This window comes from Pan paniscus, chromosome 2 (assembly GCF_029289425.2).
Source record: "Pan paniscus chromosome 2, NHGRI_mPanPan1-v2.0_pri, whole genome shotgun sequence".
Taxonomy (NCBI): Eukaryota; Metazoa; Chordata; class Mammalia; order Primates; family Hominidae; genus Pan; species Pan paniscus.
Genome location: NC_085926.1, coordinates 183,507,910 through 183,761,969, shown reverse-complemented (window position 1 = coordinate 183,761,969; position 254,060 = coordinate 183,507,910). Strand labels below are relative to the sequence as shown.

The 254,060-nt window shown below is 42.9% G+C and overlaps 1 protein-coding gene across 8 annotated transcripts; it reads left to right on the top strand.

The window, feature by feature from the left end:
- Nucleotides 1–72,632: 72,632 nt before the first annotated feature.
- On the top strand, nt 72,633–253,665 carry IGF2BP2 (insulin like growth factor 2 mRNA binding protein 2). Of its 8 annotated transcripts, none has more exons than XM_034957850.3 (16): nt 72,633–72,907; nt 74,477–74,537; nt 199,006–199,054; nt 200,688–200,739; nt 204,584–204,647; nt 207,404–207,676; nt 209,839–209,973; nt 221,170–221,292; nt 221,651–221,786; nt 224,384–224,512; nt 238,980–239,048; nt 239,991–240,107; nt 245,232–245,306; nt 247,860–247,991; nt 250,260–250,373; nt 252,826–253,665. In XM_034957850.3, exons 1-16 carry the CDS (start codon nt 72,730–72,732, stop codon nt 252,940–252,942), a joined length of 1,824 nt encoding a protein of 607 aa, XP_034813741.1. In that variant the 5' UTR covers nt 72,633–72,729; the 3' UTR covers nt 252,943–253,665. The 8 variants fall into 8 exon arrangements, with proteins under 8 accessions (XP_034813741.1, XP_034813742.1, XP_034813743.1 ...); XM_034957851.3 differs by having other exon boundaries at nt 251,786–253,665; XM_063602633.1 differs by lacking the exon at nt 74,477–74,537 and adding an exon at nt 204,118–204,169 and having other exon boundaries at nt 72,635–72,907.
- The last annotated feature ends 395 nt before the right edge of the window (nt 253,666–254,060 follow it).

Sequence of the window (254,060 nt, the reverse complement as noted above, 5' to 3'; positions counted from 1 at the left end):
CATGATAAAAACCCTCAGCAAATTTAGAGGAAAAAAATATTCAACCCGATAAAGGGCATCTATGAAAAACTTAAAGCTAACACCATACTTAATGATGAAAGACTGAACGCTTTTTTCCATTATATCAAGATGAAGTCAAGGCAGTCCACTCACTATTTCTACTGAACATCATCAATACAATGAAAAAAGAAAAAGAAAAGAAAAATCATACATATAAGAAAGAAAGAAGTAAATTTATTGATTGATTGATTGATTTTTTTGAGACGGAGTTTCACTCCTGTTGCCCAGGCTGGAGTGTAATGGCGCGATCTCGGCTCACCGCAACCTCTGCCTCCTGGGATCAAGTGATTCTCCTGCCTCAGCCTCCCAAGTAGCTGGGATTACAGACATGAGCCACCACGCCCGGCTAATTTTTTGTATTTTTAGTAGAAATGGAGTTTCTCCATGTTGGTCAGGTCGGGAATTTATTTTATTTATTTATTTATTTATTTATTTATTTTTTAGACAGAGTCTCGCTCTGTTGGCCAGGCTGGGGTGCAGTGACACAATCTCAGCTCACTGCAACCTCTGTCTCCTGGGCTCAAGCAATTCTCCTGCCTCAGCCTCCCGAGTAGCTGATATTACAGGCACGTGCCACCACGCCTAGCTAATTTTTGTATTTTTAGTACAGACGGGGTTTCACCATGTTGGCCAGGCTGGTCTCGAACTCCTGACCTCAGGTAATATGCCCGCCTCGGCCTCCCAAAGTGCTGGGATTACAGGCGTGAGTCACCACGCCTGGCCGTAAAACTCTTTTTTAATTTAATTAGTTTATTATTTATTTATTAATTTTTGAGACAGAGTCTTGCTCTGTCACCCAGGCTGGAGTGCAGTGGAGTGATGTTGGCTCACTGCAACATCCCCCTCCCGGATTCAAGCGATTCTCCTGCCTCAGCCTCCTGAGTAGCTGGGATTACAGGCATGCACCACCACAACCGGCTAATTTTTGTATTTTTAGTAGAGACGGGGTTTCACCGTGTTGGCCAGGTTGGTCTCAAACCCCTGACCTCAGGTGATCCGCCTGCCTCGGCCTCCCAAAGTGCTAGGATTACAGGCATGAGCCACCGTGCCTGGCCAAAATGGACCTACTCTTATGTGATCAATTGGTTTTTTACCAAAGTATTAAAGGAATTTAATAGGGAAATTAAGTCTGTTCAACAAATGGTACTGGCACAGTTGTCTATGTAAACAAGATATATTAAGTAATTTGCTTTCCAGGTTTTTTTTGAGACGGAGTCTTGCTCTGTCGCCCAGGCTGGAGTGCAGTGGCGCAATCTGGGCTCACTGCAACCTCCGCCTCCCGGGTTCAAGTGATTCTCCAGCCTCAGCCTCCAAAGTAGCTGGGATTACAGGTGCCCACCACCATGCCCGGCCAATTTCTGTACTTTTAGTAGAGATGGGATTTTGCCATGTTGGCCAGGCTGGTCTCAAGCTCCTGACCTCAGGTGATCTGCCCGCCTTGGCTTCCCAAAGTGCTGGGATTACAGGCGTGAGCCACCGAGCCCGGCCCCAGTTTTTTATTATCAAAGATATTTAAGTGCTAATCAGAGTTTTTAAATTAACAGGTTGATTCCACTTAAGTTGATGTTATAGCAAGATGATTTGGCTTTATTATTTGGTCTTTGTGACCTCAATGAAGGGAAAAGTATAAACTTTTTTGTTGTTTTTGAGACAGAGTCTCACTCTGTGTCACCCAGGCTGGAGTGCAGGGGCGCGATCTCAGCTCTCTGCCTCCCAGGTTCAAGTGATTCTCCTGCCTCAGCCTCCCAAGGAGCTGGGATCACACGCACGTGCCACCATGCCTGGCTGTTTATTTATTTATTTATTTATTTTTTAGTAGAGTTGGACTCCTGACCTCAAGTGATCTGCCCACCTCAGCCTCCCAAAGTGCTGGGATTACAGGTGCGAGCCACTGCGCCCAGCCTATGTTTTGTTTTTAATACTGAAAACATCTTTTGTTTTCCTGTAGATGTACCTGTACATAACGTGTTATGACAACAACAACAAAAAAACTACAAACGAACTAATAAAAATAACTACATCTTATTATCCCTGTTTAACAGATAAGAAACTGAGATCCAAGGACACACATCCAGGACTTGGAAGACTAGAAGACTGAACTGGGGTCTACCTGAGGCCACGACCTTTGCTCTTACAAAATTAACTGTAAATATGTAGGACTTCAGCAGGGAGGAGGTTATCCGAGTGAGAGCCTGGCGTTAGCATTAGTCATCTGTAGAAATCACTATATCCAGGAGGGTGGGATACCTGGAATTGTTGGTCCATCAAATACAATTTTTGATAAACAATCAGTATCAAAACATTTTAAATGCTCATACTTTTGTTGTGTTCATTTCAGCCTTAGGAATCAATCCCAAAGAGAAACAGACTTGTGTTTGCCAAATCAGATTTTCATTACAGCATTATTTATAAGAGCAAAAAGTTGGGAACATTAGACATATTCAACAATAGAGAAATGTTTAAATAAATCCCAGCATATTCATGATGAATGATTATGCAGCCATTCAAAATCATTTTTGAAGAATGTTTACAATATAATGTTAAGTGAAAAATACATAAATATATAATATATACAATAATATATAAAGCCATAAATAGAGTATACCCAAGTTTCTTTCATCTAAATGGTTTTGCCAACATTTTATTATCTTGACCCTCAAAGACCAACTTTCAGGAGAAGAAAGATATTTATCTTTCTGTTGTATAAACCAAAACAAACACACACACAAAATCAATTTACTTACACCTGGATCTTTGTCCAACTTGACCCAAGCAAGCTTCCTTTAGGAAAACTGATACTCTCAACACTGAGATTTGTTTTGCATGAAAGGATCCCAGTCTGGGTTCCTCACTTATGTGTTTCTTCTCACTTTTAGCTGAAGTCAATTTGTCCCAAGAAGAAACAGTACTTGCCAATTACTGAGCTGCCTTCCAGGTGTGGAAAGATAGTATCTCGGGGCCCAGCACTGTGTCTGGTCTGCAGAATCTGAACGGTTGCCTGGAGCAGTGGGAGTAAACCTGGAGGTTTCAGCTTGGCAGCCTGGGTGGGTCTCTTCTTTGATAGGTTTGCTTCCACACCCTCCATATATCAGGCAGCAAATATCAACAGGGCTGCCATCTTCAGAAAAGGTCTACCTATGTCAGAGTGTTGGGCGGCATAAACTACCCTACCTCAAGGATCCTCCTGCCCAGGAATTTTGCAGCCATCCTCCTTCAGCTGTAGCCTTCGGGGGCTACTGAGAAAGTTCAACAAGCAGACATCTAGATATAGGTGCACCTGCTAAGGTCTGGGACTACTAGCACCCTGCTACTAAAGGTGACAAAAGTAGGGTGGTCTGTTCCACCAGAACAACTGGCTATGGTCTTAGCAGGATAATTCCACCCTTTTGTTGGGTTCTGCAATGGCATTGCTCAAGTAGACACTACAGACCATCCAAACCCTGATTGTGGACATAGTGACATCCACTGGACCCTCATTTAACACAATTCCCTCTAAACAACAATCATTGCAGCACTTGTCAGCACCTGAAAGTTAACTTACTCTACCTGCTGCAACCCTACATACCTTCATAATACAAAATCATGATGGACTCCATCATGAGTCCATCTTCCTCTTGTAGCCACAACCTAACTTAGGCCAGAATAGCAGTTCCAACAGTATTTGCTGCCTAGAATATCCTACTGAGAAATATACCGTTTTAATTTTTATTGGCATATAAATTACATACAGTAGGGTATAGGGTACATAAAGTGCACTTAAGTATGTACAGTTCAATGAATTCATGCATATTTATACACCCATGTGACTATTCTGCAGATCAGTATAAAACATTTTCATACTCCAGAAGGCTCCTCTATTCTCCCTAGTGAATACAGAGGTTACCACTATTCCGACTCTTATTACTAGAGTTTTCTTTTCTTTTCTTTTCTTTTCTTTTTTTGAGATGGAGTTTTGCTGTATCACCCACGCTGGAGTGCAGTGGCACGATCTCACTCACTGCAACCTCCACCTCCTGGGGTCAAGTGATTCTCCTGCCTCAGCCTCCTGAATAGCTGGGATTACAGGCACATGCCACCACGTCCGGCTACTTTCTGTATTTTTAGTATAGACAGTGTTTCACCATGCTGGCCAGGCTGGTCTTGAACTCCTGACCTCAGGTGATCTGCCTGCCTTGGCCTCCCAAAGTGCTAGGATTATGGGCGTGAGCCACAGCTTCTTTTCTTCTTCTTCTTTTTTTTTTTTTTTTAGATGGAGTCTTGCTCTGTTGCCCAGGCTGGAGTGCAGTGGTGCAATCTCAGCTCACTGCAACCTCCTCCTCCCAGGTTCAAGTGATTCTCCTGCCTCAGCCTCCCAAGTAGCTGGGATTACAGGTGCCCACCACCACACCCAGATAATTTTTTGTATTTAGTAGAGACGGTGTTTCACCATGTTGGTCAGACTGGTCGTCGAACTTCTGACTTGAGGTGATCTGCCCACCTTGGCCTCCGAAAGTGCTGGAATTACAATCATGAGCCACCATGCCTAGCCAGTTTTCTTTTTATACTCTTGGTCTGGCTCCTTTTGCTCAATTTATCTGTAAGATTCAGCTATGTTGTTGCATGTAGCAGTAGTTTGTTCTTTTTCATTACTGTGCAGTGTTCCATTTTCTATGTACATCACAACTTATTTGTCCATTCTCCTTTTTTTTTTTTTTTTTTTTTTTTTTGATGGAGTCTCACTCTGTTGCCCAGGCTGGAGTGCAGTGGTATGATCTTGGCTCACTGCAGCCTCCACCTCCTGGGTTCCAGTGATTCTCCTGCCTCAGCCTCCCAGGTGGCTGCGACTACAGGCATGCGCCACCACGCCCGACTAATTTTTCTATTTTTAGTGGAGACTGGGTTTCGCCATGTTGGCCAGGCTGGTCTCGAACTCCTGACCTCAGGTGATCCACCCGCCTCGGCCTCCCAAAGTGCTGGGATTACAGGCGTGAGCCACTGTGCCGGGCCTGTCCATTCTCCTTTTGATGGATATTTGGGTTGTCACCCGCCTGAAGTTGCCATGAATAAGATTGCTATGAACACTCCTGAACATATTGTTTGGTGGACATATGCACTTCACTTGGGTGTATAACTAGGAGTGGAATTACCAGGTTACTACATACATGTGTTCGGTTTTGGTAAATCTTGTAAGACACTTTTCCAAAGTAGCTGAACCAATGTACACTCCCACCAGCAATGTATAAGAGTTCTAGTTGCTCCATAATTTCACCAATAATTGGTATTAGTGTGGGTGTATGGTGGTATACCATTGTGGTTTTAATTTGTATTTCTCCATTGTTTATTGGTCATTGAATCTGAGTTTCTCCAATTCTTTTTTTTTTTTTTGAGACAGAGTCTCGTTCTGTTGCCCAGGCTGGAGTGCAGTGGAGTAGTAACCTCGGTCTCCTGGATTCAAGTGATTCTCCTACCTCAGCCTCCCAAGTAGCTGGGATTACAGGTGCTCCCAACCATGCCCAGCTGTTTTGTATTTTTAGTAGAGCTGGGGTTTCGCTTTGTTGGCCAGGCTGGTCTTGGACTCTTGACCTCAGGTGATCTACCCAGCTTGGCCTCCCAAAGTGCTGGGATTACAGGCGTAAGCCACCGCGCCCGGCCGAGTTTATACAATATTATTGGCCACTTGGATATATTCTTCTTCTTTTTTTTTTAGACAGAGTCTTACTCTGTCTCCCAGGCTGGAGTGCAGTGACGCAATCTCAGCTCACGGCAACCTCTGCCTCCCAGGTTCAAGCGATTCTCCTGCCTCAGCCTCCCAAGTAGGTGGGATTACAGGCGCCCGCCACCACGTCCAGCTAATTTTTTGTATTTTTAGTAGACAGGGAGTATTACCATGTTGGCCAGAACTCCTAACCTTGCGATTCGCCCACCTCGGCCTCCCAAAGTGCTGGGAATACAGGCGTGAGCCACCGTGCCCAGCCCAGACTTAATTTTCCATTGCCTACTCTACAGCTCTTCCTGAAGGTTTCCATTCTTCTCCTAGTCACTTTCATTGGTTCTTTCAGAGATATTTATTCTAAAGGCCCTTCCTAGTCTAGGGACCAGTCTTGTGAGCAAAGATACCTCTTGGCACTCCAGCCTCCAGCCATTTGATTCACTATCATCCATTTGAGTTTTCCAAACGCAGGCCCTAGACATTGTAGAACACAGAAGGGTTATCCCTGTCAAGCCCTCCTCAAGTTGCATATTCTTAAGCAAAATAAATTACCGTTGTTCTACACCACTAGGTTTTGAGAGTGATTTGTTATGCAGTAATACATAAAGAGAACGGAGGGAATAAATGGAAGATTCACCTGGGGCTCATTACATTGTAAGAGATAAGGTAAAAATCCAAGCTAATTCTTTTCCACATAGTGACTCCAGTGTCTCAGTACCTGTAAATGTCAGAATGTCTTGTTCATATATTTTTTTACAGCATTGAATATAATGATTAACATATAATAAGTATTAAAAATGCTTGTTGAGGCTGGGTGCGGTGACTCACGCCTGTAATCCCAACACTTTGGGAGGCCAAGGAGGGCAGATCACTTGAGGTCAGGATTCAAGACCAGCCTGGCCAACATGGTGAAACCCTGTCTCTACTAAAAATAGAAAAAATTAGCCGGTCATGGTTGCAGGCGCCTGTAATCCCAGCTACCCAGGAGGCTGAGGCAGGAGAATTGCTTGAGCCCAGGAGGCGGAGGTTGCAGTGAGCCAAGATCACGCCGCTACATTCCAGCCTGGGCGACAAAGCGAGACTCTGTCTCAAAAAAAAAAAAGTAAAAATTTAAAGAAATTTTTTTAATGCTTGTTGAATGGAACTTTATATATTCACTGTGAAAATGTCATCTTTATGATATTGATCCTTCTCAAGCAAGGATTATCTCTTCTATATTCATATATTCCTTTATCACATTATAGTTTTATTGTTTTCTTTGCTTTTAAATCAATATCTTTGCTTTTAAATCAAGTCAATTAAATTTTTATTACTATTGTGAAAAGCTGTTTATATTGCATTTTGCTGTATGAAAATAGAAGGGAAAAATATAATGAATTTTTATCATATACTGTAAAATCTTGCTTCAATTTAAATTTTAAATACTTCCAGTTTTAGGCTGACATCTGCGACAATGGAATCAAAAGATAACATTAAGAAAATGAAAACACAAGCTATCAATTGAGAGAAGTTATTTGCAAATCACGTATCTGATAAAGAACTTGTATCCAGAATATATAGAGCTCTTACACTTCAATAATAAGACAAACAATGCTCAATTTGAAAAATGGGCAAAAGACTTGAATAAACATTTCACCAAAAAAGACATGCAAATGGCTAATAAGCACATGAAAATATGTTCAACATCATTAGTCACTAGGGAAATGTAACTTTAAACCACAATGAGATATCACTTCACACACACTAAAATGGCTATAATTACAAAGACAGAAAAGAACAAGTGTGGGTGAGGAAGTAGAGAAACTGGAACCCTCACGCACTGGTGGCAGAAATACAAAAATGGTAGAGCCACTTTGGAAAACAGGTAGGTTTTGTTTTGTTTTGTTTTGTTTTGAGATGGAGTCTCGCTGTGTCACCCAGGCTGGAGTGCAGTGGTGTGATCTCGGCTCACTGCAACCTCTGCCTCCCGGGGTCAAGTGATTCTCCTGCCTCAGCCTCCTGAGTAGCTGGGATTACAGGTGCCCGGCACCACACCCGGCTAATTTTTGTATTTTTAGTAAAGACGGGGTTTCACCATGCTGGCCAGGCTGGTCTTGAACTCCTGACCTTGTAATCTGCCTGCCTTGGCCTCCCAAAGTGCTGGGATTATAGGCGTGAGCCACCGCTCCCGGCTTTTCTTTTCTTTCTTTCTTTTTTTTTTTTTTTTTGAGATGGAGTCTTGCTCTCTTGCCCAGGCTAGAGTGCGGTGGTACAATCTCAGCTCACTGTAACCTCCATCTCCCAGGTTCAAGTGATTCTCCTGCCTCAGCCTCCCAAGTAACTGGGATTACAGGTGTGCACCACCATGCCCAGCTAACTTTTTGTATTTAGTAGAGAGGGGGTTTCACCGTGTTAGCCAGGATGGTCTCGATCTCCTGACCTTGTGATCTGCCCAGCTCAGCCTCCCAAAGTGCTGGGATTACAAGCGCTCAGCCAGATAGTGTTTTTAAAATATAAATTTGTTCTAAAACCCAGGCATTCCATTTCTAGGAATGTACCCAACAAAAATAAAAACATATATCCACACACAAAAAAACATGCAATCACATGTTCACAGCAGAATTCTTCATAATAGCTCAAAACTGGAAACAACGTAAATGTCCAGCTCCTGATGAATAGTTAACAAAATGTGGACCCAGGCAGGTGGATCACCTGAGGTCAGGAGTTCGAGAGCAGCCTGGCCAACATGGCAAAACTCCGTCTATACTAAATATACAAAAATTAGCTGGGCATGGTGGCGCACGCCTATAATCCCAGCTACTCCAGAAGCTGAGGCAGGAGAATCAGTTGAATCCAGGAGGCAGAGGTTGCAGTGAGCTGAAATTGCACCACCGCACTCCAGCCTGGGCGACAGAGCAAGACTCTGTCTCAAAACAAAATACAAAAAAACAAAAAACAAAAAACAAAATGTGGTATATCCATATAATGGAAAATGATTTGGCAATAAAAATGAAGGTAATTCTAATACATGCTCCGACATGGATGAACTTCAAAAACATTATGTTAAGTAACACATTATACCAAGTGACAAAAGCCAGACACAACCATTATATTTTATATGATTTCATTTATATAAAATGTCCAGGAGAGGAAAATTGATAGAAACCGATGGCAAATCTGTGGTAGCCTGGGGCTGGGGGTGGGAGGAGAGAATAACTGCATGAGGTGACTTTTTGGAGTAATAATAATGTTCTATAACTGGATTGTGATGGTAATTGTACAACTTTACACATTTCTTTTTCTTTCTTTTTTTTTTTGAGAGGGAGTTTCGCTCTTGTTGCCCAGGCTGGAGTGCAATGGCATGATCTCGGTTCACTGAAACCTCTGCCTCCCTGGTTCAAGCGATTCTCCTGCCTCAGCTTCCCAAGTAGCTGGGATGACAGGTGCCCACCACCATGCCTGGCTAATTTTTTTTTTTTTTTTTTTGAGACGGAGTCTCACTGTGTCGCCCAGGCTGGAGTGCGGTGGTGCCATCTCGGCTCACTGCAACCTCTGCCTCCTGGGTTCAAGCGATTCTCCTGCCTCAGAGTAGCTGGGACTACAGACGCGTGCCACCACGCCTGGCTAATTTTTTAAATTTTAGTAGAGACGGGGTTTTACCATATTGGTCAGGCTGCTCTCGAACTCCTGACCTCAGGTGATCCACCCACCTTGGCCTCCCAAAGTGCTGGGATTACAGGTGTGAGGTACTGCACCTGGCCTTTTTTTGTATTTTTAGTAGAGACGGGGTTTCGCCATGTCAGCCAGGCTGGTCTCGAACTCCTGACCTCAGTTTATCCGCCTGCCTCGGCCTCCCAAAGTGCTGGGATTCCAGGCGTGAGCCACCGCGCCCAGCCACACATTTCTTATAAGTCACTGAATTATACGCTTACAATGGCTGAATGTGTAAATTATACTCAATAAAGCCTTTTTTTTAAAAATAGATACCTAATTATGTTAGGGTTTTAATCAAGAAAGGATGCTGAATTGTAATCAGTGCTAGGAAGCTGGCAGAAATCTCCATTTAGTCAGAAGAGATGGCTTTTTTTTCAGAGGGAAGCAATTGTTCCCAGAGGAATCTATTCAGTAAAGTCTGAGCGACCTTGTGAAAAAGGAATGTTCAACTATATGTCCTACTGATGCCAACTGTTTCTATTAACTCCATTCATCCATTCAACAAAAGTCATAGAGTGCTTACTTAATTGCCAAGTATTATTTGTCAAACTGGAAGGGGATAATAAAAAATGAAAAGACAAGGTCTGGCCTCTGACTTGTCAGCATTTCAAAACTTGTGGCTCCATTTAGCAGTCTTGGCCCTTCTTCCTTTTGTAGCTCCTACCCTCTCTCTCAGACTTCAGAGCCAAGATCCTTGCTTTTTCCACTTCCTCACCTTTGGCTTTCCTTTTCTTTCTGGCCATATTTCAAGCATATAGGAAGATACAGTGAAAAAAATATGAACATCCATGCCCCAGTTAGCTGTTCATCTTTTAGAACTTTTTTAGATCTTAATCTTAGGTCTTTTGTTTATTTGTTTATTTATTTATTTATTTGAGACGGAGTCTTGCTCTGTCGCCCAGGCTGGAGTCAGTGGTACAATCTCGGCTCACTGCAACCTCTGCCTCCCAGGTTCAAGCAATTCTTCTGCCTCAGCCTCCCGAGTAGCTGGGATTATAGGCGCGCAACACCACACCTGGCTAATTTTTGTATTTTTAGTAGAGACAGGGTTTCGCTATATTGGCCAGGCTGGTTTCAAACTCCTGACCTCGTGATCCACACGCCTCGGCCTCCCAAAGTGCTGGGATTACAGGTGTGAGCCACCACGCCCGGCCTATTTTTATTTAGAGACAGAGTCTTGCTCTGTCACCCAGGCTGGAGTGCAGTGGCACAATCTCAGCTCACTGAAACCTTTGCGTCCCAGGTTCAAGCAATTCCCCTGCCTCAGCCTCCAGGTAGCTGGGATTACAGGTACCTGCCACCACTCCTGGGTAATTTTTTTGTGTGTGTATTTTTAATAGAGACAGGGTTTCACCATGTTGGCCAGGCTGGTCTCTAACTCCTGACCTCAGATGACCCACCCACCTCAGCTCCCAAAGTGCTGGGATTACAGGCATGAACCACTGCGTCCGGCCCTGAACATGTTTTTTGAGGCTGATACATATTTTAACTTCTATTGAGTATTCCATTATATGAATAAAGCATGATTTATTTATCTATTCTATTGCTTGACATTTAGGTTTTTCCATTTTTTTCTATTGTAAACAATGTTACAATGACTTTCTTGTACTTGTTTCCTTATGCAAATAAGCAAGGTTTTTTATGGGCTCTACACCTCAGAGGGGAAATGCTGGGTGATACGGTATACAGTTTTTCAAATTTGATAGATAGTTCTAAATTTCTGTTCAATCATCCAATTGACACGCATACTAGTAGGACCTGAGAATTCCCATTTGCCCACATTTTGTCAACATATGGTTTTATTACATTTTCCCTACATTAAACGTGTAGGCCGGGTGTGGTGGCTCACACCTGTAATCCCAGCACTTTGGAAGGCCGAGGTAGGCAGATTGCTTGAGGCCGGGAGTTGACCAGCCTGGTCAACATGGCGAGACCCTGTCTCTACAAAAGTTACAAAAAATGAGCCAGGCATGGTGGTACACACCTGTAGTCCCAGCTACTCGGGAGCCTGGGAGGTTGAGGTTGTAGGGTGCCATGATTGTGCCACTGCATTCCAGCCTGGGTGACAGAGTGAAGGTCTCAAAAAAAAAAAAAAAAAAGGTATAAAGTGGCAACTCACTGTAGTTTTTAATTTCCCTCTTCCTAATTACAAGAAGGTTGAGCATATTTCATGTATTTGTTGCCACTTTAGATTTCCTCCTCTGTAAGTTTTCTGTCATTCCTTGACTATTTTCATATTAGATTGTCTTTTTCTTATTGATTTGTTGTGGCTCTTCAGTCTTTGTTACATGCATTTATATTTTTTCCATCTACTTTTCTTTCTCATGATCTTTGTTAAACAAAATTTTAAAATCTTGAATGTTAACAAATATATAAGCTTTTCTTTGAGATTGTGTTTTTTAGATCTTGTTAGGAAATCCAGTTTGGCATGGTGGCTCATCCCCCCATACTTTTTTTTTTTTTTTTTTTGAGACAGAGTCTTGTTCTGTCACCCAGGCTGGAGTGCAATGGCGTGATCTCAGCTCACTGCATACTCCACCTCCCAGGTTCAAGCAATTCTCCTGCCTCAGCCTCCCGAGTAGCTGGGATTACAGGCATGAGCCACCATGCCCAGCTAATTTTGTATTTTTAGTAGAGACAGGGTTTCACCATGTTGGCCAGGCTGGTCTGGAACTCCTGACCTCAGGTGATCCACCCGCCTCAGCCTCCCAAAGTGCTGGGATTACAGGCTTGAGCCCCTGCACCCGGCCCCATACTTTTTAAATTCAAGCAATTCTTTTACATAAAGAGCTTTCATATGGGCTCCATTTTACATGCTCTCTACCTCTATTTCTCTATCAGCAGATTTTCTGGTATTCAGGAATACCACCCCAAAAACCCTCCTTGGATCCCCTCACACGGAAGGAGGGCCTGCCAGGGAGAAGAATCAGGCACAGTTATTGGGACCAGTCAGGACTTCTAGGGCCAAGAAGGCACTGGTTGGGGGTCAGGAGAGAAAGCAGTCCCGCCCCGCTCTGGGCACCCTGAGTGCGGCAGGGAAAGCTAGAAGCGTAGCTAGAGATACTCTTCTCACAGACATTCATTTTCCCCCGCCAGACAATTAACTGGAGGTTCCTCTAGACAGCCTGGTTTTTGTTCTGTTTTCCTCTGAAGATTTCACCATTTGCAGAAACATAAGATAGGTCTGTGGAGAAATTTGAGAAATCACATTTTTTGTTTCCTGGCTAGGGGTGGGAGGTGAGGATCATGAGGTTCTTCTCCCAAACCCAGCCCACCACTGCCCAGGAACCACTTCGGTCTCTACCTGTTTAGTGGCCCTATCTGCCAAGTGGCAGCCTCGGGCAGCCTCTGCAGGCTCCATGTATTGGTGGGTAGTCATGACCCCCTGTACCACTCAACGTTTCCTTATTTCTGGAAGCTAGAACAGAAAGAACCCTAACCGTGTGTTCTCAGTTCTTGGAGGACCTCAGGGAATACACTACGAATAGGTCAGATAACTAGATTACCTGAGGGGCCATCACCCAGGATACCAGTCCCTCATAGCCCATGATCCATAATCACATCAATCCTCGGATTCCTCTGGCCCTCTCTGACCATCTACTCCGTCTTCTCCCTCTTCCTGTTCTGCTCAGCCCTTGAGGACACCTCCTGTCTGTGTGCAGACACCCATTCCACTGACCCAAAACAGTGATTCTAAGTATTACATGAGTGAGGTACTAGATTCCTGGTGGTACCAACTTGAACACCTGGTCACTTGTGAGGGGCACAGGCTGGAAGACAGACACAGGAACTGGACAACTGCCCCAAGCACCTTTACCATCTCTAGGAATCGCCTCCCCTTGGGAGGGGCAGTCTCTCTAGGGTCAGGCCCCAGATGTCAAACCATCAGAAACAAAAAAATAAAAAGGCATGACTAATATAGTAGTCCCTCCTCATCCTCAGTTTCACTTTTTACGGTATTAGTCACTGACAGTCAACTGTGGTCTCAAAATAGTAAGTGTATTAAATGGGAAACCCCAGAAATAAACTATTTATAAATGTTATTTTATTTTTATTTATTTTTCGAGATGGAGTCTCGCTCTGTCGCCCAGGCTGGAGTGCAGTGGCGCAATCTTGGCTCACTGCAACTTCTGCCTCCCAGGTTCAAGCGATGCTCCTGCCTCAGCCTCCGGATTAGCTGGGATTACAGGGCATGCCACCACGCCCAGCTAATTTTTTTGTATTTTTGTAGAGACAGGGTTTCGCCATGTTGGCCAGGCTGGTCTCAAACTCCTAACCTCAGGTGATCTGCCTGCTTCGGCCTCCCAAAATGCTGGGATTACAGGCGTGAGCCACCGCATCTGGCTTATTTATAAATTTTAAGTTGTGCACCATTCTGAATAGCATAAAATCTCACACCCATCTGCTCCATCTCACCCAGGACACAAATCATCCCTTTGTCAAGCATAACCATGCTGTAAACACTATCCACCCATTAGTCACCTAGTAGCTGTCTTGGCTATCAATCAAAAAAACATTACTATCAGGTTCGGTACTATCTGCAGCTTTAGGCATCTACTGAGGATCTTGGAATGTATCCCCTGCAGATAAGGAGGCACTACTGTATATTCCATATGCCAGGGTTCAGAACACTACTCAAACATGTACTTGTTTATTGATACGTCACCTTCCTCTGCAGGTCTGTAGGACAAAAGATTTAAATATAGTTAATTTGTCTTGATATCTTCAGCACATAAGCGCAGTGCATCCTGGCACAGTGTACGCAGCTAGAGCTAGAAAGGTGGGCCAGGGAATAGCAAACACTAGCGAGAGAGACCAGGGATGGCTCTAGCTAGATTCTCCTTTTATCCACCTGTAAATATGACGTCCCTCAGGGTTCTGCCTGAGGCCGTTTTCTCTTCTCACCCTCTTCTGACACATGCTAATTTCTGACTGTGGCTTCCATTGTCATAGTTAGCAGTTAGCTCCCTTCTCTGTATGCCCAGCTCCAGGTCTATGTATGAAGGTGGCCACAGGGCTTCCCTCCACGGATGTCTTCCTGGCATCTAAAACTCACTGTGCTCAAGCTGAATCACCAGCTTCTTCCCCAAACTGGCTCCTCCGCCTACATCCTCTATTTCTGTGTTTGTCCCCTTCCCTCTCCCACATGTTTTACCTGGAAGCCTAGAAGCATCATTAACTTCTGTTCTCCCCTGGCTTCTCATCCCCTCAGTCATTCAGTTCTGTCGAGTCCATCTTGTACATACCTAGTGAATGGGTCCATTGCGCCCCCTCTCTGCCAATACACTGCGCAAGCCACCACCCCTTCTTATCCGGACACACAGCAACAATCTCCTAAGTGGTCTCTCTGCCTTTGCCTTCTCAGTAAAGTAGACGTACTTTTATTTCTGTCACAGAATCAGGGCTAATTTGAACGCAGGTCAATTTTTTTTTTTTTTTGAGATGGAGTCTCGCTCTGTCACCCAGGCTGGAGTGCAGTGGTGAGATCTCAGCTCACTGCAACCTCCGCCTCCCAGGTTCAAGCAATTCTCTGCCTCAGCCTCCTGAGTAGCTAGGATACCAGGCATCCACCACCATGCTCGGCTAGTTTTTTTATTTTTAGTAGGGGTGGGGTTTCACCATCTTGGCCAGGCTGGTCTTGAACTCCTGATCTCGTGATCTTCCTGCCTCAGCCTCCCAAAGTGCTGGGATTACAGGCGTGAGCCACCGCGCCTGGCCTGGTTTTTTTGTTTTAATTATTATTATTATTTTTTTTTGAGATGGAGTTTCATTATTATCACCCAGGCTGGAGTGCAGTGGCACGATTTCAGCTCACGCCTGAGGTTCCAACCTCTGCCACCCAGGTTCAAGCGATTCTCATGCCTCAGCCTCCTGAGTAGCTGGGATTACAGGTGCGCATTACCACACCCGGCTAATTTTTGTATCTTTAGTAGAGACGGGGTTTCACCATGTTGTTCAGGCTGGTCTTGATCTCCTGACCTCCAGTGATCCTCCCACCTCAGCCTTCCAAAGTGCTGGGATTACAGGCATCAGCCACTGCACCCGGCCTGGGATACGTGAATGTTTTAACAAACAAGAGTTGTAATAGTTGACAGCCAAAAGAAATAAGGGGGCGAGACTGTGGTATCTTACTGTCCCTTTAAAAGATTACAGACCTTGTGGGAGAAGTCCTTCCTCCACCTCATCAGCCACAGGAATGACAAGATGACAGACTGCAACAGCCAGTCTGTCCACGCACAGTGCAGGTGGAAGTGCAGAAGACTGTGCAGGCACCACAGGAGACTGGGCGGGCAGCAGGACACCAAGCCTGGAGCAGAGCAGAAAACAAGATTTCTTGGAGTGTGAAGGTCAGTGCCTCTAGCTTCAGAGGGGTTGGGGTTAAGGAATTGAAAACAAAATAAAACAAAAATCCTAAATTATCGATACTTATGGATATTCCATCCTCTTTAGATTGTATCATTTGACTATGACTCACAAGAAATATATTTTTACATTGTGGTGTAATACAAAAATACATAAGAAACAAATTTTTCTAAAAGAATATATGTTGCTATGTGTGACAAAGTAAAAATATATCAAAATTTGTATTAAAGATTAGCAGAGGCCAGGCGCAGTGGCTCATGCCTGTAATCCCAGCACTTTGGGAGGCCGAGGCGGGCAGATCACCTGAGGTCAGGAGTTCAAGACCAGCCTGACCAACATGGTGAAACCCTATCTCTACTAAAAATACAAAATTTAGCCGGGCGCAGCGTCGCATGCCTGTAATCCCAGCTATTCGGGAGGCTGAGGCAGGAGAATTGCTTGAACCCAGGAGGTGGAGGCTTTGATGAGCTCAGATCGTGCCACTGTACTCCAGCCTGGGCAACAGAGTGAGACTCCATCTCAAAACAACAACAAAAAGATTGGCTGGGCACGGCGGCTCCCCCTGTAATCCCAGCACTTTGGGAGGGTGGGCGGATCACCTGAGGTCAGGAGTTTGAGACTAGCCTGCCCAACATGGTAAAACCCTATCTGTACTAAATATACAAAAATTAGCTGGGTGTGGTGATGGGCATCTGTAATCCAGCTACTCAGGAAGCTGAGGCAGGAGAATCACTTGAACCTGGGAGGCGGGGGTTGCAGTGAGCTAAGATCGTGCCATTGCACTCCAGCCGGGGCAACAAGAGTAAGACTCCATCTCAAAAAAAAAAAAAAAAAAAGATTAATGTGCCGGGTGTGGTAGCTCACGCCTGTAATCCCAGCACTTTGGGAGACCAAGGCGGGTGGATCACTTGAGGCCAGGAATTCAAGACCAGCCTGGCCGACATGGCGAAACCCCGTTTCTACTAAAAATACAAAAATTAACCAGGCGTGGTGATGCACGCCTGTAGTCCTAGCTACTCGGGAGGCTGAGGCAAGAGAATCGCTTGAAGCTGGGAGGCAGAGGTTGCAGTGAGCTGAGATGGCACCACTGCACTCCAGCCTGGGAGGCAGAGCGAGACTCTGTCTCAAAAAAAAAAAAAAAAAAATTAAAAAATTTTAAAAATGAAGCTTATTATTGTATATTAAATACAATATAGAGAATTTTCAATAAACACTACAAAAACAAAAATTGGAAAACACTGTGATTATAAAAACGTGGGCTGGGCTCCCAGCACTTTGGCAGGCTGAGGTGGGAGGAGCACGTTTGAAACCCTGGATGCCAGGAGTTCAAGATGAGCTTGGGCAACATAGTGAGACTTCGTCTCTACTGAAAAAAAAAAAAAAGGCCGGGCACGGTGGCTCACACCTATAATCCTAGCACTTTGGGAGGCCAAGGCGGGTGGATCACCTGAGGTCACGGGTTCGAGACCAGCCTGGCCAACATGGAGAAACCCCATCTCTACTAAAAATACAAAAATTAGCCAGGTGTCGTGGCACATGCCTGTAATCCCAGCTACTTGGGAGGCTGAGGCAGGAAAATCGCTTGATCCTGAGAGGTGGAGTTTGCAGTGAGCTGAAACCGCACCACTGCACTCCAATCTGGGCAACAGAGTGAGATTCTGCCTCAAAAAAAAAAAAAAGTGAGTATCGAGTCTTGTTTCTAGGTCCATACAACTTGCTTAGTACTTTCCCTGAAGACAACCAACAAACTTGGGTATGGGTAGCTCCAATATCTGAACAAAATATCTGAAAAGATCAGTACTTCAGTACTTAATTAAGTATAATAACAAAAGACTAGAAAGAATCCGAGTATCTTTTAGGAGGGAACTGATGGAATTAATTATGGTATATAATAGAATACTGCGCAGATGTAAAAAGCTATGAGGGGCCGGGCACGGTGGCACATGTCTGTAATTCCAGCACTTTGGGAGGCCAAGGCAGGTGGATCGCCTGAGGTCAGGAGTTCAAGACCAGCCTGGCTAACATGGAGAAACCCCATCTCTACTAAAAATACAAAAATTAGCCAGACATGGTGGCGGCACTTGTAATCCCAGCTACTAGGGAGGCAGGAGAATCACTTGAACCCAGGAGGCAGAAGTTGCAGTGAGCCGAGATTGCGCCACTGCATTCCAGCCTGGGTGACAAGAGCAAGACTCCATCTCAAAAAAATAAACAAATAAATAAAATAAAAGCAATAAGGAATACCTATATATACTGCTATAGTATATATAGCAGTATATATAGTATAGGTGCCCTGGACATATTAGCAAATGAAAAAAGAAACCCCCAAAACTGTGTATGGTATGCTAGACGGAAGGAAAGGATAGAGGAGACAGGGATCGAAAAACCCTTCTGAATACATCTTGTTTTACACATTTGACCATGGAATCATGTAAACATTTTATATAAGCATAAAATATGTATTTTGTTTTTATTTTTTGTTTTTTTCAGAGATAGGGTCTCACTCTGTTGCCCAGGCTAGAGGGCAGTGGCATGACCGTAGGTCACTGCAGACTCAACCTGCTGGGCTCAAGCAAGCAGTCTTCCCTTTTCAGCCTCCTGAGTAGCTAGGACTACAGGTGTGCACCACTACACCCGGCTTATTTTTATTTTTTTAAATAGAGACAGGGTTTCACCATGATGCCCAGGCTGATTTTGAACTCCTAAGCTCAAAGCAATCTGTCTGCCTCAGCCTCCCAAAGTGCTGGGATTACAGGCATGAGTTACAATGCCCGGCCAATTTTTAAATTTTTTTTTGTAGAGACAAGGTCTTGCTATGTTGCCCAGGCTGGCCTTGAACTTGCCTCAAGTGATCCTCCCAAAGCACTGAGATTACAGGTGTGCGCCACTATGCCAGCCAAAATATGTATTAAAAAAAAAAAACTCCAAAATATCAAAAGCAAAATGAGATAAACAACCCTAATTTATGTATGTCGAGTTGGTGGTATAACCATACAAATATGAATTATTTCAAATGAGTTTAAAATGCTCTAATTTGAATGTATATTCTTAGTGGGATATACCCTAAGGATAAAAACAATTGGGAAAAAAAATCCAAATTCATTTTTAACAATCATGTTTGTGTTAATGTCAGTGCTGTTATTCTAAGATTGTTGTGTGTGCATTTTGAGATAAAGCAACAGTGTAGTTATACTGATTTTTTGGTGGGGGAAGAAAAGAAGTAGATTAAGGTAGATGAGGTTAAGAAAAAATCCTGTATTCCTGAGTTTGAATTGGAAGTATCACTATATGGCTGGGCACAGTGACTCACTCCTGTAATCTCAAAACTTTGGAAGGCTGAGGTGGGTGGATCATTTGAGGTCAGGAGTTCAAGACCAGCATGGCCAACATGGTGAAACCCCCGTCTCTACTAAAAATACAAAAATTAGCCAGGCATGGTGGTACACACCTGTAATCCCAGCTATTCGGGAGGCTAAGGCAGGAAATTGCTTGAGCCTGGGAGGTGGAGGTTGCTGTGAGCCGAGATCGCGCCACTGCACTCCAATCTGGGCAACAGAGTGAGACCCTGTCTCAAAAAAAAAAAAAAAAAGGAAGTATCATCATAAACTCATAATATACTGTATCATTTTTTAAAAAGAGCTCTTTTTCTAGCTATCTTCATTGAAAAAGCTTAGAAACAAGGCCCAATCAAGCATTAATCAACACTTTATTCAGACTGTGATATCCAAAATCCATTTTGCACTTAAACCAGAGCTCAGAGCTGGGTGCAGTGGCCCACACCTGTAATCCCAGCACTTTGGGAGGCCGAGGCGGGTGGATCACCAGAGGTCAGGAGTTTGAGACCAGACTGGCCAACATGGTGAAACCCCATCTCTACTAAAAATACAAAAATTAGCCAGGTGTGGTGGTAGGCGCCTGTAATCCCAACTACTTGGGAAGCTGAGGCAGGATAATTGCTTCAACCCAGGAGGCGGAGGTTGCAGTGAGCCGAGATCGTGCCATTGTGCTCCAGCCTGGGCGACAAGAGAGAGACTCCGTCTCAAAAAAAAAAAAAAAAAGAAAAGAAAAGAAAAGAAAAGAAACCAGAGCTCTAGAGAAATGATTGATTCCAGATCTGGGGCAGAAAATATATAAACTGAGCCTGAAACATGTCAGAAAATAAGAAAATAAGAAAAAGCCACTAAAGGCCACTGAGGGTATGTTAAGATGACCCAAGAGCATATTTGAAGAGGTGTCCACTGCCCCAGAATGGGACAATTGCCCAAATGCCCCAAAATGTCTGTAAGAATAATAATTGTAATTGTTTGAAATTCCTCAAGTATGTTCATGAGTTCATGATGGTACTCAAAAATATTGGTCACCTTTGGAAGATACAAGGGAACCAAATCATTAATTTGAAATCTGATAACTTAAGGGGGAAAATGGCAAGCATTTATCCTGCCTTTTCCACATGAATTTCACCTCAGATTAAACAAACAGTGGATAAGTTCTCTTTATACATTTTGGGAGGCCGAGGCAGGTGGATCAGATGAGGTCAGGAGTTCGAGACCAGCCTAGCCAACATGGTGAAACCCCATCTCTACTAAAAATACAAAAAAATTAGCCAGGTGTGGTAGCAGGTGCCTATAATCCCAGCTACTTGGGTGGTTGAGGCAGGAGAATTGCTTGAACCTGGGAGGTGGAGGTTGCAGTGAGCCGAAATGCGCCATTGCACTCCAGCCTGGGCAACAAGAACAAAACTCTATCTCAAAAAAATAAAAGTTTATCTTTATAGAAATATTTCGGCTAATAAAGAATTATATTGTTATTTTGCAAACAATAATAAAACAATAGATCTCAGTATCATTTATCAACAACTGCTAACATCACATAAAGAGAGACAAATAGACATCAGGTATTTTCTGATAGAAATATAAAACTGGGGCAGGTCTGGTGGCTCATGCCTGTAATCCCAGCACTTTGGGAGGCCGAGGTGGGCGGATCACCTGAGGTCGGGAGTTTGAGACCAGCCTGACCAACATGGAGAAACCCCGTCTCTACTAAAAATTCAAAATTAGCTGGCGAGGTGGTGCATGCCTGTAATCTCAGCTACTTGGGAGACTGAGGCAGGAGAATCGCTTGAACCTGGGAGGCAGAAGTTGCGGTGAGCTGAAATTGTGCCATTGCACTCCAGCCTGGGCAGCAAGAGTGAAACTCCATCTCGAAAAAAAAAGAAATATATAACTGCTATATATGTCTTCCAAAAAGATCAAATCTCCAACTGATCAAGCCTCCAGATTTAACTACTTATTTAGAAGAATGAAGAACAGAGGCCGGGCACGGTGGCTAACACCTGTAATCCCAGCATTTTGGGAGGCTAAGGCAGGTGGATCACTTGAGGTCTGGGGTTTGAGACCAGCCTAGCCAACATGGCAAAACCCCATCCCTACTAAAAATACAAAAATTATCAGGGCCTGTTGGAGCACACCTGTAATCCCAGCTACTCCGGAGGCTGAGGCAGGAGAATCACTTGAACCCGAGACAGAGTGAGACTCCATATCAAAAAAAAAAAAAGAAACTTTGGGAGGCTGAGGTGGGCAGATCACGAGGTCAGGGGTTCAAGACCAGCCTGGCCAAAATGGTGAAACCCCCTCATTACTAAAAATACAAAAATTAGCCAGGCATGGTGATGCATGCCTGTAGTCCCAGCTACTCGGGAGGCTAAGGCAGGAGAATCGCTTGAACCTGGGAGGCAGAGGTTGCAGTGAGTCTAGATCGCGCCACTGCACTCCAGCCTGGGAGACAGAGCAAGACTCCGTCTCAAAACAAAAAAACAAAACAAAACAAAAACCAAAAAAAAAAAAAAACCCACAAAAAAACAAAAAAGTCATGTTCAGCAATACCACATGGACACAATCAACAAAATCCAGGATCTAGACTGTGAAAAAACTGCAGGATAAATTAACTGCTGGGGGTAAAAAAAAAAAAAGGGAGGGGCGTTATCAGTTAGGGTTCAATCAGGGAAGCAGAACCATTTTGGGCAATATAAGGAATTTATTATGGGGCTCTGACCTGACATAATTCAGGGAGCTGGCTAATCAGTCTATGTAAGTCATCTGCATCTGGTGCTGGGCCTGAAGTTGGGCGGCTGGCAGTCACAAAGAGATAATGAACGTGAAGCAGGGTAGAACAGGAACAAGCTGGAACACATGTCTGTCTGTCCCTAGAGCCCATGCTGCTCGCTCACCAACTTTAGGCCTCTAGCTTCAATGATGCAGGTGATCTGCAGAAAAGCTCAGGCAATTCTTGACAGATTTGCATATACCTCTGGCCTGCGATTTGGTGAAGCTGAAGAAGGCATCTGGAGGGAGCTAGAGACACTTTGGTCTGGCTGCTACCCCACACCAACAAGGCTGCCTGCTGACAACATGCACAAAATGCAACAGTGCCTGACATTATGCCAAACTTCTAGGCATAAAAATGGCTGCTGCTTCACTTGTGCTTCCAAATCCCTTATGGCCAACTCTAATTTACAACTATGTATGGATGAGGTTTCTGGAATATATAGCTAATAAAATATAGTTTAGTGGCAGGGCGCAGCGGCTCACACCTGTAATCCCAGCACTTTGGGAGGCTGATGGATCACTTGAGCCAGGAGTTCAACACCAGCCTGGTCAACATGGCAAAACCCCATCTCTACTAAAAATACAAAAATTAGCCAGGTGCGGTGGCAGGCACCTGTAGTCCCAGCTACTCAGGAGGCTGAGGCAGGAGAATCACTTGAACCCAGGAGGTGGAGGTTGTAGTGAGCCGAGATCACGCCGTCGCACTCCAGCCTGGGTGCCAGAGCGAGACTCTGCTCAAAAAAAGAAAAAAAAAATATATATATATATACACACACACATATATATATACACACACACGTATATATATATATACACACATATATATATATACTTTAGCTAAGCTGATACAATACAAATTCACCACAGTCACCTCTTGTCAACTTGGCACTCTTACATACCTCTTTTTTTTTTTGGAGATGAAGTTTCACTCTTGTTGCCCAGGCTGGAGTGCAATGGCGTGATCTCAGCTCACTGCAACCTCCGCCTCCCAGGTTCAAGCAATTCTCCTGCCTCAGCCTCCCAAGTAGCTGGGATTATAGGCATGAGCCACTATGCCTAGCTAATTTTGTAGTTTTAGCAGAGACAGGGTTTCACCATTGTTGGTCAGGTTGGTCTCAAACTCCTGACCTCAAGTGATCTACCTGCCTCGGCCTCCCAAAATGCTGGGATTACAGGCGTGAACCACCGCGCCTGGCCTTACATACCTCTTTTAATCATACTAGTCATACTTAGCTTCCAAGTGGAGAAAGTAACAAAATCATGCCTCTGCCTAATACAATGCAACTATCCCTCATTCAAACAAAAACATGCTAACATTTTCCCAAAAAAAGTATACAAATGATACTGGAGCTAGAAAAAAAATATTTAGGCAGAGAGTGAGGGTAAAAGAGTCGTCAGTAAGGTTTCCTTGTAGTAAAAAGCAGCCCAGAAATAATTTCTTTTCTAACAAAAAGCAACCTGAAAAATCAAGCTGCAAGCATAGATAAGCAAGCTAAAAGCTTGCATAGGTAAATGCGGGCAGCTGTGCTAATAGAAAAGGGATACCTGGAAGCCAGGAATATTCAACATGGAGGTTCCCTCTTCCCTTTTCTTTGTTGCCACATGTGCAGTAAAAAAGCAGGTAACATGGTTCTGACCAGGTAGAGACCCCATCTGCAAATCCAAAATAATAAAAGCCTAGGGTGGGATGGCCAGGTTCTTCGTGAGCTATGCAAATGGCACACCTGGTCTCAGCAATCTCTCGTGCCCTATGTAAATTTGACGTCATTTCCTCTGAAGGAGAGAGAGCCTCTTTTCTCCCTCTTTCACCCATTAAACCTTTGCTCTCCAACTTACTCCTTGTGTGTGTCCGCATCCTCGATTTTCTTGGCATGAGGCAAGGAAACTCAGGTATTACCCCAGACAAATGAGGCCACTTCACAAAGTTCCTTTATTTATCTTTGGGGGAGTTTATTCCTCTTCCAGCTAGGTATACTCCCTCTTGATATACTGTCATTAAAATACTGAGATAGGAAGTTAGCTACCTTTAACATCTCTTGGCCAGGCACCGTGGCTCACACCTATAATCCCAGCACTTTGGGAGGCTGAGACAGGCGGATCACTTGAAGTCAGGAGTTCGAGACCAGCCTGGATAACATGGCAAAACCCTATCTCTACTAAAATTACAAAAATTAGCCAGGCGTGGTGGCATGTGCCTGTGAGCCCAGCTACTTGGGAGGCTGAGGCAGGAGAATCGCTTGAACCCAGGAGACGGAGGTTGTAGTAAGCTGAGATCACGCCACTGCACTCCAGCCTGGGCGACAGAGCGAGACTGTCTCAAAAACAAAAAACACCACAAAAACAACATTTCTTGTGTTATATGATAGGGGACTGGCTGGGAGAAGGAAAAATTGGTTAATATAAACACAAATAGTTTCATATCAAAATAAGGAAGAAATATTTCTAACTATTACAGTCCTTATTTTCACAACCGATCATAGGGTCGTAGCCAGAATTTATAACTACTTTCATCCACTAGCCATTATGTCTCTCATTTGCTCTCAGTACAAAACAGCTGGTTAAGGTTCCTTGACTGGTAAGGCGACTCAACCCTTTGCTCCTGAAGAGTCTGGTCTGTTAGCAGTCCTGCCCGGCTGGGTTGGTTGTAATTTTCTACTGACTTTAATTACTGAACATGGGAGCACACACAATATGCACCTAAAATAAGCTGACAATGATGCTTTCTGACTGTCATAGAATGACTAAGAAACTGTGCAGGTAACTTCAGATCTCTTTCTTTTCTTCTTAAATATTCAAGGAGATTATCACCACATTTTGTATGCTGTGTTTCCAAGAATCATTTTTATTTTGAAGGTTTTAAGTTTTCATTTGCGAGAACACCAATACCAAAGAATACATTGTCAGGCCGGGCGCGGTAGCTCATGCCTGTAATCCCAGCACTTTGGGAGACTGAGGTGGGCGTATCACCTGAGGTCAGGAGTTCTAGACCAGCCTGGCCAATATGGCAAAACCCCGTCTCTACTAAAAATCCAAAAACTAGCCAGGTATGGTGGTGAGCACCTGTAATCCCAGCTACTCAGGAGGCTAAGACAGGAGAATCACTTGAATCCAGGAGGTGGAGGTTGCAGTGAGCCGAGATCATGCCACTACACTCCTGCCTGGGTAACAGAGCGAAACTCCATCTCAAGAAAAAAAAGACCGGGGGTGGTGGCTCAAACCTGTAATCCCAGCACTTTGGGAGGTCGAGGTGGGCATATCGCCTTAGGTCAGGAGTTCGAGACCAGCCTGACCAACATGGTGAAACCCCATCTCTACTAAAAATACAAAAAAATTAGCTGAGCATAGTGGCACGTGCCTGTAATCCCAGCTACTCCTTGGGAGGCTGAGACAGGAGAGTTGCATCGCTTGAACCCGGGAGGTGGAGGTTGCAGTGAGCTGAGATTGTGCCACTGCACTCCAGCCTGGGCGACAGAGAGAGATTCCATCTCAAAAAAAAAAAAAAAAAAAAGAATACATTGTCATTTTCATTGGTTTGGCTTTTGAATGTTTGATATAACCATATTTTAAATAACTTTTATTATGTTGTCTTACATTTACTTTTTTTCTTTAGAATATAAGATCAAATTCAGCTTATTAGAATAAGTATTTTTCTCAATTTGTCATAATTTATACTTTCAGATCCATCAGTTAAACTGGAACTTGCCTTTGTATTTATTCTATTAAATAATAAATTTTAAAGTATTTTGTATAATAAATTGTCACAGACTCAAAATGTATTGCATCGATAATAATGCCTTTTCTGAAAAAGACTGAAAACTCTTTCTTTTTTCCTTTTTGGAAACAGGGTTTCCGTCGCCCAGGCTGGAGTGCAGTGGCATGATCACAGTTCACTGCAGCCTTGACCTCCAGGGCCCAGGTGATCTTCCCACCTCAGCCCCCCAAGTAGCTGGAGCCATAAGTACCCACCATCATGCCTTGCTAATTTTTGTATTTTTTGTAGAGACTGGGTTTTTTTTTGTTTTTTTTTTTGTTTTTTGAGATGGAGTCTCACTCTGTCACCCAGGCTGGAATGCAGTGGTGAGATCTTGGCTCACTGCAACCTCCACCTCCCAGGTTCAAGCTTTTCTCCTGCCTCAGCCTCCCGAGTAGCTAGGATTACAGGTGCCCACCACCACACCTGGCTAATTTTTTTTGTGTTTTTTAGTGGAGATGAGGCTTCACCATGTTGGCCAGGCTGGTCTCGAACTCCTGACCTCAGGTGATCCACCTGCCTCGGCCTCCCAAAGTGCTGGGATTACAGGTGTGAGCCACCGAGCCCAGCCAAGACAAGGTTTTGCCATGTTGCCCATGGCTGGTCTTGAACTCCTGGGCTCAAGCCATCCACCTGCCTTGGCCTCCCAGAATGTTGGGATTACAGGCATTAGTGGCTGCAATGCCCCAAAAGCTCTTATCTAAATTCATTAGAAAGTCTCAACAATTTTGCCAACAGCAGATACGATAACTTTGCTTCAACTTCAGCTGCAACCCTGTAACATTAACCCTCCCATTACAATGATAATCCAATTGACCAGCATACACCAGGGGAAAAAAGACCAAATACTAACTAGTTCATGTATTTTCCACATCTCTATCTCCACTCATTACAGATGGGCAGAGGATATGAAGTTTTGGCTAAGCATCCTTATGATGAACTCTGGTGTTTTCTATTCCATTATACTCTAGTATATTCTATTTCATTTAAAAAAAAATAAGCGGGTTGAGAGCCACTAACTTGATTTCATGACACATTAATGAATTGTGACCTTGCAATTTGAAAACCACTACCCCATGGTGGGTTATATTTACAATACAAAAATTTCCCCCCTCTTTGTTAATGTGTAAATTCACTTAACTCTTTTGAGTCTCTATATCTTTCTTTCTTTCTTTTTTTTTTTGAGACAGAGTCTCGCTCTGTCACCAGGCTGGAGTGCAGTGGCGCGATCTCGGCTTATTGCAACCTCCGCCTCCCAGGTTCAAGCGATTCCCCTGCCTCAGCCTCCTGAGTAGCTGGGACTCCAGGCGCACGCCACCATGCCTGGCTAATTTTTTTTTTTTTTTTGTATTTTAGTAGAGACAGGGTTTCACCATGTTGGCCAGGATGGTCTCGATCTCCTGACCTCGTGATCCACCTGCCTCGGCCTCCCAAAGTGCTGGAATTACAAGCGTGAGCCACCGCGCCCGGCCGTATCTTTGTTTTTATTCTCTGTATTTGTGCTCTTTGATTTCCACTGCTCCTCATAGTGATCTGTACAGAGCAGGGACATTATGGAAATTATCAGTGTGTGTGAGCTTATAGCCCATGACATGATTTTCTGCTGCCTTCAAAGAGAAAAGTCAACCTGATGAGACAAGACCTCAGTTCTTGTAGATTTCCTTGTAAGTCTTCCTCTTATACAACATCTCAGGAGCAAGTCTTAAGATCATTCTTGTCTTTGGATCTCTAAAAATTATCTTTTTTTTTAGGCCGGTTGCGATGGCTCACGCCTGTGATCCTAACACTTTGGGAGGCCGAGGCGGGCGGATCACCAGAGGCTGGGAGTTTGAAACCAGCCTGACCAATATGGAGAAACCCTGTCTCTACTAAAAATACAAAAAATTAGCTGGGCGTGGTGGTGCATGCCTGTAATCCCAGCTATTCGGGAGGCTGAGGCAGAAGAATCACTTGAACCTGGGAGGCGGAGGTTGCAGTGAGCCGAGATCACACCACTGCACTCCAGCCTGGGCAACAAGAGCGAAACTCCATCTCAAAAATAATAATACTAATAAAAAATAAAATAAATAAATAAATAAAAATTTAAACACCCAACAAAGAGATATCTTTAGAAAGGGTGGATATTGTTCTGATCATTCTATTGCTACATAATAAGCCATCCCAAACTTGATGGCATAACAATAATTTTATTATGTTTATGGATTCTGTGGGTCAGTAATTTTGAGAGGACACAGGGTCGTTGGCTTGCCTCTGCTCCACAACGTCTGGGGTCTCAGCAAGAGGAGACCCACATAGCTGGAAGGTGGGTCATCTGGGGGTTTCATCCCCCATATGTCTGGTGTGGGGCTGGGATAACTGAAGCTGCCTGTCAGCTGGTGTGTTTCCATAGGGCCTCTCCAAACGATGTGTGATGAGTGGGCTCCTAGAGGGAATATCTGGAGAATAAGTAGTCCAAGATAACCAGGTGGAAGCATCATCAGCTTTTTGACCTAGTCTCAGAGGTTACATCGCAGTGCTTCTGTCAGATTCTGTGACTAAAGAACTCATAATTCCTCCCCAGATTCAAAAGCATAGACTCCGCCTCTTAAGGCAATGCTTTAAAAACACCACAGGCATCTTTCTTTGATGGGGTTTTACATGTCTTTTCACGATCTGTGCTTGGCTTTCTTTCATTCAACAAAATATTGGCAGAGCTCTTACCTATGTCACACACTGTGTCAAACACTGAAGATGCAGTGACAAACAAGAGAGAGATGATTCCTACCCTCATGGAACCAACTTTTTTTTTTTTTTTTTTTTTGAGATGGAGTCTTGCTCTTGTCACCCAGGCTGGAGTGCAATGGCATGATCTCGGCTCACTGCAACCTCCGCCTCCTGGGTTCAAGTGATTCTCCTGCCTCAGCCTCCCAAGTAGCTGGGATTACAGGCACCCGCCATCATACCCGGCTAATTTTTGTATTTTTAGTAGACATGGGGTTTCACCATGTTGGCCACGCTGGTCTCAAGCTCCTGACCTTGTGGTCTGCCCGCTTTGGCCTCCCAAAGTGCTGGGATTACAGGTGTGAGCCACCGCACCCGGCCGAAACCGACTATCTTAAAAGGGAAATAGAGTAAACAGATGATCACAAAAAGAATGCTGTTTTTTTTTTTTCTATTCAGCTATGTTTTCTTCCCTTATTTCTCTGATGATGGCTTCCTCATTGTCAGCCTTCTCTATTTCCTATAGTTTCCTTATTGTTTTCACTTCAATGTTTCTAATCTATGTTCTAAGTCTTTTAGTTTTTCTTACATTGTTTTGTGCCTTTTTCGTTTTGTTTTGAATCACTCTGTGCAAATGCCCTGTGATTTGTGTTTCTGACTTGATGTTTCTTCTCAATCACTTATTTGCCCAGTGACATCTATTCAAGTTTTTATTGCTTTTCTTGATGTCTTTGGCTCATTTGTTCACCTCCAACATATGATATGCCTACTATGTTTCAGGCACTGTGCTGAGTACATGTATACATAACTCTGCACAGTCTCTGCCTCAGGCAGGAAACACTCGTTAGCAAAGGAGCACAGACTCTGAGGTCAGGCACATGGAGCCTGGAGTTTAGCTTCATCACTTACTAGTTGGATCCATACTTGATAGATTTCATAGCCCCTGTCCTCTTTTTCCTCCTGAGGATGGTAATACCTCACATAATTAGTACAGTGCCTGGAACTGTACTGATTGTAGAGGCTTAATACACATCTATTCCTTTAATTATGGAATTCAGTGGAAAGTTAATTAAATCAACATATTCAAAACAATGTGAAAGAGTTAATATAAAGTCATGTGTATAAGATGTTTGGTGAACAGAGAGATGGTACCTACCTTAGCCTGGCATCTTGAAAAATTTCCTATAGAATAGCAATTCTCATCTTGGGATGAGTGGAGGGGCCAGGGATACAGAAGCTGCTGTGGGGAATCTTTAATCTGAAGGGGAGAGGCTGAAAAAAATTCAATATTATGAGACTTTTATATTTGGAGAAGTAAAAAAACTTTTCATAATCTATAATTAATAATTTATAAAAAGTAAACATAGGCTGGGCATGGTGGCTCACATCTATAATCCCAGCACTTTGGGAGGCTAAGGCAGGCAGATCATTTGAGGTCAGGAGTTTGAGACCAGCCTGGCCAACATGGTGAAACCCCGTCTCTACTAAAAATACAAAAAAAAAAAAAAAAAGGCTGGGGACAGTGGCTCATGCCTGTAATCCCAGCACTTTGGGAGGCTGAGGTGGGTGGATCACCTGAGGTCAGGAGTTCGAGACCAGCCTGGCGAATGTGGTGAAACCCTGTCTCTACTAAAATAAAAAAATTAGCTGGGCATGGTGACACACACCTGTAATCCCAGCTATTTGGGAGGCTGAGGCAGAAGAATTGCTTGAACCTGGAAGACAGAGGTTGGAGTGAGCTGAGATTGCGTCACTGCACTCCAGCCTGGGGGACAGAGTCCTCTGTCTCAAAAAAAAAAAAAAAAAAGTAAATATAAAATCATCTCAGATGGTGGAGATATTCAGAAGGTAGATTATAAATTTTGTTTATCAGTAATTATCAAAAGGAAATAGAGTTTCATGGGAAGGCTGGTATGAGATATTTGTATATATTATTTAGCAGTATGGTTTTTAAAAGATTGAGAAACTTCACTATAATAGGTAATGACCAAGCTAAGCCTTGAATAACAAGTAGGAATTAGCCAGGTGGAAAAAAGAGGAAGATGGAATTCCAGGTAGCAGAAACAGCCCTTACAAGGGCTCAGGGCTGTGACAGAGATGGGCTGTTCTGAGGACTTTAAGTAGTTGCATATGGCTATGAGTGAGTGGTAGAAGATGAGCATGGAGAGGTTAGCAAGGGCCAAATCTCAAAGTATTTACATGCTCTACTAAGGGAATTATACTGAAAGAAATTGGGAATCATTGAAGAATTTTGAGGGAGGGAATGACAAACAGATTTGCTTTTTTCATAGTACCTACGAATTTCCTTTCATGGTCATAATTTCTTCTTTAATCTCTTGGAAAGCAGTAGGTGTGGGTTTATTGACCCTGGCTTGAGTCAGCTGGTATTGGTACTTCTGCCCTGGTAGATGCCCTCCTCCCCATGCTGACTTTCTCTTTGTCTTACAGATTTCAATACTTGTTGATTATGTGATTGGACCTAAATAGTTATGCTGTTTTAAAGCTGATCTTACTGAATTGTTGTTACCTCTCAGATGTCATCATTTTACTTTTTTTGGTGAGTTTATTTAGAAAGCGTTGAGTTTAACCGGGAGGTAGCAAGAGGAAGAGAAAAAGAAATCTTCATAGTTCAAATAACTTACTTGATTCTGTACCTTGCCCTGCATGACTCTGAGCAAGTCACAACCTCTCTGAGCTTCAGTTTCTTCACTAATAATATTCACTGCATAACCCTGTTGTGGGAATTAGAGAAACTATTCTCTAAGTGCCTGAATCATGCAGGTGTTCAATAACGATAAACTCTGCAAGTGTCCTCAGTGCCCCACCCTATCCTTGCAGCACTCACTGTTCCCATACAATCAACAGCTTCTAACTGCAAGCACCTGTGACTCTCTGCCTGCGGGCTTTCACTAGTCACAGAGGTGTGATGGACCCTTGCTTGGGGCAGGCTGAAAATGCCAAGGAGGTAATGCCCCCAGGAGCAGCCCTTTCAACCAAGATGAATGAGAGCTGGGAGATTAAAACTCCTTCTTTCTTGTCCCCTGCGAGACAAACCTGAAGCCTACTCCCCACATTCTCCCAGAGGTCCCATGGAGTTACCTTCAATGGTAACCTCATTGAAGTGCCCTATATTGGCTTCTTTCTCTTCCCAGCCTCACTCCCAGACTCTCCTACCAGTGATTACCTCCCAAATAAACAACTTGCCCTCAAATCCTTGTATCACAGGCCAGGTGCAGTGGCTCATGCCTGTAAGCCCAGCACTTTGGGAGGTCGAGGTGGGTGGACTGCCTGAGGTCGGGAGTTCAAGACCAGCCTGGCCAAGATGGTGAAATCCTGTCTGTACTAAAAATACAAAAATTAGCTAGGCGTGGTGGCGCATGCCTGTAATCCCAGCTACTCGGGAGGCTGAGGCAGAGAATTGCTTGAACCTGGGAGGCAGAGGTTGCAGTGAGCCAAGATTGCACCACTGCACTTCAGCCTGGGAAACAGATCGAGACTCTGTCTCAAAAAAAAAAAAAAAAAATCCTTGTATCACAGTGTGCTTCTGGGGGAATGCAGCAGAAAACAGTAGCAATTATTCATTTATTCAACAGCTATTGAGTGTAGACGATGTGTCAGTTACCGCTTGCAGCTACTGTTCCCTCCTCCTGGAAACTCTACACCTAGGATTCTCAGTTTCTTGAATTTTAAACAATTATATTATTAAAAATTAAAGGAAAAAGGTAAATTCTTTCCTGTAATCTCAACAGCTTAGCACAAAAGCTATTCTTATTTCTTCCAATTCCTACCTATTCTTCACCCATGTGTGCACACATTTCACTCGTGCAATTGTAGGCATAATCTGGTATTCTGTGGTTTATTTTTCTACTCAGCTCCTTATCATGCTTATTTTTCTTAGCCTTCAAAATTAACATTTTAATGGCTGCATTATATCCTGTTGTCCTATTGTAGGACATTGCAATGTTTAATTTTATATGTCAGCTTGAGTAGGCCACAAGATGCCCAGAGATTTGGTCAAACATCATTCTGGGTGCTTCTGGATGCAATTAACATTTAAATCAGTAGACCAAGTAAAGCAGATTGCCCTCCCTAAGAGGGGTGGGCCTCATCCAATCAACTGGAGGCCTGAACAGAACAAATAGCCTAACCCTCCCCTGAGTAAGACAGAATCTCTCCTGCCTGACTGCCTTCCAACTGGAACACTGGCATTTTCCTGCCTTCTGGCTCAAACCAAGACACGAGCTCTTCCTGGGTCTTGAGTCTGCCAGCTTTCAAATTCAAACTACATCATCAGCTCTCCTGGGTCTCCAGCTTGCTAACCCACAGCAGGTCTTAGAAATTGTCAGCCTCCATAATCATGTGACCCAATTCCTTTTATTAAATCTCTCTCTCCCTCTCTCTATATATATCTATATATGAATATATAGAGAATATATATGTATATATGCATATATATTCTGATTTCCTGTTTGTTTCTCTTGAGAACCCTATTATAGACAGGTAGGTTGTTTTTTACAGTTTTTTTCCAATTATGGCTAGAACTGCACATAAAGTTTGTTTTTTGTTTTTTTTTTTATGAGACAGGGTCTTGGTCTGTTGCCCAGGCTGGAATGCAGTGGGGCAATCATAGCATCATAGCTCACTACAACCTTGAACTCCTGGCCTCAAGTGATCCTGCCATCTCAGCCTCCTCAGTAGGTGGAACTACAGGTGAGCACCACTGCACCTGGCTAATTTTTTTTTTTCTTTTTTTTTTTTGAGACAGAGTCTTGCTCTGTCCCCCAGGCTGGGGTACAGTGGTGCAATCTCGGCTCACTGCAACCTCAGCCTCCCGGGTTTAAGCGATTCTTCTGCCTCAGCTTCCTGAGCAGCTGGGACTACAGGCATGCACCACCATGCCTGGCTAGTTTTTGTATTTTAGTACAGACAGGGTTTCACCATGTTGGCCAGGCTGGTCTCGAACTCCTGACCTTGTTATCTGCCCGCCTCAGCCTCCCAAAGTGCTGGAATTACAGATGTGAGCCATTGCGCCCGGCTGCACATGGCTAATTTTTAAATATTTTATACAGATGGGGTCTCACTTTGTTGTCTATGCTGGTGCACATAACGTCTGTATTTATTTATTTATTTATTTTTGAGGCAAAGTCTCGCTCTGTTGCCCACACTGGAGTGCAGTGGCACAATCTTGGCTCACCACAACCTCCGACTCCCAGGTTCAAGCGATTCTCCTGCCTCAGCTTCCCGAGTAGCTGGGATTACAAGCACGCACCACTATGCCCAGCTAATTTTTTGTATTTTTAGTAGAGACAGGATTTCACCGTGTTGACCAGCCTGGTCTTGAACTACTGACCTCAGGTGATCCACCCGCCTTGGCCTCCCAAAATGCTGAGATTATAGGCATGAGCCACCGCACCTGGCCTATTTATTTATTTTTTGGGATGGAGTCTCTCTCTGTTGCTTAGGCTGGAGGGCAGTGATCTCAGCTCACTGCAACCTCTACTTCCCAGGTTCAAGTGATTCTCTTGCCTCAGCCACCTGAGTAGCTGGGACTATAGGCATGTGCTACCATGTCTTGCTAATTTTTGTATTTTTAGTAGAGATGGGGTTTCACCGTGTTGGCCAAGCTGTTCTCGAACTCCTGACCTCAAGTGATCCACCTGCCTCAGCCTCCCAAACTTCTGGGACTACAAGTGTGAGCCACCACACCTGGCCAGGTCTTTATGTCTATAACTTATTCTTTTTGTCTTTAATTTTCTTTATTTTATTTTATTTTATTTTATTTTATTTTATTGAGACGGAGTCTCACTCTGTCTCCCAGCCTGGAGGGCCATCATGCAATCTTGGCTCATTGCAACCTCCACTTCCTGAGTTCAAGCAATTCTCCTGCCTCAGCCTCCCGAGTAGCTGGGATTACAGGCACCCATCACCACGCCCAGCTAATTTTTGTATTTTTAGTAGAGATGGGGGTTTTACCATGTTGGCCAGGCTAGCCTCGAACTCCTGACCTCAAGTGATCTGCCTGCCTTGGCCTCCCAAAGTGCTAGGATTACAGGTGTGAGCCACTGTGCCTGGCCAATTTTCTTTATTTTAAATGAGCAGTACTTGAATATTATATCAATTAAAAAGATCTTCCTGACACAATGAAACCCACGGTTACACATTTCTTGTATGTCTTTCAAGCAGACTGTGCCCATATATCACACAAATGGCAGCATAGTTTCCACACTGTTCTATGCTTTTCCATTCAATGATATACCTTGGCATTCTTTTCTTTTTTTATTAAGGCTCTTTTCCCCTAGTTTTATTGAGGTATAATTTATAAATAAAAATTGTACATATTTAAGGTATATAATATGTGTTTTTAAAAAATATGAAACAGCATTTTATTTAAAATATTACTAGATTTCTTAAAGATGTAAATAATTGAAGTAAACTTAGTTTATATTACTTGTATAAATTTGTTTACATTTTATCCTCAATCTTGAAAAGATTTTAGCTAGGTAAGCATTTTCAAATTGACAGATACTTTAATTCAGAACTTTGCATTAGATTATTATTTTTTATTTTAAATTAAGAAGGTACATGTGCTGGTTTGCTACAAGGGTATATTGCATCATGCTAAGGTTTGGGCTTCTATTGCCCCTGTTACCTAGATGGTGAACATGGTACCCAATAGTACCCAAAAGGAAGTTTTTCAGCCATTATCTCCCTTCTTCCCTCCCTCCTTTTGGAGTCCCCAGTGCCTATTGTTTCCATCTTTATGTCTGTGTGTACTTAAGGTTTAGCTCCCACTTATAAGCGAGAAAATGTGATATTTGGCTTTCTCTTTGTTAATTTGCTTAGGATAATGGCCTCCACCTGCATCCATGTTGCTGCAAAGGACATGATTTCATTCTATTTTATGGCTGCATAGTATTCCATGGTGTGTATGTACCACATTTTTAAAAAATCCAATCCACTGGGCCAGGCATGGTGACTCAAGCCTGTAATCCCAGCACTTTGGGAGGCCGAGGCAGGTGGATCACCTGAGGTTAGGAGTTCGAGACCAGTCTGGCCAACATGGTGAAACCCCATCCTTACTAAAAATACAAAAATTAGCAGGGCATGGTGGCATGTGTCTGTAATCCCAGCTACTTAGGAGGCTGAGGCAGAAGAATCGCTTGAACCCAGGAGGCAGAGGTTGCAGTGAGCCGAGATCGCGCCACTGCACTCCAGACTGGGCAACAAGAGCAAAACTCCATCTCAAAAAAAATAAATAAATAAAAATAGATCCAATCCACTGTTGATGGGCACCTAGGTTGATTCCATGTCTCTGCTATAGTGAACATGCTGCAATAAACATACAAGTGCATGTGTTTTTTCATAGGACGATTTATTTACTTATTTGTTGAGATGGAGTTTTGCTCTTTTTGCCCAGGCTGGAGTGCAATGGTGTGATCTCAGCTCACTGCAACCTCTGCCTCCTGGGTTCAAGGGATTCTCCTGCCTCAGCCTCCCAAGTAGCTGGGACTGCAGGTGCCCACCACCGAGCCCGGCTAATTTTATGTTTTTAGTAGAGACAGGGTTTCACCATGTTGGCCAGGCTGGTCTCAAACTCCTGACCTCAGGTGATCTGCCCACCTTGGCCTCCCAAAGTGCTGGGATTACAGGCATGAGCCACCATGCCCAGCCTGGACGATTTTTTTTCCTTTGTGTATATACCCAGTAATGGAATTGCTGGGTTAAATGGTAGTTCTATTTTAGTTCTTTGAAAGTCTCCAAACTGTTTTCCACAGTGGCTGAATTAATTTACATTCCCAACAACAATGTATAAGCATTCCCTTTTCTCTGCAGCCTCACCAACATCTGTTGTTTTCTGACTTTTTAATAATAGCCCTTCTGACTGGTGTGAGATGGTATCTTGTTGTGATTTTGATTTGTGTTTCTCTGATTATTAGTGATTTTAAACATTTTTATTTTTTGTTTTTATTTTTGAGAGAGAGAGTCTCGCTCTGCTGCCCATGCTGGAGTGCAGTGGCATGATCTTGGCTCACTGCAACCTCTGCCTCTTGGGTTCAAGTGATTCCCCTGCCTCAGCCTCCTGAGTAGCTGAGATTACAGGTACCTGCCACCTCATCCGGTTAATTTTTGTATTTTAGTAGAGATGGGATTTCACCATATTGGTCAGGCTGGTCTCAAACTCCTAACCTCAAATGATCCTCCAGCCTTGGCCTCCCAAAGCTCTGAGATTACAGGTGTGAGCCACCATGCCTGGCCTGAACATTTTTAAATATGTTTGTTGTCCACTTGTATGTCTTCTTTTTGTTGTAGTTGTTGTTGCTCAGGTGATTCTCTCATCTCAGCCTACCTAGTAGCTGGGACTACAGGGGTGTGCCACAACCACCGGCTAATTATTTGTATTTTTACAGGGTTTTGCCACGTTGCCCAGGCTGGTCTCCAACTCCTGAGCTCAAGCAATCCTCCTGCCATGGTCTCTCAGAGTGCCAAAATTACCAGTGTGGGCCACCATTCCCAGGCTGTATGCTTCCTTTTGAGTGTCTGTTCATGTCCTTTGCCCACTTTTTAATTTATTTTTTATTTTTTGAGACAAAGTCTCGATCTGTCACCCAAGCTGGAGGGCAGTGGCATGATCTCGGCTCACTGCAACCTCCACCTCCTGGGTTCAAATGATTCTCCTGTCTCAGCCTCCAAAGTAGCTGGGATTACAGGCGCCCATCATCACACCTGGCTATTTTTTGTATTTTTAGTAGGGATGGGGTTTCACCATGTTGGTCAGGCTGGTCTTGAACTCCTGACCTCAAGTGATCTGCCCACCTCGACCTCCCAAAGTGCTGGGATTACAGGCATGAGCCACCACACCCGGCCATTTGCCCACTTTTTAATGAGTTTTTTTTTTTTTTTTTGCTTGTTAATTTGTTTAAGTTCCTTATAGATTCTGCATATCAGACTTTTGTTGAATGCATAGTTAGCAAATATTCCCTCCCATTTTGTAGGTTGTCTGTTTTACTCTGTTGATGGGTTTTTTGCTGTGCAGAATCTCATTAGTTTAATTAGATCCCACTTGTCAATTTTTATTTTTATTGCAATTGCTTTTGAGGATTTAGCCTTAAATTATTTGCTTAGGCCAATGTCCAAAAGGGTATTTTCTAGGTTTTCTTCTAGGATTTTTATAGTTTGAGGTCTCACATTTAAATCTTTAACCCATCTTGAATTAATTTTTGTATATGGTAAGAGGAAAAAGTCCAATTTTACTCTTCTGCATATGCTCAGCCAGTTTTCTCAGCACTATTTATTGAATAAGGAGTCCTTTCTCCATTGCTTATTTTTGTTGACTGTGTCCAAGATTAGTTGGTTGTAGGTGTGTATTTTTTGTTTTGTTTTGTTTTGTTTTGTTTTTTAATGGAGTTTTGCTCCATCACTCAGGCTGGAGTACAGTGGCATCATCTCGGCTCACTGCAACCTCCACCTCCTAGGTTAAAATGATTCTCCTGCCTTAGCCTCTTGAGTAGCTGGGATTACAGGCATCCACCACCACCATGCCTGGCTAATTTTTGAATTTTTAGTAGAGATGGGGTTTTAGCATGTTGGCCAGGATGGTCTTGAACTCCTGACCTCAGGTGATACACCCACCTTGGCCTCCCAAAGTGCTGGGATTACAGGCGTGAGCCACCTTGCCCGGCCCCCTCAGCCACTTTTATGACAGGTTTTCCTCACTTCCTTCAGCTTCCCTCCCTACTATATTTTGTGGCAACTTTCAACATTCCAGTATAGGGATTCTTCCCGAGGTGGACTAATCAATATCTTCCTTCTCTACTCATTCACTTAGTCACTTTTTAGCCACTTGACAAATGTTTACTGAGTATTTACTATGTGCTGAGCTCTATGCCAAGCCACAGCATAGAATGCTCAGCAAAATAGGCCATATCCCTGCCTTCCTAAAGCTCAGTCTAGGGAAACAGAGGCACTGAACCAGAAATTTCAGAGTGGTCAGATGAGTGAAGTAAAGGAGGATGTTTGGGGTGCAATAGACCACACAGGAGGAAGAAGCTGGCCCAGGAAGGCATCCTGAAGAAAGTGTCACCTAAGTTAAGACCTGGAGAATGAGGAAGGAATTAGACAGGTGAAAGGACTCTGGAAAGTTTCTCTGGCAGGAGATGACAGGAGATAGTGGAGAGAAGAAGAGAAAGCTTAATATGAAGAAAGCTTAGTGGACTAGAGAGATGAGGCTGGCAAAGTTGGCCAAGTCAGGCCATGGAGGCTTCATGGATTTTTGTCCTGGAGCCAAAGGAAAACCACTGCTTTCTGTTAATTACTTCAGTTTGGTGTTTTTTTCCATCCTTTTCTATCTTTTGGATTATTTGAATATTTTATATATTGACTTTTTCACTATATTTCCTGCATCATTTAGTGCTTGTTCTAGGGATCACAGTATGCGTGTTTAAATTTTCACAGCCTAATTTAGAATTTATATTGTATCATTTTATTTTATTATTATTATTTTGAGACAGAGTCTTGCTCTGTTACCCAGGCTGGAGTGCAGTGGCGTGATCTCAGCTCACTGCAATCTGCCTCCCAGATGGAGTGGTTCTCCTGCCTCCACCTCTTGAGTAGCTGGGACTACAGGAGCACACCATCACACCCGGCTGATTTTTGTATTTTTAGCAGAGATGGGGTTTCACCATATTGGCCAGGCTGGTCTCAAATTCCTGACCTCAGGTGATCTGCCCACCTCGGCCTCCCAAAGTGCCGGGATTACAGTCGTGAGCTACCGCACCTGGCCATATATTGTATCATGTTATATAAAAGGTAGAGTTGAGCATGGTGGGACACACCTGTAATCCCAGCTCATCAAGAGGCTGAGCAGGAGGATGGCTTGAGGCCAGGAGTTCAAGGCTGAAGTGAGATAAGATCGCACTACTGCATTCCAGCCTGGGCAACAGAGCAAGGTCCTGTCTAAATAAATAAATAAATGGCAGAACCTTGAAACCTCATTAGTCTGCCCACCCCCACCATTCCTTTATGCAACACTTGTCATATATATTACTTCCATATACATTAGAAATCCTACAAGGACCTCTTACAATTTTTACTTTAAACAGTCCTTTTTAAATAAATTAAGAGGAAAAAGTATTTTATATTTACCCACATATTTGCCATTTTTTATGTTCTCCATTTCTTCCTGAAAATTATCTTCATTTTAGCATCAATTGCCTTCAGCCTGCAGAATTTCCTTTAGTATTTTTTTTAAGAGAGACTCAGGCTGGGTGTTGTGGCTCATGCCTGTAATCCCAGCACTTTGGGAGCCTGAGGTGGGTGGGTCACTTGAGGCCAGGAGTTCGAGACCAGCCTGGCTAACATGGTGAAACCCCGTCTCTACTAAAAAAATACAAAAAATTATCCAGGTGTGGTGGTGGGTGCCATAATTCCAGCTACCCAGGAGGCTGAGCCAGGAGACTCACTTGAACCTGGGAGGTGGAGGTTGCAGCTAGCTGAGATTGCACCACTGAACTCCAGCCTGGACCACAGAATGACACCCTGTTTCAAAAAAAAAAAAAAAAAAAAGACAGATTCTCACTCTGCCACCCAGGCTGGACTGCAGTGGCATGATCATGGCTCACTGCAGCCTCAACTTCCTGGGCTGGAGTGATTCTCCCACCTCAGCTTCCTAAGTAACTGGGACTACATGAGGAGCATGCCACCACACCTGACTAATTTTTTGTATTTTTTTGTAGAGATGAGGTTTCACCATTTTGCCCAGGCTGGTCTCGAACTCCTGGGTTCAAGCAATCCACCTGCCTCAGCCTCCCAAAGTGTTGAGATTACTGGGATGGGCCCCTTTAGTGTTTCTTTTTCTTTTTCTTTTTGAGACAGAGTCTCGCTGTGTCACCCAGGCTAGAGTGCAGTGGTGCGATCGCAGCTCACTGCAACCTCCACCTCCCGGGTTCAAGTGAACTTGTCCCAGGTCCTGAGTAGCTGGGATTACAGACATGAGCCACCACACCCAGGCAATTTTTGTATTTTGAGTACAGACAGGGTTTCACCATGTTGGTCAGGCTGGTCTCGAACTTCTGATTTCGTGATCTGCCTGCCTCGGCCTCTCAAAGTGTAGTGTTTCTTATAGTATAGTCTTGTTAATAAACAAATTACCTTAGCTTTTTTTTTTTTTAATCTGAAAAGGTAATTCTTTCACTTTTATTGTTGAAATATATTTTTTGCTGAATATGTAATTCTGGGTTGATGATTTATTTTTCAGAATTTAAAACATATTGTTTTACTGTCTCCATAAAATTTCTACTAAAAGTAATTAGTCACTTAAATCATTGTTCCCCTGTATGTAATGTTTTCATGATTTTCCCTTCATCTTTTTTCAGAATTTTGACTATGCTGCTTCTAAGCATAATTTTCTTTAGAGTTTCTGGCTTGGATTTCACTGACTTTCTTTAATCTGTAAATTTATAATTTTCACTAAATAAAAAAAAAATTGGCTGTTTTCTAAAATTTTCTCTTTGCTTCATTCTGTCTTTCCTTTGATAATAGATATACTGGACATTTTATATTGTCCCACAAGTCTCTGGAGCTCTGTTTATTTTTTCAATATTTTTCATTTGTTATTCAGATTGGATTTTTTCAAGCTTCCTGGGTTGTTCCTCTGTCATCTATATTCTCCTGTTAAAATCATCCAGTGAGATTTTAATTTCAGAAATTGTATATTTCAGTTCTAGAATTTCTATTTGGTTCTTTGATATGGTCCCTATTTACCCCCTAAGGTTCCCTATCTTTTCATTTATTGTGAGCATATTTTCCTTTACTTCTTTGAACATAGTTATAATAGCTGTTAAATCCCTATCTACTAATTTTAAGTTTTGAGTGTTCTCACCATTGGTCTCTGTTGATGTCATATTTTCCTGAGTCTTCAGACTGTATCCTAGACCTTGTCAATGCTATCTTGTAGAGATTCTGAATTATTTTATATTCTCTAAAGAACATGGGTAATTTAAAAACAGAGAACTAATTTGAGTTGAACTTAAACTGTAAACTCCATATCTTTGATGGCAGCTCAAATTCTCTTGTTCTTAGCTCACATCTGTCTCATGCCTATGTGGTTCAGGGGTCGAACAGAAATTTGGACAGACTTTATATACAAAATTTATTACCCTTCCAATATGAGTCTTTTCTTTCTGGGATTCTACCTTCCCCTCACCAGCACCAGAGGATTCCCTGAATTTTGTCTGGTGGTTTTTCAGCAAGTGTTTTGTCTGTTGTAGTCACTACATGCAGTGCTGACTATGGTCTGACTTCAGGAAAAAAGCTCTATAAATGGATAATTTACCCTGTGATGTTCCTTTTTTTTCCCTTGAGTGTTGACTCCTCTCCAGAATCTGCCTGCTTTTGTTTATTCTAAAATGCCTTCAAAGTTTTGTGTTGTATTTTGTCTGGAGTTTTATAGTAATCTGTGCAAGAACTGTGTCTGCTAGGAGCCACTTAGCCATACATTCTGTAGTTTATTCTTGTTTTGAATCATATGCTTGGAATAAATATCCAGGGTTTGGATTTATTTTAAAATGTATAAAATTTTATGTCTCATGGTATGCTTGCTCATAGCTATTTCTTATTAAATATTAATATTTAGAGAATGTCCTTTAAGTCTCTTTCTTTCTCTCTCTCTTTCTCTCTCTTTCTTTCCTTTTCTTTTCTTTTTTCTTTTTTTTTTTAATTTGAGACAGAGCCTCACTCTGTCACCCAGGCTGGAGTGCAGTGGTACAATCTTGGCTCACTACAAACTCTTCCTCCCAGGTTCAAGTGATTCTTTTACCTCAGCCTCCTGAGTAGCTGGGACTATAGGCGCATGCCACCATGCCCACCTAATTTTTTTTTTTTTCTTTTTGAGACAGAGTCTTGCTCTGTTGCCCAGGCTGGAGTGAAGTGGCACAATCTTGGCTCACTGCCAGCTCCGCCTCCCAGGTTCACACCATTCTCCTGCCTCAGCCCCCCAAGTGGCTGGGACTACAGGTGCCCGCCACCACGCCTGGCTAATTTTTTGTATTTTTAGTAGAGACAGGGTTTCACTCTGTTAGCCAGGATGGTCTTGATCTCCTGACCTCGTGATCTGCCCGACTCACCCTCCCAAAGTGCTGGGATTACAGGTGTGAGCCACCACGCCCGGCCCTTGTATTTTTTGTAGAGATGAGATTTCACTATGTTGGCCAGGCTGGTCTCAAACTCCTGACCTCAAGTGATCTGCCAGCCTCAGCCTCCCAAAGTTCTGGGATTACATGCATGAGCCACCATTCCCAGCCTATTTATTTCTTGTTTCATTGTTTTTTGTTTTGTTTTTTGAGATAGAGTTTCACTCTTGTTGCCCAGCCTGGAGTGCAATGGCACAATCTCAACTCATCGCAAAGTCTGCCTCCTGGGTTCAAGCAATTCTCCTACCTCAGCCTCCCGAGTAGCTGGGATTATAGGCATGTGCCATCACGCCCAGCTAATTTTGTATTTTTAGTAGAGATGGGGTTTCTCCATGTTGGTCAGGCTGGTCTCGAACTCCCGACCTCAGGTGATCTGCCCTTCTTGGCCTCCCAAAGTGCTGGGATTACAGGTGTGAGCTACCACACCTAGCTTTTTTTTTTTTTTTTTTTTTGAGACAGAGTCTTACTCTGTTGCCCAGGCTGGAGTGCAGTGGCACAATCTTGGCTCACTGCAACCTCCACCTCCCAGGTTCAAGCGATTCTCCTGCCTCAGCCTCCCAAGTAACTGAGATTACAGGTGCCCACCACCATACCCAGCTAATTTTTGTATTTTTAGTAGAGACAGGGTTTCACCATGTTGGCCAGGCTGGTCTCAAACTCATGACCTCAAGTGAGCCACCTGCCTTGGCCTCCCAAAGTGTTGGGATTACAGGTGTGAGCTTCTGTGCCTGGCCTGTTTCATTGTTTTGATCAAAATGTTTCATGTATTTTATTCTCTTTGATTTTTCTCTCCAATTAACTTATTTTCTGATGTTTTTATTTAGCATGTTTGCTTTGGGTATAGATTCTTATTTTATTTTATTTTTTTTGAGATGGAGTCTCACTCTGTCGCCCAGGCTGGAGTGCAGTGGTGTGATCTCAGCTCACTGCAAGCTGCGCCTCCTAGGTTCACCCCACTCTTCTGCCTCAACTTCCCGAGTAGTAGCTGGGACTACAGGTGCCCGCCACCATGCCTGGCTAATTTCTTTTTGTATTTTTAGTAGAGACGGAGTTTCACTGTGTTAGCCAGGATGGTCTCGATCTCCTGACCTCATGATCCGCCTGCCTTGGCCTCCCAAAATGCTGGGATTATAGGCGTGAGCCACCGCACCTGGCCTAGATTCATATTTAAAAAAACCAAAAAAACAGAAAAAAAGGTGAAGGGCTGAGTGCAGTGGTAGCTTATGTCTGTAATCTTACAACTTTGGGAGGCCAAGGTGGGTGGATTGCCTGAGCTCAGGAGTTTGAGACCAGCCTGGGCAACATAGTGAAACCCCATCTTTACTAAAATACAAAAAATTAGCTGGATGTTGTGGTGCATGCCTGTAGTTCCAGCTACTTGGGAGGCTAAGGCATGAGAATTGCTTAAATCTGGGAGGCGGAGGTTGCAGTGAGCTGAGATCATGCCAGTGCATTCCAGCCTGCGCTACAGAGTGAGACTCTGTCTCCAATAAAAACAAAAAACAAAACAAATAAAAAAAACAGGCTGGGCACAGTGGCTCATGCCTGTAAACCCAGAGCTTTGGAAGGCCAAGGCGGGTGGATCGCTTGAGGCCAGGAGTTCAAGATCAGCCTAGCCAAAATGGTGAAACCCCCTCTCTACTAAAAATACAAAAATTAGCTGGGTGTGGTGGCATGCACCTGTGGTCCCAGCTACTCGGGAGGCTGAGGCAGGAGAATTGCTTGAATCTGGGAGATGGAGGTTGCAGGGAGCCGAGATAGCGCCACTGCACTCCAGCCTGGGCAATAGAGTGAGACTCTGTCTCAAAAAAAAAAAAAAAAAAGGAAAAAAGAAAGAAAAAGAAAAAAAAAGGTGGAGGATAGAACGTGGGAGAAAAGTGTTTCTATCTGATTTCCCATCCTAAATAAGCAAATGCCCTAGGACAGTGGACCATAGAAGAGAATGCTTTGTAGACATTAAAATGAAATTGTAGGCCGGGCACAGTGGCTCACACCTGTAATCCCAGAACTTTGGGAGCCTGAGGCAGGTGGATCACGAGGTCAGGAGTTCGAGACCGACCTGGCTAACACGGTGAAACCCCATCTCTACTAAAAATACAAAACTTTGCCGGGCATGGTGGCAGGCGCCTGTAATCCTAGCTACTCAGGAGGCTGAGGCAGAGAATTGCTTGAACCCAGGAAGTGGAGGTTGCAGTGAGCAGAGATTGCACCACTGCACTCCAGCCTGGGCAATAGAGCAAGACTCTGTCTCAGAAAAAAAAAAGAAAAGAAATTGTAGAAGAATATTTAATAATTTGAAAAATAGTTCAGGTATACTGCAAAATTAGTTGATTAAATGAGACATAATCTCATTTTTGCAAAAAAACAAAAAGGTGGGGAGAGTAAAATGTAGAACCAGTGCTTAGGCTCCAGGAGTGCAGTTCACAGACTGAGTCATCATTGTCCAGAGCTCCCACAGGGTGCCCACAGTGGGTCTCGGGGCCTTCTAGCTCCAACCTCAAAGCTTGTCGAGTTTAGAATTTTCCACTCTTTACATTCATACCCTTGCTATGGCCTCATGATGGGCAGAATGTACTTCCACGCCCTTAAAAGAAAATGACTCTTTTTTGAGCTCTAGAGGCCAGGCTATTTGTTATTTCCTCATTGTTCATACTCTACCCTGGGCCTGGCTCACATAAACTGTATTTCCCAACCCTCGCCTCTAGAGATTTGGGGTTTGTGTTCCTTTTCCCCCACTGAATATCATGTATTCCTTATGTAAATATTTCCCTCCTCACTGGAGACTCGTATCACTATGCAATGAAGCAATTTGTATTAAATAAAATGTCTTGTTATATCCTTTTCCCAGATGTTGATTACCTATAGACACTAGATCATTTGCATAACCAAATTTGGACCTGTATTGATAGACCAAGAGATTAATTTCTATGACTTAATGCAAACATCTTTATGCTTTATTATGTCAACCATAATAATTCTACACAAATTAAGGTAATCCATAACACAATAACTTAAAACCATAATCACTTATTTTTCCTTGTGTGTTTTCAGGTTGGCTGATATTTAAGATTTCAGTTGCAGGTTGGGTCCATGTTTGCCCCCACATATTTCTCATCTCCCTTGTACCACAGATTACCTGAAGCATGTTATTTTCATGGCAAAAGGCAGGAATGCAAAAGAAAAGGCCCAACTGTGCTAGCCCATTTTAAGTCTTCCTTTTCATTATATTCACCCTCAATCTATTGGCCAATGCAAGTCACATGGCCAAGCCCCAAATCAAGGTGCACAGACTATATCCTGTCCATCATGAGGCCACAGCAAGGGCCTGAATATAAAATAATTACACAGGGCATGGAAGAATTGGGATAAATAATTCAATCTACCACATTCAGAATGCCATATTTGTATTTGTATTTCTTTTTTTTTTTTTTTTTTTTCCACACAGGGTCTCTCTCTGTCGCCCAGATTGGAGTGCAGATCACGGCTCACTGCAGCCTCAACCTCCAGGGCTCAAGCAATTCTCCCATCTCAGCGCTCTGGGTAGCTGGGACTACAGGTTCATGCCATCATGCCTAGCTAATTTTTTGTTTTGTTTTGTTTTTGTTTTTGAGATGGAGTCTAGCTCTGTCGCCCAGTGTCTGGAGTGCAGTGGTGCAATCTCGGCTCACTGCAACCTCTGCCTCCCGGGTTCAAGCGATTCTCCTGCCTCAGCCTCCCAAGTAGCTGGGATTACATGCGCCCGCCACCAAGCCCAGCTAATTTTTGTATTTTTAGTAGAGACGGGGTTGCACTGTGTTGGCCAGGCTGGTCTCGAACTCCTAACCTCGTGATCCGCCCACCTAGGCCTCCCAAAGTGCTGGGATTACAAGTGTGAGCCACTACGCCTGGCCATGCCCAGCTAATTTTAAATTTTTTTGTAGAGATGGGGTTTCACTATGTTGCCCAGGCTGGTTTTGCCCAGGCTCCAGCGATCATCCTGCCTTGGCCTCCTGAAGTGCTGGGATAATAGGCATAAGCCACCGCACCCAGCCTGTATTTATTTTATGTATATATTTAAAATTTAAGTAACATTTCAGCAGCTGTTAGAGAGCAGACTTAATAGTGAAGCAGACTTGGGTTTGAATCCTCCCTCCAGCACTTTGCTGGCTACGAGAACTTGGGGCAATTACCTCACCTCTCTGAATCAGGGCTTCTCATGGTTCCCCATTAATCATCCACAATTCTATTACTCACATATAAGCTCTATAAATATTTTGGCATGTTTATTTTTTCTAAGCATATATTAATTTCCCCCATAAACTTTGAATGATACAATTTATTAAAAATTCTGACATCATGAGCTATGATCGTGCCACTGCACTCCAGCCTGAGCAACAGAGTGAGACCCTGTCTTAAAAAAAAAAAAATCTTATTTCCACATAGCGTTTCCCCAAATAGTAAAAATTTCTTGAAAGAACAGTTCTTTTCTACTCCCCTCCCCAGTTCTTATTAGAATCCAGGACCTGGGCCGGGAGCAGGGAGGTCAAGAGATTGAGACCATCCTGGCCAACATGGTGAAACCCCCTCTCTACTAAAAAGAAAAAATACAAAAATTAGCTGGGTATGGTGGACGCCTGTAGTCCCAGCTACTCAGGGGGCTGAGGCAGAAGCATTGCTTGAACCTGGGAAGTGGAGGTTGCAGTGAGCTGAGATTGCGCCACTGCACTCCAGCCTGGCGACAGAGCAAGACTCTATCTGAAAAAAAAGAATCCGGCCACCTGGTGTATGGGTAGGGGGTGAGGTGGTAATCTCAGGCTGGGTTCATGTCAGAATCACATAGAAACCTTAGTAAAAAATGTAAAATTTGGCTGGGTGCGGTGGCTCATGCCTGTAATCCCAGCACTTCGGAAGGCCGCGAGGTGGGTGGATCACGAAGTCAGGAGATCGAGACCATCCTGGCTAACACAGTGAAACCCTGTCTCCACTAAAAATACAAAAAAATTAGCCGGGCGTGGTGGTGGGCGCCTGTAGTCCCAGCTACTCCAGAGACTGAGGCAGGAGAATGGCGTGAACCCGGGAGGCTGAGCTTGCAGTGAGCTGAGATCGCACCACTGCACTCCAGCCTGGGTGACAGAGCAAGACTCCGTCTCAAAAAAAAAAAAAAAAAAAAAAAGTTAAATTTGAAGGCCCCGAGACTTGCAAAGACAGAACCTCCAGGGCTGGGCCTTTGGAATAAGCCCCTTCACTCTCTGTGCCCACTTCAGGATGGACTGATTTTCACAGTCAGTGGAGAGGGTTAAAGAGACCTAAGCCACTCCTGCTTTCCATCATGGAAGTCATGTACACTCAGAGAGGTTGTCCAAACATTTTTAACTGACTACAAGGTTCAAGGAAAAGTGTAGTTTTTAATTGCTGCATAATTTTTATCATATGGATGTAACCGTTTATTTTCCTTTTGCTGGACACTTTGGCTGTTTCCAATTTGTCACTATCACAAATAAATAATGTTACAATAAACATATTGTACGTAAATCTTGAACCACGTTTTTTATTATTTCCAGTGGAAAAATTCCGAGAACTGTGATCACTGGGCTGAAGATAAACACTTTTACGGCTCCCCACCAAATTGCTTGACAGAAAGGTTATACTGATGTATTCTTCCACTGGCATAATCTTTAGGTGGTTTTTTTTTTTTTTTTTTTTGAGATGGAGTCTCGCTCTGTCACCCAGGCTGGCGTGCAGTGGTGCAATCTTGGCTCACTGCAAATCCACCTCCCAGGTTCAAGTGAGTCTCCTGGCACAGCCTCCCGAGTAGCTGGAATTATGGCGCCCACCACCACACGTGGCTAATTTTTTGTATTTTTTGGTAGAGACGGGGTTTCACCATGTTGGCCAGGCTGGCTTCAAACTCCTGACCTCAAGTGATCCTCCCGCCTCGGCCTCCAAAAGTGCTGGGATTACAGGCATGAGCCACCACGTCCGGCCCTAGGTGGTGTTGTTAATGCTTTTATTTGGAACTCCAAAGTGATTATTTTCACTTAGGGTGAGAAAAGTGAAACTCTCATAGAATTGAATGGGGAATATGTAAAGATAAATTTATTTTAAAAATTGAAGTTGCAAGAAGCAATACAACTTTTCGATATGAGAGATGATCTAACTCATTAAATATGCTAAAAATTGATGTCATATCCAATAATGCTTACAGAAAGTAAACTACAAATGGTTCCTAAAGGAGCCCCTTCAGGTAACCATGAGAGTTCCAAGTAAAGAAAAATCTGAATGACGAATGAAAAAGAGGAGTAGGAAACAAGCCAGAATCTGTCAATTCACTTCTAACAAGAGGAAAAAAACCAGAATCTCTATTGATCTACTTCTAATAAAAAGAGGAGGCTGGGCGCAGTGGCTCACGCCTGTAATCCCAGTGCTTTGGGAGGCTGAGGCAGGTGGATGATGAGGTCAGGAGATCAAGGTGGTGAAACCCCATCTCTACTAAAAATTAGCCGGGTATGATGGCAGGTGCCTGTAATCCCAGCTACTCAGGAGGCTGAGGCAGGAGAATGACTTGAACCCAGGAGGCAGAGATTGCCTTGAACCGAGATTGCGCCACTGCACTCCAACCTGGTGACAGAGTGAGACTACCACCCTGCAAACCCCCCAAAAAAGAGGAAAAGTGGCCAGACATGGTGGCTCATGCTGTAATCCCAATACTTTGGCCAGGAGTTCGAGACCAGCCTGGCCAACATAGTGAAACCTTGTCTCTACTAAAAATACAAAAATTAGCTGGGTGTGGTGGCAGGTGCCTGTATTCCCAGCTACTTGGGAGGCTGAGGCATGAGAATCACTTGAACCTGGGAAGCAGAGGTTGCGGTGAACAGAGATTGCACCACTGCACTCCAGCCTGAGCAACAGAGCGAGATCCTGTCTCAAAAAAGAAGAAACAAAAATGACAAAATGTGCTAAAACTAGAAAATTATTTACGAACAATACAAAGGGGTTTCAGAAACCCATTGAGGGGCAAAACAACATGAAAGGAAAATGCTTTATGTTCAAACCAAAATAGTGGAGCTACAGGTGATCCTAGCAGACTCTGAAGTCACCCCTTAAATTGTCACTAATGTGAAAAGGACAAAAACCCGGAAAAGGAAGCTAGCAGAGGGGCTCAGAGGGCAGGCAGCCTGCAGACCCTCCATCACTGGGGCAATCCAAATGGCAGCCGGGCTCCCCGGGACCCTTCATGTCTGATTGGAAATCCTACCAAACCCTCTGCTGATTCAGGAGAGCCTGCGTTGCGGAGGGCCTCTCTGAGCCCTGGCTCCAGCTTTTCTGAGGCTGTGTTCATTTTGCAGTGTGTCCATACGGTTCCTTACTCCTCTTTCAATAAACCCCCATTGAAACAGCACGTTAGTGTATTCAAGTTCACTAAGATGTAGGGGTCAGGGGGAAGGGTCACATTGCCCATTACACCACAAACCACGTAAAATTGCATTTTAGGCTTTCTTGTTCTCAAGAGTCCTTTTGATCATTCCGTCCTGGAGGTTTCTCACTGATCTTTATTTCATGCAGGGCCCTTAGCCCAACAATTTTCTAGCCCTCCCTTCCCCTCTCCTCACTCCTTCACCCTATAGGGAACACCTTCCCCCACCTCTGACCCCCAAGAAAAATTAATTTCCTGCTTCTACAAGTGCAGACTTTCGGCCTTTTTTTGGTTCCTGAGCCTTAGCCAGTTCTTATGCCCTCGGGGTTTATCATGGTATTTCCTGAAACAAAGACAGCTACTTTCCCAAGAATTCTGGTAATAGATCTTACCACTAAAAGACACCCCCAAAAGATGATCAGATCCAGCACTTTGCCTGCAGCAAGTGATTTCCGCACAGAGATTAAACAAATTACCCCAAGGCCATAGGGTAAAGAAGTGAGAGGCCGGGCGCTGTGGCTCACGCCTGTAATCCCAACACTTTGGGAGGCTGAGGTGGGTGGATCACGAGGTCAGGAGATCGTAGACCATCCTGGCTAACACAGTGAAACCCCGTCTCTACTAAAAATTACAAAAAATTAGCTGAGCGTGGTGGTGGGCGCCTGTAGTCCCAGCTACTCGGGAGGCTGAGGCAGGAGAATGGCGTGAACCCGGGAGGCGGAGCCAGCCTGGGTGACAGAGCAAGACTCCACCACAAAAAAAAAAAAAAAAAAGAAGCAGTGAGGACCAGAATCCAGGTTTTCTATTTCTAAAGCTGTGCCACTCTTTTGTTTCTGATATGAGTTAATAACTTACCTCAGACAGCCTGCTTTAGTCTGTTATCAAAAGCAGAATCTTTGTCACCATTCTTTATTCCTTTTGTTTTTGGCAATAGCTTTTAGGAGTAACTGAGTTAGACTATCAAAATTCCTTACTGCTGGATTTGTTTTTTATTATTATACTTTAAGTTTTAGGGTACATGTGCACAACGTGCAGGTTAGTTACATATGTATACATGTGTCATGCTGGTGTGCTGCACCCATTAACTCGTCATTTAGCATTAGGTACTGCTGGATTTTTTAAAGATCAGAGAAGTGCTGACTTGAATAGCATCATAGACCTTGTAGATTACCCATCCATACGTCTCCTCCTTCTCTCAGAAAAGACATATATAATAAAAAGTGTAAACAGTTGGGAATAATGCTAATTTTAAAATGGAATCATTTCCCACTAACTTCCATTATTAATTTGATGATGGCTTATCACAGAAAAAAGGCTTCACCGTAAGATAAATACTATTTAAGAAATCAACAAGATTTTTTCCCCTTTATTTAAATAGGCAATTTTAAATAGACACACATTCAGCTGTTACAAGCAGTGTGGGTGTGTGTGTGTGTGTCTGAGACAGAGTTTTGCTCTTGTTGCCCAGGCTGGAGTGCAGTGGCGCACTTTTGGCTCACTGCAACCTCCGTCTCCCGGGTTCAAGTGATTCTCCTATCTCAGCCTCCCAAGTAGCTGGGACTACAGGCATTCACCGCCACACCCGGATAATTTTTGTATTTTTAGTAGAGACAGGGTTTCACCATGTTGGCCAGGCTGGTCTTGAACTACCGATCTCAGGTGATCTGCCCACCTCAGCCTTAGTGCTAGGATTACAGGCGTAAGCCACCATGCCCAGCCTACATTTAGTCTTTTAGTCTAGCTTGAGCTCAGGACGGTCTCTCTTGGAGTGCGCTACAGGAGTAGCAAGTGGTTTCTTTCCTTGACCTTGTGAGGGCTCCAAATAGCTCTTGTTCTTTTTGAAATAGCACCAACACTCCCCTTACCCTCCCCCCGACACACACTGCTTGTAACAGCTGAATGTGTGTTATTTAAAATTGCCTATTTGAATAATGGAAAACTTCTGACAAAAACAATTTTACTTTTGGTGTGGTACTTATTTGGTTGTTCTTTTGGCAAGAATTAGCTAATCAGATCAGCTGCTTCTGAGATCACTTCTGGTGTGAGTGCTAAAGATGTCTTTCATATAAAGGAATGAGATTTTTATAAATTTTTATCTAGGAGAGCATATATCTAATTTGTCTAAAAATGAAACAAATTACAGATAAATTTTAAAAAACCACACCAGATGTACCTGGGATAGATACATGGATAACTCCTATTAAAACTAACATTTAGTCTCTCCATTCTAATAATGCCAACTATTAGAAAGTCTCAAAATCCAATAACTAGATGTAATATTGGTCTTAAAAAATTACTGAGGCAGTGCCATATTGCTAAATATGTTGACCGTGACAGCAATTTCATAAAACACATACCTTCCCTGAGGATTGTCCAGTTGAATAATACGGCAATCTTCTCAGCCATGCCCCCTCCTTCCTCCTTTCAGAAATGTGAGAATCTCCAAGATAATTTCTCTGAATGGCTTTGAACAAAAGGTCTCACAATTTTTATTGTATCTTAGACCAGGCAATTCTTTATTGTGTGATCTCTATTAACATTTCCAGAAAATGCCAATACTAGACTTACAGAAATTTTGCTTGGGTTTATTTTAAAATCATGTGTGAGGTCCCACTCTTCATTTAGGCAAAAGTACGAATTTACAACTGGTTTTGAGACAACAGGTCAATTTCTTCTTTGACACTTTCTTCTATCTCCACCCCTTCCTTTTAAATTCGTTAGAAAAAAGGTTAAAATTAAATTTATGTTAACTTAGCAAATTTCACTGAGCACCTTCCTTGGGCCTGTTAGAGATGTTTCAAAAGTGTCTACAACAAATTCTAAGAGGTCAGTGAAGAGGAGCTGAATACAACTAAACAACCACAACCACTCACATTTCTATAAGGAACCTGCTGCTTTTTGTTGTTGTTGTTGTTGTTGTTGTTGAGACAGAGTCTCACTCTTGTCATCCAGGCTGGAGTGCAATGGTGTGATCTCAGCTCATGGCAACCTCCGTCTCCTGAGTTCAAGAGATTCTCCTGCCTCAGCCTCCCATGTAGCTGAGATTACAGGTGGCCGCCACCATACCCCACTAATTTTTGTATTTTTAGTAGAGTTGGGGTTTCACCATGTTGGCCAGGCTGGTCTCAAATTCTTGACCTCAGGTGATCGTCCCCCATTGGCCTCTCAAAGTGCTGGGATTACAGGTGTGAGCCACTGAGCCCGACTAACCTGCTGCTTTTGTGTAGTTTAAGTTCTTGACCTTTCCAGGTCTAATTCCTATCTTGCCCCAGCTCTAACTCTCAAATAGTCCCATTTTGCTCTGCTAGGGCCAGATCACGGTAAGAATTATGCATAGTTCTTGGCATCACAAACTTGCATATGCAAAGGTGGGTAATCAGAGGAGTGAAGAGTGGATCCTGGTTCATGGGAGGAAAGTTGAGGGAATGTGGGTGGGGGAGACACTGTAAGAACTGAGAGGCCATGTGAATCAGTGACATTGAAGGAGACACTGGTCTGCTTAGCTCTGCGTGAACAGCACCTCACCCTACTTCCCTGAGCCTCCGAGTCCTCATTCATAAAATCAGTGGGTGGGTTTGAAGATCTTGAAGATGTCTTTTAGCTGTAACTGGTTTTGAGTCTATAATTAGTGGGGAAATGATTTCAGCTCAATTCAAGGAAAAGCTTTCTTCCAATCAACGGATCTTCCAATGACAGTCAGCTTCAGGAGGGAGCTCTCCATTGGTACTTGCAGAGTTGGGGTGCCCATCTGTCATGAGGCCTGTGCCAGGATCTCCTGCATCCACTGGGCCAGATGGACCAGATGACTGCGAAAGTCCTTTCCAACTTTGTCTAGAAACTTTCAAGTAATTGCCAAGAGAGCAACTCCCATTGTAGCAATGCTGAAGTGCTCTGAGTCAAGAACCTCAGCAGGAGGAGGGAAAACCCCAGTCTGCAGTAGGGCAGTGATATTCCCACCTGCCACCTACTGAGTGACAAGTATTGTGCCAGGTACTTGACATAAAACATCTCTCTTTTTAGAGACAGCGTCTTGCTTTTTTGCTTAGGCTGGTCTTGAACTCCTGGCTTCAAGCAATCCTGCCTTGGCCTCCCAAAGTGCTAAGATTATAGGCATGAGCCACTGTGCCCCATCTGGCATTTCTAACTCTTATAGCAATTTAATGAGGTAGGTATTATTCTCCTTTTACAAAACAGAATCAAGGCTCAGAGAGGCTAAGTAACTTTACTAAAGTCACACAGCTAGTAAGTGAAAGAGAACTTAATGTTAGGACTGCTGGCTTCATTACAGCACTTTCCACTATGTCTTCCTTTCTCAGAGAAGCAGTGTACAATGGGAGGAGGCAAGAAACATGGAGAAGGGATAGAACGTCAGGGAAGTCAAGTACAGTATAAATTAGAAGCCACGAACTAAAGATGAAACTCCCATGGTCTGTGGGCAGGGAGGGGGTGTTTACTTACATGCCGAGTTTGACAGGCCACTGTCCCAATAATAGACATTTAATTATAAAACAATAGGCTCCTGGTGCTTCTGTCATCAAGACCTTAGAACATGTTGCCTTGATCATTCTCTAAGGCCCACCACAAAGTGGTCTCTGGTCTGAGATGCTGTAAAATTCCTCACAGTTTAAGCCCGGAGTACCCATGAGGAAAAGATGGGCTGTACCTTCCATGAGTCAGCTTACAACCCAAACCCAAGTTTCCTTTCTGTCCCCACTCTCCAATGCTCAATGTTTAGCAAGTCTGGGCACACTTGGTTCCACCATAACTTCTCAAATATGGTCTATGAATCACCTGCCAGGATTGTGTGGGGCACTAGTAAAAACACAGACTTCTGGGTTCCTTAAGTCTAGATGACCCCAGGAGCGGGACCCTGGAATATGAGTTGTTGTTGGTTTTTTTTTTTTTTTTTTTTTTTTTGAGACAGAGTTTCGCTGTTGTTGCCCAGGCTGGAGTGCAATGGCGCGATCTTGGCTTACTGCAACCTCCGTCTCCCAGGTTCAAGTGATTCTCCTGCCTCAGCCTCCCAAGTAGCTGGGATTACAGGCATGCGCCACCACGCCCAGCTAATTTTGTATTTTTGGTAGAGACAGGGTTTCTCCATGTTGGTCAGGCTGGTCTAGAACTCTTGATCTCAAGTGATCCACCTGCCTTGGCCTCCCGAAGTGCTGGGATTACAGCCTTGAGCCACCGCGCCCAGCCTGCATATTGAAGTTTCTAAACTACTCTTTCCTGGTAGGGGTTGGTATCTGAAATCCAGGGGATATAACTAGACAAGGCACAACCAAGGTTTCATTGTGTTAGCTCAACCATTCCCTGAGAGAAAAAGAGTTAAAAACTGAATAGGAAGAAATGGACTTATTTGCACCTTAATAAAGCAACCTGGGAATTGTATCCAATTTTTGTTTTTATTTTTTGAGACTGGTTGGCACGCAGGATGGAGTGCAGTGGCACAATCACTGCTCACTGCAGCCTCAACCTTCCAGGCTCAAGTGATCTTTCCACCTCAGCCTCCTGAGTAGCTGGGGCTACAGGTGCACACCACTGCACCTGGCTAATTTTTAAAATTTTTTTGTAGCGACAAAGTCTCACTATGTAGCCCAGTCTGGTCTCGAATTCCTAGGGCTGAAACAATCCTCCTGTCTCGGCCTCCCAAAGTGTTGAGATTACAGCCATGAGCAACCACATCTGGCCAGAAATCCCTACATTGAGAAGCAATTTAGAATGCTGGTAAAAGAGGAGCTGTTAAGTCAAACCTTTATTGTGATTTCGATCTAGTTATTTGTCCTTCGGTAAGTTACTTATCTCCAAACCACAGTTTTTCTGTAAAATGGGTATAATAAGATCAACCTCATATTTGTTTGAGCTCATGCATCTAAAGTCCTTAACACTATACCAGGGGCATAGTACAAAATCAGTCATTCCATCTTGAGGACATCAATATAAAATATAGATTGGAAAAATTATAACAATAAAAACCTTAAAAATGTGAAAAGGCAAATATCCACAGGAAGCAGGACAATGGAAACCATGAGGTTTGAGGGATTTCTTCAGTTCTCCTACAGATGTTTTATTGCATAAGAATAGACCAGTATCCATCACCCAGCTGCTATGTGATAAGTTAGATCCCTAGCTCAAAAGTCACCATTTCCAGAGAATCTGTTGGTTTTCCTCACTGGGAGTGTCTCCAATCTCCCCTCAGGCATGTACCACCTTTCCATCTTTGTTATAATTGACTCGTGTGCCCTTAGACCATAGATTCATTGACAAAAGTTGCTTTTTCACTTTTTTTTTTTTTTTTTTTTGAGACTTAGTCTTGCTATCACCCAGGCTGGAGTGCAGTGACACGATCTCAGCTCATTGCAACCTCCGCCTCCCAGGTTCACGTGATTCTTGTGCCTCAGCCTCCCAAGTAGCTGGGAGTATAGGCATGCACCACCATGCCTGGCTAATTTTTGTATTTTTAGTAGAGATGGGGTTTCACTATGCTGGCTAGGTGAGACCTGAGGTCAGGTGATCTGCCCACCTCGGCCTCCCAAAGTGCTGGAATTACAGGTGTGAGCCACCATACCTGAACTTCTCCACTGTTTTTTGTTGTATTATGCTGTACATTTATATATTTAAATGCATTATAGTACTGCTTGGATTTCTTCCATGTGCCCCTGCAAATTCACTCTCTACCCCTCCCTGCCCTACTGTTTCTGGAAGCTGCTCATTATAAATGGCACCAATGGGCTTCCTTGCTCTCCACCTCTGCTTCAGTTTAGCCATTAGGGGCCCCTGGCAGGAATGGGAGGAGAGTAAGATAATGTTTATTCTGCAGTTCCCAACCTGTCATGCTGCACTAAGTAGTGACTTACGTTCTACTCAAGTCCATGATTTCTATTGGGTAGTCCTCTTCCATAGCTTTTTTTGTTCCATTAAGCTGTACTTCTTGTCACCCTTTAGGCCAAGGAGTTGAAACTGCTCCCTGTGGCTCTAGTGGCAGGGTGCTTCACCAACCTATGTTTATGTCCCTTAAGCCCACCCACACTTCTAAACAGTACAGTTGCCCTTCAGTATCCTCTTCGGAATCTCAAGACCCCCATGAAGATACCAAAATCCATGGATGCTCAAGCTCCTTACATAAAATGGTGTAGTATTTGCATATAACCTGTGCACATCCTCTCATACGCTTTTTTTTTTTTTTTTTTTTTTTTTTTTTTTTTTGAGACAGAGTCTTGCTCTGTCGCCCAGGCTGGAGTGCAGTGGCGCAATCTTGGCTCACTGCAACCTCTGCCTCCCGGGTTTAAGTGATTCTTATGCCTCAGCCTCCTGAGTAGTTGGGATTACAGGGGTGCACCACCATACCTGGCTAATTTTGTATTTTTTGTATTTTTTTTTTTTTTTTTTGAGATGGAGTCTTGCTCTGTTGCCAGGCTGGAGTGCAGTGGTGTAATCTCTGCTCACTGCAACCTCCGCCTTCCAGGTTCAAGCGATTCCCCTGCCTCAGCCTCCTGAGTAGCTGGGACTACAGGCACGGGCTACCATGCCTGGCTAATTTTTCGTGTTTTAGTAGAGACGAGGTTTCACCATGTTGGCCAGGATGGTCTCGATCTCCTGACCTCATGATCCACCTGCCTTGGCCTCCCAAAGTGCTGGGATTACAGGCATGAGCCACTGCGCCTGGTCATTTTTGTATTTTTAGTAGAGACAGGGTTTCTCCATGTTGGCCAGGCTGGTCTCAAACTCCTGGCCTCAAGTGAGTCCTCCCAAAGTGATCCCATATACTTTAAATTATCTCTAGATTACTTATAACACCTAATACACTGTAAATACTATGTAAATAGTTGTTATATTGTTTTTAAAATTTGCATCTTTTTTTATTTTTAATTTTTTAAATGGTGTCTTATTCTGTTGCCCAGGCTGGAATGCAGTGGTGTGATCATAGGTCCCTGCAGCCTAGAACTTCCGGGCTCAAGTGATACTCCAGCCTCAGCCTACCAGATAACCGGGACTACTGGTATGCAAAGCCAAGCCCAGCTAACTTTCCTTTTTTTTTTGTAGAGAAAGGGTCTCACTTTGTTGCTGGTCTCAATCTCCTGGTCTCAAGCAATCCTCCTGCTTCAGCTGTCCAAAGTGCTGGGATTACAGATGTGAGGCACCTCACCTGACCTATTTCTATTATTATTTGTTGTTATATTGTTATTTTTATTGTTTTCTGAATATTTTCAATCCATGGCTGGTTAATCCAAGGGCACAGAAGACCTACTAGACTTCTATGAGATTTTTAATCACCCTGATTAAGTTAGCCATCTGTTTCCTACCAGGAGCCTGACTAATACATGTACTAAAAGCCTTATTTTTTTAAAGAAAGTCTCCTCATTTGGCTGGGAGCAGTGGCTCACGCCTGTAATACTAGCACTTTGGGAGGCCAAGGTGAGTGGATCATGAGGTCAGGAGTTCAAGACCATCATGGCCAACTTAGTGAAACCTCGTCTCTACTAAAAATACAAAAAAAAAAAAAAAAAAGCCGGGTGTGGTGGTGTGTGCCTGTAATCCCAGCTACTCGGGAGGTGAGGCAGGAGAATCACTTGAACCCAGGAGGCAGAGAATTCAGTGAGCCGAGATCGCGCCATTGCACTCCAGCCCAGGTGACAGTGCAAAACTCCATCTCAAAAAATAAAATAAAATAAAATAAAATAAAATAAAATAAAATAAAAAAATAAAGTCTCCTCACTTTTGAAGCTCTTTCTTCTTTAGGTATTTATCTATGTATTTCTAACTAATTTGCTTATGCCATTCTTAGATTTTTCAATTTTAGTCATTATCTGTTAACTTCCCATCAAGTCAATGGCACAAAGGTCAAGGGTACAAGTGCAGGTTTATTATATAGATAAACTTGTGTCATGGGGTTTGTTTATACAGATTATTTCATGAGGTATTAAGGCTAGTACTCACTAATTATTTATTTTTCCTGATCCTCTCCCTCCTTCCACCCTCCAAAAGGCCCCAGTGTGTGTTTTTCCCTTCTTCTTCTTTTTTTTGGAAACCAGAGTCTGTCACCCAGGCTGGTGTGCAGTGGCGCGATCTCAGCTCACTGCAACCTCTGCCTCCTGGGTTCAAGGGATTCTCATGCCTCAGCCTCCTGCATAGCTGGGATTACAGGTGTGCGCCACCATGCCTGGCTGGTTTTTTGTATTTTTAGTAGAGACAGGGTTTCCTCATGTTGGCCAGGCTGGTCTCAAACACCTTGGCTTCAAGTGATTCACCTGCCGCAGACTCCCAAAGTGCTGGGATTACAGGTGTGAGCCACGGCGCCCAGCCTGTTGTTCTCATCTTGTGTACAAGTGTTGCCATCATTTTGCTCCCACTTATAAGTGAGAACATATGGTATTTGGTTTTCTGTTCCTGATTTAGTTTGCTAAGGATAATGGCCTCCATCTCCATTCATGTCCCTGCAAAGGACACGATCTCATTCTTTTTTATGGCTGCACCAACAACCTTTTTATGGAGCTTGAGAAACTGATACTAAACTTCATACAGAAAGGCAAACATATAAGAATAGCCAGGAAAATACTAAGAAGAGAAAAAAGTCACAAGAGGGACTTGGCCTACCAGACATGAAAACATACCATAAAGCCTTTACAACAGTAGAGTATGGTAATATGGATAGACCAGTAGAAAAGAAAGTCCAGAAGCAGGACCAAGTACATATGGAACTTTAGTATGTAATAAAGACGGTGTCTCAAAACACCTGGGCCAAAAGGATTTTTAAAATAAATGGTACTGGAACAATTAGGTACTTAGAAGAAAAAGGTAAAAGGAGATCCATACCTCATACCATCGACAAGAACAAATTCCAAGTGGATCAAGAATCGATCTATCAAAAAAAAAAAAAAAAGAATCGATCGATCTACCTACCTACCTACCTATCTATGTATCTATCTATCATCATACACATACTATTTTTAAAATGAGTAAATTTCTCTTTAATCTGGGGCAGGGGAAAGCATTCTAACTATAACTCAAAATTAAATAAAATGAAATAAAAGATTGATAAACTTGACTACATAAAAGTAAAACCTTTTGCATAGGAAGAAACACCATGAACAATGTAAAAAGACAATTAAAACCTGGGAGAAAATATTTGTAACACGTATCTCAGATAAAAACCTTACATCCATAATATTTAAATAACCATAAAAGTTGAGAAGAAAAATAGATCAAAACTCTTCAATAGAAGAATGGGCAAAAGACATGAACAGAGAATGTATCCCCAACAACAACAAAAAAGATGATCTTTAAACACATGAAAAAAAAGTTCGTTTTCACTCATAATGAGAGAATTACAAATTAAAACTACACTGAGATACAATTTCTCACTTATCAGATTGGCAAAAAGTAAAAAGCGTAATCACAGAGTTTGTTGGCAGGCTGTTGGGAAACAGGCACTCATACAGTGCTGGTGGAATGCAAGCTGGTATAATCTCTATGGAGAATTTCACAATAAATATTTAACACACATACACACGCACAGTGCACACGTATTATTTTTTTGACCTAGCAACCTTACTCCTAGGAATTTACCCTGAAGATAAACCTCCAACAATACATACATACTAGGTTATTCATAGCATCATTTTTGTAAAATTACAATATATTGGAAGTCACTGACATGCCCATATATATGGCATATGAGTATTAAGCAGCTGTTTAAAAAAGGAGAAAGATTTCTATGAACTGATACAAGATCTCTTGTTAAAGAAGAAAGCAAAGTGGAAAAGAGTATTGGCAATATGCTACCATTTTTGTAGGAAAGGAGGAAATATGCATGTATATGTTCATTTGTGTAAAAAGAAACAGGAAAGGCCGGGTGCAGTGGCTCATGCCTGTAATCCCAGCACTTTGGGAGGCCGAGGCGGGCGGATCACGAGGTCAGGACATCGAGACCATCCTGGCTAAGTCGGTGAAACCCCGTCTCTGCTAAAAATACAAAAAAAATGAGCCGGGTGTGGTAGCGGGTGCCTGTGGTCCCAGCTACTTGGGAGGCTAAGGCAGGAGAATGGTGTGAACCCGGGATGCGGAGCTTGTAGTGAGCCGAGATCGCGCCACTGTGCTCCAGTCCGGCCGACAGACCGAGACTCCGTCTCAAAAAAAAAAAAAAGAAAAAAAGAAAAAAAGAAACACAGGAAAGAGAAACCAGAAGTTAATACAATTGTTTACCCTCAGGGATTGGGTGGAAATGAACTGGACAGAATAGAAGGAATGGGGAGGGGATGGAATTCCTCTGACTATACATTCTGTGTTTTGCAATCTTGTTAATATTTTACTTAACAACAAAAAGAAAAACAACTAGGATGGCGGCGGGGGGGGGGGGGCGTGGGTGGTGGTGGGAAATAAAGTAGAAAAAACAGAAGCGGCCTGGCGTGGTGGCTCACGCCTGTAATCCCAGCACTTTGGGAGGTCGAGGCAGGAGGATCACGAGGTCAGGAGTTCGAGACCAGCCTGGCCAATATGGTGAAATCCCATCTCTACTAAAAATACAAAAATTAGCTGGGCTTGGTGGCGCACACCTGTAGTCCCAGCTACTTGGGAGGCTGAGACAGAATTGCTTGAACCTGGGAGGCAGAGGTTGCAGTGAGCCAAGATTGTGCCACTGCACTCCAGCCTGGGCAACAGAGTGAGACTCTGCCTCAAAAAAAAAAAAAAAAAAGAAAAAGAAAAAGAAAAGAAAAGAAACAGCAGAAGCAAATGAATCAATCCAATTTTAAGTGTGTAAGATTGAATAAGTAAATATATTGTAGATAATGGGAGCCAGGTTTCTCACTATTGAAGGAAAGAGTTACAAATATGAAAAGTGGGAAGGAGAATCTTACAGTGTTTCACTGGAATCAGAAGTATCAGTGTGGGCTGGGTGTGGTGGCTCACGCCTGTAATCCCAGCACTTTGGGAGGCCAAGGCGGGTGGATCACCCGAGGTCAGGAGTTTGAGACCAGCCTGGCTAACATGGTGAAACCCTGTTTCTACTAAATAAACAAATATACAAAAATTAGCCAGGCATGGTGGCGGGCACCTATAACCCCAGCTACTCGGGAGGCTGAGGCAGGAGAATCCCTTGAACCTGGGAGACGGAGGTTGCAGTGAGCTGAGATCGCACCTCTGCACTCCAGCCTGGGTGACAGAGTGAGACTCTGTCTCAAAAAACAAACAAAACAAAACAAAACAAAACAAAACAAAGAAAGTATTAGTGTGAACTTGGGATTTTTATTTTTTTTTTGAGACGGAGTCTCACTCTGTCGCCCAGGCTGGAGTACAGTGGCATGATCTCAGCTCACTGCAACCTCTGTCTCTCGGGTTCAAGCGATTCTCTGCCTGAGCCTCCCAAGTAGCTGGGATTATAGGTGCCTGCCACTATGCCCAGCTAATTTTTTTTTTTTTTTTTTGTATTTTTAGTAAAGACGGGATTTCATTATCTTGGCCAGGCTGGTCTTGAACCCTTGACCTTGTGATCCACCTGCCTCGGCCTCCCAAAGTGCTGGGATTACAGGCGTGAGCTACTGTGCCCAGCCCAAACTTGTGATTTTTAATACAGCACTAGCCAGAATAGACAGGTGTAGGTCTATGTGTGTGTTTATGTATATAATCTATTACCTACCTCCTTCAACTAAGAGGGTGTAGAATCAATGATATTCCTGTAGCAGTGAGCATATGTAGCATGCAGATCTTGGTTTATAAATACTAAAAAGTACCTAGACTCCTTGGATAAGTGGTTGATTATAGGCAAGGCAGATAAAGTACAAACCTAAAACAGTAACAGAAGTTCACACGTGCCAGCTTGAAGGGGCTCTTGCTGGCCAAATCAGAGACAATTTGAGCATCAAAATACTTACTAATAGTAAACATTTATGTCACTTTAAATACAATAGGAATCCAGGCCAGGCGTGGTGGCTCACGCAGCACTTTGGGAGGCCAAGGTGGGCAGATCACCTGAGGTCAGGAGTTTGAGACCAGCCTGGCCAACGTGATTCAGAGTGACAGAGCCAGACTGAGCAAGACTCCATCATAAAACAAACAAAGGAAAAAAAAAAAAAAAGAATCCATTTGTCCACAGTGATACAATACATGGGATGAAAAGAAAGCTCTTACAGTAGAAAGTCAACTAATAAATATAAAAGAAATGATTAAATCAGAATCACCGCTTGTCAACCCTAATAATAATTAATCCAAGCAAGACTCAACACTAGATACTAAAGCTCGTGGTTGAAATTTTGATGGGTAACAGAGCATCTACATAGTTTCAAAGTATCTCCCCAAGAGATACTTAGTAATTTTACAATGAAGAAACCTGATACATACTGACACACTGTCTTAACCAAGGGAGCAAAGTTAACATCACCAATAATGGGACCAATCAACAAGTGCTTCCAGACACAATGCACATTATCTGACCACAATTATAACCTCTGTGGCATTCCTGCAAGACAATACAGCACATAAATCTAATCATACGAAAACATCAAACTCATATTCAATGGCATTCTACCAAATAAATAGCCCGTAGTAATCAACATCAATGTCATGAAAAACAAACAATGACTGAAGAACTGTCCAAATTAAAGGAGAGTAAAGAGACTAGGTAACCATACACAACAAATGATTTGGGATTTTCTTTTGCAATAATATTGACACAATTCATAAAATTTGAAATTTGAAGAGTCTGCAGATTACAGTATCAATGTTTATTTACTGGTTTTTATCATTGTACTGGGAATAGACTTTTCTTTCTTTTTTTTTTTTGAGACATAGTTTCCCTCTTGTGTCCAGGCAGGAGTGCAATGGCGTGATCTTGGCTCACTGCAACCTCTGCTTCCCGGGTTCAAGTGATTCTCCTGCTTCAGCCTCCCGAGTAGCTGGGATTACAGGCACGCACCACCACACCCTGCTAATTTTTGTATTATTAGCAGAGACGGGGTTTCACCATGTTGGCCAGGCTGGTCTCGAACTCCTGACCTCAGGTGATCCACCCGCCTCGGCCTCCCAAAGTGCTGGGATTACAGGCGTGAGCCACCGTGCCCGGCCTAATTTTTTTTTTAAGCAGATACAAACTGAGGTATTTAGGCATATGATTCAGAGAAACATAAAAGATAAAACAAATGTTAACATTTGGGGAATCTGGGTAAAGAGTATATGGGACTTCTTGTAATATTATTGTGTATATATAAACACATATACATTTTTTTTTAAATGTAGATTCTGGGTAAGCATATTAAGAACGCACTGTAAAACAAAACAAAAGAAAAATAGATTCGTGGGCTTCTACCCTGAAAATTCTGATTCAGGAGTTCTCATGGTAGGTCTTGGGAATCTGTATTTTTGAAGGTTTTCTTGGTGATTATGATGCACATCTGACAAGAATTAACCTCTGTCTCAAAGTAATAAAAATGTAACTAAACATCCATGTACCTGCCACCTACTTTTAAAAAACAAAAACTGGCAGGGCTTGGTGGCTCACGCCTGTAATCCCATCACTTTGGGAGGCCGAGACTGGCAGATCACCTGAGGTCGGGAGTTCGAGACCAGTCTGGCCAACATGGAGAAACTCCCTCTCTACTAAAAATATAAAAATTAGCCGGGCATGGTAGTGCATGCCTGCAATCCCAGTTACTCAGGAGGCTGAGGCAGGAGAATCACTTGAATCCGGGAGGCAGAGGTTGTGGTGAGCCAAGATTGCGCCATTGCACTCCAGCCTGGGCAACAAGAGTGAAACTCCGTGTAAAAAAAAAATAATAAAATTTAAAAAACAGAAATTCTATCTGTGCCCTTCCACCTCCCCCTATTCCCTTTTCTCCCTCCTTAAAGGTAATAATTATCCCCAATTTAGAGTTTGCTGTTCCCATGCATGTTTTTGTACAATTATGCCACACAAATGTGTCCATATCAACAACAGAATTGCTTTGCATGTTTTCAAACTTTGTAGAGATCAGCTGTAGTGGCTCACACCTATAATCCCAGCACTTTGGGAGGCCAACGAGGATTGATAGCTTGGGCTCAGGCATTCGAGACCAATCATAGGGAACATGGCGAAACTCCCATCTCTTGCAAAAGTACAAAAAATTAGCCATTGTGGTGGCGCACACCTGTAGTCCCAGTTACTCAGTAGGCTGAGGTGGGAGGAATCTTTCAGCCTGGAAGGCAGGGGTTGCAGTGAGCTGAGATCACGCCATTGTCCTGCAGCCTGGGTGACAAAGCAAGACCCTGTCTCTGGGGGTTCGGGGGGGCAGGGAAGAAAGAAAGAAAACTTCGTATAACCAACATCCTTCTATAACTTTTCACTTAGCATATGTTTGTTTTTGTTTAGGTGGTTAATGTTGACACGTTGCCTATTTTATTTCATCCAGAAGTGAGGAAACAGTAATGACTCCAGAGAAAATGAATAAACGTGTCCCCTTTGACTCAATATATAGTAGTCAATTTATAGCTATGCCACAATGTTCCAGTTTTATTGTTGATGGACATTTAAAATTTTCACCATCACAGTGCTACAATGAATGGCCATATATGTTTCTTCCACAAAGGGTGTGGATGTTTATTTTCTCTGGAGTCATCAGTTTTTACCTCTCTTCTAAATCATGCATAGTCATCCATTATAATTTAAGAAATATGGAGTCTATGGGCACAGATGCAAGTATGTGGGCAAATATTTGAAGTGCTTTTCTGCTTGCTTCTATTCTCTCAGTGAAATAGAAAGCAGGGTTATCAGCTGAGACCCTGGGTGGAGATGATCAATTAGAAGCTGAAAGTGAGATAAGAAATAACCATCTTGGAGAAAGACTGCCAGGCCGTACTCAGGGCCTGTATCTTCAGCTTTGCTAGATACTGACAAATTACTCTTCAGAGTAATTGTACCTGTGTATACTCTTGCCAGCAGTGGATGACTGTTTCTGATGCTCCATACCCTCACTAAGACCCTTGAACCATCAGAATTTTAAGATTTTTGTCAATTTGATTTTATGTACATATGTATGTATAAATGACAGGGTATCGCTCTGTCACCTAAACTGGAGTGCAGTGGCATGATCATAGCTCACTGTAGCCTGAACCTTTTGGACTCAAGGAATCCTCTTGCCTCAGCCTCCTGAATGGCTAGGACCACAGGTATGTACTACCACACTCTGCTAATTTTTAATTTTTTTTTTTGTAGAGACTGGGTCTTACTTCATTGACCAGGTTGGTCTTGAACTCCTGGCCTCGAGCAGTCCCTCCTGCTTCAGGCTCCCAAAGTGCTGGAATTACAGGCATGAGCCACCATGCCCAGCCAGTGAATAGTTTTAATTTCCCCAATTACTCATGAGTTGAGCTTGAGTTTCATCTTCTGTGAATTAGCCCATTCATACACTTTCTCGTTTTTCCAATGGTTGTCTTTTTCTAATTGATTTATAAGATCTCTTTATGCAGTTTGGATAATACATCAGTGTTTACACTATGACTGTACAAACATTTTCACTGTTGAGCCTATGACCATTGCTCCTTTCTTGTATGACCACGTATTTTTCCTTCAGTTAATGATTTCCTTGTTTTCCCACTTGTCTGGCTTTCCATATACTTGTGATTAATTTTTTCCAAATGCTCCGACATGTCTGCTATCCTATCAGAAATAATCATTATGCACTCACAGAAATGAGTTCCATTTTGTTGTTGTTCCTTGAAGACCTCATTCTGAGCCATCTATCCTCTTGTTCCAATCTGTGCTGGTTGCTCGTGGGATGGCTGCATTGCAGGCATTCTGGATTTTTAAATTCAGAGTCTACCATGTTGGATTCCTTATTTCCCAAATCCCATGTAATCTTCTTCCATGGTTTTGCTGGCACTTATCTCCCAGTAGCTTCCCCAAAACGGGAATGTCTGAATTCTTGCATATCTTTTTAAACTGATGGTCTCACTAGGTTTAGAATTCTAGATTGAAGATAATTTCCACTCAGTTTTAAAGGCATTGCTCTATCGACTCCCCAGTTTCCTTTGTTTTAGGAAAATACATTCTCATTCCTGTTCCAACTCCTTTGTATGCGACCTGTTTTGTCCAGATGCTTTTATAATTTGAGTTCAGAATTTCATGATGATGTGATTTTTAGATCTTCTATCATTCATTTTGCTGGGCCTTCTGCAAACTCTTTGATCTGGAGATCCATGTCTTCGATTCTGAGAATCTTTTTTGTTTTGCATTATTTCTTCTGTCTTGTTCTCAAACATTTCTGAGTTAACATTTGGATTGGATTTCAGATGTGGAACAGATACTTTGTGTGTCTGTGCCTTTGCATATGCTATTCTTTCTGCCTAGGATGTATTTCCTCTCTTATGTCTTGTATTCTAGTAAATCCCTAATTATCCTTCAAAACCAAAATCAATTCTTTCCTGATGTTCCCTTCCCCAACACTGGGCTGAATGGGATGCTCTATCTTGTATGCTCACAAAGTCTACTGTGGCACCTCTAATGCCATGCTATGGTCTGTTTATATATCTGCCTCCTCCACTGACCATAAATTCCTTGAGATCAGGATGATGTTTATTTATTCTGTATCCTCAGTGCTTAGCACTACACAGTGCCATGAATAAATGAATTCAACAAGGGGATTGTGCAAGATAAATACCATCACATACATCTTCATTTAATCCCTTAGAGCAAACCTCAGATGGTCATTGTTTATTCAACAATATTACCCGAGCCTTTATTATGGACCAGGTTTCATACGGGCCAAAGGAAATTCAAACAGGAAAATGAGAAGATCTCATTCCTCCAGAAACCCACCATGTAGTAGGGAAGGCTTCCCTCCATCCTCCATGTTTAAAAATTCAGATATAACTCACATACCGTAAAATTTACTCACTTAAAATACACTTCAATGGTTTTTAATATATTCATAAAGTTGTACAACTATCACTAGACAAAATATTTTTTATCTGTATGAAGTGCTGTGTGTATCATGGGGCCAAGTCAGGGGAAGACAGGAGTTTACCAGGGGAAGAAATGCATTCCAGGGAAAGAGAACAAATGTGCAAAAAGACGGAATTCTGAAATGACCTAGCATTTGCATAATATGAAACTGCAGGGGGAGGTGGGCTAGAGTTTATAGTGAGGAAACAATTGGGCTAGTTTACAAATGAGGAATCTGAAGCTCAAATAGATGAAGTAACTGGCATAAGGCAATTATCTTATGCCAACTCAAGAAAAGGTGTCTAAGGCAGGGGTCCCCAACCTTGGTGCCATGGACTGGTACTGTGGCCTGTTAGGAACCCGGCTACACAGCAGGAGGTGAGGAGCAGGCAAGCATTACTGCCTGAGCTCCACCTCCTGTCAGATCAGCGGTGGCATCAGATTCTCATCGGAACTTGAACTGCGCATGTGAGGGTAGGTTGCATGCTCCCTATGAGAATCTAACTAATGCCTGATGATTTGAGGTGAAGAAGTTTCATCCTGAAACCACCCCCCAACCTGTCTGTGGAAAAATAGTCTTCCATGAAACCGGTCCCTGGTGCCAAAATGGTTGGGGACTACTGGTCTAAGGGACATTACCCTACTACCAAATCATTCCTGATGCACAGGCAGGTGCAGGACCTTCTAAGAATTACCTCCAAATGTTGGCTTTGCCTCAGCCTTCCAGCAAATAGGCTTCACTTTCTCTTTCAACTTCTCACATTATCTAGAGACACTGGTTATACTGACTACATTATCAGTTGAGCAAAAAAACATTCCGCTATGGCTTTGTAGGTTCAAAAGGATCGCTTGAGCTCAAGAGTTTGAGACCAGCCTGGGCAACACAGTGAGATCCCATCTCTTAAAAAAAATTTTAGCTGGGCATGGTGGCATGCATCTGTAGTCCCAGCTACTCGGGAGACTGAGGTGGGAGGACTGCTTGAGTCTGGAAGTTTGAGATTGCAGTGAACCATGATCACCCCACCACACTCCAGCCTGGGTGACAGTAAGACTTTTTTTTAAAAAAAAAAAAAAAAAGAAAAAAGAAAAAGACTTAACACTTATGAACTCTTTGTTGTTAGACTAAAATGTTTTTTCCAGGTGTGTTTCAGGCCCTCCATGTGATTAAGAAAAAATTATACTTTCCTGAGCTTCAGTTTTCTTACCTGAAAAGAAGGATTAAGAAAGCTTGTCCCAGCCACCTTATCACTGTCTTGCCCAAAAGAATCGCTGGGAAACAATGAGGATCTGTACTGCCTTTGAAACTCTTGAGGAAAACATTAGTTAATTCATGCTTTAAAAGGTAATATGCCTACTATAAGATTTTCTCCAAATTTCTGACCTCTGTTAAACATTCATAAAATCTTGGCTTATCAGGTGTAAACCAAGTCTAGATCAATCAAGATGATCTCTGTTTCAGCTCTCTGGGGGAGGGATAAGTAGGGGAACTCGAGAGAAAACAGGTAGAAAATAAGTTTTGCCTGGCAGGAGCAAGGCCTCTGAATTTCTGACTTTGCCCTTGGAGGCTGTCCCCTATTGTCTTCAAAGGTCCCCAACCCCTTCTCTATCATGTGAAAAATAACTCTGCATTCTAAGATAAGGCACTGTAGATGCTGCAAACCAGGGGTGTAGTGGAAGCACGCCCTCCATCACACTTACAGTTCAAGCCCTCCTGCAGCCCTGCTGTTTCCAAAATTCCAGCAGGACAGTTGACAACTGCAGCAAAGAGCAATTATTTCTCTGAAAAAAAAAAAAAAATTTCAAAGTGACTTGGTGAAGCAGGGTAAGAAGAGTTCACCAGAAGCCACCTGATAGGGTTCGGCTGTGTCCTCACGCAAATCTCCTTTTGAAACGTAACTCCCATAATTCCCACATGTCATGGGCGGGACCCGGTGGGAGGTAACTGAATCATGGGGGTGGGTTTTTCCCATGCTGTTCTTGTGATAGTGAATCTGATGGTTTTATAAAGGGCAGTTCCCCTGCACACGTGCTCTTGCCTGCCCCCATGTAAGATGTGCCTTTGCTCCTCCTTCACCTTCCGCTATGAGGAGGCCTCCTGGGCCATGTGGAACTGTGAGTCCATTAAGTCTCTTTTTCTTTATAAATTACCCAGTCTTGGGCATTTCTTCAGAGCAGTATGAAAATGGACTGATACACCACCTCTGCCAGGAATCTGTACATTGTCTAATGTGTTTTTCGTCTCACAGTAAGACCAAATAATTGATGTATCTAAAATGCTACACAACAACAACAACAACAACAACAAGTTTTTCTGACCTGTTGGAGAGGAATGAGGCCAACTATTCCTGCCACTCTCGTTTCTCCTTTACATGTACCTGTGAATAATAAGCAAATATGCTGTCCTATAATATAAAGGTGACCATATCAATTAGGAGCACATGTGTAAATAATCTAAAGATGGTTAGTTCAGTCTGCTGAGGTTTATGCATGTACAAGTCATGTTCATTTGTGATTCTCTGATACAATTTAGTAAAGAAGCATCCACACCTAGTTTATCTATTACTTTGGGGATTAGTAACCAAGTTCATTCTCAACTCCTGGAGCAGTAAAATCCGATTCTTTTTCTAGAGAGAGAAAAAAATATGTGAATACTTGAGACAAAAGCCAGAATTCAAATAACTGCAAATATCTAGGTGAAAATGGATTCATTACTTTCTCCTCTGGATACCTAATTAGTTAAGAAGATCTCCTTCTGTAGAATAAAGTATTTTAAAAGTTCATCAATTCCTGGGGGAAAGAAGAGAAACAGGCATTAAGTGTCTGACCACCCATGTCTCAACACGCTAGGCAGTTATCCTTCTTGTAGCCCTCACAACAGCCCTGCGAGGACTGGTTATTTTATCTCCTTATAGATGAAGAAACTTAGGCTCGAGAATGCTGGAACATCTCAGGGCACAAAGATGGGGGCAGAGAGAAGGTCTGAGTCCGGGGCAGATAGGCCTTCCACTCCAACAGTGTTTACCAGACCAGAATCACCTGGGAGTACTTGCGGAAAATACAAAATCCAGCAAGCCCCATTCTCTCCACGCCGCTCATCAACAGGAAAGCTTGGGAAAGACAATACTACTTCACGACCCAGTCAGGAGACCCGAACTTGTTCCATTCCTACATTCGTGACTTCTCCACCCAAGGACACTCCCCGCACCCGCGCCCCAACGCCTTCACAAAACCCAACATATCCGCGATCAAACCTTCAACTCTCCCAATGGCCCCCAGAGGTCCAGAGCTTGGAATCTTCTTCTGCCTCCTCACCTCTGAATCCTGCCATTCTTCTCCCTCCTGTAGAATTTCATTTCCTGGCTGGGACCAGGCTCTAACCATCAGGCTTCCAGCCGGGCCCCGGAACTTGCAGCCCGCTCTAGCCTGTCTGGCTCCTGCCCGAGCCCCTCGGCTCCAGCCTGCTCTCATCCCAACCCTGCCTCTTCCGTCGGTCACGTTGTTTCCTCCGCTTGGAAGGACCTCTTTCCTCTCCGGGCCCTTCCCAGTGCTCGGGGAACTCCTACACAGCCTGCGCTCCTCCGCTTCCAGCCACCCTCGCCTCCCACCACCCTGGCTTTGGAGCTGAACCGGCCGCGCAGCCGGGCGGCGAGCATCCGTCCCCCGGCCGCTGACCCCAGCGCTCCGGCCTCGCCGCAGCCCCTGGCCCCTCGGCGTTCGTTTCCCCACCCGCCACCTGGCTTTCGCCGCCGCCGCCCGGGAAGCCCTCGGCACTTCCCAGAATAGAGAGCAGCTGCCAACGTCAGGCTGCCGCCTGCCGCGGGGTTCCGGACACGCGGGGTCTGGGCGGAGAGGACGTGACTCCGCGCTGGCCTTCCGCCTTCCCTCCCCGGTCGGGAAACTGAGGCCCAGGACCGGGAACCACTTCCCCGCGAGCACGGTCCGCGAGGGCCCGGCCAACCCCGGTCCTAGGCGTCCCGACTCCCGCGCGCGATCCTTCGACCACACGCGCCGCTCGGTCACCTCAGAGAGCGTGGCGGGGAGCGGGTCTCAGATCGAGCGCACGGCCCGGGAACGCGCAGGGCGCCAGCCCCGGCCAAGTCGCTGCGAAAGTTGTTGTCTCCCAGCCTGCCCTCGCCTCTCACCTCCGGGACACACCTTCCCGCTTGCCCTGGCAGCAGCGCACTCACATCCGGTCCACCTTGCGCACACCCCTCTCCGCGCTCACTCGCAGCCCCTCTCCCTCCCACGCCCGCGGCTCCCCGTCGCCCCCTCGCGCGCTCCCACCCGCGCCCGGGGGCGCCTTCCCCGCCCCGCCGCTCGCCCGGCCTCGGCGCCGCGCCCGCCCGGGGTTCCGGCGCCCGGAGCCCCAGCCCGGGGCCGCGACCCGCTTCCGCCCGCCTGGCGCGGGGCCGGAGCCCGAGCAGCCACTGCCGAGCGCGGTGGGCGCGAGGCGAGGGGCGCAGCGGCGCGGGGCGGGGAGGGGGCGCTCGCTCGCTCCCTCTCGGCTGCGCACACGCCCGTACAAACTCTCACACAGACACACGCGGGGTGCGCTGCCGCCGCCCGCCGCTGCTCCTCCTCCCGCCACCGCCTTGAGAGGGAGAGAGAGGGAGGCAGAGAGAGCGCTTTGTCCGCGCGCCGCCGCCCGGCCCGGGACTCTGCCCCGAGGAGGCAGCCGCGCCGAGTCCCCGCCTCCGCCTCTGCCCCCGGGCGGGCCGGGCCGGCCGCGGTGGGGGGAGCCAGGCTGAGGGTGGGGGTGGGTGGCGGGCGGGCGGAGGGCGGGGAGGGGGGGCGGAGGAGGAGGAGAGACGAGGGCAGCGGAGGAGGCGAGGAGCGCCGGGTACCGGGCCGGGGGAGCCGCGGGCTCTCGGGGAAGAGACGGATGATGAACAAGCTTTACATCGGGAACCTGAGCCCCGCCGTCACCGCCGACGACCTCCGGCAGCTCTTTGGGGACAGGAAGCTGCCCCTGGCGGGACAGGTCCTGCTGAAGTCCGGCTACGCCTTCGTGGACTACCCCGACCAGAACTGGGCCATCCGCGCCATCGAGACCCTCTCGGGTGAGCACTCAGCGCGGCCCCCTCCCCCCGCCTCGCCCCGCTCAGGCCGGGACGGCGCCGGGAGGGAGGCCGAGTCCGGCGGGCGGCGCCCGGCGGCGGCTCCCGCGCCCGCACGCTCACTTCCACGCACCAGACCCTCAACTCTCGCCGCCGGCCCGCTCCTGGGACGGCCCGCTCCCCTCCCCCCACAGCTCTGGACTCTGCCCTCGCCCTCGGGGCCGCAGCCTTGGGGCGCCCCCCGTGCCGCTCCGAAGGCTCCCGAGGCTCGCCGGCTCCTTAGGGGCACCCCTCGTTCGCCTGGCGCCCCGGGCTGCTCTGAGCTTCCCCGCCCCCCACCCTTTGAGCGTCCCCTGTCTCACTTCTCCCCTGACCTTCCTGTCACCCCCTTTGTCAGGGTCCCCCCTTCCCCAAATCCCTCGTCTCTTCCTCCTCCCCCGGCCGGACCTTCTCTCTTCCAGTGCCTCGTGCCCAGAACCTCTCGCCCTCTGGCGTCTCCTGAGCCGCACTCTCCTTTCGAGCCCCCTCCCCACCTCGCCCCACGGCCCCCCACTTTTGGCACCCCCTCGGCGCCACCCTGGTGACCCCCTTCGAGATCTCGGGGCTCCCCCAGCCCCAGCTCTCGCACGACGGCACATCCCCTCGGTCCTTTCCCGAACCTCAGTCCCCTCTCGCTTGCTCTCTCAAGCGCTCCTATTTTTCTCTGAATTTTTTGTCCGATTTTATTGAGAAGAGCTCGGGGCTGGGGGCTTTCCGCCGCCCGTCCCCCCGCCTCCCGCTCGGCCAGAAGCACCTTTTTACGAGGTGCCCTGTCTCAACTCGGTGGGGGCCAGGGTTGAGAACCGGGAAAGAGGCGACCGGGGGGCCCGCGAGCGCGCTGGAGCCCAGACAGGAGACGGAGAGCGACACACACACACACTCGCGCGCGCGCACTCCCCAACTCTCCCCAGCACACGCTCCGCTCCCAGCCGCGCGGGCCCCCGGGCCCCGGCCGGCGCCCCCCGAACCCCGGCCCGGCGGGAGCCCCTTCCCCACCGGCGTGTGGAGTGGGGGCGGGGCGGCGGCGAGGCCAAGGTGACACCCAGGAGCGGACAGGGACAGGGCTGTCGCTGCGGCGGACTCCGGGGGGCTTCGGCTCGTTTTCTCGGGGCCACCGGGAGGAGAGGGCAGGGAGGGGAGCCCGGTGGAGCCTTCGGGTCCCGGATTAGCGGAATGGAGAGGTGGGGGCCGGGAGAGCAGCGGGGCCGCGCCAGCCCTGCAGCTTGAGTTTCAAATGAGCTCATCCTTTCAAATTGGCGCCGCTCTTTATTAAATTTGTTTTTCCGGTAATGCCACCCACGGCTATACCTGGGGTCCGACCCGGGCTCGCACCCTCCTCGCCTTGTCCCGAGACACGGGGCGCCCACCTTTCTTTCTACTGGGAACCAAGTTCGCCCAGCTCGATCCGGGTAGGAGACCCCTTGGGGGCGCCCGAAGGCGGAGCCCGAGCGTGGAGTTCCGTGCGTGCCCCTCCTAGACCCCCGCGGGCTTGATCTAAGCAAGGTTCTGAGTGCTTTAATTTCTGTTTTAAAGGTAAAGTGGAATTGCATGGGAAAATCATGGAAGTTGATTACTCAGTCTCTAAAAAGCTAAGGTAAATATACTTTGCTTAGTTTTTTTTTTGCGATTGGCCTTACGTATAAGTAAAAAACGTACACACAGCTTTAAAAAACGTGCTCTTGGTAGTTTTTAAAGGGGCTTTTGTTTGTTTTGTTAGTGGAGATACATAGTTTAGAAAGCTACTTTTTTTTTTTTTTACTTTCATTATATAAGGTGTTTACTGTTCTTGGAAAATATCTGGTGCCTAATTGGGGGTCGGGGTGGCGAACACTAGCTATGTTCAGTTCGCTGGGACCCTGTAACTTGTTTATCAAAAATTGCCTCCCACCCCCACCTCCCGCCCCTACCCCCAGCAGAATAGCAGCAAATGCTTGTCAAGACTTCCTGTGAGATGTGAAGAGTAAATATTTACTATGTCAGCTAAATTGCTTAACTAAACTTAGCGATTAATTACTTTTCTCTTTTAGATAGTTTAATGTTGAATAGTAAAATAATTCAGTAAGGGGTCAATATTTTGCATAGCTTTCTAAAGAAGTGGGTTGTTTGGATTGGATGGCAGTTAAAAGCCGGACTTTTTCAGTCACTGAGACTACTGAGTATAGCTTCTGAGCATTTTGTTGTTGTTGCTTGTAAGAAATGTTTGCGGCTAAAATAAATACCCTTGTGAAATCTATAGTTATATTTAAGTGCACTGTTGTTAATGACGGAGTAACAAGTTTTGTGGAGGTTGGATTTCTCCACAGTGATTTGCTAACATGAGAAGAGAAGAGAAAACATCTTTGTTTAAAGTTTATTGTGGACTTTAAATTTGGGCCCTTTATTACTCATTCTAAATTTTTTTCTTCTGCTGTGTGTCGAAACTTAGTTTATATCCCATTCACATACATTTCTTCACCATTAGTCATTAAGTAGCTGGACTGGAGCTGTTCAGTGAAGTTTTTGATGACCACCTTTACAGTTTATCAGTCAATAGTTTAACCACCTGATTTTTGTCAGGATTGAGTAGATTTTAAAACAAACTACCCTAATTTTATAAATACTTAGATGTGTTGCTGAAGGGATTTTTAAAAATTGTGTGCCACATTTCCAGATATGTTTTATTTTAAGTAAGCAACAGAATAACTTTTGTTTGCAGATAACCTCTGTGGCATATGAGAAAATTACTTAAATCCTGTTTTTTTTTTAATTTAAAAAAGGTGAGTTATGATTTGCAGTTTCATGTGTAATATTAAGCTAGTTCTTTCCTCTATTGGGAAAGATGTAATGTGTAGCCAATTGGTTTTCAATAAGGTATCCTAAATTTGTATACTTTTCTTTAAAATAATATTTTTTGCTTGAGAAATCCAAGTTGAAGCTTTCTGATATATTAACTATTTACAACAAATATAAATTACTATCTCACAACACTTGAAAATTTGCAGAATGAATATATTGAACAGTGAAATAACTACCCCAAGTATTTGATACAGTATGTGTCTATAAATGTCTAATTCTGTTGGCTGTTTGCGGTTGTGAATACTTTTGGGGGTTATAATTAGTAAAAAAAAAAATTACTAGAATTTTATCTTAGTTGGTGTCTCATTTCATGTTGCAGTGTGCATTATTTAATTTTGTAGTATATGTGAAATACTGGTTTATCTAAAGTTATTAACAGCTCCTAAAACTTCTCACAAATGTACTACTTTTTATCTTTTTTCTTTCAAAATGCAGATTATTTGCTGTTAGCCAGAGTGTCATTTAAGTAATTTTGTTCTGTTTAAGAGTTCAGAATTGAAGGCATGTCCCCAGTTTTTAGTATAAATTAAATAAAGAGCAATCTAGGATTTACACAGCCCTATTAGTTGATTTCTTTGAACATGTGGGCGATGTGAAATACCCAGGAGGTAGATTAAAATGCGCTGTGTATGATTCACTACACTGAAAATGTTTAACATTCCAAATGTATGCATAAGCTGCTGCTCTAGAGGAGTTACATCATTTCTGATTGGATGGTTTTAATTTTTTTTTTCCTTTCCTTTATTAGTTTAAATGCAGAAATTAGCTACTTCTACTGCAGGCTAAGGGAGAGATAGCTAATGACCGGTATTGTGTACTGAGATCAGACTTCAGGGATGAAGCAGCTGTATGTTCTCATGTCCTGGACACTACCACGTTGATGGCTTTCTAAATCCAGGGTACTGTGACATTTGAAACCAAAGCTTTTATGTTATATGGAGACTATTTTGGTGTTCTTGTGTTGCATTTCTATGAATATTAACAAGTTAGAAGTAAATTTGGCAGTGTTAAGTCAATTCTATATGTGGTTTTTGTGTTAGTTGAAATGAAAATGGGAAGAAAATAGTTCATCCTCATTGCTTGCTTACTTAAAAATCATTCAACAATTGAGTGCATTTTCTTTGTATTGTAGTGATTTCTTTGATTTCTCAAGAATTAGTTTTATTATCTGTATCTCACATAGATTTTTTAAGATTAATGATAGTTTGGGAGGAGATGTTTTTATCTTATGAAATTATTGGCATGCCATTTGCTTACCAGTTGTATATTTTGTTAAATAGTCTGGCATCATTTTATAATAGCATAATAGACTAGATGCCATTATTTTCTCAGGGTCACTTAGAAATAGAAAACTCTTTTCTTTTTGCAGCGTATGTTTTATTCTTATTAAATGCAAATTATTCTAATGTCAACCGCACATAAAGCATTTATTTCTCTTTGTAAGTTGGTTTCAGGCTCTGTTGAGTAAAAGTGTTTGAATCTTTTTTCTCTATTAATATTTCTTGGTAGTACATATGGTCAAATGTTTATTAAAGAGGAAAAAACTGGTAAGCTTTAAAATGCTGTTTTAAAGTTTTGGAAACTTCCTTGACGGAAATTTCATTTTTGGTGTTGTTGAAGGTTAACTTAAAAATTATGTGTGTGTGTGTGTGTGTGTGTGTGTGTGTATGTGTGTATATATATATATATATACACATACACATATATATATATACACATACACACATACACATACTGCATGCCTTGTTTTGAACTAAGACATGCTAACTTGAATGTGCTTTTGTACCTCAAGTTGAATGATTCTGTGAGAAACAAAACTTTGAAAAATGCAGTTTCTGCCCACCTCTAGGAAGTAACTAAGTGGTTCTAGACATTCTTTCACTGAGATGGTGTGAATACTATGAGATAGTGTAGGAAAAAGCTATGAATTTGTCTTTCATGAGTTAAAAATCAGTAATTGTGTTCACTCCAATGCAAATGAATTTGGTCTCCTATAGGAATGTTAAAGAAAACAGTATCTCAATTGTATTTTGCTTGTATGTACTACATTGTGTATAGTTGAATTAAATACCAAAAAGAAGAAAAAAAAACATCCAATCTCAGGCCCTCCCTGCTGCAGTCTTTTGCTGCATCAATTTTTAATTTTCTAGAAACAGAAATGACTTTTATTAGGTTAAAATTGTGTGGTACCTTCCTACTTTAAGAATTTGTTGACTTAGAAATTAATACCTGCATTTACTTACATAGATTCCATGTATAGATATAACATATATTAACACAGAATATATGATACTAAACTGTAAGGTTACTTTTGATTTGGCTTTGGAGTTAAACTTTTAGTTTCCCAGGAAAAAAAAAAGTTAGTAATTTTTTCACATGGTGCTAGGTAATACCCTAGAGAGTTGCATATTGTGACCTCGAAGAGATAAGTATTAGAGTTAAAATAGAAGCAATACAGAAAAAAGTGAACTTGGTGATATTGGTTAAAAATTCTAGTTTACATTTTTAAAAGACTGGTTATTTGATGCTTTTAAATCATTTAATTAAATATTAGAAACCAATGAGATTTATACATCAAAATAGATTTTATGGTTTGCTTGCTTTTTTTCAATTCACCAAATACATAAAAATTTTAAATTGTAATATAACAATTTATAAAACTGTTTAATGGCTAAACACCTAAACATTAATTCCAAAAGGTGATTTGTGATATGTAGTGCAGCTGTCAAATGGTGCTTTTCATGTGTTTCCTTATACTTATGGCCAGGTATAAGATGACCAGTAAGAGATGTTCTAAGCATTTTGTTTTTTATTATGTTAACCTGAGATTATCCTTTGGTAGACAGAAGATGAGAGGATATTAGTAATATTTGTACAAAGCCTTTTATACTTGATGATCTAAAGTGCAATATGTTTTCTTTAAGAGAAAAAGCATTTAACTTTTAAAATATTTTTAAAAGAAGATTTAGAACAAATTGCATATCAAAATTATCATTTCACTATTATTTTGAGTAAACACATGGCTTTTGTGTTTTTTTAATGTGTGGAGGTTGCTCCAGATTTTCAAGTACTGTGTTGGGGAAATGTAAATGATTTTGAATTATGCATAAAAGGATAGTGACTTAGGCACATTTATTAAAAGTCAAAAAAGCTATGAAAACCAGATTTCTACAGGAACTGTTTATATATTTGATACTTTCAAGCTTTTCTAAATATTTGCTGTCTGTAGCTGAATCACTCTTCCAAGTCCTCATGAAACCCTCAAAAGTAGATGAGCAATTGGTCAGAATTGTTAGAGGATATTATTTGAGCTAAATGTTTCCTCTCTCTGTTTCAGTGGTGTATGTGCAAGTGTGTGTATATGTTTTTTTGTGGGGGACAGTTTCAGGTAGATGGTATCAAGAGGCAGCAGGAGATCTTTAATTGAACAACAGTTGCTCTGGAATTCAGTCTTGACAGGGCTCAAGAAAGTTGCTTGGTGATTGAAACCTGTGGCAAAGGGAATCAAGTGCAGTGATATTTGCCTTGAGTGATGAATAACTCTTGTAGGTGGTTAACCTTGTGAAAGCCAAGTCACAGGTACCTGGAGTAGGTTTTACAGTGAGCATGCTACTGAAAGGACCATCAGTGCAGCATCTGCCCTCCTTCCTTTTCACTTGGCTATCCCCTGTCACAAAAGATTCTGTGAAGGCTTTGATGATGTTATAAGCCATTTTTTTAAGTGTCAGAAAATTCAAGATTTGAATATGCACTTTCATTTAGAAATTCTATACTTTGAAAAGCAATATGGTATTTTGCATAACACAAGTGCTCTCAGTGAGTAAACTTCATTAGAAGAAGCGTTATATTGAAATAGTTTCTTTGGAGACTTAAAAATGTTGAATTATACATTTCAAAATATATTTTTAAAAATTATATTTAAACATCACAAAAGTCTTCAGTGTTCTTTTCAGTGTTAGAAATTAGTGGGCTTGGCTAAGCTAATTTTTAAAGAGTTCATGCTCTAAAACTTTCAGTCAAAAGCATTATCTCTCAAAAGCTATGATTAACTTCTTAAATTGAGAGATGGGAGTGTTCTGTTTAACAAAACATGCCCCCAGAATTTATTAGTAAAGTTTTATCCTTCTTATATTCAAATTCAAGTTCAAATTATTTTGGGTATTCATTCAAAAGCAGTATCATTGAACAAATAATAGCAAATAAACAGCAAACACCTACCAACGAAGATAAGTCTTTCCTCCCATTTATCATCACCATTAAAACATTTTAAATCTTTTACTTTATAATTTGACTTCATGCTTACAAACTTATAATTTTCATTTGGTGGCATGGACTCTATGGGTTCTATTTTAGGCAGCAAAATTGCAGAGTGCTCAGAGCATTATTTTTAAGGTTTTACTTTTCCTGTTTTGATCATGGACTTTAGTCTGGTCTCTCCATAAAATAGTGAAGAAAAATTATTTTCTTTTGTAGAAAAGTTCAGATTCTGTTGCTTGGCTGCCAAAGGGAAGAAGGAATACAATAATTATTTCTTTAATTTGGTTTAGAGTTTGATGGTATATTGAGATAGAATAAGTACAACAGTGAAAATGGATGCTTTTGCATTAATAGGAGGCATTCAAGCCCAAAAGCTAGCCCTGTTCCATCATTTGATAGTTATGTCTCCTCCCCAAGCCTCTGCTTTTCACTAAATAATATCTGTATTTTTGAGATACATTTTGTTTATTCCTCATTATTTATCTGTTCTACACTTTATTTCTTAAAATGTGAACATTCAGTTAAGATTTTCCCATTCTGTTTAGTGTCAAGGACATTTCATAAATAAAGCAGATATTTTAATAAGTCTGATAAATGAAAATTAAGAGTTCTGATGTATGTTTTGAGCTTTCTCTTATTTACCCATATCATAATAAATGTTGCATCTAATGACCAGAAAAATTTGTATGGGAACATTGCAATAAGAATTATATTTTCAGTTTTTCTTATTGTCATGTAATTAATGTGTCCCAAAGTAAGGATTTGCTGTAGTGGGAAGCTTGAATTTTTAAATTTTTGTTTTAAATGTGATCAGAAAGGTTGATGATTTCATGTATTGATATTTAAACAATGGTGGTAGTATTATCTCAGGGAGGAGTATTTTTTGTGCCTGCATCTTAATATTCATACAGTACTGATGCTGTTCCAGCCTCTTTGACACATTATTTCATTTATTCCAAATAATAATTTTGTGAAAAATAGGACAATTGATATTATCTCTTTTTTTGGATGAGGAAACTCAGTCCCAGAGGAGCTTAATAATTTGTTTAGGCCACATGACTGTTAATTAAGTAGTAGGGCTAGAACCCAGGTCTTTTGAGGTCCCTGAGTCTCGCTCCACTGTACTTCCTCCCCATTTAACGTTTTACATTAAAGAAGTCAGCTGAATGTGTTGTAAAGTTCGAAGAATGCTATTCGAGGGTGGTAGAAATATATGAAAATACATTTGTGAATTGAACCTTTGCAATGATGCTACATCAGTCTGAGTGATCTGTACTTTGCTATAGTTTTTAGAAAAAAATAGTTAGAAATAGAGGTAATTTTAAAAGTAGCATTGCACGTCTTCCCATCTCTGTGCTTGCCCACAGACAGAAGTGGGGAGTATACCTAAGCAGGTTGTGGGGTTGTTGTTGTTGTTATGTTGCTTGTTTCGGCAGTTGTGTTCCTGACATAACAAGTCAAACATTTCTTTCAACATCTGAGCCACACAGATTAGACAGCGAACTGTCACCCCGGTCAAGACTATGTGCCATGTGGTGAATGAAAGTCTAGCTCAAGGAATCTCCTGGGTGGGTTCTTCACGGGGTTCAGACAGCCTGTTGCAAAGGTCAGGGCTGTGTTGTGGTTTACGTGTTTCCCTGGTAGGAACTGCCAGGTCTTTCCCAGAGGTGGTATCTTTCTCTCTGTCACTTTGTGTACTGAATAAGGCCTTGGGCCTCTCATACTGTCTTGACTATGGGGTGAGTGTTAATAGGGATAGTATCCATAAAGTTCTGAGTTCTTTATTAATTTTATAATCGCACAAAAAATATGCTAAATAATGAAGCATGTGAAGTACAGTTCATTTCCCCTCAACTGTAAACTTTTCCTGCATTTATCTTCGTTTCCTTTAACTCTTATGGACTGTTTATGGTGCTGGTGGGAGGGAGGGAGGAATTATCAAGGAACAAAAATAGGTGAAAGAAGGTTATTTCCAACTCCCCATGCATTTCTTTGAGTTAGTACAGTCCGGAGTGGGATATGGCATTTTCCGTGGAATTCTGACTCAGGAGATGGGGGAGAGGAAGAGAGTTAACTAATACTGGCTGGCTGCTGTGTGCTAGGCACTGGACTAGGCTTCCTGTTTTATCCTCCCCACAGCCTGAAGAGATCCGTCTTTATCCTTCTTACACAAAGGGCTCTAAAGCTTCAGACTCTGAAATAACTCCTTGCTCCTGACCAGAACTTCAGAAGGCAGTGGCTTGTTGTCCATCTCATTTGAATACTGCAACAGAACCTTAGCAATGAAGTAGAAAGTTGTGATAATATGTATACAGGCTATAGAGTAACTTTGTATATTATTCCTAACTTAGAATAAGAGAAAATTTCCATATATAAAACCTATGCTGAGAAAGATTAGGAACTGAAGTTCAGTATATTTTTAATTTAATATAATTGAAAAGAATTAAAAGTGTTAGTCATAATTTGAAAGAACTTCCTTGAAGTAGTCCTATAGTAGAAGCATTTATAATTATATAAAGAGAAAGAGGTTTTTTTAAAAATCATTGTGGTTGACAGTTAAGTGTAAAAAACATACATGTATGCAGTGTGGGAGGAGGGCCTGTTCCATGCCTTTGACCCAGATATATATATTTTTTCAAATCCTGAAAAAAAACTTGAGGTTTTTTTGTTTAGGATACAGAATGTTGCACAAAGATTGGCAAGCTTTCATTTTTATATGTATTCTTAAAAATATCTGTGTCTTAGAGAAGGAAAATAATGGAATTTTTGTAAATTACTTTTTAGAAAATGGTTCACCTTATTAACAGAACATTTTAAACCTCTTTGACACGTGAAAAAGTCAGTGAAAGCACTTTTTGATACAATACTTAAGTATCTTATGCATTTGTTACTTTTTTATCTCATGCATTTTGTTACTTTTTTGGTTTAGTAACATAGGACTTAAGATACAGTTAAACCACCAATGAAATGAGATATATAAGAGGTTTTCTTCTAGATAGACGCCATGCTTTTTGACAAGAACATAATTTTATATAATTTATGAGATAAAATAATTACTTTCCTCAGTCAAGAACCTCTAATAGAGCTTTAAAAATTACCAGGAAAGACATTTTTATTACTATATCTTTTCTTTCTCTTTGAAAAATGAAACAAAAAATCGAGTGGTGATTCTTTGGACAGGTTAACCTCATACTAATTCATTAAATACAGGGTGTTTTTGAAAAAGCTCATATGAGGATAGGCTATATAGTATTTTTGGATTACATGGAGACCTTTTACTTTGGTCCCTACTGATCCTTGTGATTTTTAACAATGCATACTTTGAAATTTCAGTGGATGTTTTTCTTTATCATTGTATGAATAAGGTTTTGAAGTAAAATGTTTTGTGCCTCTTTATTTAAGAGAGTCAGAGGTAGATGATAAAAGCAGTTTAACACTGAAAAAATGCAGTTGAGCCTCTTAAATTATTAAGAAAGAAGGAAGGGAGGAGGGAAAGGGAGGGAGGAGAGGAGAAAGGAGGAGACCATAGAAGTGTAGGTGACTAAACCATGTGTACAGCTTCTGCGTTTTCTTTCTATACTTCCAGAGCACGTGGCAAAGACTGGTCCTCACTGATAGTGTGTGGAAGATAGTAAGTGATTCCAATGGTGACAGCAGGACTGGGAGTCTCACACAACATATTCTTTTCTTTGACACTTAAAAACTCTGAGTATGTGGCTGCCCTGCCCCAAAAAAGGTTTTGCATTTCTTTCTCTAAGGCCTCACACCGGCCACTTCCTCTCTCATTCTCCTTCTCCTTTGCATTTCCTTGGGGATGGCTGGAAAGGGCTGGCAGGGTGGTGCCTGGTGTGTAGGCCTGCCTGCAGCCCCATTGCCCCCTGGTTGGCCGAGGGTTGGGGAAGCTGGAGAGGCATGTGTGTGCTTGCTCAATGTGTTGGAATGTATGGGTTCTGTGGCATACACTTACTTGGAATGTGCAGCAGACACATGAGCTTCGATGGTCGTAGGGGTCTAACGTTGTAGGCTTTTGTAAGTGGTTGAAAATTTGGGTTACTTTTTTCCCCTGAAGTGCAGTTGTATTTATTCTTTGGAAAGGGAAAACATCTTTATTTTTTGTTTTTCAACCATTGACGGATAGAAAATAATGTTGTGGATACATAAATAGTCTGGCCTCTCTCCTGGATCCAGCTGTACTACTGTTTACCCCTTTCTTTTCGAACTGATAGTGATGTCTTCAAGTCATGGACACTGAATTTGTAAACTAAGCCTTGTAAAACTCCCTGAGTTGTGCCACCACTAAAGATGATGAAATCAAGGATCTGAGAAACCAAATTTTAAGCTCAGATATTGAAAAATGTGGAATTGATTCTCCCTTTTAAGGAATAGAGAACAAAATACTAGTTGCTTAATATTTAAAATTTTTGGCTGTTTATTATTTTTTAAAATGTTTATATATTTTTCTTCTTAAAATATTTGAGATGACAAAGGTACTGGTTACTCAATTATTTGAATTAAAGAAGACAGAGATTCAGATTTGTAAAGTAGGTAAGTCGAAAAGGCATTTTAAGAGTTACAAAGGGCCCAGGAACAGGTGATTGGTTCTAATATAATTATTTCTACATCACGAGAGTGTTGCCAGGGAAGAGTTAGCTCTTTGTTCACTGATTTGCATATTAATGGTATGTTGTGTCTATTTCAATAATGGTTTCAAGAAAATGATTTAGATATTGAAATTGATCAGTGGCTTTAGTTCACATGTATCGATTGTGGTCACGGTGTTAATACCTGCCTTATAAATTTCTAGGCCAACATTGTATCTTTTATTCTCTATGGCAGTTTTTATTAAACACTGTTCCATAGAGCCTTAGGATTCCAAGGAGATGCCAAATTTATGGGAAGGACGAATGGATGTACGTACATGGGAATCCTGGCTTCTTACCCACTGCCCAATACGAAGACAACTGCATTTGTTGCTGTTTTATATACAGAATTGGAGTTGAGTCTAAGATTTGGTTTAGAAAAGGGGTTTGCTGCTTTAAAACACAGTTTGTAAGCACCCACCCTACAGTGTGTAAAGTGTATAGTTCTGAGTCTTCAGTCCATTCCTTGATTTGACCCAAAGCTCTTTCTTGAGGAAAGTTTAGACCCTGCCCTTGTTACTCCTACATCTGCTTTCCACGGAATGGCCCTCTATTTCCTGTCACTTTCATTTTGGTAACAAGTATCTGCTTTGCCAACTGCATGCCAGACTACTAAATCTATGGATTTTTCTATAGTCAACAACATAGAATGCGTGCCCTTCAGGAACTTTCCAGGGAGCTCCTTGGCCAGTGATTGCGCTCTGGCTCTTGGCAGAGCCATTAGAGTCAACTGCCTTTGAAGAGTGATGGGCATGGTGACACGGGACCCATTCATTCATTGAAAACAAGTTTTTGCTTCAGGAGGTGGAAGCAGGGTTGGCTTGCTAATCCTTCTTGAGGCAGAGCAGCCCTCCTCTTATCTGTTGTGTAAGGTGGGGCTCCACGAACACAGGAGTGATCTTCAAAACATTTTCAGTTGGTTAGAATGAACAAATGTGCTAGGTCACAAGCCATGATACTCTAATACACACCCCCTCAGTATCAGTCCTACATACATGATTTTTGTTCAAAAACAGGATATTACTTTAAAACAGTAAAAATACTGTTTTCTCAGTGATTTCTTCCCCTATGGCCAAGGACTCTTGGAAAGTCCTGAAAGTCCTTGGAATTTAGCTATGTGTTGTTAAAGATCCTCTGAGAGGTTCTGATGCCCAGGCAGGGAGGGAGAGAGAGAGAGAGAGAGAGAGAGACACCCTACTCTGAGCACCGTCCCCTGCCATGTGCTCCATCACTGTAGCCTCCCACAGACTGGCCTTCAGAGACCCATGGTTTTGTATTTTGCACACAACTTTTGTAGTAAGATTTTTGTAAGAGATCACCATATGTTTACAGGGGTAGATGACATAAGTGGTGGCAAGGGTGTTCTGGATAGTGCAGGAGGGACAGCTATTAGTTAGCTCCAGCCAACTGCTGCCATTTGGAAATGTAGGGCCAGTGTTCCCAAATCTGAATTTTCAAGAGGAGGTGGAAGTCAGAGTTCTTATGTTAAATATCTGAAGTTCTAAATATTGGCAACAATTCAAAATTTTTTATGGACACTGAAGGTCAAAAAAAGACAGCTGTGGGTTGAATCTGGCCCACGGGTTGCCAGTTTGCAGTCTCTGCCACATGAAAATCTGTATCTTCTATAAAACATTGTTGAAGACACTGTCCTTTATGTTTAGTATCCCTTACACATAGGCTTGTCTATGAGTGAGAGGGAAAAGTCCTTTTCTTGATAGGCAGGATGAACTCATATGGATCTTATCTAATGATGATAGCTGTTTGGAAACTCAAAATCAAATTAGGTCTTAGTTGCAGTAGCCATTTTTCATCAGTTATTATTTTACCTATTAATAAAATAATAATAATTTTCTTCATTATAAAGTACCCTACATTTTTATCTTTATGTGATGATCTTATTGTGTTTCTGTTATATCAAACCGTCTGAAATTCTTTTGTAAATGTAGAATATGTATATATATGCTGAATATGTGACTGTCCTATAAGTTTATATAGTATTTCATAATACATGTTTATGAAAAAAATAAGCCTCTATTTTCATATAATTGGAGGAGCAGGTTTCCACATCAATCTAAATTACACCCTCTCCAATTAAACACTAAGCCAACTATAGATAATGTTTTAAGCCACTTTCTAAGAAAATTTGATTCTCATATGTCCAGAAAACATGTTGTAAAGTAAAAACTTGAGTAGTTCTGTTTTTTTTGTTTGTTTTTTAGTTTTTGTTTTTGTTTTGTTTTGTTTTTTTTGAGACAGAGTCTCGCTGTTGCCCAGGCTGGAGTGCAGTGGCACGATCTTGGCTCACTGCAACCTCCGCCTCCTGGGTTCAAGCAATTCTCCTGCCTCAGCCTCCTGAGTAACTGAGATTACAGTTGTCCGCCACCACGCTTGGCTAATTTTTGTATTTTTAGTAGAGATGGGGTTTCTCCATGTTGGCCAGGCTGATCTTGAACTCCTGACCTCAGGTGATCTGCCTGCCTTGGCCCCCTAAAGTGCTGGGATTACAGGCATGAGCCATTGCACCTGGCCATTCTGCCTGTTAAATGTCTGATATAAGGCAAATGGTTTTAAAAGCACACAGTGTGCCATAGGAAAATTCAGTGGTGAAAAGTGGTGCTTTTAAATAGTTTGAAAAATGTTTTGGTTACTGCTGCACTTTTCTGTATTTAAGTTAAGGAAATTGAAGGCCATATGGACTCTGCTTCTGTTCCCTGGGTGCAGAAAATAATCATTAAGGCTAAACGAAAGGAAACTTCGAGTTGCCTAAGGGACCTTTTTATAAAACAAAACAAAACAAAAAGCCCCAGACTACTCTGATAGTTGTCATTAGCATTTAAAAAAATGTGTAACTTACATGCAGAATGAAATAACTCATTAGTAATCACTTTATAATGGTCAGGTAAAGCGCATGTCTTAGAAAACTTAGGTTAGCAAATCATAGATGGTAGGGCATAGAAGAGTGGCACACAGGAGCCTGGGAATTCAGGATTTTATTAATATTTGGCTCCCCTCATTTGTGATGGATCTTAACGCTTCTGCAAAAATAGCCAACTCTATTTTCTGGACTGGTCTTTTGAATTTAAAAAATTTGAAGTTCCATGAGAGCTGGGTCTTGTTTTTTCTTTGGACAGGTGCACCTTGAGTGCCTTGAATAGTGGAAATGGCTGTTCATGAAATATTTTTGGATAAATTAAGATTGAAGCTGTAATATCAATAAAAATTTGCTTTTATTTCTTCTTCCCTTTTCCTCTTATTTTTCTTCTGTATTTTCAGAATGGAGGGGGAAAATTGTGGTTAAAAGATTTTGCTTTTTTGTGAATGGGTTTTTAAAACTTTTTACTTTATTAAAAAATTTTTTTTCTTTTTTCTTTCTTTCCTTTCTTTCTGACAGGGGGTCTCACTCTGTTACCCAGGCTAGGGTGCAATGGTGCTATCATGGCTCACTGCAGCCTCATCTTCCAGTGCTCAGGTGATCCTCCCACCTCAGGCTCCTGAGTCGCTGGGACTACAGGCATGAGCCACTGTACCCAGCCTTTTAAAACTTGCGAGTGAATCTTTGGCCTTAGTGGAATAACATTTCTTCATGGGCATTTTAGGTATGAAGGTTCTTTAAACCTTCATAAGGCCGGCTGCAAAGAACAATTGCACAGGGCTGCAAAATGAACATTGGAAAGCAAAATTTTAGAGTTGGTGGAACCAGAATAGGTTTTGCAAATCAGTCTTTCTTTTCTTTCTTTTTTTTAACAAGTAAGGTAAGAATAGGTTAGTTTTAGAATAAGATTCAGTGTGATTACATGAAAATATAATTTTCCTTATAGGTATTTCTCCCTGAAAGTCAAATTCCATTAAAAATTTACTAGGAATCACAGAAGAAAAACCTATTTGAAAAAAAAAAAAAAAAGAAAAGAAAAACAAAAAACAAAAAAACCCAACTAGCTATTCGCTTATTGCAATGTAATAGGTGGATACAAGAATCGGATTTAAGATATGTTTGTTTATAATAAATTAAGCAGACAGCATCTAAAGTTACTGTGAAAAAACCAGACAAGTCTAACAATACCTACCAATGGACAAAGTAATTCATACATAACCAAGGAAGTGACTGACTAAATTTTAATTGCAAAGCAGAATGTTGTCAAATGCTCTCTATTAGGTTGGGTGCGGTGGCTCATGCCTGTAATCCCAGCACTTTGAGAGGCTGAGGCAGGTGGATTGCTTGAGGCCAGGAATTTGAGACCAGCCTGGCCAACATTGCAAAACCCCATCTCTACTAAAATGATTAAAAAAAAAAAAAAAAAAGCCAGGTGTGGTGGCATGCACCTGTGGTCCCAGCTACTTAGGAGGCTGAGGCATGAGAATTGCTTGAGCCTGGGAGGCAGAGATTGCAGTGAGCTGAGATTGCACCACTGCGCTCCAGCCTGGGTAATAGAGAGAGAGAGACCCTGTCTCAGAAGAAAAAAAAAAAAAATTAAAAAAAGCTCTGTGTTAGTAATCTATTAGCAATTTAATTTTTAAAATTATTATTATTTAGTATTTTTGAGACGGAGTTTAGCTCTTGTTGCCCAGGCTGGAATGCAATGGTGTGATGTTGGCTCACTGCAGCCTCTGCCTCCCAGGTTCAAGCAGTTCTCCTGCATCAGCCTCCCTGGTAGCTGGGATTGCAGGTGCCTGCCACCACACTCAGCTAATTTTTTTTTGTATTTTTAGTAGAGACAGTGTTTCACCATGTTGGCAGGCTGGTCTCGAACTCCTGACCTCAGGTGATCCACCCGCCTCGGCCTCCCAAAGTCCTGGGATTACAGGTGTGAGCCACCATGCCCGGCCTCTATTAGCAATTTAAAACATTTTTGTTTCTTTCTTTCTTTCTTTTTTTTTTTTTTTTTTTTTTTTTTTAAAAGAAACGAGGTCTTGGTATCTTGTCCAGGCTGGACTCGAACTCCCAGGCTCAAGCTATTCTCCTACCTCAGCCTTCTGAATAGCTGGGACTGTAGGCATGCACCACTACACCCAGCTAATTAAAACAAAAACATTTATTATCTCACACGTTTCCTGAGGATCAGGACAATGTCAGCACTTTAGCTGGATTGTTCTGACTCATCATCTTTCAGGAGATGGCAGTCAAGCTGCCATCTGTGGCTACAGTCATCCGATGGCTCAGCTGGGGCTGGAAGGTTGGCTACTAAGCTTACTCATGTGGTTGTTGGCTGGAGGCCTTAGTTCTTCACAGCATGACAATAGTCTTCCCCCAGAGTGAATAAAACAAGAAAGCCAAGGAGAGTGACATCACCTTTTCTTTTATGATGCAGTCACTGAGTCTGCCTTATTTTGTTCATTAAACATGAGACATGAAGTCCAGCCCATACTCTATGGGAAAGGATTACTCAATAAGTTGAATACCAGGAGATGAGAATCTTCGGGAGCCATCTTGGTTTTTAATAATTAGGAAAAGTCAACAAATTGAAACGATACTTAATTTGGGGCATATACTGAAAAGTAATAATCCCCTTACATTTATAATTAACCTCTTTTGGAGTAAAACTGGAATTTCTTATAACAGTAGTAATAATTACTGATTACTGAATTCTTTTATGATCCTTACTGAATTTTCACAACATTTTGTAGAATGAGGAAGGAAGATACTGTTATCCCCATTTCATAAATTAGAGAACTAAGGCCTAAATTGTTCTCAGTGCTTTAGGTGGGGTCACATTTTTAGCATTCAACCTCAGGTTTTTTTTCTTTTTCTTCACCTTTCTTTCCCCTGAAGAATGATTCAATTACTTCACCTTTTATAAAATACAGTTTAATTGTTCCCTTTCTGTATTATCTCAGAAACCTGATTTTTTTCAGTGCCTAATTGAAAATTTTAAAACACTGCCCTTCTAGTATCAATAAAGTTGTTTGTTACTTTTCTGCCAGCAGCAAAAGTCCTTTTTGCTATTTTTGTATCTGGGTGAGGTCCGATTGCTCCAGAATTGTGCCATACTGTGGTTAGCCATGGTCTACAAGAGGAAAATAAATTTATCCTTCTTTAAAATCATTGGTTTTCTAAGAAATGCGCCATTTACTATACCAAATATGAGTAAATCTTAGGCAAAATAAGTGTTCATGTTGATATCAAACATGTCCAGTTCTCTCCCCTGCTAAAACTACAATGCATCAGGCCCTCAGATCTTTTGCACTTACCTTTATTATATATTAGAAAAATATTGCAAATATTTATAATGGTACTTGAAACTCTTTTCTTGAAGAAATTTGATAGTGTTTTGTGTTGTTTTTGATGTCAAGCATATCCATGTTGATGTTAAATGATTCATTCTGTGTGAGCATTTTGCCAAACTTAGGCAAACCTCTGAATTTTGCCTATAGAATGTCCTACATTGTTTTGACTTCAGTCAAGTATAGTGTATTAATAGTCAAGTTTTTAAATTTTTTGAATCTCAGTGCTTGCTTTATTTGCATTACATATTCCCATAACCCATGTAACCTTTTCTTTGAAAGGTTCTGATAACATGATAGTTATGTGAAGTGAAAAGTTATTTTGGTTGTTTCCTTTCGAATGTGTAGACTGAGGCTTAGAAAATATTAGAGTCCCTTAGGAGTGCTTACTCTTTAGGATAGATAGATGCTTTTTTATGAGTTAAAAAACACTACGGGTAAATATGATTTTCTATATAGTCTATATATTTTAGTCAACCAGAATAGATGCTAAGTTATCCTTTTCCCACCTCTTTTGTGTGCTCTTAAGTGACTTCCTGACCTCTCTGTAGTTTAAAATCTTGAAATATTTTTTCACAAAACAGTCAAATGATAATAGTTTAACTTTTTTTTTCTGCTTTAGGGAGTTTGGAGAGAACTCCCTGACTGTCTTCAGTGGGCAGACTGAGTTTAAGATTTACTTCACATTTGGCTGGGCACAGTGGCTCATGCCTGTAATCCCAGCACTTTGGGAGGCTGAGGCGGGTGGATCACCTGAGATCAGGCTGAGGCGGGTGGATCACCTGAGATCAGGCGTTTGAGACCAGCCTGGCCAACATGGTGAAACCCTGTCTGTACTAAAAATACAAAAATTAGCTGGGGGTGGGGGGTGGTGGGCACCTGTAATCCCAGCTACTTGGGAGGCTGAGGCAGGAGAATCAGTTGAACCAGGAGGCGAACACTGCAGTGAGCCGAGATCACGCCACTGCACTCCAGCCTGGGTGACAAGAGTGAAGCTCCGTCTCAAAAAAAAAAAAAAAAAAAAAAAAAAAGATTTACTTCACATTTTTATAATCTTCCCGAGTTAAGAGGTTAAAAGTGAGCCTGAACAGGGAATTCCGTGAGCGCAGAGGATCAAATGTGATCTATAACTCTATGTCCTTGTTGGTTTTTAAAATATTTTGGCTGCCTGTGGATATGCACCCAAAGAAATGTATTTTTTTCTCAGTTTTCCTCAAGAACTTTTTTTCTTTGTATAATCTCGGCCTTGGGGAAAGGGAGCAGGGAAAATCAGAAGCCTTATGGTGGGCCAAACCACCTCCAGTGACCGGTTCAGGTCTCACACAGTCTTGATTATTCCTCCTTAATTTGCCCTTCATTTGATTTGTTTTTGAAGTCAAGAACAGCACCATTTGGGGTAAAAAGAGAACATTTCTTACTTGGTAACCAGGCAGTCTTTCCCAGCCCTCCTGAGAAAGCCTCATAGGTCTCTCTACCTACAAAAGCTCATCACAGAGTCTTTCCACAGCTCAAGTTAGCACCACACTCCTCTGAGGGTCGCTGGATATGTGCTAACTCTAGTTGTATGGTTGTCAGCCTTTGGTTTACTGGATTTTCAGAAATCCAGTAAAACCTGTGTTTACTGGATTTTCAGAAATACTTCTGGGCCAGTACAATTGATACTTGAACCTCAGACATTCACTGTGTGTGCCTAAGAGCCTAGGATCTACGTAAAGTGGAATGAAAATGGTTGAGCATTTTCCATCACATTGGTGGATGTTGTTCAGTTCGTGGCCTGAGGTTATGACTGTAATTTTTATTTTTTTTTGAGACGGAGTCTTGCTCTGTCACCCAGGCTGGAGTGCAGTGGCGCCATCTCGGCTCACTGCAAGCTCCGCCTCTCTGGTTCGTGCCATTCTCCTGCCTCAGCCTCCCGAGTAGCTGGGACTACAGGCACCCGCCACCCACTCCCAGCTAATTTTTTTTTTGTATTTTTAGTAGAGACGGGGTTTCGCTGTGTTAGCCAGGATGGTCTCAATCTCCTGACCTCATGATCCGCCCACCTCCGCCTCCCAAAGTGCTGGGATTACAGGCGTGAGCCACTGTGCCTGGCCTATGATTGTAATTAAATACATTGAGGCCTCATTGATTCAAGCTAGTTGCAGTAAAGGGAAGAGCAGTGATAATTAGTAGAATGCCTGAATGGGCAGATTTAAAAAAATTTATATTGTTTTCAATTATATATTGTAACCTGAGGAAACTAACAAAATGTTACTATAAAACAATCCTACTGGACCTTCTCATTGAATAGAAAAAAATGACTTATATTCAGCTTATCAGTTATATATCAATACTTCTGAAATGTGTGTTTTTTGTTTGTTTGTTTGAGACAGAGTCTCGCTCTTGTCGCCTAGGCTGGAGTGCAGTGGCGCGATCTCAGCTCACTGCAACCTCTGCCTCCCGGGTTCAAGCAATTCTCCTGCCTCAGCCTCCCGAGTAGCTGGGATTACAGGCGTGCAACCACCACACCTGGCTAATTTTTGTACTTTTTTTTTTTTTTTTTTTGAGACGTAGTCTTGCTCTGTTGTCCAGGCTGGAGTATAATGGCACCATCTCGGCTCACCGCAACCTCTGCCTCCTGGGTTCAAGTGATTCTCTGCCTCAGTCTCCCGAGTAGCTGGGATTACAGGCACATGCCACCACGCCTGGCTAATTTTTGTATTTTTAGTAGACACGGGGTTTCACCATCTCAGCCAGGCTGGTCTTGAGCTCCTGACCTCGTGATCCACCCGCCTCAGCCTCCCAAAGTGCTGGGATTATAGGCGTGAGCTGCTGCACCTGGCCAATTTTTGTACTTTTAGTAGAGATGGGGTTTCACCATGTTGGCCAGGCTGGTTTCAAACTCCTGACCTCAGGTGATCCACCCGCCTCGGCCTCCTAAAGTGCTGGGATTACAGGCATGAGCCACTGCGTCCAGCCTGAAATGTGTTTAAATAGCTTATTTCCCTTTTATGATCTTGTTTATATTGATTCCTTTGTTGAATGAGTACCCCTACCCCCCTTTAAAGGAAAGATTAATTTTCTGTCCTATTAGAATTAATAATATTTCACTATTCAGTGAACTACAATCTTGATTCATTTTAGGTTTCTAGTGCCATTGAGACACAAATATCTGGGTGCCATCCTATGCTAGAAGAAGTTAGGATGATGTCTTAATTACTTTCATGTGACAGAAAGTGGTTAAAAAATCCATCCATTCAAAAGCGTTTAATTTAAATCATGGCAATACAGTATTCTTTAATCAACAGAAAGTGAAAATAACTTTGATCAGAATACTTACAATTAAAGAAAATGGAAATACTTCTTTTTTCAGTACTTTTATTTGGGAAATATTTACCAAGAAGAATCCAGTAACCAGTAATACTTTAATTTAGGGCTATTTTATTTTGTTTATTTTTTTGAGATGGAGTCTCCCTCTGTTGTCCAGACTGGAGTGCAGTGGCGTGATCTTGGCTCACTGCAACCTCTGCCTCCCAGGTTCAAGTGATTATCCTGCCTCAGCCTCCTAAGTAGCTGGTATTACAGGCACCTGCCACCACACTCGGCTACTTTTTGTATTTTTATTAGAGACAGGGTATCACCATTTTAGCCAGGCTGGTCTTGAACTCCTGACCTCAAGTAATCCACCTGCCTAGGCCTCAAAGTGCTGGGATTACAGGCGTGAGCCACCGCGCCCAGCCTGATTTGGGGCTATTTTAATGTTTGATCACTTGACATTTCATTCAGCCCTCTAAAAATAAAATTGAGATACATTTTAGTTTAAAAAGAAGTGCAGTGGGTAACCTCTGAGATTGAGTCTAGCAAACTACATTTGTCAGAAATAGGATAACTGGCCGGGCGGGTGGCTCACCCCTGCTACATTAGCACTCCAAAGGCTACTCTCAGCACTTCTGCATTTATTTAAGTCTAACAACAGGAAAGTGTTTGTGGATGTTCTCATCTTGAGAAAAGCTTTTCCTTCTGAATATTTTCTCTCTCAAGGGTTTTTAGAGACCTAAACTTTCTTGATGGTGCTTTGGCTGGCTGGTGGGTGTGTAAGAGAAATTTTATACCTAGTTGGTAATGCTGCATTGGGTTTTGAAATTAACTGCCTACCAGCTCTCAGTTTCCTCAGCTGTATTAATTGCTGAATGCTAAATTATGTGTGAATAATTTAAAAAATGTTCTCAAGACCCAGTAATGAATTCAACAAGTTATTTCAACTTGGAAGAGCATGACTTCAGCACCCACTACGATGCATTAGCCAGAGTGGAGCTCAGAGTACAGGTTACAGAAGAGGCCAACCCTCTGTCCCTGCATTCATGAGCTCGGCTCTGAGGAATCTTCTGTTATTTCCAAATTTGCAGAAAGAAACCTTGGGCAAACTGCTTCTTTTCCACCTTACCATTCCAACACCAGCCTTATGTATTACCGTAATTAGTCAAGAACATGTCTTGGTTAGTCAAGAACACTTCATGTGTTAAGCTGGAATGAGGATGCTACTTAGAGAGCAAAGGACTGGTGATCAGAACCTCTCTCTACCTGTGTGCTCCTCTGGGATGCATTAGGTTTACCTTCCAGATTTCTTTTTTTTTTCTAATTTTAAGTTCTGGGATACATGTGCAGAACATGCAGGTTTGTTACATAGGTATACATGTGCCATGGTGGTTTGCTGCACCTATCAACCCGTCATCTAGGTTTTAAGCCCCACATGCATTAGGTATTTGTCCTAATGCTCTCCCTCCCCTTACCCCCTACTGCTTGACAGGCCCTGGTGTGTGATGGTCCCCCCTCCCTGTGTCCACGTGTTCTCATTCAACTCCCACTTATGAGTGAGAACAGGTGGTGTTTGGTTTTCCTGTGTTAGTTTGCCGAGAATGATGGCTTCCAGCTTCATCCATGTCCCTGCAAAGGATATGAACTCACTCTTTTTATGGCTACATAGTATTCCATGCTGTATGTGTGCCACATTTTCTTTATCCAGTCTATCATTGATGGGCATTTGGGTTGGTTCCAAGTCTTTGCTGTTGTAAATAGTGCTGCAGTAAACTTAAGTGTGCATGTGTTTATAGTAGCATGATTTATAATCCTTTGGGTATACACTCAGTAATGGGATTGCTGGGTCAAATGGTATTTCTGGTTCTAGATCCTTGAGGCATTGCCACACTGTCTTCCACAATAGTTGAACTAATTTGCACTCCCAACAGCGTAAAAGTGTTCCTATTTTTCCACAGCCTCGCCAGCATCTGTTGTTTCCTGACTTTTTTTTTTTTTTTTTGAGATGGAGTTTTGCTCTTGTTGCCCAGGCTGGGGTGCAATGACGCCATCTCGGCTCACTGCAACCTCCGCCTCCTGGGTTCAAGCAATTCTCCTGCCTCAGCCTCCTGAGTAGCTGGGATTACAGGCATGTGCCACCACGCCTGGCTAATTTTGTATTTTTAGTAGAGACGGGGTTTCTCCATGTTGGTTAGGCTGGTCTTGAACTCCTGACCTCAAGTGATCCACCTGCCTCGGCCTCCCAAAGTGCTGGGATTACTGGCGTGAGCCACTGTGCCCAGCTGTTTCCTGACTTTTTAATAATCGCTATTCTAACTGCCTTGATACGGTATCTCATTGTGGTTTTGATTTGCATTTCTTTAATGACCAGTGATGATGAGCTTTTTTTCATATGTTTGTTGGCTGCATGAATGTCTTCTTTTGAGAAGTGTCTGTTCATATCCTTCGCCCACTCTTTTATGGAGTTGTTTTTTTTTCTTATAAGTTTGTTTAAGTTCCTTGTAGATTCTGGATATTAGACCTTTGTCAGGTGGTTAGATTGCAAAATTTTTCTCCCATTCTGTAGATTGCCTGTTCACTCTGATGATCGTTTCCTTTGCTGTGCAGAAGCTCTTTAATTAGATCCCATTTGTCAAATTTGGCTTTTGTTACGATTGCTTTTGGTGTTTTAGTCATGAAATCTTTGCACATGCCTATGTCCTACCTTCCAGATTTCTTTTATCATTTACTCCCAGGTATTCAGCAAGTACTTTCTTTCTTTCTTTTTTTTTTTTTTTTGGCTCAGTCACCAAGTGGCAACTTCTCAGCTCACTGCAACCTCTGCCTCCTGGGTTCAAGTGATTCTCTGGCCTCAACCTCCTGAGTAGCTGGGATTATAGGCATGTGCCACTATGCCTGGCCAAGTTTTATATTTTTGGTAAAGATGGGGTTTCACCATATTGGCCAGGCTGGTCTTGAACTCCTGACCTCAAATGATCCTTGCCTCAGCCTTGCAAAGTGCAGGGATTACAGGTGTGAGCCACGACATCAGCAAGTACTTTCTTTTTTTTATTTTTATTATTATATTTTATTATTATACTTCTAGGGTACATGTGCACAATGTGCAGGTTTGTTACATGGGTATACATGTGCCATATGTTGGTTTGCTGAACCCATCAACTTGTCATTTACATTAGGTGTTTCTCCTAATGCTATACCTCCCCCAGTCCCCCACTCTCCGACAGACCCCGGTCTATGATGTTCCCCGCTTTGTGTCCAAGTGTTCTGATTGTTCAGTTCCCACCTATGAGTGAGAACATGCAGTGTTTGGTTTTCTCTCCTAGTGATAGTTTACTGAGAGTGATGGTTTCCAGCTTCATCCATGTCCCTGCAAAGGAGATGGACTCATTCTTTTTATGGTTGCATAGTATTCCATGGTGTGTATGTGCCACATTTTCTTAATCCAGTCTATCATTGATGGACATTTGTGTTGGTTCCAAGTCTTTGCTATTGTGAATAGTGCCACAGTAAAGATACGTGTGCATGTGCCTTTATAGTAGCATGATTTATAATCCTTTGGGTATATACCCAGTAATGGGATTGCTGGGTCAAATGGCATTTCTAGTTCTAGATCCTTGAGGAATTGCTACACTGTCTTCCACAATGGTTGAACTAATTTCACTCCCACCAACAGTGCAAAAGTGTTCCTATTTCTCCACATCCTCTCCAGCATCTGTTGTTTCCTGACTTTTTTTTTTTTTGAGACGGAGTCTCGCTCTGTCTCCCAGGCTGGATTGCAGTTGTGCAATCTCGGCTCACTGCAAGCTCTGCCTCCTGGGTTCAAGCAATTCTCCTGCCTCAGCCTCCCGAGTAGCTGGGACTACAGGCACCCGCCACCATGCCCAGCTAATTTTTTTTGTATTTTTTTAGTAGAGATGGGGTTTCACCGTGTTAGCCAGGATGGTCTCGGTCTCCTGACCTCGTGATCCGCCCGCCTCGGCCTCCCAAAGTGCTGGGATTACAGGCGTGAGCCACCGTGCCTGGCATTTCCTGACTTTTTAATGATCACCATTCTAACTGGCATGAGATGGTATGTCATTGTGGTTTTGTCTCTGTGACAGTCTTGCTCTGTTGCCCAGGGCTGGAAGGCAGTGGTGCAGTGGAGCTGCTCACTGCAGCCTCTGTCTTCTGGGCTTAAGCGATTCTCCCACCTTAGCTTCCCAAGTAGCTGCGACTACAGGCACATGACACCACACCTTGGCTTATTTTTGTTTTTGTAGATATGGTGTTTTGCTATTTTACCTGGGCTGGTCTCATACTCCTGGGCTCAAGTGATCTGCCTGACTTGACCTCCCAATATGTTGAGATTACAGGCGTGAGCCACTGTGCCCGGCCTGCAGCTTCTTTCTCCTAAATGTTGAGTAAAGAAAAACTTAGAGCCAGGCACAGTGGCTCACGCCTGTAATCTCAGCACTTTGGGAGGCTGAGGCGGGCAGATCACTTGAGCCTAGGAATTCAAGACCAGCCTGGACAACATGGTGAAACCCGTTGCTACAAAAAATACAAGAATTAGCCAGGTGTGGTGGTGTGTGCCTGTAGTCTCAGCTACTTGTAAGGCTAAGGTGGGAGGGTTGCTTGAGCCTGGGAGCCAAGACCGCACCACTGCATTCCATCCAGCCTGGATGACAGAGTAAGATTCTGTCTCAAAAAAAGAAAAAAAAAAAGAAAAAAGAAAAACTTAGTTATATTTTGCTTACTCAGGGTTTTCTTGAACAGGTACTGTCTGCTTCTTATGATGTTGCATTAATAAAAAACTCCCTCGTAAAAGCAGGTGTTTTAAAGCAAATGGTGTTTTCCCACAGGAAAAATGTTATATTTGGGTGTTAATGTCCTGATCAAGGCCTTGGCATCAGATAAATCATGAATGGGACCAATAATGTGTCATAAAATCAACAATACAATAATTACAAACCTCCATAGTCATTTAAAATAATATACTCCAAGTCCAATAAAATTGGCATGAATGTTGTGTAAGAAAAATTCATGTGGTCATAGAAACACAGTTTCCTGAATCTATTATGTAATAAATATTAACACTATTTGTACTCGTAGAATTTGGAGAGGAAAGATCTGGATAGCCTAAGTCTCTAAAAATGTTGAAGGAAGTCTTTAGTGGATGCCTTTTTCCACTGTAGATTTCCTGGGAATAAACCTGGAGGTGAATAAAACACCGGGGCCCGGTCACTGTCTGTCATTATTGGAGGTGGTGAGAATGTGGGCGTGTTTTTCCCTGAAAAGCAAATTTTTTTTTTTCTCTTGAGGCAGAGTCTTGCTCTTCTGCCCAGGAGTGCAGTGGCGCAATCTCAGCTCACTGCAACATCCATGTCCTGGGTTCAAGCGATTCTCTTGCCTCAACCTCATGAGTAGCTGGGATTACAGGTGGGCACCACCACCCCTGGCTAATTTTATATTCTTAATAGAGATGGGATTTCACCATGTTGGCCAGGCTGGTCTCGAACTCCTGACCTCAGGTGATCCACCCGCCTCAGCCTCCCAAAGTGTTGAGATTACAGGCATGAGCCACCACGCCCAGCTTTTTTTTTTTTTTTTTTTTTTTTTTTTTTTTTTTTTTTAAGAGACAGGGTCTCACTCTGTCACCCAGGCTGGAGTGATCTTGGCTCACTGGAGCCTTGACCTCGCCAGGCTCAGGTGGTTCTCCCACCTCAGCCTCCTCAGTAGCTAGGACTACAGGCATGCACCTCCACGCTTGGCTAATTTTTTTGTTTTTTTTGTAGAGAGAGAGTTTTGCCATGTTGCCAGGCTGGTCTCGAACTCCTGGGCCCAGCTGATCTGCCTGCATTGGCCTCCCACAGTGCTAGGATTACAGGCATGAGCCACTGCTCCTGGCCTGTGAAAAGCATTTTTAAGTGAAGGGACTGATGCACAATTTCTCCTTGAGTTTCTTCAAGGCTCTGCCTGTCAGCTGAAATAAAGGTGAAAGAGTGAAGCCAGCAAACTCCGCTCTTAACTGAAAAACCAGGCATTAGTTGTTAGATCATTAGTCCTGCTTTCTAGGAGAGGATCTTCAGATGTTCTCTTTGGGGTGTTCAAATTAGCATAGGCTTGTAAGAGTGTAAACAAATGATGTGGCCAAAAGAGTACCGGACATGGGATCAGAAGACCTGGTCCAGCCTAGCTGTACTCCTTACTGCTTGTGTGGCTCTGGATAGGACACTCCTGAGCTTCCACCTCACTTTCCTACATTGTGAGCACAAACACACCTACCTGGAAGAATTGTAAGGACTGAGTAGGTTCATGTGTATCATTGTACCCAGCATAGGAAGCTTTTTATAAGTAGTTGAAATAATTGATTGGTGAAGTGAACATGGAGAATTCTGTCTGTTATCCTTCTTGTCCCTGGAGTAGAAAGCCTGCTTTTGGTAGATACCTAAGCAGAAATAGTTCTGGGGAAGTGGGGAGAAACAGGGTGGGGCAGTGCGTTTCTCACTTTGCAAATCTTCCTGGGAGGCCTGAGAGTGGATGGGGTTTGGAGTGTGTTGTTGGTTTCGTACCTGGAATCTGATGTGCATTTTGACTCAGAATGCATTGTCAGGAATCTTGATGACAACAGTATGTTGCTCAGTAACTGAAAGATTGTTTGAACCAAACTATTGTAGCAGAATTTTCTTGGCAGGTATGCCCTGTTGATACTGAGCCCAGTGTGCATTGATAGTTTTATAGTGACTACTACAAAGTAAACAGAAGTTCACAGTGACTCAGAGTAAACCGTGACTCAGAGTATACAGGTACTACACTCTGGACATCCTAAAGCAATTAACAAATAAATGTGCTGGTAGGAAAATTATTGTCTATTGTATTGCCTTAGTCTCTCTCTCTCTCTCTCTTTTTTTTTTTTTTTTTTTCCTAGCTCAGGAGTTGTTCTTGTCCCTGGAATTTTTTTTTTTTTTTTTTTTTTTTTTTTTTTTTTGAGACGGAATGTCACTCTGTCACCCAGGCTGGAGTGCAGTGGTGCGATCTCTGCTCACTACAACCTCTGCCTCTCGGGAGTTCAAGTGATTCTCCTACCTCAGGCCCCTGAGTAGCTGGGATTACAGGTGTATGCCACCATGACCAGCTAATTTTTGTATTTTTAGTGGAGACAGGGTTTCACCATGTTTGCCAGGCTGGTCTCAAACTCCTGACCTCAAGTGATCCGCCCTCCTCATCCTCCCAAAGTACTGGGATTACAGGCGTGAGCCACCATGCCCCGCCTATCCCTGGAGCTCTTATTTCAAGAATACACTAGATTCTATAGCCAGAAATGGTTAAGTTCTAATATGCAAACTGGATCTAAGGAAAAGAAAAAATGATTAAAAGACATAGTAATCCTTTAAATAAGTTTTTTCATGGAACCCACAGAATCCATAGACCTGAGGGATTATCTATTCCACTCTCCCCTGCCTGTGGAAATTCATACTCGGACATCAAAAAGTATGTCCTGTGTTAATGTTGGATATTACTAGAAAGTTATCCTCCTCAGTGCTGTGTTTTTTCCTCTACATCATACAATCTCTAAAAATTTTTTCATATAGTTTGTCGTGTTGAAGTAAAGCTAAGTTTAAGAACAAAACAGTATTTTTCATTTTCTTTTTTCTTTTCTTTTTTTTGAGACAGAGTCTCTCTCTGTTGCCCAGGCTGGAGTGTAGTGGTGTGGTCTCATCTCATTGCACCCTCCACCTGCTGGGTTCATGCAGTTCTCCTGTCTCAGCCTCCCTAGTAGTTGGGACTACAGGCTGGGACTGCGCCACCACACCCAGCTAATTTTTGCATTTTTAGTAGATACAGGGTTTCACCATATTGGTCAGGCTGGTCTCGAACTCCTGACCTCAGGTGATCCACATGCCTTGGCCTCCCAAATTGCTGGGATTACAGACTGACCCACTGCTTCCGGCTTCATTTTCTTAAAGAATTCACCAACCCAGATGATTTTGTCTCCTCTTTGTCTCTTTCAAGACACATTTGAAAATAGCACTGATACATTGTGTGATCCAGCAATTTCACTGCCAGGTGTGTGCCCAAAAGAATTGAAAGCAGGGACTAGAACAGATATTTGTACACCCATGTTAAAGCAGTATTGTTTGCAATGGTCAACATGTGGAAGTAGCCCGAGTGTCCATTGCCAGGTGCCTGGAGAAACAAATGTGGTATGGACATACAGTGGAATATTTTCAGCCTTAAGGGAGAAGGGAATTTTGACACGTTACCACATGGATGAGCCATGAAGACATTTTGCTAATGAAATAAGTCACAAGAGGATAAGCACTATATGATCCCACTTATAGAAGATAACTGGAGGCCGGGCGTGGTGGCTCATGCCTGTAATCCCAGCACTTTGGGAGGCCGAGGTGGGTGGATCACGAGGTCAGGAGATCGAGACCATCCTGGCTAACATGGTGAAACCTCGTCTCTACTAAAAATACAAAAAAGTAGCCGGGCGAGGTGGCGGGCGCCTGTAGTTCCAGCAAGTCAGGAGGCTGAGGCAAGAGAATGGCATGAACCCGGGAGGCGGAGCTTGCAGTGAGCAGAGAGAGCCACTGCACTCCAGCCTGGGCGACAGAGTGAGACTCCACCTCAAAAAAAAAAGAAAAGAAAAGAAAAGATAACTGGAGTAGTCTAATTCATAGAAACAGAAAGTAAAATGGTAGTTGCCAGGGGCTAGAGAAGGGGGAGGATGGGGAGTTACTGTTTTATGGGAACAGAGTTTCAGTTTGGCAAGATGAAAGAAGTTCTGGAGATGGATGGTGGTGATGGTTACACAATGGCATGAATGTACTTACCACCGCTGAGCTGTTTACCTGAAAATTGTTAAAATAGTAAATTTTATGGGTTTTTTTTTTTATCACAATGAAAAAAAAAAAGATGTGACCTCCAAATAAAGCCAATGTTTTGAAAGGCTTGAAAAGAAGCACTGTTGGGAAGGGAACTCTGGATGTGCATGGACACTTGAATGAGATGGTAAAGTCTGGGGTAAGGAATACTGGCCTGAGTCCTATCTCATCTGGTTGTGTCATTAACCAGCTCTGTGATCCCCCATCGGGCTGTTAGTTTTCTCATCAGTAATGCGAGGATGTAAGTTAGTTGATACTCAACCTTCCTGTCTGTTCTAGAATTCTGTGAGTCTATGATTAAGTCCTTAGCAAAGAAATATTTAGGAACAACTGCCTGTGTGAGGATAAGGAGCCAGACACACCTGTGACATGAGGGCAGCCCGGGTCTCTAGGATCTGCTCTGGGCCAGGTGTGGTGGCTCACACCTGTAATCCTAGCACTATGGGAGGCCAAGCTGGGAGGATTGCTTGAGCTCAGGAGTTTGAGACCAGCCTTGGCAATGTAGTGAGACTCTACCTCTCCCAAAATATACATATAAAAAAAATTAGCCAGGTGTGGTGGCATGCACCTGTAGTCTCAGCTGCTTGAGAGGCTGAGGCGGGAGGATTGCTTGAGCCCAGGAGGTTGAGACTGCAGTGAGTTTGTTTGTACCACTGCACTCTAGCCTGGGCGACAGAGCAAGACTCCGTCTCAAAAAAAAAAAAAAAAAAAAGAATCTGCTTTGACCATTCCTTATCTGGGGCATGTTTGCAAACACAATCAGTATCTTCAATCTACTGTCCATCCTACCTTACTGCTCCCCAGGCAGGGCCAGAACTCCATAGAGCTGTTAGATTCCAAGACTGGGAATCTTGGAATTCCAGGGTTCCAAACCTGCTTTGACACCAGGCCCAGAGACAGGGCTGTTTCTCTCAGTGCTTTAGACTGAGCAGTTGTGTTATCAGAAGAAATCAGTTTCTTACTGCCTCAGGATGGGCCGTAACTGTTCCTCTCAAGTTTTCCTTGTTTTCAGCAACCCATAGAAAAGAGTCTCTCTTACCTAGGCTGATGTGTCAATTATATCAAAGTTGTTTCTTTTTGGTTTGGAGCGTGTAATTTGGTACCAAGTTAATCTGTCCCCTGAGGTTTCATGTAGGCTCATGTTAGCAGAGTTTTGCTTTTGTTACACACACACACAGACTGTCAGGTTGAAACGCACAGTGCCATTGTGGTCAGCATGTGGATATGTTGGGTGAGAGGAGGTATAGGCAGCTTGGCGTGAAAAGTAGAGACCATTTTACTGGGCTAGGTGCTTTATGTGGGCTATCACTGATCTCCCAACATCCCTGTGTGGCAGCCTTATTCCTCAGAAGAGGAGACTGAGGTTCAGATTGCCACTCTCCCAAGGCCACCAGCGAGAAAGGTGACAAACCTTGGATCTGAACTTAACAACTATCTTAACTGCAAAACTTGTGTTCTTTCTGCCACACCACACCTTTTTTCCCCCGCAGAGTGTGCTGGAGCGCAAACACTCCTTAATATAGGAAGCCATATAATTGCGCAGTTAGATAATTCCAGAAGACTAGAATAGAATCAGTAGCCAACCACATTTGTAACCACCCCTGTAATGTGCTGAGATCTGAATAGTTTGAAGATGTTGAGCCGTGTTTGTGATCACCATGAGCAAAGTGTTGAGTGCCTCTTGTGTGCCCTTGTGTGCTAAGGCAGTAGAATATTCTGGCTGAGATAGAGGAGGAAGAGCTGTGGGCTGCTCGTGAGAGGGTCTTGTGTGGTGTGGGAACTGTCATGGGAGTCTAGTGCTACTAGTTCTTTGCAGGTCTCTCTGTGGTACCTTTGGGGAATGCTGATGATATGACCAAATATTCTTATTTTGATTGCACCTCTGTATTTTTTTTTTTTTTTGAGACGGAGTCTTGTTCTCTTGTACAGGCTGGAGTACAGTGGCATGATCTCGGCTCACTGTAACCTCCACCTCCGGGGTTCGAACAATTCTCTGCCTCACTCTCCCGAGTAGCTGGGATTACAGTTGCCCGTCACCAGGCCCGGCTAACTTTTTTGTATTTTTTAGTAGAGATGGGGTTTCACCATGTTGACCAGGCTGGTCTTGAACTCCTGACCTCGTGATCCACCCACCTTGGCCTCCCAAAGTGCTGGGATTACAGGCATGAGTCACTGTGCCTGTAAAAATTATTTTTTACAAAAAAAAATAATTTTTGTATTCTTAGTAGAGACAGGGTTTCGCCATGTTGGCCAGGCTGGTTTCGAACCCTGGGCCTTAAGTGATCCAATTGCCTCAGCCTCCCAAAGTTCTGGGATTATAGGCATGAGCCACCCCGCCCAGCCCTGTTTTTAAACTGTTTGTGTTGAGGAGAAAAGCAGATACTCAATTTCAAAACTAGTTGGACTTTTATTCTTTATAGCTGCTTTTTTGGAGGGGCCATAATTTGACGGTACCTGAACCCATTAAGTAATCATCTACTTTTTAACAGGATTTACTGTAACTTGATGATTTGTCTGTGATCATGTATTCAAGCCGATGGTAGCAGTAGTAGTAATATCTTTAGTAAGATGGATTTCAGTATGAGAAGATGCTTCTGGATTTAGTGAGGTTTGGAAATAAAGGAACAGCCCCTCTTGTCTTCAAATACTTGCATGATCCATGCCAAATATGGGAATATTACACCTCCCATCTTTCCTTCCCATATGTTACCGTCCTAGAAGAGCCCCCATTGTCACAGTGGCCCTTTATTCCTTCTCCTTCCCTCCAGCTCTGCCTTAGCAGAGGTGTAGTGGAAGAAGTGAAGAATTAGGAATGTGGGGGTTCGTCCCTGGAACTGTAGCATTTTTGTTAGAATGTGTTTTTGTGTAGAAACACTGTTAAATGAATAATAGGTTACATGATGCTATAAGCAGTCAGTGGCTGGTTAGGATATTTAAGCGTATTTCAAAATCAAAGTATTCCATTGTCTTCTCTCTCTTCTTCCTACTAAAGATGAACCCCCTTGATGAGCAGATAGGCCCTGTGAAAGATGGCCTCCAGGTGATGTCAGCTCACTGTGATGCACACCTGGAGGAAGGGGCGCTCTTATCTTTATCTGGGTGTCAGCAGGTATTATTAGCCTAGTGCCTGGCACAGAGGACACGCCCAGAGATCCTTGTTGAATTTGGTTGAGTTGAAGAAAGAAAAACTTTTACTTTCTCCATTTCCATTCTTGGCAGTTTCTCAAGAAATATCTTTTTCGAGACAGGCTCTTGTGCCATATTTTACAGGCTGGGCGCAAGCTCCTGGGCTTAAGCAGTCCTCGTGCCTCAGCCTCCCAAGTAGCTGGGATTACAGCTAGAACTTATGTGAAACTCAAGAATTTATGTCGAACTCTTCGTCAGAGCTGGAAGTAGGACATACAGTTGGATTTATTTATTGATCTTTTTATGTACTTATTCATCAAAGGTTTTTTAATCACCTATGTGTGATATGCCAGGCACTGTCAGACACTAAAAACACAGCAGTGGACCAATACAGTTCCAGCGCCTACCCTTTAGACAGCCTGGTGGGAGAATATGGACCATAATTAGACTAGCCAGGTCTGGGGTCGATTGTCATCTAGAAACTCCTGCTATTTTAGAAATGCATAAGCTGACCTTGAATAAGCCATTTCTGGGGGCAGAATATCTTTTTCTTTCCTTAAATGCTAGTGATGAAGAAGTACTTTTAAAATTATTCAGAATTGTCCTTAACAATAAACTAATGAAAAACATGATGTGGGCAGTTTACCATTACGTAGTCTTTGATTAGACAGTAATTCTTACTTCTCTTCCTTTCAAATAAAGTCTTATAGTAACTTGAGATATTTTTGAAAGGTAATGCTCTTTTTTGAATATTCTGCTACTAAATTATTAATTTTCTGAGTTTTCTATTAAGGCAAACATCAAGTTTCCTTGTGGCTGGTGACTAATTCAGATGCATACTGTTTCTATTCATAGCTCCCCAATCTTAGGTAGAATTGAGCAGATTTAACATGAATAGCTTCCTCTAGTTTCACACGGAAAAAACAATTTTAGGAAGGAAAGGTAGGAACATCATAATACAGAAATCAGCGAAGTAAAGGGTGATTGGCTGGTGGCTGGGGTTGGAAGAAAGTGAAATTTTTCTTGTTATTCTCTTTGTGATGAAGATTTCTTTCCATAGATTAGTATAATTTACGTGGGCTGTTTGAAGAGATTACCTTCTTAGTGGTTCCCTTAAAGCTCTTTGTTATGTATATCCTGAAGCCCAGTCACTTCTTCCCACTTGTTTTTGAGTGTTTGATCTAGACAATGTAAAGGCACTTTTAAGATAAAAATTATTGTATTTGGGGGACTTTGGGAGACTCACTTCTGTTTAGAAGCAAAAATGATTAAACAGTACTTTATGTCAAATCTGCCTGTTTAAGGGATTTGAGCACACCTGGTAGCAAAGAGGTTTAACCTAGTTTCTCAGATGAAAACTAGAGGTGGAGGAAGGACGAGGAAGCAGTCCAGGGTGAGCTGAGGAGCTGGTTACCTTTAGCCTACTTCTGGGATGATGCACATTGTCGTCTAGGTCAGTCAGCCTCCTCAGCCCATGCATTAAGATTCCTGGTTGCAGCTGGGCACGGTGGCTCACACCTGTAATCTCAGCACTTTGGGAAGCTGAGGTGGGCAGGTAACCTGAGTTCAGGAGTTCAAGACTGGCCTGGCCAACATGGTGAAACCTCATCTCTACTAGAAATACAAAAATTAGCCAGACGTGGTGGTGGACGCCTGTAATCCCAGCTACTTGGGAGGCTGAGGCAGGAGAATCACTCGAACCTGGGTGTTGGAGGTTGCAGTGAGCCAGGATTGTGCCACTGCATTACAGCCTGGGTGACAAAGTGAGATTCTGTCTCAAAAAAAAAAAAAAATTCATGGTTGTTAGTAACAGAAACTCACATAGTCTAGCTGAAGCGAAAGGGGTTTTTTTGCTTACTTAACTAGATTTCAGGAAGAGCTGGAATGAGGTAGGTTTTAAGGACATTCATAACCAGGGACTTGAAACACAGCTGTGTGCCCTATGTGGCTCCCTGCTCTCTCCTCACCTTTTATCTCTTAGTGTTGCCTTAATTTTTGTCTTGCTGCAGGTGGGCTTCCTCTACATGGAAGGGGACATGACTGTGGTCATTGCCCATCTATAGACATCTTTATTGCTGTGATCTGAGAGAAAACAGGCTTCTTTTCCCCCAGCTTAAGTTTGACAAATCCCAGGGAAGAATGGTCACTGGTCTAGCCTAGGTCATGTGTTTGTGACAGTTCTGAGGGGTGCGTGATAGGCTCAGCTTGTGTCACATGCCCAGGGAGGTCACACAGATGATACCCTGAGGGAACTGCTGTAAACAGTTAAGATACAGCAGTTTTCATGCATTTTTAGTCCATATGGAACTCAGCTCAAACAACTAGTTAAGATTCTTTCCTTGATTCATTGAAAATCTTTTACAGTCTTTGTTGATGCTGGTGCCTGTAATCCCAGCTACTCAAGAGGCTGAGGCAGGAGGATCGAATATTCGCAGTGGCCTGTGAATAGCCACTTCACTCCAGCCTGGGCAACATAGTGAGACCCTGTCTCAAAAAAATAGAATGAGGCTGGGCACAGTGGCTCACACCTGTAATCCCAGCACTTTGGGAAGCAAAGGCAGGCAGATCACCTGAGGTCAGGAGTTTGAGACCAGCCTGGGCAACATGGTGAACACCTTGTCTCTACTAAAAATACAAAAATTAGCTGGGTGTGGTGGCAGTGCCTGTAATCCCAGCTACTCGGGAGGCTGAGGCAGAATTACTTTGAACCCAGGAGGTGGAGGCTGCAGCGAGCTGAGATTGCGCCACTGCACTCCAGCCTGGGCAGAGTGAGACTCTATCAAAAAAAAAAAAAAAATGTCGTTTGTCAGTTTTGGACTTTACAACCAGTAGACTTGAGATTACATTTCTATTTTACTCTGTTTGTTTTTCCACAGGAACCCAGACTAGCACTTATGCTGTAGTGTGTTCTCAAAAACTATGGTTGACTGACTGAACTAGTGGAATAAACATATCAAGGCATTGAAACATACAACTTTATTATTATTATTACTTTTAGAGATGGGGTCTTGCTCTGTTGCCCAGGCTGAGAGTGCAGTGGCGCAATCATAGCTCTCTGCAGCTTCTAGCTCCTAGGCTCAAGTGGTCCTTCCACATCAGCCTCCTGAGTAGCTGGGACAACAGGTGTGTGCCCAGCTAATTTTTTATTATTTATAGAGACAAAGTCTCCCTATATTGCTCAGGCTGGTCTTGAACTCCTAGGCTCAAGCGATCAGCCCACCTCGGCCTCTCAAAGTGTTGGGATTACAGGTATAAGCCACTGTACCTGGCTGAAACATACAACTTTAGAGATGACAGGGACCCTAGAATCCATCTGCCTTCAGTAGTTTCAGATATAATGTGGGGTCTCCCAAATACTAAGGACCCAGCAGTAAAGGAGGGTAAACACTTTTTTCACATTTCTAAATACAGAGCCCTGTTGTAGGAACAGAGGGTACTTTGATGAAACAGACAGATAAGGAAAGTCCTTGCTTTCATGCAACTTAGATTTACATGAAGAAAATCTTGACATGCTAACTAGAATGCCTAATTTCTTTTTGATTTTTGCCACGAATGAATCTGAAGCTCTGATTGTCTATATTACCTTTAAGTAATTGTTTAAAAAAACAAAACAAATTATTAACAAATGATGTTGATCTGTTGGAGAAAATAAGTGAAAGGAGTTCTTGGTGCTGAGAAAACAGCATCCATCCTGGCTAAGAGCTCAGTCTTTACAGCTTCCTATCTCAGCACTCCACTTGCAGCTTTGTAACTCGTGCAAACTGTTTTTTTTTTTTGAGACAGAGTCTCACTCTGTTGCCCAGGCGGGAGTGCAGTGGTGTGATCTTAGCTCACTGAAGCCTCTGCCTCCTGAGTTCAAGCGATTCTCAGGCCACGGCCTCCTGAGCAGCAGAAATTACAGGCTCCCACTACCACGCCCAGCTAATTTTTGTATCATTAGTAGAGGTGGGGTTTCACCACGTTGGCCAGGCTGGTCTCGAACTCCTGACCTCAAGTGATCTGCCCGCCTCGGCCTCCCAAAGTGCAGGGATTACAGGCGTGAGCCGCCGTGCCCGGCCTGTCAGAGCTCTTTTAGCCTCAGATTCTTCAGTTATAAAATGAAAATATCTACTCATTTTTTTTTAGTGGGTATTGAACAAACGTTAAATATTTTTTAAATGACATATTTTTTATTTCTTTAAGTGATTTTTTTCATTGTGGTAAAATACATATAACATCGCCTTTACCACCCTAACCATTTTTAAGTGTGCAACTCAGGAGCATTAACTACATTCACGTTGTTTATGCAGCCATCGCCACTATCTATCTCCAGAACTGTCTTTGTCTTGTAAAACAGAAACTCTATACCCATTAAACAGTAACTCGCCATTGCCCCCCTTCCAGCCCCCGGCCATCACCATTCTACAAATGGTTACTTTTTTATAAATGTTAAGATTTCAAAAAATGTTAGCTATTATTCCTCTGGATCAGGAGTCAGCAGACTCCAGCCCACAGGACAGATTTGGGCAGTAATTTGTTTTGGTGGGGTCCTTGAACTAAGAAAGGCTTTTACATTTCGAAAGGTTGTGAAAACAAAACAAAAAATAAAGAAGAATATGCCTTAGAGGCAGTATGTGGCCCACAAAACCTAAAATACATTTATTATCCAGTCCTTTACAGAACAGGTTTTCTGACCCCTGCTGTAGATCTAATCTTTTTTGATCAGGGAGTCCTTTCAGATTTTGATGAAAAAAAAATGTATATGTAGGTTTCCACATATATTAAGAGGGTTCTGTCATGCGCATCCATGTGAAGAGACCACCAAACAGGCTTTGTGTGAGCAACAAGGCTGTTTATTTCACCTGGGTGCAGGTGGGCTGAGTCCGAAAAGAGAGTCAGCGAAGGGACCTAGGGTGGGGCTGTTTTATAGGATTTGGGTGGGTAGTGGAAAATTACAATCAAAGGGGGTTTTTCTCTTACGGGCAGGGGCGGGTCACAAGGTGCTCAGTGGGGGAGCTTCTGAGCCAGGAGAAGGAATTTAACAAGGTTAATTGCTCAGTTAAGGTGGGGCAGGAACAAATCACAGTGGTGGAATGTCATCAGTGAAGGCAGGAACCGGCCATTTTCACTTCTTTTGTGATTCTTCACTTGCTTCAGGCCATGTGGACATATACGTGCAGGTCACAGGGGATACGATGGCTTAGCTTGGGCTCAGAGGCCTGACAGGTTCTATGAACATTTTCTCTACACCAGGATTTCTCATTGGGGCCATGTTGCCTCCAGGGGAGTGAACATTGATTCTTGGGGGGAGTGAAATCTTAGCTGTTGTAATGACTTGCAGCCTTTCAAAGGGACGCAATACATCAACAGATACATAGTTTATCTTTGGTATTAAAATTTCTTGGCGGGGGTAGTGGGTGGTAATGGAGCGATTTGAAAAAAATGTTTAATTAGCTCATTAGGGGAGCGATAATGAAAGATAAGTTTGAAAAACACTGCTTAAAACTGAATTCTGGAAGACAGGACATGTATCTTATCAACCTCTGAATATACCTGCATTTAGCAGAGACTTGAGAACATTTTCTTCAGTCTATTTAATTTGTTATCTTGTAGTTGAATGAAAGAATCCTTAGATCTACTTTTAATGACCAATTCAGTCTAGAAATGGTTTACACAGTGAACTCTATGCCCTGGAATTAATTAATTAATTTATAAAGAGGCGGGTCTCCCTTTGTTACCCAGGCTGGGGTGCAATGGCCCCATTGTAGCTCACTGTAGTCTCAAACTTCTGGGTTCAAGTGATCCTCCTGAGTAGCTAGGACTACAGGTATATGCCATCAGGCCCAGCTAATTATTTTTTATTTTTTATTTTTAGAGGCAGAGTCTTGATATGTTGCCCAGGCTGGTCTCAAACTCCAGGCCTCAAGTGATCCTTCTACCTTGATCTCCCAAGTTGCTGGAATTACAGGCACAAGCCACCATGCTGTGGACATTTTAATTTCAAAACATCTTTTAAATCCTTTAGTAGTTTGTCAAATGCTTAAGTCTCCCTGATATATCAGACAGATGCTTCTTGCCTATTAGACTAGAATTCCATTTTTTTTTTTTTTTTAACACTCGTTACTGACACAGTAAAATGAGTGTCTAAATGCTGGGGCATAACGATCTCTACCCTGAAAGCTCCATGTAAGCTCTTCGCAATCATGTCGTTTCTTTTTTTTTTTTTTTTTGAGAAGGAGTCTCACTCTGTTGCCCAGGCTGGAGTGCAGTGGTGTGATCTCGGCTCACTACAGTCTCCATCTCCCAGGTTCAAGCGATTCTCCTACCTCAGCCTCCCGAGTAGCTGGGATTACAGGTGTGCGTCACCATACCCAGCTAATTTTTGTATTTTTAGTAGAGGCTGGGTGTCTCCACATTGGACAGGCTGGTCTGGAACTCCTGACCTCAAGTGATCTGCCTGCCCCTGCCTCCCAAAATGCTGGGATTACAGGCATGAGCCACCGTGCCTGGCCCACGTCAGCTGTTAATTGAAAAGAAAACACAGGCATTTCATTATTTTCCCTGAAAAAATTAAGTCTGATTTAGAATATATAAATTTTGACAGCACACCACTGAAATGTCAGGAATTTAGGTCATCCTGACTTGCCTCACAGGCAAAGACTGTCTTAGGCATCTCTGTATCCCCATTGCCTTGCACATAGTAGGTGGTTAGTGAATGAGCTTCTGGGACTGGCTGTACTGGTGATACTTCTGCAAATGCCCATTGTACCCTGGAGTTCTCCTTACAATTTTTCTTTGGCCCAGCTTGCCCTCTCTCACAGACCCATTTCTGTACATACAGTTTGACTTGGTTTCTACTACCAGTTGACCTTTTTGCTGCCGTTGCAGGGTTTCATGATGATGAATAGCAGGGGATCGCTGGAACCGCATTCACTGCATGGGGAAAGTGTTCATAGCATGAGCAGTGCTGATGCAGTAGTACCCAGCTCTGTAGCTGCTCAGAGGGTAGTGTGTGGAGGGCCCCTAAAGAGCAGTGTAAAGGATTGGTGCCTCCTGCTGTGCTGTGCTGGAGGTGGCCTTTGACGGGTGGGATGAGCCATTCCATTCTGAGTGCTGAGGGAACTTCCTAGAGATCCAGCAGGTCAATGTTCCTCAAATATCTCTACTGAAATTCTCTTCAGAGCAGGATGCCCGAGGGGATGGAGGATGTTTCGATCAAAGTGACCTCTGTAAACACAAAACTTGTCTGTCTGTCTGTCTGTCTGTCTGTCTGTCTATCTATCTATCTGTCTATCTATCTATCTACTTGTTTATTTATTTAGAGACAAAGTCTCACTCTGTCGCCCAGGCTGGAGTGGAGTGGTGCGATCTCAGCTCACTATAACCTCTGTCTCCCGGGTTCAAGCAATTCTCCTGCCTCAGCCTCCCAAGTATCTGGGACTACAGGCATGCGCCACCACACCTGGTTAATTTTTTGTATTTTCAGTAGAGACGAAGTTCACCATGTTGGCCAGGCTGGTCTTGAACTCCTGACCTCAGGTGATCTGCCTGCCTTGGCCTCCCAAAGGGCTGGGATTACTGATGTGAGCCACCTCGCCAGGCTGTTATTTAATTTTGTTTTTTATTTTAAAATATTAGCAAAGATTGTGTATATTTTTCATATGTATGTATAATAACTTTCTGTCAAGGTACTCTACTATATGTTTGCTTTAACGTAAAAATATCAAAAAATATTTTAAAACTTCACAAGGGGTTGATATTCCACAAAAATGTGATATCCTTTATAATAAACTGGGGAAAATATGGACTACACCCATTCTGTATCCCTACCCCATCACTCTGAATCCCTGGGAAGATTTACATCATAGATGGGGAAGCATAGCTGAGCTACTGGTTATGCACAAATAGGTATTAACCACTTCGGCCAGTCAGGTCTTGGAAGTAGAGGTCTGTTTTTACATAAGGTGATAAAAACAATGAGGTACAGAGGCAATGACCTTTGGCTGGTGACCAAGTAACGGCTCTCATAGACTTTCCCTGGTTTATGTCCCTAAGTTTGTAAACACCTCCTGGGTTGGAATCTTGGGAACCCTTTGTCCTGCCCTCAGGGGTGAGAACTCCACTTTTGCTGACCTTGGCAATCACAGTGGCTTTCTACCACCTTAAGTCCTTCTTCCCCTGTGCAGAGCTCCCTGTAACCCTGGAGGGCCTAGCCCACTCTCCCACCTGAGGGCCATTGTGCAGTTAGGCCTTCCATGACCTTCTCAGAGCAGAGGCTTCAATCTATTTTCAGTAAGAGTCCAGATGTTTAGAAATCTGTATAGGTGAGGGGCACATTTACTTTTATTGCTGTTCGTAGAACAAGAAGGACCACTCTTGGTTTGCAAGTATCTTGTGTGTCTCAACTCTGAATCATATATATGATAACCTTTAATCTTCTCACTATCCTTTTATCCATAAACCTTCATAATTGGTCTAGTTTCACCATGACATTTTAGTGGAATTAAACTTGAACTAAAAACTATGTAATTAGAACTATTAATTGTGTTAGTAACTTGATAACACAAGGCCCACAGCTGACAGGTGGTTAATCCCGACTACATAACTTCTTCATATGTGCTCTTAAAGATGGAGTTGAAAACAATAACCACCACAAGACTTTGGGAGAACATCTCAGGTGGGTGTTACTTGGTGACCATGCCAGAAAGCCAGCGACTTCCACCTCCCATTCCCCACCCTGGGATCCTGGTGAACTTCATGTAGGCTCTTCTCTGTGTAAGAGCCTTGTACCCTGTGAGTTTCATGCTTTGACTTATTCTAGTCACTGTGTGGACACAGTTATGTAGCTATTTTCAGGTAAGACCAGTATAGGTATGCCTGTTAATTGACAGTCTGCGCTCCCAGTGATGGAATAAAATTACTAGGAATAATTATTTTTTGGTGACCACCTTGTAAGTGCCATGGTATAGTGGAAAGCCCTTTTCAAAGGGTCTCAAAATTATTGGGTGGTAATATAACTTTCTATGTAAACGAATGTGAGTTTCTTGAACATGGTAAATTAGAGAACACCATGCCCAAAAGGTTAATTCCAAGCAGAGATAGTCGGTGAAACGTTTCAAGACTATTTGAAGCAAACATATGATGCTTCTAGTCTAGTTGAATATCAATGTGATACAGAGGAAAAGGGGTAGATTTTGGAGTCAAATGGACCAATATTAGAAATTAGCCGTGTGATTTTAAGCGAGTTTTAAATACCTTCTACCTGTTGTTTTCTCATCTAAGAAAAGGGAGTTGGGGGCTAATAATTCTCTACATCATTAAAAATTTCCTGGCACATTAAGTTCCTGGCACAAAGAGGGTGTTTTTAGCAGTACTCACTACTAGGGCAATCTCTTCACTCTTTTCTTTCTGAACGAAGAAGGAAGGAGTTGTCTTACTCTACTGAGTCACGGTTTAAATTTAGCAAGATCTCAGAACCAGTACATATGTTTTAAATGGTTATGGGAAATATGCCTTCTATTTGAAGTGAGCTGTGCTTGATTCATATTTTTTAAACAATATATATATTCTGCCCAATTCTAAAAAAAAATATTTCAAGTAGCTAATTCACTTCTTAGTCATACTATGAACTCCCAGGACCTTATCCCACAAATGCAGCCCTGGTTAGAACTATTCAAAGAGCCTTTGATGCTTCAAACCCACTAACCCCATTTTGCACATTTCCCCAAAGCAAACGCACTCATGCATACACACACACACACACACACACACAAACACAAACAACTTATGACCCAACTTTTGGGAACAATGTTAAAGCAAACAAACAAAATTCTTAGAAAGTTGTGAGGTGCTTAAAATAGTTTGATTTTTAAATGATTGAGGAGCTTTTCCCATAAGACTTGGTGCTTGCTGCTATAAATAAAGGCATGCATATATGTCCAGAGTTGTGTCTCTCTAGTCACAATGCTTAAACCGACTTCAAGAAGTCAGTTGTATTATTTTAATATTATTATTTAATATCCAGGATCCACTGTAACCTTTTAACCCTGTTAATGCCAAACCTTTAAAAAGAGTTTAACTTCACAAAGCCTATAAGTCAGATTGAGAATATTTCACATGAAAAGCTTCCAGGTGTCACTTACCTTTAGAAATGGAATTTTTCAGCCTATTATTTGGGACAGACAACTAGATTCTTCCTTTCCTCCCAGCTCCTCAAACACTGTTGACATTCTCACTATGACATTTCTAATGGATTATCATTGCTGAAGCTGGGAGATGGATACATAGTATTTGTCTGCTTTTGTATTTGTTGAGTTTTTTCCACAATAAAAACAGACAATTTTTTTAAAAATGCAGAATAGCTGGAATTCATCCTTAATCTACTTTATGTTGAGGATAGGGTAGTAGTATTTTTTTGCAGCCTTATTTCCTTGGGTTGTTCAAGGCAAGGTATTGGAAAAGTTAAAAAACTCAAATAACTAGATTTGAGAGCCCCAAAGTGTACATATTATTTGAATTCTAATGTTTCTCCTGAGAATTTCCAACCTGAAGCTGCCAAAAACTGCCTTAAAATGTGGATAGGTATTATATTTAAATATGACAGTGTGGCAAATGTGGTGTAATTGAAATGATAGAGGACTTGGAATCACAAGATGTGAGCCAAGGTCTGGCTTTGCCACTTACTGGTTAGATAGTCCGTAGACATATCATGCAACCTTTCTGAGCTGGTTTCTTCGGCTATAAAATGGGGACGATATGTGCTCTGTGCACTTCTTAGGGATCTTAAAAATATATTATTAAGATTATACATAGCCTGGTGAGTAATTCATTTAAGTAGAATTCATATCATCCGTGGGAATGTGCAGTAGCAGCAGGAATCATGTATATAACATGTTTTCAGGTAGCTCACAGACAAATGAAAAAAGCTACCTTTCTGTGTATACACAGAAAAACAAACATCATACCACTTTTGAAGACCTTTTTAAATAGTGCAGAATATACCCAGTAGCAGCTGAATGTGTGTGTGGGAGAAAACACGAGAAAAAATGGTCTGTGCCAGTGTACCAAATACCTGCAGTTTGCTGAAGATCTTTAAATTTTCTGTCCATCTTTCTGCAGCCTTATCCTGAACATATGTTCTCTCCATAAACTCATTTGGCCAAGGAACTATATAGCTACTTGAAAAATATTTGTCCCACAGGTGATAAGTGATGTATTCTCCTTTCAATTAATAAGCAAATAGAACATCATAATCCTCTTTTAACCTCCCATCCCTAATCCTGGTCCCTTTCCGCCTTTCCCAGTTGTAACCACTATTTCCTTTCATTATCTGTCTTTCCAGACCTTTTCTCTTCCTTTACATATGCGTATATGTATCCAGAGAGAATATATAATGAGGCATTTGTGTTTCTTTTCTTTTACTTTAAACAACTGTCATACTAAGTGGAACATTCCACAACTGGCTTTTTTCACACAACATGTCTAGAACTTTCCATGATCTGGCTCATTCACTTTAGCCTCCGTTTACTGTCTGTACTGGTTTGTTTTGCCATTTGCCTATGGTTAGGCTGTTTCCAATTCCAAACATGCTGCAATAAACATCTTTGTAATATCCTGTTATTTACACTTATATACAAGTATTTCTCTAGGGTAGGGATTGAGAAGTGGAATTGCTAGGTCTTAAATCATATACCTTTACATTTTATTGGTTAATGGCAAATAACTCTCCCAGGTAAAATGAACACTGTATTTCATACTTTGGTTTCTTGCCCAGCTTTTCAGAATGGCAATTAGGAGAAGCTTTCAGAGGACAGTTATGGTGGTCTAGAGTAGACCAGTGCTTTTGTAAACCTTAGCGTGCAGACTCATTACCTGGGGATTTTGTTAAAATGTAAATTGTGACTCAGTAAGTTTGGAATGAGGCCTGGGGGTCTGTAGTTTTAACAAGCTCCCAGTTGGTGATCAGGGACCACACTTGGAATAGCAAGAATCTTGCTCCAGTTCATTTTTTAGCATTGTCTGGAAGTTACTTTATGGGTGTGTGTGCACATGTATTAACTCATAGACACAAGCATGTTTCCTAGGAAGCTATGTTTTGCTAGAATTTGGACCATAGCCCCCAGTCATCTTGACCTTTAAAGTTAGATACTGTGAACATTTATGGCAAAATGTTGATGGTTATTGGAACTGGGTGAAGGGTGCTGTAGATCTGTTGTATGTCTCTACTTTTGTGCAGAGAATTCTGTGGAAATGCTCACAATACACTTTGAAAATAGAAGAAAGATCCCTTTAAAGTTAGAGTTATTCCTAAAGATTTTCAGCTTGGTACATGCTGCCATGCCTTTCCTAGATTTCCTGTGGTAGATGATTTGGAAGTGTTTTATTTTAATCAGTAGTGTATTTTGACTCATGAGTTTTAATTTTAGCATATCAAAGTATTTTTAGAAGTTTAAAAATAACTGCAAAAAAAAAAAAAAAGCTTTGTTCCATATCTGCCTACCTTAGCAGCTCAGTCAAATCACCCTCAGCCTTCCTTTTTCAAGAGAGGATGCCATAGAGCGGCATACACCATGATCACTGCATGGTAGTGTGTTAGCTCTGGAGGCACTTTAGAGAAGGAACCTCTAAGGCCAGAGTGCCCATGTTGACTTATTGGTGATCACCTGAACACTGTTATGTAAGGTTTTGAGGTCTCATCTGGGTTCAACAGAAAAGATTTCTGTGATTAACTAGCAATGTTGGTCAGAGTGTGCTGGATTGGAGAATTGTAGCACAAATAGCATGTATTGGTTGACTCTGGTTCAGTGAAAGTAGTTATTTTATAGTTGAGAAAACAAGACACCAAAAATGTAAATGACCTGTCTTGGGTTCATGGTTAGCAGAAGAGCTAGTCCTGTAGAACCAGGTGTCCAGATTCCGAGTCTAGTTCCCTTCCTGCCGTGCCATCCTGATGATGAGACTGTGACTAGCTGTAGAGTACTTGCATGTTGAAGCAACTTGGTAGAGGGGAAGGCATTATTCGCCTTTTAACTAGGTGATCTTGGGCAAATCAGTTAATCCTGAGAGGGAATATGCAGCAGGTCCCAAATAATGTCATTCAGTTTTATGTTGCTTTATTATAATGTTGATGAGAAAAAAGTTGACTCCTGGCTAGGCCGCTGTGTAGAATTTGCACATTCTCCCTGTCTGTGTGGCTTTTCTCTGAGTATTCCAGTTTCCTCCCATATTCTAAAGTTGCACACATTAGGTTAATTGGCGTGTCTAAGTTGTCCCTGTCTGAGTGAGTGTGGGGGTGTGTGTGAGTGCCGTGAGATGGAATGGTGTCCTGTCCAGGGTTGCTTCTGGCCTTGTGCCCTGAGCTGCCAAGACATGCTCCAGCTACTCTCAACTTTGTATTGGAATAAGCAGGTTGGAAAATGAATGAATGAATGAATATAAATTACTGTAAAATGAAAGTAGATGGTAGTACAAATGCATGACAGTAAGTGATACAGCACAACAATGCTCAGCGAGCCTCCACATTTGTGATTTTTTTTTTTTTTGACGGAGTCTCACTCTTGCAATCTCGGCTCACTGCAACCTCCGCCTCCTGGGTTCAAGAGATTCTCCTGCCTCAGCCTCCCAAGTAGCTGGGATTACAGATGTGCATCACTGTGCCGGGCTAATTTTTTTGTATATTTAGTAGAAACAGGATTTCACCATGTTGACCGGGTTGGTCTCGACCTCCTGACCTCAGGAGATCTGCCTGCCTTGGCCTCCCAAAGTGCTGGGATTACAGGTGTGAGCCACTGTGCCCAGCCCTTGTGATGGTTTTTGAACTGTGTGGTGATAGGAGATGCTCCTTACAATTTTAGCTTTGCAAACATTTATTCCTTGATTTAACCCACCACCATTATGACTGACATCACTCACTGATTCACTGAAAATTGGGTAAATAATGATCTTACTTGTTTTTATGAATATTTCTTAGATGTGTGCATAGCTCATTTATTTAAATGTTTAAAATTGAAAGTGTTTTGGGGTTTTTTTTTAGAAGTTTGGTGATTTTGTTATTGTTGTTGTTTTTTTGAGACAGGGTCTTGCTGTGTCACCCAGGCTAGAAGCTAGTGGTGCGATCTTGGCTCACTGCAGCCTCGACTTCCTGGGCCCAAGCCATCCTCCTGAATAGCTGGGACTACAGGCATGAGCCACCATGCTTAGCTAATTTTTTTTGTTTTGTTTTGGTTTTGGTTTTGGCTAATCTTTTATTTTTTTAGAGACAAGGTTTTGCCATGTTGCCCAGGCTGGTGGTTTTGTGACCAGAAATATACCTTAAAAACTTAACTCTTCTTTATATTAACTAGCCTGTGGTAAAATTGGTTTTGTTACACATCATTTTGCTTAAAGTTGCAGTTTCCAAGAAGCTATTGACAACATTAAGTGAGGACTTCCTGTAGTTTCTTCTTTTGGAGGCAACTATCTCTCTTTTCACTTTGGCCACTAGGAAGCTCAGAGCCAAACTCATAGCTCTAATGTAGCAACTCTTTAGTACCCTTTTGAACTGAATAATTGTATTTTAACCCTACTTTCTTTCTGAGTCTGCTTCTGTCTTGACCTCCTAATCTAATTTCCTATTTTCTTACCCTGATGTATTCATTTCATTTATATTGCACTGTTTTATTGTATGTCTTTACCATAAGCTGCCTCAAATATTTGTGAAACAGATGGTATATAAATAAAGAACATTGGAATGTTTGAGAAAGTTGTTGTTGACAAGACCGATGAAGATGAAAATAGTGTAGTTCTGAGAAAATGTTGGTTGCTGTGTCATCTGCTCTTTTTTTCTCCCTTGCACTCTTATCTCCTGGGGTGGTCCATCTTCGTTACCTTCAACTCCCATGACACCCCTGCTGTGGCTTTGGCTGCATTCTGGAGTCTTCTCTATCTCCGCCCTCACCCTGGATTCACAAATGCAGATCTGTATTTCTGACTTCCTTCCTATTGGATAGCTCCATCTGAATGTCCCTAAGTCCCTCAACTCAACACGTTCAAAACGAGGCTCAGCATCCTTTCCCCCAGATCCTCTCTGCCTGGATCTCAGTTGCACCACCATCAACTTCATTTCTCCAGTCAGTAACCCGGTCCTCACTTTTTACTTTTTCCATTTTCTGATCCTTCACATCCAATCCACAACTAAGACCTGTCACTTTAAATTATAAACATGTTGTGGGTCTGTTCTCTCTACTCCATACTACCTATAAGGCTCTTTGGAGTTTTTAATCTATCCTTGCCTACCTTGGGGTTTTTATTTTATTTTTATTTATTATTTTTTTAGAGGCACAGTCTCACTTCTTTCACACAGGCTGGAGTACAGTGGCATGATCGTAGCTTACTACAGCCTTGAATTCCTGGGCTCAAGTGATCTTCCCACCTCAGCTGCCCAGGTAGCTGGGACTACAGGTGTGCACTACCACACCCAGCTAATTTGTTAAGTTTTTTATAAAGACGTGACCTCACTGTGTTGTCCAGGTTCGTCTCAAACTCCTGGGCTCAAGCGATTATCCCGCCTTGGCCACCCAAAGTGCTGGGATTGCAGGCTTGAGCCACCTTGCCATTTGCCTATTGCTAGGCTGTTTCCAATTCCAAACATGCTGCAATAAACATTTTTGTAATATCCTATTATTCACGCTTATATATAAGTATTTCTCTAGGGTAGGGATTGAGAAGTGGAATTGCTAGTTCTTAAATTATACCTTTACATTTTATTAGTGCTTGGACTGGCGTTTTTATTATTGCAGTAATCTTCACTCAGCCATCTTCTTTTATTTCCCTAACCCAGCCCATCCTTTGTCCTACAGTCAGTGATCTCCATTTCTCTTCAAGCTAAAGTTCAAATATCTTAGACCTTTCATACATTGCTTTTGCTAAGCTTATTAGTCTTATGTTTTGCCGTTCCCCAACCTTGCTCAGAATGATGTTCCCTCTCCTATTCTGTTGGTGCACTCCAGTTCACCTTTCTCCTTGCCCTGGATCATTCTCCTTCCTTGGAACTCTCAGGCTGCTTCTTTGGCTTGTCCAGATCCTATGTACATCTCTGTTCTAGCTCTTACCATTGTGTGATGTGTTGTTTAAATGATCATCTTCCACTTGATTGGATGCTGTTTGGAGGGTCCAGATTGCGGCTTCTGAGTCTCTGTCTCCAGAGTTTAGCCACATATAAGATATCATAAGTGTTCATTGAAATGTTTGCTGAATGAAGGCACTGCAATTCTTGGAACAACTCCTTTAGAAAACAACACCAGTAATATGGGTAGTAATCACACATCAACAGTTATTACTGCCATCATTTACTGAGCTCTCACAAGGCAGGTATTGTTGTAAATGCTTTGCATGTTTTTCTCATATAACTTCTGAACAGTCCTATGAGGTCAGTGCTGTTATTATTCTTTTACAAATAAAGAAACTGAGACCATAGAGCTTAAGTAACTTGCTAGAGTTCATCCAGACAAGTGTTGGAGCCAAAATCTGAACCCAGCTCCCTCTTTTTTTTTTTTTTCTTTTTAGACGGAGTCTGACTCTGTTGCCCAGGCTGGAGTGCAGTGGCACAATCTGGGCTCACTGCAAGCCCCGCCTCCCGGGTTCAAGAGATTCTCCTGCCTCAGCCTCCCAAGTAGCTGGGACTACAGGAGCCCGCCAGCATCCCCGGCTAATTTTTGTATTTTTAGTAGAGACGGGGTTTCATCATATTGGCCAGGCTGGTCTGATACTCCTGACCTTGTGATCTGCCGTGACCTTGTGATCTGCCCACCTTGGTCTCCCAGAGTGCTGGGATTACAGGTGTGAGCCACCACGCCCGTCCCCAGCCCCCTCTTAACTGTCACATATACTGTCTGTGGGACTTATTTATCAATGGGAAAGCAGGAGTTGGCCCCATTGGTGTTTCTTGATGTTGTTTTTACTTTCTTTTCTTTTCTTTTTTTTTTTTTTGAGACAGAGTCTCGCTCTGTTGCCCAGGCTGGAGTGCAGTGGCGCGATCTCAGCTCACTGCAAGCTCTGCCTCCAGGGTTCACGCCATTCTCCTGCCTCAGCCTCCTGAGTAGCTGGGACTATAGGTGCCCGCCACCGTGCCTGGCTAATTTTTTGTAGTTTTAGTAGAGACAGGGTTTCAATGTGTTAGCCAGGATGGTCTCTATCTCCTGACCTCGTGATCCGCCCACCTCCGCCTCCCAAAGTGCAGGCCTTACAGGCGGGAACCACCATGCCCGGCCTGTTTTTACTTTCTTAGTCCATGATTTAGCAGTAGTAGAGGAAAACAAGCAGACGTCTGAAACCTGGTGAAAGTCATTGAAACCATGCAAGCCCTGTGTAACCGTCTCCCTCCTGCTTGCTTGTGCTCTAGACTGTCCATACCCGCCTCAATTGTATGAACTGGAGTAAGGATGAGGCCATAATTATTTGCCCTTCCAGAAAGGCACACATTCTGGCACTCCTCCAGAAAATTGTGTTCAGCACTGTGTTAAGGAGAGGTAGAGAACAGCAGGCAGCTCTCACTCCAGCCAGAGATCAAAAGAGATTTGTTTCTCCTCTCAGTCAGTGAAGTCAGGACTTCCAGGAAGGGAGGGCCAGAAGTGAGAAGATCTCCGTGAAGGAGCTGAGAAAGTATTTGTCTTTGTTAGATCACTTGCATGAGTGTGCTCAGCACGTTAAAAATGTGGCACAAGGGCTTTTAGAGCACTTGTTTTTAAACGAGTATCCAGACTGCAAGTAAAATTGAGCTAATGAAAAGAAAATTGTGAGAATTTAAGCCTAAGAAGTTACACTGAGAAATTTCAGCAAGAAAAAGAAAGTGGCATGAGAAGATGAGTTGATCAAAGGAATTGTAAAGTACTGTAGGGATAAGGCCAGTTGCTCATTTTTCTATGAGCAACTGATCATGTTTCTTTTGACCTTATAAATAAACCCCTCCTTGGCCTTCCTAACTTAGTTTTTATGTAGGAAATTTAAACTTACCTAAAGTCTATTTTGTTCTGTTTTTAACTAAGTAGTTTTAAGCATAAACACTGAATTTTAAAACCATATATTTGGGGAAAATTTTCTAGTTCTAAAAATTATCTATTCATGTATATTTCCATTTGAATGTGTAATCTGCACTCAAACTTTGTATGGGAACAATTTATATTTATTTAGTACTTCCGCCTGTTAAATTATTTGAAGGTCTAATAGATCATTCTGTCTTAGCCAAAAGCTCAAGTTCTATAGTCTATAGTGTTATAATAGTGATTATTCCTCCTTAACAATATAGACAAGTAGGAATTATCTGTTTTACTAATCAACACACAGAGCAGGTAAATGGCTCAGTAATAGGAGTTAGAATAGCACCTAGGAGGTATAAAAATGTGGCCAGCTATCTTTTTGGTTTGTCTGCTTACCTGGTCCTTAGTGAAGAGATTTGGAATGGTATTGTGCTATTTAGCCTCCTGGGTAGCAGTCACGTGCTTTGCTGCTCTTGGGAACCTAATTGGTACCCTGATGGGGTTAGTTATCAGGCCTCCTGGAGCACCTCTATATTCCCTTGCAGACACCATTTAAATCCTGGAGCTTGGGAAGCAGGGATGAAGTCTTCTGCCCATTCATTAATAGATGGCCCAGGCTATGACATTACTGAGAGCAGACATTTAGAAGGGCGAAAGAGAAGGAAAGGGCCGGGCACGGTGGCTCACGCCTGTAATCCCAGCACTTTGGGAGGCTGAGGTGGGTGGATCACCTGAGGTCAGGAGTTTAAGACTAGCCTGGCTAACATGGTGAAACCCCGTCTGTACTAAAAATACAAAAATTAGCTGGGCGTGGTGGCGCATGCCTGTAGTCCCAGCTACTTGGGAGGCTGAGACAGGAGAATCGCTTGAATCTGGGAGGCAGAGTTTGCAGTGAGCCGAGGTTGCACCACTGCACTCCAGCCTGGGCGACACAGCGAGACTTTGTCTCAAAAAAAAAAGAGAGAAGGGAAGAAAGGGAGATGTATAGGGATTATCCCATTGTAATGATTGATTATGATATAATGATATAATACACTATGTACAGCCGTTGTAGTACTGAATTGCTAACTTGTGAAGGAGAGATGAGAATCTTTCAGATACAGAAGCATGAGGAGTAGATATTTGGGAAAAGATAAATTTGAAAATATTTAGATATCGTGTGGAAGGTTGGTAAAGACCAAGCTCTACAGAGCCTAGCGTTTTCTCTTCAGCAAATAGAACAGCCCACTGAATAAAACTTATAGTAGGGAAAACTCTTTAAGAAAGGCTCACAGTATTTGTTATTCAGCAAACATTTTTGAGTATCTAAACATTTTTGTAGTATCGGCCAGGCATTATTCTAGGCACTTGAGCTAGAACAGTGAACAAAAAAGACAGAAATCCTTGCCCTTGTAGAGCAAACAATTTAGTGTGGACAAGCAGAAAAGAAACCAAATAAATACATAAAATGTATTATCTAGAGCCTTTTGGTTCTGAGTAATAGAAACAGAATCAAGCTAGCTTAAGCAAAAGGAGTTGCTGTGAAGGAGTTTCTGACTGGCTCTGTTTGGGGCAGAGATGCCTACTGCTGACCCAACCAGATATGGCCACAGTGACAGGGTTCCAGGATATAAACACCGCCTCCAGAAGCCCACCTCTGTGACAAAGAGGCCGTGTGAGCTGCATAGCCTCAAAAATGGGTCTGTTATAGACCCCAGACCTTTCCAGTTCCATTGTTTTCTTTCATTACCAAGACTAAGTGTTGCAATGCAAGTAAGCTCATAGTATTTGAAATGTACCATTAAAAAAAACTCAGAGGACAAGACTACTTATTCAAACTGTAAGGAAAAATGAGACCATAGGAAGAAGAGAAAGAGATTCACTAATTTATTGAAATTGTTGAGAAGCGACGGCAGCCAGAGCCTTGGTTATCTAGAAAGTTTTTGGAAAGTGGAAAGTTTACCTCCTTAAGCAAATGTTTTAGGAGTTTTGGATATCAGTCTTTCTAAAATGGATTTCTCATTACCTACATCTTTAGCAGAGTCTCATAAACATATTTTAATTGTAAAACAGTTAAAACAGTGATTATATTTAGATTCTTTTTTTTTTTTTTTGAGACTAAGTCTTACTCTTTCGCCCAGGCTGGAGTGCAGTGGCTCAATCTCAGCCCACTGCAACCTCCACCTCCCAGGTTCACGTGATTCTCCTGCCTCAGCCACCCAAGTAGCTGGGATTATAGGCGTGCACCACCACACCTGGCTATTTTTTATATTTTTAGTAGAGACAGGGGTTTCACCATCTTGGCCAGGCTGGTCTCGAACTCCTGGCCTCAAGTGATCGGCCCAACTCGCCCTCCCAAAGTGCTGAGATTACAGGCGTGAGCCACCATGCCTGGCCCATTTAGGCTCTTTTCAAGTTTTGTAGGCCTCCTTGTCCCTCTTCTAGTCTTAGGCTTGTTTACTTTTTAAGTTCTGTGACTGTTCTTTGGATTTTTAAAAGCCGTTTGCTGGGTGCCATGGCTCATGCCTATAATTTCAGCATTTTGGCTGAAGCAATCTTCAGCCAAGGTGGGAAGATTGCTTGAGGCCAAGAGTTCAAGACCAGTCTGGGCAACATAGTGAGTCTCCCTCTCTACCAAAAAAGGATAAATTAGCCAGATGTGGTCATGCACATCTGTAGTCCTAGCTGCTAGAGAGGCTGAGGTGGGAGGATTACTTCAGCCCAGGAGTTTGAAGCTGCAGTGAGCTATAATTGTGCCACTGCACTCCAGCCTGGGCAACAGTGAGACCCTGTCTCTAACTAAAAGACAAATAGAACAGAAACCTTTCCACAAGATCATCTATTACAGTCTCTTTGTGCTGCTCTGACTGTGACTGCCTAGAGGGGCTCCTCCTCTCATAATTTATATGTGCCGGTAATTAAGGCACCTCCACCTTGGGTGTCACAGGTGCTATGGGAAACAACAGACCTCTGGGTGAGTCTTGAGTCTGTTACCAATTTTCCAGATTACACAGGCAAGCCATTTAACTTCTCAGTCTTTTTAAAATCTGTTGCCTTGGAATAAAGGCCTATGGGGTCATAACCAAAGGAGCAAATAAGATGCTTGTGAAAATACTTTCCAATGTATAAAATCCTTTTTAAATATAACCCACTACTCTTTCTCACTCTGACATGGTGAATCTCTCTGTTCGTTGGTTTTGCTTTTCCTATCACATCCCATTTTCCTTGAGAGAACTGGAGTTTCCCGTAAATCACCAGATATGCTCCCTCGGGTTGGCCGGTCCTGCTCGACCAGTCCTGAGTCCTAACTATGTGGTGTGCTATGACAGAGCAAGGGTAGAGACTTCATTTTTCTGATGTAAATTACACGCCCGCCACCACATCCCTTCTTATGAGACGTAGATTCTGTTGACATAGGAGCCTAAGAGAGAGACCATCCCCCAGTTCTGCTTCCTTGAGGACATAGAGAGAAGGCTCAGGATTCGTTTCCCTTCCAGGGGTTCCCAGATCTTATTGGGTTTGTGTGGGCCTCTGGTCCCCAGGGGCCGAACTTTGGGAAGAGGGATACAGTGGCTGCTGCTATAGGCAGTTGGCACTTCTTTAGAGATAAAATGTGAAAAGATGGTTTGTTCATTCTTAATTTGTGGATTTTGCCTAATAGATAGTAAGCATGACAGAAACACAGACCTCTTGGTTCATGTGGTTTTGTGACTGAGATGAAATTGTTTCTTTTTTTTTTTTTTTTTTTTTTTTTGGAGACAGGGTCTCATTCTATCATCCAGGCGGGAGTGCAGTGGCAGTGACCACAGTTCACTGCAGCATTGACCTCCTGGGCTCAATCGATCCTTCCACCTCAGCCTCCTGAGTAGCTGGGACCACAGGTGTACCATCATTAATTAAAATTTTTTGTAGAAATGGGATCTTGGTATGTTGCCCAGGATGGCCTTGAACTCCTGGGCTCAAGCTATCCTTCTGCCTCAAACCTCCAAAAGTGTTGGGATTACAAGCGTGAGCCACCGTGCCAGGCCGTTTCTAATCTTTGGAGACCATGATTTCTCTGTCTGTAAAATGCACTTGAGAGCAAATTGAAGAGTGGCCTTTGAGCTGAATACCTTTACTTGGTTATGGCATTCACTATTTAAGAGTTACAGGTTCTTCTGAGTGTTTGTTGTCTCTTTATAACTTCCGTTTTAAACAATAGATTCACCTTTTTTTTTTTTTAAATTTGGAGACAGGGTGTCATTCTGTCTCTTAGGCTGGAGTGCAGTGGCATGATCATGGATGTCTCATTGCAACCTCAAACTCGAGGGGCCAAGTCCTCCTTCCACCTCAACTCCTTGGCCTAATCCATCCTCCCATCCTCCTCAGCCTCCCCATGCTCAGCTAATTTTTAAAAAATTTTATAGAGGTGGGGGTTTTGCTGTGTTGCCCAGGCTGATCTCAAATGCCTGGCCTCAAGTGATTCTCCCACCTTGGTCTCTCAAAATGTTGGGATTACAGGCGTGGACCACCGCGCCCCGCCCAGATTCAACCTTTTTTTTGTTTTGATTTGTTTTGAGACGGAGTCTCACTCTGTCGCCCAGGCTGGAGTGCAGTGGCGTAATCTCAGCTCACTGCAATCTCCGCCTCCCAGGTTCAAGCAATTCTCCTGTCTCAGCCTCCTGAGTAGCTGGGACTACAGGCGCATGCCACCACATCTGGCTAATTTCTGTATTTTTAGAAGAGATGGAGTTTCACCATATTGGTCAGGCTAGTCTCCCTGACCTCAGGTGATCCACCCGCCTCAGCCTCCCAAAGTGCTGGTATGACAGGCGTAAAGCCACCACGCCTGGCTTAGATTCAACCTTTTAAAGGTGCTTATTGATCTATCAGAAGCTTCAAAGTGAAAGCATGATACTCCACCACTAGAGGGCAGTGCTGTCCTAGTCACATGATCTGAATCTACAAGTTGCTGAATTTGAAGCTTCCTTCAGTCCTCCACAGAATTAGACAGAAAATTTATATCATTTTTATATGTATTAAGTATATACATATTCAAAATATAATTTAAATATTTAAGTAGTATTAAAGGACCTTTTAAAAATACTTAGATTGACTTAAAAGGGTTAACATGCAGTTCTTTATCATTATCATATTCTTTACCAAGTTAAACTGAATCCCACAGAAAAAAATCTATCCCGAAGGTTTGTAGTTCATCATCAGCCCTCGGGTTAGCTCAGCATCGTGACACCTCTAACTACATACTCATGTCGCCCAGGTTCTTCACTGTTTCACTTACAGGGATGCCATGCATCTGGCTGAGGATGTTTTAATTAACAATAGAGATACTCTTGGGAAAGTTCTCAACTTTCCTTTTTCCTTTTTCTGTAGGAGGTAAAGAGCTAAATAAATGTTTATATAGTGTCATGATGCCACTAAGAAAATAACAGCCCCTTTGTCTCTTTTCCCTCGATCATAAGGAAGTTATGACCTGAATAGAAAGACAAAGCAGTACCCTTCTGTGTTTTTCTCAAGTGAGAACATTTTTTTCTTTTGCATAAAGTCACAAAAGTGTATATAAGGGCTGAGGATCTGGTAATTGTCCACATTTCAGATTTTTTTAAGGAAATATTCCTAGAAGTATAATGATTGGATTAAAGAGTAATATAACTTGCTATTTAGGTTGGTGTGAAAGTAATTGCTGTTTTTGCCATTACTTTCAGTGGCAAAAACTGCAATTACTTTTGCATTAACCTAAAATAATCATTGCCAATGCTTTCCAAAATGGCTGCACTAAAATATATCCCCTGAACAGTACATGAAATCATTTTCAACCCTAATACATTCCATAATTTCACCCAACATATTCCAGAATTGTATTCCTCATTTCAGCAGCCTTATTTTAAAATATTTTATAATTATAAACTTTTTTTTCCAAGTAGAAGGTATGTTGATCAATATTTCCCCAAATATATTACTGTACTGGTAAGACATATTAAAAAATGGTTCAGTGGTCAAATACATTTTTCAAATGTTGTATACTTGTCCCTTTCTTGGAGATTTGTGAAGCACACATGCATTTTAAGGCTCTGAGAAGTCCTGTAGTAAAGAAATCTGTTTAACTTGATGTTTTATAATTTATTTACGTAACTACAGAATCCTTTAACATCTTATGGAAATGGGATTGGATTTTAGAAGATAGTAATGATGGTGGGAAGTTGTTCTAGAAGGTTTTAGGAAACACTGTAGTATTATAAGGATTTCTTCTGAACTTGTGTTGGTCTCTGGTCATCGTTGTGGAGAACAGAATCCACAGAGTAGCTAGATTAAGCACAAAAGAACGCATTGAGGTATATAGATAGATCACAGAATTGTCAGACAGGCTGAAGAAACAGGCTGCAGGTAGAGCTTCTTGATAGTCTGCAGAACTGGTCTGCCAAGAGAGCTGTTGCCTATGCCACCATCGAGAAGCTTCTCCCACAACTGCCTCTGCCAGATTGGGAAGCCACTGGGTCCACAGTTGTGTGTCTCTATCCTAGCAGGAAGTGGGGCTGGGCAGTTTGTTTTCAGTCCTATTTTAGGAAGGAGGGACTTTACACTAAGGTGAACTATCAAATGTGGAGAGAATGTCTAAAAGACGGCAGCTACAATTAGCAGGCATCCAAGAAGACAGCTGTGTGTTGTGAACACCTTGGGATATAGGTCAGAAAACTGGGGTGTAGCCCTGGCCTTGCCTCTTAGCTGCTGCATGACCTTGGGCAAGTCCACTTTCAAACTTTCGATCTCATCTCTAAACAGGATATAACTCACTGACTTGGAGTGAAGATAAAATGAAAGTAATAGGTGTGAATATACCAGGGAAAACTATAAAGTATTAAATGAAATCAGTAAAAAGTATTTTTCACAACCCAGGTTTGTCTCTAGACCAGGGGTTGGCAAACTTTTTCTGTAAAGCACTAGCTAGTAAATATTTTTGGCTTGTTAGATGATACTATCCCTTTAGTACCTATTCAACTCTGCAAGAGCAGCCATAGACAATATGTAAATGGATGAGCCTGGCTGTGTTCCAATAAAACTTTATTTATGGACACTGAGATTTGAATTTTGTATAATTTTCACATGTCATGGAATATTCTTTTTATTTTTTTTCCAACCATTTAAAAAAAGGGAAAAACATTCTTAGCTTGTAGACTATACAAAAACAGGTGGCTGGCTGGATTTGACCTATCAACCGTAGTTTGTTGGTCCACGTTCTAGATCATTATACTTAAAATATTTTAAAATGTATTTAAATTTAAATTTAAAATATTTTAAATTGTTTTGCCTTAATGTAGTGGCAAATAAATTTGGGGCTTTGATGATATTGTCTAAATAGTTTTATTGCTATTCACTGGACCTGGTAGTAGCTTCCTCTTTGATAGTAGAATTAAATATGCTTAGTGGCCGTGTATAGCACCTTGGGCTTTATTTAGGTGAAAGCATCCCGAGAAGGATGAGTTTGCTACCCAGCCATCGGGTTCTTAGAACCTCCACATTTTCTCCCATCTTCATGTGTGCCTTTGGTTTTGGAAAAGGGATGGAGCAGTCAGATACTTCTTTTATGGGAAAAGTTGCATTTGGAGACATTCCCATACCCATGCCCACAAACTCTCCTCCGTAAACCTGCCTCATTCCCTTCTTTGGCATGTTCCGTATTTAGCTTTACAGCTTTGCTGCCTTGTGGACAAGAATTTTCCCCCCAAAATCTTGTTACCATTATAATATCTTCATCCCTATTAGAAAACCAGAATCAGAGTGTCTTCCTTGCACTCAAGTCCCATAGAATTTCTTTCAGCCAATGAAAGTCAAAGATAAGTTTGACATCAGTCACTGGAGATGAAGATGTGGTGTGAAGCTGCTGCAGTGGTGTGCTTTGGAGCAGCCTGGTCTACACTCCCTTGGTCCTCGAGCACTTCTGCGTGCCTTTCATGTATTAATAGATGGACCTTTCTCAATTCTCCTCTTTTCCCTCTAGGTGCAGGTGGAGTGTAGAGTGTGATGTAGGTACACTGGCATCTAGAAATGGAGCGCATAGAGGTGGGGGTGGCACTGAAGGAGGGCAGTGTGGGATCAAGGGGGGAAGGAGTGGTCCGAGATTAAGGAGGGGAGGTGGTGTGTTTGCCTTTCTAGGCGCACCTGCTACTTGGTGAGACAGGTGAGGCTGTGAGCTGTCTTTGGAGGAGGAGAGTACTTCTTAGTATATGAATGTTTGTATGAGCTTTAACTCAGGTTTACTGATTGAAAGAAACTATATTTAATTTTGCTTTGCATGTATCCCTTTTATTTGGGCTTTACTAAATATAGCTGGATGGGAGGGACGGAGGGGGAAACAGTGTGTAGAGCAGAAGTTAAAACACGCCAGAGCTTTGGCAGCTTTGGGACAGAAAAATAAAACTTTAAACTTGCTTTCTATTTTGAGGCCATCACAAGATGTTTTGTGCTTACGTTCATTCCTAAGTCATAAACGGGTAGGAGGGGCTGGGAATTAAGTAAATTATCTCTTGAAAAATACTAATTTGAAATTGAGATAAAATTAGCAAAGGGAAGAAGGGGGAAGAAAGTAAAACACTGGACCCAGCCTGTTTGCAAGCAAAATAATAAACACCTCGTGGGGGTAGAAGAGGCGTGCCAGTGTCCTTCCACATTTTGGCCTCTGCTCCTACACAGAGCCCCATTGTCTCAGAGCGGGGGGCAAGGCTGAGTGCTGTGAGAACTGACTTGACGATTAAAGCCTGTCAGGGGATTTTGACACAGGTCAACCCCTTCTTGAAGCCGTGATCTCAGAGGCAACACGATTTCTTACTCACAGGCAGTAGCTGTCATACTATGAGCTGTTTTATCGTAATATAATTATCACATACAAGATGTGGTAATTGCCTATTTTTAGGAATCTCCCCGCTGGGAATTATGGTGAAGATGATCTCTCGAAAAGCTCTCTGCGGTCCTGTGAAACAACCTCCCTTCTCAAGACAAGACTCCCCTTCCTGGTAACCTGTTGCTGCTCTGCAGATCGGTCTCTTCACCTCCATCAAGGGCTTCTTGTCTGTTTCACTGAATATTAGGAATGCTTCTCCCTAGGCTTCAGCCTCGGGCTTTCCCCTCAGGTTCTGCTTGCCCCTTGGGACCTATTTGTGGATCTGCAGCAAAAACATAAGCAGGAGAAGTAGAGAATGTGTGTGAGGAAGCCGCTTTGTGCTTCGGACATCTCATAACCCAGCCTCCTAAAGCATAGCCCTGATGAGGTCACATTCCTGCTTAAAAAATCTTTCATGACTGCAGATAGAAAAGACTGAAAGGAAATGTGCCAAAATATTAGCAATTTTTTTTTTTCTGAGTGATGAGCTTTCTGGTGATAATTTTTATTTACTTTATGGATTTTACTCCTTTCCAATTACTTATATAATAGACATATAATCGTATTTTTTAAGAAAAGTGTTATTTTTATAATAAGGAAAAGTACCATTTAAAAACCTTTAATGGCTCCCATTTGCCAATTAAAAATCCTCTCTATGACATTCAAGGTTTTGGCAATACTGCTACAATCCTTCTGACCTCACCCTCTTCTCTCTCTGCCCTCACTCCAAGAAACAGCAGCAGAACGGAGTTACCCACTGTCACCAAATACATTTGGTGCTTTGCCTTTGCTCATGCCCCTTCTCCACCTGTCAACTTTCCATCCTTCAAACAGATTTCTCCTTCTTTAGAGACTGTTTCCCATAACATACATCCTGTAAAAGACTTAAAAAAAACACGCAAAAACAAAGAACATTCTTAATCCCACTTCCTGGAGATAACCACTGTTAGCATTTTGATATATGTCTTTGTTCTGCAGCTGAGAGTAGTCTAGTATACCTTGGCTGTCTGTTACAGATTTTATATTCTATATGGTGGTGTTATTTATTTCTGTCTTATCTCCATTCTGGATTTTAAGTTCCTTGACAGCTACAAGAATGGCTTTACATTTTTGTAGCCTCCACAGGCCTTGAGCACAGTGACATTCACATAATATGCATTCCAAAATCATCTGCTGAATCAAACAAGGGAGATAAGACAAGCTTGTAACTTAAGCACAAACCATAGTAACAAACATAAACATGCTGGTTACATTATGAATATAATGCTGAGTATATCCATAAATGCTTAAGTCGCAGGAGAAATACAAATGCTTTAACCTTGGAGTGTCAGGAACAATTACATGACCAGGGACCTACTAAGGTAGGGTAATTTTGGTACAGTACATGGAGGAGATTCAGCCTTGAAGAGAGAAAAAGCTTATTTTAAAATGGAAAAAACAAAAACAGAAACCCCACAGATACGACTTGGTGTAGAAAGAGGAGGTGTTTGTATAGACCATTGATTCTCAACCCAGGTTTATGTTGGAATCACTGGGAAGTTTTTTTAAAAAAAATACCAGTGCCTGGATCCAATCCCAGACCAGTTAAATTAGAATCTCTGGGTGGGCTTAGCTGCTTTATTTTTTGTTGTTAAAAACAAAACAAAACAAAAAAAATCTATACAGGTGATTCTAATGAATCCCTGTTTTGGGATCCCCTGTATCCAGGCTTGAGAATCACATTCTAGGCAGATAAACCTTCTTAACAAATAAAAAGTAAGTATTTTGCTCTTCTCATATTGTTGAAAAAACCAGGAGATTGGTTCATCTTGAGGAAGGGAGGTTTTGGTGGGGGTGAGAATAGCTGCTGCAGATTGCTCTGTGTTAAATGTACTTTAAAGCACTTGGATAAAATTCATCCATTTGCTATTATTAAGAAACTCATCTGTGCCTCTTCAATTGCCCAGACTTTTCTCCCCTCTTGAAGGCTGCTTCTTCCTAGAGCAGTAACTGAAGTAGACTGCAGCCAGTATAAGCTCTATTATTGCATTCACCTCTATTATTATATCTAAGCTTCTTCAAGGGATTTGACCTGTATTCAAATACTATCAAAACCCACTTTCTCTCAAACATGGTATTTCCCAAATTTGTGTCTCTTTTTCTTTTTCTTTCTTTTTTTTTTTTTTTGAGACCGAGCTTCCCTCTGTCACCCAGGCTGGAGTGCAGTGGCATGATCTTGTCTCACTGCAACCTCCACCTCCTAGGTTCAAGCGATTCTCCTGCCTCAGCCTCCTGAGTAGTTGGGACTACAGGCGCCTGCCACCACACCCGGCTTTTTTTTTTTTTTTTTTTTTTTTTTAAGTAAAGCCTGGGTTTCACCATGTTGGCCAGGCTGGTCTCGAACTCCTGACCTCAGGTGATCCACTTGGCCTCCGGAAGTGCTAGGATTACAGGTGTGAGCCACCGTGCCTGGCTAATTTTTGTATTTTTCTTTTAGTAGAGACAGGGTTTCACCATGTTGGCCAGGCTGCTCTCGAACTCTTGACCTCAGGTGATCTGCCCATATCGGCCTCCCAAAGTGCAGGGATTACAGGCGTGAGCCACCGCATCTGGCCTTGGGTCTCTTTTTCACATGCTAAAACCTAACACCCACACCACCCAACACTAACAAAACAAATACTAACAAGCAAAAAATTTTATGCAAGCTTTTCTAATAGTACAAAGCATGGTAGAATATCTACAGCAGTTTATCACATGGGAAAGGAAATTCGTGTCCCTTGGTCTAGCTGTCGAGTAACCATGGACCCTAGAATAACACATTTTTCACTCCGTGCCCCCTTGGATCGAATGCAGGGACTGTTATTTTGCTAAATTGTGCTTTCACGTTCTGAAGCACACTTGCATGTTGTTATGTAGTGGTGTTTAAATCCTAACCAAAGTGTTTTTGTTGCAATGGAAATATTTCAATTAATGTTTAGGGTTGGAACATATAAACAAAGCTTGGGTCCAGATTAGTTGATTAATCATTGCATTCCGGGGTGCAGGAAGAGTTTTGTTGAACTCTATCAGGGGAGGAATTAATATCCTCTGCCTGTGAGGTCTTTCCTGGAGAAAGCTTGGGTTTTAATGTTTCTCCTTACAGGATATTTTTCTTTTGGCAAGAGTAAAGCAACCAGTACCCCCAGTAAAATGTCTTAAATAGCACTTGGGATGGGGATGGTTCTTCACACTCCTGGCAGTGAAGCCGTAGTTCTTGTTCTCTGATGCTGACACGTACACTTCACAGTGAATGCAGTAATATTAATAGAGGCATCAGCCCAGGGCCCCGGAGTGATACCTTCCATGTCTGTTTTCTTCCTTTTGTTTATTTCCCCTGACCATCAAGTCTGTTACGTTTAGTTCTCTAAACTAAAGCTGAATCACTAACATTTCCTTCACTGATCCTGCCCCACACATACACCTCTTTTTTTGTGTGTACAGGAGTAAATTTCACACATCCTCACCCAAGTCGTCTTTGAGGCATTTCTTTTTCTTCTGTATCCTTTCGTTGGAGCCTAACACCATGTTTTTGGGAATATCAGCCTAGGTGTCCATCATCAGAAATAATCATAATCAAATGAGATTTTCCTGGGCTTTAAGACATGATAAGATAGTACCAGAATGTCTGAAGATAAATGTTATGCATTCATTCTTTACTGGTTCCCCCCGTCAAAAAAAAGTATTTAAGTACAAAATATTTGAAGTATAAGAAAATATAAGAAAAATGCAAATGAACAAAACAAAAGGAAAATTAAGGTTGAATACTAAAGTGAGGACAGAGGGAAATTTGGTGAGAGAAATGTATGTGATAATATGCTACACAGTTATTAAAGTTGGGCAGCAAGTTTAAGCCTGAACTCTCTAACAGCCATAGCAAAAAGAAACAGCTGATCCTCTGCTCCCAGATTAGGGAGGAGCCAGGAGAGCCTGCTAGGGAATCTTACTCCATGAATGCCGGCCAGATATTCCTCGTATCTCCCAGGAAAGTTACTGCCTTACCTGGGGGTTGGAGGACAGACCCCCAAACAACTTTACACAGTGTGAGAGTGGAGTAAGAATGTCCGGAAAGGCAAAATCCACAGAGGCAGAAAGCCAACTGGTGGTTGCCAGGGGCCGGGAAGGGGCGAGGCTGGTGAGGGAGAGACTGCTCATGGGTACAGAGTTTCTTTTTGGGTTAATAGAAATGTTCAGAAGTTAAATAGTGGGGATCACTGCACAGCTTTGTGAATATGCTAGAAATCATTGAACTGTACACTTTAAATGGGTGAGTTTTGTGATGTGAATTACATCTCAATAAAGCTGTTAAAAAATCTTAAGTATGCAATTACAAAAGAGAGTAACATACTGAAGGGGAAAAAAAACTGATGAGTCTAATATTCTTGTCTTCCACAAAATGCACACTTCTCAGGGGACGTGTCATAACCGAGGCACTGCTGTGAGGGAGTTTGGGTCATAGTGGGTAGAAACTGAAATGTGCAGTCCCTAAGTTTCTTTCCATTGTGAACATTCAGTTATTGGCTAACTGTAAAAAGAGGATGGGATTATAAGACAATTGGGGACATTTGAACATTGTAAGGACATATTTGCTAGTATAAGGAAATGGCTTTTCATTGTTAATGTTTGGTAATGGTATTGTGATTTTTTAAAAAATCCTTATCTTTTATATACTGAAGTATTTATAAATAAAATACTATGATACCTGGGTTTCAGTTTAAAATAATCCAGTGGGTATGGTATAGATGAAACAAAATTTGTCATATGTTGGTAACTGTTAAAGCCGGGTTCATCACATCTGTCTACTTTTGTGTAAGTACAAAATCTTCATAATAAAATGTTAAAATGGATATTATCTTTCGCTGTTAACTACAGAAAGATCTAGCAACATAGCCAGGGTCCTTGCTTATGAGAAATTATGCTATTTGCAGCACTTGTCGCATTGGCTGATTTATGGGCGACTTCTGAGAGATTGGAAGCCTGGGTGCTGGCTCTAAGTCACATGTATAAGTAAGCATGAAATTCTAGTAAGGTCATCCACAGCTTTTTCAGCCTTCCGTGTGCTTCTCAGATACTGCTGCATGGGGCTGTGGAAGGGATGGTTGCCACTCTTCAGAAAGGCAGAGAATGCTGGACTCTTACCTCTTAAGCGTAGTTTTCCTGATTCTCCTTTCTCTTCAGTAAGATGTGAGTGCTGAATACTTACATTTAGTGTCATCTTACAGAAGCTATATATTTTAGTAAGGTGCTAAAGAATGGCATTTTTCCTTGACTTCCTTTACGAACTTGAAACACATTCAACTAATCTGTGCACATACACCTTTAAGACTGGACAGAAGTGGGTAGAGCAGACAGTAGTACATGTTTGAGAGTGAATGCCAGCTTCTGGTTCAATACTTTTTTTCCATTTCTCTTTGTTCTCAGGGGAGATGGAAACTGGGCATTTGTATTTGCTCCATTTCCTTCTCTGATTCTGAAGACTGGCACTCTTATTCATAGTAACATGTATTGCATTGGTATCCCAGGTGTTATATTACATTGGATACAGAGGTCCATTGTAACTGAAACTCATTCTTATGTTCAGCAAACATTTGTGTGTCTACTAGGTGTGTCCCCCTCACAGTGGCCTGCATGGGAGCTGAATTCTTACACCGGTTTTGGATTCTCAGCATTACCTTACCTAAAGAACAAACATTGGTTTTAAAAGCAGTAGTGGCCTTCTAGGAGTTTACAAGCTGTTTATCTCAAGGTAAAGGACTGCAGTTAAATCTCCTACCATGGAGCTCTATCACCCCAAGCAGTTTGAATTGCTGAAAGCAACAAGTGACCATGACACGAGGGTGGTTGGAGATGAGTATTGTGTTTAAATGCTTTGGGATAATGTTGCTTATGATGTCAGTGAAACATCTGAGTTTCCACATTACCTAGCCTTTAGTGATAGATACGTGTTCTAAGGCATAAGATAGTTTTATGTCTCCCTCTCTTATTTTTCTCTCTACCTAAAGGTCTGCCTTGAGATTGTCTTGCTGGATATGCAGCAGTGCTAACACAGTGCCCAACATTACAGATATCACTACTGCCTGTTTACCTTCTCCTTCAGCAATAGCAACAGCTTACCACTTACTGAACATCTACTCCGTGCCATGTACTTTACATGCATTATCTCATTTAATCCTCAAAGCAAACCCTGTGAGGTAGGTGGTCCTGTCCTTGTTTTACAGAGAAGGAAACCAAAGCTGAGCAAGATCAGACGTCTCTCCACATAACTAGTGCTAAATCCAGCAGTCAGACCCAGGTTTTCTTAGTTCCGAAGCCTGTGCTTTCTCTTGGGTGTTGTCTCTTCTTGGTGTTTGGTAAATATTTGCTTAATTGATATACACTTTGGATGCTTGACAGGCATTTTGCATACCTCCTAAGGCTATATGAGATGAGATGGTTATAAGTCTCTAAGGCATTAATTGAGTGGGACTCTTTGACAGTACCCATGTTTTGTTGCATGAACGTATGAAGGCAGAGACTGCCTATATCATCTCCTGTTGCCATTCAGAAGTACACCTTGTCCTGTTGTGATCAGAGTTTCACAAAGTGCTCTCAGTGCCTAAGGCAAACTGGCACATTCTCTATGAAAAAGACAATTATTTTTCTTGGTCAGGTGGCCAGTTGGCCCAGTTGATTTTGGAGCATAGTGTTAATAAAGGTTAGTCTCTTCAGATATGAGCCAGTTGACTTGGCTATATAAATAGCTGCTGTCACGGGCAGGTCAGAGGTATGTATGTGGATAGACTGGATCTGTAACCACCAATCAGAAATCAATCAGCAATCATTTACTGAGCATTTGCTATGCGCCTGGCACTATACTAGGAGTGGAGCTTTGAAAGATTTTTAAAAAATACGTGAGCTATAGGCTAGGTACAGTGGCTTATATCTGTAATCTCGGCACTTCGAGAGACCATGGGTGGATCATTTAAGGCTAGGAGTTTGAGACCAGCCTGGGCAACATGGCGAAACCCCATCTCTACAAAAAATACAAAAATTAGCCAGAAGTGGTGGCACACACCTGTAGTCCAGCTACTTGGGAGGATAAAGTGGGAAAAATCACCTGAACCCGGGAAGTCAGGGCTGCAGTGAGCCATGATCATGCCACTGCACTCCAGGCTGGGTGACAGAGTAAAACTCTGTCTCAAAAAAAAAAAAAAGTATGAGATATAGTCTCTCCAAGGGCTATACTTAATTGGTACAGATATGACTCATGGAGAAAGGAAAATATAAAAACAACAACCCTGTTTGTGTGGAGTTCTTTTCACCATTTTCTACTCAGCAACTAACTTGGTGCCTTGCACATCATAGGAAGTTAGTAGGTAAATACTTTTTGAATGAATGAGAATGCAGAGGCAAGTGCTTAGTAGCTTTTCTGATGGCTTTGTAGAAGAGGTTGGATTTGAGCTGAACACTCAGGTATAAATAGAATTCAAGGAAGAGGAGAAGAGTTGGAAGGTGATTCAAAGTGCAGGAAAAGGTTTCAAGGGTAATTTGGAAACACAAGTGTGCATAATGTGTCTCAGGAGTAGAAAAGACCACTTTTACTAGGATAGAGATACGGCTAGAACCATGGAGTATCGTGAGTGTTGGAAGAACACATTAAGATTTTATTCTGTAGTCTCCTGAGTTTCTTTTATTTATTTATTTAGAGACAGGATCTCACTCTGTTGCCTAGACTGGAGTTCAGTGGTGTGATCATAGATTAGTAAACTTCAAACTCCTGGGCTCACCTTCCCACCTCAGTCTCTAGACTAGCTAAGACTACAGATGCTCACCACCATGCCTGGCTAATTTTTGTTTTAATTTTGTAGAGATGGAGTTTTGCTATGTTTCCCAAACTGGTCTCAAACTCCTGGACTCAAGCAATCTTCCCACCTCAGCCTTCTAAAGTGTCGGATTACAGGCATGAGCCACCACGCCCGGCCACCTCCTGAGTTTCTGATCAGCAGAGAAAGATTATCAAAACACGTGGCCATAGATGGAATGGATTGATGTGTATGGGAGGCCAGTTAAGAGCTTATAGATATGTTTAGGTGTTGGGTAATAAGAGCCTGAACTAGGATATTGGTTGAGGAAGCCAAAAAAAAAGAGGCAGATGGGAGAAATATTGTGCAGAGAGAAGAAACATGATTTGTTGAGTTAGTGACTGGATATTGAAGCCTGGCAAAGGTAAGAGGAATAATCAAAGATCATTCAGTGATCCTGTGTTACTCTGTTTTTGTATTGCTATAAGAGAACACCCGAGACTGGGTAATTTATAAGGAAATGAGGTTTAATTGGCTCACGGTTCTGCAGGCCATACAGGAAGTGTGGTGCTAACATCTGCCTGGCTTCTGGTGAGGCTTCAGGAAGCTTCCAATGATGGCAGAAGGTGAAGGGAGAGCAGGCGTGTCATATGGCAAGAGCACGAGCAAGAGTGAGAAGGGGGAGGTCCCAGACTCCCTTAAACAACCAGATCTTGCATAAACCATATGAGAACTCACTCTTCAGTAAGGGTATGGCACTAAGCCATTCATGAAGGATCCACCTCCATGATCTAGTACCTCCTACCAGGTTCCACTTCCAGCAATGAGGATCACATTTCAACATGAGATTTGGAGGGGCCATCATCCAAACCATGTCATTCTGTCTCTGGCCCCTCCAATCTCATGTCCTTCTCACATTGCAAAATACAATCATCCCTTCCCAATAGTCTCCAAAACGCTTGTTCTAGCATCAACTCAAAGTCCGAAATCTCATCTGAGACTCACAGCCGATTTCCTTCTGCCTCTGAACCTGTAAAATAAAAAACAAGTTATTTACTTCCAAGGTACAATGGTGGTACAGACATTGGGTAAACATTCCCATTCCAAAAGGGAGAAATTGCCCTAAAGGAAAGGGTAATAGGCCCCATGCAAGTCTGAAACCCAGTAGAGCAGGCATTAAATCTTACAGCTCCAACGTAATCCTTAACTCCATGTCCCACATCTTGATTTGAAAGGTGGGCTCCCAAGGCCTTGGGCAGCCCTGCCCTCGTGGCTTCCCTGAGCACAGCCCACATGGCTGCTCTCTTAGGTTGGAGCTGAGTACCTGTAGCTTTTTCTTGCTGAGGGTGTATGCTGCCAGTGGCTCTGCCATTTTTAGGTCTGGAGGGCAGTGGCCCTCTTCCCACAGCTCCACTAGGCAGTACCCTGGTGGGGACTCTATGTAGGGGCTCCTATACAAGCTTTCCTGTACATCCTCTGAAATCTACACAGGGGGTGCCAAGCCTCATTCATTCTTGCACTCTGTGCCTGTAAGCTTAACACCATGTGGAAGCTACCAAGGTTTATGGTATCTTGCACTCTCCAAAGCAGCCCGAGCTGTACCTGGGGCCCTGTGAACCGTGGCTGGAGCTGGAGCAGTGGAGATGGGGGTTGCAGCCTCCTGAGGTGGTGCAAGGCATTGGTGTCCCAGGCCTGGCCCACTAAACCGTTCTTTCCTCCTTAGGCCTCTGGGCCTGTGATGGGAGGGGTAACCTGGAAGATTTCTGAAATGGCTTTGAGGCTTTTTTCCCCCATTGTCTTGGATGTTAGCACTTGGCTCCCTTTTAGTCATGCTAATCTCTGTAGCAAGTGGCTGCTCCACAACCTACTTGGATTCTTTCTCTACCATAGGGCCTGGCTGCAAATTTTCCAAACTTTTATACTGTGCTTCCCTTTTAAATATAAGTTCCACTTTAAGTCATTTCTTTGTTCCCAATTCTGATTGTAGTTTGTTAGAAGCAGCCAGGCCACATCTTGATTGCTTTGCTGCTTAGAAATTTCTTCCACCAGATACCCTAAGTGGAAGAATTCACGTGGAAATTCAAACTTCCACATATCCCTAGGACATGAACACAGTGCAGCTCAGTTCTTTGCTAAGATGTAATGCAGGTGACTTTTACTCCAGTTCCCATTAACTTCCTCATTTCCACCTGAGACCTCATCAGCCTGGACTTCACTGTCCATATCTCTATCAGCATTTTAGTCACAACCATTTAACCAGTCTTTAAGAAGTTCCAAACTCTCCCTCATCTTAATGTCTTCTTCTGAGCCTCCAAACTCTTCCATCCTCTGCCCATTACCCAGATCCACAGCCACTTCCACGTCTTTCTTTATCTTTATAGCAGTGCCCCACTCTTCAGTACTAATTTTCTGTGTTAGTCTGTTTTTGCATTGCTATAAAGGCATACCGGAGACTGGGTAATTTATAAAGAAACGAAGTTTAATTGGCTCACAGTTTTGCAGTCTGTACAGAAATCGTGGTGCTTGCTTCTGCTTGGCTTCTGTTGAGGCCTGTGGAAGCTTCTAGTCATGGCAGAAGGTGAGGGGAAGCAGGCATGTCACATGGCAAGAATGGGAGCAAGAGAGAGATGGGGGAGGTCCTGTATTCTTATTTTATTTATTTTTTGAGACAGGGTCTTGCTCTGTCACCCAGGCTAGAGTGCAATGGCACAATCTCAGCTCACTGCAACCTTTGCCTCCTGGGCTCAAGCAATTCTCCTGCCTCAGCCTCCCAAGTAGCTGGGACTACAGCTACACACCACAACACCCAGCTAATGTTTGTATTTTTTTTTGTAGAGATGGGGTTTCAACATGTTGCCTAGGGTGGTCTCGAACTCCTGAGCTCAAGTGATCCATCCGTCTCAGCCTCCCAAAGTGCTGGGATTACAGGTGTGAGCCACTGCACCTGGCATCAGACTCTTTTAAACAACCAGATCTTGCATGCACTAACTGAGTGAGAACTCACTTATCACCAAGGGGATGGTGCCAAGCAATTTGTGAGGGATCCGCCCCCATGATCCAATACCTCCCACCAGGCCCCACCTCCAACATTGGGAATCACATTTCAACATGAGCTTTGGAGGGGACACACATCCAAGCCATATCAGATCCTGAAATGCAGATCTTTGGAGAAGGATGCTGCTATTGTTTTATTAAATGTAAATGGAAATCAGAAGGGGGAGGTGGGTTTGAGGAGATTTTAAATTTGAGATACTGGGACATCAAGAGGAAATGTCTACTTAGCCGCAGGAAGTGATGGCTGTGGCCTGCTGGTCTCTTTGGATTGCGCAGTTGCCTTATCTTCATGTGACACAGAGGCAGACTCGGCCACCCCAGGTATGACTTGTTTTGGGAAGTGATAAATAATATTTCACAGGGATATATGAGTTGATTTTTTCCCTGTATGTCGTATATCATCTTTTCTGCATCTTTCCCTGTAACGTTGGTTCTCCCAAGATGAAAGACCACATGCTTTGAGGTGAGAAACGAGAAGCAGAAGACACAGACTTGGAGGGGCTGAGTAGAGGGGGCAGAAGGTTTCCTTACAGGCAGAGAGCACCCCGTTCCGCAAGTACAGTTCCCAGGAGTTATATCACCTCTAACACCAGAGAAAGCAGTGGAGGCCACAATTGTATGTGTTTCTAGAGGTGAATGCTTGGTATTGGAAAGGTAATTCCGACACTCACAGTGGTTGGTTTTATGAGAATCCTTTGAGAAGCACAGCGTAAAATGGAAAGATTTGAACTTGATCTCACACAAGGTCTTTGATTCTTTAACAACATTAACTAATTAAAATGTATCTTGTAAGGCTTAGATTTGTCTCCCCTACTACCACCCTCAGCCCCCTGCATTCTCTCTGTTGTGAATGAAAACATAGTAAATAATTTGTATGTCTTACTTCTCCCTCTTACTTATTTTTTAAAAAGTTTAAAATTGGGCTTGGCATGGTGGCTCATGCCTGTAATCCCAGAACTTTGGGAGGCTGAGGTGGGAGGATCACTTGAGGTTAGGAGTTCGAGACCAGCCTGGCCAACATGGTGAAACCCTGTCTCTACCCAAAATACAAAAATTAGCTGGGTGTGGTGGCACACACATGTAATACCAGCTACTCAGGAGGCTGAGGGCTGAGACAGGAGAATCGCTTGAACCCGGGAGGTGGAGGTTGCAGTGAGCCAAGATCGTGCCACTGCACTCCAGCCTGGGTGACAGAGAGAGACACTGTCTCCAAAAAAAAAAAAAAAAAAGTTTAAAATTATGCTCTTACTACCTTTAGGCCCTGGGGAATGTGTGTAAAGTGTACTCAGGTTGTATTTAATTTCATTGACAATTAAATTTCCCATTAAAACAAAATTAGGGGGAAATGTTTCAGCTGTATTGGAGTATAAAAGAGAATGGCTTTATGGACCACCTGCTACCTAATATTACAGTGTGAAGAAATGAAGAGAAATGCTTTTTAAGTAATTTAAATGTTTTTTTCTCTGATTAAGAAAGTCTGTCCACAAATTTATTAGGTAATAATTCCTCTAGCTTTATCATCCAATGATTCTACTCCTGCAATGGCCTGTTCCTGCACATGGCCTAGTGATGGAGTGTAGGGGTTGTAAATGGATGTGTCATTCTGCTGGACCCTAAGTAGACATAACATGTGCGAGAGAGGAAGGACTCCAAGGAGTTAAGGAAATTATTGTCCACCTATGCCATGAAACCCTTTGTAGCCACTAAAATTAATGTTGTAGAAGAATATATAAAGACTTGTACAATATACTAAGTGAAGAAGATTGCAGAAGAGTATTAAACAGTATGGTCCCATTTTCATAAATACCTACACAACTAATAGCATTCATCAGATTATTATTATTATTATTATTATTATTATTTTTTGAGACAGAGTCTCCCTCGTTGCCCAGGCTGGAGTGCAGTGGCACGATCTCGGCTCCCTGCAAACTCTGCCTCGCGGGTTCCTGCCATTCTCCTGCCTCAGCCTCTTGAGTAGCTGGGACTACAGGCGCCCACCACCACGCCCAGCTAATTTTTGTATTTGTAGTAGAGACGAGGTTTTACCATGTTGGCCAGGATGGTCTCAATCTCTTGACCTCGTGATCCGCCCGTCTCGGCCTCCCAAAGTGCTGGGATTACAGGCGTGAACCACCGTGCCTGTCCTCTTCATCAGATTATGTTTCTTTCTTTTCTTTTTTTTGAGATGGAGTTTCCCTCTTGTTGCTCAGGCTGGAGTGCGATGGCGTGATCTTGGCTTACCACAACCTCCGTCTCCTGCCTCAAGCAATTCTCCTGCCTCAGGAGCAATTATCCTGCCTCAGCAGGAGAATTCTAGTAGCAATTCTCCTGCCTCAGCCTCCTGAGTACCTGGAATTACAGGCGTGCGCCACCATGCCTGGCTAATTTTTGTATTTTTAGTAGAGATGGGGTTTTACCATGTTGGTCAGGCTGGTCTCGAACTCCCGACCTCAGGTGATCTGCCTGCCTTGGCCTCCCAAAGTGCTGGGATTACAGGCATGAGCCACCACACCCGACCCCTTCATTAGATTATTAGCAGTGGTTATCATTGGGTGATAGAATCACTAATATCTTAATTTTCTAATTTCTATATGTATGATTTTATAATGTTACTTGAAGCAATTTTTTGGCCGGAGGCAGTGGCGCAGTCTCCACTCACTGCAACCTCTGCCTCCTGGGTTCAAGCGGTTCTTGTGCCTTGGCCTCCCTAGTAGCTGGGACTACAGGCACACCCCATCACGCCCGGCTAATATATTTTTAATAGAGACGAGGTTTCACTATGTTGGCCAGGCTGTTCTCAAACTCCTGACCTCAGGTGATCTGCCCACATTGGCCTCCCAGAGTGCTGGGATTACAGGTGTGAGCCACCACGCCCGGCCAGGAAGCAATTGTTTTAAAAGAAGAGAATGTGAGTGGACATAAATTTCAGAGGAAACACGTGTTCAAGTGGTGTGACGGTTTGCTTATCTTTGGCTGATTTATGATGGCTGGCACCTATCCTGGTTCTGAAAGACATTTTTGAACTTGAGTAAAAGTACACAGGTGAAGGGGCTATGACAGTATATGAGGGGGGTCTGGATTGGAGCAGAGACAGGGATACAGGAAGACAAAGAAATCCCAGAGGATTGCACGTAATCTTTTCCCAAGAGAAGCCTTTCTGTCTTGTCTTGACATCTTGTTGAGAAATCTTGGATAGGTAGGAGTTTGTGGAGGAAGAGTTCCTGGATTACAAGTGATCTACGTAGAGAACTGTAGAAGTCCTTAGCAAGGACCAGGCATGATAGCCTTGATGTTTACTGAGTTTTCTATGAATTCTGGCTGAGAGCTTTAGATACTCAGGTGTGTCTTACTCTAGAATTTGTACCTCTAGAGGATGGGACAAGTGTTATTCCAGGCGAGATGGTTCCTAGGCTAGGGGAGTTTCTCTCCTTTCTCTGGAAGGTGTCAATGTCTAGAGAGGTTTATAATTTATAGATTAAAGATCAACAGATAATAAATTCCCAGTGTCAAGGCAAAATGGGGCATTTCCTGAAGGATCCTTTCACAGTGCGGCTTTCCAGTGCCTTGGAGGGGATGTTCCCCACAGAAAGGTAAGCATTCTCTGACCTTTGTTCACACTACATAACAGATAAGCCAGGACAGTGATTCTCCGTGTGGTCCTCTCACTGTCAATGGGGACCTTGTTAGAAATGCAAATTCTAAGGCCCCACCCCAGATTCACCCAGAAATACTGGAAGTGGTTCCTGCAACTTGCTTGTTAACAAGTCTTCCAGGGACTTCTTAAGTGTGCTAAAGTTCAAAACAACTGAGCTAGGAGATAGTCCTTACCTACAAAGAGCTTCTATTCTTGCAGTAAGTCCGCGTGGGTGATAAATGCCCAGATATCATTGTATTTTTGGTGTACTTTTAATTTTTGTTAAAGATGTGTGTTTGCCTGATTTTTCTCAGGCACAGGCTCATTTCTTTCTGGGCCAACCTAATTCATGCTCTTGGCTTGGTGTCAAGGACGTTTTTTAACACACTGCAACTTTGTTAATTGAAATAGTGCCTTTCAATGAGAGATCATATCCTGGCTAATTCCAAGTCTGATTGCAGGTCCTATTTAACTTTTTACACTGGGTAGTAAAACAAGTTTTTTCTCAAAATTACCCAGCGGAAGAAGTTATGTCCAGAAAAGAGAAGCTTATATTAGTGCTGCTGCACCTGGGAGGAAATGTCATGGGAGTTACCAGAGAGATTCAGGGATAGATTTGGGGATAGACTGACACAGTGTGAGGACTAGAGGCCAGTTCCTACTCAGAAGAGCAATTAGCTCGTTCATGAATTGTTTATACTTCTTGTATCAACTTTAATTGCTTGTTTGAACTTGGACTTTAGCATTCATTATAATTGTTACTGTCTAATCAACAATTGATTGTGTATTTTAATTCCTCTAAGTGAGTTGAATCTTCAAGTGATGACCCCAACTTCTCAGTTTTTTTCTGCCTCTAGACATTTATCTTTAAGGCCAGGAGTCTGATAAATAAACTAGTAGACAGTTATCCTTTACAACAGAGCCTTGACATGTATATGTATAGGTTAAATTACTGTTCTCAGTAAAATCAAGCCAGAAAAGAGAGATTTTTTTTTTCTTTTTTCTTTTAGACGGAGTCTCGCTTTTTCACCTAGGCTGGAATGCAATGGCGTGATCTCGGCTCACTGCAACCTCTGCCTCCCAGGTTCAAGCAATTCTCCTGCCTCAGCCTCCCAAGTAGCTGGGATTACAGGCATGTGCCAGCATACCCAGCTAATTTTTGTATTTTTAGTAGAGATGGGGTTTCACCATCTTGGCCAGGCTGGTCTTGAACTCCTGACCTCAAGTGATCAGCCTGCCTCGGCCTCCCAAAGTGGTGGAATTACAAGCATGAGCCACTGCGCCCGGCCAAGAAGTTCTTAGATTACTAAATTTAAGTAAAATGATTTTTACTTTAAAACAATTTTAATGGCTGATAAGGGGACCTTGTAGAATTTCTGAGGTTATCAATGGCATTGGAGTTCTTTGTGTCAGGAACTTGGGGAACAGGTTTTGCAAAACGAGACTTACCAGGGTGACTTTTGAATGCTGTGGGGACAGCCAGATTTTCTGGGACAGGGTTGCCACCGTGCAGGCTGTTTGGGTAGGGTGAGATGGCAGTTGGTATATTCTAAATCAAGAGTCGAAGAATTCAGTCTGTAATGATTGTTATATATTATGCCTTAGCAGTTTCTACTGCTGGTCTACAATTTGCTGGTTGGGAATTTTTAGAAGTACATTCTAAAACTTGGAGGAGAACTTCTATGTAACCTATTACTGGAGGGAAAGAAAATTGAAGTTTGAAAAGGTTGCTGTTGGACTTCCCACAATAGGAATAGCAGCAGGCTTTGTGGCATATTTTTCTATTTTCCAGTTGCTACTTCTGATATTAAGACACAGTAGTACTTGTTCACTGACACACTGAGTACAGGCAGGCAGTATATCGCATACCTAGTAGTGTATCCATTATGTAACCCCCCAGTTCCTTCCTCTACCTCTTTGCTCCTGTGAAGGTAGTCTAAATGGGAGCCCTTTAAAAAGTGATAGGTGGCCGGGCATGGTGGCTCACGCCTGTAATCCCAGCACTTTGGGAGGCTGAGGCGGGTGGATCACAAGGTCAGGAGATCGAGACCATCCTGGCTAACACGGTGAAATGGATCACAAGGTCAGGAGATCGAGACCATCCTGGCTAACATGGTGAAACCCTGTCTCTACTAAAAATACAAAAAAGTAGCTGGGCATGGTGGCAGGCGCCTGTAGTCGCAGCTACTCGGGAGGCTGAGGCAGGAGAATCGCTTGTCTCGAAGTTCTGACCTCAGGTGATCTACCCGTCTTGGCCTCCCAAAGTGTTGGGATTACAGGTGTGAGCCACTGCACCCAGTCTATATTTTTTAAAACCCGTAATAACAGGCCATCTAGACCCTAAATACCAAAGACTTTAAAGTCCAGGGTTGGTGACAGTACCATAACATAAGGATAGTGAGAAAAAGTGATAAATCGTAGCGTTACCAGTTTTCAGAGCTTTAAAATATGTTAACATCTTAAAAATCTAAATTTCTTCATAGCAGTAAAACGGTAGCTATTTATACATTGTTAAGTTAGAAGCTGAAAGTGGATAATTAATTTAGGAAGAACAAAGATCCTAGAAAGTTAAAACATAGTAATTCCATTGATATGTAGATGGATAATTATCCTCAGCTCCTAGTGACTTGGAAATTGTTCGTTTTGGAGTTTTCTAGGTCTCTGGCTTATTTTTCTGTTTTGCCTGGTTTTTGCCTTTGTTTTTGATTTTGCCTCTTGTCCAATCACACTTCCAGAGGAAGGCAGGCCAGGAATGAAAAAGAGCCCACACTCAAAATTTAGCAGGGTCACATTTGCATACCTAGATCTTTACAGACCTACTTTTACAACTTTGCTTAAAGCAGCAAAGAGATCTTTTTCTGGTCCTGCTTCCAAACATAAGAGCATTTTCTCTTTTACTATATAATAGCTCCGATAACTTCTACAGGAATCCCTAGCTCAAGAATCTACCATTTAAATGGAAGTTTAAGAAAAGTTATAAATAGGTATCTTGGTTGCATAATATGATATATGTTTCCTGTTGGCTTTGTCCCCACTTTTGCTCCGCCCTCATATATAATCTTCCTCATAAAGGTACACAAAGCTTATAAGTTAAATGGTGTCTCCTACCTGTTAGTGAGAGCTGGCTTTTTTGATCCAGAAGCGAGAGACATTCACTTTGGACCCATGTTCCAGTGATAGAAAGGCCAGTCCTTCTGAATTAGGATGGTGGCCTCCATGGTTTTGCTCATAGGAAAATAATCGTTAAGTAGATCAGTCCCTGCTTTTACTGGGAGAACATGGAGTTGCTCACGTGAATTGCCCTGCCACTGGGAGCCCCTGCCCTTGAGAATGCTGCTGTTTGGAACCAGCTGCTTTTATGTCCATGGTCGCTGTGAGCAGTTAGGTGGTGTCTTGGCTTTAGTGGCGCTGGGACATCACTTCCTATCACTTTGATTGCCCTCCGCCCACTCAGGGTGCCCCCAAGTCAAATTTGTCAAGCCAGGCAGACTGTATAACAGGTTTATTTTTAAAATCAGGGATTAGAATTGAATTTGTATATATGTGTTGGGGAGATTTTCCAGTAAACAGTAACTAAACATTTTTGTTTCTTTTCAGTAGCTTTTGGAATTACTATCTCTGGGGTCCTTATAATAAGGTAGATTCTCTTAAGTCTGGTCTGGTTTACTTGTGGTTTTATCTGAAGAAAGGTTGTCTTCCCAAACCTAGGTTCTTGGCTACTTCAGTTAGCAAGGAGTGTGAAAAAGTGGACATGACCTTGCCAAGAAGAAAACTTTCAGACCACCCACCAAACCAGAGGAAGGTTAGGACTTTTTTTTTTTTTCTTATGTACAACCTTCCCACAGCTCATTATTTTTATTGCCACCCAGTGGCATTCACAATACGAAATGGTGCGAGTGATATTTCAACCTGTTGGGCAGCAGCTATGCTGTGCACTGTGACCAGAGCTGTTTGTTTGGCCAGCTACTGCAGGCGCTCATTGCAGCAGCCAGTGTTTTGTTTGTGAGTGTCTTCTGTATGGTTTCCTGCTTCAGTGAATAGAAGTGGGAGTTGTGGGGGCTGAGGGAAGAGGACAGACAGAAGACGGTTGGACTCATTTCCTGAATCATCTTAGGCATTCTTGCCGTCTCTTGGTTCCATCTTGGCTGGGCAGCATTTCCCACTGGTTTGTCAGACCAACTTTCCCAGCCACCTCTGGGGGTGGGAAGGAAAACCACACCTTGCTCTGTGTCAGCCAGTTAACAGGCAGAGTTTTGTTCAGTAAATATTTATAAAACCTCTCTACTAACCTCGAACCCTGCAACTCTGTACTTTTGAAAAGTTTATTCTCTTTCCCTGGCCTCCCAAGTAACTATTTGGGCCCAGCAGTATACCTCACATGGACAGCACTGGTACCCCTTCATCTGCAGGCCAGGTACCAGAGAAGCTTGTGCTTCCTGATCTTAACCTTGAACTTGGCCGACCATTCCTCTATTTAGGATTGCAGAGAGTTCATGGGAAAGGGTCAGGGGTAGATTGTCTTTCACAGTTTTTCCCTTTAATCTGTCAAGTTAAACCCGTGTGATCAGAGGAAGTGCAAAGCAGCGTGTGGAGGGGAATGAGGCCTCCAAGTGCAGGGAGGCATGTCTCCTCCAGGCTCTGCTGCACACCAGCAGCAAGGGCATGCCCCCACACGATGTTACTTTCCGTGAAATAGAAATAAAGGCCCTCTGGTCATTTTGGAAATAAATTTAGAAACAACCTAAACATCGAACAGTTGGGAATTGGTTAAAAAAACTAGGTTTATCTTTATTAAGCAGTGTTGAATTTTTAATGCCGTATGAAAACATGATATGCTGAGTTTAAGAAAAAGATACAAAATGTGGGAAATGTGATTCCAATTTTTTCTTTTTTTTGAAAGAGTCTCACTCTGTCTCCCCGGCTGGAGTGCAATGGCACAGTCTCAGCTCACTGCAACCTCCACTTCCAGGGTTCAAGCTATTCTTGTGCCTCAGCCTCCCAAGTAGCTGAGATTACAGGCGCCGGCCACCACGCCCAGCTAATTTTTGTATTTTTTAGTAGAGATGGGGTTTCACCATGTTGGCCAGGCTAGTCTCAAACTCCTGGCCTCAAGTGATCCACCCGCCTTGGCCTCCTATAGTACTGGGATTATAGGTGTGAGCCATGGCACCTGGCTGATAATTCCAATTTTATAAAAACTAAGAAAGGAAGGTGTCAAATTAATAAGTAGCTTCCTCTGATGGGATTATGGGAGATTTTAAACCTCCTTTTCTGATTTCCTACAATGAACATTTATACCTTTTGTTCTTTTTTTTTGCAGTCTATATCATACACAAAAGTACACAAAACACATATATACAGTTTAATGGATGAGTATAAAGTGAATACCCATGTAGCTACTACCCAGATCAATCACATAAAAGCAGCATTACTTTTTATCATTGGAATACTAACAATAAAAATTTTATTGAAAAATACTTTTCCTGAGTTCCTCACTTGGCTATGGTAGGAATAAAATAAGACTGTATAGGAAAGTGCTTTATTTTTCAAACCTTAAAATTTCCATCAAACATTAGAAGTTATCTCTCGCCTCTCAGGTGCCAAAGATGACAGGTGCACATAAGCAGTAAGTCATTGCCAGAGTCTGGGGCTGCTTGTGTCATACAGAGATTTGCACTAAAAAATGTATCAATTGTGCCACTTGCACTATCTGCAGTTTTTCCCTCCCAGGAAACCCTTTAGGTGTAGACTTAGACACTGGGAGAACTGCTAGGACTGACTGGGTGTTAAAAACCTCTTTCCTACATTTTGTGCGGATTACCTTTGATTTTCTATGATCCCTGGATTGTTGCGTGTGGTGGAAGGAGGTTGTGTTAATTCGTTGATTTCACCAAAGCCAGAATTCCAAGCAGGAGTTTTTGTTTGCTTTGTTATTGAATTATCTAGTCTTTTACATCGTGATTTGAGGTTTGGTTCAAAAGAGGCAATGGATTGGTCATAATTCAATAATTTTATCTGATACTATAACTAAAGCCAGCTGTTTAATTTGCTGGACCAAGTGCAGAATGAAAATGTGGGGTCCCTTGTTCAAAAAACAGGAAAAGTATCATTAAATAATTAAAATATAGGCCAGACGTGGTGGCTCACGCCTGTAATCCCAACAATTTGGAAGGCCAAGGTGGGAGGATCACCTGAGGTCAGGAGTTTGAGACCAGCCTGGCCAATATGGTGAAAACCCATTTCTACTAAAAATACAAAAATTAGCCGGGTGTGGTGACACGCACCTGTAATCCCAGCTGGTCTGGAGGCTGAAACAGGAGAACCACTTGAACCTGGAAGATGGAGGTTGCAGTGAGCCGAAATCGTGTTACTGCACTCCAGCCTGGGCAACAGAGCAAGCCTCTGTCTCAAAAAATAAACAAAAATAAAAAAATTAAAATATAAAGTTTTCCTTTCTTCCATCGTCTCTCTCCTGACTTGTCATGGTGTGTTTTATTTGTTACTTAAAGTCACTCTAAGTAAAAAAAAAAGTAATTATTAGTATGAATTTTATTGTTTGCCTTTATATTGTGCAATGCAGTTTGTTTGTTTGTTTGTTTATTAAGACGGAGTCTCACTCTGTCGCCCAGGCTGGAGTGCAGTGGCACGATCTTGGCTCACTGCAACCTCCGCCTCCCAGATTCAAGCAATTCTTCTGTCTCAGCCTCCCTAGTAGCTGGGACTACAGGTGCACACCACCATGCTCGGCTAATTTTTGCATTTTTAGTAGAGACGGGATTTCACCATATTGGCCAGGCTGGTCTCGAACTCCTGACCTCGTGATCTGCCCGCCTCAGCCGCCCAAAGTGCTGGGATTACAGGCATGAGCCGCTGTGCCTGGCCGCAATGCAGTTTAAAATGCAAATATGAGAGCATTTAGCTTGTTATCACTGAAATCATGCAGTTCATATTTTATACTTCACACATTGTTCTAACCAAAATTGTGGAAATGCTGCATTAAACTAACTCAGCTGTTTTTGTTTCACTTTTATTTTTTTTTTTTTTGAGATGAGATCTCACTCTGTCATCCAGGCTGGAGTGCAGTGGGGTGATCATAGCTCACCGTAACCTCAAACTCCTGGGCTCGAGTGATCCTCCCACCTCAGCCTCCCAAGTAGCTGGGATCACGGATGTGCACCACTATGCTCGGCTAATATTTTTTTTTTTTTGAAATGGAGTCTCACTCTGTTGCCCAGGCTGGAGTGCAGTGGCGCAATCTCGGCTCACTGCAACCTCCACCTCCTGGATTCAAGCAGTTCTCCTGCCTCAGCCTCCCAAGTAGCTGGGATTACGGGCACCCGGCACCATGCCTGGCTAATTTTTTTGTATTTTTAGTAGAGATGGGGTTTCACCATGTTGGCCTGGCTGGTCTCGAACCCCTGACCTCAAGTAATCCACTTGCCTTGGCCTCTGAAAGTGCTAGGATTACAGGCGTGAGCCACTGTGCCTGGCCGGCTAATTTTTTTTTTTTTTTTTTTAAGAGGTGGGCTCTCACTGTGTTGCCCAGACTGGTCTCAAACTTATTTCACTTTTTAAAAAAATTTATCATTTATTATTTCACTTCTTAATATATGCACATTTTACCAATATTCTCCACCTTCAGCTTACTAATGAATAATGGAGCTATGGAAAACTAATGGAAAAGAAACTATGAATTATCTCTTCTTTTCCTTCTGTAACATACAACACCATTTTTAGTGTAAGCGGTTGGCTAATATGAAGAAGTAACATGAGTAAGAGGGGTTGTTCATGTTTCTCAGAGTGCCATTGCCTTCTTTCTACATTCAAGGCAAATTCTAGTTCCAGTAGAAAGTGTGGTCTCTTGGGCTGCACCCACACATACTCAGTCATAGATATAACATGCTTACCTCGTGCTTGCTCTGCATCTTGTGGAACTCCCACGCATGGTGGGTCTACCGAAATCCCGTACTCATTGGGCATCAAATGAGCTCACCCATGAAGCCAGCCCTGACTGTTGTAATTTTTGTAATGACAGTGGCCAGTTACTGTTGTCACCCTTTCCATGGCTTTTTGTTCTGGGTTGAGTTCTCCTTACCTGTAATCCCATGGGACCTGCAATTTTTCTCTGTTCAGAGTGAATTCCAGGTTTTTGACAATGACAAATAGCAGTTATTCATGGGACAGGGTGCCACTCACCACTGATACCCATTCATTCTTCTATCTTGTGTCTATTGGTCAAATTAGCCCATGGATCCTGAATAGGAAAGAAATGAATCTGAAAGGTCAGCTTTGAGATTTATGAAGTTCAATAAAAATCAAAATTGACAACCAGTAGCTTTAAAATTGTACTTCTGCTTGCAGCAAGGTATTCTGCATATGGTTCTGTTGGATTTATAAAATTATCGGTAGGCTGGCAAGAGGTTTGAAAATCAATAACTCGCTGAACTTATCTCTGAGAGGATTTTTATATGCTATTGGAGTATTTTACCCTTGTGCCTTTGACAGAACAATTTCTCAAGAAGGAAATATGCGGCTGGGCACAGTGGCTCATGCCTGTAATCCCAGCACTTTGGGAGGCCGAGGCTGGTGGATCACGAGGTCAGGAGATCGAGACATCCTGGCTAACACAGTGAAACCCCGTCTCTACTAAAAATACAAAATTAGCCGGGCATGGTGGCATGTGCCTATAATCCCAGCTACTCAGGAGGCTGAGCAGGAGAATTGCTTGAACCCGGGAGGCGGAGGTTGCAGTGAGCCGAGATCACGCCACCGCACTCCAGCCTGGGCGACAGAGCGAGACTCCGTCTCAAAATAAATAAGTAAAATAAAATAAAAAAAGAAAATATGCAAACATTTCCTCAACTTGCAGCTACTCTTGACAGTCCCTTGAGTGAGTATAGACCACAAAGCTTGGTAATTAAGAGCATAAGTCTAGTTTGGGCAGACTCAAGCTTACATCCTGGCTCTAACCTTTACTAGGTGTATGGCTATGAGTAAGACACCTATGGTTCTGAGCTTGGTTTCCTCACCTGTGAAGAAGCAATGATAAGAGTAGCTCAAAGGATTACTCTTGATAACATTAAGAAAATAGGTTAGTTTGACCTTTGACATAGAGTAGGTATTCAATAAGTTTTAACTATTATGATTATTAGCATAACACAGAAAAAAAAGACTTCAAATGACTATACTTCTAAGGTTGGGAGGTGAGTAAATCTGATACTCTTGGCTAGTTCTGTTGGAAACTCAGCAGGTAGACATTTAATATGAAGGAGAAAATAGTACTGGTCTGTATTAGACTGTGAATGTTTTGAGAATGGGAAACTGTGTGTTATTGATTTCAGTGTCCTCAGCCCAGCACAGTGCTTGGCACATAGTAGGTGCTGTTGATTAAATGGTAAATGAATGGTTTAGTGTTTTATTCTTCACCTTGTATGACATGTATCTTTCTAAATATGCAAACAAACATTTATTTTTCATGCCAGTCCAATTGTGTGGACATACATGGTTTTGTGTAAAGATCCCCTTTGCTTTTCAACAATTGAGAAGGAAATAAAAAGGCCGGGTATGGTGGCTCACACCTTTAATCCCAGCAGTTTGGGAGGCTGAGGCGGGTGGATTGCTTGAGCCCAGGAGTTAGAGACTAGCCTGGCCAACATGGCACAACCCCGTCTGTACTAAAAATTAGACAGGTATGGTGGTGTACGCCTGTAGTACCAGCTACTCAGGAGGGTGAGGTGGGAGAATCACCTGAACCTGGGAAGTCAGGGCTGCAGTGAGCTGCATTTGTGCCACTGCACTGCAGCCTGGGCAATGGGAGTGAGACCTTGTCTCGGGGTGGGGGGTGGGGGGGTGGGGGGGAGGAAAAAAAAGGACATAATTTGATGGTATATTTATTTTTAATAAAGATGGAGATAAATGGTAATTTTCAATATCTGAACGTAGGCTGACCTGAGTCTTAAGCACGGTGGCAGATGGTCTGGAACCTCCGCCAGGATCTGGGTTGCATTGTGGGGCTAGAGAGAAAGAGAAGCTTCGCGTGTCTGGGTACCTGGACTCCTGGTCATAGCCTTCCCTTAGAGCTCCCTGACTAGAGAATCTGTCCTCATCACAGGACAGCATCAGTGTGTCTGCTCCTGGCCAAATTCAGCTGCATTCCGGCAGGTGGTAGTGATTCCTGAGGAGCCAGGAGAAAGCCAGGCTGTCATTTAGATTCAAGGGAAGATCTATTTGCCTTTTGATAACAGAAGGGTTTAGGAAGACATTTGAGCCATACGGCACAATTTGAAGGACTTAGTTTAAAAGAAAATAATTGACAAAGTAATTGGAATGCTATCTTTTTACAGTTTATAAAGAGGCCCCTTTGTATGTGTTTTTCTGCCAATTCTGTTTAAATGCCCTGCAATTTAAACACACTGAGGATTAGAGACCAGGAGTGACGTTTGGGCTTTGAAAATTCCAGGACAGGTTAGAGGCTTGTAACCTAGTACAGTTGCAATGGCCGTTTTGTTTTGTTTTGTTTTAAGTCCACTGTTGTAATCCCTATTCCACAAGAGTATATTTTTCAGAACGCTGCTAAATCCCAGACATGGATATTTATATATGCCACCAAAGATATGTGAAAACACATATAAAAGGGCAGCTTTTAGGAATATTTTTATTATTTGAAAATTGATCTGATATCATTAATCATTTCTTATGCTATTTTTTAAACTGGGTTTTGTGACTTTTTTTGTAGCTCCAATTGATTTAATTTTGTAGGAGAGGAAAGGAAAGTTATTTATCTTAATTTATAGATATTCCCACTTTACCTGAGAAAGTATTTAAGGATCTTTAAGGATTAAAGGTCCTCTTCAAGCTTGACAATCTAAGTTTTAAAGTTTGTATTTAGCAAAATTATTGTTTAATACTTGTTTTTATAAAACAGCATTCTCTGTGAAGGAAGCAGCAGTGATCTTGTGCCCTTTATTGGATGAAGTACCAGGAATATTTTCTGATTGCTTTCTCCAGGGACAGAAATGCAACTGTAAATGATAGAGATTAAAACAATAAAACTGCCCAGTGAGGCTTAGCCCTGAATTGCTAAACCTTCATACAATAAAACATTTTCTGAGAGAGGATGGTAGTGGCTGCAAAGACCAACAACTGGTTCCTCTGCCTGGATTCATCTCTTTCGTTCTCCCTTCTCTGGTTAAGACTTGCTCATCCTTCAAAACCCAGCTCGGATATTGCCACCTCCCTGAAGCCCTTCCTGACTCCCCTAGGCTGTTCCTGCCTCCGTCTTCTGTGTTGCTTTTATACTTTTCATGTTCTCAAGGAAGGAGCTCTGCCCACAGTGCTCTATAATTAGTTCTGTAATTATTAGTGTTTATCTTTTACACTAGATTATGAGCCCTTTAATTGCAGGATCTGGGACTATTTCATCTTTGTGGTTTAACCCCCAGTTTTATTGCCTGGAAAATAATAGGCACTCAGTTAATGTCTTTTGAAGTACTAAAGATTCTGTTGAATACTTACCACAAGGCGACATCAAAATAGATAGCAAGTGAGGATACTTAATCTTGGTAGAAATGAATTTATTTTAGATTTTTTCATGCCTTTATTTATGAATTCTAAAAGCAATTCATTAGATTTGGAATAAAGATAATATCCAGTGTTGGCAATGGCCTGGTAATACACTGTTAAACATTGGCAGTGAGGGTAGAAATTGGCACACTCTTTCTGGGAAACTATTTGGAAATTTGAGGCCTAAATATGGTCACACCCTTTGACCTAGTAATTCTGTTTCTCAGAATCTACTCTAAAGAAATAATAAGAAATCACCACAATGTTATAAAGCATAATCCAAGAGACAGCAGGAACAGCTTCCTGATATTCTGTGATCCAAACCAAGTACTGAGTGTCTAAGAACTGGGGATGACCATCATAAGTTCTTGAGGTCTTTGCTTCATGTTCTCCCACATTGTCTAGTCTGTCTTCTTGTGTAGAGTAGAAGTTAAGTAAATACTTGTAGTAAATGGATAAATAATTCTTTGAAGTTGAAATGTAAAGCACTCAATGTATAGAATAATGTAACTGTTACTCCGAATGCCACTATCAGATTTAACAACAGTTATTTGACATACTTGTTTCCAATTTTTTTGTTTATATTTTTAATATTATGCAAATACTATATGCACACATTCTTTGTGCACATTTACTTTATAATCTGCAAAGTGATTTTATATTTTATACTCTCTTTTGATCAAGCCAAAAAAGGTGTTACTCCCATGTTATAAAAGGAAAAACTGAGGCTTGGAGCAGATCCAGGACTAGAACTACCACTTTTGACTCCCAGTCCAATATTTTTTCACAGTAGGAGTCTTTGGAGAACTCTTAGGAAACAAGGAGCACCTAGAATGTTTATTAAGGGAGAGTGTACATCAGCTCCAGAAAGATGTTGACAGATTGGAAGGAATTTAAAGAGGAGCCAACGCTGCTGGAAGGAAGGACATAGGAGAGATGAAAGGAATTTAATATGTATAGCTTGGCCAACGGATGATTAAAGGGGATATGATAACAGTCCCTAGGAATGTGAAGGATGTAAACATCATGGAAAGAGAAAATGTATTTAGAATCAATCAAAGCAGTATATAAAAAGAAATACAAATTAATGCTAAACATCACAAAAAGCCATTTTCATGGTGACACTTGTTAGCTTGCAAATTAGAGTCCCAAGACAAGTATCAAAAGCCCTTCTAAGACATTTAGGACTAAGTTATTCTGCCTAGATTTGGGGAGGGCTGTTCCATTTCTAATTTTGATGGCTGAGATCATGTCCCTTCCTAGCATAGATTTGCCACCCAGTACTGATGGCACAGTTTTGCGTATCAGGGTCAAAAGGAAAACTCTTGTTACAATCTGTGGAAGCCAAATTCAGGCATGTCCCCAACATCGTGCAGTCCGACATCGCAGAGACTGCCCGTGAAGCCTAACTTGAAACCCTAAGTGTTGAGCTCATTAACTCTGCCATCAGATGACTGATTCCCCACCTGCATGGTGTCCCCTGCTGGGAATTTCAGGTTGTGAGCAAGATGCAGAGATGTTCTCTTATTGTTTAATTCACGGCCACATTGGGTAAGCAAGTGGGCCTATTCCAGTGGAGGAAATGTCATCCCCAAGATGTTGCCATCGCATGGGTAGGGAATGATGGTGCACATATTGTGTGTGTGAAGCCATGTCCCCAAGAAGGGGAGCCGAACCCATGGCAGTGTCAAAATCTGAGGTCAAAGCTGTAAAAAGTGTTCACCTTGGATTGAGATGTGGCCATGGAATTATCTCTACCCCATAGGAGTTAGGCAACAGAGATGTCCTTCAAACTAAATCAGAATTTAGAGGGCAGTCTTAAAAGGAGGAGTGTGGTGTTTGGAATGGAAGGGTTTGTTGGGGCCCTTGGAAGGAGCTGGAAGGCACTCAGACCCTGTGAAAGAGTGGCCCCCCCACCTCCGAGTCCCCATGACCTTGGCCCAGTACCCCCTTAGACCTAGAGGTGCCAAGGCAGCTTCAACCAGGTGCAGGAGCTGCTGGCCTTAAGGATCTGATGGATTTGATCCAACAAACTGGACTGAAACGGTGATCTGGGGGACCCCTTGGGGCCTGTGACACTACCACTAAGAAAAAATTCTGAGAGGGAGGGTGGATTCCTTCAGGTTAGCCTTACTAGAGTGGTCCAGCATTCTGTGAAATCAGAGCTGAGCTAGGACTTGAGATAACAAAGTGTATGCATATAGTTTATAAACTAATCTTCTCCCCTGTTTTTTGTGGTCTTCTTTGGTGTCACTATCCCACCCCCCATTCATTCACTCATTCAACAAACTTAATGAGCTCCACTTCTGTGGCTAGTTAGGAGTCCATGCTGTTAAGGATATGAATTAAGATCATGGTGATGGAAATGAAAAGGTATATTTTTAGAAATATTTAAGAGTTATGGATGTGGGATTAGGAGATGCTATTTAGTGGCAGAGCTGTAAGTACAGCCTGGGTCTTCAGGTTCCTGGGGTAAGGAGCCTTCCCCTCTGCTGTGTAAAGCTTATTATCTCCTCCCGGAGGAACTCTGTAATTTAGCTCTTTTTTCTTGACCAAGGACTTGGCATGAGACTGACCATCGATAATGCCAAACACTGTCATAAAAGCAAAGATATGAGAGCTTTGTTCTTAGCTATTTATATTTATGCTGTAAATCCTTTAAGATAGACATAATTGCTGTGCACATAGATTAAGGGATGTAAGGCCAGGCACAGTGGCTCATGCCTGTAATCCCAGCACTTTGGGAGGCCGAGGCAGGTGGATCACCTGAAGTCAGGAGTTCAAGACCAGCCTGGCCAACACAGCGAAACCCCATCTCTACTAAAAATACAAAAATTAGCCTGTTGTGGTGGCTAATGCCTGTAGTCCCAGCTACTCGGGAGGCTGAGGGACGAGAATCACTTGAACCTGGAAGGCGGAGGTTGCAGTGAGCTGAGTTCATGCCGCTGCACTCCAGCCTGGGCGACGGAGCGAGACTTGGTCTCAAAAAAAAAAAAAAAAAGGATTTAAATGTATTTTCAAGCATTGATATTGTCATAAAATGTAATTCACTGATAAAATGCACATAAAATTAATATATTTTCTTTAGTCTGTAACATTAATAATCTCATCTGCCTTTTAGAGTAAGGACTGCCTTTTGTAGCTTGAGCACTTATGTGTGCTTTCATGTTACAACGCTGTCTTCGCTATTACAGTGTGAGGGAGCTGCTGCTCTTATCTCCACTCTGCAGAGGGGAGATTGAGGCACGTCGGAGTTGAGTAATTGGCCAAGGTCAAATGGTAAGTGGGAAAACCTGGATTTGAACCCAGGCAGTCTGGCATCCAACTCCAAAATCCTTGGCCTCTATACTCTAGTGTTTCTGACAGGAGGAGGGTTTTGGAGTTAGGTTTTAGCCTGAGTCTCATAAGATCTGTCCAAAGAAAGTTGAGCTTACAATTAATTTCCCTGCTGTAAGCAGGAAAATTAAAATTATTTTTTTCCACGTTACTGCTGCCTTAAATACTGTAGACAAGTTTCAGCGTACTTCTCACTTCATTGGAAACCTATAAAGATAATTGCCAGGTGCTAACACACACTTGTTAAAAACCAGCTTTCACTCGTTTTTAACAATGCAAAAGTGAGCAGTTTCTCATCTGCCCAGTGTATGATTCTTTGCTCAGAAGAAGTAGAATGGATGAACAGAGACACTGAACGATTGTGGAATTTTTGATTATGCTTTAATAGGGAGGTAAGGAAAATGTATATAGGATTTGGGAACTAGACAACGTGAGTTTGCATTTGGGCTCTAGCATTATGATCTCTCTGACCTTGGGCAAGTCACTTCACCTCTGAGTGTGTTTCTTCTTCTATAAAATGGGGTTGATAAGTTGCCCAACCCGCCCTCACAGAGCTATTGTTGGAATTGAATGAGATAAAGTATGTGAACAGGTTTCACCTATGTAACTATGTGCAGATGCTCATTACTGCCATGAGACTCAGGCTAGGGAGAGAGGTGCCCGAGCAGAGGTGAGCAGCTGCCTAGAGGAACTTGAGCAGGTTTCCCTGGGTTACTGTATTCCTAAGGAAATGTGCACCCTCTTGTGGCGAAGTAAGGGGGTTAAGGGTTCTTGTGAAAAATACTTCAGTGTTGTTACTGTGGGATTTTTTTGGTCACCAGAAATACTTTCCCAGTAATGAATGTACACACTCTTTCCAAACAAATCCTTAAATTGCAAGGTGAGTGAATTATTTAGTCCTTACCCAGTTTTTAATTTTTCTTCATGTCTTTCCTGTTCCATTCATAGAGAGAGAGACTTGCTAAACTTTTCATTTTCCTAAACTACTGTTTGTTTGTTTTTAATGTGCTTGTTGCATTTACTTTATTTTTGGCTCTAATTTATTTATTTATTATTATTATTATTATTGAGACGGAGTTTCACTCTTGTTGCCCAGGCTGGAGTGCAATGGTGCAATCTTGGCTCACCGCAACCTCCGCCTCCCGGGTTCAAGCGATTCTCCTGCCTTACCCTCCTGAGTAGCTGGGATTACAGGCATGCGCCACCACACCCAGCTAGTTTTGTATTTTTAGTAGAGACGGGGTTTCTCCATGTTGGTCAGGTTGGTCTCCATGTTGGTCATCTCCCGACCTCAGGTGATCCGCCTGCCTCAGCCTCCCAAAGTGTTGGGATTACAGGCGTGAGCCACCACGCCCAGTCTGGCTCTGATTTATTATCTGTTAAATTTTAAACACATAGGGCTTTCTTTGTCTGCCTTTGCTAACATAGGACTTCTGGTGCTTGGCATCTAGTAAATGCTCAGTAAATGATGATGAGTGGGTACTGACAGTCTTAACCATTCCTCAGTTTCCTTCTCCCTTTGACTGTGGAGCACCCTCTTTTCCTTGGGATCAAGCTTCCTGAAATATACAGAAATGGATTGAGAAAATATGGCTTATCGATCACTTTACATTTTCTCAGGTTCCTCTTTAGTAAAATAAGAATGAGAATAGATGATTCCAAGATTCTTACTTTGTAGGGATAAGGGAATCAGATGATTGTGTTCTTTGGCAGAGCCTAGTCTGTGAAATGTCTTATGACTATCAGCTTTATTGTATCCTCCCCTAGTTCCTAGATGAATAGGGTGGGGAAGCAGGAGAATGCAGTATAGTGGAAGGAAGGGAAGTGGGGTGATGAACAACAGGATAAGAGAACATTGTGGTGGGCAGGTTGGGGGAGGGATTAACAGGACAGTAGCAACATTCCAGAAAGAAGCTGTAACATCCTGAGGTATGTGAACATTTTTCAAAACGTATACACATGGTATTATCTGTGAGGCCTACAGGGGATTATCTGACTCAACATCCTTTATTCCCACACATTGCTTACATTAAATTTGGGAAAAAAATATTTTCTCTAATTGAGTTATGAAGTCCTTGGTCATGTAGCAGTTCAAGCTACAGCAGTGACTTTATAATTGTCTTCATATACTCTTCATTTTATTAAAAATTTCTCTTTCCAACCTGGCTGCTTAAAAGCATTGTTTTGATTTTAGAGAGCTTGAGACATGGGTCTTGCAGAAGGAGGCCAGCCGTCTCCCTAGGGAGGGTCCTTGTAGTATGTTGGGGGCTGGGCAAGGGGTGCTTGCCTTAGAGGGTTTTGAAGTCCCAGATTTGGATCTCAGTTTTACAGTTTCAGGTTTCACACCAGTCTTAACTATATCAAGACTTGCTAGTGAGTCAAAATGTCAGTTGTTTATCATACTGAGAAATACTAAAAACCCTGTACTGTTTCTCCCAGCTGGTCAACATAGTCTTCCCTGGAGAAGCCACATTGCTGCTGAAAGATTGGTTGGTGCATGTTAGGGAGCTGCTTGGTTTTATTAATCCAACAGATCTTTTCTGAGTTTCGCTCTGCATGCCAAGTACTGAGGAAGGTACCAGGATTAAGAAAAAATTCTAGCTTTCAAGGCCTCACACTCCCAATAGAGAAAAAGCCACATAAACAAACATCAGAGCCATGTGCTTAGTGTATAGAAAAGGGATATACAGGGTTCCTGGGGGCAGAGAGGAGAGGCTGGCACTATATGTTTTGAAGGAGGGTTGGAGTTTCCCAGATGGACCAGAGAGAACAACGAGTGCACAAGACTAGAGGCAGGAGCTGAACGTACTCCGGAAACCACAAGAAGTCCGGAATGATCTTTTTTTTTTTTTGAGACGGAGTCTCGCTCTGTCGCCCAGGCTGGAGTGCAGTGGCATGATCTCAGCTCACTGCAAACTCTGCCTCCCGGATTCACGCCATTCTCCTGCCTCAGCCTCCTGAGTAGCTGGGACTACAGGCACCCGCCCCGACGCCCGGCTAATTATTTTTGTGTGTGTATTTTAGTAGAGATGGGGTTTCACCATGTTAGCCAGGATGGTCTCAATCTCCTAACCTCGTGATCCGCCTGCCTCGGCCTCCTAAAGTGCTGGGATTACAGGCATGAGCCACTGCGCCCGGCCAAAACTGATCTTTAAAATTTATTGTCATTAAGCCTTAAAGACCGATAAGAAATTGGGTCCTTGAAGCTTACTTGCTGAGAAGTCTGTAAAATTCATAGTGACTAGGCATGGCTCCCCTCCCTCACCTAGAAAGTGATGCAGACCTGGTGCAGCGGCTCACGCCTGTTATCTTAGCACTTTGGGAGGCTGAGGTGAGCGGATCACCTGAGGTCAGGAGTTCAAGACCAGCCTGGCCAACATGGTGAAACCTCATCTCTAGTTTCTACTAAAAATACAAAAATTAGCTGGAGTGGTGGCACACGCCTGTAATCCCAGCTACTAGGGAGGCTGAGGCAGGAGAATCACTGGAACCCAGGAGGCGGAGGCCACAGTGAACCAAGATTGCACCATTGTGCTCCAGCCTGGGTAATACAGCAAGACTCCATCTCAAAAAATAAATAAATAAATAAATAAATAAAAATAAAAAATAAATAAGTAAAAAAGAAAGTGATGCAGCTACACAGCCTGCTCTTTGTCTTCTCTCCTTCTAGGTTCCATTCTGTACAGCAGTGATTTTCAAATTTTGGTCTCTGTATCCCTTTATACTCTTAAAAATTACTGAGGAATCCAAAGAGCTTTTGATATTTACCACATCTGGAGTTAAAACCAAGGAAGTTTTAAAGTATTTATTCATTCATTTTTTTAAAAAATTACATTTTAATGTAAACATCAGTTTATTTAAAATAACTATATTTTCTGAATACTAAACATTACTAACCATCAGAGAAATGTGAATTAAAACCACATTGAGGTATCATCTTATACCAGTCAGAATGGCTATTATTAAAAACTCAAAAAAACAACAGTTGTTGGGGTGGATGCAGAGAAAAAGGAATCCTTATACCCTGTTAGTGTGAATGTAAATTAGTACAACCTCTATGGAAAACAGTATGGAGATTTCTTGAAGAACTAAAAATAGAACTACCATCATCTCACTCCTGGGCATCTACCCAAAGGGAACCATTGTATAAAAAAGACGCCTGGGCTGGTGTCTTGGGAGGCCGAGGTGGGCAGATCACCTGAGGTCGGGAGCTCGAGACGAGCCTGACCAACATGGAGAAACCCCGTCTCTACTAAAAATACAAAATTAGCTGGGCGTGGTGGCGCATGCTTGTAATCCCAGCTACTCAGGAGGCTGAGGTATGAGAATTGTTTGAACCCTGGAGGTGGAGGTTGTGGTGAGCTGAGACTGTGCCATTGCACTCCAGCCTGGGAAACAAGAGTGAAACTCCGTCTCAAAAAAAAAAAAAAAAAGACACCTGCGCTTGTATGTTTATCATCGCACCGTTCACAATAGCAAAGTCGTGGAATCAACCTGGGTGCCCATCAACTGATGATTGGATAAAGAAAAGGTGGTATAAATATACCATGGAATACTATGCAGCCATAAAGAGGAATGAAATTATTTCTCTTGCAGCACCATTTATATTTCACATTATCTTATGTGAAATAACTCAAAAACAAAGTTAAATACTGCATGTTCTCACTCATAGTGGGAGCTAAGCAGTGGCTACACATAGACCTAAAGATGAAAATAGCAGACACTGGGGACACAAAGGGGAAAGGGTGGGAGTGGGGTGAGGGCTAAAAATTAACTATTGTGTACAGTGTTCACTATTTGAGTGATGGGTTCAATAGAAACCCAAACTTCATTATGCAATATATCCATGTAACAAACCTGCACACATACCCCTGGAGACATGAAAACCAAAACAATATTTTTTCTAAAGTCTAAAAATCTTAGCAAGAATGGATACATTGTTTTACCTTTTTGTTTTAACAAATCTCTCTAATGCCTTGCTTAAGAGAAGATACATATATTCGCATGTCTGCCTCTGCACTCAATCTGATGCAATACATTATTTTGGTTGAAAAATATGAAGGAAATCTGGGTTCATCCAGATATGTAATTGGCAAAGAGTATTTTAACAGCCTTTTCAGATAATTATGGATATTCTTCTTTGATACTACAACAAAATTTGACAAGCAGTAGTTTCTTAAAGGTTAGTTGCCATGTAGTATCTGAAAGCATATGAACGTTAATATTCTGTTACATTAAAATTTTTTACTAATGCAGGGTTTTGTAGCATTATACATTAGTCATTTGGAAAATATTGAGTCACTGGGTTATTCAGATCTTCCGGATGTTGATGTTGCACCATACAATATCAAAAAATTACGTTCATCACTATCATGACGAGTATTGGGAAGCTGCAAGCTCATAATAGTAAATAAAAGTATTCCAAAATGCTAGTTCTTAAGAGGTCAAATTTTATCATTGGCAACAAATACTGTGAGTTGTTTTATTTGAAGTGACAGGCGGACTTTATTCATTTCAAGAAAAATGTGTGAGAGCTACCCAGATCTGAATGGTCATCACTGTCTGTCCGTTCTGTCAAGTGCAAATGACATACCCAGGAAGAAAGTGGCCATTTCAGCTCCCAACTCAAATGATCACACAGTTGCCTTTCCTGAGACATCTTACTTCAGGATGCAGCAATGGTGTTTTCTGCATACTTTCCATTTTGTCACACCAAATATTTTAAAAGATCTGCATTCCAGGGTCAAAATTTTTGGGAAAAAAAAAAAAGCAGTAATCTTTACTGCTTTGTCAAGGACAGTTTTAAGTGAAGCTGGCTTTCCCTCCTCCACTAAGAGTACACAACAGTGAGCGTACGACTTGGTGCAGTGTGGAGCCGCTGCCTTCATGCAGCCTCAGGCACTGGCAGTTTTACCCGCCATTGCTTTTGCACCATGAGTGAAAATACTAACACGATAAACAAGGCAAATAACATCTTGGTATGATTAGGAAAATGGGTTTTACCTAATAACCCCTGAAAGGGTCTTGAGGATCCCAAGGGTGTGCAGATCACGCTTTGAGAACTCGTGGCATAGTGGTTAAGAGCATGACTCGGGGTTTTGATTGCCTGCGTTTGAATCCTGCTCCTGCTGCTTATGAGCTGTGAGCCTTTGGGAGGTTATTGGACCTTTTCGTGACTGTGTACTCTCTGTAAAATGGGTGTCATAATAGTACCTACCTCACTAAGCAAATCTGTTCAATAGTTAAACCATAAATATTAATTAGTATTTTAAAAACTATAAGACTCACCTAGTTTTTTGATTTTGTGATTGGCTGGTTGATGGGCTGGGGAAATGCCCAAAGCCCTGCTTGCCTTGAAGCTGTCTCCTCTGTCAGTCTTCCAGGATGAAAGAGACGTCCACCATTGTCATTTTACCTTTATGGTGGTAAAGTACATGTTAACTGAGTTAAAAAACAAAAGCACAAAAAGCCCATATCCTAGAAGGGGTAACATGTGAGTGAGTGACTTAACAGGGATTGGTGAATCTGGTTAACCTACCAACTCTTGCCACCCGAGTCAAGGCGCTGATGGGCTGGAGGAGCGGAAAGCGCCTGATGAAGGGAGCAAGGGGAAGGGGCCCAGGAGCAGCAAGGGTCTGGCGCCGTGGGAAAGCTGGAAGGCAGCGTGAGAGTGTGGATCAGAGGGCGCTCTAGGGTGGGGTAAAGCGGGCAGCAGTAACTTTGCCTCTCATAGGCTGGGGTTGGTCCTGGTCAATTCTTTATTTTGTGTGAATCGCAAACATAGTTCAGGTATACGTAACGGAAGTGGCCCTCCCTATGCATTCTCCAGCTGTAGGGTACAGTCATCTCTGGGGCATTATAGTAAATCTCATTAGTTCAGACCTGATTAATGTTGAACTCACGACTGTTGAGATGTAGGTAGTGCAGTATACAGAAAAGAACAAGAGCTCTGGAATGAGGCATGTCAGGGCTGGAATCCTGGCTCCATCATAGACTAGCTGCATGGCCTTGGGTAAAAGATTTATCCTTTCTAAGTCTCTGTTTAGTCTGTGTAAAATGGGCTGCCAGTATCTCATGAGGGGATTCTAAATATTGAGAGGGCATATGATAGACATTCAGTAAATGCCTCTTGCCTTCCGTGTGCCAACTTTGTTTATCCTCCACTCCATCTAATTTATAATATTCAAACAGTGTCATGATTGCATTTTTAGTTTTATTAAGAAATTGAATTTTTAGGAAAAAAGTAAATACAGGAAGAGGAAGGATTATGGTGCTACTGCTTCTCCAGGGATTTCAAGTAGTCTTTTTCACAAAACCATTACTCTTCCTCTTCACTGTTTCTGGGGCCCCCTGAGGTGTTCTCATCCACAGCACTACCTTTTTGTTCACCTGTTCAACCTGTGAGTAATCCAATTACTGTTCTGTCTTTGAGGCCAAGAGCCTCAGTCCAAGCCAGCCATGTTCATGCTGTGTCTGCCCCAAGTGAGGAGGCTAAGGCTGGTGCATAGCCCGCTCTGTGAGGCCCCTCCCCACAGCCTCTGGATCTGCCCAGACTAACCTTCCGGAGGGCTCTGCGTCTCCCTTGCTGTTCTTAGGATCTCCATTGTTCCTGTGATTTTTCTTTTTCTTTTACTTTTTTTTTTTTTTTTTGAGACGGAGTCTCTCTCTGTCGCCCAGGCTGGAGTTCAGTGGCATGATCTCAGCTCACTGCAACCTCTGCCTCCCAGGTTCAAGCGATTCTCCTGCCTCAGCCTGCTGAGTAGCTGGGATTACAGGTGCCTGCCACCACACCCAGCTAGTTTTGTATTTTTAGTAGAGATGGGGTTTCACGATGTTGGCCAGGCTGGTTTCAAACTCCTGACCTCCGGTGATCCACCCGCCTTGGCCTCCCAAAGTGCTGGGATTACAGGCATGAGCCACTGTGCTCGGCCTCCTGTAATTTCTTCTGTTGTTTCCAGAATCTGGCTGGCTGCACCTTTTTTTCCCACAACCCCCTTGGTAAGTTTCAGAGAACCTTGTGGTCATTAATGTATCTATTTTCACAGCCTCCCCAGAAACAAGCCTCTTCTGTATTACAGATCAAAGAACCTGTTACTGACACAAAAGGAATCTAGCCAACTGGACTTCCCCACACAGAAGGCAGGCCCTGTTCTAATCTTGCCTTGGCTTTTGACTTGCTGTGTGGCCTTTGTTTCCTCATCCAACGATAATATCTACCTCCCAGGAATGCTGGAGAGTTCAGCAAATGTTAAGAACTGTTCCCTGAAGGCTGAAAGATAGGTATTGGGTCTATTACAATGGCAGAGAACTCAAAGCACTTTATAGGAATCTAATTTGTGCTTTATCTTTGTGAGGTAGGTAAGTGGCAGGTGTTCCTGTGCCCACTTTATACCTTTAGGAATGTGCATTTCACCATCTCATTTTAGCAGTTCCTACTGCTTCCCGCTTCCAGACCCACAGGAAATTTCCATCTGAATGGAGACTGAAAACATTCTGATGTGTACCCAGCAGGGTTTGTAATTTCATTCATTCTCCAGTTTGTGTGTCTTGTTTCATTTTTGGTCAGGGATGGAGAGGCCCTCCTCTGACCATGGGTCCATTCCTCCTCTGACCCTGGGTCCATTCCTTATTACCTGTTGGGTTCCAGTCCCTTTTCTCAATCTTTCTTCTCTTTCACCTCTCTCTAGCATTTGGCACTAATGATGATCGCACCTTTCCAAAACTTGTTCATGAAATTATACTCTCAGAATTCTGCGTCTGTGACTGGCTAACCCTGGTCCCGCTCACCTGTTCTCCTAAATACAGGCATGATCTGAGAGGTGATCTCATCCATTTTCAAGGTTTTAACCAACACCAGTGTTCAGCTTCTAGTCCTGGATTAAGTAATTAATTTATTAATTTATTTTTTGACAGTTTCACCCTGATGTGCAGGCTGTAGTGCAGTGGCATGTTCATGGCTTACTGTAGCTTCAACCTCCTGGGCTCAGGTGATCCTCAGCCTCCCAAGTAACTGGGACTACAGGCACACATGCCTGACTAATTTTTTTAAAAAATTTTTATAGAGATTGGGGTCTCAATATGTTGCCAAGGCTGGTCTAGAACTCCTGGCCTCAAGCAGTCCTCCTGCTTTGGCCTCCCAAAGTGTTGGGATTACAGATGTGAGTCACCACAGCCAGCCTAGTCCTGAATTTGTAACTTCTCATTTGATACTTCTTAGATTATACTGACATCATGCAAATTCCATGTATTTAGAATGGAATTTACCTCCTCTCCTCTACCCCAACTATCCACCAGAAAAAAACAATATTAGTCCCTTCTGGATGAACCTAATTATGTCAAGTTCCGCTAGTAGTTCAAACCTTGGTGTCATTTGAAGTTCTTTCTTTTTGTCAACCCCCCACATCTAATTTGTGACCTTTAACACCCTCCACCTGCCCTAATATTCAGGTTTGCATCACATAGTATCAGTGCTCTCCTACTGAGTCCCCTGCCGACAACCTCAGCCCACTGCAGTCAGGTTAGTCTTCTGGAAGCGTACATCTTGCTTTTTCACCACTTTCAAACCTTTCCATGGCCATCTGTTGCCTTAAAACAATTATATTGATTATCTGTTGCTATGTAACAAACCCAAACAAAGTGGCATAAAATAACCACCATATTATCAGACTCACAGATTCTGTGGGTCAGGAATTTGGAAAGGGTACAGTGGGATGGTTTGTCTTGGCCCTGTTATGTCTGAGGCCTCTGCTGGGAATATTCAAAAGCTGGGGTGAATTGACATCTAAAGGCTTACTTGTTCACATCCTTGGCGATTTGATGCGGCCTGTCAGCTGGGACCTCAGCTGGGGCTGTTGGCTGGAACAGTGGCCTCTCCATGTGTTGCTTGCTCTTCCTCACAGCATGGTGGCTGGCTTCCAAGAGCAAGCATTCCTAAGAAAGGCATGCTATGATCTGGTTTCAGCAGTCACAAACTATCACTGTCACCATGTTCAGAAGCATGACTATCAAGGGGGAGGAAATACAGAATTCCATCTCTCAATGGGAGGAGTGTCAAAGTCACACCATAAGGAAAGCATATAGGCAAGATTCTGATGCATTCCTTTTTGGGAAATACAATGCACCAAACAAAGTCCAGACTGTGATATGGGGATTCCTTTAAAATCTGGCCTACTTTGCCTTTTAATTAGAACACTAGAACACTATCACTCACAGAACCCTTCCTAGTGCCAGGTGCCATGTTGAAAGCAACTTCTGCATTCTTATCTGATCTAACAATTCTGAGAGTTTAGATGAAGGAGCTGAATCGGGAAAGTTAAAGCAACTTCGCTAAGGGTCATTCAGTTAATAAGTAGCTGGGTGGGCTTTGAACTCGGAACCTTTGACTCCAGTCTGAACTTCTGGGCTATATTGTCTCCACCTCTACCAGGGCAAAAACCTAGGTTCAGGGAGAGAGGGAAAAAAGGGATAGCAGTTATAAAACCTATTAGGAATTAGTTGTAATTTAGACTCTGACCTCCCCACTTGTCTAGTTGCAGTCCTAGAAAGCTTACAACTCAACAGAAACAAGACTGTTGTTGGCTGATTGATAGATCAAGCTACCTTAGTCTTCAGACCACATGTTGCCCCAGTGGACAAGAAGAGCCCAGGGAATGATCTCAGTGACTGTGTCTGCCTCTTCAGACCTTAGCCGGGCAATTTTGCTCACGTGCTGTCTGGAAGGCTCTCTTCTTCTGGTTCTCTCCTTATCTGTTCATTCCTGCCTGGGTCCTGGTGCCACTTAGGACTTTTTGGCCCAAGCATGTGTTTGCTGTGACCGCATGCTCATTGCAGCCCCACGTAGAGTTACCGAAATTTGTCTCTGCATAGTCTGGCGCTGGATTTGTCTCCTTCGGCTTCCCTGGGATTGCCCAGACCGAACCTGCTTACCCCCTTCGGTTGCCTCCCAACTTTGCTCGATGGTATTTCCTCTGCAGGATCACTGTCTTTTGTCCTCTTCTTTACTTGGATGATGCCTACTTTTCCTTCTGGTTCCTACACCCTCCCTCAAGGCTAGGTATAGCCTTTCCTCTGAGCTCCCATCGTATGCTGTCTGTTCTTCTGGAATGATTTCACCCCATTCCATACTCACCTGTTGTTTAGTTCCATGGGACCCTCACTAGCCTGGGAGCTCCAGTAAGGAAGAAACTGTATGTCATACACAAGTTTGGAGCCCTCAGCGCCTGTTCAGAGCTAGACATCAAAAACACTCGGTCCTCCTGAGGGGCTTGGCCCACTGCTGGAACACCTGTGCTAGTTCCTGTCTGTTAATGGATTGACTGGGGTGGATGCCACCAACAGAGACACTGGGGTGGGAAGAAGGTTCAGGGATCTGGAGACTCAGAAGATGTGGCTTCTCATCCTAAATACTGTTGTTTGCCTTTGAACAAATCACTTCTCTGGGATGCAGCATCCTTGTTTATGAAGTGAAGGGATTGGCCTAACCACCTTCCCAGCCCTAATACCCTGTGAAAATGACTTTATCTGATAAGCTTTTGACTGTAGGCTGCTGTGGACAAGCAGTGGGTTCTAAGTATTGGAAATATGATCATTTCCAAGGGATAGAAATCAATATCATGATTTCCAAGGGATAGAAACTTAGCTGTTTGCGTAATTTTGATTGTGCCCCTAATGTGGAGCTGTGGCTGACTGGATTTGATGGAATCATAAACATGTTCACAAACCTTTCCCACTTCCCACATAAACCTCAGCAGATCTCAATTCTGAAGACGTAAAAGTCTCTGTTGATTTGTATTGGTTCTCTCCAGCTTAGCCAACGAGAAACGTTTCAACAGTTTTCAACTCTTATTTAGCAAAGGCAGAACAAAATGACATACCCCTTTGGGAACAAAACAAAGCATGTTTTTATGGCCAAGAGTTTTCTCTTTATTAAAATGAAGACTGATTTTGAAAACACTCTATCATAGTGGGTTCTTGTAACTCAATTATAATTACATAATTATGTATCATTTGTGCATATATATGTTTATAGCACATATATATGTGTACTGTGTATATGTATATGTGTATTTGTGTATTTGTTTATATAATTATAAAATTATATAAAAACACAGCATCAGGCCAGAGTTCTCTACCCGCCAGCCCTGACGTAGAAAGGGCTGTTCCTACAGTTTTCCAGTGAGCTGTGAGCAGCTGAGGTGTCATTTCCCAGAGTCTCTGTGTAACCTCCACCAGATTGATTTTTCTTAGTTTGATTATCCCAGGTCTGGATCCTACAAGCCTCTCATTTTACCTTCCCTGTTTCCACCTTCCCACCTTCCCACCATATCACTTACTTCCAAGCTCACTGTACCGCCTCCAGAAAGCACAAAATGACATAAAATTGAAAACTTAAATCCATCAATACTGCTCCTCATAAAAGTTCATCTCCCAGTTGGCTGGTGGAGGAAGTAGAAGGCAATGCTGTAGTAAAGCGTGATTCAGTTCTTGTTGCAGTTTCTTCCTTACTTTTTGAAAATAACCCATGAAGCTGAATTACTCTCATCTTATATCTCTCTGCAGTGGCATATCCTGATGGTGATTTCCTCTTTTTGTGCCTCAGTTTCACCCCCTGTGAAATGGGGATAAACACTTGCGGCTGGGCGTGGTGGCATGTGCCTGTAGTCCCAGCACTTTGGGAGGCTGAAGTGGGAAGATTGCTTGAGGCCAGGAATTTGAGACCAGCCTGGGCAACATAGTGAGACACTCTCTCTACCAAAAAATAAAAATAAAAATCAGATGTGGTTGGTGCATGCTACTTAGGCGACTAAGGCAGGAAGATCCCGTGATCTTATATCAATAAAATTAAAAAAAAAAAAAAAGTATTTGCCACCTGAAAGTTTCTAAGAACTGCTAAGGATGCTGGTTAGTGATAAGTGAATGGTTGGTAAATAGAAGACATATCTGCCACCCAGAAGAAAAGCACCTCATAAACAGAAAACACTGCCCTGACTTGCTAAAAGAGCCTTCTTTTCAAGCAGAAAAAGCCAGGAAGAAAGCCAACATTGCTGAAGTTTACCCAGGCCCTGTTAGCCCTGATGTCAAAGGAACTCACTAGGTGGGCTGGTTCATGACTTTTCAGATGAGAGTGAGGGAGGTGGTAGACAGAGAAGAGGAAGACAGGTACATGAGAGACCTACTTGAGGCTTAGACTGATAAACAGTGTTTTATTAGTCTGGAGGAAACCAGCATGAAAGTACAGTTTTTAGACAAAGACTTGATTTCCAATTAAATACATAATTCACTTGCTGAGATGAGGAGGTAGCAAAATTAAAAGTTTTAACCATTAAAAAGAGAAAAGAAAAAAAACTGCTTGAAAGAAGAGTGGGCATGGTGCAGTGGCTCATGCCTGTAATCCCAGCACTTTGGGAGGCCGAGGCGGGCGGATCACTTGAGGTCAGGAGTTCGAGAGCAGCCTGGCCAACATGGTAAAACCCCGTCTCTACTAGAAATACAAAAATTAGCTGGGCATTGTGGTGGGTACCTGTAATCTCAGCTACTCGGGAGGCTGAGGCACGAGAATTGTTTGAGGCAGAGGTTGCAGTGAGCTGAGATTGCACCACTGCACTCCAGCCTGGGTGACAGATCGAGATACCATCTCACAAAAGACAAATAATAATAATAATAAACAAAAACAAAAAAAGAAGAAGAAGAGTATGAGCCTCTCCTTCATGTGTGTCATTCATTAATTGGTTAAAATCCACACACTAATTTTTTGTTCCTTTAATTAAGACGCCTGGGGCTTCTTACTCTATTGACAGTACACAGGAGGTGGCATTTATGAGTGCTTCCTGACATCTGCCCACTCACATGTGTGCAAGCGTGTGCACACACAACTTGTAGGCATCCAGATGTCTTTTCTGTCTTTCCTTTGACCACATTACCCTTGAAGGACGTTTCCCTGTGTCTGCTGCACTGTAATGGAGTTGACTGTTTTCGACTACCTTCTCACACAGCAGTTACTGTCTGGTTTCAGAATTTCTTACTGATTATGTAAAGCATAATGACACCAGCCCTCACATGCAGCTCAAGGAGAACAGCTCTGGACCTCAGTTTCCTAATCTGCAAAATGAGTTTCTTCCAAAGCCTGAAGCTGAGGTTCTTCTTTGAAGAATGTCAGCTGTAAGATCTGCCTCTGAATAACTGGGTGAGTGGAGTGGGTTCAGCAGCATGCCTTCGTAGTGGCCTGTCAGTGTCCTTAGATATCACAACAGACCAACATCCAGTTAAGAGCTGCTACGAGCAACAAGCTTCATTTCCAGTGCTGTGCTAGAGGGCTCCCCTGGCTCACCAGAGCCAATTGTGTGCATCCTTTCCAATTTCCGTTTTGGTGATATCATGTTAGTAGCTTTAAATAGGCTTTGGGGGCCGGGCGCGGTGGCTCCCAAAGGGGCCGGGCGAGGTTGTGGTGAGTCGAGATCGCACCATTACACTCCAGCCTGGGCAGCAAGAGCAACACTCCATCTAAAAAATAAATTAATTAATTAATTAAATAAAATAAATAGGCTTTGGTGAGAGTATTTACACCACAGAAATTGGCAAAAACTACAGATTGCTTTATCTCCCCCTGCAAGAGCCGTTTTTTAAATATTTACCAGCATAGCACTGGATATATCTGTTATTCTAGTGCTCTCACTTAGCTGGTAGCCCTTTCTTATAGACCATGGCCAGAGACTGAAGACTCCTGGAAGGCAGGGCACAGGTTCAATGCCCTGCTTTACGCTCAGTGCCCACAAGCTCCTTGTTGATGGAAGGTTGCCTGGGGGAGAATATTTTCCCACTTTCCGGGGGATTTCACTTTAGAAGGGACAGTCACAATTGTACATCTGCAGCTGTTTCCACACCAGAGTTTGAGTTTGTATTTATTCATGGCCCTTGGATTCAGTGTGGCTTGCTTTTCTCATTTGAGTTTGTTTCTATCAAGGCTCACTTCTTTATACTCCAACTTTTCTTCCTTCCTTCCTTCCTTCCTTCCTTCCTTCCTTCCTTCCTTCCTTTCCTTCCTTTCCTTCCTTTCCTTCCTTTCCTTCCTTCCTTTCTTTTTTGAGACAGAGTCTCGCTCTGTCACCCAGGCTGGAGTGCAGTGGCGTGATCTCGGCTCACTGCAACCTCCACCTCCCAGGTTCAAGTGATTCTCTTGCCTCAGCCTTCCAAGAAGCTGAGATTACAGGTGCGCACCACCACGTCCAGCTAATTTTTGTACTTTTAGTAGAGACAGGGTTTCGCCACGTTGGCCAGGCTGGTCTGGAACTCCTGACCTCAGGTGATCCACCTGCCTCGGCCTCCCAAAGTGCTGGGATTACGGGCGTGAGCCACCACACCCAGCCTGTACTCCAATATTCACTCCCCAGTCAACACTCCTGGTCATTTTCCAAGCTCATCCCTGCCTTTTTTCTGCTTAACTCCTAGGAATGTTCATGCAAATAAGATGAAGCACATGAAGGAAGAGCTCTGCGTAGGGGTGTTTGAGCCTGTTGCTGCAGCAGATTGCTAGTGACAGCCATCTTGTTAGCACCTTTATTCTAGCAAACCCAATCTGTTTTGTCTTTCATACTACTGTTCATCAAAGATATGCAGTATCTTACAGTTTTGTAGAGCTTTGTCATGCCCCACTATCCTTATCTCACAAATAACTGGAATCACAAATGATTGCCCTGTGCAAATCCCTGCAGTGATCTCCCATAGCCTACTGTATCAGTGCAAACTCTTCACCTTATTAAATAAGGCCTCTGCAGTTGTCCCCACTTAGTATTCATCTGTCTCTCCATTAGATGTACCCTATTTTCTCTTGTCCAAACACAGTCTGTTTCTTCCTCTGTCTGCTTCCTCTCCCCACCCAAGGTCATCTCTGACCATCATAGTCCTACCGCGGTCCACACTGAATACCACCTGGCAAGGCATGATTTGGGTCTGTGGCTTCCCAAGAATGTGGTCCTGTAAGCTGTAAGGAGCAGCTTCTTGGGAAGGTCTGGGAAGCCCAGAATAGCCCATCAAAATGGTGGTTCTTGACTCCAAAAGATACAGGATCTTACCTTGGTGTCACTTCTGCGCCGTGTTCATCCTCTCAGTTTCTCAGGTTTTGATCGTGGCTTTGCTCTTCCCTGCTTCCATTTTCCACTCAGATTTAACCCTACCCATCTGCCAGTTCCAGGAGGGAGTTTCTGACTTTCTTTTTTTTTTTTTTTTTGAGACAGAGTCTCGCTCTGTTGTCCAGGCTGGAGTGCGGTGGTGTGATCTCAGCTCACCACAACCTCCACCTCCTGGCTTCAAGCGATTCTCCTGCCTCAGCCTCCTGAGTAGCTGAGACTATAGGCACGTGCCACCACACCTGGCTAATTTTTTGTATTTTTAGTAGAGAGGATTTCACTGTGTTAGCCACGATGGTCTCAATCTCCTGACCTCGTGATCTGCCCGCCTCGGCCTCCCAAAGTGCTGGAATTACAGGCGCGAGCCACCGCCCCCGACCCTGACTTGCTTTCTGATAGAGTTACTGCTTTAGCCCTGGAACCACATCCCACTACTCCCTTGGTCTTAATCTTCTCAGCTTCACTAGCTGCCCCACTAGTCCAAGGTTCAGCACATTTTTTTCTGTACAGGGCCAGATTGCAGATATATTAGGCCCTGTGGCCCATATGGTTTGTGTCACAACTACCCAGCGCTGCCAATGCAGCATGAAAAAAGCTGTGTACAATAGGGAAACAAATTGGGTGTTTTGATAAAACTTTATTTACAGAAACAGGCTTTAGGCTGGATGTAGCGCAGGGGCCGTAGTTTGCCCAGCCCTGCCCTAGTCAGATGCCTATTAATGTGCACTCCTGACACCGGTTCATGTAACTGGTTGCCAGCCTGAATATTTGATGTTCGTTAGTACAGCCCATGCAGGAGATCATGTCTGGGACATGCCCAGCTGGGAATGCACAGTGCAAAGCTGTCAGTGAAGTGAACAGAAAATGCCATTCCTGTTCATTCTCACTTCCTTCCCTCCTTCTCCGCATCCCAAGACTGGGGTTTTTAGCCTTATAAACTCTCAGTGGTCCCTACTTCCCACCTGGTGGACTTTCCTCATTAGTGCAGCCTGGGACATAGATGTGTCTACTTGTCCTCTGTTGAATCCAGGTGCGTTTGTGTCACCTCCTGCATTTGTGTACTGCACCATTTATTTGCCCCTTAGACAATTAATTTTGTATCGTTTCAAAGCTCGCTCTCCAGCTCCTGTGGGCCTGCTGTTTCACAGTCTTTCTCTTGGAACTCTTGTTTGCTGTAGATGTTTTTACAAGTTCTTAGCCATGGGCTTCTTTTCTTCTAGCCTTTACAAACCTTTTTTCTTGGCTCACAGATTACAGTCGCTCTATCTCTGACATTGAACAAAGATTTCTAAAACTTGAGTCCTATTCTCAGAGTAAACCACTCACAGCACAGAAATTCTTCCTTCAAAGGTTTTTTTTTGCTTGGACAGCTCAGTTCTTGCATCATATCTATGGGAGGAAGAGGCATCTGTTCTGTCCTGGAGGGAAGTCAGCAGGCAGGACTGAAGAACTCTCAGCACTGAGGAGAATCTTAGGAAGAGGCCATCTGGCCCCAGAGAAGTGAAATACATGCCAGAGTCACGTATCTGGGTGGTGGCCATGTGCCCGTTGGTCCTGATGCCCACTCTCTCTGTTTGTGGCCTCCCAATAAATAGACCGGGGTGCCCAGCCCTCAGGAAACCAGTCTCTCTCAGAGCTCCACGGCTGCCAAAGGCCTGCAAGAAGCCTGGTCAGAGACAGAGAGGACCCTTTACATTCAGATGATCTGAAATGACCAACATGAGCTGAATTGAGAGGCCCAGTTCCATGGGCATAAGGGCAGCCACTCCTGCTATCTGTTCACTTGTTTATAGTCATCCATTGAGCATGTACAGTACTGGGTGGTGGGATGAGAAAATCACAGGAGGCGGAGTCTGGCTGGGCAGCAGAGATGTAAACAGAGCGTTACAACAGGATGTGATAAATTCCACGAACAAGCCACCAGGTAAGGGCTGTCGGAGCTCTGATCCAGGCTGCGTAGCCTCTCTTTGGCCCCTCAGTTAAGGTGAAATGTTAACCAGGCATGACCTGGAAATGAAGGATGTCCTCCCACTTCCATTCTGATGACCAGCCAGCGCTGACAGGGTTGGCTTCCTCCATGCACCACCATGGCCCTGAGTAAATACACTCTCCTTAACCAGATCAGGGAGCCCAAGACAGCTGAGGGCTGGTGCTGTGCTTCCCTGCCTACCCCCGAAGAAAAGTAGGAGGTAAATTCCTTACTGAGGACGTGAGTCTGGTGGCCAGCCCAGCAGTCTTGGCGTCTGAGGAGGGCTACAGGATAAAGCAGCCCACTTCCCCAAAAGCTGTTCTTTTTATTGTTAGCAGAGACATAAGAAGAGACCTCTGAGATTTTCTTTGTTTCTGCTGAATATGGAAAGAGGGAGGGGAAAGAAAAGAGGGATATTCTGTTTTAACACAGAGCATATTTATAAGATTGTATTGTAGACCAAAAGGCAAATCAGTTACATCAGTGTTTATTGGATAAATGCTGCAGAAAATATCATTAAAAGAATTCCAAAAATATGCTGGGCAGAGGAATCATTGTCGGAATAAGTAAATACTTTTCTAAGAGCATTACTTTGATGGAGGCCTTATTCGTGTGTACTAAAAAAATAAAAGTTCTGGTGTTTTTTTTTTAAATCATGTTATTCAATTATACCCTCTACTAACCTAAAACATTCCTAATATATTTAATGGATCTATTTGTTATGCTTTCAAGAAGTGTGCTAAATACCTGTTAAAAACAGAAGAGTATTAGAATAGTAATTGTGGAGATGCTTTTATTTTGAGATAAAGAGGCATTTAATTTGTTGGTTAAGTGGACCTGGCAGCCACATGTCAAAAAGAAGTGAGGAATCAGGCTGGGCGTGGTGGCTCACAGCTATAATCCCAGCACTTTGGGAGGCTGAGGCAGGTGGATCACCTGAGGTCAGGAGTTCAAGACCAGCCTGGCCAACATGGCAAAACCCCGTCTCTACTAAAAATACAAAAAAATTAGCTGGGCGTGGTGACGGGTGCTGGTAATCCCAGCTACTTGGGAGGTTAAGGCAGGGGAATCTCTTGAACCTGGAAGGTGGAGGTTGCAGTGAGCCGAGACCATGCCATTGCACTCCAGCCTGGGCAACAAGAATGAAACTCCATCTCAAAAAAAAAAAAGAAAGAAAAAAAGAAATGACGAATCATCAGAAGACTGTCCTGATGGTGGGATATAGACAGCCACAGAACAGGGTCGAATTACACTTGCACCGCACATTTCAGAGCTGTAGAGTTCTCTTTTCTGAGGATGAAAAGTCAATAAGAAGAAAATATCTTCTGAGAAGAAAGTTAGTGCTGCTGGCTGTGCTTACCTGCCTCCCGGTGTTTACCTGGCGTGTACTGACTCTGTGTGGGGCGTGATGATTCGTGTCTGAGTCTTGGTGAAAGGTTTATCACCCTCGTGGTTTAACTCAGGAAATAGGAAGTCTTTGCCATGGGTTCTTGCCAGCCTGTCCAGCCTGCTCTCTTGCCTTTCCTTGGAAGCATTCTCTGCTCCTCTCAGATCAGAGGACTTGAGATTCCTCAAATTCCTGTTCTGGCTGCCATGCCTTTGTGTGCCTCATTCCCTTAGAATATCTTTCCTAACCCCTCTATGCTCTCACTTTTCCCATTGGCGTATTCTGCCTTCCATTCCTCAGAGCGTTGCTAAGGTGTTGCCTCCCCCTGGTTCCTTGCCAGGTTTCCCCTCCTGTCTGTCTTGCCCCTCAGGCACCCTCCATCATGGTGCAGGCTTGTCCCTTGGCAGTGCGGCATGTGAGGTGCACTCCCTGCCCACTAGCCTCCTGGTTGGGAGCAGGTGGTTCATGCTGTCTTTCTGGTATCTAACATAGTAAATGCTTGGTAAGGGTCTGTGGAATAAGTGAAATGAAATTAAGAAAGCCAATAGTCACCTGCCTGAATACTGAGAAAAAGCAAGGAAGAATTCTGTGAAGTTTCCCAGAGTGAATGGGATGGGATAGGTTGGTTGCTTTGCTTTTTGGTAGGGATGGAGTCTTGCTACGTTGCCTAGGCTGGGCTCAAACTTCTGGGCTCAAGCAATCCTCTCGACTTGGCCTCCCAAAGTGCTGGGATTAGAGGTGTGAGCCACTGCACCTAACCATAGGTTCTTTAATATATGAAAAATGATCACCCTCATTTGTAATTAAAATGCAAACAAGATAGTATTTTTCACCTATGGATGGGCAGAAATCAAAAAGTTTGATAGCTCCATGTTTTCAGCTCCCATGTTTCAGATACATGGGGAAATCAGCATTGCACTGTGTGTTGATGTTACAAATGCACAGCCCAATAACTGTTCCACTTTTAGGATTTCACTTCTAGGAGTTTATCTTCCAAGATATGCTCACACGTGCAAAGTGAGATGGATGGATGGATGGATAGCTAGATGATAGATGAATAGATATTCATTGCAGCATTTACTTACTTTTTGGAAACAGCAAAAGATTAGAAACATCTTGTGTCCATCACTAGAAGACCAGTTTAATTATGGTACATTCATAAAACTGAATATTATACAGCTGTCAAAAAGAATAATACTACCCTATACTAAGTGAAAAAATGCGTATACAGAGCATTAATGTTTGTGTTTGGGTAAAAAAAAAAAAAGGAATGTATTCATATATGCTTATGTATAGACTACACGGGAAGGATTTTTAAAAAATGAGTAATGGGACCTGGAGGACTGAAGTATAATGTAGAAGAGAGAATTTTTCTATTCTATTCTTTGGTACATTTTGAATTTTGTGCAAAGAATATACAGTACTTGGGCTAGGCATGGTGGCTCACGCCTTTAATCCCAGCACTTTGGGAGGTCAAGATGGGCGGATCACCTGAGGTCAGGAGTTCAAGACCAGCCTGGCCAACATGGTGAAACCCCATCTCTACTAAAAACACAAAAATTAGCCGGGTGTGGTGGTGGGTGCCTGTAATCCCAGCTACTCAGGAGGCTGAGGCAGGAGAATCACTTGAACCCAGGAGGTGGAGGTTTCAGTGAGCTGAGATTGCGCCACTGCACTCCGGCCTGGGCAACAGAACAAGACTCCATCTCAAAAGAAAATGAAAAAGAGTATGTAGCACTTACTTCTAAAATATAAATTTATTTCAAATATACCAGTTGAGTGGTAGATATAGCTGTTCAGATTTGCTGAGATCCACAGAATCGCAATGTTAAAAATAACGAGAAAGAGCTCCATGTGAAATAAACACTTTTTATTCTGATGTCTCACCAGCACTCCCCACTCCCCTCAAACCCCTGCCTTTGGAGTCTATCTTACTTACCTGTTACCTTGACCACTGGATCTGGAAAGGGCCTTAGACAGTTATCTAGTGGTGTTGCCCTTAAACCAAGCCGCCCACTGCTGCTTTTCCAATAAATGTGCCATGCCTTAAGTTTTCCTCACCTGCTGCTAAAGCATATTATTTTAAAAATGTGAAAATGGGCTTTACAGAGCTGTTTAGATCAAAGTCGCAATAACAAGTGGAGTATCACTATATTACTAATTAACCAACATCTGAGTTATGGGCCAGAGTTCTGTTTCTATGCAGTGGAAATGTGAACTTTGACCTGGTGGTTTATGACAGTGGTACAGTTCCTTGGGTGCAGTTCTGGTCTTCTCATTCACAGTATTACACCAAGACACACACACACACATACATGTCTCTTGCGCGCGCACACACACACACACACACACACACATCTGTAGGGCAGGCTATGCAACACCCTCTATTCTGTTCATAGTAAATTTCATGAAATAACCTTATACTTTCAAAATCTGGACACCAGATATTGTACAAGAGTATCCTGGCAGTAATGAAAGTGTAAGCGTAAAGCTTCCTGTTTTAGGAGAGGGAAGAAATGGGTAAATGGAGGCTGTAGGGTCATGACACAAGTAGAGTCACAAACCCATTGTTTTTTGATTTGTAAGCCATCCAATTATAAAATACAGTGGAGTTTGTCACCTAACTTATTTATTGGGATGTTAAAAATTGTGACCCAAACAAAATTCAAGATTTGTTGAGATTATTATTTTTTTTTTCCAAAATTCAGCATCTATTTGTAGCCTAAGGTCCATGTGGGATACCTCTTCTTTCTGCTCCGTACCTTCTCCTTGCAACAGTTCTGTTTTGCTGTCAAAATGAGGTAAATCATAGATTTAGAAAGAATCTTCTCTATCTCATGGCTGAGGCATTAGAGAGGTTGAATGACTGACTCAGCATCTGTCTGACAACTTGTCTGTGGTAAAGCTGGGATTCAAATTCGTATCTCCAGTTCCCACTTGGCATATCTCTCACTCTGCTTCTCTGTTGTGTTGGAATAATGGCAGCCTTTGGTAACAATAAAATGTTTTATTAGGAGTGGGGAGAATTATGGTGTTAGAAAATCTAGGGAATATATTTAAAATTTGTATTTTTTCTTACATCATTGTTCCCTAGGAAATCAAGGCTTTTTCTTTGCTTATAGACACTAGTAAATAAAAATGTTTGCATTTTCATAAGTATTTATGATTAATTATTGCAAATTTTACATTTCACACCAAGGAAAAAAGGTATTCTTAGTAAGTATGGTAATCAGGGTGCTATTAAATAAAAAATAAGCATAATCTGTTGGTTTGACAGTTGCACTTCTCAGCTTCTGAAACCATCCTGAACTAGGTCTTTAGCTGAATCTACAGGTGACTGTGTATAACTTTAATAGTTTCTCTCCTGATTCAGTACTGGCTCCAGGTCATGCCTTCTAATTAGTTGCCAGATTCATTCACATTTCATGGGAAAACCAGGCACCAACTCTCCTGAGCACATCAGGACCAAAGCTGGGAAAGGGGGGGAGTTTGGTGTTTGTAGAGTTTGCAGTTTGTGGAGTACTTTCTCATAATCCTGGGGCTTGATGAAAGCCAAGTGAGAGGAGAGGGCAGGAGCTTATCTACCATGGTGACTGGGACCCTGTGAACAGCAAAGGAGAGGGCACCTACTCAGCTCTCTTCCTTCTCTCAATCATGCCGCTAAGGACAAGGCTTTAGGCAAGGAAAGGTCCTGAAAGTAGGAGGCACTCCTGGGCTGCGTCCAGGGAAGGAAAAAGAGGTAGGAAAAGGAATTTGAAGCTGTGGTAGCGGGGACTGCCTGTGGCCACCTGCTGAGCCAGGTAGGTCGTTCACCGTTATTCACTTCAGGTATTGACTTCCATGTGCACCTCTCTGCTGGTGGGTCCTGCTGGAGCCTGCTCAGCTAATGGTGCTGTCTTGAGAGGAAGCGATGAAAACTCAGGAAGCGATGAAAACTCAGGAACCGAGACAGATGCTGTTCATTGTCTTTGTAGGACACAGAACTCAGAAGATAGTGTGAATCAGCCGCTGGAAGGAATTCTGTGTTTAAGCACCAGAGATGTTAACCCTGTCATGTTCATTCATTCATCAGGTTCACTGAGAGACTGCGGTGCACATGTCACTAGCCTAGAAGCTGTGGGTGTGCAGGGATAGGAATAGGATTTGCATAGTTCAGGAAAGATACAGGTCAGAAATCTTGGATTTCTATCAGCACCATTGGAAAAATTATTTGTGCAAAAGTCTAGTCTCCCAAAATTGGTTATAAATCAAATTTGCATATTTAAAGTTATCTCTGCCCTAATTTTCCCCCTTTACAGAACTGATTCAAAGGGATCCTCAGATGAATCCTTGATAAGATGATAAGTTCTTTTAATAATAAGAATAATTTATATGCTCCTTTTCCCTAGTTTGTTCATCTGTTTTTAAAGTTGGCTATTCAAGGTTTTAAAAAGTAGTTTTTATTGTATTTAAATCATGTGACATTAGGTTTGAGAGCTAATGATATTCTTCAGCATTTTATGATGATGTTCACTGATTTGTTTTTCATTGTATCCTACGAAGTGGTTTTATTTTTTTTATTGGTATTATGTAAGAAGCTATTTTTCTGGCTACCCTCACCTTGTTGATAAATAACTTTTCCTATAGCGTAAAAAATTTCCTTTTCCTCCTCCCCTCTGGAGCAAGTAACCAGAATCACTCGAGGTTTTTTGTTTTGTTCTTTTTTTTTTTATTTTGAGACTGAGTCTCGCTCTATTGCCCAGGCTTGAGTGGAGTGGCGCGATCTTGGCTCACTGCAACCTCTGCCTCCTGGGTTCAAGGGATTCTTGTTCCTCAGCCTCCCAAGTAGCTGGGACTACAGGCGCCCTCCACCACGCCCAGCTAATTTTTGTATTTTTAGTAGAGACGGGGTTTCATGTTGGCCAGGCTGGTCTTGAATTCCTGATCTCAAGTGATCCGCCCGCCTCGGCCTCCCAAAGTGCTGGGAATACAGGCGTGAGCCATCGCTCCTGGCCAGTCTTTTTTTACTTTCTCTAGCATATCCCTTCCTGTAACAGAGGAAACTTCAGGGGCCAAGGGGCAGACTCTGCGTGTTGGGAAAAGCTGTTCTGACACCCTTCTGGGGCAATGGAGGTGTCCCATGCTGTTATGCACACAATACCTACCCCATCTTTAACTTTCCCACAGTCTGTGGAAACAGTGACTCTATGATACCATTTCCTAGCTGCTATTACATTATAAAGGTACTGTGCAGAAATAGGCATTTAAAGATATTAGGTTCACTTTTAGCAAAAAAAAAAAAATCTAAAACTACGAGCTAGGAAAAGGCAAGGAGTTGGATTGAGTAACCAACTCTAATTTTATTGTTTTATTGAAATTAAGTTCTCAGAATTGCTGAGATCAATATTGTCCTATTTTTGTTCTGTTCACTACTGTACCCCAACACCTAACATAAGTGCTTAGCCTATAATGGGTCCTTAGTAAACATTTATTGAATGAATTTGGAAAAGCTTTTAGTTTAATCTTAGAGATCATCCCATTCTCCAGAATCCAGGTGAAATGTCTATTAACCTCCAGTCGAAAAATTTGGGTAGAGGGGGTTTGGATTGTTCATCCCACCTGACCCTCAGTTAGGTGAGATGGTGCTCTCTTGTGTGAAATGGGAGATACTGTTTGATTTACATGGAAAGAGGGAGGAGTTCCTCTTTGAGGGAGGAGCAAGTGATTTGGCCAACCCTCTCCTGTGTTTCCTGCTCTCTTGGTAGATGTAGGGCTATATTATAGATGAATTTAATTTTCCTTCATCACCATAACGATAATGAATAAGATCAACATCTGTTATAACTGGTGGGAATAGTTTCTTCTTTTCAGAAGTAAACTGCTGTCACTTTAACACTCATAAACTGGAAATGAAAGAAATTGGCTTGTTTGAAGACCAGTGTCTTTAGTAAGCACGTGTTCCTCTTACAGTCGAAAGACAGAATGTGGGATGGAGTGGGCCAGGAAAAAGAAGCCAGCGCCCAGCAGCAAATGCCCCTGGGGAGCTTGCTGATTGCTGCGCACATGCTGTGCTCCAGACACTGCTTGGGCTGAAGAGGAAGGAAAAAACAGACACAGGTAGTAGGGGAGGAAGGAAAGGGACAGATTCAAGTGCTGTTTGGAGAACCAAAGAGAATAATTTTTTGGAAACTAATTGACAAGATGCTGAAAGGATGGCACAGTTGGTGTTTGGGCATGTGACCCTCTTGGCCTTTACAAAGATGGTTTTGTATTTACCATGTGCCACACAAAGCAAACATTTATATACTTGGATTATAACTTGTGTTGTATCATGTTTGTACAAGTTATTTATCTGAGCTCAAATGATGATGTGTAAATATTTGTTTTTACCCTCGTTAGTCTTAATTACAGATAATGAGTTGAGGACCATGTAAGGGTGACTAATCACTTCTCTAAAAACACAATTTGGTTTCGTTAACTGGAATCTTCACAGCAGAATTAAAACATTAAGGAAAATGCTTTTGGTTTTTACTCTGTTTAGACCTTGAAAAACTGAAAGCAGGCATGCAGATGTTTGGCTCATAAAAACTCAGCCTTACATCTCAAAGTCTCACCTTCCTGAATCCAAATGCATGTTTGTACTCAAGCACACGTGAATGTTCTTGCTCTTCTGAGGACTTTGTCTAGCTGTCTGGGATTCACTCTGCCCTTCCCTGTAGAGCAATCCATGCTTTGAGGAAGGTTCTCAAACTTGATCTGGTCCCATGAGGCTGGGCACTGCCCTGACTGGAGCCAGGGATAAGCAGATATTTCTTGTGTCACCATTCCACCCTCAGGCCCTTCCATGTATGTGCTGCACCCCGCCGTGCGCCAGGGGAGCCTGACCATCAACCAGAAGTCGGCTAATCCATGAAGGAGTTTACAGTTAATACCTTTATCACCCCTCTAAAGGGCATTTATATTTAAGTAAATCCTTTTGAGGAGCAAAGAGTGAGCTATCACAGTGAAGTTTCCAAAATAACCCTTCCTGGAGATGTTTTTGGTCAGTGATTCTACGTTGCGGTTGATGCTGAGAAGGAAAAGCTGGACATCCTTCCGAAGGCACGTTTTCTTAAGGTTTGCCAGTGGAGGGGGACATCTTGACCAAAATTCATTGAACTAAAATACATGCCTGAAATGTAAATTTTGTTTTTGGTGAATTAATAATTCCAGTGACATTTGAAGAGCAAAACTTTAAATATATAGAGACCACAAGTCAAAAATATCACTCCCTAACCATGATCCCTAACTGTGAGACTCAGACAAGGGACTCATCAGCTCCTCAGTGTATTTCTCTGAAAAATGGGAATAACAACACCTAGTTCAAAAGGGTAAGGCTTAAATGAGATACTTAGCATCCATGAATGTCAGTAGTAATGGTGATTTGGGAAAACCTTCATGCCAAACACACTGTGAAGAATGTTTTGGGTTTACCTCAGAAACATTAGACTTCATCAAATAAAATAAATTGAGAAACGGGGAAAAGATAGTGTTCAGCGAAGCCCTTGGAGAAGTTCTAGTAAAACTTGAGCTAAAACTACGTTTCTTTCTCTACATTGCACAGAATGAGTTGAGGAGAGGGATAGTGGAAGGGAGAGATGGTATTATCATAGGGAATTGTACACAAACCTTGATAAGGATAATCACCATTTTTTTGTGTTAGGGTTTTTGTTTTTGTTTGATTTCCGAAAGAGGTCCTTGACCCCCTCCTCCCAAAAAATTATCATGTTTCTTGGAATAATTATATAGATTTTTAGTCTTCCTTCAGTTCACATAGTTGAGCTATTCACCACTATTCCAGTAAAAGTAGGCTCTTCGGTGGCTCACGCCTGTAATCCCAGCACTTTGGGAGGCCAAGGAGGGTGGATCACAAAGTCAGGAGTTCGAGAACATCCTGGCCAACATGGTGAAACCCCGTCTCTACTAAATATACAAAAATTAGCCGGGCATGGTAGTGGGCGCCTGTAGTCCCAGCTACTCAAGAGGCTGAGGCAGGAAAATAGCTTGAACCTGGGAGGCAGGAAGTTGTGATTAGCCAAGATTGCGCCAGTGCCCTCTAGCCTGGGTGACAGAGTGAGACTCCATCTCAAAAAAAAAAAAAAGCCCCTTCGTTACACACTGAATATAAATTTAAAAAAGCAGAATTTTAGATAGTGATGTCTTTTTTTTTTTTTTTCTTTTTTTTTTTGAGACGGAGTTTCACTCTTGTTGCCCAGGCTGGAGTGCAGTGATGCGATCTTGGCTCACTGCAGCCTCCACCTCCTGGGTTCAAGCAATTCTTCTGCCTCAGCCTCTCGAGTAACTGGGATTACAGGCGTGTGCCACCACATCTGACTAAGTGATGTCCTTTTTAAAGAACTAAAATACTGAATCTCTGGGCACAGTGGCTTATGCCTGTAATCCCAGCACCTTGGGAGACTGAGGCAGGTGGATCTCTTGAGCCCAAGAGTTTGAGACCAGCCTAGGCAACATGGAGAAACCCTGTCTCTAATAAAAATATAAAAATATAGCCAGGCGTGGTGGTGCGCTCCTGTCATCCCAGCTACTCGGGAGGCTGAGGTGGAAGAATCACCAGAGCCCAGGACACCAAGGCTGCAGTAAGCCAAGATCACACCATTGCACTCCAGCCTGGGTGACTGGAGTGAGACCTTGTCTCAAAAAAAAAAAAAAAAAAAAGGAATCTCTGAGAAATCTGATAATCTATTTCACTAGAACAGTGCGTGATGGTTTCAATCTGTAAACAAGCATGCTAATTTCTTTTTAATGGGAAATGGTTTTAACCTTCCTGTTACAATTCTGTCCAAAAGATTTATAGAATCCTGAAGGTGGAATGAAACATAATGGTCATTTCATGCAAGTTCTACTCTAACCCAATAGAGGAATTCCTTCACCATCTTGTCCAAGAGTAACCATCAAACCAGTCTTCTCACAGACATCTAAACATCATCTAATGATCCATTGACTCACTGACTTTTCTCCTTCCACTTCTTTTTTATTTTTGCTAGAGAGAGAGGGTCTCACTCGGTACTCGGTTGCCCAGGCTTGAGTGCAGTGGCACAGTCACAGCTTTCAGCAGCCTTGACCTCCCAGGCTCAAGTGATCCTCACACCTCAGCCTCCCAAGTAGCTAGGACTACAGGCATGTGCTACCACACCTGGCTAATAATTAAAAAATGAATAGTATTATGGAATTATCCACCGTCTCTTTTTGTAGAGATGAGGTCTTGCCATGTTGCCCAGGATGGTGCCAAACTCCTGAACTCAAGCCATCCTCCCACCTTGGCCTCCCCAAATGCTGGGATTACAAGTGTGAGCCACGACGTCCGGCTCCACTCCTTTCAACAGGAAACAATTAAGAATCTTTGATGGCTTCCTCAAAAGAGAAATCTAGAATTGTGTTAGGTCTTTTTGTGAGCTAGTAGGCTCTGAGAGGGCTGTGGGGAGATAAATGAATTAATCTCAGACTATTGCTTTTTGCTGTGGTCTAAAAGTTTGTGTCTCCCCCAAATTCTTATGTTGAAATCCTTACCCCCAAGGTGGTGGTATTTAGGGGCCTTGGAGAGTTGATTAGATCATAAGGTGGAACCCTCATGAAGGGGATTAGTACCTCTATAAAATAGACCCCAGAGAGATATCTAGTCCTTCCTCCATCCAGAGACACAGCTAGACAGTGCCTTCTATGAGGAACAGACCCTCAGCAGACAGCGAATCTGCTGGTGCCTTGATCTTGGACTTCCCAGCCTCCAGAACTGTGAGAAATAAATTTCTGTTTATAACCTCAGTCTATGGAGTTTTGTTATAGTAGTCCAAACGGACCAAGATACATCATATTAAGTGATTTTTTTTTTTCCTGTTTCATTCAAGCAGTGAACTTCCATGAGTTTCTGTCTCTGAATTGCCCAGGAAGCATGAGTTATGAGGGCTGTTCTGGGGCTTATGGTTTTGTGAACATGAGTTTATAGAGCCAGGGAAGTTACTGGGTTCATAACTGCAGTTCTCCTGGCTCAAAACCCTTTGCAGGGCTGGGCACGGTGGCTCATGCCTGTAATCCCAGCACTTTGGGAGGCTGAGGCAGGCGGATCACGAGGTCAGGAGATCGAGACCACCCTGGCCAACATGGTGAAACCCCGTCTCTACTAAAAATACAAAAATTAGCCAGGTGTGGTGGTACGCACCTGTAGTCCTAGCTACTCAGGAGGCTGAGGCAGGAAAATCACTTGAACCTGGGAGGCGGAGGTTGCAGTGAGCCAAGATCGCACCACTGCACTCTAGCCTGGGCAACAGAGCAAGACTGCGTCTTGGGGGGGAGCCCTTTGCAGCAGGTCACCACAGTATTTAATTTAATCCTCTTATGATTTGGCTCATAACACTACCAATATTCATAGGGATTTGTGCTTATCATTTGTTTTTTCTCTTAAAAAATACCCCAGACTGCTTTTTGTTCATTTTGTTCATTTTCAACAGTTTATTTATGTTGAGCACATTTCGTTTCCTAATGCATTTATTTTATTTTGGATTCCATAGAGGCGGAGGCAATTGTTCTTAGTCATTTTGCAACAAAGAAAGTGACTAAACAATTTTTTTTCATTGACTCTTAATCAGTCTCTGTGATCCTCCCGTGTGGTGTCTGGGTTTGAGAGAAAGAGAGAACTTTAAGAGACAGTTGGGCTGGGCGTGGTGGCTCATGCCTGTAATCCCAGCACTTTGGGAGGACAAGGTGGGCTGATTGCTTGAGCCCAGGAATTCAAAACCAGCCTAGGCAATATGGCAAAACCCCATCTCTACAAAAACTACAAAAAATAGCTGGGCATGGTGGCTTGGGCCTGTAGCCCCAGCTGCTCAGGAAGCTGAGGTGGGAGGGTCACTTGGGCCGGGGAGGTCAAGGCTGCAGTGAGCTGAGATCACGCCACTGCACTGCAGCATGGGTGACAGAGCAAGACCGTGTCTCAAAAAAAAGAGACAGTTGGGTAGAGGATTGGACTTGGCTATCACTGGTGATTTATTTGCTTCCTTGAGCCGCCCTAGGTCCTAGTTCAGTTTAGCACAGGATGTCCCTTGTACAGAATGACCAGAAGTTTTTAGGGGAACTTTCAAACTAATGAGGAATAGGAAACACACACTAATGAGCGCGTGCAATAGACTGGAATCTGACTGCAGCGCTAAAGGGGAGGAGGGCTGGGAGCGCTGGTGGTTTCTGTCCCAGCTCGGGGTTGGTTAGCATACCTGCCTCTCTTTACAGGTAATGCACATGAGGAAATCCCTTTTATCATCTGATGGAGCTCAGAAATGTTGTGGAAACAGATGGGACCTATTTGGGTAGAATCCCGCATGGAGCCCCAAAGGACGCTCTCACAAGGCCCTCTATGTTGCCTCTCTTGCCCAAAAGTTACCTGGGAATCCTCCAGTTCCTAGTTGGCCTAATTCTCCAATGGAAGCTGGAATCCTACAAGCTGGGTTCTCACAATTCATGTTAATTTGTTCTCTAGTCAGACCCACAGCATAGCCAAGGCTTGGTTTAGAGTTCTCAAGGTAGCTGATAGACTTGTGGCTAATTGACCATATGCCTGAAAACCATGGCATTATCCTCCTCACACCAAAGCAGGTGTTTTGCTTTCTTCCTTTCTTTCTTTCTTTCTTTCTTTCTTTCTTTCTTTCTTTTGAGACAGTTTCTCTCTTGTGCCCCAGGCTGGAGTGCAGTGGCTCAGTCTCGGCTCACTGCAGCCTCCGCCTCCCATGTTCAAGTGATTCTCCTGCTTCAGCCTCCTGAGTAACTGGGACAATAGGTGCGCACCATCCACCATGCCCGGCTAATTTTTATGTTTTTGATAGAGATAGGGTTTCACCATGTTGGCCAGGCTGGTCTCGAACTCCTGACCTCAAGTGATCCATCTGCCTCAGCCTCCCAACTTTTTTTTTTAATAATACAGATGAAATGGTTCTTCAGTTTCACGAGGTTCCTCAATAGTTAAATATGATTTTATTTCCCCAGCTGATTGCCTCCTTACTTTAAGCAACAAATTCTACCGTAACTAAATAATTTCTGCCAGGCCCTTGAAATTCATAACAATGGACATCTAGCTTATCTGAAATTCACTCAGTTGGAACCTTCTGTTACCTCTGGGTATCTGCAGCCAAAGATAACGTATTATAAATATAACAGATTATAAAATGTATGCTGAGGCATTTATATGTTCAAAGTCCTTGGAACCCCTCAACTATAAATTAGTTAGATGAGCTGGGATTACATATATTTTATTCTGTAGTTCTTTACAGTTTGATAGTCCACACATGTGTGCAATAATCAATTGACCAGAGTCCAGAATCGGTGAAGGTAGCCAGTTCCCTAGCAAAGCAGGGTGGCTCCAGGGCTGCATTACTCGTTTCCTGGTAGGTGGCCCTTTCCCACACACTTAGTTTACTTGAATTTGAGAGTGGGAAGTTCTAACTTCCTGAATCCGAAAGCCACAGGGAAAGAGCCTATATATTTGTATTAAAGAGCACCCTTTGCTTGACTTCAGGTCTTACTCTGCTTCCAGTTAAAATGAAGGTGAAATAAAGACATGTTCCTGCTGCTCTTTTTACTTCTGTTTGAGGGTGAGCCGAGGGAGTTGAAGGCTCATTCTGGCACACTTGTGAACTGCAGGTGGAAGGGCTTGGTGTGAAGGAGTGTTTAAAGATAGAGATGGGGAGGAGGCAGCAGCAGGGAGTCAAGGAAGGCAGGAGTAGCCCTCTCCGTGTGTGGAAAAAGTGACTGGCAGCCAGGTGAGGAGTGGATGGGAGAGGGGGAGGTGCAGGCCAAAGATGGAGGGACCAGCTGGGAGACGGCTGTAATAGTTCTGTGGCTCTGTGAGTGAGGATGAAAAATGCCTTTTACCTGTAATTAGAGAAGCTTGGTTTCATCTTTAACATATTGGAACTGCGAAATTATTATTTTAAAGGACAAAGAATTATTTTCCTATTACCAGTCACTTTCCTAAGTTACTGTGTGTTTGGTTTTTTTAAAGCAGGGCACAGTTTCAGGGAGAAAGAGCCATACTCTCATTTGAGACTGAGCCAGATACTTTCCTTTCTTGTCTAAAGGAAGGAGGGAAACGAACACCTCCTTCCCTCTCCTGTTGACTACCTGGCAAAGAAAAAATAGACAATTCGTTTTCCTGGGTGGGGTCAGGAGGGTCTTCATCATGAACAGACTGCAGCCAGCAGCAGGAGTGCTCTTCTCAGCCCCTGTGTATGAGACCCCGTGCTAGACGGTGGAATAGTAAACAAGGAACCTGTCCTTGACGAAATCACCGCGGGGGTTGAGGGGACACAGCACTAGCAGATAAGTAATTATGGCGAAGAGTGAGCTACCAGAACAACCGAAAAGTGCAGAGGAAACAGTTCTTTCTGGAGACATTCTGGAAAGCTCAGCAGGGATTATGTGTGAGCTGCGTTTTGAAGGACATGCCAAAGTCCCTCCCGGGGAAGGAGGGGACAGGCCTCCTGGGTACCCTGATGAGAAGGCATGCTGTCCAGATGATGCCACAGGAGTCAGCAGATCTCAGAGATCCTAACTGCTCATGACCCCAAAAGATAATCCCTCAGGATAGTCTCCCAAATGACCGGCTGAACTCCAGGTTAGTTGGTTCTACCGTAGTGATCTCCATTTCTCTTTTTAGCTCTCAGTTCCTTCCTTTCCATCCTGATCTGAGATCAGAGGTGTGACAGTCCAGCTTTTAAGAGATTATTCCTCCAAGTGTCTGGCTTAACAAAGCAGGACATTCCCAGTTACTGAACTTATGTGTAGTCTTTACTTGAACTATTACAGGGAAATGCCATTGTTTTAGATGCATTCAGTTAGTATTTGGGGTAATCAGCATTGGGCAGAGTTTTCCTACTTTTGCACCTTGAAGTGTTTGCCACATACATTAATAGTTCTGTGGCAGTGAGGATGAGAAACGACTTTTACTTGTATTAGATTTCAAGAGTAAGAAATAAGATTTCAAGAATACCTAGTGTAATTATGGAGAAAATGAGGCTTGGTTTTTTCTTCTTTCTTTCTTTCTTTCTTTCTTTCTTTTTTTTTTTTTTACTTAGCAGGTTCCAGTATACTTTAAAAAAAATAAGTCTTGTATATTAAGGCAACCCTAATAGAAGTTTTCATTGTTCGTTTTTTAAAGCCTGTAGGATAAGACATGAATATATTCTCAATTTAAAAAAGTAAACAAGGGGTAGGCATGGTGGCTCATGCCTTTAATCTTAGCACTTTGGGAGGCCAAGGTGGGAGGATCACTAGAGCCCAGGAGTTCAAGACCAGCAGGCAACATATCAAGACCCCATCTCTATTAAAAATTTAATAATTTAAAAAAATATTTAAAAAGTTAGTAGCTAAAAGTATTCTTTTACCAACTAAATCTGCTTGGTGCAGCCTTTTTCTGTTCATTTACACACATACACATTGAATAACAGGTAGTTTGGTTTTGTGCTTTTTAAAAGCAGGATCAATTTAATCTGTAATTACCTCTTTTCTTGTAACAGCATACCTTGGAGAGTTTTCTATGACAGTGCATGCTTGTCAACTTCATTAAGAGCTGTATAATATTCTATATTCAGCTGTATTATGATATATGTATTCATCTCTCGTTGGTAAATATTTAGATTGTATGCACTCTGTTACAAATAATGTTACAGTTGCTGTCTTTGTTCACATCTCTCTGTGCTCATTCGTGAGTTTCTTCCAATAGAATATCTACCAGTAAATTGTTGGTTAGCAGTTGGAGTCAATGTTTGTATTTGGAAATAACAAAAATATTTTTCTTTAGAAATATTTTATTTTCTTGAAAATTCGGATGCCTTTTCTACAGACTGTTAGGCTTGGTGACATCTTCCATAGAGAATTTCCATGTAGCCACTGTATGGGATGGTGCTGGCAGTTTTATTCTGAACTATTGCCAAAGGCCATGTCGGGAATTAGCCTTCACAGCATAGAGGTAGAAATTAGTTCTTGATTCTTTTTCCATCCTGATACACAATTAGTGATTCTGTATAGTCATTAAAGCAGCCCTAGTAAAGCACGAATACATTAATATTTTAAAAAAATAGACAAGACTGAAGTAGTATATGGGAGCTAGAATGGTGGGGTTGCCCCTGTGACATTTCATAAAAAGGAGCTGAGAAAACTAGAGCCCCTCATTTAATTCATTATTTCCCCATTTGTTTCCATCTCTGTACCTCTGTGTGTGTGTCTCTCCTTTTCTCTTTCTGCTTGAATTGTAACATTTCTCTCTGGGGCTGTTGCCCGGATTAAAGCCCTGGAGAAACATGTGACTGTGTATAGCCACTGTTTAGTACCTCTGACCCCGCAAGGTGGTACACCACATCTCTTTTCTGGCAACCCCCCAAAATGAGTATTTATAGGATTTCAGTGTCAAGCTCTTCTATTAAAACAACGTCTCTAACATTTAAATGCTTTATTTCCAGGATCCAACATGTTCTCAAAGATTAAAAAAAAAATTACATAACTTATACTGTTCTTTTTTCTAATTTTAATGCTTAAGTAAAAACAAGAAACAATCTAAGTCATTCAAAGCTTTCAGACCAGCAGGATGTCTTGGGGAAAGCCTCTGAATGAAAAGGCCCAAATGTCCATTAGTAGGGGATGGATTAAATATACTTCAGGATACCTATGTAGTTATGAAATAGAGTGAGGAAGCTCTCTAACTCTACCTTGAGGAAGATCTCAAGAATATGACTGTCAGGTGAAAAAAGCAAGATGCAGAGAATGTGTAGAATATGCAGATATTTCTCTAAGAAAAGGGTGAAAATATGAATATATATTCACATTTGCTATTATTTGCATAAAGAATCTGAAGGATACGCAAATAACATGTAGAAAGTATTTCTGGTGAAAGAGGGGGTGGTGAGACTTTTCACAGTATAACTTTTTATAGTGTTTTAACTTTTGAATTAGGACTGTAGTACCTATTCAGAAATAAAAATATTTTTAAATGGCATTTTGCCTTGTTAGGTAAGGGGGCGACTAAATCTGATCTTGTTGAAGCCCACTATATGACCTCACCTGTCCTGTTTGAGCCTAGGTACACTTTGGGGTCGGGTCAGTTGCAGGCCAATATATTTTGAGGAAGAAGGGGATAATTCTATAAATAGATTCTGTATGATGACTTAAATTCTAACTACTTTGGTAGGAAATTGAAAAGATGAGTCTGTATTTAAATTATTATTATTATTATTATTATTATTATTGTTATTATTTTAGCTTGTTGGGATTTCTTGGGTTTTTCATTTGTTTTTTGTTTTTTTCCAAAGTAATTGAAAACCTTAAAACATGCTCATGAGGCCAGTGTGGTGGCTCACGCCTGTAATCCCAAAACTTTGGGAGGCCGAGGCAGGCGGATCACTTGAGGTCAGGAGTTCGAGACCAGCCTGGCCAACATGTTGAAATCCCATCTCTACTAAAAATGCAAAAATTAGCCAAGTGTGGTGGCACATGCCTGTAATCCCAGCTACTTGGGAGGCTGAGGCAGGAGAATCACTTGAGCCTGGGAGGCAGAGGTTGCAGTGCGCCAAGGTCACACCACTGCACTCCAGCCTGGATGACAGAGTGAGACCCCTTCTTAAAAAACAAACAAACAAACAACAACAAAAAACCCACAAAAATTAGGTGTGGTGGTGGGCACCTGTAATCCCAGCTATTCGGGAGGCTGAAGCAGGAGAATCGCTTGAACCCGGGAGGCAGAGGTTGCAGTGAGCCAAGATCGTGCCACTGCACTCCAGCCTGGATGACAGAGCAGGACTCTGTCTTAAAAATCCCAGCTATTTGGGAGGCTGAGGCAGGAGAATCGCTTGAACCTGGGAGGCAGAGGTTGCAGTGAGCCGAGACCGCACCACCTGTACTCCAGCCTTGGCGACAGAGCGAGACTCTGGCTCGAAAAAAAAACAACAACAAAAAAACTATGCTCATGATTCACAGTAGGAATTTTTTGTTGATGCCATGGTGAACACAGTGAGAAAACAAATTCAAATGACGGGTTTAAGCCGGTTTTTATTATTTGCTGTAGTTTGTGTCCTGGAGAAAGTGTTATAGTCTGTGGTTTTATCTTTACAGGAGCAGGAAAATTCAGATTCGAAACATCCCTCCTCACCTGCAGTGGGAGGTAAGCCAGTGTCAATTTTTAATGGGTTGATGAGACTTTTCTCCCTTCTTTAGTTCCATTTTACATTTAGGAATTAGAGGGCCTCAGTGTTTCCCACAAAGCTTCTGGGTCCTGCCTCTTTCTTTTCAGTACCCTGATGTATGTGATCTGTAATGAGTTTGGGGTCATATTTGTTTCTTTCATAGAATGTGTACTTTGATCCCTCATGTTCTGTCTTTTCAAGTACCATGCTACCAAGCACCAGCAAATAAGCCAAGAAACAAAATACATACCTGGTTGTGATTTGTATCTCATGGTTTGTTGGTTTGTATGTTTGAGACAGTGTCTCACTTTGTCACCCAGGCTGGAGTGCAGTGGCCCAATCATGGCTCATTGCAGCCGGGTCCAGGGATCTTCCTACCTCATCTTCCCACCCCAGCCTCCTCAGTAGCTGGGACTCTGGATGCATGCCACCACGCCCGGCTAATTTTTGTATTTTTTGTAGAGATGAGGTTTTGCTATGTTGTCCAGGCTGGCCTCGAACTCTTAGGTTCAAGCAATCCACCTGCCTTGTATCTCATGATTTTTAAAAAGATTTTTATCTTTCCAGATTATAATTTGAAAAAAAAGTGAATGAAAAGGCAACAAAAGTAGAAAGGTCTTTGTTGGTTTTAGCAGAATTTTTTGTTTGTTTTGAATTAGTTGCTGTGACAGTTAAGGTATGTTTTCAGAGTTGTAAAGCTTATAAGATTTCTACCTTAAAATAAAGTAAGAATATGAGGAGTGGCCTTATTGTGATTTAAAAACAAACTGCCTCATATTTTATTCCCCACCCAAAGAAAACACAGTGCCTTAAAGGAAACAATGTTTTATCTAATGTTTTTATTACTAAAAAAAAAAAAAAAAGCACGATTATTGCCTGGGCGTGATGGCTCACGCCTGTAAATCCCAGCACTTCGGAGGCCAAGGCAGGAGGATCACTTGAGGTCAGGAGTTTGAGACCAGCATGACCAACATGGTGAAACCACGTCTCTACTAAAAATACAAAAATTAGCCAGGCATGGTGACAGGCATCTGTAGTCCCAGCTACTCGGGAGGCTGAGGCAGGAGAGTGGCTGCACTGGAACCCAGGAGATGGAGGTTGCTGTGAGCCGAGATGGTGCCACTGCACTCCAGCATGGGTGACAGAGGGAGACTCCATCTCAAACAAAACAAAACAAAAAACCTGATTATTATGGAACATTTCAAACATACACATCCTATTACCTTGTAAAATGAAGAGATCCTTGTAAAAGAATTGTTAAATATTTCAAGAAAGTGGAGTGAGTCTTGTACTTTATTCTGCTTCTCATTGTAAGAGTAGTGTGTTCCAACCATCATGATGAATGTGATTGTTAACAGTTACTAAGACTCTGAAATTCTGCTGTGTAACCTTAGTGAACAGATTATTTGGGAGCCAATAAGCGAATGTAGGTCCCATATATTTGTTCAGTTCTAACTGTTTTTATGGAAGACCTGAGATATCAATTTAATTAGATTATTCCTATAACCATCTTTTTTTTCCTTTAATTTGTTTGCTGGGGGATATCACTGTAGTATTTTTTGTACATATGATCTTGCCTTCCCATTCTGACATGGAAGCTTTCTCTTTTAGGTGTTGGATGGACTTTTGGCTCAATATGGGACAGTGGAGAATGTGGAACAAGGTAATAAGTGAGGAAGCCTTTTGGGTTTTGGAGAGAGAGATTATCTGTTATTTCTTATAGGTTAGGTCAACTCCAGAGAGAAATAGTAAGTTCATATTTCTTTGAAATAAGCTTCCTAGAGTATATGTATTTACATCTATGTAAGATGTATCTTACATAGATGTGAGAGATATCTGTCTCTTTCTATCTATGTCTATGTAGTTTGCCTTTTCGAGGAATATTATTTACAAGCTGTTTCTCATATACTGTGCAGTGTGCTCAAGCACTGACAAACGCTGTCAGGCTAGGGTAAGCTTAATTCACTTAGGAGTAATTGGATTTACATGGTTGCTACTTTCCTTTTCCTGGATAAGAAAAACAGATCCCTAATGTCTTGGACTGAGTGTTACCCAATGAATAGGACTCCTATACCAATAATCCCTTGAAGTGCTTGTGAATTGCAGACTCCTAGGGCTTACTGTAGACCTGCTGAGTAAGAGTCTTGCAGGGAAGAGCTCGTGAATCTATATTTTAAAAAGCACCCGAGGCCGGGCGTGGTGGCTCACACCTGTAATCCCAGCACTTTGTGACGCCCAGGTGGGCAGATCACATGAGGCCAGGAGTTCAAGACCAGCCTGGCCAACATGGCAAAACCCCATCTCTACTAAAAATACAAAATTAGCCAGGTATGGTGACACATGCCTGTAATCCCAGCTACTTGGAAGGCTGAGGCACGAGAATCGCTTGAGCCCAGGAGGTGGTTGCAGTGAACCGAGATTACACCACTGAACTCCAGCCTGGGTGACAGAGTGAGACTTTGTCTCAAAACAAACAAACAAAAACCCTGAAGTGATTTTTGTGTACACTCAAGTTTGAAAACACCTGTCTCAAGAGCAGTGCTGCAAATGCCCAGAAGATACTTTTCTTCCTGCCAACCTCTTTTTTATCTTCTAAAGCATGAAATACTATGATTTTTAAAAGGAAAACAGTGGTACCTAAAGCTGATATCTTATCTAGCTCTTTAAGAGTCCCAGAAAAGTAGATTCCAAACTCCTGATGTGACAGGCAATAATATGTGATAAAGATTATTTTTGCCTTGACCTAGAAAACAGAATGTAAATTCAGTCATTTACTGACTGCGAACCCTTGAAAAAGTCACGTAGCCTCACTGACTCAGTATGCACAAGTGTAAAATTGAGAGAGAAATTTCTACCCTTCCTCTATCACTGGATAGTTGTGGTACCCAAAGAGAACCTGTATAAGGCATTTGGAGACAGCAGAGTCATACGTAAGCTGAAGGGATTGTTCAGGTTCACTTAGGAAAAATTGCAAACAACCCATTTTCTTGTATATCATCTATTCTGCTAGTTTAATAGTTTTAAAGCAGTAATTATTCAGATATTATTCAGTTTATGCTGCTGTCTGCCCATGCCCAAAGGTGAAGAGAAAGAGCTCAGAAAGAAGACATGATTTATAAGGATTCTATTTCTTAGTTCTTATTTCCTTCGACATGGAAAGAAGACCCCCCCTGCTTTTTTTTTTGAGGCGGAGTCTCACTCTGTCACCCCGGCTGGAGTGCAGGAGCACGATCTCTACTCCCTGCAACCTCCACCTCCTGGGTTCAAGCAATTCTTGTGCCTCAGCCTCCCTAGTAGCTGGGATTATAGGTGAGCGCCACCATGCCTGGCTAATTTTTGTAGTTTTAGTAGAGACAGGGTTTCACCGTGTTGGCCAGGCTGGCATCAAACTCCTGGCCTCAAGTGATCCACCCACCTTGGCCTCCCAGAGTGCTGGGATCACAGGCGTGAGCCACCGTGCCTGGCAGAAAAGAAGACATTCTAATGATTGGGTGTTGTAGGCAAGATGGTCTTGCAGACATGAACCTGTAAAAGTTACCAGTTAAGATTATATTATAAACTGAGGACAATGTACGCAAGAAAAATATATTCCAGGTCCCTGGGGCAGTTTATAGGTCCTAGGGCAGCTGTGTGCTGGAGACCCCCCAGTTTCCAGCTGCCTAACAACAACAGGATAGAACTGTTGGGCTATTGTTTTGTCCTGTTACATGAGTGATTCCTGATTCAGCAGGAAAATATTTTCAGTAGAGTTTTAGGCAACTTTATAGAACTTTCATGCCCAGTGAAATAAATTATTTGAATGGAGCTTAGCTCGTCACAGAATCAAAGAACTGCCTGATTTCCTGAAGACTAACATCTTTGAAGAACAGAGCATATGACTAAGAAGTGAGCACAGAATCTGAGAATCCTAATGGATAGCTTTATTCAGGAGGTTCAAACCCAGCCCTTTCTGGGAGTCTACAGCCTTATCTGTAGCACTAGAAAGCAGCAAATATGAAACCTTTTTAGCATTCTCTGTGTCAGCACTGAGAGAGGACAGTAATGTGCTACACCTCCCCTGTTTTGCACTGTGAGGACTTCTGTGGGTTAAGTGTGAATTAAAGCGTGCTATGAACACTCCAGGCCAAGGCCAGAGCTGGGCTCGGGTTTATTACATGTAATTCTCAGTGGCAGCTCTTTCTGAGCATTACATACAACTCCCTGCAACCCATAAAGGCTGCAGCTGCTTTCAAGTTATTTAACAAACAGTATTTTTAACAGTAGTCCTTAAGCTCTTTGGGGTCTCAGGTCCCTTTGCAAATCTTGTAAAATAACAAGAAAAATTCACATTTCTACAAGTTTGAATCATTTTGGAGGGGTTTATAGAATTCTTGAAGCTCAAGCATGGGTCCAGTGTAAAGAATCGTATATTATAGAGTTTTATTATTACTTTGGACAGCAGCTTTATCATAATTTTCTTGAATTATCTTTAACTTAATGTTGTTGTTAACTCCAAACTCCCAACAGCTTAAATCTTTTAAAGGGAAGAATTGATCTAGTCACCTTTGTTTTGGGAAACATATATTTTTGGTGTTTAAGTTTACTGGCTTGGATTGAGAAAGTTTTCTCTGGCATTTGAATTTATTTTTAATTTCTAACTGTAGAAGAAGAGGCAAGAAATTATGATCTAAGACAAGACAACTCACAAGAGTAATCCCTTATTAGCCAATCATAGAGTTTATACTTTCTCTTTTAGCCAAGTAATTAGAATTGTCAGTTTTATTTATTAGATTTAACTCACACAGTCAAAGAGTTCAGTCAAAGGGAAACAAAAATAGTGATGGTTCAACCTTGTCAGTGAATGAATAATTTAAATTAAAATATTTTCTTATTGTTTTATATGTATATCCAATTATTTAAGAATTAATGCAAATTATAATTAAAACTCATACCTTGATAGTGATGTAATAAATTGATACAAACTTCTAGGAGACCAGTCTGAAAATATGCATTAAAAAGCATCATGTTCTTTTACTGCATTACTTTTCTTCTGTGATTTTAGCCTAAAGAAGTAATTCAGAAGAACACACAATCCAGTGATGTTTGCAACAAAGGTGATTTTTAGCAACACTATTTAGACTAGCAAATAGTGGGAACAGCCTACTTACCAACAACTGGGGAATGGTTAGGCAAGTCATGGTACATTTGACTCACTGCAATTTTATATAGACATTAAAAATGAAAAATACAAAGAAAATGTACTGATACAAAATACTCATATAAAAGTGTTTATAAAATATGTGGAAAATATAGTTCTGAGTTGTTCATACGATTGATTACAAATGTGTTATATACAATTGATTACAAATTACTGTGAACTCAGATGAATAAACGTAGAGATGCAGATAACTGTGGAGCCAGTGTGATGAGGGTTTTATGCATTTTTCTCTAAAGTTTGTCTGTTTACGTTAAGCCAGAGGGTGACAGCACTTTTTCCTATGACAGTGTAGTTTTTGCCTTTTCTCTAGTCAACACAGACACAGAAACCGCCGTTGTCAACGTCACATATGCAACAAGAGAAGAAGCAAAAATGTAAGCAGATTTGGGCTTATTTCTGTTTAAATTTATTTGTTTTTATCTTTGAATTCCATTGAGTTCTGTGTTTTTAAATGTTTTCTAAAAAGATGCAGATCTGTGAGCTGGATATGTGCCACCTTTGACATACCCATGGAGCTCCACGGCATCTGAGCCACCTTTGACATATTGGTAGAGCTCCAGGGTGTTCCTGCCATCTTTGACATGTCAGTGGAGCTCCAGGACATTCATACCAGGATATTTGTGGATTGTGTAGAGACTTGAAAAATGTTGAGCCTTGGCATCAAAACCAAGATGGGAGCTGTGTCTTGACATGATCGGGAATAGAGGGCACCATACCTGTGACACTGTGTCCCCTAGACTCTGCTTTGCCAAACACTTGGGACCACTTTTACCTAGAGCTTCCTCCATGCACTGTGAAGAGGCAGCACAAGCCTATACCAAAACATCAATTTTGTGTGTGTAACATTAAGAGGGAATCCACCTCAGTGAGAGCAGCAGCCGAGAGAATTGTCTGAGAGTGGTTACTCAATAGCACCTGGTTTGGGTTCTTTTCTCCAATCCCCATCCTCTTTCCAGTGCCCATTCATTACTTCAGGGATGGTTAATTTTGAGCTTAGCTGTTAATGGACATGAGATCAAGTCTCTTAAAAAACAATGAGGCCAGGCATGGTGGCTCATGCCTGTAATCCCAGCATTTTGGGCAAGGCCAGAGGATTGCTTGAGCCCAGTAGTTTGAGACCAACCTGGGCAACATAGGGAGACCCAGTCTCTACAAAAAAACAATTTAAAAATTAACTGGGAATGGTGGCTTGCACCTGTAGTTCCAGCTACTTGGGAGGCTAAGGCAGGAGGATCACTTGAGCCCAGGATGGTAAGGCTGCAGTAAGCTGTGATTGCACCACTACCATCCAGCCTGGGCAACGGAGCAAGACCCTGCCTCTCAAAACAACAACAGCCGGATGTGGTGGCACATGCTTATAATCCCAGCTACTTGGGAGGGTGAGGATTATTTGAAGCCAGGACTTTGAGACCAGCCTGGGCAAAATAATGAGACCCCCATCTCTAAAAGAACAACAAAAACAAGTTCCTTTTTTGTAGGAGGTCTTTAAAGTGCCTGTCAGGTCATTATAACTAGAATTATGGTCACATTTGGTCTTGCTTTATGGGTGTGGCATAACCTTGGCTATACATCCCAGGATTATAGTGTTCTTTTTCAACATACAAAGATATTTAACCCATTTTCATACTGCTAGTTTTCAAAATGTTAATTTTGCATTGAAAAAGGTAATGGTTCAGGCCAGGCGTGGTGGCTCATGCCTGTAATCCCAGCCCTTTGGGAGGCCGAGGTGGGCAGATCAACTGAGGCTGGGAGTTCGAGACCAGCCTGACCAACATGGAGAAACCCCATCTCTACTAAAAATGCAAAATTAGCCGGGCATGGTGGCGCATGCCTGTAATCCCAGCTACTCGGGAGGCTGAGGCAAGAGAATCACTTGAACTTGGGAGGCGGAGGTTGCAGTGAGCCGAGATCGCGCCATCGCACTCCAGCCTGGTCAATAAGGGCGAAACTCTGTCTCAAAAAAAAAAAAAAAGAAAAAGGTAATAGTTCATTTAGTGTTAACTTTACCTTGTACACGTTTGTAAGTGGAGATACACCAACAACTCAACTCCACAGCCCTTATCTAGCTGCTGCTTGGGTGGACCTCTGTACATGATATTACTTTATTGCTTTTATTAAATTCAAAAGGTGCTGCTTCGTAATAAATTTACAAGTCCTAGACATTAACCTAGTAAAATTGGGTTAGTGCTACTAAAAATATGTGAAAAGGATAGTGTATTTCATGTGTCATTTTAAGAATATAATAGTGGTATATCATTTATCCCCTATCAAATTGATAAATATCTTTAAATAACAGCGCTCTGTGCATTTGAAGATTCAAGGACACAAATGCTCTCTCCTAAACTGCTATGGGATCATAAATGTTGAAACCATTCCAGGGGCCCACTGGGCAATAGTTAACAATTCTACTAGGAATTTGTCCTGTGTGCAAAGTTGTAGTTGCAAAGATGCCGATGGTGACACTGTGTGTAACTGTAAAAGGTTGGATACAACAGATATCTAACTATAAAGGATCAGTTGCAAAAACTATGGTAAATCAATAGAATGTTAAACAGTCATTAAAAATTGTACTGATACTGCAGTTGAGTCATGTGTAAATTATACTGAAAGCTACTTAGTGACATTGAAAAATGTTTTAGAATATTAACTGTTTTTTAAAGGTTAGAAAATAGTATGTACAATATTAACCCATTTTTATAAGCAATAATATGTTTATATTTAAGAAAGACAGTAAAGATAGTGGATTAGGATTTTATTTGCACTTACATATTTCTGAATTTTCAATAATATGTATGATGATTAAAATGAGAAAAAAATGAGTCATAATTTTATACTGATATTTATAAGAGTTTTCGATAAGGGGGAAATGGCCTTGAGTGGTGGAGAAACCAGGCTGTAATGTTGGATACGAAGCCTGACCAGGCTGATCCGTTGTGATTACTTGTTTAACTGTTAACCGCAAGCCCTGAGGGAGCAGAGATGGTGTCTGTCTTGCTCACCACTGTATGTTCAGTGCCTGGCATGGCACCATATAGGCACCTATTAAATGGGAGTGAATGAACCAGTCTTGCGGGAGGGTCTTTCTTGATGTTGGTTTCTGACGAAGCTCCCCTGTCCTGCTGCATTTCAGAGCCATGGAGAAGCTAAGCGGGCATCAGTTTGAGAACTACTCCTTCAAGATTTCCTACATCCCGGATGAAGAGGTGAGCTCCCCTTCGCCCCCTCAGCGAGCCCAGCGTGGGGACCACTCTTCCCGGGAGCAAGGCCACGCCCCTGGGGGCACTTCTCAGGCCAGACAGATTGATTTCCCGCTGCGGATCCTGGTCCCCACCCAGTTTGTTGGTGCCATCATCGGAAAGGAGGGCTTGACCATAAAGAACATCACTAAGCAGACCCAGTCCCGGTACGTGCCTGTGGGGCTTCCTTTGCTTCCTTCTGAGGGGTCCCCTGCGTGCTGGTGGGTCTCAGCCACTCTTAGGTCACAATTGCTTACATCAGCAGTGGGGGGCTGTGCTGTAAGAGACAGTGGCTTCTTTCAACAGGACTACTAACAGACTAACATCAAGCTGGGGGCTGTGACAAGCTTTCATGCTGAGAGGCTAAAAGTTCATAAAGAGGGTACTGATAACCTCACAGCCAGGACTGTTCCTGTAAGCGAACTAATGCTTATGGATGCATCGATTTCTACAAAAGCAGAGGTTTGGAGCTCTGCGGGATCCTAGAACCCACTCATCATAGCTCTTCCTCTTCCCCTGAGTCAGAGCCCTGGGGGTGGCCATTCTTGTGACAACATAGGTAGTCTCACAAAGAAGTGGGTGAGTCACTGCCACGTCAAGCAAGAAATAAAGCACACTGGCCTTCTGTTTAGTTTCCTCCCTGTTCAAGGAGACTGAACTGATTGTAAGAGTTGGTGAATAAAATGTCTTATGGAATTGTTGATTTTTGTATCTTCCTAAGACTGTAGCATGATGTAATAAAGCAAGCTCGGGACTTGAAAACAAAGACTTATGTTCAAGTTGTAGCACTTTAAATGGTTTTGTGATCTTGGAAAAGATGTTAACCTCTCTGAGCATCAATTGCCTCTTCTATAAAAAGAGGGTTCTGGCTGGGCACCCTCTGTATTACAGAGACTCATCCCTGTAATCCCAGCACTTGGGAGGCGGAAGCAGGGGGATCATCTGAGGTCAGGAGTTCGAGACCAGCCTGGCTAACATGGTGAAACCCCGTCTCTACTAAAAATACAAAAATCAGCCAGGTGTGGTGGCTCACGCCTGTAATCCCAGCTACTCTGGAGGCTGAGGCAGGAGAATCACTTGAACCCAGGAGGCGGAGGTTGCAGTGAGCCGAGATGGCGCCACTGCACTCCAGCCTGGGCAACAGAGTGAAACTCCATCTCTAAATAAATAAATAAATAGAGGGTTCCTGTCTGTTTTGCCAGGATTATTATGACAATTAGCACAATCAGGGAGATTGAGTGAAATAATTAATATGAAAGTACTTAAATTGCAAAGCACCCAATTACTGACACATAATAATTATTTACATGGGCTGGTACACTTTATTCAGGTCATTCAGTGGGTGTCTTGTAACCTGAAAGAGAAATGCTATTTTCTTCAGAATGTCTTATTTATCCCCAAATAATAGACACTGATATGGATGAGTCTGGAGTGCCACATCTTAGAAGTGAGGAAATAGAGAGGGAAGTTACTGTTTGGTATCCTTTTATTTTAAAATCAGCCCTGGCTTTTCCTCCAAGTTCACTGTGAAAGTGACTTTTATTTGTGTCTTTTTGTGCAAAAATTGTGTAAGGTGGCTTGAAAAAAAAATGTAACAAGTTTAAATAGAAGTGGGGTTAGCTCTCAAAGTGTGTGCCCATTTTTTAGACGTCAACCAAAGACTTGGCTCTAGGCTTTCTAACAACCAAAGTAAAAAGGATATAATCAGTTATGTAATTTTGAAAGTTAACAGAAACAGGTAGGACCACAACTACCCAAAGAAGTCTGATAAAGTCATCAAGCTTTTGAGCCATTAGTCTTAATGGCAGGCTGCCAATGGAAAGGAAACCAAAAACTTAGGCAGAGAGAGGGCATGCCTCTGTTTTCTATCCACACTCAAATACATAAAGCTTGCTTGAATTTGGTGTTTGGATTTGGATTAACATATGGCTTTTAAAAGCTGCAATCAGTTCAGAGACCGGCACTGTGCCAATGTGCAGTATTATCCTTCTCACTTTACTCTTCACTTCTGCAGTCATTTGAAAGACTACACAAAATACTTCATTTACCAAACTGGCTTCATTACTGAGTTGGCTTAGCGCCTTTGTCCTACAGCACTCCTGTAAGAACCGTTCCCTTCTAAATGAAGCTGCAAATAATTAAAATTTGGCACAAGACCCCCTGCACTGCTTGCCTCCTTCTTGGAGAATGGCGCTGATTGCAGACGTGCTGATGACGCCTCCTTGTCTGTCTGTGTCCTTGCTGTACACGGGTTGGTGTGACGCTTTCTTGGGACTAGGGTCCTATCCAGATGACCTTGTAATCATGGCTCCTGATTCTTTTCCTACAGGGTAGATATCCATAGAAAAGAGAACTCTGGAGCTGCAGAGAAGCCTGTCACCATCCATGCCACCCCAGAGGGGACTTCTGAAGCATGCCGCATGATTCTTGAAATCATGCAGAAAGAGGCAGATGAGACCAAACTGTAAGTTTGCATGCAATGCCCAGATCACTCAACAGAGAAATAGATTCTCCCTCATTTAACCCAAGAGGTTTTTTTTTAAAAACTCCAAATCTGTTACTCAGTAACAGAGGCAGGGAGGGATTATGTTTAAGAAATTTGTTCCCAAGTAGAATACAGTGGGAAGTAGATCTTTTGCATTTACATATGGCTGTCTCTTCACTTGCGTGTCTCTCGGTGATTTTAATGCTTCTATCACCCATTGATAGTAATTATTGGGAGGAACATACAGACTCATGCTGTCCAATAGAACTTTCTGCAATGATAGAAATGTTCTATATCTGCACTGTTCAATAGGTTAGCCACTAGCCACATGTTGCTATTGAGTATTTGAAATGTGGCTAGTACAGTGGAAGAACTGAGTGTTTTATTTTTTTACGCAGAGTTTGGTAGCCATGTGTATAGCTAATGCCCATTGAATTGGACAGTGCAAGTGTAGAATGTATGTTGTCACCAAAGCTATCATTTATTGTCCTGGAAAAGGTTTCTCCCACCATGCTTCTAAACTGTTTGCACTCTTAACATTGGATTACATTTCCTTAAGTAGTAGAAACTAGTTTCCACATGGCTGCTTTATTCTTCTTCCACTTTTTTCTTCTATCTGTCCTTCCTCCTCACTACCCCCCTCTCCTTTTTTTTTTTTTTTAAGACAGAGTCTCACTCTGTTGCCCTAGGCTGGAGTGCAGTAGCGCAACCTTGTCTCACGGCAACCTCCGCCTCCTGGGTTCAAGTGATTCTCCTGCCTCAGCCTCCCGAGTAGCTGGGATTACAGGCGTGCGCCACCATGCCCAGCTAATTTTTGTACTTTTAGAAGAGACAAGGTCTCACCATGTTGGCCAGGCTAGTCTCGAACTCCTGACCTCAAATGATCTGCCCACCTCATCCTCCCAAAGTGCTGGGATTACAGGCATGAGCCACCGTGTCCAGCCCTTTCCCCTTATTTTATGAAGTAATTATAGGATTCCACAGTGTAATGAGGGTTGTCCCAGTTTGAATGACAAGTACAGTTCTTACCAAACAAATTAACTTTGTATTATAAATGAATGAGTGGTGATGGAATAGATAATACAATAAAAATAGACTTTCATGCTGGGTGCAGTGGCTCATACCTATAATCTCAGTGCTTTGGGAGGCCAAGGTAGGAAGATCACTGGAGGCTAGGAGTTTGAGACCAGGCTGGGCAACATAGTGAGACCTCCATCTCTACAAAAAATTTAAAAAATTAGTTAGACCTGGTGGTGTATACCTGTAGTCTCGGCTACTCAGGAGGCTGAGGCAGAATTGCTTGAGCCTAAGAATTTGAGCAATGAGCTATGATTGCATCACCACACTCCAGTTTGGGTGACAGAGCACCACCCTGTCCCTAAAAAAAGAAAAAGTAGATTTTCAGTTTGGCAAAATCTGTTTGTGGGTAGCGGTGGCAGTTTTATAGAGAAGTAGTGAGGGATGAATCAAATAATGTCAAACATGAGTGTTCCAAAACCAAGAAGATGAAAATGGTCCTTAAAAGAACATTACAAATCTATTCTTAGATTTCATAAGAGACTCTATCCTTTCTATTATGAATTATTTATTCTACTTGGGCTTTTGAAATCCCCCAAATGCCACAGTTTAATTTGAAAAAGACATTTCTCATCCAAGTTCCTGGGAACTTAGTAAATAATACTTTTCTGGATTCCTTTTTTTTTTTTTTTTTTTTTTGAGACGGAGTTTCACTCCTGTCGCCCAGGCTGGAGTACAATGGCATGATCTCGGCTCACTGCAACCTCCTGTCTCCCGGGTTCAAGCAATTCTCCTGCCTCAGGCTCCCGAGCAGCTGGGATTACAGGCGCCTGCCACCACACCTGGCTAATTTTTGTAATTTTAGTAGAGACAGGGTTTCACCATGTTGCCCAGGCTGGTCTCGAACTCCTGACCTCAGGTGATCCACCCGCCTTGGCCTCCCAATGTGCTGGGATTACAGGCATGAGCCACTGCGCCCAGCCATCTTCCTTGATTCTTCAACCTAGGTGCAAACAACTTAATAAAATTCTAAATTAGTCAAAAAGACTAATTTACAACTTGGGCTTTTATGTTTTCATGTAGAGCCAAGATAGAGTTTGAATATCTTAGAAAAAAAAATTTTCAGTGCCTACACTGTGCTAATCACTGCTGGAGGTTGAGGCTACAACCATGAGCAGGACTTGGTTCCTGCTTTTTTTTTTTTCCTTCCCCACATACCATTTTTCACCCATTGGTTCCTGCTTTGATGGAGCAGTCCAGTGGGAGAGACACTCATTAAACAATGAGTAATTACACCAATAAGTAATTAAGTGCAGCTATAAGAAATGCTACAGTGAGGCTGGACGTGGTGACTCACGCCTGTAATCCCAGCACTTTGGGAGGCTGAAGCGGGTGGATCACTTGAGGCCAGGAGTTCGAGACCAGCCTGTCCAACATATAGTGAAACCCTGTCTCTACTAAAAATACAAAAATTAGCTGGGTGTGGTGGCACATGCCTGAAGTCCCAGCTACTTGGGAAGCTGAGGCAGGGGAATCTCTTGAACCTGGGAGGTGGAGGTTGCAGTGAGCCGAGATCGCGCCACTGCACTCCAGCCTGGGCGACAGAGCGAGGCTCCATTTCAAAACAAGAAAAGAAAAAAAAAAAGAAATTCTACAGTGGAAGAATGTAGTATCCAACGATGACATGTAACTGAAGGTCCTAATGAGGGTTTTAGGGGGACAAAGATTTGGGGGTTTCAGAGAATGCCTCCCTGTGTAGGTGACAGAGCCCTGAAGGGACTGAATAAGAGGTAGAAGATGTAGGAGAACAGAGATCCTAAACTTTCTTTTTGTTCATTTACCAAATATTTATTGAGCAGTCACTATGTGCCAGACACTATTCTATGTGCCAGGAACTCAGCAGTGAACAAAGCTGACAAAGATGCCCACCCACTGAAAGTTACATTCTAATGCAGCTTCTTCAAGCACCCTCTTTATTTTGAGGCAGTAGTAATGCATCTGTTAGGTGCTTTTGGTCTTCAAGCAACAGAAAATACAAGTGGTATAACCAATAAGAAAAGGATGTCATGTCACATAACAAGAAGTCCTAAGGCACACGGCTCCAAGGTCAGTTGAATCATGGGCCCAGAGACCCAGAACATTTTTCTGCTCTACATTCCTCAGCATGTCTCACGTTCCCTTGGTTATAATAGGATGGCTATAGTGATTTCAGATGTGCATTCCCACAAAAAAGTTACAAATTGAGGGAGAGGGCATCCCTTCCTTGTGTCCTTTTTTCAGAAAACTTCTTTAAAAGTTGTGGTTTAACAACCATAACATAAAATTTACTGTCTTGGCTGGGCATGGTGTCTCACGCCTGTAATCCCAGCACTTTGGGAGGCTGAGGCAAGGTGGATCACTTGAGTCAGGAGTTTGAGATCGGCCTGGCCAACATGGTAAAACCTCGTCTCTACTAAAAATACAAAAATTAGCCAGGTGTGGGGGTGGACACCTGTAGTCCCAGCTACTTGGGAGGCTGAGGCATGAGAACCGCTTGAACCCAGGAGGCTGAGGTTGCAGGGAGCCGAGAGTGCACCACTGCACTCCAGCCTGGGTGACAGAGCAAGACTCCATCTCAGAAAAAAAAAAAAATATTAATCATTTTTAAGTGTACTTTTCAGTAGTCTTAAGTATATTCACATTGCTGTGAAACAGATCTCCAGAACCTTTTCATCTTGTAAATCTGGAACTCTGTACCTATTAAACAACTCTCTTTTCCCTCTCCCGTCAGCCTCTGGTAATCGCCACTTCTTTCTATGAATTTGACTACTCTAGATACCTCATATAGGTAGAATCATATACTATTATTCTTTTGTGACTGGCTTATTTTACTTTGCATAGTGTCCTCAAGGTTCATGTTATAGCATGTAATAGGCTTTCCTTCCTTTTTATGGCCAAATAACATTCCAGTGCATGTATATAGCACATTTTGTTTATCTGTTCATCTGGTGATGGACATTTTGAGGTCTTCTGCTTCTTGGCTATTGTGAATAATGCTGTTATGAACATGGGTTTTCAAATAGCTCTTCAAGACCCTCTTTTCAATTCTTGTGGATATGTGCCAAGAAGTGAGATTGCTGGGTCATATGGTAGTTCTACTCTTAATTTTTGGGGGAGCCTTCGTACTTTTTCCCATAGCAGTTGCTCCATTTTCCAACCCCACCAACAGTGCACAGGGGTTTCAGTTTCTCCACATTCTCTCCAACACATGTTATTTTCTGTTATTTCGATAACAGCTATCTTAATAGGTATGAGGTGACAGCTCATTGTGGTCTTGATTTGTATTTCTCTGATGATTAGCGATTGGTGATATTGAGCATCTTTTTATATATTTATTGGCCATTTGTATATCATCTTTAGAGAAATGTCTATTCAAATCCTTTGTTCATTCTCTAATTGAGATATTTGATTCTTTCGTTATAGGAGTTGCAGGAGTCCTTTATATATTCTTGATCATTAACTATATATTAGTCCAGTTGGTGCTACTGTAACAGAATACTAAAGACCGGATAATTTATAAGGAACAAAAGTTTATTTGGCTCACAATTCTGGGAAGTCCAAGAGCGTGATGTCAGCATCTGGTGAGGGTTATCCTATGGTGGAAGGCCTGAGACAGAAGCAAGTGCAAGAGACAGAGAGAAGAAATAGGTCCAAACTCACCCTCAACCCACTAATTCACTCTGTGATAACTGCATTAATCCGTTCATGAAGGTACTCATCACCTCCTAAAAGTCCTGTCTTTCAACACTGTTACAGTGGCAGTTAAATTTCAACATGAGTTTTGAGGGGAATTTGAAACCATAGCAAACCCCTTATCAAATAAATAATTGGTGAATATTTCTCCCATCCCGTGGGTTGACCTTTCACTCTGTTGATTATATCCTTTGATGCACAAAAGTTTTTAAGTTGATGTACTCCCACTGGTCTAATTTTGCTTTTGTTGCCTGTGCTTTTGGTATCATGGTGAAACCAAGAAGTCTTTGCCATGTCCAATATCATAAAGCTTTCTCCTGTGTTTTAGGAGTTTGATAGTTTTAGGTCTGTTTAGGTCCTTAACCTATTTTGAGTTAATTTTTTGTATATGGTGTAAAATAATGGTTCGACTTCATTCTTCTACGTGTGTGTCCAGTTTCCCCAGCACCATCTGCTGAATAGACTGCTCTTTCCCCATCTAGTGGTCTCAGCACCTTATCAAAAATCATCGGAGACTATACGCAGGATTTATTTCTGGGCTCTATTCTATTTCATTGGTCTATTTATCTGTTTTTATGCCAGTACTACACTGTTTTGATTATGTAGCTTTGTAATATATTTTGAAAGCAGGAAGTCTGAGCCCTTCAACTTCCTTATTTTTTGAAATCGTTTTGGCTATTCAAGGTCCCTTGAGATTCCATATGAATTTTTCTATTTCTGCAAACAATGCTCACTGTGATTTTGATAGAGCTCATATTGAATCACTTTCGGTAGTATAAACGTCTTCACAATATTAAATATTCCAATCCCTGAACACAGGAATGGATTAAAACACAGGAATGGAACACAGGATTGAACACAGGAATGGAAATAAATTTCCATTTATTTGTGCCTTTAAATTTCTTTCAGGAACCTTTTGTGGTTTTCAGTGTACAAGTCTTTTACCTCCTTGGTTAGGTTTATTCTTAAGTATTCTATACTTTTTGATGCTATTGTAAGTGGCAGTGTTTTCTTAACTTCCTTTTCAGATTGTTTATTGTTGCGTATAGAAATGTAAATGATTTTTGCATGTTGATTGATTTTTGTATCCTGCAATTTTGCCGAATTTTTTCTAACCTTTTTTGTAGAATCTTTAAGGCTTTCTACATGTAAAATCATGTCATCTGTGAATAGAGATCATTTTATGTCTTTCTTTCCAATTCGAATGCCTTTTATTTCTTTTTTGTACCTAATTGCTCTGGCTAGGACTTCCAGTACTATGTTGAATAGAAATGGGCAGGAGTGGGCATCCTTGCCTTGTTCCTGGTCTTAGAGGAAAAGCCTTGCATTCAGTCTTTCATCGTTGAGTGTGATGTTAGCTGTGGGCTTTTCATAACTGGTCTTATGTTGAAGTAATTTCCTTTTATTCCTAATTTTGTTGGGTGTTTTTTATCATGAAAGGGTGTTAAGTTTGTCAAATGCTTTTTCTAATGACATGATCATGTAGTTCCCCCCCCCCTTCTTTCTGTTAATGTGATTTATTGTATTGATTGATTTTTTAAAAAATGTTTATAGTAATGGGGTCTCACTATGTTTCCCAGCTTGGTCTTGAACCCCTGGCCTCAAGCAATTCTCTTTCCTCGGCCTCCCAAAGTGATGGGATTACAGGCATAAGCCACTGCGCCCAGCTCCCCATTAATTGTATGCTGAACAAACCTTCCATTCCAGGAACAAATCCCACTTGGTCGTGGCTTATAATCCTTTTCATATGCTGAATTTGATTTGCTAGTATTTTGTTGAGGATTTTTGCATCAATATTCATCGGAGATAATGGTCTGAAGTTTTCTTTTTTTGTGGTGTCTTTGTCTGGCTTTGGAATCAGGGTAAAGCTGGCCTCATGGAATGAGCTTGGAAATGTTCCCTCCTCTTCATTTTTTTGGAAGAGTTTCAGGAGGATTGGCGATAATTCTTCTTTAAATGTTTGGTAGCATTCTCCGATGAAGCCATCTGGTCCTGGGCTTTTCTGTGTTGGGAGGTTTTTGATTACTGATTCAATCTCTCTCATTATTGGTCTGATCAGACTTTCCATTTCTTCATGATTCAATCTTGGTAGGTTGTGTGTTTCCTCTAGAAATTGGTCTATTTCTTCTAGGTTATTAAATTTGTAGGCATACAATTCTTCATAATGTTCCCTTATAATCCTTTTTATCTCTGTTGTATTGGTAGTAATGTTCCCTCTTCCATTTCTGATTGTAGTTATTGAATGTTCTTTTTTTTTTCTTAATCTAGCTAAGGATTTGTCAGTTTGGTTGATCTTTTCAAAGAACCAACTCTTAGTTTTGTTGGTTGTATTTGTTTATCTCTGCTCTGATTTTTATTATTGCCATTTTTATGCTGGTTTTGGGTTTAGTTCTTTTCAAGTTGAAATAAAAGGATGGGGCCGGGTGCGGTGGCTCATGCCTGTAAATCCCAACACTTTGGGAGGCCGAGGTGGGTGGATCACAAGGTCAGGAGTTGAAGACCAGCCTGGCCAACATGGTGAAACCTCATCTCTACTAAAAATACAAAATTAGCCGGGTGTGGTGGCACACACCTGTAATCCCAGCTATTCGGGAGGCTGAGGCAGGAGAATCACTTTAGCCTGGGAGGTGAAGGTTACAGTGAGCTGAGATCATGCCATTGCACTCCAGCCTGGGCAAAAAGAGTGAAACTCCATCTCAAAAAAAGAAAGAAAATGAAAAAATGTTAAAATAAAACATAAAATAAAAGAATGATAGCAACACAAAGCCATATGAAAATATGTAGTTATCTGGTAAGGGTAAATATTAACAAATATAGTAACCTGTACTGTAGTAATTTTGGTACATAGAATTTAAATGACAAAAACTTTTTTTAACTATAAATCTATGTTAATGGGTATAAAAACATATAAAGATGTTAATTTGTGATATTTGGGGATGGGGTAAAAAAGTAGAGTTTTTTATGCAATTGAAGTGAAGTTGTTATCAGTTCAAAATAGGATGCTATGACTTTAAGATGTTTTATGTAATTGCAATAGTATCCACCAAGAAAAAATCTATGAGAACACACAAAAGAAAATCAAAGCACATCACTATAATAAAAATCAACAAAACATAAAGGAAGACAGGAAGAAAGGAGAGAAGGGACAAAAAAGCTACTAGACATACAGAAAACAATGAAAATGACAAAAGTAAGTCCTTCCCTATCAGTAATTACTTTTAAGTGCAAATGAATTAAACTCCCCATTCTTGACTAAATGGATTAAAAACAGGATCTAACTGTATGTGGCCTACAGGAGACTCCTTTTAGATATAAGGACACATATAGGCTGAAAGTAAAAAGATGGAAAAAGATACTCCATGCAAATGGTAACCACAAGAGAGGAGGAGTAGCTATACTATTATCAGATGAATAGACTAAAAACAAAACTGTTACGAGAGACAAAGAGGGACATTATACAATGTTAAAGGAACAATTCACCAAGGAGATACAACAATTATAAATATGTACACACCAAACCTCAGAGTTCTAAATATATGAAGTCAACTTTGAAAGAGCTGAAGGGAGAAATAATTAGCAACATGATAACAGTAGGAAACTTAAGTGCCCTACTTTCAATAATGGATAAAACTACTAGACAGAAGAACAATAAGGAAATAGAATTGGAACAACACTATAGACCAACAGACATACAAGAACATTCCACCCAACAATGGCAGAATATACGTTCTTCTCAAATGCATGTGGAACTCTCCAGGAGAGAGAACATACAAAACAAATCTTAAGAAATTCAAGAAGATTGAAATCATACTACAAAGTATCTTTTCTGATCACAATGGAATGAAACCAGAAATCAACAGCACAAGGAAAATTAAGAGAATTCAGCATTTTTTGTAGAGCTTGTCAAGTGGTAATAAAGTCCCTCAGTTTTTATTTATCTGGGAATCTTAGTTTCTCCTTTGTTTTTGAAGGACAGTTTTACCACACATGGTGTCCTTGGTTGGCAGTTTCTTTCAGCACTTCAAATATATCATCCCACTCCCTTCTGGCCTGCAAAGTTTCTGCTAAGAAATCTGCAGATAGTGTTACGGAAGCTCCTTTGTATGTCACAATTGCTTTTCTCTTGCCACTTTGAAGATACTCTATCTTTGACTTTAGACAGTTTGATTATAATGTGTGTCAGTGTGGTTTTCTGTGGATTTGTCCCAGTTGGAGTTCTTTAAATTTTTTGATTTGTATGTACATTTCGTTCCTCATATTTGGGAAGCTTTCAGCCATTACTTCTTCAAATAAAGCTCTATGCCCCTTTGTTCCCTCTTCTCTTTCTGGGATTCCCATTATGCTTATATTGATCTACTTGGCATGTCTCATAGGTCCCTAGGCTCTCTTCACTGTATTTATTTATTTTAATCCTCTAACTTGAAGATTTCAAATGATCTACATTCAAATTTGCTGGTCCTTTCCTCTGTCTGGTCAAATCTGCTGTTGAACTCCTTTAACAAATTTTTCTGTTCAATTGTATTTTTCAGCTCCAGAATTTATGTTAGGTTCTTTCTTATAGTTTCTGTCTCTTTGTTGATATTCTCATTTTGTTCATGCATAATTTTTCCGACTTTATTTGGTTGTCTATCTGTGTTCTTGTTTAGTTCATTGAGCATCTTTACAATTATTTTTAATTACTGGTCAGGGAGCATGTAGATCTGTGTTCTTTAGAGTCAGTATTTGGAGTTTTATTTTGGTCCCTTGATTGGGTCATGCTTCTCTGTTTCTTTGTATGCCTAGTAAGTTTTTTTGTTGGGATTTGGGCATTTGAAAAAGCAACCACCTCTCACAGTCTCTGTGTACTGGCTTTGGGCAGTGGAAGACCTGAAATCAGCCTAGCTAGAGGTTCTAGGACCTCTCAAACCTTTTCTAATCTCTTGATCCCTCTGGTGTCTGACTGTAGAACTGCAGTTCTTAAATGCTGCTTGCCTCTGTTTTCAGCAGCTTCTGAACTCTGATGCTGATCCTTCAGTGCTCTGAGTCAGTGACACAAAAACCAGTTTTTCTGGCACCTTCCAGACAAGCCAAAATGTTGTATGCATAATCCAGTCTTTGTTTCTGTCCTAAAGGAGGAGCCCAGCCTTTAGGGTTTCCTCCCCTTTGCTCTTCAGTATGCCATGTAGCGGGTGGGGCCTTGAAAACACTGAATGTTCTTACCTTTTTTACTGGATATATATACATATTTCTCTCTCTCTCTCTATATATATATCTCCATATATATATATATATATATATCTCCATATATATATCTCTCCATATATATCTATCTCCATATATATATATATCTCCATATATATATATCTCCATATATATATATCTCCATATATATGTATCTCCATATGTATATATATCTCCATATATATATGTCTCTCTCCAGTAAATATATATCTCCATATATATATCTCCAGTAAATATATATACATCTCCATATATATATATCCAGTAAATATATATATATATCTCCAGTAAGTGTATATCTCCATATATATATATCTCCAGTAAATATATATATATTTCCAGTAAATATATATCTCCATATATATCTCTCTCCAGTAAATATATATATATACATCTCCATATATATATATCTCCAGTAAATATATATATATATAGTTGTTGTTTTTAGACAGGGTCTTGCTCTGTAGCCCAGGCTGGAGTGCAGAAGTGTGTGATCATGGTTCACTGTAGCTTTGGCCTCCCTGGCTCAAGCAATCCCACCTCAGCCTCCCAAGTAGCTAGGACGACAGGTATGCACCACTATGCCTGGCTAATTTTGTGTTTTTAGTAAGGACAGTGTTTCAGTATGTTGCCGAGGCTGGTCTTGAACTCTCGGGCTTAGGCGATTGCCCACCTTGGCCTCCCAAAGTGCTGAAATTACAGGCGTGAACCACGGCGCCCGGCCTGGAATTCCTCTTTAGTTTACAGCGGACTTCATATTATAGCTTCTCAGCTGATCTTTAGAGTTCTCACAGAGGTATTCTGGTCTATCTCTTGTTAATTTGAGGTGTCTGTGAGGGGGAAAGAGACCTGTGGCTTCCTAGTCTGCCATCTTGCTAACGTCACTCTCCCTTGTACCTTTTTTTAAGAGCAAGGAGAACATTCTTCACCCAATAGAGTTCTTGTAATACCCTCATTGGCCAGATCAGCCTCATGGATCCACTTCCAACCAGCTACTACGAGGGAGTAGAATTACCATGGTTTGGCTTATGTTAATCAAAATTCATGAACTGGGGTCGGTGAGGGACCTGACCTCTCCCAAATCCCATCATCACTTGGTACCTGAACAAAATGACTTCCATTTGTAAGAAAAAAGCAAGGTAATGGTTTTTGGGAGACAAGCGTTATACGTATCTGAAGTGTTAACTTGCTGCTTGTCTCTTTTAGAGCCGAAGAGATTCCTCTGAAAATCTTGGCACACAATGGCTTGGTTGGAAGACTGATTGGAAAAGAAGGCAGAAATTTGAAGAAAATTGAACATGAAACAGGGACCAAGATAACAATCTCATCGTAAGCCACTTACTCAGATTACTCATGCCCAATAATGGAACACCTGAGCATTTCGATGCGTCTAGTTCATTCATCTACTTTTCCCTAAAATGGGAATATAATCATAAGTGATGCAATTATCTCCATCATCTTTTAAAAAATACATAAATACTTACCAGGTAGACATTTTTCACTATGGATGTGATCTGAATCACTAGTAAGATTTGAAATAAGATGGCAGGGATTCTCCACCACAGTGTGTTGGGAGGGAATTGAGTCTTCTCTCTCTCCGCCAAAACTTGTTTGTGATTTTTTTATTTTTTGGGCATTTTATTTTTCCTGTTGAAAACAAAATTTCTCTTTTCTTCTCATGGGTCAGTTTGCAGGATTTGAGCATATACAACCCGGAAAGAACCATCACTGTGAAGGGCACAGTTGAGGCCTGTGCCAGTGCTGAGATAGAGATTATGAAGAAGCTGCGTGAGGCCTTTGAAAATGATATGCTGGCTGTTAACGTAAGTCCCTAATGCTTTCTTCTCCGCTGGTTTTCACAAGGCTAAAAATACTTGCCATTCAGCTAATGAGGAAGTGCCTTAGGATAGGTATGCAGAGTTTTTCCTGACTTCCTAGGATAAAGGCATTAAAATAATCAGGAAACCAACTAGTAAATTATGATAAGTGCGCTGGACAACATCACGTGAAGACATTAAAATTATAACTTTGAAGACTGAAATAAGGAAAAGCTTATGATATAATGTTTATTAAGAAAAGCAAGAATAACTGGGTGTGGTGGCATGCATCTATAGTCCCAGCTACTCAAGAGGCTGAGGCAGGAGGAGCACTTGAGCCCAGGGGGTTGAGACTACAGTGAGCTGGCATTACACCACTGCACTCCAGCCTGGGCAACAGAGTGAGACCCCATCTCTAAATAAGAAAAGCAAGATATAAAAGTATATAAGTAAATTTACAATTATGTAAAACAGCATGGATCAGAATGACTGGAAGGCTACATACAAAAATGAAAATAGCTGGCACATTAGAAAAGTGGGATTTTTTCCATGTATATAGCCTTCTGAACCTTACGTAATATTGTCCTGTTACTTTTTAAATTTTAAAAATGCATGCTTTAAAGTTAACTTCTGATTTTCCTCCCTTGCTTGCTGATCTGCACTTTTAGATTGCCTGATAAATGTTGTCAACCAGTTGAGCCTTTACTGTATATCTGTAGCAGACTCATTAGGTTTGTCCTTCCTGTGATTGCTACCTAATTTTTACTCTTAATGGGGAGACACTGATCCGGCATTCAAAAAACAAACAAACGAACAAACAAAAACCTTTCAAATAATTGGCCATCAGCAAAAGTCCAGCTCAGCTCAGAGGAGTAAATTTTTTTCACTTTTTAATTAGATTTTTCGGATGTATACAAAAGTGAATGGATGCTCCAATAAGCCCTCATATACCCATAATCCACCTTTTGCAGTTATCAACTCACCACCTGTTTTGTTTCCTCTAAACCCTCATCCACATCCACTTTCCATACCTGTTGGATGACCTTGAAGCAAATCTCAGACCTGATAATATTTCTTAGAGAAATAAATGTCGACAAAGCACTCTTTAGATTAAACCCAGGTCCCTCACTGCAGCACTTTCTGTTGTACCCTCTATACTCCAGGCAGTAATCTGTCCCCACCTCACCCCGACCCCCACCTTAGCAGCCCACGTCACATGACAATTATGAGGTGTGATGAGAAGAGCTAGAGCAGGAGACTGCAGTGGGGTCTTCTCCCCATGTTTGGATATATTTGTGGAAGTATCATCTGACAATCTCATTTTCTTCCTGTGGGTTCTTGACATCTTATGGTAAACATCTCTTTCTGTGAACACCTGGAAAAGCTACAGAAGGGCCTGAGTGATTCATACATCTTCACCTGAGCTTACCACTTAGGTTCATTCATGTCTGTGCCAAAGTCACGCACTGGTAGGTGAATAACAAAATTACTACATCTTATAGACAAAATGAGGTAAAGATGAAGGATACGAGCACTGCTATTCCAAAAGTTCTAAAAAAAAAGAAAAAGGCAAGTTACAGTGTGAATGTAGACAAAGATTAGAAAATGTTAGGAAATTGTTTCATGTTCAGGGAGACAAAGATGGAAGCAGGTTGGACACAGCCTGGAATGGGTGACCACGTTCCTCTGCCTCTGAAGAGCTGGTGGCTAAACCCACCCCCAGTCTGTGTGACCATCCCCACGTAGAAATGTAAGATAAGCAAGCAAGCAAGCAAGATGATCACAAAGCCGACAACTAAATAGTAAAGAGACAAAGTCGTAAACCATCCCAAACCTGGCTAATGGAGTTTACGTATGTGGGAATTTACATCATGTGAAGAATCTGATCTCTCCATGGATAGAGTTGGAAAACACTGTTAATCCAATTTGTTTTAAACAGTCATTCAACAAATATTTATTGAGTACTTACTATATACCAGGCACTGAGAACACGACACTAAGTAAGACATTCTCTGTTTGCAAGGAAATTCTGGTCTGAAAGGGGAAGAGGTAACTAAACAGGCTATTCACATACCATGTAATGAGTGCTGTCTTATGGAAACAGGAATGCTGGAGAGCACAGACAGGGCATTCGAGCTGATCTTTGGGATGAAAGAAAGCTTCCTGCATGAGGGGTCATCTGTGCTCAGGTGAAACCCACAGGTCAGTAGGACTTAGCCAGGTGAGGAGGGAGAAAAGCACTTCCTTGTCTAGGAAATAAATAGCATGTGAAGGGGCTCAGAGGTATTTAGGAAACAGGACTGGCCAGGTTGGAGATGAAGGGTTAACAGGAGTGAGGCTGGCAAGGTGGCTGCCATCCCCAGGAAGGGCCTCATTTTCCATGATAAGATATGTAGACATGCCCAAGTGTGGCAGAGAAGCCTTGAAGGAACACCATGGTCAGGTTAAGATGTGGCACCCACCTCTGATACAGGGTAGGAAGAGCCTGGGCAGTGCTGATTAGGAGACGCTGGTGCCATTAAGACAAGAGAGGGAGGTTGACCCAGGCGTGCGGGCCTCTCTGGTCTCCTCCCTTCATCTTTTTTCTCCATTTCTATTCCCAGCAACAAGCCAATCTGATCCCAGGGTTGAACCTCAGCGCACTTGGCATCTTTTCAACAGGACTGTCCGTGCTATCTCCACCAGCAGGGCCCCGCGGAGCTCCCCCCGCTGCCCCCTACCACCCCTTCACTGTAAGTAGCTCAGCTTGTGGAGGTTTGCTTATGCGCTGGGCACCTCCAGGCAGCAGCATGCCTCTGCTGTGTGGAATCAGAACGGAAGCTTTCATTTAAAGGCCATGCTCGAGTAGAGATGAATCCAATGTAGGTTGAACTCAACATTTCTTAGGACTTCTTCCTAATGGGCAAGTTAATATTAAACCAATCCTCTAAACACGTGTTCTTAAATATAGTGTGTCATAACTAGCAAAGAAAGAAACTCATAGCAAATTCATCAACTAGAAGCTAATTTATTATAGAAAAGAACTTGTTAGCTCAAATAAGAACATTTCATGAGTGATGGTAATTTATTAAAATATATAGGGTACCTGGATGATTCTTGAAGAGAGATATATATCTACATACATACATGTGCAGTTTCTACCTATGTTTACAAGTCAAATGTATTGTCTTATTAATAGGCAATTTTTAAAAGAAAATATTACATACATTGTTTATATCTAAACACTTAGCACAATGCCTGGTATTTAGTAAGTTCTCAATAAGTATTTGTTCACAACAGAAGAAGAAATGTGAATTTTGTGAGTGTTTTACTTATTGCTTTCATTCACAAGCATTATTCAAGATCAATACATTACCACATTGGGGGCTCAGGATACTTGACAGCTTTTTTTCATTCCTAATTTTTCTCTACGCAGACTGCTTATTTTTAAAAGCAAACTTTCTTTCCCCCAATGTTTATGCTGTTTAAATGGGAAGAATCGGGTGGGTGAACATTGCCTCAGCCATTCTGTTCTTTTGAGAAGTGCTTTCTGGGGTAGGCTTCACATTGTGTGAATTCCCGGTAGCTTTTTGGGTTATCTGTAGAGAGACAGGATGAATCCCCTGTGCCATCCTGCCAACAAAATGCAGACACAAACTGGCACCCACATGCTGAGTCACATATATGCACACATTCTGCATTCTTGCTTATATATGGCTCTTCTGAGTCTTGTCTTTTTCTTTTTCTTTTTTTTTTTTTTTTTTTTTTTTTTTTTTTTTTTTTTTTGAGATGGAGTCTTGCTCTGTCGCCAGGCTGGAGTGCAGTGGCGCGATCTTGTCTCACTGCAACCTCCACCTCCTGGGTTCGAGCTATTCTCGTGCCTCAGCATCCCAAGTAGCTGGGATTACAGGCATGCATCACCACACCCAGCTAATTTTAGTAGAGAAGGGGTTTCACCATGTTGGCCAGGATGATCTCCATCTCCTGACCTCGTGATCTGCCTGCCTCAGCCTCCCAAAGTGCTGGGATTATAGGCAGGAGCCACCACGCCCAGCCCCCTGAGTCATTTCTAAATCTCTTCATACCACCTCTTTAGTTATATCATTTCCCCTTAAACTGAAGGAGGGGACTGACACTGAACCTTGTGTGTTGAGTAGCCTGAAGATGCAGTACGAGGGATTGTGGCAGCTGTCAGTCACATGGCTGTGCCAAGCAGTAAGAATAGCTTGAGAGTTTCACATCTCTGTATTTTTGCTGTCAGATCTGAGAATGGCCCAATGAGGTACAACCAAGTGGCATTGAGGCACATCATCATTTCTTGGGAGAGAGGCTGTACATACAGCCCCACAGAAGATAACCTCAAACGTTAGGCTACCCTCTTAGTATAGGTAATATAAGTGGGGAGAGAAAAAGGGCATAATAAATTAGACCAATTCTAAAATTGGTAATCTAGGCCGGGCATGATGGCTCATGCCTGTAATCCCAGCACTTTGGGCAGCTGAAGCAGGTGGATCTCCTGAGGTCAGGAGTTCAAGACCGACCTAGCCAGCATGGTGAAACCCCATCTCTACTAAAACTACAAGAATTAGCCAGGTGTGGTGGTGCACGCCTGTAATCCCAGCTACTTGGGAGGCTGAGGCAAGGAGAATCACTTGAACCCTGGAGGCGGAGGTTACGGTGAGCTGAGATCGTGGCACTGCACTCCAGCCTGGGCAACAGAGTGAGACTTTGTCTCAAAATAAATAAATAAATAAATAAATTGGTAATCTCAAATATAGGAGTCAGCATGCTACAACCTGAGGGCCAAATCTAGCTCACCATTTATTTTCATCAATAAAGTTTTTTAGGGGACACAGCCATGGCTGTTTATATACATATTATCTATTCCTGCTTTCCCCCTGTAGTGGCAGAGCTGAGTAGATACATACAGATCACATGAGCCACAAAGCCTAAAATATTTATGATTTGCTCCTTTGCAGAAAAAGTTTGCTGACCCCTGAACTAAATTTAACAAGGAGAGAATTTTTCTTTTAATAGCAGAATATTTTCTAAACTTGAAAATAGGTTTTGCTAGTTGGAAAGCTTCCTTTATATCTCAGATTTTTACTAAAATAGTAGAATAACCATTTTGCTAAAATATGTGTTTCCTGTTATTTGTAAAATAGGTTTTAAATAAAAAATTGTTAAACTAAAAACAAAACAAAAACAACCAGGTAATTCTGATCTTGATTCCATGGGTCAATATTAGAGTAGCTTCTAATCCAGTACACTGACTGACTGAGACATGATGGCTTCTGCAGACATCTCCTTCATGCAGCTGCAGAAGTGCAGGTCCAATGGCATGGAGGCAGCCCTCACTGCCCACCTGTGCAGGACCTAGGCTATTCCTGGAGTGATACCTGGAGAGTCCACACCGCAGACCTGTGGGCTTCCCTGGTGGGCCCAGGACTCCTGAGAACAGCAGCATAGGGTGGTGGAGACACTTTAAATACTTAAAGTATTGTTTTCCTGTCACATAGGCATTCAAATTTCAAGGAACTAAGATATTTCTTGGTTGCTTTTGTATATCACAAAGTTCTGATGCTTTTGCTTTTAGCATCCAAAGGTCAGGGAGTCTGTGTCCCTCCTTATAACTGGCTCATCCACACCTAGGTTGGTTTCCGAACTCTGGAATTTTTAATGCATATGTGTGTGTAGGAAAACTTTACCCCCCCCCTTTTTTTTTTTTTAACTGTTTTTCTGGTTATAATAGTAATATGTGCATAGTGTTTAAGAAGCAGGGAGTATGTACTTTTGAATTTCCCAAAAAACACATTTCTCTGATCCTAAAAAAGAAGCAGCAAATAATACAGAAATGCAGAACGTGCAAGTTTTTTCTTAACCTAGATATAACCAGTGTTTCTGTGTAGGTATGTGCATGTGTGTGTGTATATATTTATATATGATTTACATTTTTCCCCCAAATTTTCACTCTTGGAATGGAAATCCTTGTGTGTTTACATCTTGATTCATTTATCCAATTATTTCATCAGAATAATTTCCTGGAAGTAGAATCAAAGAATCTGTACATTTTCTATGCTGATACATAGTATATAATTTTGATACAAAAAAAGGTATATTACTTTTCATTCCCATCAAGAGTGTGTGTAACGGAGCAGGATTTTTTCTTCCATACCACCACTACCAATTCCTCGCAGTCTGATGTTTTAAAATATGTGCTTTTTTTTTTTTTTTTTTTTTTTTTGACGGAGTCTCGCTCTGTCGCCCAGGCTGGAGTGCAGTGGCGCGATCTCGGCTCACTGCAAGCTCCGCCTCCCGGGTTCACGCCATTCTCCTGCCTCAGCCTCCCGAGTAGCTGGGACTACAGGTGCCCGCTACCACGCCCGGCTAATTTTTTGTATTTTTAGTAGAGACGGGGTTTCACCGTGTTAGCCAGGATGGTCTCGATCTCCTGACCTCGTGATCCACCCGCCTCGGCCTCCCAAAGTGCTGGGATTACAGGCGTGAGCCACTGCGCCCGGCCAATATGTGCTTTTTTAAATTATATGACTAAACAATTTCGTATTAGCCATTTTTGTTCTCTCTGATAAGTTGCTTTCTGTATTTTTGGCCCCTCAGTCTATAGCTTAGGTTCTAGAGCAGACTGCGTGCATTTGAATTTCTACACTGTCACTTGCTATTTTTAACTTTGAGCAAGTGACTTAAGCTCTTCAGGTCTGGGAGTAATAATAGTACCTACATTAGGGGATTGTTATAACGGTAATTAAGTTAAAACCTACATACAGTAACTGCTATGTAAATCATAGCTGCTGTTATCATCATCTTTTTATTTCATCTTTTTCTTAATGATTTGTCATAGCTAATTACATATTAAGGCTGCTAACCACTTGTCATGTTGTAAATATTTTCAACATTCTCTTTGCTTTATTTGTGGTGTCTTATGTCATAAATAATTATATGTATATAATTATATATATGTTCATTTATAGTGAACAATAGTTCATAGTTCAACTTAAAATGCCAACTTTGTCATACACAGAATTCCCACGTAACTATATATGTAGTACACTATATATATATATCTCTCTCTCGAACAAATGAACTTTTGTTTAAAGTTAAATGTAAACATTTCCCTTCAGCCTTTCTTCTTTTATCCAAATTTCACCCAATACCCCCGCCCTAGAAGTGTAGTAGTTATGTTTACACATTAAAAAAAGTTTTCTCGGCATATATATACAATATATGTATACAATATGTATACATATGTATACAATATAATATACAATCATATTATTCAAAAATGCAAATGAAATTATGCTGTACAGAGTGAATTACAAATTTTGTTTTTACTTATTATGGGCATCTTTCTATAACTAGACCTAGTTTGATTTAATGGCTGCATAATATTCCATTAAATGAGTTTATCATAATTTTTGTAACCAGCACACTAGTTTTACGCATTTGGGTTGATTCCAAGTTTTTTGTATTATAGACAATGTCAAAATGAGTATCTTTACAGGCATATCTTGAAGATATTGTGGATTATATTCCAGACCTCCATAGTAAAGTGAATAACATGATAAAACAAGTTACACTTTTTTTCTGTTTCCCAGTGCATATAAAAGCTGTGTTTACACTATACTGTAGTCTAAGTGTGCAATAGCATTATGTCTGAGAAAACAATATCCATGTCTTAATTTAAAAATATTTTATTGCTAAAAAATGCAGACACAGAAACACAAAGTGAGCACGCGCATTTGGACAAATGATACCAATAGACTTGTGTGACAGGGTTGCCACAAGCCTTCCAGTTTGTAAGAAACACGATTATCTGCAAAGTTCAATAAAGCCAAACGCAATAAAATGAGGTGTGCCTCTACATAAATCTTTGCACAAGTGTGTGAGTATATCTGTAAGTAAATTCTCTAAGACTGGAATTATTATGTCAAAGGGTATATGCATTTTAAATATTCACAGATTTCTCTCCACCAGAATTCATGCAGAAAACTTAAAAATTAAGGTAGTTAAATAATTGATATTTTCCTTTGGAGTTTCTGACCTTTGACGTCATGCTAAGGAAAAAAGCCTTCTTCCATCCAAGACTGTAAAATAAAATATCCTCCCCTATTTTCTTTTTCTTTAAGAGACCGTGCTATGTTGCCCAGGCTGGAGTGCAGTAGCTGTTCACAGGCACAATTATAGCACACTACAGCCTCAAATTCCTGGGCTCAAGCAATCCTCCCACCTCAGCCTCCTCAATAACTGGGACTACAAGCACTTGCTACCGCACCTGGCCCGTGTTTTCTTACACTAATTTTTAGTTGTTGGTTTTGGGGGATTGTGTATGTCTGCAATTCATGGAGAATTTATCTTGACTTATACTGAGATACAGATCTAACTTTATTTTTTTTGAAATGGATATTCAATTTTCCCAAAATCATTTATTGAGTAATCCACCATTTTATCGTTGAACTTAAAATGCTAACTTTGAATCTCATCGAATGCCAACATAGAATCTCATTCACTAAATCAAATTTCTGGACTCTATTCCATTCCATTTGTCTCTGTCTACACAGCAGATTCTATGTGTTTTATACTATTTGACAATTTTAACAGCAAGGTTATTTTTTCCTCAAAGAATGAACTGGAAAGGTGGCCAACTTTTACTGTGCTTGGGAAAATCAAAGAAAAGATTGGAATTTTCTCTTCCTTGAAGAATTGGTAAAAATTCAATCAAAAAACATGTGGGCCTACCAACTTTTGTTTGGAGAAAGACTGATTATTACCTTTTCAATTTCTTATAAGTTTTTAACTTCATTTTGTTGATTTATATTTTCCTATGAAAATACACATTTTTTTCCACTTAATTTTTCTTTTTATGTGTATTGATATAAAGTGATACAAAACAGACTATTATTGCCTTTTAAATATCCAAACTTGTGGTTATTTCTCTCAATTTCTTTTTTTAAAAAATATTTATTTATTTATTTATTGAGATGGAGTCTTGCTCTGTCGCCCAGGCTGGAGTGCAGTGGCACAATCTCAGCTCACTGTAACCTCTGCCTCCGGGTTCAAGTAATTCTCCTGCCTCAGCCTCCCAGCTGGGATTACAGACGCCCACCACCACGTTCGGCTAATTTTTGTATTTTTAGTAGAGACGGGGTTTCACCATGTTACCCAGGCTGGCCTCGAACTCCTGACCTCAGGTGATCCACCTGCCTCGGCCTCTCAAAGTGCTGGGATTACAGGCGTGAGCCACCATGCCCAGCCTAAGCTTGCGTTCTTAATAAATACACAACCGCATAATCCAGTTGTTTAGAATTAACTAAACTTTTACTGGTTTCATTGCTCACTACAAACAGCTTCTTGTGTTCCACACCCTATCAATTTTTGAGTTATTTATTTGAATTTTTTTTTGTTGTTTGTCTGGAGTATTTTCTCAAACAAGTTTTAACAGAAATAGCACGAGTATAATTTCTAAGCCTTTCTGTATCTGAAAGTGTCCTTTTTCCTTCACACGTGAATGAATTCTGGGTGTCTAGAAATTCTAGGGTCATAGTTCCTCTATCTATCTATCTATCTATCTATCTATCTATCTACCTACCTACCTACCTACCTACCTACCTACCTACCTACCTACCTATCTATCTGTCTATCTAGAGACAGAGTCTCGCTCTGTCACCCAGGCTAAAGTGCACTGGTGCAATTTTGGCTCACTGCAACCTCCGCCTCCAGGTTCAAGCGATTCTCATGCATCAGCCTCCCAAGTAGCTGGGACTACAGGCATGTGCCACCACACCTGGCTAATTTTTCTATTTTTGGTAGAGACGGGATTTTGCCATGTTGGCCAGGCTGATCTCGAACTCCTGACCTCAAGTAATCTGCCCGCCTTGGCCTCCCAAAGTGCTGGGATTACAGGTGTGAGCCGCCGTGCCCAGCCCATAGCTCCTTTAGAACTCTAAAAATGTTACTTCTAGAATTGTTTCTTTTGTAGATATCCTCCTCCTCCTCCTCCTCCTTCCTTTTCTTCTTCTTCTCCTTCTCCTTCTTCTTCTTCTTTTTCTCCTTCTTCTTCTTCTCCTCCTCCTTCTCCTCCTCCTCCTCCTTCTCCTCCTTTTCCTTCTCCTCCTCCTCCTTCTCCTCCTCCTCCTTCTCCTCCTCCTCCTTCTCCTCCTCCTCCTCCTTCTGCTCCTTCTCCTTCTCCTCCTTCTTCTCCTCCTTCTCCTTCTTCTCCTTCTCCTCCTCCTCCTCCTCCTCCTCCTTCTCCTCCTTCTCCTCCTTCTCCTTCTTCTCCTTCATCTCCTCTTTTTTTTTTTTTTTTTTTTTTAAGAAACAGGGTCCTGCTCTGTCACCTAGTAGGCTGGAGTGCAGTGGTGTGATCCCAGCTCACTGCCATCTCGAACTCCTGGGCTCAAGTGATGCTCCCGCCTCAGCTTCTTGAGTAGCAGGGACTACAGGTGCACACCAACACGCCTGTCTGTTTTTTCCCCCCCGGTGTCTATAAGTTTTTTTGCCTTTTATAATAATTTGCCTTTACCCTTGGAATTCAGGAATCTGAATCTGAGTGCTTTGATCTAAAGATCTGTGTTTTTCTTTGGCTCAGGAGAATGTTTTCCTTCCATAATTAATTTTAGCATTGCTTCTCTCCCATCCACTTTATTTTCTCCTTCTGGAGTTCCCACTCCAGAAGAGGAAAGTTATAGCAAACCTCACTCTACTCTTTGTGTCTGTCCACTTCCCACTCTTTGTCTTGGTTTTGTGTGGTTTAACAGTCTCGTGCATTGATGGGCTTTTCAGCAGTGTCTTCCCTACTATTTGTACATCCTCTACTGAGTTTTTACTTAACCATGTTTTTCATATCCAGGGTCACTCTGGTTCTCTGATTGTTCATTTCTCATAGCAGTCTATATACAAATTATTGAAGCACTGTCCTCCTGAATCTCACTAGGAGATCAAATCACAATTTTGTAAAAAGCTCTCCCTTCTCCCTCCATTAATTCACTCGGGTCATTTGCTTGTCTTGTGCAGCTGGGCTTCTCTCCTTCATGCTGGTGATTCTTTATATATGTCTAATGGATTTTAATTGTCCATTTATATATTTAAATGCACTCAACAGACAGCATAATTACAATCCTTAGGGGAGCTTTTTCTTAGCATGCTCCCCAGACCCCACCTGAACCAGTGAGTTCAGAATGTCCCAGGTGAGCGCAGCAGTGAGTGCAGTGGTTTAGATCTTGGGCTGCAGAGGCAGACACAGAGATCTGTGTTAGCATCTCAGCTCTACCTCTTGCTGGCTCACGAGTTCCTAGCTCCCTCCAGCTTCTAAGGTTGTCCCATGAGAACACACAGAGCAGGACAGGCAGCTCCATGTAAAGAGACACTTTGACAAGCTGGCATAGAGCAGTGCATCTTCTGCATCTTAGAAAGCTATGTCCACAACACTGAACCCTCTGGCCAAGTCGTCGCCCCTTCCTAAGGCCCATGTCCCTGGTGCCCAGAGGGAGCACCTGCCAGCTTTGCAGTCTGGTATCACTCTATCATCACACTAAAACTATTTAAATATTTGAACATAATTCATATATGTGCCTTAAAATACCAGCAAACCAAATTCAGCAGTACATTAGAAAGACCATTCATCATGACCAAGTGGGATTTATCCCTGGGATGCAAGGATGGTTTGACATTTGCAAATCAATCATTGTAATACATCATATCAACAGCAAAATTAGTAGAAGAAAATAAGTAATAAAGATCACGGTGGAAATAAATGAAATTGGAATGAAAAATACAATACAAAAGATCAATTAAACATAATTCCTATGCCTGGTCCTTGTGCTTTGCACTCACCTTTCCCACCCTTCACTCATCCCACCCCCTGACTTCTTCATGCTTCAGAATATCACCTAAATTGTGTATCAGATGGTCACACATCGCAGCTTGAACCCTGCAGTTCTCCCAGGAAAAGGAGGCCCTGCTGTTTATAACTCCATTTTTTAATTTTCACAAGTGTGTTTGATATATGCTCCTCTACCTACCCCCCAGAAGAGTCAAACTCAGAGAAAAGGCAGACACCAGTGTTCCTGAAGTTGAGAGTTTGAAACAAGCCTGTGGATAACAATTACCCATCTCCCTCTGCCTCTCAGTTAGTGGGTGGGAGGTGAGGGAGTGAGGACACACCTGGCAGGAGTGCCTTCACCACACCTCCTTTCCCCCTCCCCACTGCCAAAATGATTTTGAAACACTCAAAAATAAAGTAGCTTCTCCGTCATAAAATAGGTGGGACTCTTCAACTGGGACAGTGAGTCTAATGGCCACATTGGGGTCAGGGTTCCCTACCAACCTCCCTATCCCTCAGGGCCTTGAACCAGATGTCAGATGACTACAACCTGCTTTCCCATTAAAATAGTTATTTGAGTCATTGCCAAGTTACTTTTTCTGACCATTATAAATAAGCAAGATTTGAAAGCCCCCTTCCATTTGAGGCTGTAGACATCACCTAACAGAAAGTATGGGAATGGGGCTGGGTGTGGTGGCTCACTCCTGTAATCCCAGCACTTTGGGAGGCCGAGGCAGATGGATCATTTGAAGTCAGGAGTTCAAGACTAGCCTGACCAACATGGTGAAACCCTGTCTCTACTAAAAGTGCAAAAAAATTAGCCAGCTGCAGTGGCTCATGCCTGTAATCGCAGCACTTTGGGAGGCCGAGGCAGATGGATCATTTGAAGTCAGGAGTTCATGACTAGCCTGACCAACATGGTGAAACCCTGTCTCTACTAAAAATGCAAAAAAATTAGCCAGCTGCAGTGGCTCAAGCCTGTAATTCCAGCACTTTGGGAGGCCGTGGTGGGAGGATCACCAGAGGTCAGGAGTTTGAGACCAGCCTGACCAACATGGTGAAACCCCATCTCTACTAAAAATATAAAAATTAGCTAGGCGTGGTGGTGGGTACCTGTAATCCCAGCTTCTCAGGAGGCTGAGGCAGAAGAATCACTTGAACCCAGAGGCAGAGTTTGCGGGCCAAGATCATGCCACTGCACTCCAGCCTGGGCAACAGAGCTAGTCCATCTTAAAAAAAAAAAAAAAAAAAAAAGTATGGGAAGGGGAAATAGTATGCTCTGATAAGACACTTTTTTTTTTTTTTTTGTCTTTTTTTCTTTTTGAGATGGAGTCTCACTCTGTCACCCAGGCTGGAGTGCAGTGGCATGATCTCGGCTCACTGCAACCTCCGCCTCCCGGGTTCAAGCAGTTCCCCTGCCTCAGCCTCCCAAGTAGCTGGAACTACAGATGTGCACCACCATGCCTGGCTAATTTTTGTATTTTGGGTAGAAGTGGGGTTTCACCATGTTGGCCAGGCTGGTCTTGAACTCCTGACCTCAAGCGATCTGCCTACCTCGGCCTCCCAAAGTGCTGGGATTACAGGCTTGAGCCACCACGTCTGGCCAGACCTTTCATTATACATAAGCACTCATTTATCACTAATTAATTTAGCTCATCCAGTGCCCAGTGATCTTTCATTCCTGTGACCTCACTGAATGCCACATAGCACCCATCAAGGGCGTCTGTCGTGCTGAGTGTCAAGTCTGCAGCCCACTGGTGCTGCCTCCCCCGCCACATCCTGCTAACCCTCATTCACATTCACCACACTGCCCTCCTTTCTGTTTTCCAGTAGGCCAACCCCTTTTCTAGCTCTGGACCTCCTAGAACCCTGCTTAGAATGCTCCCTCCCAGTGCCTTTTCTGGGGCTCCATCTCCTCCCTGGGTCTTGACTGCAGCAGTCTTTTCCGGACCACTCACCTCCACACCTGCTCCTTGCCTGTTCCTGTTCATTTCTTTCACAGTACTTCAAGTTCTCTTTTGTGCCTGCCTCCCCGGTAGAACACAAGCTCCATGCTGACAGTGACCATTACTGTCTTAATAACTGTGTCCCCAGCACCCGGGACCCGGGTCAATGCCTCCCACAGAGTAGGTGCTCAGATGCCTTTTTTTTTTTTTTTTTCGAGACAGTCTTGTTCTGTCACCCAGGCTGGAGTGCAGTGGCATGATCTCGGCTCACTGAAACCTCTTGTCTCCCGGGTTCAAGCGATTCTCCCACCTCAGCCTCCTGAATAGCTGGAATTGCAGGTGTCCACCACCACGCCCGGCTAATTTTTGTATTTTTGCTAGCGATGGGGTTTCGCCATGTTGGACAGGCTGGTCTTGAACTGCTGACGTCAAATAATCCGCCTGCCTCAGCCTCCCAAAGTGCTAGGATTACAGGCATGAGCCACCGTGCCCAGCCTCAGATGCCTTTTGAATGAATGAATGAACAAACTCTCACAACAGTACTATAAGAACTAGATATTATTTGAGTCTGTTTGTGGATAAGGCTCAGAAAGGTTAAATAATTTTTTCCAACTTGTAGAGGTGGTGATTCAGAGACTCAGATCTTCTGACTCCAGAAACTAACTTCTATATACAGAGGCTAATGGCAGAGCCTCCGCTAGAAACAAGCTCCTGATTGCAGAGTTCAAGATTCTTTCCCTGTGACAATTTTCCAGCTGTTACTCATGAATAAAAGAGAATTTGTCCTTTTTATCCTTTGACAGCTAATTTTAAAAATCTCTTTCTTACCCTGAGTTCCTAGGAAGTCTAAATTTGATAGTATTTATGTGAGAAGTATTTGAACCCAGAATAGGAGCCACACTGTGGCTTGTCTATTCCCGGCCTCACATGAGTTTTGTAAGGAAATGGCAAATCATAGTTCAAAGGAATTATTTCTGCCATGAGACCTGAAGGAACGATTCTTCAGGCGGGAGGAGGGCTGAAGTGCTCTTTTCCCAGACTAGAGTTTTGTGCAGAAGAGTTGCATGAATTCTCCCCCAGCTCTTCATGGCCCAGGACACGGACCTGCAGAGAAAGCTCTGGAGCTGATGTTCTTTCCAGGGGGTCCTTAGAAGCAGAGCCAAGAGAGAGAAACTGCTTCACCCACCTTCCTGCAAAACTTGAGCTTGCCAAGAGACTGCTGATCTCATAGCACCCTCTTGTGGGCATGAGGGGCTGCTGCAGCCCCTTTCCAAGTCAAAGCAAGGCTCGCACTACAGCCGTGTTAAGTGGAGCTCTGTCGCCGGCAGGCGTGGCTGGTAACCTACAGCACCCCTGGAGCAGCTCCTCAAGTTGTTCACATCTCTGCCTTCTCGCTCCAAGCTCAAAAAGGGCAACAGTTTCATTTTGTCCCTAATGGGTCATAAGGCAAAATCCTAACCTTCAGGAGATTCGGGGGATGGAGGGCATTGCCCGTCACTGTGAGATTTGCTCAGGGATCCTCAAGTGAAAGCTGGGTCACCAGACTCCAAACCTCGGCCACGTCTGACCACTGTTGGAATCGTCTTCCTGGAGGACTATCTTGCAGGGTGGGCCTGCGGGAATTGGTTCCATGGTGCCCAGAGCTGTTCACTTCCTTTCCTGGAACAGTGATGTCAGTGTTGACCCAGCCTTGTGTAAAGCACAGCTAGCGATTCTGCTGACTCAGGTCAGCGTTCTGCCTGTAAGAATATATCAGACCGGGCGCGGTGGTTCACGCCTGTAACCTCAGCACTTTAAAGGGAGGCCGAGGCGGGTGGATCACTTGAGGTCAGGAGTTCAAGACCAGCCTTACCAACATGGTGAAACCCTGTCTCTACTAACAATACAAAATTAGCTGAGCTTGGTGGCACATGCCTGTAATCCCAGCTATTTGGGAGGCTGAGGCAGGAGAATCACTTGAACCTGGGAGGTGGAGGATGCAGTGATCTGAGATCGCACCACTGCACTCCAGCCTAGTCAACGAGTGAAACACTATCTCAAAAAAAAAAAAAAAAAAAAGTATCAAATCAGACATAGTTCCTTCTCATAGGACTGTTGTGAGGATTAAAAGAGTTTATGAATAGACACAAAATATCTATGTTAGTATCTAGTACACAGTACCTATTCAGTAAAAAGCTACTTGGCAGGGTGCAGTGGCTCACACTTATAATCCTATCACTTTGGGAGGCTAAGGCGGGTAGATCACCTGAGGTCAGGAGTACGAGACCAGCCTGGCCAACATGGTGAAACCCCATCTCTACTAAAAATACAAAAAATTAACCAGGCGTGGTGGGGGGTGCCTGTAATCCCAGCTACTTGGGAGACTAAGGCAGGAGAATCGCTTGAACCTGAGGAGGCGGAGGTTGCAGTGAGCCGAGATCGCGCCACTTCACTCCAGCCTGGGCGAAAGAGTGAAATGCCATCTCAAAAATAAAGAAATAAAAGCAGCTACTTTCTAAATTTCTATTTTCTTAATAGCTCTACTTTTTTTCTGTCCATATCTGCCCTCCTGTTCCCTGCTCCTCTCTCTCCACATTCATTTTCTTTCTCTCCTCTCTCAGTCTCTCTCTCTCTTTTTTTTTCCTTATGGAGACAGGGCCTTGCTCTGTTGCCCAGGCATAGCACCAGTGCAGTGGTGCAATCATAGCTCACTGCAGCCTCAAATTCCCAGGCTCAAGTGATCCTCCCACTTCAGCCTCCTGAGTAACTGGGACCAGAGTGCACACTACCACACCCAGCTAATTTTTTATTTTTATTTTTTATAGAGATGGGGTCTCTCTGTGTCACCCAGGCTAGTCTCAAATTCCTGAACCCAAGTGATCCTCCCATTTCAGATTCCCAAAGCTCAGTCTCCTTTGACATTTCTCCCTTCTCAGGATTCTTTCCATTCCTTCTAGAATTCTCTGATGGAGCTGACTGATCTATCTGTCCAGGAACACATTTGCTTGTTCTGAATAACTCTTGGGTATTGTCCAGCACACTCTGTTCTTTTTCATCTACGACTCATCATTCTCCAGAAAACGGAAGGCACTGGCCCCGCCTCTCTACCCGAGGGCAGGTTAAGAGTGTATGGGTGCAAGTGCCAGTGGGTGTATGTGTGTATGTGTGTGTTCACACCCATGGTATGTTCCTAGGACGCCTCAAGCATGACTCAGCTTAGAAATGATGAACATTTAGCCCAGAGAGCTACTGCAACCAGGGGACATCTTGCCAAGCATTCCGTGGTCTGGGAGAAGTGGAGCAGAGATCTGAGACACAGAGGGACAGGCGTGTAGACACGACAGTGGAGCCAGCTGATGCCACAGAGAGCCTGTGTCGCATGTGGGGAATCTGGCCTCCCTGAGGCCAGTGACAGTCCCTGAGGGCACCCGCCCACTGACTCTTTCTCTCATACTGCAGACCCACTCCGGATACTTCTCCAGCCTGTACCCCCATCACCAGTTTGGCCCGTTCCCGCATCATCACTCTGTAAGTGCCCCCTCAGTTCAGCCGCACCTGCCACTTCTCCTGGGGCTGGGCCCACTTGGCCCTTGGTGGCCAGTGAATGTTCACAGTGCAGATCTTGTCTCATGTGGTTCTGGTTTGTCCTGGGAGTGACACACCTCAAAGCCTGAGCACGCCAAACTCCCCAGCACCCGAGCACCCTTGAGGTTCTGCAGAGGCCTAGGCCGTTGCTGTCGCACAGTCCTGTGGATGCTCGCACACCTCACAGGTCGCAGGAACTGCTGCAGACGGGCAAGCAGAAGGCCAGATGAGCACGTGCTGTTGGCACTGAATAGCAGAGTTTCCAAAGATCTTTGAACAAAGTCTAGCAAATGAGAATGTCATTTGCACAGACCCCACTTGCAAGGACCCCTGGCAGCCTTGCCCAGGAGCCTCTGCCTTTTGTCACAGGGTCCCAGGAGGGATGGTTCACCCCATCTTCCTGGAGCCAGTCACCGTGCAGCTGGGTCAGGTCAAGTTTAGTTGTGAAAATGCTTCTCTGGATACCAGATGTGTTGGGCAGCTTTCCATTCCCTCTAACAGAATGCCTTGGGGCCGTCTTCAGGCCAGGTATGTTTAATAGCTGTTTTCATTTCTTGGGTGAAGACACAGGAGAGATACAGATCACATTTGTATAAGACAGAAAACCTGCGATCAGACAGCTTTTGGAATCCAACAAATTGAGAAGCTCAAGAGGAGGATGCCCTTGATTATCACTAGCGCTGCCTGTGCTCAGGTCCCTTCCTCAGGCTTCACACCTGCAGAGCCGCAGGCCGCAGAAGGATCCCGTGCACCATTTTGGCCATTTCCTTGGGTGGCGGGGCCTTCCCACCATGGGGTTCATGGTAAGGCGCTTGGTACCCGTTGAGTGCCTGGAGGAGAAAGCCTGGTTGGAATGATGTCTTCCTTCTTGTCTCGCCCTCCCAGTATCCAGAGCAGGAGATTGTGAATCTCTTCATCCCAACCCAGGCTGTGGGCGCCATCATCGGGAAGAAGGGGGCACACATCAAACAGCTGGCGAGATTCGCCGGAGCCTCTATCAAGGTGAGGCTGCTCCCGACGGCCCTGTGGCCCTTCTACCACCTCCTCTCACCCCACGGCCCTTGTTCCCTCTCAGTCCCAGGCAGTGCCACACCATGCAGAGACAGAATCCCACAGTGATCTAGAACATTTGCCCCGTGACTATTCCCATCCGCTCTCATCTTTCCTTTTCTTATTCCTTTACTGTTCAGCTAACCACTGAATTAGAAAAAAATAGTAGCAAACAACCCAATCCAGTCCTTTTTGTTTTATCATTGTTGTCCTCAAGAAGATAAAGAAAGGTTGAGGATTTTCCCAAGCTAAGGGAAGGGACTGCAATGAAGTGATAACTTAGCAGGTATCAGTGTGCAGTGCTTTAATGAGTCTCCACTTCACAGGCCCTGAACTACCAGAAAATAGTGTGAATAAAAAACTCTTTGAAAAGCAATGATAAAATCATAAACAAAAGCTGAGGGTCTAACCCGATATGCAACCCAGCCTGAGCATAGCAACTCAGGAAGGACGGTCCTTGACTTATGGAAAGGCTGCGAATGCAGACGTGGCTGCAGCTCCAGGCCCACATCCTGCCTCCTTGAGCACAGTGTGGAGACTCATCAGAGAAGCTGAAAGGGGAGGATTATTTGCCCCTGGTCCTGCTCCAAGACCAGCTATCAGCTCTGACTCACGGGCAGAATGCTGAGCACGTCCCAAGCCTCATGAAACATTTTCGGAAACAGAGTTTTTGTTGTTACGCAAAATAATTTGCTACCATGGGACAACCCAGAATTCCAAATGAGAAGTCTCATGACTTGGAGAGAAAGAATGCTTACACTTTCTCCCCAGGAAGAGCTGGAATTTCTCCCACAGCAAGTGTGCTAGAGGAAAAACAAAAACAAAATATTCTGAGTAGTACAGAACAAGGGTTGCACTGAGACCATCAGAGAATTTCACTTTGGTGAATCATTTTCCCTCTCAGACCTCATTTATCTCATCTGCAGAGTGGACAGACAGGATGAGAGCCCTGAGGTGTGGGGGCCCTTGTGCCCAGCAGTCCTGCTGCAGGTGAGACCCCGGCCTAGGCACTGATAGGCAGGTGCTGGCCCGACCCCTGAGGGTGGGCTGAGTAAAGTGTGGAAGACCCCCTGGCTGGCTGCAGCCCTTGGGCCTTGCCCAGCTTTCAGTCCTGCAGTCTGAGATGCCGGCAGGAGAAAGGACCGTTTCAACTAAAAGGGGCTTGAGGGACCATCTCATCCAATCCCCGTCTTGTTCAGCAGAGAAAAGTGAGGCTCAGAGAGTGCCGGGACATGGGCAAGGCACACATGTGGCAGGGCTGCCTCTGAGATGGAAATTCTGCTGACTTCTGGGATATCCAGCACCTCCTGGGGCTCACCACTACAGCGCCTCTTCATTTACTATTGCGCATGAGGAGCTGGGGCCTAGGGAGTTTTCATTGGCTTGTCCAAGGCCACAAAGCTGAAGAATGAGAGAGCCAAGATTTGCCCAGGTTATCCTGTTTCTGGTCTAGTGTGTTTTTCCACCATATCAACCTAACTGTGATGCCAGAATCATTCCCAGCAGGGCCTTTAGGAAAAGAAGAGATCAGTCGCATGGGCTGCATCCCACAGTCCCAGGTCCCAGCAAGGTCGAATGGTGACGTGTCACTGTGCTCCTGGCCTCTGTGATGGGCAAAGACAGCAGTGCTGCGTCAGGAGGACAGAATGGACTCTACAGCTTAGGAAGGTCCAGACAATGTTTTTTATGCTGGGCCAACAATCTTCTCCAGCAACCTTCTACTTCCCCAGCCCCTGCCTCGCTCCATAGCATAAACCAGGGAGGCCAAATATTTGTGAAGGAAATTTCCAAATTTTTAAAATCAGTCAGCCGGGCGTGGTGACTTATACCTGTAATCCCAGCACTTTGGGAGGCTGAGGCAGGTGGATCACCTGAGGTCAGGAGTTGGAGACCAGCCTGGGCAATAGGGTGAAACCCCATCTCTACAAAAATATAAAAATTAGCCATGCATGATGGCGGGTGCCTGTAATCCCAGCTACTTGGGAGGCTGAGGCAGGAGAATCACTTGAACCTGGGAGGCGGAGGTTGCAGTGAGCCAAGATCACGCCATTGCACTCCAGCCTTGGTGACAGGGCAAGACTCTGTCTCAAAAAAATAAAAGTAAAAAAATCAATCTGGTTTTTGCTAGATTCCCTTTGTCTCAACAGGTCCCTGAAAACATCTGTCTCTAAAGCAAGATGGATGATCTCACTAACTCCAGAGATTCTCCCACCCCTAGTTTCTACTTTGCCAGTCTTTGGGGGCCACAATGAGGGGCACATTTGATGCTGCTGGGCAGGGAGAGAGCCTCACACTCATCCATGGGAGGAGAGCGCCCAGAGGAGGTGGGCTGAGCTAAGATCTGGGTGATGCACTCCAAGAGATGCTTTGGTTGCAGGTGAGAGCTGAGCTCCCGTCACCTGCCTTTCCTGTAGAACAGGCTTCCAAATGCTGCACAAAATTCTTTCAGCCAGTGACACCTAATTCCAGATCCTGACTCCAGCCCTGCTTACCCTGTGATCTTGGCAGTTATCTCTGGGTCCCATCTGCTTCAGTCATAAGATGGGGTCCTCATTCCTGCCCCTTTAGAGGGAGTGTGTGCATGGAATGACATTCCAAAACTGCACAAGTGCACAAGTAGCCCTCCGACTTCTGGACTAGCCTGGCGAGTGCCAGGCAGTAGAGCCCTCGGAGGTTTCTTTCAGAATCTGAGCAAAGCAGCCACAAGTCATTACGAAGTGGACGGTGATGGCAGAACTGATTTGGTCAGCGTGAATCATGAATCAGCCATTCGCCCTTCTTGGTTTGGGTGGTGGTAGGAGCTGGGAACCACACAGCCATGATCTGCTCTCTCTTGCCTACTCAGAGATAAGGACCAGGTTTAATGGCAGGTATGGATCTCAAAGTAGAGTCAAGGGATCCTGCCAGAAGTCTCAATGGCCAGGCTCTGTGTGATCTGCCAGAGGGTGTCAGACCCCTGGACACACTCAGATCCGTGTTTTTTGGCCGAGGCCCTGCCAAGAAATGGCTGCCCACAGCAAAGGAAGTCCCCCAGGAAGCTCAGCTGTTGGTCACCTGAGTCTCACATTTATCCTCATCCACCAAGGAGTCACACACAGCCAGAGAACTCTTTGCAGATCCCATGAAGGGGTCCCTCCTTCCAGAGCGGGACAGGGTCTGAGCATGTCTTGGCTATGTGCTCACAGTAAAGCAGGGGCAGCCACCCTGGGTCCTGAGGCCCATGGATGGAGGCTGGCTTATAGCACACACTGAGAGGAAACAAAATGGAACCTTCTGGAGGTGGAGGTCTTCCCGGAGGATCTCGAGTGACACAGTGGTCCAGAGGTGATCCATGCACAAATGCAACACCGAGGGTAAATCCCATTTCACTAAACAGATCTTTCTCGAGACCTAGACTCGGGATTGGTGCCTCCCTTGAATCCCTGCTTTGGTTTTGCCTTAGAACATGATGTCCCTGTCATTGACCATGTTTCTTGTTTCGTATTTGCTCTTAGCTTAGAACTGCATCTGTGGCCAACCTGGGGCAGGTGTGTAGGACCTTATGAGATGTGTGTGTTCTGACCTCAGTCTTGGCTTATCCTTACAATCCTAAATGCCTGATGTGCACTCATTTTACTTTTTTTTTTTTTTTAAGACGGAGTCTCGCTCTGTCACCCAGGCAGTGGTTTGATCTCGGCTCATTGCAACCTCCACCTTCTGGGTTCAAGTGATTCTCCTGCCTCAGCCTCCCAAGTAGCTGGGACTTCAGGCACGCGCCACCACTCCTGGCTGATTTTTGTGTTTTTAGTAGAGACGGGGTTTCACCATGTTGGCCAGGCTGGTCTCGAACTCCTGACCCCAGGTGATCTGTCCATCTCGGCCTCCCAAAGTGCTGGGATTACAGGTGTGAGCCACTGCACGCCTGGCCTCATTTTACTTTTAATGACATTTAATTTTGCTACAATGTGTTAATAAGTTTTAATTTTGTATTTATTTTTAGCTGAAGTTTTTTTTAATAAAGCAGGGCATGCAGAAACAAATATGTAACAAAGATCTCTCTAACAAAAATGCCTGCTCAGCCCAGGGTTTGAGTCGTGTTACAAGAGAACCTGAACTCACAGAAACTGAGAGAAGGAGGCTGGGCGCAGTGGCTCACACCTGTAATCCCAGCACTTTGGAAGGCCAAGGTGGGCGGATCACTTGAGGTCACTTGAGCTCTTCTTTGGAGGACTTTGAGACCAGCCTGGCCAACATGGTGAAACCCCATCTCTACTAAAAATGCAAAAATTAGCTGGGTGTGGTGGCAGATACCTGTAGTCCTAGCTACTTGGGAGGCTGTGGCAGGAGACTCGCTTGAACCCAGGAGGTAGAGGTTGTAGTGAGCTGAGATCGCACCACTGCACTCCAGCCTGGGCAAGAAAGTGAGAGGAGATTTGGAGCTTGGTGGGCCCAGCCCCCATGTTTCACAGATGAGGGAATGGAGGCACAGCGAGGGGAGGAATTTGCAGAGCCAGGACTAGAACCAACGTGCCTCCATTTCTGCTCTGCTGCTGTTTTACTTATGACCCACTTGCTGTGGAGGAAGCGGTCTTGACCACACATACTCTAACTCAATTGTCACTTCCAGCTGACTACCCCTGTGAGCTGAGAATTAGAACCAGAGATACCTTTGCTGCAAGCTCGACTCCAATTTAACACCTTGGTGGACCTGCCCTTCCTTCCCTTTGGGCCCTAGGTGGGTTGGCAGAGCCTACACGTCCCTCTTCCTAGAGCTTTTGACTCCCTGGTTATTTCCTAAAACTTGGCTCAAGGAGAGGAGGCCCATCACAGCTGGTGCTCAGGACAGGGACAGGCAGTAACTACTGGCCTGTGTCTCACTGTCCCTGGGTGGCCAGAAACCCAAATTTGATACTGGGCATTACAGTCATGACTTCCTAAGACCAGGGTGGAGGCAGCATGGCATCAGACAGAACCAGGGGTAATGGCAGAAGCAAGACCTGGAACCTCCTGCTGGTATGCTTGCCGTCCACTTAGACGAGAAAGAGGGGCTGGGGAATGCAGCCGAGCATCAGCGTTTTCCTCTCCTGTGAACCACAGATCGCCCCTGCGGAAGGCCCAGACGTCAGCGAAAGGATGGTCATCATCACCGGGCCACCGGAAGCCCAGTTCAAGGTTAGTGCCAAGGGACACCTCAGCCCTGCAGGCTCTGGGCACAGAGCAGCCACCTCAGAGGCACATTCAAGGCTCTTCTTTGGAGGCCCAGCCTCCATTTCCCTCCCTGCTGCTGCCCACCAGGCTCAGGCTCACCCTGTTATCCCTGGCTGTTCTTCTGCATGTTTGCCCTCTGCTGGGAAGCCCTCTTTCCCTTCCCTCTCATGGAAAAGTAGATCATCTGTTGGTGCCCAGTTCGAGTGGCCCCTGCTCTGGCACCTCTGATCCCTTAGCCCTGGTTTTGAGGATGGATGTCTCCGGCTCATTTAGTCATGTCTACCCTTCAAGCTATGGAGGACTAACACAGGTGTAAGGGGAAGTAGCATGGTTTGTTGGAAGGTTTTTTGGTGAGGTGTGTTTTGCTTTGTTTTGTTTTTACCTTTTTTTCTTCCCTAGGAAAATTATAACTCGAGCTTTCTAAAAGTGAGAAACACATATTTATTTATTTATAAAAGTACAATCCTTATCATTAAAAATATTTAAAATTTAGCTGAGAAGAGGAAATTCACACATGTGGAACCGCTCAAAAGCAATAGCCTCAGCCAGGGGCAGCAGGTGGTGGTATGCTCCTGTAGCTCCAGCTACTGGGGAGGCAGAGGCAGGAGGATCCGTTGAGCCCAGGAGTTTGAGAACAGGCTGGGCAATAGAGCAAGACCTCATCTCTAATGAAAAGGAAAAGATAACAAAAAACAGTAACCCTTCAACTCAGTATTGGACAACATGTGGAATATCCATTTAACAGAATGTTATTCAGCCACAGAAAGGAATGAAGTACTGATGCATGGTGCAACATGGGTGACCATCACACGAAGTAAAAGAAGTCAAACACCAAAAGCCTCATATAGGCCAGGTGTGGAGGCTCATTCCTGTAATCCCAACACTTTAGGAGGCCAAGGCAGGAAGGCTGCTTGAGCCCAGGAGTTTGAGACCAGCCTGGGCAACACAGTGAGACCCCCATCCCTACAAAAAAATTTTAAAGTAGCTGGGTATGGTAGCATGTACCTGTAGTCCCAGCTACTTGGGAGGCTGAGGCAGGAGGATCACTTGAACCCAGAAGCTCAAGGCTGCAGTGAGCTGTGATCATGCCACTGCACTCTAGCCTGGGTGACAGAGCAAAGACTGGCTCAAAATAAATAAAGGCCACATGTGAAGTGATTTCGTTCATATGAAATGTCCAGAATAGGCCAGTCCATAGAGACAGAAAGTAGATTGGCAGTTGCCAGAGAATAGGAGGAGTTGGAACTAACTCCCGATAGTTATGAGGTTTTTATCTGGGGGAATAGTGTGGAAATGTTCTGAATAGATAATGGTGATGATTGCACAACATACTGACCACTGAAATGGATACTTTTTTTTTTTTAGTTGTTATTTTTTTGAGACGGAGTCTCCCTCTGTCACCCAGGCTGGAGTGCAGTGTTGCGATCTCGGCTCACTGCAACCTCCATCTCTCGGGTTCAAGTGATTGTCGTGCTTCAACCTCCCGAGTAGCTGGAATTACAGGTGCATGCCCCCACACCTGGCTAATTTTTGTATTTTAGTAGAGATGGGTTTTCACCATGATGACCAGGCTGGTCTTGAACTCCTGGCCTCAAGCAATCTGTCCACCTCGACCTTCCAAAGTGCTGGGATTAGAGGTGTGAGCCACCACGCCTGGACTGAAGTGTATACTTTAAAATGGTGACTCTCAGATTATGTAAGTTATATCTCTGTATTTTAAGTAAAGAAAAAAAAAAGAACATTGTAAGCTGTGGTTCTTTTTCACTAAAAAAAAAGAAAAATAGGTTCTTGGCTCCTCTGCCTTTGGAGTTACACATCAAAAAGAAAGATTATGTTGAATGTAGTGGCTTACACCAGTAATCCCAGCATTTTGGGAGGCCAAGGTGGGAGGATCACTTGAGGCCGTGAGTTCAAGACCAACCTGGGCAACATAGACCTCCTCTCTAAAAAAAAAAAAAAAGAATGAAAACATGAGCTATGATCGTGCAACTGCACTCCAACCTGGGCACAGAGCAAGACCCTGTTCTCCATTAGAAATTTTTTTAATTAAAAAAGCAATATCAGGCTCCTCAAATCCCATTACCACCACCATCACCTCCATCCTTACTAACCAGGGGTATGACCCTGTGGTGATGGGATAAGAATCCCCTGAACAAATTCAGTCAATCAAGCGAATCTTTATAGGTGATAATATGGAAATAAGACATAGAGTTGCATCCCCTCACCCATCCCCTTAGCCCTGACACACAGAAAGCTCCCTAGAGGAGGCAGTCTTGTGCAAACCACCAAAACATGAATGCCCATCCACGTTTTTCAAAGTGCAGCCATCTGACGTGGCGGGAGCGGCGCCCCCCAGGTCTGTGAGTGGAGGCTGGGGCATGCAGCTTCCTGTGTGTCCCAGGGAGTGTGGGAATGGGACTGACCCGTTGTCTGGACTCTCCAGTGCCCTTCGCAGCACTGATGAAGTGGCTGGCTGCTGGCTGACTGAGAGTCATTAGTCATGTCTTGCTCTCTCAGGCCCAGGGACGGATCTTTGGGAAACTGAAAGAGGAAAACTTCTTTAACCCCAAAGAAGAAGTGAAGCTGGAAGCGCATATCAGAGTGCCCTCTTCCACAGCTGGCCGGGTGATTGGCAAAGGTGGCAAGACCGTAAGTGTGCTCCGGGCTCGCTTCATCACCTGGGTCAGATTCCCCGCTCTGGCCTTGCCTGAGTTCCCTCAGTCTCCCCTTGGCGCCTTCTGTCCCAATGTACAGTCAGGGTCTTTGGCAGATAAACTAAGGCTCTCCTGGCATCTGAGCCCTTTGAGGCATGAGGATCCCAAGGACAAAAATGTCATCGGCTTCACTTCACAACGTAGGGCCCCCAATCCGTGGTGCTGTAAGCCCAGCACCAAAAATACCACAGTCCTGTGCCCAGTAATACCCATCTTGACTCCATGGTCAGTGAAGGCCTCCACTCCCTGAAAACAGAGAGGCTGTCTTCTGCCCCCTTTATACCCACATGTAGCAGCCATTAAAATTGGAAAGGGGGGATTCCCACCGAGAGAGATGCTAACTCACTTGGCAGACCACCACCTTCCCTGGATTTCACTCAGGCCTGTGCCCTGCACTCTCTTCTGACTCTCAGCCCTCCTGACAGATGCCTCCAGTCCCTAACTCCCCCTCCACAGGCTCTATCTTCTGGCTGTTTCCCAAACGTGGCTCTAGGGGAGCTAGTTTAGCAGTAGGAGGGTGGGCAAGGAGGAGATTGTTTTTTGAAAGATCATCTGCATTTTCTACTGGAAGGTGCAGGAACAAACACAGTGTAGTTTGAAAAGTGCCAGAGCGTTAACTTTGAAGCTTGTTGGAATGAGCAGGTGGTCTGTAGACCCAGGTATGTTCTGGAATGTGACTTACTGACCTGGGTGGGGAGATGACCACTGAGAAGTTCCAGTAGAGCCTAGTGCAGGCTGGCTGGCAAAGTAGCAGTGTTGGGTGGCAGGAACTTGGCAGGGAGGCGGGGGTCTCTTGAGTCCTGAGTGTGTATGTGTATATATGTATATGTGTGTTATTTGCTGTTTTTGTAAAGCTTTTTTTTTTTTTTTTTTTTTTTTTGAGACAGAATTTCGCTCTTGTCACCCAGGCTGGAGTGCAGTGGTGCCATCTCTGCTCACTGCAACCTCCACCTCCCTGGTTCAGGTGATTCTCCTGCCTCGGCCTCCTGAGTAGCTGGGACTGCAGGCGCCCGCCACCATGCCCAGCTAATTTTTTATATTTTTAGTATAGACGGGGTTTCACCATTTTGGTCAGGTCAGGCTGGTCTCGAACTCCCGACCTCAGGTGATTCGCCAGCCTCGGCCTCCCAAAGTGCTGGGATTACAGGCGTGAGCCACCACACCCAGCTGTTGTAAAGCTCTTTACATAGAAACTCTTAAACGGAATTCAAAACCAAGTTCTAGATGTAATGAGTCAGCTTTATACGAAAGAACGAAGCGGTGTGGAATCAAAGGATTCCCCGTCTCCAGAATGCAGTCAGCGCTCCAGGGCACACACTGCGCTTTAGGCGGAGCTGGCATGTAGGAGGCAAAAGAAAGCAGATGGATCAGCAGGGAGTAGAATCCTGAGCCCCTGGGTGTCCTGTTTGGCTATTTCAGAACCAGTCACTGAATTATCTGCATCCTCCAGACTTTCAGGTTTCCCCTAAAGCGCATGCTGAACCCGCCTGTGAGCTTGGCATCAGGCCAGAGGGCCAGAGGACGGGGTCTGAGCCCTCAGGAAGCGTGCAGTCCTGTTGGGAAGCAGGCCCAGTGAGGCAGCGGGAAGGAGGAACAATGCAGGCAGTGGTTGGAGACACGAGGAGCTCAGCATGGGCTGGAGGCTTCATGGAGGTGGGCCTGGGGTGGGATCCAGTGGCCGGGAGAGAGGACAACAATCCAAGGGTAGGAACAGCATGAGCAAGGCTTGGCGGCAGGAGTGAAAATGAGGAGGAGGGAACAGCAGGGCTGATTCGCAGGGAAAGTTAACCAAGAGGAGGTTTGGGCTCGTGGTCAGCACCCAGGACAGCATGTCCAGGAGGAATGATCTTACAGGGTAGGGGTGGGGAGTGGGGGGGGTATGGGAAAGCCTGGGGTCTCTGTGAGCATGTGCAGGCCTGCGTTGATGGGAACTCCAGAATAAGAGAACTTCGCCTCAGAAGCAGCCCCAGGAATCCGTGGCTGGACTCCCTCTTCCTGTCATTGAGCCTGTCAGGGCCCAACCAACATGGCCCCATGTGCCCAGGGGCAGAGGAGCCCCCGGGGTGTCCTCGATAAAAGGAAAGGAGAGCAGAGTCCAGCCCCCCTCCTTCCCCTGCTCCTCTTGGCCACTCACTCCGTCCTGAGCCCACCACGTTGACGGGGAGGGAACCTGTCCAACCCGTTGCCGTTTCTCCCTTCACAGGTGAATGAACTGCAGAACTTAACCAGTGCAGAAGTCATCGTGCCTCGTGACCAAACGCCAGATGAAAATGAGGAAGTGATCGTCAGAATTATCGGGCACTTCTTTGCTAGCCAGGTACTGTGCTGTGAGGGCCCTGTCTCTCCTGCAAGTCTCTTTTCAATTCTCTGCTAAGCTGCTGGTGGCCTGTCAGGTGGCCACAGGCCCTGAGCATCAATCCATGCCAAGATGGAACCTCTCCCTGGTTCTTCCTGGCTCTTTAGGGATGGCCCCCGGGGCAGGGGACATTGTTTCACACTTCTCTCCACTGTCATCCCCGAGGTATGTATGCTAGGAGCTTGGGGAAGAGTGGAGAGTGAAGCGCTTAAGCAAAGCCATGTGGTTCCAAGCCCCCTGCAGTGTTTAAGGGCATGGCCTCAGCTTCCCTCACCCTCTCTCCTCAGGCCTCAGTCCCAGCCTCCCCACTGGGAGCCAGGCAAGCCCACCCTCTGGATTCCTCCCTGAAAGCCTGAGCACTCACTCTGAAAGGCTACATGCTCACGGCATTTCTCTCTCTTCCTCCTCTTCCGTCTCACCACAACCCACCCTATCAAAATACTGCACCTCCACACAGCTGCTTCTCTTTCATTGGGAAAGGCCAGCACCTGGCCTCTTTCTCTTTGATGCTTTTGTAAATTGAGTTTTGGGGAGAGCGTTCCTGGTCTTTGTCCTAAACCAGTGAAGACAAACAGTGTACTTGGTGTAAGCAGACACTGAAGGTTTGTCTAAGCTGTCAGCCTGCTCTCCCAACACCTGTGCCTGTGCTGAGACCTGATGGCCCAGGAAAGGGCAGCTGCCACACTGTGGATCCCCCGCCACCCACACACGCACACCCCGCCCAGTGCCCTTTGAAATTCTCACTTGAGTCTTCTGCAGTCAGAGTCCCTGGCCACGCCCCTGTCTGCTGTCTCCCAGCTCAGCTCCTCAGGGCCCTGGGAATGTGTCTGAACAGCCGGTTCCTACAGGAGTTCAGTCTGCAGGGAGCTGCCTGCAGGGACAGTGCTAGGCTGGGTGAGGGGACAGGTGGGGGTTCATGTGTGGCTCCAGCTGTTCAGGGTAGAGCATCTGGGCTCAGTTCCTCCCTCCCTCCCCTGTCCCTCACACTCATGCCCTCCTAGCCGCTGTAGAACGGGGGCGGGAGCAGCACGGGAGCCCAAGTGTAGCATCTGACTCTGCACTGTAGCATCTGACTCCCCCTGTTGCTGGCGCCCTGCTTCTGCTTCCTGGCCTGTCCGTCCAGCAGTGAACTGGAAGCTGCCGGAGTCCCATCCCCTTACCCTGGGCCTTGGGGTGGGAGTGGAGGGGGGACCTCTGCCACTTACTTCCAGGCAGAAAAGGGCCTGGAGTAAGGTGCGGGGGTGGGTAGATGATGCTTGTCTGAGCATTCCACCCTTCGTCCCCAAGCCCCAGAGCCTCCCCTGCCGTTTGTCCTCAGAACTGGGTTCCTTTTTTCCCCTGTCCCTTCCTCTCCCTTCTCTCCCTTGCTGCAGACTGCACAGCGCAAGATCAGGGAAATTGTACAACAGGTGAAGCAGCAGGAGCAGAAATACCCTCAGGGAGTCGCCTCACAGCGCAGCAAGTGAGGCTCCCACAGGCACCAGCAAAACAACGGATGAATGTAGCCCTTCCAACACCTGACAGAATGAGACCAAACGCAGCCAGCCAGATCGGGAGCAAACCAAAGACCATCTGAGGAATGAGAAGTCTGCGGAGGCGGCCAGGGACTCTGCGGAGGCCCTGAGAACCCCAGGGGCCGAGGAGGGGTGGGGAAGGTCAGCCAGGTTTGCCAGAACCACCGAGCCCCGCCTCCCGCCCCCCAGGGCTTCTGCAGGCTTCAGCCATCCACTTCACCATCCACTCGGATCTCTCCTTAACTCCCACGACGCTATCCCTTTTAGTTGAACTAACATAGGTGAACGTGTTCAAAGCCAAGCAAAATGCACACCCTTTTTCTGTGGCAAATCGTCTCTGTACATGTGTGTACATATTAGAAGGGGAAGATGTTAAGATATGTGGCCTGTGGGTTACACAGGGTGCCTGCAGCGGTAATATATTTTAGAAATAATATATCAAATAACTCAACTAACTCCAATTTTTAATCAATTATTAATTTTTTTTTCTTTTTAAAGAGAAAGCAGGCTTTTCTAGACTTTAAAGAATAAAGTCTTTCTTTGGGAGGTCTCACGGTGTAGAGAGGAGCTTTGAGGCCACCTGCACAAAATTCACCCAGAGGGAAATCTCGTCGGAAGGACACTCACGGCAGTTCTGGATCACCTGTGTATGTCAACAGAAGGGATACCGTCTCCTTGAAGAGGAAACTCTGTCACTCCTCATGCCTGTCTAGCTCATACACCCATTTCTCTTTGCTTCACAGGTTTTAAGCTGGTTTTTTGCATACTGCTATATAATTCTCTGTCTCTCTCTGTTTATCTCTCCCCTCCCTCCCCTCCCCTTCTTCTCCATCTCCATTCTTTTGAATTTCCTCATCCCTCCATCTCAATCCCGTATCTACGCACCCTCCCCCACCCAGGCAAAGCAGTGCTCTGAGTATCACATCACACAAAAGGAACAAAAGCGAAACACACAAACCAGCCTCAACTTACACTTGGTTACTCAAAAGAACAAGAGTCAATGGTACTTGTCCTAGCGTTTTGGAAGAGGAAAACAGGAACCCACCAAACCAACCAATCAACCAAACAAAGAAAAAAATTCCACAATGAAAGAATGTATTTTGTCTTTTTGCATTTTGGTGTATAAGCCATCAATATTCAGCAAAATGATTCCTTTCTTTAAAAAAAAAAAATGTGGAGGAAAGTAGAAATTTACCAAGGTTGTTGGCCCAGGGCGTTAAATTCACAGATTTTTTTAACGAGAAAAACACACAGAAGAAGCTACCTCAGGTGTTTTTACCTCAGCACCTTGCTCTTGTGTTTCCCTTAGAGATTTTGTAAAGCTGATAGTTGGAGCATTTTTTTATTTTTTTAATAAAAATGAGTTGGAAAAAAAATAAGATATCAACTGCCAGCCTGGAGAAGGTGACAGTCCAAGTGTGCAACAGCTGTTCTGAATTGTCTTCCGCTAGCCAAGAACCTATATGGCCTTCTTTTGGACAAACCTTGAAAATGTTTATTTAAAAAAAAAAAAAGATGACAAAGAAAAACAGAGAGAGAGAATATTGGAGATGTCCTGAATTTTAATAGGGTACGCGCCATTAGGGCTTTTTGCGCTAAAGGATGAACATGTACTGGTTTATGTGGACAAGCCATTATACCACCAGACTGCAATGCCAGTTTCCTCTACTGCAAACAGTGTTCTGTGACAAAAAAGAAAAAAAAAAAAAAGAAAAAACAGAAATATATCCAGCTAACAAGATCCTGGTGTCTTGGTGTTTTATTTTACTAGGCATTGCCTCATCCCAGGTGTCAGCTGAGTCCTAGCTCTGAGGGACCTGGGCAGACAGGCGGTAGGTGTGACCTGGATCCACACAGCTACTCTGAGAAAGCTGGTTTTGCCCAGGAAAGTCTTTGGGAGAAGCTAAACTAGATCGGTGGTCAAAGTGTAGTCCCCAGACCAGCAGCATCAGCTATCACCTGGGAACTTGTTAGAAATGTAGATTCTTGGGGTCCGCCTTGAATCAGAAATCCTGGGGGTGAGGCCCAGCAACCTTTTCAGCAAGGCCTCTGGGTGATTGCTGTGCGCACTGAAGTTTCAGAACCTCGGAGCTAGAGGGATGGATCGACTGCATGTCAAGCTAGAGAAGACCAG

Excerpts from the sequence above, each read along its gene's own strand:
- IGF2BP2 (XM_034957850.3), top strand. The coding sequence starts at position 72,730 with ATGATGAACAAGCTTTACATCGGGAACCTGAGCCCCGCCGTCACCGCC. Across the intron at positions 199,055-200,687 it reads CTCCTCACCTGCAGTGGGAG|GTGTTGGATGGACTTTTGGC; the intron begins GTAAGCCAGTGT and ends TTTCTCTTTTAG. Across the intron at positions 245,307-247,859 it reads CACCGGAAGCCCAGTTCAAG|GCCCAGGGACGGATCTTTGG; the intron begins GTTAGTGCCAAG and ends TTGCTCTCTCAG.